This window comes from Schistocerca cancellata, chromosome 8 (genome assembly GCF_023864275.1).
Source record: "Schistocerca cancellata isolate TAMUIC-IGC-003103 chromosome 8, iqSchCanc2.1, whole genome shotgun sequence".
Lineage (NCBI taxonomy): Eukaryota > Metazoa > Arthropoda > Insecta > Orthoptera > Acrididae > Schistocerca > Schistocerca cancellata.
The window spans coordinates 574075825-574364182 of NC_064633.1; the positions used below are offsets into that span (position 1 = coordinate 574075825).

General features: G+C 41.5%; 1 protein-coding gene and 1 pseudogene across 1 annotated transcript; both read right to left on the minus strand.

Annotated features, from left to right (window-relative positions):
- Positions 1–240: 240 nt before the first annotated feature.
- LOC126094762 (coatomer subunit beta) lies at positions 241–116888 on the minus strand. Its single transcript, XM_049909313.1, has 19 exons — positions 116799–116888; positions 102239–102366; positions 82168–82397; positions 78490–78659; positions 78052–78259; positions 67720–67857; positions 61370–61562; positions 57076–57224; positions 55153–55293; positions 54937–55071; positions 49497–49636; positions 29967–30169; positions 22066–22235; positions 21120–21414; positions 20850–21011; positions 20552–20697; positions 19223–19312; positions 8155–8307; positions 241–492 (listed from the first exon to the last, which is right to left on the minus strand). The coding sequence occupies exons 2-19, from the start codon at positions 102327–102329 to the stop codon at positions 418–420; spliced, it is 2889 nt and encodes a 962-aa protein (XP_049765270.1). The 5' UTR covers positions 102330–102366; positions 116799–116888; the 3' UTR covers positions 241–417.
- Positions 116889–191758: 74870 nt separating this feature from the next.
- Positions 191759–191876, minus strand: LOC126096172 (5S ribosomal RNA; annotated as a pseudogene).
- Between the last annotated feature and the right edge of the window lie 96482 nt (positions 191877–288358).

Genomic DNA, 288358 nt, shown 5'->3' on the forward strand with positions numbered 1-288358 from the left:
AAACAACATGAATCATAGCAAGAACTTTGCATGTGTGAGCATTTGAACTTGCTATGACCATATTTACACTAGTTTACAGTGGGCAGTATGATAACTGAGGTCTGGTGAATAGATGGACTGTGACATATCCTGGATAGTTGAAATCTTGGTCTGTGAGATGTATGTGTTGTTAAGTTAATGAAACTGACAGCTACTTACCATTTGAAGCAGGGTGTGAGGCACATTTCAATTATTTCAACATTTAATTTACAACTTCGAGATTTAATCTTAAATAAAAACATGTACAGTATACAAGTTGTACTATTACAATTATGTAAAACAAGATATTGTATAATAATATGAATAAAAGACATCACTTAACTCCAGTATATTGTTCACATTTCATATCTCAGAAAATAAATTCATGGTAGTACATATTTATGCTCCACTACACGCTTTTTGTGGACCTTTTTGTGTCATGTTGATTTTATCTCCCAAGCTCAGAGCCATTCCCTGCAAAATATAAATGAATTTTAGTTTCATATTACAAAAAATTGATAACAACTGGTGTATGAAAATTTAGTTCATTTTTTGTGTACTTTTTTCTCAAAGGAATATTTAGCACTTACATTTAGGAGGTAAAATTCTAGCCCTGCAATAGAAATAGAAATGATCTTTTTCTTACTATTATTGGGTCAATTGGAAGTATGGGAATTTTACCTACTGAAGGTAAATAAAGGCCAGTCAGTCTCTCCTTGAAATTTTACATTTCTCTCAAGTGAAGTCTCCTTTTGTACATACAAAAAAATACTTAAACACCCTATGTGTTCTGCAAGACAGCAAATCCAACTACTGATACAGGGGGTCCTACGATTTCTGGTCACTACCTAAGAGGCTTCAGTGGCAAACTGCTCTTGAATTGTTTCACTTACATGTATATAATGTCAACTGAGGAGCTACTGTACTAAGCAGTTGATGACACTACCACACAAACCACCAAAGTCGCAGTAAGTCAGAAGACTCACATTCTACCAAAGTGGCCTGTAGCCACTATTACAAACAACAAAGGTGGTAAGACTTTTTTTGTCTGTCATTAACACAAAAAGACATAATTAAGAATAGGATCATACAGTGTCATCTGAACAATTCTGCTAAGAACAACTCGTATCCTAAAGAAGAACTTTCATTGGACGTGTACCAATACAGAATTTCCTCCAGATAGGATCTTGAACCCAGATATTCTGTCTGCCACAAGCACTTGTCTTAAGTCTCAGGCAATCTGAGCCTCCATGCCTGACTCAAAGTTGCATTATTACTGTTGTTGCCAACTGTAAGTTCCGAGCACTATCGCTAAAAGAGCCTCTCAACAGCACCACTGTGGAAGCGGAGTCTGTTAAGGACCATGCCTTCCTTACCCTGACACAAGGTATATGAACTACATGCACCGATATGAAATTAATGAATCCATATACAACCTGACGATAAAATTAGGGCAGAGTGCGGGCTGCTGGAAATGACCACTTGCACACTTCAACGAAGCAAAAACTTCAGTATTATCAGCAGATAAACATTTGCTGATTGGTCAGTACAGTCCACATACCAGAATAGTGACATGCTGAGATGTCTTTGTTGGTTACAGTTCCAATCTCTTAGTGCTACGGGTTTTAAATACACGAGCACATAGATAAAATGAAGTACCTACATCTGAGGCAACTAGGAACAACTGAAACCACCTTTCTACGGAGCACATTAACAGAAGATTTTGCCACAAATTAAAAACTATTTTATGAAATAAAGCACTTACGATCGGTGTACCACAAAAATGGATACTATTTCAGAGACATTTAGAAGGCACTTTGCTCTACCACTCCACCAGAGGTTCCAGAAGAAGAACAAGAAGAGACAAAGACAGTGGCATATCTGCTGTACTACAGACAAATTTCTGCCAAACCAGCAGAATTCTCTTGAAAAACAACATCAAAAGTATATTTTGCTCATCCATTACAACTGGGGCACTGTTGGGGAACGTAAACGATACTTGGAGCTACAGAAGCAAGTTTTTATAATATGCCGTGCCAGTGAAGAATGTCACACATTGGCCAGACCACTGGGATGGTGGGCATCAGGTATAAAGAACATCAGAGGCATACCAAAGGCAACCAAATCAGCAATAGCAGATCACTGTCTAGAACTTGGTCACTCATGAGCTACGGCAACACCAAGAGTGTGATAGAGACCCAGAGATACTGGGAAAGTGTCATGAAAGAATTCATCGAGATCAAGATCATGGAGAAGCTCCTCAACCACGGCACTGGGTACCTGTTCCACACCACCTGGAAACCAGCACTCGAGCTTCTGAAAACACAATGGAGGCAACATCAAGCTTCTGTGAGGAACAGAAATGGAAGTGGAAACTATGAAGACAGGCCTTGGAGCACCAGGCAGTATAGACCAGAGGTGACACATCAATAGACAGGCCCAACAGAAGCAGATGTAGGACCAAACAAGAGACCATTCCCATGGAGGAGATGGAACACCTGAAGCACCCAATGAGAAGTACAACACGGGAGGCCTGCTTCAACAGGCAAGGACTTGACACACAATGCCCAAGACAACTGGAGGACGGCCAAGGCAGCAGTCAGTGGATAGAACACATGGCACAGTGTGGATGCAAAACAGAGCATCAGAAAACGAACATGACACCAGAGGGTGGCTAAACCGGGTGCGGATAGTGGTCTGACCACTAGCAGCAAAAGAGGACAACTAGAGCTGCCCCTGGTGGACATGGACTGCGGATGGAGTGCCTGATGTAGCTGTGAATGAAAACAGAGCACCTAGCACCATCCAGGCATAATTACTCCAACCAATCCACCCATGGAAGAGCCTCAGGGAACATCTGAAGAAGACAGTGAGTCACGCCAATGAAATATCACATAATTGTCTGATGAAGAAATAGTAACGTTAAAACCTGTGGGAAGCTGCTTCCCACAGGTTTTAACATTATTATTTCTTCATCAGACAATTGTTAGCCTCATTTTCATAATCTGCCACGAAATATCATGTAAGATTGACACAAACAGCCAGCAGAAGATCTGATTATTCAACATGTCAACATTGTCCCTGGGAAAGCCTGAAGAATTACAAAATGATGGCTGTTCCTCATCCACGATATGCACCCAACATGGCACAGAGAGACTCTTTTTATTTCCCAGAATGAAACTCAAGTTAAAAAACTGAAGATTTCACACTTTCGAGGAGATTGAGTCAGAATCACTAGTGGCATTAAACAGGCTCATCAAAAATGCACTCCACAGAGCTTTCAGTTCATGGAAAAACTGCTAGGAGTGTGTATTCACCCCCCAAGGGAACTACTTTGAAAGTGACGGTGATAAGTTCCAGGTAATGTGTAATATTATTTATTGGTGTATTCTGGGAACTTTTGAGTAGTACCTCGTATATGTAGAAGGAAGCAATATAATGGTCGACTCATCTAGAAATGTACTCTCTTGTATCTTTAACAGTGAACCACACCTCTTTGGAGCATCTGTCACTGAAGTTGTCTGAACACCACCTATGAAGCTTTCACACTTACCAATTATCATCTAACAAAACATGCTGCTCTTCTTTGGATCTTCTCTATTTCCTATATCAATACTATCTGGTATAGATTCCAGACCAAACAATACTGAAGCACTGGTTGAACAAAGGTTTTGTAAGTTACCCCCTTTGCATATGGACTACATTTCCAGAGGTTTCTTCCAATAAATCTGTCTGGCCTTCCCCACAACTGATTTTATGTGGTGTAAATCCCTCTCTATGCATAATCTTAGATATTTTATGGAAAACTGCTTCCAGTTATTGTTCTGCTAATCATGTAATCATACAATAATGGGCTTTTCTGTCTACTTACACACAACACATTACATTTGTTTATGTTAAGGTTCAACTGCTACACACTGCACCAGCCCTCAATCCTCTGTAAGTCTTCCTGCATTTCACTACAGTTTTCTAGCATTGTGACCTCTGTATACAACAGCAACATCTGCCAAAAGCCTCATGGAACTTCCAGCATTATCTACCAGTCATTTACATATACTGTGAAAAGTCATGATCCTATAACACTCCCTTGGGGTGTGCCTGAAGCTACTTTTACATCGAACACTTCTCTCCACTGAGAATGACACATTTTGTTCAGTTTGCTAGTTACTCTTTAATACAGTCACACAGTTGATTTGGCATGCAGTACACTTATTTTGTTCACTAGGCAGCAGTGCGGAACTGTATCAACCACCTTCCATAAAGTCAAGGATTATGGCACCTACCTGGGCACCTGTATCTACTGCTGTCTGGGTTTTGTTGATGAACAGAGGTCAGCTAAGTTTCCCACCATTGTTGTTTTTAGAACACATTTTGATTCCTACAAAGGAGAGTTTCGGTCTCCAGAAGTTTCATAATGTGTGAGCTTAAAATGTTTTCAAAAATTCTACAACAGATCAATGTCAGAGATATAGTTTTGTGCATCTGTTCACCATTCATTCTTGAAACAGGAATAATCCATGCTTTTTCCCAATAATTAGGAAGGGCTTTAGTCCTCTTGAGATCTTTGGTACAATGCTGCTAGAAGAGGGAAAAGTTCTTTAACTTATTCCAAGTAGACTTATATTGGAAATCTGTCAGGTCCAGTGGCCTTTTCTCTACTGCGTGATTTCAGTTGCTTTTCTATTCCTTGATTATCAATTCTGATACCTAGCTTTTGTTGTATGTTTAATGATTTAGAGTAGGAACTACAGTGCAATCTTCCTCTGTGAAACTGTTTTTGAAACAAAGAGTTTAGTATTTTGGCCTTTTCTATGTCACCATCAGTTTCGATGCTACTATGGTCTCAGAGTGTGGACACAAGGCCTTGATCCATTTACTGATTTAACATAAGATCACAACTTTTTAGGATTTTCTGTCAAGTCAGTACATAGAGTTTTACTTTTGACTACACTGAACACTTCACACATGGTTCTCCTTCAACTAAATTTATTCCATTAACTTCATCAGAACAACTAGAAGCAAAAAGAAATCAACACTTCAGAACAGTAATCTGTGGAGTGGAATTTTATACTCTTAAAAAAAGACAACATAATAGGAAGAATTCTTAGTATATTTATTTTATTTACTGATTTATTTAACCAGGCAATATTAGGGCCATTAGGCTGTCTCTTGCACCTAAGCAAGTTTTCTATATACAGGGTTATTACAAATGATTGTAGCGATTTCACAGCTCTACAATAACTTTATTATTTGAGATATTTTCACAATGCTTTGCACACACATACAAAAACTCAAAAAGTTTTTTTAGGCATTCACAAATGTTCGATATGTGCCCCTTTAGTGATTCGGCAGACATCAAGCTGACAATCACATTCCTCCCACACTTGGCGCAGCATGTCCCCATCAATGAGTTTGAAAGCATCGTTGATGCGAGCTCGCAGTTCTGGCACGTTTCTTGGTAGAGGAGGTTTAAACACTGAATCTTTCACATAACCCCACAGAAAGAAATCGCATGGGGTTAAGTCGGGAGAGCGTGGAGGCCATGACATGAAATGCTGATCATGATCTCCACCACGACTGATCCATCGGTTTTCCAATCTCCTGTTTAAGAACTGCCGAACATCATGATGGAAGTGCGATGGAGCACCATCCCGCTGAAAGATGAAGTCGGCACTGTCAGTCTCCAGTTGTGGCATGAGCCAATTTATTCGTCGACTTCTGCGGGCTACGCGTGAAACTTGCCCGCACGCGTTCAACCGTTTCTTCGCTCACTGCAGGCCGACCCGTTGATTTCCCCTTACAGAGGCATCCAGAAGCTTTAAACTGTGCATACCATCGCCAAATGGAGTTAGCAGTTGGTGGATCTTTGTTTAACTTCGTCCTGAAGTGTCGTTGCACTGTTATGACTGACTGATGTGAGTGCATTTCAAGCACGACATACGCTTTCTCGGCTCCTGTCGCCATTTTGTCTCACTGCGCTCTCGAGCGCTCTGGCGGCAGAAACCTGAAGTGCGGCTTCAGCCGAACAAAACTTTATGAGTTTTTCTACGTATCTGTAGTGTGTCGTGACCAATGTCAATGAATGGAGCTACAGTGAATTTATGAAATCGCTTCAATCATTTGTAATAGCCCTGTATTTTACATTGTCATATACTGCAGTAAGCATGTTATACTAAATTTAGAAAAATGAAAATTACAAAAGTACAGATATTATAATGTTATTGGATAGAATCTACTCACCAAGCACTGCAAGGAGAATACATACATAAGAAAAGGTTTAACTTATGCAAGTTTTCAGAACCAGTGGCTCCTCCTCCTAGCAGAACGGTTGAAGGAGAAGAAAGAGGAATGAAGGGAAAGGAAATGGTGAGGTTTAGGAAAAGGAGTAGAGTTCAGGAAAGTCACCCAGAACGCCAGGTCGGGGGAGATTTACTGGATGAGAAGGAAAGACTGATTGTTGGGGACTGCACCAGACAAGCTCTCAAAATCTGATACCTCAAAGGTGGAAGAAAGGGTAATGTGTAAGACAGTGATTACTGCTACAATATCGTGCACTAGTTAATAAGAGTGAAAAGCTAAGTTCATTGTATGTAACAGAGGTTGGAGGGGGGACAGGGAAAAATAGATGGGTCGGAAAATGAAAAATGTAGAAAATTAAAATGGAGTGAAGAACGGAGTAGTTACATTGAAGAAACGCTGAGACAGAATAAATTAACCTAAATTAAGGCCAAGTGGGTGGCAATAACGAAGGACGTGGTGTAGTGCTAGTTCCTACCTGCAGAGTTCTGAGAAACAGTGGACCTAGGGATGTTTAGGAGTGTGGAAATCTCGCGTACAGTTGTATGACACATGTGACACCCAATCACCTGGCCACGTTCGAAATCTTTGAGTTCTGCGGAGCACCCCAGTCTGCTCTCTCACAATGTCTAATGACTACTGAGGTTGCTGATATGGAGTACCTGACAGTACGTGGCAGCACAATGCACTTAATATGAAAGCGTATGTTTTTGGGGGTGTCCGGATAAGTTTGATCACATAATGTAGGTGCTTGTTCCGCCACACACATCATCTGGAAACTTCCCCTGGACACCAGTTTCTCAGAACTCTGCAGGTGGGAACTAGCACTACACCACGTCCTTCGTTATTGCCACCCACTTGGCCTTAATTTAGGTTAATTTATTCTGTCTCAGCATTTCTTCAATGTATCTACTCCGTTCTTCACTCCATTTTAATTTTCTACATTTTTCATTTTCCGAGCCATCTATTTTTCCCTGTCCCCCTCCAACCTCTGTTACATACAATGAACTCAGCTTTTCACTCTTATTAACTAGTGCACGATGTTGTAGCAGTAATCACTGTCTTACACGTTACCCTTTCTTCCACCTTTGAGGTCTCAGATTTTGAGAGCTTGTCTGGTGCAGTCCCCAACAATCAGTCTTTCCTTCACATCCAGTAAATTTCCTCCGACCTGGGGCTCTGGATGACTTTTCCAAACTCTGCCCCTTTTCCTAAACCTCTCCAGTTCCTTTCTCTTCACCCCTCTTTCATTCCCTTCTGCTGGACAAATGAGGTCCGAAGCTTGCATAAGTTAAACCTCCTTTTATATGTGTATTCTCCTGGTTATTTTCGTTGTAATAATAGTACAGATAAGGAAAAAACATCCACATGATTTATATTTTTACACAGTAATACAACAATAATTAGAGGTTACAATAAGGTAGATTTTTAATTATGAGTGCTAGCGGCAATGGGCATGGAGAAAGGGATGGACGAGGAAAGGAAAGATGAATCTGATAATACACAATCAAAGAATATACGGGAGGAGAAGGTGGCATGATCCACAGAAAAAGGAAAAGGGATAGGAGCCTTAGCTTTGCTTTTTGACAGAGGGGAAGTTGGCCACATGTCAATTTTGGGGAAGCACTATGAGGATGACAGGAGGAATTTCTTCAACTATTCTTTGAAAGTAGCAGGACTTCGAATTGCACAAGGAGTGTAGGGCAGCTTGTTCCAGAGGTGAACAGCAGCAACAGCAAACGAATTGTATAATATTGTAACAAATTTTCCAGAGATATGAGAGAGAGAGAGAGAGAGAGAGAGAGAGAGAGAGAGAGAGAGAGAGAGAGAAATGCATACCTGGCTTTTAGCTCGTATTCGAATGTGCCCGGTAACTGGCGCATCTGGTTTGTTGAATGGCTTTTCAATACTCAGGTTAGCCAAAGCATCTTCTCCAAATATTGAGCGTGCATACATATTAGCTGCCATGAAGCCACACTGACCAGACAGAGCCTGAAAATATTAAACAAGAGAGGTTATTATGCAAAAATAAAGAAAACAGTAAAACTGTGAAACATGATATTGGCTCATTATAGATTATCTGTCCCTATCTCATGAAAAATGTTGTGACTTTTATAATTACATTCAGACTGCTAGTATTTGTTGTAACAACTGATAGTTTTTTTCAAATATAAACACGGCAAAATTGTGACCATAAGCATGAAAGTGCCAGTAATTTATTCTATACATCCCAAGTGAAAATCGGGAATCATCTTGTCTTAAACATAATGGAACATTGTATGACCATATCTTATCATCAGGAGGGCAGATGTCTGATAAAGATTCACTGGGCATTGCATCTTGCAAATGAAGTATCTAAGAAGACAATTGTGCTATCTTTTCTTAAGCAGCATTTTTCTGTTTAAGACTCTTACTGAATCTCAGTTATTGAAAAAATCTAAAGGTCTGGCATACTCTATAAGAATGCTTTAAATGCAGACTAATTCCATAATAATAAATTTAGGATGAAACACAAACAATAACATGCATAATGCTACAGACTCATTGAGTACTCAGTAAGTGTACAAACAAGAAATAGAATAACGAAGCTCAGCTTTCCAATATTCATTCTTCTTTAGATCAATTTATTGTTTTCAAGCCACTCTGGGTCCTCAACACAGTATCCTGTTCCCTGGGTGCTCAACAGCTTGCATAAGTCGTAGCAATCCAATGTCATACACAGCGTGCACTCTAGGATGGCTCAGTAGCACGTCCGCGATGAGCATTTCTGATCTGCGTAAAATTATCAGTCCAATCTAGTGTTGCTATATAAGTAACCACACTTTCTTTATTTCAGTCAAGTCAAATGTCACCGTGCTGCCATGCTGTTCTATTCATTGTGTTTACAGGTAGCATCCTACTACATATAAACAAGTACATGATTATGGTATTCGTTTTAAAACTGCTACCACCACCATCACATATCAGCAGTTATGTCAGGGAGGATAATGTTTATAGAATTACATCATTGGAAAACATTCCTCTTCAAAATATTGTCAGCGATAAGACATTAATGTTTGATACTATTTGGTCTTATTTTGCCTCTGCTACAGCATCTGTTTCTGCTGATAAACCCTTGTGTATTTGTTCTATGCATAGTTGCCTCTGCTACAGCTTCTGTTTCTGTTGATAAACCCTTGTGTATTTGTTCTACGCATAGTTGTAAATTAAGTCCTGATGTTATGCTGTTGTGATCTTCAGTTCGAAGACTGGTTAGTTGCAGCTCTCCATGCTAGTCTATCTCACTATGCCTTCCGCATCCTCAAAAACTTCCTTCACCCTCCATATAAACACTCCCGAATACCCATTTAACTTGACCCTTGCAGAAGTCTCAATACTTTCTAGAGGCCTCAACGTTAGACCCAAATGCAAGTTTAACCATGTTAGACTTGTAAAGGAACTTGTTTGCTTTACTCATTCTCGACAGTGGAAATATTTCTTTGCCATGCACCCCACTGACAACAGCCACCCAAAACCCCCATAGAACTTCGTTTAAAGCAGTTCCAACCTTCCTCCGACCATGATCCTCCACCTTTTCCACCCAGTCAGCCCCTGGTTATCTTACTTCTAACCTGATATCACCTCCCCAGTGAGTCCAACATATAATATTATGTCTCAAAAGAAGAAAATAATGTTTTTAAGCTGGTAATATTAAACTCGTTGTTAGTGAACTAGTGTATGTAGTGTCTCTGTTGTATGTCTGTGAAGGACAATATCAATTTCCAGAGCGGCATCAACTGCTCCCACAGCATACATAATTTCGTACATGTAGACAAGTTACTCTTGTGGTGTAGAAGCAGCTGCTAACTCTGATGGTCGCCTGTAAAATTCTTGAAATGTATGAGAAAGAAAACTTCTATAGGATCTTCACGAACTGGGATACTGCTATTCGTATTTGGTCATTTGACAATTGTTTGCGAGTGAAATGAGTTCGTTTTAGCAGAGAACACTTTCTCTATGCTGTTGACCATGTTATTGAAGCAGATTCTACAGCAAACATTGACCAATACAAGCTTGTCGTACATTACAGTTCATCACAGAATCCTTTGATCAAAAATAAATACGCCAAATTACCTTTGAAATACATCATATGTATTATGGCTGTTACTAAACTCCACATTAATGTTACATATAGCTTGTGAATCTCAAAAAACACAACAATAACTGTTTCATTGCAAACACTTCACACACATCCTCTCATCATCCTGTCTTGCAACGAAGTCCCATATTTTCTTACACTTCTTCACTCGCCATGGAGCAACGCTAAGTGAAGGAACAACTAGTTTGCTCGTGCAGGCGAAACGCCCGCCTTGTGATGTATATTAACTTTGAACCAATAACAATAGCAAGGTTGTTGAACCGATCAGCTGATCGAGTCACAACTCCTAACTGCTAGTACGCGGCAAGGGATATTATAATCATCATTTCTATGGAACAGACGGCTACATGTAACCTGAAAATCAATCCAGACTTGGTCATCCCAGACAAAGGATCCACCACAGAGGTCATGACTGACAATATGGCTGTAGGTCTTCTCTGCTTACAAACCTTATGACCATGATTTCATCCCAGGAGTCCAAGAAGACCTCCAGCAGCTCCTTAAGGTATTTGGCCCATCCAAACACCTACCTTACCATTCATGGCGGAGGACATCTTATACCATTACTAGTCATTTTCTCTCCTGTTCCACTCACTCACAAATACAACAAGGGATAAACGACTGTCTATATGCCTCTGTATGAGCCCTAACTTCTCATACCTTATCTTCATAGTCCTTACTTTAGTGTATGTTGGAGGCTACAGAATCGTTCTGCAGTCAGTTTCAGATGCCATTCTCTAAATTTTCCCAATAGTGTTCCTTGAAAAGGATGTCGCCTTCCCTTCAGGGATTTTGATTTGAGTTCCCGAAACATCTCCGTAACACTTGTGTGTTGTTCAAATGTATCAGTAACAAATCTAGCAGCAGCCTGCTTCTGAATTGCTTCAATGTCTTCCTTTAATCTGACCTGGCACAGATCCCAAACACTTGAGCAGTACTCAAAAATAGCCTCCTATATGCAGTCTCCTTTACACATGAACCATAGTTTCCTAAAATTCTCCCGATAAACCAAAGTTGACCATTTGCCTTTCCTACTACAATCCTCACATGTTCGTTCCATTTTATATCACTTCGAAATTTTACACCCAGATATTTAAACAATGTGACTGTCAAGCAGGACACTACTAATGCTGTATCCGAACATTACGGATTAGTTTTTCACTTTGTTCTACCTTTGGAGCTAGCTGCCATCCATCACAACTAGAAATTTTGTCTAATTCATCTTGTATCTTCCCTCAGTCACTTAACGATGACACCTTATCATACACCAAAGCATCATCACCAAACGACCACAGATTACTGCTCACCCTGTCCGCCAAATAATTTCTGTATACAGATAATAGCAGTGGTCCTATCACATTTTCTTGGGGCACTCCTGACAATACCCTTATGTCTGATGAACACTCGCTACTGAAGACAACATACTGGATTATATAACTTAAGTCTGAGTCACTCACATATGTGTGACTATTCCATTTGCTTGTACCGTCATCAATAATTTGCATTGGGGCACCGTGTCAAACGTTTTCTGGGAATCGAGAAATATGAAATCTGCCTACTGCTCTTCATCCATAGTTTGCAATACATGTGAGAAAAGAGCAAGTTGAGTTTCACACAAGCGATCATTTCTCAAACCATGTTGATTCATGGACATAAGCTTCTCGGACTCAAGAAAATTTATTACATTCGGACTCAGAATATGTTCAAGAATTCTGCAGCAAACCGATGTTAGGGATACGTAATTTTGCGGGTCTGTTCTTTTGGGTTTCTTATACCCAGTAGTAACCTGCCCTTTTTTGTGGTCACTATGGATTTCGCACTGGGCGAGAAATCCGTGATAAATATAAAATAAGTAAGAGGCCAATGGCGCAGAACGCTCTTTAAAAAATCGATTTGGGATTCCATTCTGATCTGGTGACTTATTTGTTTTCAACTCCTTCAGCTGTTTCTCTACATCAAGGATAATTAGTACTATGTCGTCCATATGGGAGTCTGTTGACAGTCATATGACAGTATGTTTGTATGATCCTCCTTCGTGAATGATTTCTTGAATGTGAAATTTAAAACTTCGGCTTTTGTTTTGCTATCTTTAAATGCCACACTGGACTGGTCAACAAGTGACTGGATGGAACCCTTAGATCTGCTTAGTAATTTTGCACAGGGCAAGAATTTTCTCAGCTTCTCTAGCAGATCTTTTGCTGTGGTATGACGGTGGTACTATGTGTATGCTTCGCGCATAGATCTTTCCACAGACTTTCTACTAACCTTTGTGTGTTGTCATTTGGCAATTCTCTTTTGAATGAAGAGTGCAATAGCCTCTGCTTCATCAGCAGTTTCCGACTCTCATTATTAAACCATGACGGGTCTTTTATGTCTTAATCACTTACTAGGCACATAATTCTCTAGACCAGGATTTACAATCTCTTTAACCTTTGCCTGTAATTCCTCTACATCCCTCTTGTTGGAACTAAGTGATGTCAGTCCTTTTCCTTCATCCCTCTTCCTTCCCCTTCAATCCTTCAGTCTGAAGAAGGAGCCACTGGCTCCAAAAGCTTGCCAATTACAACCATCCTTTATGTGTATGTTCTGCCGCCACTTGGTGAGTAGATTTTTTATCTATCCAATTAAATAATTTTGTCAACAATTAACTTGGTTTCACCAGTTATACATGACCAGGTAACTCACTGTCACACTCAACTTTGACTTCAATAGAGACAATATTTTTGTCAACTGAAATGAACACTCTTCCTCCTGTGCTCTCTATCCTGTCTTTCCAATATATGTTCCACAACTGGCATTTCTGGCCAAGAGAAGTATATTACAAGGGCCTTTTTTTCCCCCAACCTCCATTCGTTGAGTATAGAAGCTATGCAAGCAGCAGAAAGAGGACATGCACTGTGGGCTACTGCGCAACTCTCGCACTACACACTCCACGATTGCCGACCTCAGGGCATCAGTTTGCATTGCACTACAGCGGCCCTTGTGTTATCAAACATAGCCCTTAATTTGAGGAGGAAATTTCTGAGAATGTCGTTTGAAGCACAGAACTAAATTGTGGGAAAACCAGAAAACAAACAGAGATTGGAAGACATCCAGCAAATAACTGAGAATGTAGGTTGCAAGCGCTATTATAAGATGAAGAGGCTGGCACAGGAGAGAAATTCCTGATGCGCTGCATAAAACCAGTCAGAAGACTGGTGGCTCAAAACAGTTGCAATGCTCCTTAAACCTAGTCTGGAAACATCTGCCAGTTTGTCTAATGTACCGGGAATCACATTGTGGATACTTAATACAATAAATGCCTGTTCTATTACATGGTTTGGGTTCCCTGTATTTGTAGTGAATATGTTGCCCATTATTATGAGGAATAAAGAAAGTGGGAATAATGCTTAAGTCCCTCAACCACGTTCCCACTATCTCGGGAATAATACTACAGTTGTTGTTGTTGTGGTTTGATGCAGCTCTCCATGCTACTCTATCCTGTGCAAGCTTCTTCATCTCCCAGTACCTACTGCAGCCTACATCCTTCTGAATCTGCTTAGTGTATTCATCTCTTGGTCTCCCTCTACGATTTTTACCCTCCACGCTGCCCTCCAGTACTAAATTGGTGATCCCTTGATGCCTCAGAACATATCCTACCAAGCGATCCCTTATTCTAGTCAAATTGTGCCACAAACTCCTCTTCTCCCCAATTCTATTCAATACCTCCTCATTAGTTACGTGATCTACCCATCTAATCTTCAGCATTCTTCTGTAGCACCAAATTTCAAAAGCTTCTATCCTCTTCTTGTCTAAACTATTTATCGTCCATGTTTGACTTCCATACATGGCTACAATCCATACAAATACTTTCAGAAACGACTTCCGGACAAATCTATACTTGATGTTAACAAATTTCTCTTCTTCAGAAAAGCTTTCCTTGCCATTGCCAGTCTACATTTTATATCCTCTCTACTTCGACCATCATCAGTTATTTTGCTCCCCAAATAGCAAAACTCCTTTACTACTTTAAGTCTCATTTCCTACTCTAAATCCCTCAGCATCACCTGCTGTAATCGGACTACATTCCATTATCCTCGTTTTGCTTTTGTTGATGTTCATCTTATACCCTCCTTTTGAGACACTGTCCATTTCGTTCAACTTCTCTTCCAAGTCCTTGGCTGTCTCTGACAGAATTACAATATCATCGGCGAACCTCAAAGTTTTTATTTCTTCTCCATGGATTTTAATACCTACTCCGAACTTTTCTTTTGTTTCCTTTACTGCTTGCTCAATATACAGATTGAATAACATCAGGGAGAGGCTACAACCCTGTCTCACTCCCTTCCCAACCACTGCTTCCCTTTCATGCCCCTCGACTCTTATAACTGCCATCTGGTATCTGTACAAATTGTAAATAGCCTTTCGCTCCCTGTACTTTACCCCTACCACCTTCAGAATTTGAAAGAGAGTATTCCAGTCAACATTGTCAAAAGCTGTCACTAAATCTACAAATGCTAGAAACGTAGGTTTGCCTTTCCTTAATCTTAGGGTCAGTATTGCCTCACGTGTTCCAACATTTCTACGGAATCCAAACTGATCTTCCCTGAGGTCGGCTTCTACCAGTTTTTCCATTCGTCTGTAAAGAATTCGTGTTAGTATTTTGCAGCTGTGACTTATTAAACTGATAGTTCGGTAATTTTCACATCTGTCAACACCTGCTTTCTTTGGGATTGGAATTATTATATTCTTCTTGAAGTCTGAGGGAATTTCGCCTGTCTCATACATCTTGCTCACCAGATGGTAGAGTTTTGTCAGGACTGGCTCTCCCGAGGCTGTCAGTAGTTCTAAAGGAATGTTGTCCACTCCCGGGGCCTTGTTTCGACTTGGGTCTTTCAGAGCTCTGTCAAACTCTTCACACAGTATCATATCTCCCATTTCATCTTCATCTACATCCTCTTCCATTTCCATAATATTGTCCTCAAGAACATTGCCCCTGTATAGGCCCTCTATATACTCCTTCCACCTTTCTACTTTCCCTTCTTTGCTTAGAACTGGGTTTCCATCTGAGCTCTAGATATTCATACAAGTGGCTCTCATTCCTCCAAAGGTCTCTTTCATTTTCCTGTAGGCAGTATCTATCTTACCTCTAGCGAGAGAAACCTGTTTATCCTTACATTTGTCCTCTAGCCATCCCTACTTAGCCATTTTGCACTTCCTGTCAATCTCATTTTTGAGATGTTTGTACTCCTTTTTGCCTGCTTCACTTACTACATTTTTGTATTTTCTCCTTTCATCAATTAAATTCAGTATCTCTTCTGTTACCCAAGGATTTCTGCTAGCCCTCGTCTTTTTACCTACTTGATCCTCTGCTGCCTTCACTATTTCATTCCTCAAAGCTACCCATTCTTCTTCTACTGTATTTCTTTCCCCCATTCCTGTCAATTGTTCCCTTATGCTCTCCCTGAAACTCTGTACAACCTCTGGTTGTCAGTTTATTCAGGTTCCATCTCCTTAAATTCCCACCTTTTTGTTGTTTCTTCAATTTAATCTATAGTTCATAACCAATAGATTGTGGGCAGAGTCCACGCCTGCCCCTGGAAATGTCTTACAATTTAAAATCTGGTTCCTAAATCTCTGTCTTACCATTATATAATCTATCTGAAACCTTCTAGTATCTCCAGGGTTCTTCCATGTATACAACCTTCTTTCATGATTCTTGAACCAAGTGTTAGCTATGATTAAGTTATGGAGGAGGAGGAGATTAGTGTTTAACGTCCCATCGACAACGAGGTCATTAGAGACGGAGCACAAGCTCGGGTGAGGGAAGGATGGGGAAGGAAATCGGCCGTGCCCTTTCAAAGGAACCATCCCGGCATTTGCCTGAAGCGATTTAGGGAAATCACGGAAAACCTAAATCAGGATGGCCGGAGACGGGATTGAACCGTCGTCCTCCCGAATGCGAGTCCAGTGTGCTAACCACTGCGCCACCTCGCTCGGTATTAAGTTATGCTCTGTGCAAAATTCTACTAGGCGGCTTCCTCCTCTTTCATTTCTTAGCCCCATACTACAGTAGGGAGTCTTAAGATAATTCTCTCCCGTATCCTGTACAATGACTGTGCTGCCTAAAAACCCATTATTTCTACTCTTTTTTTGCAAATTGTTTATTTCTTCCAAAATCTTCGTAGGATACCTTTTAGCATAAGTTAAGCACTTTACTGGGACCCCATTGTTTATTAAAGTCATCCTATTGACATGGAACTTTGTGTAAAGGCTGTGCATTTATGGACTCTAGCATGCATACAAGAACTATGTATCAGTGTATCAATGGTGATTAGTTTTTGGTAAATACAAACCCAACCCCGTCACTATGCACAGTAACAAATTCAAATATGGTAAAGCAACATATTGTGGGAACTCTGCAGAAAATTTGATGATAGGTGCTTGGTTAATCAGGGTCTTACACAAATCTAAAAGCTGGTCCCTGTCCTCACCATAAATGACACTTATGTCACCGATATACATCCTATATAGCACCACTTTATCTTTGCACTGGGGCTGTTCATTAAAATATTTTCCCTCAAAGTGTGATGAAGTGGCTACTGGAGTGCCACTGCTGAACCTGCAGGTTTAAGGAGAATTTTAACATGTGGTTTTTTTTTGTCTCGTTAGTCTTCTGATGGGCGTGACACATCCTGCCACAAATTCCTCTCCTGTGCCAACCTCTATATCTCAGAGTAGAACTTGCAACCTATATTCTCAATTATTTGCTGGATGTCTTCCAGGATCTGTCTTCCTTTACAGTTTTTTACCTTCTACAACTCCTCTACTACCATGGACATTATACCGTGATGTCTTAACAGATGTCCCACCATCCTGTGCCTTCTTCTTGTCAGTGTTTTCCATATATCCCTTTCCTTGCCACATGTCGAATGTTTGTTTCTCTTCTTTTCCAGTTTTCCCAAAGTCCATGTTTCACTTCATACAACGCTGTGCTCCAAATGTACACTCTCAGAAATTTCTTCCTCAAATCATGGCCTATGTTTGATACTAGTAAACTTCACTTGACAGGGAATGCCCTTCCTGCAAGACACAGTTAAGGAGCACTGTAACGTTAATAAGCCAAAATCAATTATGTCTAAGCACTTACCATTAAATAATCACAAACCAGGGAATATTAATGAGGACATTTCTATACTTCACACCTATTGCAAGGGCTTGACTTTAAACATATTGGAATAGAGAGATATTTTCAAATGTAGACTGAACAATTCCGACACTGCTCTCAACAAAAAAGTCAGGTTCAAGCAGAAAAATCCCCTGAATAGCTTTGTACAATGCTTTCAATTGTCAGTTCTGGGTGTAGCTTATTGGTTTCTCTGCTGTTACTTCTTAACCCTGACATGACCCCTTAATCAGTGCCCTGTATCTTTTTTATTGCAATAACATCAGACGGTTAACTACTATAAAACATTTCAGTTTGCAACTGTTTTCAGTTTTTTCAACTGTTTATTTTTTTAAAATTTCTTATACATTTTACCTTTTAAATTCACAGGTTCACAACTTTATCATTTGTCACATTTGGCTTTTCTGCTATTGGATGCAGATTTTGGCATTTTTTACACATTTCGCGCTTCGAATTACACTATTATTTATGCATTCTGTGTCATGTATCTGTTGCTTGCTTGCACTACTTCTGTTATTAGTCTTGCTGCTTTTCTTATTTGCTTGTTAAGGCTAACATCTCTCACGGTGAACTGCCATTACTTTCAGTTATTACCTATATTTTTTCAGTATTCTTTATTCGGCATTCATACGTACTTGTACTCTAGTTTCTTTTTGCACCATGTTATGTGCCCCCTTCAAGGTGTTTACCATGAAAACAGCCTAAACAGCCTGCAGCATTACTGCTCAGTCCCCATGCTGCAGGCACATGGGTCACAAAGGCATTCGGTAAATGTTGACCATGAACGCTACCACTGTTTTCTCGTGGTTCACCGTATCATGTTTATAGGTGATTTACTGTTTGCAGCACAGGGTCATTATTTAACTTTGGTCAAGGCTATGACTTCCACCTAATGTCATAATGTCATATGGTGGCTTTCTTCTAGTAGACTGTATGCATTCCTGGTGGCAATTTTGAAACAAGAGACATTTTCCCATGCTGCACTTGCAAGTTGGGGTTCTTTGCAGCCATAATTTTGGATGCTATTATGGCAGTCCACCTGTGCTAGACGTTTGCCAACCAGTTGTTTGCACATGAATGACTTTCTACTATTGCTATATAGGCTACTTTTTTTAAAAAAATCATTTCATCCAACCTCCTGAATTTTAATTTTTAAAACTTTTCTAATTCTTTAAAGAAGTAGGTTACAATTATTGTTTTACTTTAGATATCAGATACACCAAATCACCCCAGAACTATGGTAGTGTATAGTGGCTTCTGTCATGTAAAACTTGAGTCAATAAAAGCATTTTACAACTGTGGCAGATTTGTTTACCATGAATATGTAGCGGAACAGTTATTGTTGTCCCACAAATAAAAATTTATGACATTTCATATTGGTGTGTATCATTAATGTGAAGTACTGTGCATAAAAAGTCGTAGTTTATGTGCAGACAATGGTGTGGTGCAATCAGTTTTCAAAACAAACCCAACATTGAAACATGTCATGTTCTTAAACAAACACACACACACACACACACACACACACACACACACACTTGGCAGATGCAGTTTATCTGTAAAATCTTATTAAAAATAAGAAAGGGAAACAGAACTGAACCCACCTTCTCTGGTGTCAAACACTTCATATTTGTGCTGCTTATCAAATGGTGCAGGTATTCATGAAGATCTGTTAAGTTTGTATTAACAGATACCTGATGAACAAAGAGGAAGAATTTTAAGTTGAAATGACTTAATTTTGCTGTGACATAGAAAGATATTTAATCACAAATCTAATGCAATATCTTTTTCTTTAAAAAAATATTACTAATTGCATCAATGCAATACTAAGTGCTAACATTTCTCAAAGAAGTCTCCTTACCATTAGAGGCATGCAAACTGCTCTATAAACAACCACGACACAACGTAGTACATGTCTTCACCAGAGTAAGTCCTATTTTTCTCAATATTTCTCTGAGTACTTGAACATTTGTATAACTAGATGTGAATGAGTAAGACATTCAAGGTAAAAGTCTTTAATGGCTTCAACTGATCCCTGGCAATTATGCAGTCATTAATTGTAAAATTCCACAATGATACAATCTACACTGCTCTGATGTTATAACAGGGAAAATATTTTTTAGAAAATCTGAACTTAAAATACGATGTAGTGACAGAGCTTCATGATAATGCCTTGATACCCCTCAAGAGAACCTGCATAGCATTTCTGAAAATGGTTGGTTTTGGTAAAATGACTTGCCACTGTCAGTTTAAGTGATCCCAAGTTTCATCACAAGTAGTACATCTTGCAAGGAAGCAATTAAGTCTGATGCAAAATGTCATAAAATTGCTTCCCAAGTTTATGCTTGCCACTCTTTCAACTTAAGAATCGGCAAATGTAGCACCCACTTGGCCTCACATTATTAAATTTCAATGCAGCGTGAATAATGTGGTATTTCAAGCTCACTTTAACTTAGTGTGCTTTCAGGTGCTGGAATGCTTTCTAGGAACTACTGTTTGGAGCATCAGGTGGTGAAGGCAGATCAATTGAAAATGCCCTACTACATCCCAGCAGTTTAGTTTTGAGAAACTGGCACCACCAAACAAAATCTCCATTCGTCTATGAAGTTTAATAAGTTCAAAACAGACTGCTTTCAGAAACTGGACGACATTATAAAGTTATTAGTAGACATAAATCTCAGAGTAACTGTCTGTACAGTAGTAGCGATAATGAGTGTGCTTGTGCATCTCCACCCTCCTATCACCTACATTTCTAATAATGCCACTACCTTTAAAATACTGGGTAATATTCTGAAATTTTATTAGAAATTTATTGTGTTAATTTTACTTCCTGCCATAACATAATACTTTGTATTGCATGTGAAAGGTGGCAGAGAAGGAAACATAATGCAATATCAACTTAAGTAATGCCATAACATCAATTTCACACGTACCTTATTTTCCCACTCAAATTCTGCCCACATCTGACGGAATTCAGTGTCATTGCAAGTGGCAGGAACTATGTAATCCATGATATCAATATGAATATCATTAAGTACAACAACATTGCGATCAGAAGCAGCTCCACTCACATCGTACACTGAAAATAACAATCACTAATAACATATCAGAAAAACTTTGGCTCCAGAGTGGAGTTATTTGGAATTTGCAAACTGGTTAAAAACTGGGCTCATATTCTATTTTGCAGAAACTCACACAAAACTACAGAACATTTGCAAAATGCATACATACCTATGTTACCAAAAATTATTCCATTTTCGGTTGAAGCAACCTTAACATTAGCTTTTATGTTGCAGAAGTCATGAGGTGCAAGAACCACAGGCTGTGGTTTCTCAACAAGCTTCAAATCACCCATTGTTGCAAGTTCAAGAGTACAGTTTTGTAAAGTATCATCTGTAATGTATATAAACATTTATTAGAAACTGGTGACCCCAATATTCAACTGACAAAAATTATTGTATGTATTTTTGCCTGGCATTAAGATATGACATGCAGACTAACCTGTCTGGTTTACAATAAGCACATCAAGCACAATGTCGTACTGGTTGACATGGACATATGCCTCCGCATAGACAGGGTCAGAAAACCCTGTGAGCTGAGTGACTTTACTGAGCCTGCTGCTGATGGCTAGGGTCTCTGGGCTGCTGCGAGAACCAGAGGGGCCACCTGCCACAGCCTGTGTCAGGCTCAACTCAAACACATTTTCTGCTCCTCCCAAATCTCCACGATGAGCTGACAATTGTACAAACGAGATTGGATCGTCTGCCTGCACTTTAGAGCCTGGCTTTTCCTTTGCCTGTATAAGAGTGAGATTAGGATTAATCTGAGAACAGAATGATTTGTATGACTTAATAATTACCAAATCATTATTTGTTGGGGTTGGGTTGTTTTGGGGAAAGAGACCAAACAGCAAGGTCATCGGTCTCATCGAATTAGGAAGGACAGGGAAGGAAGTTGGTCGTGCCCTTACAAAGGAACCGTCCCAGCATTTGCCTGGAGCGATTTTAGGGAAATCACAGAAAACCTAAATCAGGATGGCCGGACGCAGGATTGAACATTCATCCTCCCGAATGTGAGTCCAGTGTGCTAATGATTATTTGTGATGATTTTGTTACTCACTGAGAGTAAATATAAATAATCAGCAATATGACCAACTCACAGTATTGATTCATGGCATAGGGTGCATAAATGAGGTTCTTGTAATTATATATCTTAGTTTATTCACAGAGAACTCCCTTCATTCACAAAGAAAGCAGCTCATGTAAGACAGCATCAAAAATTAGAGCAAAAAATGATGCACATATGACAAATTAGACCACTTAGAGGAACTGAAGTATTTACTACCAGTGTCGTATTTACTTTGCAAGTAGGAAGCATTTTATTCTATGAACATAATCTGTTTCAGGTTTCATATTTTTCACTTTCCTGCTTCTGACATTACACATACCTTTTGTGTAGATGCTTCTTCTTCAGCTTTTGCAGCAAGCATGTTTGATAAAGCTTTGCGGCAGTGTTCATTAAATATGCCTACAATGACAGGAGATTTGTCAGACAGCACTTTCAGACACAAAAACAATCGATCCGCATCATCATTGGTCATGGCTTTAGAAGGAAGACCTGAAAGTACATTCAAAATGAATTTATTTATGTGCTTTGACAGGTTAGCAAAATCATCACAGAGTTAATTTGTTCATTATTATTCGTAATCAAACAATATGGAAATCCATGTTGTATTGGCTGTTTTTCAAACAAAATCTCTACAGACTGACAGTCTAAGATATGTGTCAGCTTTGTGTGATATTTAGAGATTACTGGAAAGATGATGAATAGGAAAATTATCAGAACACTGCAGTAGTACAAACTTTTAACTCTTCTGCTAACAAAAGATTCTTTATCACAATTGTGATTCTTTGTGAATCAACTTCAATTTTATTAGGCCAACACAAATTATTTATTAACTTGACTGTAGAATCCACACATGACCACACAGATGCAGACAATAAGCTATGACATTACATTAATCTTTGATTAATGGAACCTAGCAGACCTTTGAATAATCTGCCAGTTACTGATAGGGAAATGTGACAGTGACGTTGTAATAGACATTGGTGACAAAGCCTTAGACAAGACTTAGCATTTCAATCTTGTAATTTTCTTTGCCTGATACAAGGGTCATTTCAAAAGTGGTGTCGTTACGTAAATAATGTGATCATCTCAAACCACTATGACAGCAGCAAAATGTCGTAAAGCAGATAAAGGATGTAAAAATATTTTATTTCTTGTAACTAAAAAGTCAGTGTGTGTGTGTGTGTATATATATATATATATATATATATATATATATATATATATATATATATATATATATCCTACTCTAAATCCCATGCCACTTTCCTTGACGTTGACCTCCACCTGTCCAATGGCCAGCTTCACACGTCCGTCCACATCAAACCCACCAACAAGCAACAGTACCTCCATTATGACAGCTGCCACCCATTCCACATCAAACGGTCCCTTCCCACAGCCTAGGTCTTCGTGGCAAACGAATCTGCTCCAGTCCGGAATCCTTGAACCAATATACCAACAACCTGAAAACAGCTTTTGCATCCCGTAAATACCCTCCCGACCTGGTACAGAAACAAATAACCAGAGCCACTTCCTCATCTCCTCAAACCCGGAACCTTCCACAGAAGAACCCCAAAAGTGCCCCACTTGTGACAGGATACTTTCCGGGACTGGATCAGATTCTGAATGTGGCTCTCCAGCAGGGATACGACTTCCTCAAATCCTGCCCTGAAATGAGATCCATCCTTCATGAAATCCTCCCCACTCCACCAAGAGTGTCTTTTCGCCGTCCACCCAACCTTCGTAACCTCTTAGTTCATCCCTATGAAATCCCCAAACCACCTTCCCTACCCTCTGGCTCCTACCCCTGTAACCGCCCCCGGTATAAAACCTGTCCCATGCACCCTCCCACCACCACCTATTCCAGTCCTGTAACCCGGAAGGTGTACACGATCAAAGGCAGAGCCACGTGTGAAAGCACCCACGTGATTTACCAACTGACCTGCCTACACTGTGAAGCGTTCTATGTGGGAATGACCAGCAACAAACTGTCCATTCGCATGAATGGACACAGGCAGACAGTGTTTGTTGGTAATGAGGATCACCCTGTGGCTAAACATGCCTTGGTGCACGGCCAGCACATCTTGGCACAGTGTTACACCGTCCGGGTTATCTGGATACTTCCCACTAACACCAACCTGTCAGAACTCCGGAGATGGGAACTTGCCCTTCAGCATATCCTCTCTTCTCGCTATCCGCCAGGCCTCAATCTCCGCTAATTCCTAATTTCAATCTGCCGCCGCTCATACCTCACCTGTCTTTCAACATCATCTTTGCCTCTGTACTTCCGTCCCGACTGACATCTCTGTTCAAACTCTTTGCCTTTACAAATGTCTGCTTGTGTCTTGTATGTATGGATGGATATGTGTGTGTGTGCACGAGTGTATACCTGTCCTTTTTTCCCCCTAAGGTAAGTCTTTCCGCTCCCGGGATTGGAATGACTCCTTACCCTCTCCCTTAAAACCCATATCCTTTTGTCTTTCCTTCTCCTTCCCTCTTTCCTGACGAGGCAACCGTTGGTTGCGAAAGCTAGATTTTGTGTGTATGTTTGTGTTCGTTTGTGTGTCTATCGACCTGCCAGCGCTTTTGTTTGGTAAGTCTCATAATCTTTCTTTATATATACCTTCTTCCTAAAATTCACAAACCCAATCATCCCGGCCGCCCCATTGTAGCTGGTTACCAAGCCCCCACAGAACGTATCTCTGCCTACGTAGATCAACACCTTCAACCCATTACATGCAGTCTCCCATCCTTCATCAAAGACACCAACCACTTTCTCGAACGCCTGGAATCCTTACCCAATCCGTTACCCCCAGAAACCATCCTTGTAACCATTGATGCCACTTCCTTATACACAAATATCCCGCACGTCCAGGGCCTCGCTGCGATGGAGCACTTCCTTTCACGCCGATCACCTGCCACCCTACCTAAAACCTCTTTCCTCATTACCTTAGCCAGCTTCATCCTGACCCACAACTTCTTCACTTTTGAAAACCAGACATACCAACAATTAAAGGGAACAGCCATGGGTACCAGGATGGCCCCCTCGTATGCCAACCTATTCATGGGTCGCTTAGAGGAAGCCTTCTTGGTTACCCAGGCCTGCCAACCCAAAGTTTGGTACAGATTTATTGATGATATTTTCATGATCTGGACTCACAGTGAAGAAGAACTCCAGAATTTCCTCTCCAACCTCAACTCCTTTGGTTCCATCAGATTCACCTGGTCCTACTCCAAATCCCATGCCACTTTCCTTGATGTTGACCTTCACCTGTCCAATGGCCAGCTTCACACGTCTGTCCACATCAAACCCACCAACAAGCAACAGTACCTCCATTACGACAGCTGCCACCCATTCCACATCAAACGGTCCCTTCCCTACAGCCTAGGTCTTCGTGGCAAACGAATCTGCTCCAGTCCGGAATCCCTGAAGCATTACACCAACAACCTGACAACAGCTTTCGCATCCCGCAACTACCCTCCCGACCTGGTACAGAAGCAAATAAACAGAGCCACTTCCTCATCCTCTCAAACCCAGAACCTCCCACAGAAGAACCACAAAAGTGCCCCACTTGTGACAGGATACTTTCCGGGACTGGATCAGATTCTGAATGTGGCTCTCCAGCAGGGATACGACTTCCTCAAATCCTGCCCTGAAATGAGATCCATCCTTCATGAAATCCTCCCCACTCCACCAAGAGTGTCTTTCCGCCGTCCACCTAACCTTCGTAACCTCTTAGTACATCCCTATGAAATCCCCAAACCACCTTCCCTACCCTCTGGCTCCTACCCTTGTAACCGCCCTCGGTGTAAAACCTGTCCCATGCACCCTCCCACCACCACCTACTCCAGTCCTGTAACCCGGAAGGTGTACACAATCAAAGGCAGAGCCACGTGTGAAAGCACCCACGTGATCTACCAACTGACCTGCCTACACTGTGATGCATTCTATGTGGGAATGACCAGCAACAAACTGTCCATTCGCATGAATGGACACAGGCAGACAGTGTTTGTTGGTAATGAGGATCACCCTGTGGCTAAACATGCCTTGGTGCACAACCAGCACATCTTGGCGCAGTGTTACACCGTCCGGGTTATCTGGATACTTCCTACTAACACCAACCTATCCGAACTCCGGAGATGGGAACTTGCTCTTCAATATATCCTCTCTTCCCGTTATCCACCAGGCCTCAATCTCCGCTAATTTCAAATTTCCGCCACTCATACCTCACCTGTCATTCATCAACATCTTTGCCTCTGCACTTCTGCCTCGACTGACATCTCTGCCCAAACTCTTTGTCTTTAAATATGTCTGCTTGTGTCTGTATATGTGTGGATGGATATGTGTGTGTGTGTGTGCGAGTGTATACCCGTCCTTTTTTCCCCCTAAGGTAAGTCTTTCCGCTCCCGGGACTGGAATGACTCCTTACCCTCTCCCTTAAAACCCACATCCTTTCGTCTTTCCCTCTCCTTCCCTCTTTCCTGATGAGGCAACAATTTGTTGCGAAAGCTTGAATTTTGTGTGTATGTTTGTGTTCGTTTGTGTGTCTGTCGACCTGCCAGCACTTTCATTTGGTAAGTCACATCATCTTTGTTTTTAGGTATATATATATATATATATATATATATATATATATATATATATATATATATATATAGTATATATATATAGTATATATAGTACTCCAAGTATACCCGTCCTTTTTTCCCCCTAGGGTGAGTCTTTCCGCTCCCGGGACTGGAGTGACTCCTTGCCCTCTCCCTTAAGACCCACATCCTTTCGTCTTTCCCTCTCCTTCCCTCTTTCCTGATGAGGCAACAGTTTGTTGCGAAAGCTTGAATTTTGTGTGTATGTTTGTGTTCGTTTGTGTGTCTGTCGACCTGCCAGCACTTTCATTTGGTAAGTCACATCATCTTTGTTTTTAGGTATATTTTTCCTTCGTGGAATGTTTCCTTCTATTATAACCATATATATATATATATATATATATATATATATATATATATATATATATATATATATATATATTTTTTTTTCTAGAAAAAACAGTATTGTAACCAGCTGTACAAGTGTTCACCCAGAAGTGGCAAAGACCATCTTCGCGACGGTGGCAGACAGCAGCAACGTGTGCCAGAGATCATTCTGGGAGAGCTGGCTGCTATACAACAAAACGACAGCCACAAGAAATTATATATTGTTTTTTAAAGAATAACGGTAGTGCCCTATGTTTGTCTAGATTTAGGGTTCAGCTACAGTTTTGTTGAAAGACAATACTGTGAAAAGGAAAGTTGCTACTCACCATATAGCGGAGATGCTGAGTCGCAGATAGGCACAACAAAAAGACTGTCACAAACAATAGCTTTTGGCCGGTAAGGCCTTCGTCAGAATTAGGGGGCAAACACACACAGACACATTCATGCAAACCCAACTCACACACACATTACTGAAATCTCAGGCAATTGAGGTCACAGTGTGTGTATGTGTGTGCCGCCGTTGATACTTTGCTAGGAGAATTCGATATCCATTATCAAGACAATTAGAAATTTTCTATGAATTTTGTTAGAAAGGTTTCAGCAGCTTGTAATGAGTGCATTTATATTATTAAAGCAAGATTAGATAATACAGTAATGATACTAGGACACAATCAGTGGAACTGTTTGATGAATTTTATCTGAAAGTAGCTCCTTGTAATTTTGTTTTGTATTTGACCTGCGGTCAAGCAATCTTTGAATGATGGGCATAGTGTAGCATTTTTGGTACACTGTGTTAGTTTGAAGATTGGTATTTGTGTGTCATAGATACGACTGCAAATGAAAGTCTAACAAGGTCCAGTTTTATTGCCTGTGATAGTTTGTTGCACATGCCAAAGGATTTGGGTGTTGCTTATATTTTGGAGAATTTGGGATAAGCACACTCTCAGGTGGTTTAGTGTTAGCTATTTGTGTAGATTTGTGGAGGATAGTGTTACTAGGAGGCAGTAACTTCTTGTACAGTGTGGAGTATTTAATAATCGAGTGTTGTTCTCAAGTTTTTCTTGATCGTAGGATCAACTACAGGAACAAATAGACCAAAAGTGAATTGCAATTACCAGTATAATTAGTCCGTACTCTTCGTTAATGACACAGTTATAGATATTCCCTTGCCCTAGCTGCACCAATTGAAGACGGAAAATCCAACTGCTATCATTATTCTAGTAGTACGTGATGAGTTATCAAACAAGAACAGTTTCTGGAAAGGATTGTTGCACTTGAAACATGGATACCAGATTCCGAACCAGAACTGAAATCTCAGTTGTCACAATGGGAAAGTTCCAACCCTCCATACCTAACAAAATGCTGCCACCAACAATCAAAAATGATTTTTGCGTATGACATGAGTGGAGTCATCGCTACAAATGAAGTGTCCCAGGGGATGCCTGTAACAGATGCAGAATACAAGCTGTTTCTGCAAAATGTTATGCACCTGAAAATTTGTCAAAGGAAGCCTGACACACTTGCAGCTAGTGCCCTCATTCTGCATGATAATGCGAAACTGCGTATTGTCCTATTTGTGAGAACAATGCTTGACAAATATGGATGGGAAATACTTCACCAACCACCATGCAGTTCTGATATGAGCCCACCATACTTTGATGTGTTTCCCACACTGAAGAAACAACTAGATGGAACATGTTTTGATACAACTGATAAAGCTTCCAGTGAGGTGATCAAAAGTAATCAGACATCTCAACAACGAAGGTGCCCTAGCCAGAATATAGAAAGTTGCCAAAATATTGGGAAGTGGTTACAAGCAAGAATGGAGATTACAATGAAAGCCTGTTAAGGTATTTTGTAAAGTAAATTATTTTCTTCTGTTCTATCTCACAGCATGCAGAACTTTTGAAATGACCCTTGCATACTTGAAGTTAGTTGTCTTCGAACATATTATTTAAGGAATGACACTTGGTGAGTACTTCCCAATGGAGAAGTCAAATGGTCTGGCAAAACATTCATAACACACAGAAACTGCATTTGTCACTGGTTCCAATGTGAGGTTGACTGCCTCTGGAAATACATTTGCATTATGCCATTCAACAGAGAGAATCCAATAAACCCCTTCATTGGCACAAGCTGAGGATGCTACTCCACCACCAGATGATGAGCAACTGCCATCACTGCTCCAGCAAACTTCCCAGCCACATGACTTGGTCTTAATCTGCAGCAATAGCCACTGGCTCCTCTCAGTTCCCAGCTTTATCAATAGGTGGCAGTGTGTCACTACAGGTGTTATACAAACTCCAGTAGGGGATATTTACTGCCACCTCAGCCAACTGTACCCTTGTGAATTTGCTACCCACATTGTTCATAATTTCTTCCAGCATTGGGATTGGCATTGCCACCAACTTTACATCTCACATTAGCTGATGGCATGGCAGAACCCACTTCTACAACCCCTATAGCACAATACCACAAATCATATATTTCACCTACCCTGCAGGTGTCAGGCTAATACCAACCAAGAATTTGCTAGCATATTTGGGCAGATGGTCCCTGCATTTCTGTCTGCCATGGAAGTGAAGCCACCTACTGCAGAACAAATGAACTGCTTACACTGTCATCTTCTCAAGGGTCTGTGATGAGGCACTATCAGGTTGCACACACCACTGTTATCTGCTGAGCTTCTAGGTGCCTTACAACTGATGCCAATGAAGCTGTTCAGGCAGTTCTGATTGAACCATTCAAAAATGGCTCTGAGCACTATGGGACTTAACTTCTGAGGTCATCAGTCCCCTAGAACTTAGAAGTACTTAAACCTAACTAACCTAAGGACATCATACACACCCATGCCCGAGGGAGGATTCGAGCCTGCGACCATAGCGGCCGCGCAGTCCCAGACTGTAGCGCATAGAACCGCTCGGCCACTCTGGCTGGCTTGAACCATTCCATCAACTACTTGGGAGCCCAACGAAGGAAAAGAACAGCAACAAAATGTCACCATTTCTAGTCAAGTTCTCTGTTTTCTTTGCACTACCATGTGCTTGCTTGTGTGAACACTTGTACAAAATTAGTAGCACAAAAAGGTACCATATTTAGTTGAATCAAGAATGGTAAAAATGTATTATTTCCTACAGATCATTTTTATTTTTATAATAAAGTATTTGCTACAGTCAACTGGAGAAGAACACAGGTTCAGGAAAAGGAATGGGCCCATTTTAGTAGTGCTTATTGTCATAGTCTACTCACCAGATTTTCCAAGATGCAACACAGAAGCCATAATAAGCATAGCTTCTGCAGTAAACCTGTTTTGTCGACGGATATCTGGTACAGCTGTGCAATAACGCAGTGCTAGTTTCGCTAAGGTTGTTCCCAAAGCTGCTCCAATAAAGAAGTCACCTTCCATTAAATACTGACGAAGGGGAGGTCTTGCTTCACCTTTCTTTGCCACGCTAGTGAGAGAAATTGCTTTCTTTGTAATGAAGGCACATTTATTAAAGCATATAACTTTATGTGGATTATTATAGCCATTTTATGTTATTAAAGTATAAAAATAATAGTTACAAAAATGTCTCTTTGATAATTTCCAAGTGTACATAATGGAAAGAAAGGGAGATTACAATTTATCTCACTGACCCTGTATTCATTATAGATAAAGCAGCTGCTCATCTAGGTTACAAGGGGAAGCCAATGAAGTGAAAAATTGCTACGTTAACAATATAAAATGGTAGGCTGAGAGAACGATTGGAGGCTGGGGTAATGAGGATGGATGGGGGCAGTTAAGGGGGACGAGATGAGTTGGAGGGAAAGGGAGGGGCAGAGAAGAGGGGGGAGGGAGAGAGAGGGGGGAGGGGGAGAGAGGGAGGGGGGAGGGGGGAGGGGGAGAGAGAGAGAGAGAGAGAGAGAGAGAGAGAGAGAGAGAGAGAGAGGGAGGGAGGGAGGGGGAGGGGGAGAGAGAGAGAGATAGAGAGAGAGAGAGAGAGAGAGAGAGAGAGAGAGTTGATTTTGAAATGGTAAAGGGGAGGGAAGGGGAGGGGAGGTGGAGTTGATAAACTGATTCAGGGCGCCCAGTTTATTCTATTAAGAGAATTCCCTGAGGTTTCCAGGTTTAAATTTCTTATTTCTTTAAATACATTTTGTGCGTATTTACTCAACAACTTGTAAGTGATTATTATCAGTTCAACCATGATGGTAAAAATATATATATATTAAACTGAAGACTTTTTCTTTGTTTGATAAATAATGTTCAGTGATAAAATTTGTAGAAAAGTTAAACTATAAAACTGAATATGTTTTATTATAAATTTCGAAAAAAAAAAAAGAACCTCAAACTAGGTATAATGCCATCATGGACATGGTGACATTCAATGACTGATCATGCTTTCACAATGTACAAGATAACACAAACAGGTAAGTACAGCGCAACTTCAGTCTCAAAAAAAAAAAAAAAAAAAAAAAAAAAAAAAAAAAAAAAAAAAAAAAAAAAAAAAAAAAAAAAAAAAAAGCCTATTTTATTTCTGTGTGTAAGCAATGTATACAATGTATGTTAAAAGTTATACTGCGTATCAATTGCTAGTACAGAAGGGGAAAACGGGAGGGGGGGGGAGGGGGAGGGGAGGAGAGGTTATAACTCATACTACAAGGTAATTATTGTTTATGCTGGGACAAACCCATATCAATTGTTGCACAATGAGGAGGTGGTTGTCAGTAAAACTAGAAACATGATTTGATTGCCGAAGGTATTCATTGCACCAAGATTGGTATTAAATGACATATTTCACAGAAGACTGATAGGAAAAAATTATAAGTAATAAGGGAAACTAAGGGGGGGGGGGGGTAAATTTACTAAAGAAATTAAAAATAAAAACATCATAAAAAGATATATTTAGAATGATAGATAATAGCAAGTGCACATTTTTTATGCACATAAAAATTAACCTTCATTCTAAGAGACAAAATAAAATCATTGGTCAACATCAAAAATGATACAAAAACACTATGGAGTAGACAATACGTTCAGAATGTACTGTACACCTTACTGCAGAGTCTACAAAAATACAACAAGCAAAGATATTATACAATAATAAATTAGTAAAGGAATCTAACAACAAAATGAAAGGCATTTGAAGTGTTGTAAACATGAAACAAATAACAAGCCAAACAATAAAAAGAAAACTTTAAACTGGACCTAAATTATATTTTTAATGACCAACTTAGTAAAATAGTTGAGGGGAAAAAAAATACCACACACTTTCTTTACAAACATCTTCATGACAAACCAGGAAAGGCTTTTTGATGTCCTAGGTCACTACCAATCCATTGAGATTCATCACTTTCATCGTCATTGTCTGGACTCACTATGCACATAAAATATTTACTTTTCCAACAACTCTGTCAGGAAACTGCGTGGAGGTCATCGAGACCCCATATTCTTCCCCAAACTTTGATCCTCCCCATCTTTTCAAAATAAGTTGTACACAGTCTGTCAGCTAAATATACTACTAATCATTCAAATACTGACTTTATCCTGAAATCCTCCAGAAATCTCAGGCCACCATGGCTTAATCACACCTGAATACATGCTAGAGAAAGAAGAGAAAATCATTTTTCCCTAAAATCCACAGTACCAAGTTGGATTAGGATTTAGAACTCAACTGCTATACCAAGGGTAATTCTCCCTTAACCTATGATTTAAGTTCCAACAGGTTTTAGCATATGCTTCAGTAATGATTCGGCTATTTCAGTCTCATAATCAATGTAACTCTGAATTTTCATGTTATTTATTTTGTTGCGTAAAATGCATGAACTGAGTAGATCAATACTGAACAGAAAGATAATTTTTCGGTGTCCTTTAACATGTCTTCTCTTGATTGGGAAGCTTGTTAGTATTTGGTCTTGTTGGTCAGTTCCAATCATTCCCTTACTGTACTCAACAACACAACTCGATTTCGAAGTACAATTAGACCCTTGTGTAATGATCCCTACTGTTTCATCTTTTGTCATAATAATTTGAACATCTTGGTTATCTTTCCATTTTACAGGAATTATTCGATTACAGCTCCTCATTCTGTATCCCCCCTTTTAATTTTACTTTACAGAAATCTTTTGGCATATTCTTTCTATTCGCATTTACATTTCACACTTGTTTTATAACTGTACAATAGCGTCTTAAATAGTTTTGGCGAAGAGTACCAATTATCTAGGTACAAAGTGTGTCCTCTGTGTAACACCGACTGTGATGGCTCTTTGACAACACTTTCAGAGGCACTACCATCACAATTTATCTTTTTATGGCCTGTATATATTTTAAAGCCATAGCAATAAACTGAATCTGACTCACATAATTGTACAGTTATAAAACAAGTGTGAAATGTAAATGCGAATAGAAAGAATATGCCAAAAGATTTCTGTAAAGTAAAATTAAAAGGGGGGATACAGAATGAGGAGCTGTAATCGAATAATTCCTGTAAAACTTAATACCAAACTGTGTCCTTTTTGATGGATTGAATTGCCTGTAAGATATGCGTCCCTTATATTTCATGAGATATTCATCAATAGTAATATCCTGTTTTGCTGTAATATCCTGTTTCGCTGTATATGTTACTTTAAATTTTTGATTAAAATACTTGGTCACAGGTCCTATTTCGCTCAATTTGCCTGTATTAGCAACCAGATCATTATCTGTGAAGTGCAAACATCTTGTACTTTGCAAATATCTTTTTAACGGCTCTGTTTTTCTAAACATGGGCATTTCCGTAACAGCCCTCTATTATCAGTTCAGCTGAATTCTTGGTTTTATTCCTCTGCAACATTATTATGAACAATGAAAAATATCTTTCAATTTCATTTCACTCAACAGGAAACCAACTGTTATTGATTCTTTGTATTTTCTTTGGGTTGGTTCATATTTGTTCTGTGCACTGGTTAGTCTTGCTTATAATGTTCTCACAGAACATGTTATCAAATATTATATCAAATATATCTAGTTTTCTTTTATTTACTCCTACCAGATGTAAGGTTGCCTCTTTTATGCCAGGGGTCATTGTATAGTTCCAGATTTTTGGACTACATGTTTCTTTCCAAATCCAGGGCTCCAATAGTTGAGTCTTGAGAATCTTTGTCAGCAGTATCATCCTCAACAACTAAATGGTTGTATTTTTGTCATACAGGATGTGTGAAGTCACTACTGTCACTGTCAGTAGCAGAAGTATCAATGTAATGCTCATTTTATACTCACAACATTTAAGTTTTGAAAACATTTTCTGGAGATACATCTTAAATAATAAAGAACATGCAAATGTGACCAATAATAACATGTAATTAAATGTTATACAGTGAGATAATAAAATCCATCACAAGACTGGCTTGTGCTGTGTGTGGTGGGGCATATCTCAAGTCACTACTGTCGTACCACAGGTCAGGCTCATAATTATCACATTTGGCCCAAATAGCAGACCATGAATCTCACACATGGTTATAGGTTTTGGAGTTAATTTATGCCTTGTACTGAAATGGACACTACAAAAGAGTTGCAACCAGTTCGTGATATTTCCCATCACATGAGGCAGTTAGTTTGCACCTGAATACAGCAAAGAAATGCACAGCCAGAGCTCACGTGTCCAAATGAGCTGTCAGGGAAAATTACAATAGGGCATGGTGCTAACAATGTTCAGTACAGTTAATATCTTTTTTCAGCTGTATGGCAGTTACACAATTCAAAGTGCTGGCGGGCAGAAAGTGCTGGCGGGCAGAAAGTGCTGGCGGGCAGAAAGTGCTGGCGGGCAGAAAGGGCTGGCGGGCAGAAAGGGCTGGCGGGCAGAAAGGGCTGGCGGGCAGAAAGGGCTGGCGGGCAGAAAGGGCTGGCGGGCAGAAAGGGCTGGCGGGCAGAAAGGGCTGGCGGGCAGAAAGGGCTGGCGGGCAGAAAGGGCTGGCGGGCAGAAAGGGCTGGCGGGCAGAAAGGGCTGGCGGGCAGAAAGGGCTGGCGGGCAGAAAGGGCTGGCGGGCAGAAAGGGCTGGCGGGCAGAAAGGGCTGGCGGGCAGAAAGGGCTGGCGGGCAGAAAGGGCTGGCGGGCAGAAAGGGCTGGCGGGCAGAAAGGGCTGGCGGGCAGAAAGGGCTGGCGGGCAGAAAGGGCTGGTGGGCAGAAAGGGCTGGCGGGCAGAAAGGGCTGGCGGGCAGAAAGGGCTGGCGGGCAGAAAGGGCTGGCGGGCAGAAAGGGCTGGCGGCAGAAAGGGCTGGCGGCAGAAAGGGCTGGTAGAAGAAAGGGCTGGTAGAAGAAAGTGCTAAGCCGCAAGGTCACTCCATGAGTTAGCGTGAGTTACATGTTTGGTTAAATTAAAAAACAATAACATAAATACAATAAACCAAACAAATTATAAAGCTGGGGGGTGCAGCAACATGGGTATCATGTTTTTCACCTCTACATTAGAGGGTACTACATTTTTCTTTCAGTGCCTCTCTCAGCAATCTCAAGTTATGGAAGTAACTGAATATTTAATGACTATGAAAAATACTGAATTACTGAAGAATGGTGAGATGCGTTTGACATTTGCTAAATATGTGGACAGTGCGATTAGAATAGATTAATTATTCATTCCATAGATCCATAAAAGAGGGAATCCTCCTGGGTGTGGAACATGTCAGATAAACACATTACTAAAATGCAATTAGAAAAACTTAAGTTTCATTAATTTTAATTATCCTCAGTGAATAAACAGTAAAATTATGTGCATGAATTAAATTTAAACTTCTAATATTTACAAGTTTAATACTTATATCTGCTTTCATTAAATCCATCATTCAGACATTTGCTAGTTTCTTGGCTATTACAACCAAGTATTGTCAAAAATGAAAGTAAATTATTCATTTCGGTGATCCTCAGTTAAGAACAGTCAGATTATGTACAAGATTTAAAATTAAACTTCCACTATTTACAGACTTAAGACTTACATCTGCTTTCCCCACATCCATCATTCACACAGTAAGTTACTTGGCTGTTACAAACTAGTATTATCAAAAATTAAAGTATAATAAATTTTCATTAAAGTGGTCTACTGCACTTGTTGAGAAACTCATGGATGGAGTAGAAGGAGTTGGCTACCAAAAATTCTTTTAAATTATGTTTAAATTGTGCCTTGTCTGAAACTAAACTCTTAATGGTTTCTGGTAACTTATTAAAAATATGCTTTGCTGAACACTGGACTCCTTTCTGGGCAAGAGTAAGTGATTTTAAACCTCTATGTATACTGTTCTTATTCCTAGTATTGATACTGTGTACTAAGCAGTTAGTTGGAGAAAAGAGATGTATTATTTACAACAAACTTCATTAAGGAATAAATATACCGAGAAGCTGTGGTTAATATGCCCAATTCTTTGAATAGGTAAATATGATACCATATGACATAATGGAGTGAAAATAAGCAAAATATACCAGTTTTTTATATTTATATCTCCTATGTCTGACATCAGTCACATTGCAAACACAGACTTGTTTAGGCGCTTTATCAGTTCGTTAGTATGTTGCTCCCAACTGAATTTATTATCAAGTTGTAATCCCAAGAATTTTACACTCTCAACTTCTCCTATTTCCATGTCATCATATTTTATACACACACCAGAAGGAAATCTCTTGGAAGTTCTGAACTGCAATAGGGGCTCTTTTCAAAGTTTAATGACAGTGAATTGGCTATGAACCACTTATTAATGTCAGTAAAAATTTGATTAGTTGCCCTTTCTAAATTTATATTTGATTTACTATTTATTGCAATGTTTGTATCATCTGCAAATAATACAAACTTGGCATCTGGCAATATAAGACTACAGACAAATCAAGACACACTCATTGGATTTGTTGACTTAGAAAATGTGTTTAGTATAAAATGGTGCGAGATGTTCGAAACTCTGAACTAACAGGAGTAAGCTTTAAGGTAAGATGGGTAATATACAATATGTATAATAACTATGAGGGAACAATAAGACTGGAAGACCAAGAACAAGCTGCTGAGATTTAAAAAGGGTGTAATACAGGGATGCAGTTTTTCATCCCTACTATTCAGCCTCAACATCGAAGAAGCAACAACAGAAATAAAAGGTTCAAGAGTGGGATTAAAATTCAAGGTGAAAGAATGTCAATGATAATATTTGCTGATGCCATTGCCATTCTCAGTGAAAGTGAAGATGAATTACAGGATCTGTTGAATGTAATGTACAGTAAAATGAGTACAGAATATGCACTGACAGTAAACTAGAAAAACAACAAGAGCCACGAGAAACAGAAGAAATGTGAACGGCAAGTAACTTGTTGAAACTGATGATGACAAAGTAGATGAAATTAAGGAAGCCTGCTGCCTTGGGAAGGAAATAACCTAACACGGGTGAACCAAGACAGACAAAACAAGCAGGTCAGCAAAGGGAAAGATGACATTCCTGACCAAGAGAAGTCTGCCGGTATCAAACACAGGCCTTAATCTGAGGAAGAAATTTCTAAGAATGTACATTTGGGTCACAGCATTGTATGGTAGGGTATCATGGATTGTGGGAAAACCAGAACATGAGATAATTAAAGCATCTGAAATCTGATGCTACATAAGAATGGTGGATATTAGGTGGACTGAAAAGATAAGGAACGAGGAGGTCCTCCACAGAATTGACGGAGAAAGGAACATAAGATGAGAAAAGACAGGATGATAGGAGACGTGTTAATGACACCAGAAATAACCTCTGTGGTACTATAAGACACTGTAGAGAATGGAAACTGTAGGAGAAGATAGACAATGGAAAACATCCAACAAATAATTGAGGACATGGGGGTTAGCAAAGGAGAGGAATTTATTGTGGGCTGCCTGAAACCAGCCAGAAGATGACTTTTTTAAAAAAGAGGGAGGGAAGAAAAACATTCAAATACTGGTTGGTAGCTGAATGGGTATTACAGAGATTAAACCGTGTCATACAGCAGATAATCACATAAATTCTGTATCATTTACAAATGTGAGACACTTGTTCTTTGCTGGCTGAAGACTGCACAATAGCTGGGTTAATGAGTAGTTTCTACATTCATAATTAAAAACTGTTAGTTAACCCACATTTCCAAAATATAACAGACTACACAGCTCATTGACAGTAACTGCTCCCTGCAAGCAGTAACATATTACCTCAAAGTTAAATAACTATGATAGTCTCTGATGGTTTTCATTTTTAGACAGTGTTAACTGATTTGTACAGTAAATATGTACCCTAATATTTTGAAGCTTATATACTAGTTCATTTACAACAACATACAACATTCTTCCAGCAGACTTTCTGCTCACACTTATTAAAATGAATTGTCATTTGATATTTGTCATATGGTGCTACATTGTTGTCAGCTGCACCTCAGTTAATATACTGCTTGGGAATTGCTAAGCAACAACTGACACTTACTAAGACTATGGAACAACTGACATCTGATAGCAAAATGAAATGTAGAGAATGGGTCATGTTAACTGCCGCGAAGCCTGTGCATGAACACACTGTATGCATTCGACAGTTCATGATATTTGTGTGCTTACGATCATGGATGACCAGTTGGATGACTTGAAGCTGGGCAAAGAGTCACTACTGTGGCCAAAGTAACGGCTGTGTCCAAAAGTGTCATTTTGCGATTAAAAATGGGCCGCTGAAGGTGGAAATGCGACGTGAAAACATGTCAGTGGTCACAGATGTATCATGACATTTTAAGAGGATCAATACATAGCCATAGTGGTTAAAAGAGACAGACATCTCACTCCTAGGAAGACTGCTGCAGATCTTGCAACAGCTACCAGTTCACATGTCTCTCCTAGAACCATTTCACAGCAATTAAATCAGGTTACTTTGTATGCTCAAAAGCCTGTTAAATGCATCTCACTTCAACCATGCCATTGCTGGGAAGGAGTTCGTTTGTGTAGAGAACATGTTGATTGGGGTCAGCAACAGAGCAGCGGGTGGGGGAGGAGGACATTACACACCGCAGAATGTTCATGAATGTCATCAGCATGGCCTATGCATTACACGGTGTGGGCAGGCATTATGCACAATGGTCAAACACGGCTGCATATTTTTGTGTGAGGTACTGTTACAGCACAGTGCTATTGCAGGGAGATTATTCTGGATCATGTCCATTTGTTTAGGGGTGCAGTAGGTCCCGACTTTCTGTTTATGGATGACAATGACCGCCCACATAGTAACGCTGAGGTGTCGGACACACTAGAAAGTTAAGATACTGAACTTATGGAATGGCCTATTTACTCTCTGGACCTGAACCCTATAGAGCATGCCAAAGATGTTCTTGGCAGATGTCTTTCTCAATGAATCCTCCCATAGCCATGCAAGAAATGAACACCAGCTTGAAACAGCAGTGGGACAATATCCTGCAAAAACTCCTCAAAAATTTGGCAGCCAGTATGAACAACAGGTGCAAAATGTGGGGACTAATGACCTCCGAAGTTGAGTCCCACAGCGCTCAGAGCCATTTGAACCATTTTGCAAAATGTGCATTACGGCCAAAGAGTGGCATATTCCTTACTGAGGGTCAGATATCATCCTTTATGTTGGGAATCTGAACAGTGCAAACATGAAAGTTTTTTACGTCTGTTATCTTGCTTTTCCATGTGGTGAAATCTGTACCATTTTTCATTATAATTATACCACACCACCTCTATTATATATGTCATCCTACATTGCTTGTGATTATTCCTGTCAAATCATGTGTCTGTTCCTTAGCAACTGTCAGAGTATGCAGAGCACATTTTTTCCTCCATTGAGGTTGGTGACAAGTTGTCTGGAGTCCTGGCAAAGCTTGATAATGTGTTGTGTGTAAACAGCATATTAATTGCAAACTGTAAGCGAATTAAATTTTATAACAATAAGAATATAATAGAGGGGAAACATTCCATATGGGAAAAATATATCTAAAAATAAAGATGCTGTAACTTACCAAACGAAAGCGTTGGTATGTTGATAGGAGACAATAAAAAACACACAAACACACACACAAATTTCAAGCTTTCGCAACCCACGGTTGCTTTATCAGGAAAGAGGGAAGGAGAGGGAAAGACGAAAGGATGTGGGCTTTAAGGGAGAGGGTAAGGAGTCATTCCAATCCCGGGAGCGGAAAGACTTACCTTAGGGGGAAAAAGGGACAGGTATGCACTCACGCATGCGCGCGCACCCACCCACCCACACACACACACACACACACACACACACACGGTGTGTGTGTGTGTGTGTGTGTGTGTGTGTGTGTGTGCGCGCGCGCGCGATTGCATACCTGTCCCTTTTTCCCCCTGTTGTTGTTGTGGTCTTCAGTCCTGAGACTGGTTTGATGCAGCTCTCCATGCTACTCTATCCTGTGCAAGCTTCTTCATCTCCCAGTACCTACTACAACCTACATCCTTCTGAATCTGCTTAGTGTAATGATCTCTTGGTCCCCCTCTATGATTTTTACCCTCCACACAGCCCTCCAATGCTAAATTTGTGATCCCTCGATGCCTCAGAATATGTCCTACCAACCGGTCCCTTCTTCTTGTCAAGTTGTGCCACAAACTCCTCTTCTCCCCAATTCTATTCAATACCTCCTCATTAGTTATGTGATCTACCCATCTAATCTTCAGCATTCTTCTTTAGCACCACATTTCGAAATCTTCTATTTTCTTCTTGTCCAAACTATTTATCGTCCACGTTTCACTTCCATACATGGCTACACTCCATACAAATACTTTCAGAAATGATTTCCTGACACTCAAATCAATACTCGATGTTAACAAATTTCTCTTCTTCAGAAACACTTTCCTTGTCATTGCCAGTCTGTAAGACTGTTCCCCCTAAGGTAAGTCTTTCCGCTCCCAGGATTGGAATGACTCCTTACCCTCTCCCTTAAAGCCCACATCCTTTCGTCTTTCCCTCCCCTTCCCTCTTTCCTGATGAAGCAACCGTGGGTTGCGAAAGCTTAAAATTTGTGTGTGTGTTTTTTATTGTCTCCTATCAACATACCAATGCTTTCGTTTGGTAAGTTACAGCATCTTTATTTTTAGATATATTACATTTTATAACAGCGCACTGGCAACAGCGGACAGTTCATGTATAACAATGAGAGCATTGCAGGAACTAAGGTTCAGGGTATAAAGTATCAATCAGAAAGTAATTTCAATGAGACTACAGTATACAATTTTGTGCTCTGCAAATATCTTGAACTAAAAGTTTGGGTCAGTTCTAGTGTAAGATTCCACCCATCAGCTTTCAGCAACGACTTTATACGTAAGGCAAAAGACGCGACATAGAGGTGATGTTTGAAAGCAACTGATCATATTCTTAAACAAATGAATGTAACATACAATAAAACATAGACCATTGTTATATATGGTCTACGCAATAAAATTAAAATTACAGCTCATGTGATTAGTTACTTAGCCACAAATTATATCGAAAAAGATTTGGAGGTAATGAAAATAAATAAGAACAGAAAAAGAGAAATATACACATCTGAAGTAAGTATCATTGCAATTTATGTGAGTGAGAAAATTACAGAAAATCTTTAAATACATCAGAGTATAGCACATGGTGAAGATGTAATATTATGAAATAGCGTTTTAATGATGACTATTGAATCTAACGGGGCTATCGTGGTAAAGTGGTGGGTTTTGGCGAGCAGAAACTAAAATGGTAAAATGAAATAAATAGTTAGAAAAGCCTGTACACAAATATCGAAAATTCACAAAAAATAACAAAGACTGCAATCGGTAACTACAAGTAAGTTATATAGGTCAGTCCTATATACCAATTTCAACCATGGTTCATTATTTATATCATTTTTTCAGCAGGTGTTTGGACTAATAATAGGATTTCTGCATTTGTAATTGCTCTTTGAACTCTGTGACAAAGAAACAAATACTGGAATCGGTAACTAGAATCCAGCTATATCAGTTAGTTCTAGTTATCAATTCCAACCATTACACAGTTCATTACTTAGACCATTTTTGCGACAAGTGTGTGCACTACAGTGTTACAGGATTTCTACGTTTAGTATTATTCTCTTCACTACCAAGAAAAAGAAAAAAAATATCTTGGAGTCGGTTCCTACAATACTTGTTACTTTTTCGCAGGAGTTCACAGATCAATAAGAACTCTAGCAATCCTACACACGTACTGCAGACATGACCAAAATTATGAACCATTGAACGGCTGGAATTGGTAACTAGAATTGACAACATGTACAGGTCAATTCTAGTTACTGATTCTAACGATAGCATGGTTCATTATTTAGATCATTTTTGCAGTGTGTGCACTGAAATGTAATAGGATTCTGCATTTGCAGTTGCTTCCTGAATTGCTGTGAAAAAGTAATTAATATTGCAATTGGTAGATAGAATTAACGTATATGTAGGTCAAGTCTAGTTACCAACTCCAATATTAGTTACTTTCTAGTGAATTCTCGTTATTTGTGTACTGGCTTTTTTTAAGGATTTCTGTGTTGGTTTCTCCATGTTTCATTCTACTGTTTTATATAGGTTACAATTTGTTTCTTTTTCCCCACTGTTGTTTTAAATTTTAGTTTCTCCCTGCCCAAACCCCTCACTTTCCTGCGATAGCCTCCATAGATTCAATTATTATTATTTCTTTCCTTTCTCAGACATTATGTCTGGTTAAAAATGGAAAGTGACACGGACCTTGATCAAGCGTGACTTCCTTTTAACTGTACGGTATATGTTAAATTGCATTTAGGAACTTTCGGGTAATTGAACATGTATCAATAATTACAGATTTCTGTAGCTGTATATATACGTTTGGATTTAGCTGTATTGCGTTGATGTACTGGTGGGTATTGTGTGGTATGACTCCAATTATTATTATTATTATTATTATTAACCTTATTTTATAATATTACTACTTCACCATGCACTATATTGTTATGGAATGTAAAGGTTCTCCGAGGTTTCCTTACTCACATAAATTAAGACAGTAATTTATTTCACACATATATACTTCTATTTTGCTATGTTCTTATTTATTTCTGTTATCTCCAATTCATTTCGACATAATTTGTGGCTAAGTTAATAATCACATGAATTGTGATTGTTAATTTCATTGTTTACAAATATCATCTGCAGCATCCATGCCTCTAGTATGACGTCATTCCTCAAAGCTGATGAGTGGAATTGGGCACTAGAGTTTATCCCAAAGTTTTATGTGAGAATGGCCATTTTGTTTTTCTTGGAAAATGCAGTTTTTGCCTTTCAAATTGCATTTACATGGAAAGGTTTTCTTATGAAAAGTTAAGGATGATAATGAGTTAAGGATGATAATGATCACACCAAGGTTTTACAGCAACTAAGCACTCTAATTGCAAGAATATAAAAGTATATCTATTTTCCCAAATCATCATGAATAAATCAAGAAGAGATGCAGTAAGAAATGTCCTGGCAGAAGATAAAGATGTAAGAGTATAGGAGAGAACGCACTGGATAGTAGAAGTAATGAACTATTGATAAGTGCACAAAAAAGAATGTGCCTGTCAATGATTAACACTTCTACAATTCAACTCAGTGAGTTGTCTCCTTTAAAGTATTTAAATGCACACATATGTGTGCTCCAGTTCATTAAAGTATTCACCTGAAAGCTAGTGAACTTTTCATTCTTTTTTGTGTGCCTGTTGATGGCTCAATGCTTGGACTACTCAGTGAGTTATGTCCTTGAGTCATAAATTATTTACGCAGATGAAGAAGACATATATTTGTGGCCTCCATAGCAGCAGTGCTGCTAAACTCCAATAAAATCATCTTCCTATGGGAACTGATAGTAACACAGGTTGACAGATTATGTTACATACCAAAAACAAGGAATAATGTAGTTTCAAAACATATTTTCAGTGTATCTTTTATGCCAGAGATGTTAGTACAGCTGCATAAATTGACTTACCAAGATGCCACTGTAGAAAACCACTAATCGCAGTTTGTACCTTCTCTCTTGTCAATACTAGACTTATCTGTCACTTACCACTTCTTTCACCTATGGCAAGGTTTAGCAATGTGAGGAAAGCTGAGTTGCAGCATGGTCCATGATACGTGCTGAACTGTAGATCGTCTTATACCTGGCTGCATGAGACAGTGCATGTTGTGACTCGCTGATCATTCAAAGTGCCACTGCACAATTACGCGCGTCCTCTACGTGCGGCGCTGTCTGCCGGCCATGCAGCATCTGCGCCACCTAAGCGGCCAGCCGAGCAGCGGCCACTAGACTGGGACTCAGTGCTCATTCGAATGCTAACGTGTACACATGTCTTACTTGTCAACTTACTCTGTGACTTATATGTGTTGTTGTGTCGTTCTGAAATATATGTGTTAAACTTGAAGTTCTAACAATTGGCGACGAGGTAGTGAATTTTTCCTTTTCACCGTTGACTCACAGGGTTCCATGGCTACTGTCGAGCAACTATTGCAAAATCTCCTTGAACAGCAAAGGCTTCTAAATGCGGCAATTTGCGATTTCGGCGCGGCGTCAAATGCGGGGCATTTCTTGTCGTTGGCTGTAACTCCTTTTCCTCCTTACGGCGAGACGGCGGAAGACTGGTCTGATTAGGAAAAACGTCTTCGACAGCACTTCTTGGCATTTCATGACACGGACGAACAACCATGTAAGTCTCTGTTCCTTTCCTGGATTTCACCTCAAATGTATCAGTTGTTGTCGCAATTGGCTCCTTTGAAGGATCCTGTGTCTTTGTCCTTTGCTGAAATGTGCTCACTTCTGTCTGTCTATTTTCAAAAGCAAACGCATGTGGTAGCCTCTCGTGTTGCCTTTTATCGTTGTCAAAAACAACCAAATCAATCCTATCGTGCTTGGGCTGCCCTTCACGGCCTCAGTCGAAAGTGTCAATTTGTTACTGACGTTCACAAAGAATCCTATGCCGATTCCATGGTACGGGATGCTATTATCCGGTCGGCGCCCGACAAAGAAGTTCGGCAACGTGCCCTTCAGTTAGCGAATCCGACTCTAGATAAAGTTCTCTCCATTGCGCAGTCTTTTGAAATTTCTCGTGCCGCTGGAGCGCAAATAGAGGCGTGGGGTGATGTCGGGGAAATACAACCTCTGTGCGCTGTTGACGATGCGTGCGCCGTGTCCCCGCCGGCCGACGTGGCTGCAGTGCGCTCCCACGCGCAGCCTCGGCCCAGCCATAAACAACCCGCTAAGAAACTGCAGCAAAACCCCGGCAACTTCCTTCATGTCCGCGGTGTTTTACGAAACATTCACGCGAGGATTGTCCCCAACGTTGGGCTGTGTGTCACAATTGCAAACAGAAAGGTCATGTGTCTTCCGTTTGCAAATCCGACCGCATACATGATGTTCATGAACATGACGCTGATTCTGATTCTGTGTTGTCTGTCAATTGCACTTCTTCCCTTTCAGGGAAGTTATTCCTCACTGTCCAAATCCTTGGTCGAGATGTTCACATGCAAGTGGATACCGGTTCTGCTGCCACTATAATTAATTCTCAGACGTATCTTCAGTTGGGTTCTCCACTCCTGTCCTCTGTCACTCGGCAATTACGGACGTACAATAAACAGAAGATTTCTCTCTTGGGACAGTTTAATGCTGAGGTATCTTACAAATCCGTCGTTCGCACTGTTCCCATATTTGTGGTCGACCAGAGCAACGCAGAAAATCTTTTTGGTTTCGATGCCTTTCGCGTTTTTGGGTCCTCCATCGATGACTCTGTCAATATTGTCTCTGATGCTATTCCTTATGCTCAACTGGATTCCTTGTTGACGACATTTTCGTCCATTTTTTCTCCTGGGTTAGGTCGTGCAAATGACTTTGAAGCTCATATCATGCTCAAACCCACTGCTCGGCTTAAGTTTTTTCGGGCTCAGCCCATTCCTGTGGCCCTTCATGATCGGGTAAAACGGGAGTTGGATCATCTCACTACTTCAGGGGTCTTGCTTCCTGTCACTTCCAGTGAGTGGTCCTCTCCTATTGTTGTAGTTGCTAAGCCAAATGGTGATATTCGTCTCTGTGGCGATTTCAAAGCCACTGTGAATGCTCAATGCCTCATCGACACTTACCCTATGCTCCGTCCTGAAGAACTGTTCACTAAACTTGCTGGAGGCCAGTATTTTTCTAAAATTGACCTGTCAGAAGCTTATCATCAACTTCCTCTCGACGCTGCTTCCCGGCAGTTTCTGGTCCTTAACACGCCTTTCGGCCTCTATCAATACCAACGCTTGCCATTCGGTGTTGCTAGCGCCCCTGCTCTCTTTCAGCGATTCTTGGAACAATTATTGCTCCCTGTCCCTGGGTGTATCAATTACATGGACGACATTGTTGTCACTGGCTCCACCACTGAAGAACACCTTCAAAATCTCCGCACACTTTTTCATGTCTTACAGACTGCCGGTCTTAAGTGTAATCTTCAGAAATCACAATTTTTTCAGGCATCTATCACGTACTTGGGGTTTCAACTCTCTCGGGATGGTATTCATCCGCTTCAGCAAACTGTTGCTGCGATCGATGCCCTTCCTCACCCTACCTCTGTTAAGGAATTGCAGGCCTTCTTAGAGAAAATAGCATACTATCACAAGTTTTTACCGTCCGCGGCTTCGGTGGCTCAGCCTGTTGCATAAAAACGTGCCTTTTCACTGGTCCGCGTCATGCGAAGCGGCTTTCCAGAAATTGAAGACTACGCTGAAACAGGCCCCGTGCCTGGCTACTTATCGACCTGGCCAACATCTTGTTCTTGCCACAGACGCCTCTCAATACGGGGTTGGTGCAGTCCTTGTGCACCGTTTTTCTGACGGTTCGGAACAACCCATTGCTTATGCCTCCAAAACGCTCACGGATGCCCAACAAAACTATTCTCAAATTGAGAAAGAAGCTTTGGCCATCATTTATGCTCTTCATAAGTTTGGTGTTTTTCTCTATGGCTCAAAATTTCATCTTGTTACGGATCACAAACCACTTGTTTCCTTGTTTCATCCATCAACGTCACTTCCCGACAAGGCTGCACACCACCTCCAGCATTGGGCTCTTTACTTGTCCCGTTTCAATTATGAGATTCATTTCCGGCCAACGGCTCAACATGCGAATGCTGATGCTCTGTCTCGCCTTCCCATGGGTCCTGATCAGGCATTCGATAGGGACGAACTTTTGTGTTTCTACCTGGATGTTGCCGAGCAGCGGGTTGTGGACGGGTTCCCCATCACTGGGGACAGGCTGGTGGCTGCTACGGGTTCTGACCCTACCCTCTCCCGGGTTTTACGCTGTATTCAGAAAGCTTGGCCAGATCGCCCGTCCGCTAAGACTTCTGATCCGTTGCGGAACTACTACACTTTGCGCTACCGCCTCTCCACTGACAATGCTTCGCTGCGTGTTGTGGTACTGGTGTCTTTGCGTGCTTCGGTCTTGCGCCTCCTTCACCAAGGGCACTGGGGTGTGTCTCGCACAAAATCTCTGGCGCACCGTCATGTGTACTGGCCTGGCATCGACTCTGAAATAGCACACATGGTCGCTGCCTGCGGCCCTTGTGCGTCACAGGCCGCTGCCCCGAAGTCAGCTTTGTTACCGTGGCCTTCGCCTGAGAAGCCCTGGGAGCGCATTCATGCTGACTTTGTGGGACCCTTTTTAGGTACTTATTGGCTCCTCGTAATTGACGCCTACTCTAACTTCCCTTTCATTGTCCGTTGCACGTCACCTACCACCGCGGCAACCACCAGTGCTCTCACCCGCATTTTTCTTTGGAAGGCCTCCCCTCTATACTCTTGTTACTGATAATGGTCCGCAATTTGCCTCTTCAGAATTTGCGGATTTTTGTGCTCGTCACGGCGTTACGCATGTCACGGCCCCGCCGTTCCATCCACAATCCAACGGTGAGGCTGAATGACTGGTCCGCACATTTAAGGCTCAGATGCGGAAACTTCCAACTTCTTCTGCTGCTGATGATGCGCTTCTCCAGTTTCTGGCGTCTTACCGTTTCACCCCCATGGGCGACCACAGCCTGGCTGAGCTCTTACATGGCCGACAGCCCCGCACGCTACTTCATCTACTGCGGCCTGCCACCTCACGGTTGCGGGTGCCTTCACTTGGCCGGTACACCGCCGACGACCTCGTCTGGGTACGGGGAAATGGCAGGTGGCCAAAATGGAGCCTGGGCCGCATCTTAAGACACCGTGGCAGACACCTGTATGAAATCCAGATGGACACGGGTGTTGCAGTGCGTCATTCAGACCAGCTTCGGCCTCGGGTGCCAGCAACGCCTGTTCCGAATGCCGCCACACCACCTTTGGCTCTACCTGACGCTTGGGATCTTGGCATCTCTCAATACTCACAACGCAGCCCTCTCACCGTCATCGCGATGCCAGCACCAGAACGGATGCCACCAGGAGACGTGCCCATGCAGGAACCAGAGGACCATCCTCTGTCAGAGCAAATCTACTCACTTCCTCGTCCAATGGACGCCGACATATCGCACGTCTCCTGTCATATCAACTGGACTGGCCGCAACGGGCAGATTGGTGCATGGGGCCCCAGCAGATTCGACCCCTACGTCTCCTGTCATCTCGACCCGTTATCATTGGGGACACTTCCATCCGTACGGGAAGCCTCCTCCTCGAGACTTTACGGCGAGTCAAACAACGCCTATGGACGTTAGCCATCTCCAAGACACCTGCATCAAGTCCAGTGCAACAAATTCAAAGGGGGGAAAAGTGTTGTGACTTGCCGATCATTCAAAGTGCCGCCGCGCAATTACGCGCGTCCTCTACGTGCGGCACTGTCTGCCAGCCATGCAGCAGCTGCGCCACCTAAGCGGCCAGCCGAGCAGCGGCTGCTAGACTGGGACTCAGTGCTCATTCGAATGCTAACGTGTACACGTCTTACTTGTCAACTTACTCTGTGACTTATATGTGTTGTTGTGTCGTTCCGAAATATATGTGTTAAACTTGAAGTTCTAACAGTGCAAAAGTCAGAGGAGGGCAACAATGTACTACATCCAACAGGGCCATGACTAGTAAAGCACTGTGGTGTTCAAAACAATCTTCTGATTGATGACTGCTTTACTTTTTTACTTCTCTTCAAATTGCATCAGTGCACCTTGATGTCCCAAAAGATTAACACGACTCTCTCATAAATTGTCATTGCGTTGAATTTTTTCTTCAAATTTGGGTGCTTCCACTATTAACTGTCCCTACTTTCCAGTCCTTCATGACAGTGTCATCAACAATGATGTATGTTATGGCATGGAGTCACTAGCTGATCTGCTGTTTCACTGTCTCATTCACAGGCACACTTGTCTTCTACTCTGATTCCACCATTCAGTGCTAACAAAATCTCTAGCACAAAATCTCTAGTACTTCCTTAATTTTTCAAATTCTTCATACACGATCTGTTTACTTAAATAATTGTCTCCATGCTGCACTTTCATTCTGATGTAAATTTTGGATGATATATGTTCTGGCCCCCAAACACAAACAGCATTTTTATATGGTGCACATTATTTGATCATGAGATTTTTCTGGCAAACTGTTAATGGACTATTGTTTTTTATACACTATTTCATTTCTACAGAATATATAATAAAGTTTATGCTATTTAATGCCTTAAAAATTCATGTGTTGATCATGGACGCTTCTCTTATTTAGTATAATTCTCTCTTTCTCCTATGAGAGCTCGAGTCTAATTTATGTGGACAATATACATAAACTATCAAGAACAGTTCTCTGCAGCAGACATATATAATTTAACTGTTGGATCAGTATTATCAGTAAACAAAGGACATTTACCTTGCAGTGTTAAATGCTGATTGTGTAGCATATGTGCCATCGGGTGTCACAAGCTTTTGAACAGGCACTTGAGCCTGCATTGTTTCATCATCCACCTTCTCACCAGCTGCCCTGCGCAATTCATCCTCCACAATCGGGATCTAGGAGATGAATGAGGTAAATGATTAACTCTCAACAATCCACATACTAATTCTGCAGTAAAGAGTTCTTCACGTAATGGGGCAACTTGGATCTCTGGAGGAGAACAGTAATTTCAATACCTAAATAACCTAAAGAATTATTAGTCTTGGTCACATATTGATTTACCTGAAAAGATAACATAAGCCTGTCCTTATACGGTGAGACTTGTGCTGGCAACAACGACATCCTTGCAGTCTACCAACATCAACACTAGCTGGAGGTTCTCAGCATAGTGTAAACCAGTGGTGGTTGTAGCATACGAGTACAAGAGCACATGAACACACTAACTTTTCACACCTTGAGGATTTATTGGTTATTTTTCTTTGGATGCTGTTAAATGTAATGTAGATGCAGTATCTGAAATACACGGCACTAAATCTACTGCAATGTGCTACACTGCTCCTCTACACTCAGTGAAACTTGGCATCATGGTCACAAGCACACCTTCACTTGTGCACATTTTACACATGTTCTACACACACGCAACTGACGTGACGTAATTGCCTTACGGGTCAAAAACAAACACATTTGATAAACAATGTGCACGATTCACGGCGTGCACTGCTAGCCCTTACCACTCAACTATGAGGGGGGATCAAATACAAACGGGATTTTTGTTCCTGAACATCCCTGTGCTTCTGCTATGCTTCGCTCACAATGTATAAGTAAAACAAGTGCACCCCTCCATTGTGCAATGCATAATTATCAAATTTCTTGCTCGTGAAGGAGTTACTGCGGCAGAAATTTGCCCAAGATTGATTGAATAGTTTGGTGACAAAACATTATCAAGGATGTGTGTTTTTTCCCAGCATAAAAAGTTCAAGGATGGAAAAGAACATGTGTAAAATCAGCAACACGATCGCCATCCTTGTACCAGCATTACAGACAAAAACATTTGTGCAGTTAAAAACATTATTGATGACTATCGACGGGTGAGAGTATCAGAAATTGCACAAAAAGTCAGAGTCAGTTATGAGAGCTGTCAAGCAATCATCAAAAATGACCTACAGTTCCATAAAGTGTTTTCCAGATGGATCCCTAAACTTTTGACCGAAAATCTGAAATTGAGACATTTGGAGGTCTGTCAGAGGCTTACAGCAAGGTTTGCGGAAGAAGGTGATGCATTTTTTGAGTCAGATCGTCACCTGCAACGAAACATGGGTTCACCACTACCCTCCAGAATCCAAACAAGCCAGTAAGGAGTGGCAGAGGAGAAACAGGAGGCAGCACCAGTGAAAGCCAAGACTCGACTATCGGCTGGCAAGGTTCTTTCTAGCATTTTTTTCGATCAGCGAGGCATTTTGCTAATTGATTTTTTGCATGAGTGAAGCACAATCAAAGCTGCCTACTACTGCAAACTGTTGAACAAGGCGAGAGTTGTATATCGCTGCAAAAGACGAGACCGATCGATTCAACAGGTCAACCTCATCCATGGCAATGTGTGACCCCATACTGCAGCTCTGTCTGTCTTCAAGCTACAAGAAATGCACTGGAGTACACTCTCATTACAGCCCGGGCTTATTGCCCTGCGATTTCCATTTATTTGGACTGCTTACAGAAGCTCTAGGAGGGCGACGATTTGAAGATGACAAGAGTGTGGAAGACTGTGTGCAACTGGCTGGTGACACGGCCCAGTTCTTTTTATGATGAGGGTGTCAAAAAGCTGCCCACATGCTGGAACAAATGCATTTCCAAAGCAGAAGAATATGCGGAAAAATAAATAATAATTGCCTTGAGTTTTTCAATAAATGAATTTAAATGCAAAATAAAATCCCATTTATATTTGATCCGCCCTCGTACAAGTTTACGTCAATGCCATCAGGAGGTAGCACACTGCAGCAGACTTACCTACGTTCGCTTGGCATAAATCCTGCTAGACGGTGGCACAGTCCAAAGATATGCCAATTCACTCACTATATAGTACAATTACATTGGACATCAATATAAGTTATAGTTATACTGATAGAAAAATCTATTTTGTGGGATTTTGAATGAAATGTAGTATAATACTAAGTTTTGGATTTTCTCATACAGTAATACATTTGAGGCACCGAAAACCATAAAGAACATCATTGTCGAGTGGGAGACTGTAGCATTTATTCATGCTTCTGACGTCTGTTGATCTTATGGTGGGTCAGGCTTCTCTCTAATGTAGGCCCACATTGCACATATATACGAACATTCACAAAAAGCTTCTTAATGGTTTCTTTGCTGTTCATTTAAATATGGGGGCGAAGATGATTTGCTTTTCGCCCTTATGGCTCTCAGTGCCTAATTTGCGTTCAAGTAAGTGACCTTGTTGGTAGATAGTACGACTTGAATTTAATAATTTTGGCAAATGGCGGTATATTTGGAGTTTGTTGTCTACTGTGCAGGAATCAGCTTTCCTGTATAGTGTGAACATGAGGTCTGTTGAACCTGCATTAATTGCTAACAGAAAAGAAAAATAACCAGGAAAAGTTAGCCGCAAAGGAACTAGCGCCTCCCAGACCAGATCCGTTGCCTGAGAAAGTGATGAAATAAAATAAGCGAGACTACAAATGAAGATTTAACAATTAAGTGAATAATAATTTTAAGTAGTTGTGTGTGTGCAATGTACAAAATTGCCCGATTTTCAGCCCAGAAGTTAATCTGTTAACTAGTACATGAATCAGGAATCTTATACATTTGTCTGAAAAAATAAAAAAGCATGAAAACTCTCACTTACACAAAAATTCGAAATGGAGAGTTGCAAAAGCTTAAAACCGACAGACTGTTTGCGCAACTGCTTGTTCTATTTTTTTTGTGCTCACTGCATACTGATGGACTGCTCATCATGGACTGAGAAATACTGCTGATGTCATCTTGGTTAGACACCACCTCATTTTACCCAAGATTATACTTTCAGACACATTTTATATTTGTGCTACTGCTTTTGACATGTCAGTTTGGTTTTGTATGTATGAGAGATATCAGGAAAATAAGATTACAAGATTTTTTCCACAAACACAAATGCATTATTTCAATGAAACATACAGCAACAATTGCATAGGCATTACATCATTTTTCCACATAGCCCCCATTTACATCAACGCGTTCTGTCAACTGTGGGATGAGTTTTTTAATACCTGCACCTCAGGTGTCTCCTGCTAACTTATTAAACCACTTCTCCACTTCAATTTTCATCTCCTCATCATTGGAAAACTCTTTTTTGATCACACATTCCTTCAATTTAGGAAAACAAAATGATGCAAGACAGAGACTGTGAGAGGGGTGGTCCAAAAGATTGCAATGAAGTGTGGTCAACAACTTTTGCATTATGAGAGCGGAGTGCAGCCTGGGTTTTGTAACCAAGGAGGCACACTCCCTTCGTCAGCATTGCAGGGCATTCATTCTGGATTGCACTGGGGAGCTTCTTGAGGGCCTCTTAGTATTGCCCAGAATTGATTGTTTCACCTCTCGGCAAAAATTCAAGAAGCAGAATGTGTTTTCTGGTGCAGAAAGTGACTGCCATGACTCTTTAAGCTGTCTGCTGAGTTTTAACTTTTTTGTTGCAGGGGAATGGGCATGTCACCACTGCACTGACTTACTTGTTCTCTGGAGTATGGTGGTAAACCACAGTTTCATCCCATCACTATGGAGTACAGAAAAGTCTCTCTGTCACTCGCAAAATGATCATGAAACTCTAGCATGGTCTTGCCTATGCTGATTTTGCATTCTGCATCTCCAAAAACCAATCGTGCACACAACTTGCGATATCCTAATTGATCACTCAAGATTTCATTAACAATGGTCCACAGTTCATCCAGGTCATCAATGGTTACACAGCAATCAGAATGAATATGCTCTTAAAGTTTTTGCACCAGTTCATCGGTTGCAATGGACAGGCATCCAGGTCTCTCTTCATTGTGAATTTCCATTCCTCCGAAAGTGAAATTCTGTACCCATTTTGTAAGGTGTTGCAATGACATAACCTTCTCCCCATACACTAGCATGACTGTGATGAATTGTGGCAGCACTCATGCCCTTGGCATTTGGGGAGTGTATCACAGCATGTACTTCACACATGATGGGAGATGGAATGACAGCATTCATCTGTAACAGCCAGCTCAATGAGAGTTGGGATGCTACTGATGAATGTTACCACTCATTCATTTCAGTTCTTACTGCCATAAACAACAGTGGTACCAAGTGAAAAACTCAGTTTGTTGGTAGAGCCACAGGCCTCATAACCTTAGTCTCTGGGTATCACCACAAATTAAATCATACTCATCTAATATACTAAGAAATTTACCAATGCACGATAGTTTCTTATACTTAAACAATAGAAAGTCCAGGATGGAATAACAATATGAAAAGATAGATTGCTACTCATTACATTGATGATGCGTTCAGTCGCTGACAGGCATAATGAACCTATCTTTCCCATTTTTTTCTGATATTTAATCTAGTTTTAAAAATTGTTATATGTAACTGCCAAATGTATAACCCTTACATTTTGTTCCACTTTCTGAAATTTAGTTGTGTTTAATAAAATATTTGACTTAAAAAATCTGTTTGCCTTTCTTCCACTAATGACAACCATAATAATTTTTTTTTTCCTTAGTTGAGAATTACTCACCTTCTACACAACTACATGTTCAGTTTACGACTACATATCTGGTGCATCACTGCTCTTTTTAAGGTAGTTAACTTATTGATTTTCCTTATATGCTCTGTTGATGTTTCATAAGTTCTGAAATACCTAAGTTTATATTTTCCTCTTATAGATCTGACGATGGCTATGCAGCTGAGGCCAGTTATCAAATAAATAAAATGTAACCAACATAAAGAATCCTTCAGTTTTATAAGTAGGAGTTCCTGTGAAAGAGGTTGACTTTTCAGTTCAAAAGCCTCCACACCCCTTTTCACCATCTTACATAACCCAATGTTAACATAATCACAGTGGAAGGGAATATAGCATATTTCTGTTTTTCCGCATCTAGTGCTCATCATGGAAATACAATAGGATTCTGGTTTAGTGATACAGATTTTAATGGTAAAACACATTGAGAATCTAAGACATTACTTAAAAAGTTTGTGAAAAATTCTAGTTACGGAATCACATTAAAATTCAGACTGAACTGTAGTCACACATCACTTAGAAAAAAAGTATCATACTCTTCATGTCACACAGTCCGTTTTTAGTTTCCCATGTCACACAGTCCGTTTTTAGTTTCCCGTGATTAGGAAGGAGGAACTATTATAACTATAATTGCAAATACTTCAAACATTATCTTACCTCTCCGAGAGTTTGTCGCACTTGGTTCATAACAGACTGAATGTCATCTGGTGTAGTTGCATATTCGCCAAGAATCCACAGTGCTGAACGATGAACTTTCACTGACTTAATTGTTGGGAAAGCATCTAAAAGCCTCTGCAAAGCAAAGTAAATGTTACTACAATATATTACAGAAATGAGGAAATAGTACTGAAGGTAAATGATTTTTCATTTTACCTCAATGATCAATGGCCGAAGTCCTTCAAACTTCTGTATAGCTTCCCTCACAAACACGAGAACATCAGAGGCAGCAAGTTCATTAGTGTCTGACAAGAATTCAATCAAAACTGGGATGACAGTAGCTGCTACATCTGGAAACTAAATGAGAAATATTTAAATGCATATTTCTCATTCACACTGGAGACATCAATATACTGCACAGAGTTAAGTAGGTCACAAGCCTTTTGGTGTAACATTAGTCTACAAATATCTTGGATCTATAGTACCCAGGGACATGCATATATCAACAAACTTTCAATTTGAAGTGAGGGATATGAAGAAAGTGATCAAATACCCAGGTATATTGGTAAGACATGTTATTTTGACAGGAAAAATATGAGACTGAGTAAAGAGGTTACAAGGAATAGATGTTATCAAGAATAGAGGGGCAATTAAATAGAACAATAAAACCACAAGCCAATAATACTCAGAGAATTATGACGGTAATAATTTACTAATGCCACAGGAAATCAAGTTATCGTGAAGAAGCAAACAATAATACACTGACCTGGTAAGGTATCTGTACATTCCTGCAATTAAATTACACAAATGACATGAACTATTCATCCAAGATGGATTTTTCATCTAAAATTAGTAGTCATACTGAGCATTTAACATTTCCATCTGTGAAATGTATTATTTTGTAATAATTATAGTTTTTAAGTGGCTGGGCAAATGGAACAATATAATGTCCTTTCCAATTGAAGACACAGATTGCACGTAAGAGAATCCACAGACACCACGTTCTTCCATGGTACCAACACAGTCGCTACGACAGCCAATGGCGCACATAATATAAATAGGAAAAGCAAACTGCTCCTTGGTTTCTTGTATTGTCAGTACTAATTAGCACTGGTCAATTTGTATTGACATTGTCAAAACACCTACAACAGCTGAAGTGAGACTGACATTTCATGTATGAAAATAAAGTTGTGGACTCTGGCTTGAGGACAAAGGATGGCAAGTTCATCAGACATGCAGCACATGCTCTGACTGGGGATGAAAACTGGCTCTGTCCTTTTCAAAGGAACCACCCTCGAATTGAAGGAAATCATGGAAAATCTAAATCTGAATGCCACAGTAAAATTTGAAGTACCATCCTGCAGAATGGGATTTCAATGCCTCCAACATAGCTCTGACTGTTTCCCGCTGTACTACGAAATCATTAAATTTAAAGTCATGAATATTTTTGAAATCCTACACAGGGGAAAAAACAAAATGATAATGTTAGAGCAGCAGGGGATGGGGAATCAATCAAAACTTTCCAGATAATCATAAGTGTGAAATGCACCATACTACGGCTATGAACATAAAACGATAGCCAATGAGCGACGGGTGTACAGAAGGTTGGAGCATTTCTGGCAGCCCGGTTTCATCTGACTACGCTCCTGCTGTGTTACTGTGGCTGGCATTACCTGCTGCACTTACTGCTATGTGCTGTTGGAGGCAGGAACTTCAAGCATTTGCTGTAAATAATGTTAATCAAAACTGAGTGTTTAAAATTTTATTTGTTTGCTTTTTCAATAATCTCTTAGTTCAAACTTAATAATCTACTGTAATTTTTAGAAAAAAGGTTCATGCAAGCTCTTTATACATTAGCTAATAATGTTAATTTCAGTGCAAATCTTCAAAAGGAAACATGTTCTATTCTGCAGCAGTGGGGGAGCGGGGAGGGGGGATACCAAAAATATTTCTTTAGAATCACATAATATTAACCACTCTTCATATCAGTTCAGTTCACAAACTAATTAAACCTCCTTGTCTTCCTTTTCTCAGTTTGTTTCTGCTTTTGAAGAATTCCACTGAAATTAACATTTTAACATTTTCAGTTGTTTCCACTCATCAACCAATCTCTTATGAGTAGACACCTGTGTTGCATACCTTGATGCAGCAGGAATGAAGTGTGCGAACGAGAAGCTGTCTGTATTTTCCCGTGTCCTCATGCTCCACCACATTATGAGTTTTAGCTACTTCTTTTTTCAACACAAGCACCATTTCCTCAATGTTGCGAGACGAAACAAGGTCCATTGCTGCAAATTTGAAAATCAGTCAAGGACATACACATGCAATTAAATTAAATGCATAGTGACAACTTATAATGGTGAGTTGCTTGATAAACATATCTACATTCTGATAATTACGGTATTATCAGAATTCTCAAGAAGTTTTAGGAAAGCATGCATTTTCTCAACCTGTAACGTTTCCCCCTTTCTCTTAACTAAAAGTCTAGAGAAACTGCAATATAAGTCCCACATGCACACGAAATATATTCATTAACTATGCATTATCAATGATTATGAATATAAGAGTTTCACAGCATATAATTTGTCAACAATGAATGCGAAACGTCAATCTTCAAATTTAAAGTTTGCATTCTAAAACACAAAACAAATATCATATGTGGTGACTTTAACAGAAATAAGCAAACGAGAACCAACATATCGCAAAAGATATTTTTGAATCTGTAAGATCTTTAAAATTGTATTGAATGAACTACTGCCCAGCTCATAGTAACGCTTCTCTAGAAAACATTATTATTTTTAACTTTTCAAGAGATGTGTAAAAACTAAGTAATGTGGGAGGTGTATGTCTTGTTGACCATGATCTACTAGTTCTTTCAATCTGTTGTGAATGACATTCTCATTTAGAGATAGACATGCAGATTAGTACTGAGAAATGTACTGTATACGTTAAAGGTTAGACAAAGGACAATATTAACATGTGGTAGGTAAGGTGGCCCCTGGGTCATACTGAAGACATATTTATTGCACTAAACTCTAGCTAATCCATCAGTCCGTTGTCCAGACTCTCAGTAATCCCATCCACATCCAGCCTGAAGTTGCTCAAGCAGAAATGATGCATACAATAATGAATTATTGTGTGAAATTGTGGCCTGTACAGTTCAGTCTCACATCATCTAAAGGAATCTCATTATTTTAGACCTCAAGTGGAAACTCCAAGTTAGAGATAAGTTGAACTGAAGTTCGTTATAGAAAGCCGTTGCTGCTGAGTATAGTGCTGGGCAAGAAACTATTTATGACAAAACACTAACATAATGAAGAGATAATCAAAAGCATACAGGAAAGTTATGACGGAAAGTGATGAAGAAAAGGATGTAGGAGGAGAGACAATGACGATATCTCATGCAGATGGTGCTGAAACTGCAAATATCTTCTTGCAGTATATTATCCAACAACCAGTAACAGGCAGTACTGTTGTAATGCTTGTAAAGTAGTTGTGTGATACAGTATGCTGCTGCCACATATCATCTTTGAGTCAACTAAAAATTTGGGAGATTTCATAGTGAGTGATATTACTCTATAGAAACACACTCAAGGACTAAGTTTTCTACAAATGTGTCTTTGGATTTCATAAAGAATAATCCGTATGTGTTAACATTAAATTTTAGACACACTAAATAATCTGCCACGTCCGCTAATGCGACACCCATATGTGCTAGGAATGGCCAGATTAGTAAGAGTCTATTGTATTTAAATTTCACAAAAAGACAGTATTTTTCGTCTATAGTCTTTCCTCCTCTAAAGTGACAATTCTACTGTGATCTTCAGTCCGAAGACTGCTCTCTGAATAACGAATGCAACCTACATCCTTCTGAATCTGCTTAATGCATTCATCTCTTAATCTCCCTCTATGATTTTTACCTTCCTCCCCCCCTCCCTCAAAAATTCCCTCCAATACTAAATTGGTGATCTATTGATGTCCCAGAATGTGTCCTATCAACCAATCCCTTCCTTTAGCCAAGCTGTAACACAAAATTCTCGTCTCTCCATTTCAATTCAGTACCACCCAATCTTCAGTATTCTTCCGTAGCATCATCGCAAAAGCCTCTATTCTCTTCTTGACTAAATTGTTTACTGCCATGTCTCAGTTACACACATGGCTACACTCCAGGCAAATACCTTCAGGACAGACATCCTAACACTTAAAGCTATATTTGATGTTAACAAATTTCTCTTCTCCAAAAACACTTTTCATCCCATTGACAGTCTACATATGATATCCTCTCTACTTCAGCCACACGTATGAAATTCAAAATTACAAGAGTACTGCGTAAATTGTATTTTATTATTTATTGTAAACATTTATTAATTTATGTTCTTCTTTTTCAACACTTTAAAGAACACCTGCCCCAAATATCCAATTAAAAGAAGGAAGGAAGAAAGGAAAGTTAGTGTTTAAAATGCCGTCGACAATGAAGTCTTTAGAGATGGAGCGCAAGCTCTTATTAGGGAAGGATGGGCAAGAAAACTGGCAATGACCTTTCAAAGGAACCATTCTAGTATCTGTCTTTAGCAATTTTGGGAAATCGCAGAAAATTTAAATCTGGAAGGCTGGATGGAGATTTGACTTGTTGTCCTCCCAATATGAGCCCCGTGTGTTAACCACTACACCACCTTGTTTGGTCCAATTAAAAGAAGAAAGTGAAATGCCATTCTTATGGTATCCCTCACATTAGGGAGGAGAAGCTCACCATATTTAAAATTTGTAAAAGCTTTTCTGAGGGTGGGGGTCAAGTGGAATAACATCATGTAGAGGGCCTACCTGAAGTGTAACAAACACTACAAAGACGGACTTACTCTGTCTATAAGAGCAGCTTGTGAACAGTATACTGAAAGTGCTCCGAACAACTGCAGAGCAGCATCGGATTTCATTAAGCAAGTGCAGGCATGCATATGTGTGTGCCCCCCCCCCCCATCCACCCACCCCCACCACATACTGCATAAAGACACAACACTTAACCCATACGATTTCAGTGACTACTTTCTGAACTCAGTAACTGAACTGAGGTTCAAACTCAACACAACACACACACATGCAGCTGTCTTGCTTGGTGCAGAGTTGCCTGGGAAGTATGGTTTCTACTAGACCATTATCATACCCATAGATGCGATAAAAGTTGTTTCCATGTTCTTTACTCCAAAGTATGGAATGTCATATCTATAATCACAAAAAATACATCTGACTTTTATAACAAATACTGTCATTTAATAAGTGCTTAGAATTTTCCATAAGTCACTAAAAACTTCTGAGTTCAAACAAGTATATAAAACTGAGACAGCACCTCCCACAAAACTACTGACTTGATTCTATTATCTCACTATTCTCTAAAATTTTGACTCCCGTTTGCACCATCAACTGTACAACTACCCTGGAAAGCAAGCTCTTCTCTCCAGCAGTCAGTATGGTTTCCAATAGAGGAAGAATACTATCAGCACTATCCTTGAAACTGTTAATTAAACAGTGACTGCATTTGAAAACAAAAGCACGGTGTCTCAAGTATTGTGTGATTAATGTGGTCTGTGACAGCGTCGTTTTTGGTATAGCTTTACTACCATAGGCTAAGTAACTCCTCATTAACTGTAACTGATTCACATTCAAGTAACAGTGAACAATTTATATCAGTTAAAAATGAGGCACTCTGCTGTGAGGGCAGTACAGACAAGGGTACAGCAGGGCTCAGTCCTGGCATAATTTTTTTTTCATTTTTGCTGTCAATGATTTGCCCAGTTAGTTATATAAAAACAATAATTCTCAAGGAAACTATAACATTATGAGATGGAAGAGCTGGCAAATACCTTTAGGACAAATGTCCATACTGAATGACAGACACACACAAAAGCACACACACTATTGTAGCTTTCGGAACTAGTAGTTCTTCCCTCAGGGATGAGAGGAGGATGGATCAGGGAAGGTTAAAAACCAAGGGCAAGTCACTCAGACCTCAGAATGATGAATGGCTCATCATTTGGGAGGAAGAGAGGTGACAAAGATAAAAGGAGGGGCAGGGGGCTACTCTCTCTGATAGGCCCCACCACGCTTTCATCTTTGTCTACCCTTGTCCTCACAACAGGTGCATCCCTCTCTCCTATCCGAGAAAAGACCCAATAGTTACAAAGGGTAGAATAGTGTGTATACTTTTCTTTGTGTCTACTGGCAGCACTGACATTTCTCCTTAAGTACCGAGCTGCAACTATGTCGCAGAACTTTACTTTATGTAAGGCCTCAATCATTTATTTGCTATGCAGATGATACAACACTGGTTAATTCACAAATTATTCTACCCCACAGTATCATCTTCGAGCGTAAAAGGAGTGAATCTGGGACAGAAAAGAAAATTATTAAATCAGCATCAGATGCAGCTGTAAATACCAACCTAAGTTAAGTGTCTTCTTACGAACTTCAAGATCTGGACTTGAGAGAACACGTAGTATGTCCATCACAAGATCCTGAAGCACTCTTTCATGTGTTGGGTGCTCCTTCAGAGCTATGAGACGATCCAATACAATTAGCTTCACATTATTGTCACTTTCTTTCACTATCAATTCAATGTAGCAAGATGCAGCAGCCTGTAAACATCAAGTTTTAAGAAATCATTATTTTTAAATGCAGTATATAAATTCCGAGTATCATAATGTCCAATTTATTCCTTCCAGTATGCAAAGTAGCCATATGAAAAGTAGTCATAAACAAAATACCATGCAGTGTACTCTTGAAACAGGTGAATATATAACTCCTGATCAGTGTATTGCACTAGCAATTGTGCAGAAAGGACAAGTAGGTACTTGTTTTTGTTGTACTTTAAATGGGTATTGGATGATTCATTTATGACAACAATTGCTACCTGGTAGAGCTTACAGGCAGTGTGCCATCACAAACAGTTGGGAACAAAGTACTGGAGATCTCGAGCTGCCGTGTGTCATTTACTTCTGATACCATACAATTGCCAAGAGAGGCCTACACGGTATTGAGTGCAGTCAGAACAATGCCAGTGTGTCCATTGATGGTCAGGTGAATGACACAAAGCTGCAACTCTAGAGACCAGTACCTCTCCGACTACTGGAAGCATGGCATGGAAAACTATTGGCTATGACAATGTGACTGATTTGCTAATTACTGAAGGAAGGCTGAACTGACCTGTTGGATGAGACAATATGATTGATCTTGTAATTACTGAAGGAAGGCTGAGTGCTTGTCACTAAGTGCCAAGAATGTTTACCCATACTGTCATACTCTTCTTGACCAGAGTACGAAATGACATGTTTCAGAACGATGATGCCAAGAACCCACTGTGCAGTTCAGGCAACAAATATTTTGAGGTATGTACAGATCGTTAACTGGCCTGTCCAGTGCCCTGATTTGTCACCCAGAGAGCATGTCTGGGAAATGATGGGAAGATGTTTACTTACATACCAGCAATCTTAATAAACTGACACAGTATGTGTTCCAGAAAGAGCAATAAATACCTCAAAGTAACATTCAGAGGATGCTTGCTTCCATGTCACAATAAATGTAAGACAGTATGTGTGTCTGTGATGAGGACGAATCATACTGATGATGATGGACACTAGTTTCAATTGAAATGAAAGTTACGTAATTTAACACTCATAATGTGTTAACATCTCCACAAAGTTTGATGAAGCTCCGTGTTGTAATACATTCTAATTATGTCAGTGAGTAAAAAAAACTAAATACGTTCGAAAGGTGGTAAAAATTGCTCAGTTAATTGTATCAGTTACAGTTTGTGTGCAGTCTACTATTGTGTCTTGTCACTGCGATGTGCTGCAGGCTTAGATTGTCATTTCCGTGAACTAGAACTACAGAATAAAAATAAAAAAAAATGAGGACGACATGGACATCTACACACTGTTCCTTGTTACAGATGTTGCTCTTGACAGTCTAATATAGATAAAATTATGTCGCGTGTGTTCTTGCCAAACTTTATATATACAGAGCACACTTTCCTTGCTGTAGAGGTTATGACATTTATACACAAAATTTCACTGTGGCCAAACACATGCTACTTGAGTGCTATAGGGATAAGACTACAAATAGTCTTTGGAGTATGTGACTAAGGTATTGTACCCCAAATACAATACATTGAAATGATGGAATATATTCTCGCACAATGTTCAGTTCCATACTTCAGGAATAAAATGTTGGTGTTATACTGCCTAGTTTTCACACCTATGATGCATACGCTAACATGTAATTTTACAAGGCTGTGAAGTTCTCATTTACTTCACTGATTAAAACAGTTTACCAGACAGTGAAATAAATGCAGGACCTTTGCTTTTCTGCAGAAAATGCCCTACCTAAATACCTTGCTACGCTAACATTCCATGGAGAATGAATGGCTTAGCCACAGCCTTGAGATTATTTCCACTACGAACTTAACATTGTCTAGATGTGTGTACAATACAATGAACTATTTAGATCAAAAATAAAATGTATAGCCTGCTGCTAAAACAAGTATTATTTCAATCATTTTCTTGATGGGGGATACCACAGCTGTATATTTGTTAAAGAACACTTTGAATTTTTTTCCACTTCAGCTGTTTTTGACAAATATTCAATTTATTATATCTTGCAAGACTGGCCAATTTTGACCTTACAGATCAAAGATACAACAAGTATAAGTTTGGCTTACTTACATAAAAAACAGTATTTTACAACAGACAGCCTAAAATTGTACTTACAGGTGTCAATGTGTTGTACAATTATCCTGACATAACGTATTGTATGTTGTTATAAACATATTAAGATCAGAATTGTAAAATACTGAATCCAGAATGAGCAGTGTGCCAAGGCATCAAATGCGTCAGCAGAGTGTGGCGAAATCCAGAAAAGGGAGGGAATCTTTATTACATTTTGGATGTAAAATAATTACAAATACAGCTCCACCAGATCGTACATCATTATTTGATTCACATACATCTTATATTTGACATCTTTATAAATCTATGTTGGTCTTACTATCTCAACCTTCCCATTTTTTAAGGATGCTGACATTTAACATAGTTTTCAGATGTCCATTATGCTCTATGTGCTTTTTATGCTATAAACAGTCCTACGTTAATAAGTTAAATAGCATATCTTCTAATTTTTAATATTTAATATCATCACTTGTTTTTACCCTTGGTCTTGCCACTATAAGATGACCGAGTGCACCCCCCCCCCCCCTTTTTTTTGTTCGCCACTGGTAGTATATTTTATGTTACACTACCTCACATCATGATTCAATATTAATTTCGCATAGTTTTGTTGGGTATTATATCATTATGTGAGAGTTACACTTGGCCACTTTTGCTTGCTACAGCAAACATCTTTTGTTTATTTTTTTAAGATTTTACAATTTTTTAATTTATTGACAATCTTATGTTTTAGCTTGCTTTAGTTTTCAATCAACCTATCACTGCACCCATTTTAGCCACAAGCAGTAAGACTTTCTCAGACCATGACACGAGAATAAAACATTTTATTACATATAATAATTTTACCGCCATGTGAGTTTTACACCCTGTCGCCCATTTTTGTGTACCAAACTATCTCTGTTCACATTTTAAATATTGAGAATGTTATATTTTAGACTGTGTTTGGATATTTTAACTTAGGCCCATGATGCTAAATAATAAACTGATTATAAAAATAAACAAATAAAGTATGTCTGTGTTTCATTAGGCAAGCAAGCTATGTACCACAATAACTATTCAGACTGAGTGTAAGCTATCATCAGTCATAAATGTTGCTTTCTAGCTAAACATCACTTGTCACATATCAGTAGTTATGTAGTCAAAAGTTTATTTATAATGATGCACCATAATGCAGAGTTACATTTCAGGGTGTATACGCGGACAAAGAAAAAAAATTCCCAGATTTCTCCTGGATTTCCTGGTTAAAGATACATTTTCTCCTGGGTGAAAACATACTTTTTCCCTGTTAACTGACAGTACATTTTCTCTCGAAACTGTATAACTTATCCATCCTTAGAACGGTTATGGTTTTATACACGGGTGTAGAATTACCGGCGCTTTAGAAAACGAAACACAGGGGAAAAAAAAACGTTTTGGAAAGATCTTTGATGTGCAGTAACATGTAGGCTGCATATTTTCGTATCACGAAAGTATAAATTCGAATTCCACCAAACAGTGCATGTTACTTTCCGAAGCATTGAAATTGAGATTGCGATGTGCTTTTGTAAGCCAGTCATAGCTCATGTCACGCGATTTTCACCAGCCGATGATACCAGGTATTGAGAGCTTACGACACGTGATGAAGTCAGCCAATAGCAACATCACTGTTAAGTAGCGCGAACACGCATACAGAAGAAGTTAATGGTTTAAATAAATATACACAGTGTTGCTACAAGAAAAGTAAAGCTTTCACTTATAATATTGGTCTATAAGATTAATACGCTGGAAGAGAAGCTAAGCTTTCACATATAACGTTAGTCTTTTATGCAAGTATTACAATTTAAGATACATCACACAAATGTGTCATTAAAATTTTTAATAATGACATAAATGTCTGTTCTTCTGGGCTCGAAATTCATCTAAATGGCTCGCCATCAAAGAGTTTATTTTTAAATGAGAGTCAAACGCTCTTCGATTTAACAAATTCAACATACATTCTCATACGTAGTTCAACTTGCGTAAAAGGAAATTTTCTTTGATAGTAACACTTTTCAAACCACCTTTCGGAATATTTTCCCGCGATCTGTTAGAAATAGGTTCGTTTCTGCAGTTGCCAGAGAGCGCCAGATGACGGGCATCACCGTGCTTGCGCATCTACGACGTCGAAGGGCGCCGTATGTTCGTACATGTAAAACATTAAAAGATCTTACATTAGGTCATAAAAGAAACAAGACATTCGAACCTGCGGCTGCTTACACAGCCAACTGCCACATTTCTGTAGCCAGAAGCAGGAGACGGTACTACTCAACCGCGCATGCGCATGATTCTTCTTGTAACTGCTAAAACGAATCTAATGTAAAAAGTTGTGACGTCACGTTCATCGGAGGCAATTTGTTGTTACGATTCATTGCATATTCTTCCTAAAGCCTTTGACATGTTTTGTTGTTGGCAGACGCTTGTATGACCACTTTGTTTTGCTGTTGTACATGGCGCATATACTTTGCAGTTTAAGTTTTATTTTCGTTTTTTCATTCATTCATGTTTTATTGCCAAAGTATTATTCTGCAGTAGCGGGACACAGTAATATTCTTCGTTAGAGTATTGGTTCTTACCAGTCAAAATTACGAAAATTTAACCGAAAACAATAAAAATTCCCAGAATTCTAAAATATTCCCAGGTTTTTTACCGGATGAAAAAATTCCCAGGTTTTTCCCGGATTGTATACACCCTGCATTTCTAATTATTTTATGTTCAAAATGTGATACACACTTCCTTTCGCCCTTTTCCTGGGTTTCACTGCACTAAGCAAATGCTTTTGATGCCTCGGCACACTGTTCTGGATTTGGTTTCTTACAATTTCAATCTTTAAATACATGCTTATAATAGCATACAGTACATTATGTGTCTGTCACAGGTAACAATCTACGGACATATAGATTCAAATTGCTTTAACTTTGCTGTAACTGTTTCCTCTCCAGACTAAATCAGAACTCATCTGTGAGGAAAACATTGGCCTACTGTTCGACTGCCTGGATGGCATGCTGATGACTCCACTGTAGACATTCGCTCCTGTAACGAAGTATCAGCAGGTCTCAGACAACAAAGGCTACTCTGCTGAAGCCTTCTGTACATGGTTTCCCTCTATAGAACATGTTCAGTGTATGCTGTGAGGTCAGATCCCAGTTGGTGTGCAGTACTAAGCAGTACCGTTGTGCCCTTACAGGCAATAACGGTTCTCTTCTGAAGTCACATGTGGTTGGCCCTGTCCTGGTCTTCAAGATATATTTTCGGTCTCTATATACTGTTGCCACATCCGAAAAGCCACAGAATGATTCACACTCAGCCATAGGACCACATCAGTTTATGACTGTCCTGCTTCCTTTCTTTCTCTGGCCCTCTACCACAGAGTCTGGGAGGCATCTTCTATGTGTCATACTGCAGCATCTGTGATTGTGTACACAGTGATTGTGGATAAAGGGCTACCCGGCAAACACTACCTCGTTTCATAGGTGCCCTGACATAATTGTTGGCATGGTTGTCCATTGACTGGAATGTCATCATCTGTTCAGAACAAGATCGTATAGACATCTTGTTCACAGTTTGTATTATTATATCATGAACTGGAAATCAGCGTAAAATAAAATAAAATCACTAAGCATATGGGCCATTTGTTAACAAGAGAAATAAGTCACTGATGAAGCAGGTGCCAGAAAAGCATTTGGAAAAATATCTATTTGAGCTCACATGGCAGTGGAATGACTGTACTACTCTTGTTGGGATAGTTGTGAGGTGCTGAACAATAGATCATTTGATGAAAATAATACTGTACCTCAGAACTTAAGCACTCTGTCGCAAAATCATGTCTTCTGATGAGAGACAACATGACAAATACAGAGATTTTGATCACAGATGAAGGAGCAAGCAACAAAAAAAGTTTTGCAAATTTATATCCTTTATTTCTGGTAAGGAAGGTCACTAACATTGGCAGTGTCTGCACATAAATTAATAAAAGTGCTAATATATTAAGCTGTAGTGTAAAACACAGACAGAAACAAGTAAGTCACAAAGGCAATGTATTTATTCTTGCAGTTACCTTGATTGCAGTTGGGGCACTAGACAGTGTTACTAGTGTACCAGCTGCTTCATATCGAACAGCAGGGCTCGATGAATTCAGCAAGTTATATATGCACCGAATAAATCTGGAGCGCTCTGAGGGATTGGCGTGACAGACCTAAGGAACAGAGAACAGGAAAGTGAGCACTAAGTACGTACTGCATATTCAGTAAAAATATATTTCAAAACATAGCACATTTCTTGTGAAAACCAATCCAGTCATGTTGCCAAATGTTATGCAAAACAATGAAACCATTTTAGCTGCACTCTTGATACTGAATTCATGCATTTTAATTCATTCACAACTAAAGACAACTTAGTATATCTCTCTCGCTCTAGCTGCTTATCGATGACCTTTACTTTAACTAGGAAAATGTACATTACAGAAACTCCCAAGTGATTCAGAAAATTTTTAAATTGCCGTCACCTTGTATGAAATCCAACTTCTGACATGTGGAGTCCATTCAACTATATGCTCTTTTATTACTGAACTGGCCTTCTAGAAATCGTGAATTTTCTTTTCCGTTCTCTCAAACCAAATTAGTAAATGTATCTGCTTAAATGTGAAATTTCTGTCTCGTTCTAAATCCATATTACTTTTAATGGAATAGCTTCAAGCTCTTTTCTTTTTTTTTTTTTTTTTTAATTCACATTTAATCTACACATACACTCTCCACTAAAAACAAATATTGTTATGCGACAGCTGTTGTTCAGTTCTTGTGAGTGTCTTCTGATGTCAGTGTGCTCTGAGTTCACATACTTGTGACATACTGGCCCAAGCATCTCCTAAAGTAATGTAAACTTGAGGGTGCAAATATATCTACACCAGATTAAAACTGTGTGCCAGACCGGGACTCGATCTCGGGACCTCTGCCTTTCGCGGGCAAGTGCTCTACCATCTGAGCTACCCAAGCATGACTCATGCCCCGTCCTCACAGCTTCACTTCTGCCAGTACCTCGTCTCCTACCCTCTTTACAGAAGCTTTACTGTGAATCTTGCAGAACTAGCACTCCTGAAAGAAAGGATATTGCGGAGACATGGCTTAGCCACTGGGGGAAATTTCGAGAATGAGATTTTCACTCTGCAGCGGAGTGTGCGCTGATACAAAACTTCCTGGTCGATTAAAACTGTATGCCAGACTGGCCATGTCTCCGCAATATCCTTGCCAGATGGCTGTAGTGTTTTCACTGTAGAGTTGGTGGCCACCCTTCATCCTCTTGGGCATACTCGTTCCTGCACCGGTGGGTCCTTTCTCATCTGCAGCAACATCTTGAGCAATTTGAAAGCTCTCAACCAATATTACCCTTGCCATCCCTTGAGCATTGCTGTCCAGGATTCCCTGTATGCCCTTGAACAATGGGGATGCTCAGTGTTCCTTCATCTGGATCCCAGTCCACATTGGGATCCTGGGAAATGAACCTCCTGATAGGGTGACCAAACTGGTTACCAGTAAATCGCAGTTCAGTATGTACCATGTGAGTATAAGCAAAGCCCACCGAGCCATCAGTATAGACTACTTCCAAACTCCAGGATGCACCAAGGGTGGACAAGAACCAGTGATGGAGGGCCTAGGGAGAAATCGATTCTTTTGGACCTCTCGATAGGTCAAGCTGAAGCTGTGGCCGAAGGATACCATGGAGGTGTATGTGAGTGGGCAGGTGGAAGAGGAAACAGCTGGAGTTCAGAGGGGGAGTGGGGAGGGGGGGGGGGGACTGGATGTGGATTGCAATCTTAGTCCCCAATCTGGGCCGCCTTTATGGGATATGGATTTCCATGTTTGGAAAGAGGAGACACTAGCTCGGATGCCTGGGGGAGCTGCAAATGTGGGTGGCATAATTAAAAATTTGTTGTTGTCATCTGACCCAAAATGGAGGGACCCCAGCCTCCATTAGTAAGCTGTTCACAGTACTATCTAAAAGGCTCCTGTTGCATGCTGAGCCCCGTAGTGGTGTATCAGATCCAGTATCCACATTGCTGAGGGTGATGCTGAACCATATGCCAGACTCCAATAATCAAGACAGGATCGTATAAGGGCTCTGTAAAGCTGCAGAAGAGTAGTGCGATCTGTGCCCCAGCTAGTGTTCCTCAGGCACCGAAGTGTATTAAGGTGCAGCCAACCAAGAATTGAAGACCAGTCCTAAAAAGCAGTAAGTCTCCAGCACATTGAGTAGGTGGCCATCGAGGTCAAGTTCTGGTTGTGGGTGAACAGTACAGTGTCGACAGAAGTGCATGACGAGAATCTTGGCAGCTGAAAACTGAAAGCCACGGATGAGGGGCCACGACTGTGCCTCTTGTATGGTGCCTTACAATTGAAGTTCAGTGACACAGCAATAGTGGAGGCAAAAGCCGTCAGCACACAAGGAGGGTGATCCAGAGGACCCCACAGCTGCTGTTAGACCATTGATGGCTACTAGATAGAGAGGGACACTCAGTACAGAGCAATGCAGTGGATATTGGGGTACTTTGGGAAGTAACAACTTGAACATACAATGTGACAGTCAGTTCTGGATAAAAATCGGGAGCAGAACCCAGCCACCCCACTCATGTAAGGTAGCAGGGATGTGGTGTCATAAGCCTTTTGCAGGTCCAAGAAAATAACTATAAGGTGCTGACACTGGGCAGAAAGCTGTTCAGATGGCAGACTCCAGATAAACCAGATTATCAGTAGTGGAACAGCCTTGGTGAAAACCACCTGGGATGGAGCCAGAAGACCCCAAGACTCAAGAAGCCAACACATCCACCAGCTCACCATGCATTTGAGCAACTTACAGATAACATTGGTGAGACTTATTGGGCAATAACTGTCCATCTCTAGAGGGTGCTTACCCAGTTTCTGCACTGGGACAATGACACATTCTCACCACTGCGATGGGAACTTGAACTCCTCCAGATGTGGTTATAGATGGCAAGGATATGACGCTGACAATCGACCAGTAGTGGTTGATCATTTGGTTGTGGATGCGGTCTGGCCCTGGAGCTCTATTAGGACAATGGGCTAAGACACTGACCAATTTCCACTCACTGGATGGAGCATTACATGGCTCTAGGTGGCATGTAGCTTCCACTCCACCTGCTCTTTTAAAATGCGGAAGGCAGGTTGATAATTCTCAGACGCTGAGGCTTGAGCATAATGCGGAACAAAATGTTCAACAGTTGTGTCTCGGTCAGTGTAGACAGTGCCATTCAAGGATACACCTGATACACCTGCAGGTGCCTGGTATCCATAGAGATAAACTGCCTATTGGCTTCTGTCTCGGGTTCTTTGGCCGACGTTCATCTAATGATGAACGTCGGCCGAAGAACCCGAGACAGAAGCCAATAGGCAGTTTGTCAACAAGTGGCCACGAAAGCCTTAACAATTTTGTATCCATAGAGATGTCTGATCTTAGCTCAAACCTGCAAAGGAGAGGTACATGGTCTGACTGTTGAAAGATACTGTTCCCACCATTCTCACTTCCACTGTTTTATTGGGTGACAGACCTGGGCACAGAGATGCTTAAAGGCAATAAGGTGCCCTATCAATGGGTGCTGCTTATGGTGTTGAGGATCCCGCCGATGATCTCTAATGGCCTCTGCGATTTCTTATGACCATCAAGGTAATGTTTTCCGCCATGGCAGACCCGAGGAACAGGGAATCATTAGATCAGCTGCCGAATGAGTGGCTGTAGTTGTACTCTGGACTGCCTTACTGATATCTCCACCGGGCTGGGAGATAAGTGTGACAGCATAGCCAGAAGCACCCCATTCAGAACTGTCGAGAGCCCATCTGGGCAGACGTCCAAGTGGGTGACACTGAGAGAGGCATAGGAAGTGGTCACTAGCACACAGGTCATCATGGACTCTCCAGTAAATGATTAGAGAAGACAAGGGCTACAAATTGAAAGGTAAATGGCCAAGAAAGCTCCAAGTACCACACTGGATTGTGTGGGGGTAACAGGACTCAAGAGTCAAAGGGAAAGTTGCGCCAGTAAGTTTTCAAGGTCTTTCCTGCGGTCAGTGATCATGGTTCTACCCCACAAAGGGTTATGGGCATTGAAATCACCCAAGAGTAGGAAATGTGGTGAGAGCTGAGAAATCAATGCAAACAATATGTTCTGAACCACTTCACCATTGGGAGGGAGGAAAACATTGCAGATGGCCATATCCCAAAATGCCTTTACCCAAACAACCAGTCTCCAAAGCTGTATTAAATGACACAAGTTTGCTATATAGTGTGTCCAAAACGTATGTGAAAACTCTGCCTGACACCTTACCATAGGTAGAATGATTCTTATAATACCCCTGATATCCAGAGGGAACCAAGGTCCGAGCTGCTGGAAACCAAGTCTCCTGAAGCACAATGCAGAAGGCATTTTAAAAGATGTCATAGCTCAGCCAGGTGGTGGAAAAAACCGCTACAATTCCACTGAAGAATAATGTTGTCAATGTACTGCGATGCCATGAAGGGACCAAGGAGGCAGGTTATGCCCTAGGGTCACCTGCTGCCACTGGTTGAGAGGTTATGGTATCAATATACATAGGTTCTGGGTTCTGTTGTGCGGTTCGAACTGGGGCTCAGGAGCCGCTGGAATCTCCACCTCAGCCACAAGAGTGGAACAGGTGGGAACTGCTGGCGTGGGGCCACCGAAATCTCCTCCTCTTTCTTGGAGGACTTCTCCTTGTCTTAGCTCTCCTTAAGAGCATTTCAATGAAGGAAAGGACTTCTCCGAATAAGTTGCAGGTAAAAATTATGACTGCAAAGCCCTCTGAAAAGCAGCCTGTGGCTCCTTCAGCCACTGGCTGGTTTCTGGTTGTAGACTGGTGGAAACCTTGGAAGGAAGTGTCCGAGTGACTCCTTCCTGGCAAGAGAAGCCACAGGAAGGTATTTCTTCCACAGGTGGGAGGTGGGGAACAATGTCCCTGGTGGGTAGGAAGCCATTGATCACAAAGTAGGTGTGGGGGACGCAGCAAGAGGGGAGTTTCCAACTGCCAGGGGAAGGTAGGGGTGGGGGGCAGACATGGCTGAGTGGCCTTGAGCACCCTCTGTAGGAGGTGTAATGGGTGGGAGCAGCATCACCCAAGTGGGCAACGTCATCATAGCTGTACCATATGACACCGTTTTCCATGCTGGGTGCAACCACTCGTACTACTTCTTGGCTTCTTGGTAATGTAGTTTGTCCAGAGTCTTTTATTCTTGTATATTTTTCTCCTTCTGGAAAACAGTGCAATCTGGTGAGCAGGGAGAATGGTGCTTTCTGCAGTTGACGCAGATGGTGGGATTGGTACAAGGAGAGCTTGCATGCAGTGCTTTTCTACAGTCTCTAAAGAAGGTGCTAGTGCTGCAACCTGAAGACAGATGACCGAATTTCAAGCACTTGAAGCAAACATCGCATCAGTAAACCATCACCTTGACCTTTTCAGGGAATGAATCACCCTGAAAGGCCAAGATGAAAGCACTGGAAGTGATCCTAAAGCACTTTGGCCGTCTATGTACATGATGGACAAAATGTACACCCTATTGCTCCAAGTTGGCGCATAACTCATCATCAGATAGTAAGAGCAGATTTTGGTGGCACATGATGCCCTGAAGCCTATTTAGACTGTTATGAGAAGTGACTGCCACTGGTATGTCACCCACCTTGTTACAAGTGAGCAGACCTGTGACTGAGCAGGGGTTGCTGTTTTGATCAGAACTGACCCACTCTTCATTTTGGATTTGGCTGCAACTCCCCCAAACTTGTCCTCTATGGTTTCTACAAAGAATAAAGGCTTTGTGACCAAGAAGGAATTCCCATCAGCCCTTGAGCAAATTAAGTATTGGGGGGTGGGGGGGGGGGTGGTATTTCTCTGCTTGCTGCTTAGCCCATTCCTCCCAAGGTCCAGCCAGGGAGGGGAACATTTTAGGGTCATCCCTCTGCATTATGAGGCCCTGGAAAGTCTACATTAAAATAGCACTTATAAATTATATGTTTTCTCAAAGTATTCGAGCTAGGAAGTTGAAATTTTTACAGGTTATTTATTGAAGTATTGGTTACAACTTAATACAGGGACTTTTAAAAATTTGAATTCAATTGCTAGAGATTACTTTTTTCTATTGTAATGAAAATTCACTACTTTTTGTGCCTTTTTTTTTACAAATTCAACAATATAGAGGTTTTTGGAAAAAGACTTAAGTTAAGCAGATGGGACTGTGTATCATTTTCTGAAAATTTGAAGCAAATTGGTTTAGTAGATCCTGAGAAAACATGAATTTGTATGAAAAAATAAAACTTTTGGGAATTCCAGGTCCACAGGATGGGTTATTTAATCTTCTGCAAACTACCCCTCCTCCACCTTTCTCTTTGTCTTCCTCCTGTTTACTCCGGCTTGTATTTCCAGGCTATTTACAGCCCTGTCAGCAGCCCAAAGACATACCTTGTCTAGAACATCTTCATTCCCATATTTTGAAATACTTTGCATTTTACAACGTTGCCATTATTGAAAGTAGCAACCGAATCATACACACCAAAGTGAAGAGTTTCTATTCCAACAAACAGTCTTGGGGATTCTTGACCATGTAACACTATTTACACTTTCTTTGGTGTTTTAAGTTTTTCTATGAATACACTTTTTCAACTGTTCAGGTGCTGCTAAGTCTCTGCAAACAGGTTTCATCACCTCCATTACCACATCAGGCAGACTATGTTTATAAGTGTACATTTCAGCACCTAACAAACCCTTCTTGTACTTACACCAAGTGTTTTCTCCTTTGGATACAAGTAATGATGTGGTCTTTCATCAGTTGAAAAGTATATATATAAAAAAAGAGCCCAAACAGCATTCTCCATTTCATTGATACTGTGTGTGTTTTGCATAACAGCCAGTCCACAATAGTTCTGTAGTTTGTCAATTACACTGTCAGTTAGCCTTCCCTTCCCATCCAACCCTCTACCATCACTGAGTTTTCATTTTCTGTATGACGCTTTCCGTTGTCAAAGTCTTGATCCCATTCATTTTTTGCCCAGTACACTCAAATTTCTGCATTATATCATCATCACCATAGGGTTTCAGTTCTTGAATATGTTTGAAGCTTTTCGAATCACTGTCACCGAGGTAATTCACATATTGCACTTTATCACACGCAACAGAATGTTGAAATATATTAGCAACACCAGCCACTTCCATTCCTCCACTACTGCTATTATAGTTAGCTGTGCAATTATTTTCATATGTACCTTTATTTTTTGTGGACACCTACAATATTTAGATATTACTGTTACTTCTGAAACTTTCCCTGTATACATACTGATGGCAGATGATACACCGTGAAGAGGTGTATGTGCATGGCCCCGTCCATGCCAGGTACCATCGAATGCTGCAGTCGAGTCTCTGATGCAACTGTTTTCTATTACTGCCTCTTCTACAGCTTTCTTCATAGATTCTACACAGACATCAACTACTTTACACCTTATAGACCTATTATAGTTCGTAAATTTGGTTGGGGGATTTGGAAGATTCATAATATCAGAGAAAACTGCACTTGCAGTAGCGCCCTTACCAACTGCATGCAAGGCATAAACAAATCTAATGTGTTCATAGATTTTGCTGCCGTTTTCTTCATTTGGAGTTACGGCCACAATATTCCAAAAGGTGTCATGTACGAATGCTTACCACACTTCAGTTCCATTTCACTGGCAAGTCCTATGTGATTTTTTATAGTGTGTTCCAGACCAACATCACTACACTGCATACATCTTACAAAGTTTGCAAAAATTCCATTGAAAATGGACATATCAAATATTTCATTCACATCCAATTCGCCTATAAAACATGCATACTTTTCACTAACTGAACCAAGCTTCCTCTGCGAAGTACTTTCTTTCTGACTTTCACTGCAATGGACAAGTGTACCAGTGACATCGCCTTTATTGTTTATGGTAATAACGCCTACCTTTGGCAGTCCAACACTTCTCCTTTTCTTAAAAGCCTTCAGAGGATTTCTAGTCACTTTACATTTACCCTTGACTATCCTTCAATAAAACAAGAGACTTCGATGATTGGGAATGAACTTTGGAACAACATTTAGCTCTCAGGTGATGCATTTTTCAACTCACCTATACTTGTAAAATGATGGCCCTTTGAAGTTTCCTTTATTTTTTAGGAAGACAAAAATCACATGTTGCCATATCTGGCGAATATGGAGGATGGGGCATCATTACAGTGGCATTTTTCACCAAAAATTCAAGAACATGCAACAATGTGTGAGCAGGAACATCATCATGCGGGAAAAGTGATGAATTGTTTTTCTACTAATTCAAGCTTTTTTCCAGATTACTTCACACAAATCATCATTAGGTTTGAAAGTACTGCTCCTTATTGTGGCAAGAACTTGTGGCAAATTATGCAATTAAAATCGAAGAACAAAGTGAGTCTAACCTTTACATTTGATGGTATTTTACAGCTTTTCGATCTTAGCAATCCAGAATGCTTTCACGGGGACAATTGTACCTTAGTTTCGACGTTATATCTGTAAACTCAAGCTGCATCACCTGTTATGACATGTTTCAGTAGTTCTGCATTATTGCTGATTTTGTCTAGCATCCGCTCAACAACTTGCGTTTTCTGCTGTTTTCGTAAAAAGGTTTTGCTGTCTCATATTTCATAACCACAACATCAGAAGAAATGTCATGGCATGAGCCAAATTCTATGACTGAGATTTGATGGTTGTTCATGATCGTTTCTTTCACGTCTTACATGATTTAATTAGTCGATGACATGAAGTGGCATCCAGGGCGTTCATCAACATCAATGTCATCACAAAATCAAACAATGAAAAATCCAAGTGGAATAATGACAATATTATGAAAAGGAAAGATTGCTACTCGCCATACAGCAGAGGCATTGAATCGCAGACAGACCAATAAAAAAGACTGCTGAACACGTAAGCTTTTGGCCGGAAGGCCTTCTTCTGTAACAGACAGCATACACAGACACATTCATGCAAATGCAGCTCTCCCTCTATCTCCTCTCTCTCTCTCTCTCTCTCTCTCTCTCTCTCTCTCTCTCTCTCTCACACACACACACACACACACACACACACACACACACACACACACACACACACACACACACGACAACTGTCTTTGGCTGCCGAGACCAGACTACGAGCAACTGCAGCTGTGCGCAATGGCCTCGGCAGCCAAAGACAATTTGTGTGTGTGTGTGTGTGTGTGTGTGTGTGTGTGTATTGTCTATTTTCGAAGAAGGCCTTCTGGCTGAAAACTTGTGTGTTTAGTCTTTTTTTTTATTGTGCCTGTCTGCAAATCAATGTCATCACAGTCTTTTTCAAAATGCTCATATCTCTTGTAAAATCTTGTTGTGCTCAAAGCATATTCTCCATTCGATATTGCCAAAAAACACCCATAACCTTTTTCATAGCTGACAACAGACTAAACATCTGATGTATCCAATTCTGGTACAGAAGCCTTTCAGACAGGTTTACCAACACAACAACGAAAAAATTGAGGTAATTTGTCTACCACAACATACAAAATTATGAAATTCTTATTACTTTTTTGAACACGCTTTGTTTTCTTTATCTGTAACTTAAGTCTGAGAAAACATCTTTCAAGATTACTTTCCCTTTTCCCTACAATAAACCTTCAGTCATTAAAGCAATTGAAAAGAAGATTTCAACTTGACTGGTTGATTTCAACTGACCTTGATGCTCTTTGACGGGACTATGAGAAACTTCTGCTAACCAGTTTCTCCAACATTTTTCAGTTTTTGCTTTTGATCCTTTGTTTTAGCTGAACTGTCATTTCCTCAGAATTTTATGAGTGGTCTTCCAACGGGGGTACAAGTGTCCTGAATCTTTACCATTTCTTGATGTTCTTAAACCAACACAGCTCTTTACAGCGCACCCACTCTTTCTTCGTCAGTCGATATTTACTGTGATTGCTTACTAACGAACACTATATTTATAAGGCTCATGCTGAAGCAATCTATTACTTCAACAAATAGAATAAGCAGAACATAGAAATATTTGGCCACAGGTTTTATCTGCCAAGCAGTTGATAAGCCGCTTTTACACCCTCTTGAAAGTGAACAGAATCAGTACAAACATTACCTGAATGATGTTTTGTACCCTGCAGTATTTGGATGATCTTTGAACTTTATACTTCTGTTGGTCATATATTTTCTGTCCAACTCGGTACACAGTAACCACAAACACAGAATTCTAATACAACAAAGGCAGCAAGAAAAAAATGAAACAAACTATTTTAAAGCAGTATCAATAGAAAATTTAATATGTCATAAGGACTTAATTTTGCCAGTAGCCACAGTTCTTACCTTATAAATGAGCTCTACAATAACTAGCTGTAGAATGTCACCGAATGAAGTAACTTGATCAAGACACGATGCTAAGTATGCAAGGGCTCTCTCCTGATCAGCATGCAGTAACATAAGGAATGCATTACGTTTGCAGGACATGTCCTGCTCACCTTCTAGAAAGTTTGCTATCAGTTCAGGAGCATCAGGGATAAGGAATTCAAAGTTCCTGTAAAACAGTAGAACTAATGAAGCTCAAACATAACAAATTCAGAGAATTCAAGTCCAGCTATAACATTGATTTCTTTTAACATGCACTTTAACATAAAATGTTACCAAAATGCAATTCCACATTTTCCATGGAACTTGCACACAATACTAATTCCAGCACGAAATGCACTACAATATGAGTTATACAACATCAATATTTCATGAACCATTAGTATTCTTGGGATTCACCTATAAATGGTGAAAATTGCAAGGACAGCATTTCTCCGAACATACGAATGCCTGTGTTCTAAACAGGCTCGAATGGCCGGCATAAGTGGCTCCAGCAGCTCTGGTTCCTTCAGTTTGCACAGGAAGCGAAGCGTGGAACCTCGCAGGAACTCGTTCGGATGTTGCAAATCCTGAAACCAAATACACAACACAATACTGACTAAACTAATTAAAGAACAAACAAGCCACCTCTACCCAAATCACTTACAACACTTGATTAACATTAACTATTCACATACAGGAAATTTACCGAGCTCCTTAAAGCAACAGGTGAAATAATTGCTGATTTTTTATAATTTTAGACATAATGTCCAGTGTTGGCAAGAGATCACGTGCTAAAGTACACTGTAAATATTGCACTTACACATATATTGTAGTGCTCTCTCTGTGATAACTAAAAACCAGAGTCAAGTGATGAAATGATGGTCATCTGTGCTACGATCAACTCGGAGAAGGGACGCAGCTGTCTGCTTTTGATCACATGCTCTTATGTGACACCATCCCTTGTGGAACTATGGGTGGTATGTTGCTCACTGCACCAGGTCAGTATTTTTCTTAGAAAGTGCATTTAAATCTAACAAGGAGATGCAGAAGGAATGGGATTCCCAATTTGGCTCGAAGTGTATGAGTAGAAGCAGAGAGATACCCCATTCAAGTTCCTAGAATATTCCTCCCGAATTGGCCGTATGAAAGGATAAAAATCTCATGTATCGGTGCTGTAGCTCAATGGTCACTGACTGGCAATTAATTGGCTCGAGTTCGATTTCTGTTGCTATCATTATTTTTTTTTTTCATTTTATTTTATTCCCATTTTACTATTATCTAAATTTAAATGTGTTCAAGTAGTTTAATTTATATATGTAAAATTAATATATTCAGTTTAATTACGATTACAGCTCTGTAAATCAAAAGACTATATAAGGCGGTAAAAAAGTAGGTATGTGAGGAAATTTAGTATAAAGGTGTATGAAAAGAGATGGGTCTGCAGGAGCGATGTCTGATTAAAAAAAAGCCACACTCGATATTAGTATATTACACTAGGTAAAGCAAATATTGCAATACTGCAACAATAATGTCATGACTTCCCACCACCGATAGTGTCTGAAGCAAATTCAGCAACGCAAAGTCCACAAGCTATGCTGACTGAAAAGGAAATGCAACACTAAAAAATAATTACTGTAGAGTAATGAAATTTCGGGAAGACATTTGTCTAGGTAACATGTCGATAGTGAAAACCTTGTAACCCCATTTTGTTAAATTTTACAGGAGAGGCAAAAATGGTTGCTTAAAAAATATATAAAGTGACAGATACTATTGCTACATGTGTAACTATATAGTAGAAGCCTAGTTACTTACAGATTAGAGAAATCCATACACTTTCAAATCACTCTCTCTCATAATGGACTTACTGGTTACGCAAATTACAAGGTTTTCACAGAGCGATGGCGTTACAAGGTTTTCGTTGCCTCCATCAATATTTTGGTGATTAACATGGCAAGATAAAAGATTAATGTAAGCGCAAGATAAGCAAACGCAAATGTGAAATGCTGGTACATTAATTAACAGTGTAACAACCAGAATGTTGAATGCAAGCATGCAATGTGTTGTGAAGGCACTGGATGTCAGTTTGTGGTAAGGAGTTCCATGCCTGTTGCATTTAGTCGGTCAATACAAGGACGATTAATGCTGTTTGTGTATGGCGCTGGAGTTATCATTTGATGATATCACAACACATGCTCAATTAGAGATACATCTGGTGACCGAGCATGCCAATGCAACACGATCAACACTCTGTAAAGCATTTTGAGTTACAAGAGTGGTATGTGGGCAAGCATTATCGTGGTGAAAAACACCCCCTGGAATGCTGTTCACAAATGGCAGCACAACAGATTGAAACAACAGACTGCCGTACGAATTTGTAGTCAGGGTACATTGAATAACGATGACAGTGCTCCTGCTGTCATAAGAAATCACACTCCAGACTATAACTCCAGCTGTAAGTCCAGAGAGACTAGCACACAGACAGGTTGGTTCAAGCCCTCAACTGGCCTCCTCCTAATCAACACATGGCCATCAGTGGCACTGAAGCACAACCAGCTTTCATCACAAAACACAACAGACCTCCACCCTGCCCTCCAATGAGCTCTCGCCTGACACCACCGAAATCTCAAATAGCGGTGGTTTGGGTTGGTGGAACGCCCACTTCAAGGCATCTGACTATGGGCTGACTGCAACAGTGCGTTATGTCAATGTGGCACCAACTGCTGCTCACTTTGTTGCTGCAGACGCAGAACGATGCACCAGAGCCATACTCTGAACACAATGGTTCTCCCTGTTGATAGTGACAACTGGCCATTTAGAACCCGGTCTTCTCGCACCCGTACATTCTTGCGACTACTGCTGCTAGCAACTGTGTACAGTGGCTCCATTCCTGCCAAGTCTTTCTGCAATATTGCAGAAGGAACATCTGGCTTCTCGTAGTCCTATTACACAATCTTGTTCAAACTCAGTGAGGTATTGATAATTGTGTCCCTGTTGCCTTGAACGCATTCTTGACTAACGTCAACTCACCATCTCCAGTCTCAAAGGTGCCTAATGCTGATGACAGTTACAGTGTGTATTTAAAGCAAACCTGATTTGCAACCTCATAGTGGTGCTACAAGTGCCATCTTATGTGAATGGCGTGAAATCTGAATAGGCACGATCTTTCAGATGTAGAAACACACCAACCAACATTAGTTTCTGTTGCACAACTCCTCCTTGGCATTGCGATTTCTTTTCCATCAGTGTATTTCATTCAAAATACAACTCAAATCCAGAATATTTCCACCAGCACTAAAGCTTAAATAAAAGTATACCACTTGACAAACAACTGGATGATGTATGTATACATATGGATGGCACTGACAATTGAGAAAACATTCAAGGTTGTCTTAATTACACCAAAACTAACAATAATGAAGTAAAAATTTACAAATTTGGACTTAATTTCAAATAATTAAATATAAAATGGAACTCTGGTATGGTTGACTTATAGGAAAGGCTAGAACAGAAAGTAAACAGCTTGCTACAGTGAAGGTCCTCAAGAACAAGAACAACTTCAAAGGTAAGGTAAAAAAACTGGGTTGTGGCTGAAGTAGCAACATTTAGCAGAACAGCACATTCAACCAATCCGACATTTTCATTCTCTTTTCATTATTATTTACTCTACATTTTGAGCTATTGTTCACTTAATGCCTTGAACATGTCTGATAAATGAGTGGCAATGTTGAATTTACTTACAGAATAAAAAGTAAGAAATTTAAATTGAAGTATCGTTTTTGCACTTGTTTAATTTATTGGAAGTTTCTAATTTACAAGAAGAATAGTTTACCTCATAGTTCAGAAAACTTTAAAAACAACAACAAAGAAATTGGCTTCATGAATATGAAACCTAAAAAATAAGAACCTCTTTGTCCAAGACAGAAAGTAACTAGCCCACTTAGAGAGGAATTTATGTCAATAACTGACAAATCGTTGTACATACGACATTAAAATGCTATTGCTAGGGTAAGAAAAGGGGTAAAGAGTAGAAACTACCACAACTTTTCTTTGAAAATTGATTTTAATACATTTACTCAATAAATTATATTAGATTACCTTTCTGTAGGAGTCACAAACGAGTATCATTTCCTGCATAAGCTTTCCATCTGGTGTAGTTTTTGGTACTATTTCCCAGAATATCAACAAGAGTTTTTTGATCATGTGATCTTGCAGTGGAAGTACAAATCTGATTATAGTCATCAAAAGACCTGGGAGCCTTTCACCACTTGCTATCATCTGAATTACTTTCTTCAAAGCTTCTATTTTTACTTTTACATCTCCTTTTTCTGCAATGGCAAATTTTTCATAAAAGCAAATGTTTAAAAAGATATGGTACGGAAAAAACAGTCTTTAATCTTAGCTACTGAAAACAAAGGAAGTTTAAGTGCATGCATTCAACACAACAGGCAGTGCTTTACACAAAACAATGTCATCTCACAACCAGAATGGACGAGTAAGAATTATTTTCAAAACCGGCTCATTTCATTTCAAATCACCCAAAATAAAATCATGTTACACATGATGGCGAAAATTTGGTGTAAGGAAGTACATGTGACAGAGTGTTAAAATAGTCTTTCCCAAACTTTTTGAGCAAAAGTACAGTTCAGATGATATTTTGAAACATGGGTAATTTTTACAAACTGGTGTCAAGAGACTTGGTGGCATATAAGTTTGTAACAACTACAACTTTTTTTGAAACTTCCTGGCAGATTAAAACTCTGTGCCGGACCGAGACTCGAACTCGGGACCTTTGCCTTTCGCGGGCAAGTGCTCCACCAACTGAGCTACCAAAGCACGACTCACGCCCCATCCTCACAGCTTTATTTCTGCCAGTACCTCGTCTCCTGCAGGAGAGCTTCTGTAAAATTTGGAAGGTAGGAGATGGGGTACTGGCAGAAATAAAGCTGTGAGGACGGAGTGAGAGTCATGCTTGGGTAGCTCAGTAGGTAGAGCACTTGCCGGCGAAAGGCAAAGGTCCCGAGTTCGAGTCTCGGTCCGGCACACAGTTTTAATCTGCCAGGAAGTTTCATATCAGCGCACACTCCACTGCAGAGTGAAAATCTCATTCTGATAACTTTTTTTATTTATGAATCAAATTTATTCAATTTGGGGTCACTGGGGGGGGGGGGAAACAAAACGGATCAACTGTGACATAAAATTGTTAAAATGCTGCAAGTATGCATACAAATATTTACAAATCTGTAAAGAAAGTCTTTTGAAAAAGTTTTTTTTTCCAAATATCAAGAATTTTTTCATCAAAACCTCAAGTTTCATCATCATAATTTTTGTTTCACATAATGCTTATGATCATACTTTTTAACATAAAAAATAATCAGAGTGGTGTTTGTTTTGTTTAGACATTTAAAATTGAAATAAAACAAATAGAAATATATGCATTTTATTTTATGACTCCTAAATAATCTACCATAAATTTTCTTCTGTTCACATAAAATACATCTGTAACATTTTACAAAGTGTTTATTCTTTTTAAAAAAGTTGTCAATGGAGAATACTGAGACTGATGTGAAAGTATATAAGTGACTGGTGCTTGTGGTTGCACTAAGAGCGCCAAACTCATTAGAATGTTTTCATAAGGGATTTCAGTGAACATCACTATGAAATAGCCACAAATAAATTGAAAAAGTTAAGTTTATCAAGACAGTTGCTGTTTCCCCTCCAGGCAATGCCTGCTCTTGCTAAACTGATGGAGGTCCACTTAGTCTCATAAACTAGACCTTTGCATCTCTGTGTTCTTCACTGATCTCCAGAAATTCTCCACGCCACTGTTGGTTATTGTCAATAGCTGCGATTAATATTTCTTCTTTAATTACTGGAGGCTTTGTTCTGAAGTCCAAGATGGATTTGTGTGAATTTGGTAGATGATGAAACCTACTTCATCTGCAACCTTTCATTCAGCGGTCTGAAGAAATGATTAACTCTTGTCTCAGGTATGGTGGGACCAGTTTCATATCATTTTTGTACACATTTCTGAATTTTGTTATCTCATCTGTCAAAACAAAATTTTTGTATTCCTGGAACATGGGTTGTGGTAAAAGTAACAGATCTTTTGGACTTAAATCATGACTTTTATATGGGTGCTGTAACATTGGTCTTGTTGCTGGAAGTGTAATAGTACTACCAACTCCATCACATGAATCTTTGCGTGACTAGTGGCAAAAATTGCCATTATTCAGTTATCTTGCTTGTGACAGCACAAATTTGCTGAGTTCATGATGTTCTTATATTGTGCAGATCTGCTATCACTGAAGTGAATTACATGTTGGATGTGTGGTATTTGTTCCAGGATATAGGCTGTAAAGCCGGAAATGCATAGCCTCCTATTTCCATCTATTGTACTATTTTTTTTCCTTGCTTTGTTACCTCAAGATATGACATTTCTGTCTCTTTGTATATTGTAATTGTTTTACTGTTTGTATATATATATATTTATACATTTATGTCGATGTATAATTGGTTTCTTTCGTAAATATTATTTGTATTTTTACGCTGGGTCTTGCCTAGGGAAGACTGCTATCGAACGATTACGTCGATAGGTCGTGTGAAGAATCAAAGTGTGTAGGATCTTTGGTAGTGTTAACTCTGCCGCGTGGAGCGCGGGCTGAGCAGAGGGAGTGTGGCGGGAGTAGCGAGTGGAGCAGGTGTGTTGTGTGACGCTCCCGCGAGTTGCCGCGCTTTCGGGGTTTGACAGCATGTAATTGCGATCGACTTGCAATGATAGTTTCTGACATGGTGTCGCGGACGGGAAACATTAACTAGCGCACATCAAGAGCCCGTTTCGTCTGGTGACCGGGTCGAGAAGAAGGCGCGCCAACATCCAGCTTCTGCAACAGCGACGGCCGACAATGAGTGACTGTCGCCACCTCCTCGACCGACGGCTTCAAACCTTCAATCAACCGACGAGGAAGACTGGACGCACGTAAAGTTTTAGAACTGTATGGCAGACCTCAGCTTTTCAAACTGTTCCATTTTCGTCACTATAATTACAGCAACTTAGCATGAACTTTTGTTGCTCATTGTCCCAATTGAATTACCAAGCAGAGTCCCTTCCTTTTCCGAAATGAACCCGAGTGTCATTGAAATTCAAACGCCAGCATTAAAGTAATATAGCTAACTCGTTTTCACTGCTTTAATTTCAAAGTTCAATTATGGCATTAATAGCTGGCTACAATATTCAGATTACACAAGCACGAATTAAGAGTGCGAGCTTTGTTACCGTATTTTAGCTTACCTGTGACTGCAGCTCAGCTTGGTACGTACTAAATTTTACTATTGTTAATTGTTCAGAATCATTTAATTCAAGTTCAAAGTTAAATCTCTTCTTTCTGAATTGCGTAGATTCAAGTAGCTTTTGAAATGATTGTTGAGGTAGTCCAAGACTAACCGTATTTTACTGAATTTCGATGTGCTTCAGAAAGAAAGCTCACTATTAACTTCAGTCACTAAATTAACTTTCGATTTTCCGGTTTTATTAATTCTTTTGCTAAATTAAGTCAGGGTGTAGCGAAATTTATTACTTCTGACAAACTTTCATTTTTGACACTACACGTGTCAACCTTCAGTTGCCACGCTTCTAGTGCTAATTATATGTGTAATAACCTTTCTTTTTCAGTTACTATAGTAATTGTCCTTAGGACTGATGACCGTGATTTCCCCCAAATCTCAAATACCTAATTACCGCTAGTTAATTGTTAACGTAACGGCTGCACATTTACTTTCTTTATTAACTTTACCCCTTTTCAAAATTAATTTCCACCAGTTTCATTAGCACATTTCCTTTCATTTAGATGTAACCCTTTCCTCCCTCTTTACCGACAGGTTAACTTCGGTGACGATTGCTTTTCCAAAACTCCCATTAGGTACACGCAGTTTCATTTTTCACTGTCATTAAGGTCGATAAGTGAGGGGGAGGTTACACGTGGCGACTTGGTGACAGGACAATCTTCGGATTTGAGGTTGTTCTGGACACGAATTTTGCATTGTGCAAATCTCGTAACAAAGTACTGGTTACGAAATGGTCGATACGTCAGCGAGAATATTAGTGTGAGGAATCCTAATTATATTTGAGATTTGGCATTTATATTGAAAATTATTAAAATGATTGAAGGCAACAATTGCCAAAATTTGGTAGACTTGGATACGGAATAATCGGTCGAACAGTGGGAAACGCGCACCGCGGTACCCATTGTTCAGGGGCAGGCAGCTAGCACGAAAGACGCGACCGCCGAAACGCAACAAAGAGCAGAAATGGAATTCCAAACTTTAGAAAATGTTTCGGAATCGGAAGTGAAAATCAAATCTGAATCCCTTGATGACGAATACGGGGGGACAATTAAAGAGGAAGCCGCTACGGAAGTGAAACCGGTAGTTTCCGGGAATTTAACTGATTTATTGAATGTTTTGATTAACGAAATCAAGAGTCTATCGGCCAAGCTAGAAGATCAGGCTGCCAAGCAAGAAGCTCAGGCTGCCAAGCAAGAAGCTCAGTCTGAAAAAATTGAACGGATGCTAGACAATCAGAACAAAGCTATTAACGTTGTTAACAACAATGTTGGAGTTGTTAACACAAAAGTTGATAAAATCAAAGAAGATATTGTTGTAATTAATACCGAAATCGGTAATCTTAAACAGGAAATGATAGGCGTTCAGGCGGAAATTGCGAGCATAAATACTCGTTTTTATTCCGAAATTAGCAGAATCGAGAAAAGTGTAGGAGAGTCAGTTGCTCCGATCATCGAGAATAAGGTGGTGGAACAAATTCAATTAGTGAGAAAAGAGGATCAAAAGAAGGTGGAAACTTTAAAGGCGTTAGTATCCGAAGTAGATACCAAAGTGACGGAGCAGGCTAATACCTGCGAAGAGAAAAAGAGGGAAGTGGAAACGCTTGCGACAACCACTTGCCAAGTAATTACGAGAGTGTCGGAATTAGAAAAGAAACTTGACGAAAAACAGAGCTATGTGCCAATCTGTGCACATAGTTCGGAATTGTTGACGAAAGAGGAGCGGTTCGACCCCTTGAAAAAAGGCGGTATACACGCGACGGATTTCATTAAAAATTGTGAAAGAGTTTTACCCAGATCATGGACTAATGAGAGAAAAATTAATGCGGTTATTGATGTGTTGGCTGGTGATGCCAAGCGTTGAAGCTTAAACCTCAACATTACGAACCTGACTTTTGACGAGTTTAAAAATTTGTTTCTAGCTGAATACTGGTCAGAGCAAAAACAGCAAAGTGTCTGGCGCGAATTTGTCGTATCGAGGCCTTTCGATGTGAATTCGCGCGGTTCGATGAAGGAGTTTTGTGAGGGCTGGATCCGCAAGTTGGAATATTTGCGTGATCACCGCACGGAATCCGAAATAGTCTGGGAACTCTACAAGAAGCTTCCAGATGATACAAAATGCTACGTAGGAAGCAATTACAGGACAATCAATGATTTCCTGGAAAGAGTAGAGGACGAGGACAATTGGCGCAATAATCGCGACAGTGGTAGAGGCCGTGGTAACAACAACTGGAAACACAACAACGATAACCATGGGAATAATGCATACCGCAACCATGGCAGCAATAACAATAGTAGTTCGGGCCGTAATGACAATCGCTACAATGCAAATAATAACAGGAATGACGGAAACCAGTATCATACTAGCGTGATACGGGCTTCGCAGAATAGTAATAACGCCAGAGGGTGTGGTCAGCCGCCTCAGCAGCATCCGGGGAGCGTACCTGCTGGGACGAGACAGAGAAACCATTAGCCGCGCCGGTGAGGGGCTGACGGGGTGCGGAGAAATTTTGGAGGCCCAATAACAGGTGAAAACCCAGTTGCCGTCGTTATGAAAATTCCGTATGGAATAATCAACGGCGGGAGAGTGTGCCAGTGTTAGGAGAAAGGAGTGCGCCCACAAGTAGTAGATCAGCTGTATACACGGCAGTAGAAAATACATTCACTGTCAGTGAGAACAATTTAAGTAGTGTTCCGGAAATCGATTATAAAGTGGCAGCTGTAACACCCACAGCGGAACTGGAGATTGAGTTTAAGAATGATTCGCAATTGTTGAGAGAAGATCAGATGTCGGATAACACGTCCGTCATCGAGCGAGGGGATGCAGAGAGGGATGAGGTCTGGTTAAGGCAGTTCGGTCGCTTATACGACGAACTAAGAGATTATAGGGGTCTGTATCGGAGAGGTGTTTATGGGGAGTGCGTGCAGGATTTGCCGCGTCTCGGCCCGCAGGAAGATAGTGTTTGTGAAGTGATAGAAAGTTCTGGCCCTAACCGGCAGACTTTACCAGAAATAGTTGATGTTAATGGGGAGCACGAGCAAGATTCGTCGTGTTTCGTCCCGCAAGGGTTGGATGTTGAAGTAGTAACGGAAAGTTCTGGCCCTAACCGGCAGACCTTACCGAAAGTTGTAGTGGTAGAAGTAGCCGACCCATCCGACGCAAACCTCCAGTTTAAACATTGCGAGAGTATTAAGGAGAAAGATTACGAAAATTTTAGTGATAGCCGGACACGATTGGTAGAAAAGCACATAGATTACAGCGTGTATGAGGTTAGAGCTGACATTATACGGTCAGACGATAACAGTGTGGGTTGCGCAGATCTAGAGGAAGTAATTGCAGATACTACTGGGCACATTTCTCCAGGTAGAGTGGCAGATGAGATCAATCTGACTAAAGAGGAATCAACGAAGGTGACAATTAGTGAATTGATAGCAAAGCAACACTCACTAGTTGACGAGTTAGAGGAAAAGGTTTCGGTATTAGAGGCGAAGCTACAGACTAAGCCTCAGGACAAACTTGTTGAAATTAAAACTGTATGTGAACAGAGGCTGAAAAGGCCGCCAGATAAGCCGGATTTAGGATCAAAGCCGGATGGTTTTTTCTGGAATGACCTGGATATAGACGAGGATTTACTGTGGGAAAATAAAGAAACAGTCAAGGACAAGTGTAGACAGATAGTAGTGTCTGTTAATATGCACGACCTACAACTAAACGTGTTGATTGACACCGGTGCAGAATTGAGTGCTGTATCTGGGAAAATATTTGAGTTACTGAAAGACAGACCCGGCATCGTAGTTATGCCAGTAACAGGAGTGAAAATTATCGGTGCTACTGGGAAGGCCAGTAAATCGGTCACAAAACAGATTTTTCTCAACTTCGAGATATGTGGGGCACGATTTGAACAAGAGTTTGTCGTCGTGCCAGACTTGACTACGGAAGTAATTATCGGGTTAGATTGGCTGTTAAAGTACCGTGCAGTGATTAATTGCAAAAGCAAAACTTTGACATGTACGTCACAAGATAAAACAATAGTAGTTAGTTTTGACGAGGCAGGAGACGGTGTGCATAGGCAATATCAGCCTATATGCATTGTTAACTGGCCGGATGCTATTGACGTAGGTATGAATTTGAACTACTGTAATGTGAGGAATCTCGGCATTGACAATAGTGTAGAAAGTGAATTGGAAAGTATTGTAGACGGTGTGTCAAACGTAACACTCGAACAAAGACGAGGCCTGTATGAAGTAATAATGAGGAATAAGAGTGTGTTTTCAGACAAACCGGGACTTGTGGAAGGATATAAATGCAAGTTGCATGTAATTCCGCACGAACCATTCTTCGTGAGACCGTATGCTATACCGCTGTCCAAAAAGGAAGCAGTGCAACGGGAGATAGATAAGATGATCGAATGGGGAGTGATTGAAAGAAGTACGAGTCCATACAATAACGGTTTGGTCATTGTAGCAAAACGGGATGGTAATGTGCGTATTGTGATTGACGCACGCACGTTGAATAGGGTCGTTCAACGCGAAATAGACAGACCAGAGAGTATGGAGGAGATTTTGCAATGTTTTCATGACGTTAAGTTCATGACTAGCCTCGATCTGACGGCTAGTTACTGGCAAATAGAACTCGAAGAAGAATCTAGGCCATACACCGCCTTCTTGTTTGCGGGCAGGTGTTATCAGTATAGAGTACTGCCGTTTGGACTTAATATATCTGTGTCCGTGTTCATCAGGGCCCTAGATAAAGTGCTAGGACCGGCTTTGAGTTCAAGATTAACTGTATTGACGACCTATTGTTGGCCAATGCCACTTGGCATGACCATTGTGACCTGTTAGATGAAGTTCTTAGAGCATTGCGCCGTGGCAGAATGACTCTAAAGTTAAAGAAATGCGAATTTGTGAAGCAGGAACTGAAATTTTTAGGGCATGTAATTACCACTGCTGGTATTACGAAGGACCCAGAGAAACTAGAGGCAATAAGGAATTGTCCTCCACCCAAGTCTAGGAAACAGTTAAAAAGTTTTCTAGCGTTAACAGGATTTTATCGTAAATTTGTAAAAGGACAAGTGTTTAATGATGAAAATTTGAATAACCTCTTACGCAAAAACGTTCCGTTTGTGTGGACTGATGGGTGTCAGGCCGCTTTCGAGAGATTAAAAGACGAGTTGGTAAGATCTAACATACTATTTCATCCTGATTTATCGCTACCCTTCCATCTGGGAATGGATTCGTCGAATTACGGGGTGGGGGTAGAACTGTTCCAAGAAGTTGGTGAAGGAGAGGATAAGGAACACCGGACGATAGCGTTCGCGAGTCGAACTTTATCAAAAAGTGAGCGAAACTACACGATTTCTGAGAAAGAGTGTCTCGCTATCGTGTGGGGATTCAAGAAGTTCAAGGGTTACCTATGGGACCGTAAGGTGATTATTCATACGGACCATAAGGCGCTCACTTATCTGAAGGATTGTAAACTACTTCACGAAAGACTGACTAGGTGGTCGCTGTATTTACAGCAATTTAACTATGACATCTGTTACGTAAAAGGGACCGACAATTGCGTAGCGGATGCGCTGTCGCGGTTGCCCGAGTCTAATCAAGATGTATTGAAAGATGAGTCAGATGGAGTGGTCAAATTACACTATTTTAAAGAAGTTGAGGGGCGTAAATTAGTAGTGAACATCTGTAAGAATCTACGTTGTCATCAGAATGAGGACGGTTGTTTAAATATGGTGAAAACCCGATATGACGAAAGGAGTTCAGAAGGAGAGAAATTAAGAAAGTATTACAAGATATACGATCATATCTTGTACATACGTAAGGGTGAAGATAGTAATATTTGGCGGGTATGCTGGCCCACCAAATACGTCACGGAAATAATAGACTACTACCACTTGGCGTATGGTCACTGTGGACCTAAGAAATGTACGGAAAAGCTGAGTGAAGTAGTGCATTTTAACAACATGTTAAAACGTGTTACTGACAGAGTGAAAACTTGCGATTTATGTCAGAAGGTGAAGGTTACCAACTGTACGAGTCGTGGTCCTATGCAAAGTATAAGGCCTAACGACACCTTTGAATTACTGTGCGTGGACTTGTACGGACCTTTGCCCAAGTCATCAGGAAACTTTGCCTACATTTTAGTAGTGCTAGAAGCTTTTTCCAAGTTCATCAAACTATACCCGATTAGGAAAGCTACGGCCAAAGCGGTCTATAGCAAGCTTGTGAACGATTATTTTGTTCATATTGGTAAGCCCAAGGCGATTCTATCAGACAATGGGGCACAATTTACTTCTAAGTTGTGGAATGAAGGTATGGAAAGTAATGGGGTCAAAGTGATCCATATTTCAGCTTACTGTCCGGCTGGAAATCCCGCTGAGAGGTATATGCGCGAGCTAGGCCGACTTTGCCGTACCTATTGCCATCACAATCGTAGGGCATGGGGCAAATATGTAGCAGTATTTGAGAGAATTATGAACACCTTGAGACATGAATCGACGGGATTTTCTCCAGAGGAAATCCTGTTGGATGACAGAAGTAAAAGTTTAGTGGAAGAGATAATCAAATTCCCTCCACGGATTGACATTAGTATTGCTGTGAAAAAAGATCGTTTGCGAGAAGTAATGAAGCTAAAAGCCGATGCTCGCATACGTCGTCATGACGCTAAAACGCGTTTTGCTAAGTTTGCAATCGGAGACTTAGTACTTGTAAAAGCTCATGAGAAATCGAGCGAGATAGACAATGAAATCTCTAAATTTAAGTTTGTTTATAATGGACCATATAAAGTCATTCGTATACCTCACACAAATGCTTATTGCTTAGAGTATCCAAGCTCTGGAAAACGATTAGGTATACGGAATATTGTAGACTTGAAATTGTACCAACCTAGGATCGATTAATACCACACAATGGGTAACTTGTACAGTATGTAAATATAGAGTGTAAGATTTAAGGATGTGCCATGTTATGATGCTTTTGCCTGACCTAGAGGTCATTAAAGAAGTTGTAATTAATAAGTAATTAATTTTGACTAAATGATTTAAGAGTAACTGATTAGTAATCATCTGAAAAATCCAAGCTGCTAGTTTAAGTTTTCAGCTGAGTCACAGTAGATTAAGGAATGTAAATATGATATTGTAACTTGCTGTAATATTTCATGAATGTGTGTTTTTATTAGTCATTGCCGATGTACTTAGACGCTGTTTTAAGTTTCAGGCTAGTACATGCGTGTCATGATGGACAGTGTTGAGTTGTCCGCTGTGATAGTGTTTATGGACTCCTTGAGATTACTCGGGAGTGAGTTTTTCCGAAAGAATTCAGTGAAACGGACGTTCTGGAAACGCCGTTACAAGGGCGAGTGAGATCAAGCGTGCCGCACAGGCGGGTGCAACAATACTGGCAAGGCTGAGCCGCTGTCGGCTCTTGTGCCGCTGTCGGCATTCTTTGTACTCGCGAGTACGGAATGTGGAGTTGCTTTTCTTCCCGGACAGCTGATGTGAAAGAATTCTGCTGTCAATATTTATGTTTTTTTCGATCTGCTGTATATTATTTTCTTGTTTAGCGTTAATTGGACATGACGAGAAAATTAATTATGAAAAGGTTACATAAAAATGTGTATTCTATGTAATTAATCATTAGTTTGCGTATTTTGATATACCTGTTTTTTATGACCATGTACTCTGATTAATTTTGCAAATAGTATTCCATTTCTTATAGTATTACGAATTTTAATGATTTTGGAATAGCTAAACCATTTTCTATGTTTTTTATGAATTTTGATATGTTGTCAACCTGTTTTACTTTGTGCAAGATGACAGAGTGGAATAAGATTAGGAGTATCTCCACTCAATTATTATTGTATAAAAATTGGTTTATGATTAATTAGATGAATGCTAAATTTTTTTGATGTTTTGAGCGTATGCATTTCCGCTGTTTCTTTTTTGGGACATTTTCTGAGTCTGTTTACGTTACACGAACATCCTCAGACAATGTGGGGCACGTGTAACGCCGGAAATGCATAGCCTCCTATTTCCATCTATTGTACTATTTTTTTTCCTTGCTTTGTTACCTCAAGATATGACATTTCTGTCTCTTTGTATATTGTAATTGTTTTACTGTTTGTATATATATATATTTATACATTTATGTCGATGTATAATTGGTTTCTTTCGTAAATATTATTTGTATTTTTACGCTGGGTCTTGCCTAGGGAAGACTGCTATCGAACGATTACGTCGATAGGTCGTGTGAAGAATCAAAGTGTGTAGGATCTTTGGTAGTGTTAACTCTGCCGCGTGGAGCGCGGGCTGAGCAGAGGGAGTGTGGCGGGAGTAGCGAGTGGAGCAGGTGTGTTGTGTGACGCTCCCGCAAGTTGCCGCGCTTTCGGGGTTTGGCAGCATGTAATTGCGATCGACTTGCGATGATAGTTTCTGACATGGTGTCGCGGACGGGAAACATTAACTAGCGCACATCAAGAGCCCGTTTCGTCTGGTGACCGGGTCGAGAAGAAGGCGCGCCAACATCCAGCTTCTGCAACAGCGACGGCCGACAATGAGTGACTGTCGCCACCTCCTCGACCGACGGCTTCAAACCTTCAATCAACCGACGAGGAAGACTGGACGCACGTAAAGTTTTAGAACTGTATGGCAGACCTCAGCTTTTCAAACTGTTCCATTTTCGTCACTATAATTACAGCAACTTAGCATGAACTTTTGTTGCTCATTGTCCCAATTGAATTACCAAGCAGAGTCCCTTCCTTTTCCGAAATGAACCCGAGTGTCATTGAAATTCAAACGCCAGCATTAAAGTAATATAGCTAACTCGTTTTCACTGCTTTAATTTCAAAGTTCAATTATGGCATTAATAGCTGGCTACAATATTCAGATTACACAAGCACGAATTAAGAGTGCGAGCTTTGTTACCGTATTTTAGCTTACCTGTGACTGCAGCTCAGCTTGGTACGTACTAAATTTTACTATTGTTAATTGTTCAGAATCATTTAATTCAAGTTCAAAGTTAAATCTCTTCTTTCTGAATTGCGTAGATTCAAGTAGCTTTTGAAATGATTGTTGAGGTAGTCCAAGACTAACCGTATTTTACTGAATTTCGATGTGCTTCAGAAAGAAAGCTCACTATTAACTTCAGTCACTAAATTAACTTTCGATTTTCCGGTTTTATTAATTCTTTTGCTAAATTAAGTCAGGGTGTAGCGAAATTTATTACTTCTGACAAACTTTCAGTTTTCACACTACACATGTCAACCTTCAGTTGCCATGCTTCTAGTGCTAATTATATGTGTAATAACCTTTCTTTTTCAGTTACTATAGTAATTGTCCTTAGAACTGGCGACCGTGATTTCCCCCAAATCTCAAATTCCTAATTACCGCTAGTTAATTGTTAACGTAAAGGCTGCACATTTACTTTCTTTATTAACTTTACCCCTTTTCAAAATTAATTTCCACCAGTTTCATTAGCACATTTCCCTTCATTTAGATGTAACCCTTTCCTCCCTCTTTACAGACAGGTTAACTTCGGTGACGATTGCTTTTCCAAAACTCCCATTAGGTACACGCGGTTTCATTTTTCACTGTCATTAAGATCGATAAGTGAGGGGGAGGTTACAAGGTGACAGCACTTTTCTGGAAAACATAGAATGAGTTTTTTCATGCTGCAATCAGTCACCTATACACCATAACACTGACTTAATGCAATCCTTTGTTTTATAGTATGCACCGAAAGAATGAAGCATAATTTGACTGTTCTGCCAGTGAAATCCTTGTGCAGCATAAAATACGTATAGTTTAATGCAAAAACCAGCATCAAGATCCTTTCTTGTTTCCTTGTGTTTAAGTAGCAATCCTGACATTTTGACATGTAATGATGCTGTGTCAAGTTTTTTAGGTTTCTGGATGACATACTTAACAAATTCATGACTTTCTTCACTAATGTGAAGTAGGTTGATCAGTTTGGATCCACTGCTTGAAAGTAACATTTTCAGTTACTTGTTCGGAGAAAGAGAAGAATGCTGAAAGCAGAACTTATGGGGGATCCAAAATACAGCATACAGCAGGTACATGAAGAAAGTGTGAAAAGTCTGAATCAGCAATGATTAAATCTAGGACTGGAGGCACTGGAGGAGGACTGGAGTGCTAATGATTTATATGGTTTCCTGAAACATTCAATTATGAAGTGGTGGAGGTGGCTTTAATAAGGAAAGGGAAAAAACAGAAAGAACTGATTGGACGACCATGTAGTAGTTGGAGGTGGCTGAGGAAAAGAAGAAACTATGTCACATATGATTAAGCTCTGGGAATGAAGAGGATCGGAATAGGTACACGGTGGTACAACAACCGAGTTAGAAAACTGCTGCGGAAGCAAAGGGAACTTCACAGCAAACATAAACATAGCCAAAGCCTTGCAGACAAACAAAAATTACGCGAAGCGAAATGTAGTGTGAAGAGAGCTATGCGAGAGGCGTTCAATGAATTCGAAAGTAAAGTTCTATGTACTGACTTGGCAGAAAATCCTAAGAAATTTTGGTCTTATGTCAAAGCGGTAGGTGGATCAAAAGAAAATGTCCAGACACTCTGTGACCAAAATGGTACTGAAACAGAGGATGACAGACTAAAGGCCGAAATACCAAATGTCTTTTTCCAAAGTTGTTTCACAGAGGAAGATTGCACTGTAGTTCCTTCTCTAGATTGCCACACAGATGACAAAATGGTAGATATCGAAATAGACGACAGAGGGATAGAGAAACAATTAAAATCGCTCAAAAGAGGAAAGGCCTCTGGACCTGATGGGATACCAGTTCAATTTTACACAGAGTACGCGAAGGAACTTGCCCCCCTTCTTGCAGCGGTGTACCGTAGGTCTCTAGAAGAGCGTAGCGTTCCAAAGGATTGGAAAAGGGCACAGGTCATCCCCGTTTTCAAGAAGGGACGTCGAACAGATGTGCAGAACTATCGACCTATATCTCTAACGTTGATCAGTTGTAGAATTTTGGAACACGTATTGTGTTCGAGTATAATGACTTTTCTGGAGACTAGAAATCTACTCTGTAGGAATCAGCATGGGTTTCGAAAAAGACGGTCATGTGAAACCCAGCTCGCGCTATTCGTCCACGAGACTCAGAGGGCCATAGACACGGGTTCACAGGTAGATGCCGTGTTTCTTGACTTCCGCAAGGCGTTCGATACAGTTCCCCACAGTCGTTTAATGAACAAAGTAAGAGCATATGGACTATCAGACCAATTGTGTGATTGGATTGAGGAGTTCCTAGATAACAGGACGCAGCATGTTATTCTCAATGGAGAGAAGTCTTCCGAAGTAAGAGTAATTTCAGGTGTGCCGCAGGGGAGTGTCATAGGACCGTTGCTATTCACAATATACATAAATGACCTGGTGGATGACATCGGAAGTTCACTGAGGCTTTTTGCAGATGATGCTGTGGTGTATCGAGAGGTTGTAACAATGGAAAATTGTACTGAAATGCAGGAGGATCTGCAGCGAATTGACGCATGGTGCAGGGAATGGCAACTGAATCTCAATGTAGACAAGTGTAATGTGCTGCGAATACACAGAAAGATAGATCCTTTATCATTTAGCTACAAAATAGCAGGTCAGCAACTGGAAGCAGTTAATACCATAAATTATCTGGGAGTACGCATTAGGAGTGATTTAAAATGGAATGATCATATAATGTTGATCGTCGGTAAAGCAGATGCCAGACTGAGATTCATTGGAAGAATCCTAAGGAAATGCAACCCGAAAACAAAGGAAGTAGGTTACAGTACGCTTGTTCGCCCACTGCTTGAATACTGCTCAGCAGTGTGGGATCCGTACCAGATAGGGTTGACAGAAGACATAGAGAAGATCCAACGGAGAGCAGCGCGCTTCATTACAGGATCATTTAGTAATCGCGAAAGCGTTACGGAGATGATAGATAAACTCCAGTGGAAGACTCTGCAGGAGAGACGCTCAGTAGCTCGGTACGGGCTTTTGTCAAAGTTTCGAGAACATACCTTCACCGAAGAGTCAAGCAGTATATTGCTCCCTCCTACGTATATCTCGCGAAGAGACCATGAGGATAAAATCAGAGAGATTAGAGCCCACACAGAGACATACCGACAATCCTTCTTTCCACAAACAATACGAGACTGGAATAGAAGGGAGAACCGATAGAGGTACTGAAGGTACCCTCCGCCACACACCGTCGGGTGGCTTGCGGAGTATGGATGTAGATGTAGATATATAAAAGGAGAGCTAAGAAATTCCAGGGTGTATACGCGGACAAAGAAAAAAAAATTCCCGGATTTCTCAGTTAAATATACATTTTCTCTCGGGTGAAAACATACATTTTCCCTGTCAACTGACAGTACATTTTCTCTCGGAACTGTATAACTTATCCATCCTTCGAATGGTTATGGTTTTATACATGGGCGTAGATTTTCCGGCGCTTCAGAAAATGAAACACAGGGGAAAAAATAGCTTTGGAAAGATCTTTGATGTGCAGTAACATGTACGCTGCATATTTTCGTATTACAGAAGTATAAATTCGAATTCCACCAAACAGTGCATGTTACTTTCCGAAGCATTGAAATTGAGATTGCGATGCGCTTTCGTAAGCCAGTCATAGCTCATGTCACGTGGTTTTCACCAGCTGATGATACCAGGTATTGAGAGCTTACGACACGTGATGAAGTCAGCCAATAGCAACATCACTGTTAAGTAGCGCGAACACGCAAACAGAAGAAGTTAATGGTTTAAATAAATATACACAGTGTTGCTACAAAAAAAGTAAAGCTTTCACTTATAATATTGGTCTATAAGATTAATACACTGGAAGAGAAGCTAAGCTTTCACACATAATGTTAGTCTTTTATGCAAGTATCACAATTTAAGATATATCACACAAATATGGCATTAAAATTTTTAATAACGACATAAATGTCTGTTCTTCTGGGCTCGAAATTCATCTAAATGGCTCGCCATCAAAGAGTTTATCTTTAAATGAGAGTCAAACGCTCTTTGATTTAAGAAATTCATCGTATATTCTCGTACGTAGTTCAACTTGCATAAAAGGAAATTTTCTTTGATAGTAACACTTTTCAAATCACCATTCGGAATATTTTACTGCGACCTGTTACAAATAGGTTCGTTTCTGCAGTTTCCAGAGTGTGCCAGATGACAGGTGTCACCGCGCTTGCGCGGCTACAATGTCGTAGGGAGCCGTATGTTTGTACGTGTAAAACATTAAAAGATCTTACATTGGATCATAAAAGAAACAAGGCATTCGAACCTGCGGCTGCTTACACAGCCAACTGCCATATTTCTGTAGCCAGAAGCGGGAGAAGGTACTACTCAACTGTGCATGCGCACGATTCCGCTTGTAACTGCTAAAACGAATCTAATGTAAAAAGTTGTGATGTCACACTCATCGGAGGCAATTTGTTGTTACGAATCATTGCATATTCTTCCTAATGCCTTTGACAAATTTTCCTGTTGGCAGACGCTTGTATGACCACTTTGTTTTGTTGCAGTATATGGCGCATTTATTTTGCAGTTTTTTAAGTTTTATTTTCATTTTTTCACTCGTTCATGTTTTATTACTGAAGTATTATTCGGCAGTAGCGAGATACAGTAATATTCTTTGTTAGAGTGTCAGTTCTTACCAGTCAAAACAACAAAAATTTAACTGAAAACAATGAAAAATTCCCGGAATTCTAAAATATTCCCGGGTTTTTCCTGCTTTTCTCCCGGATGAAAAAATTCCCGGGTTTTTTCCAGATCTCCCGGGTCGTATACACCCTGAATTCAGAAGAAAGTGTAAGGAAGATGAATGGGCAAGAGCATGTGGGGAAATAGAGCATTTGCTTGGATGTAGGAGATCGGCAGAAGCACGGAGGATAATGAAGATGAAAATGGTTAGCAATCCTGCACCCACAATACAACTTATATCCACTGGTCAGTGGAAAAAGCAGTTTGAAGAACTTCTGGTAGAAAAAAGAAGAGACCACATGACAGAATTCTACAATAAAAGTAGTACATTAGGTAACACATAACCTATACTAGAGGAAGTAGTAAAAGAAGTGCTTAAGAAGGCAAGTGTACCAGGAGGAGCTGTACTGCAACTGTGGAAAAATGGACTCCCTCAAATTGTAAGACTTACACGTAAATTCTTCAATCAGATTGAATAGGGAGAGGAAATACCAAGGGACTGGTGTGTATCATACATACCTGTTACCTATGAAAAAATGAAACAAGCAGCATCCAAATAATTACAGGGGAATTAGTGTTATGGAATCTATCCGAGACTTTTTAGTGCTATACTGAAAAGCAGGTTGGAGAATGAGATTGGCAGAAAGATGCGAGGCGAACAGGCAGGTTTTACAGTGGAAAATCTTGCATGGACCATATTTTTAGCCTTTGACAGATAAGCGAGAAGGCATATTCTAAGGATCAGGAGGCACACCAAATATTTCTAGATTTAGAAAAAGCATATGACTCTGTGCTCATCAACACTCAGTGGGAAGAGATGGAGTATATAGAAGCACAACAAATACCCGTATTTCAAAGAATATACCACCAACTGTGGGCAATAGTTAAAGAAGGGAAAAAGTTGAGTGAGATATTTCAAACATCAAAAGGGCTTAGACAGGGCTGCAGTAGGTTGCTGACCCTGTTTAAAATATATATGCAGTATATATTTGAATGGTAGCATCAGTAATGCAGAGGTTTGGGAATTTCTTTCCAGCATGGTACTATCTACTCATTATTATTTGTGAATGATAAAATACTGACACCACGAAGCGGAGAGGATGTCAAATTTAAGATGATGAAGTTAATGGAAGCATCTGAACAAGGTGGGTTTAGAATAAATATGAGAAAAACAGAAAATCTGGTAGTGGGGGGAATAGAAGGGAATTATGAAAGCTATAAAGCAGTTTAAATACTTAGTATCTTAGGATCTACTAGGCATTCCTCAGAAAGCTGTGAAACAGATGTGGAATGCAGGATCTTGTGGGCAAGAGGAGCAATTAAAATGCTAAATGGAGCTCTGTGTAGCTGGAAAATATCAAAAGAAACAAAGAAAAGGATTCTGCAAACAGTAATGGGAAGTATACTAACATATGGTGCAGAAAGATGGACCGCAGCAGAGAAGCACAGTGCAGGCAGTAGAGATGGATGGAATAAGCAGGGCAGCCAGGATATCCGAAAGAGAATGGAGAAGAAATGAGGAAATTTGAGAGAGAATGGATAGGGAACTAACTGGTTGTGCAAAGAACCGAGAACAGAGCTCTTCAGTGAAATGGCCACGTACAGAGAATGGGCAAGGATGAAGACTGAAAGCAATCCTGGTACGGTTGCCGCCAGGAAAGAGGAAGCACGGATGGCTGCGATTAACATAGAGAGTGGGAGTAATTACGACAACAAAGAAGAGAGACCTGAAAGAGGGATACTACAATTATTGTGAAAGTTCTCAAACGGGAATACAGGACAATTGCTGAAGGGTGGAGAAAGTGAAAGTAAATTAAGTAAATAAAAATGTAATAAGAGTGGAAGCTAAGGTGAACAAGAGCGAACCTTGTATAGAAATTTTCAGAAAATATAAAATATTGCCTATCTGCTCTACATGCATATCTACTCTATGTACCTCCTGCAAGCGGTAATGTTCATAATTATAAAACACAAGGAAGGGAAAACTTTCACAGAATTACAAGTAATTAACAGGCTTCAGACTGCCGTCCACGTAAAACAAGGACAATTTTTTGCAACAGATGGCCACCTGATTTTAAGATAGCTAATTTAAATAGAAGTACTTCATAACAGAGAAATCCTGTTATTCAACAGAAGATTTTTAATTGTAAAGCCTTCTTGTAAAACTGTTAGTGTGTAAAATCATAAGCTTGTTTTTGTGACAGTAAACTCATAGTTTCTGATTATTTTTTATGAATGTATTTTATTGGTAAGAGAATTAAAATTAGTACAACCTTGTATCACAATACATATGTAAATTAAAAGCTATGCCAATGTCTGGAAACAATGCTGTATGGACAACAAATAAATAATAAATTCAAAACTATCCACTCTCTCTATTCACTAGCAACGCACTATTTTCACCCCAAATCTGTCACCTTAATCTTTCCTGGCATCACAACATTTTGGGCAAACAGGAGTGGTTTGAAGGCATACTGTTATTTAACTTCCTGCTCTGCAAAAAGTAATTGTGGACCAAATATGCACTGCAGCATAATTCCAACTGAGCAATGGTTTTCAGTATGTCATGTTCATTGGTCAGAAACTACTACAGAATGCTGCTTCCTTTTCTGCATGTTAGAAACAGTGTGTCTTTCTTTACATCAGTGTTGTGATTGTGGTGTACACACACACACACACACACACACACACACACACACACACACACACACACACACACACACAAAGAGAGGCTATAGTGATTCGCTGAACAATCATTGAAATAATGACTATTTCTGACAATAAAATTATCCACAAGTGCAAATAAATAATACAACAGGCAAAAAGTAAAATATAATGTCAAAGACTCAGCACTTAAGTGATATTTAGTGTTATCACTGTTCACTATAAATTATACTGTGGCAAACACTTCACAAAAGATTTTGAAAAACCTGAAACTGTAGTAAATGAGAAATTAAGGTGTCAATGTAACAGTTCTTGCAAATTATGAAACAGAAATTTAAACCGTATGAACTGCTTTACGAGTTAAAGTTTAGAAGTCAGTTATGTGGACTGTCACCCAAAAATTCTAAATATTAAAAGCAAATTAGTGTTTAAAGGCAACATACCAAGATCCGTTTTCAACTGCATTTCATTAGGAGGATCAGAGTCTGATGGAAGATTAATAATTGTATAACATGGTTGCTCAACTGTCACCATTTTTATAAACTGATTCGGTTTCTTCAGTTATATCAATCTGTAAAAGAAAATAATTATCAGACCATAAAATGCTGAACACATAACTAAACTACAGAGCAAAACAAATTCTGGCATACATAAACACTTTAAAAGGTAATATGGAGAATGTAGCTTACATTCTGTGGCTAGGTCAAATAATATTCTCTGTATGTTAATTGTATCGTAAGAATAATATGTCTTTTTTGATAACAATTATTTCCATTATGACTATAAACTGGAGAAATGAATGAAGTTGTTGACATGGCTAAAAAAATGCACATCCTTGGCTGCTGCTACATCGCTTAACATGGTATAGCAGTTATAGTTGCTTGGTGGCAACAAGAAATATTTGGTAGACATTGGAGTGAGGGACCTTTGCATGTGTGAACCAACAACCATAGTATTACTTATGTGTTTATTTTACATTTAATAATTGATCACACATGTTGTACAACCTTCAGTTTAGCACATGGTTACTTTAAATGTTCAAAATGTTCACATTTGGTGGTTATACACAAAACAGAATGACAAGCAGTCGCTGCAACTATGTCAGTCAATGTTACAGTGGAGATCACTGCACATGTTGCTGTAATCTCCTGGCAAAGTTCCTCCAGCATACGTGGCTTACGTTGATAGACATTATCTTTCACAGTTCCTCTACAAGTAAAAGTCCATAGGTGTTAAGACCTGGCGACCGTGGAGGGAACTCAATGGGCCCCCTTCGCCCAATCCAATGCCCTGGAAAATTGTCAACCAGAAAAGCTCGTACGGTTAGGTGGTAGTGTGGTGGCGCCCCGTCCTGTTGGCAGAAGATGTCTACATCAGCTCCATAAAGTGCACGTATAACTGGCAAAATTGATGTGCATAACATTCCCAGGTACACTGCTTCAGTGACAGTAGCATCAAAGAAAAACGGTCCTTAGATGATAGTCCACACCACACATGAATGCCTGGTAGATTGACCACTTTATCCACATAAACATGCGGATTTTCCTGTGCTCAGTACACAGTGTTATGCCGATACACAGTTCCATTAAGTTTAAATTGTGCTTCATCACTCCACACTACCTTTGTCACAAATTGTTCATCATCAGTTACCATTTGCTGATACCATTCACAAAATTTCATTCAGCTATCTGGATCATCAACATTAATTGCATGCAGTAATCGTGGAATGTAAACTTTCCACTTTGCAGCTTTCACAATTCTTCGTACACTTGTACTGCTAACCCCCACTTCAAGTCCATATCGTGTAGCAGACTTTTGTGGAGAATTAATAAACTTTTCCAACATAAGAGCTGATGAATCAGAACTTGTAGCTGTACACTGTCTTTTCCTGATCTTCTTTTGTGAATATCACAAATCGTTCCATGCAATTCAAAATTGTCAATGATGCATTTAATTGTTAGGCAGGTAGGCAGTTCTGTTTCAAACTCCCACCACCACTGATGTTGCACTTCAATGGGATTATCAAACTTGAAAAATCATATCACAATACATTTTCATTGCTCGAATGTCAAGCGTGGTCCAGCCACTTGTTTTCTCAATACTGAGATGAAAGTACTAATATCTGTTGAGCCAAAGACCATACTACAACATACTCTTAACTCAGATCAAACGACAATATCTATATCTCGACAGAGCCTGACAAAGAGTGTATACATGTTTCTGGCAGACTCTGTCTGTCTGTCCGTCCATCTCTCTCTCTCTCTCTCTCTCTCTCTCTCTCTCTCTCTCTCTCTCTGTCTCTCTCTCTCTGTGTGTGTGTGTGTGTAAATAGAGCATATCACGTCATTCCATAAATAGAAAGAACTCGGCAGCTCAATAACTGAGACAAATTTCTGGCATTTTGTAGTTCCATATAACTGAAGTCAGGTGGAGATGAAATAGTTGTATATACAATATTTTGGCACTGTTTCACGCAGCGAACCTAAATATGAAGAAGATGACAATTCCACATCTAATGACGGCACGGCAGAGAATGTCTACCAAACATTTCTTTTGTAGGTCATCATCACAACAGAGTATTTCACCAAGTGGTGCTCGCACACTGAGGCAATCCACTACAAAAAAACTCCAAAAGGAGGCCAACACACATCCAGATGTCATATTAATTGCAGTTATGGAAGAACAGTGGGATCTTGCATTTCTAATATGGCAAAGAAAAGATACACACTTAAGAGCCAAAGAAACTGGTACACCTGCCTAATATCGCGTAGGATCCCCACGATCATGCAGAAGTGCTGCAATACGACGTGGCATGGACTCGGCTAATGTCTGAAGTAGTGCTGGAGAGAACTGACACCGTGAATCCTGCAGGGCTGTCCATAAATCTGTTGGAGTATGAGGGGGTGGAGATCTCTTCTAAACAGCATGCTGCAAGGCATCCCTGATATGCTCAATAACGTTCATGTCTCAGGAGTTTGGTGGCTAGCAGAAGTGTTCAAACTCAGAAGTGTGTTCCTAGAGCCACAATGTAGCAATTCTGGACATGTGAGGTGTCACATTGTCCTGCTGTAATTGCCCAAGCTCCCTGGAATGCACAATGGACATGAATGGATGCAGGTGATCAGACAGGATGGTTACGAACGTGTCACCCGTTCGAGTTGTATCTAGACATATCATATGTCCCATTATCACTCCAGTTGCACATGCCCCACACCACTACAGAGCCTTCACCAGCTTGCACAGTCCCCTGCTGACATGCAGGACACATGGATTTATGAGATTGTCTTCATATCTGTACAAGTACATCCGCTTGGTACGATATGAAACTAGACTCGACAGATCAGGCAACACATTTCCAGTCATCAACAGTCCAATGTCGGCGTTGACGTGCCCAGGCTAGGCTAAAGTTTTGTGTCGTGAGACATCAAGGGTCCACAAGTGGACCTTCGGCTCCAAAAGCCCCTATTGATGATGTTTCGTTGAATGGTTTGCATGCTCAGACTTGTTGATGGCTCAGCATTGAAATCTGCAGCAATTAGCAGAAGGGTTGCACTTCTGTCACACTGAATGATCCTCTTCAGTTGTCGTTGGTCCCGTTCTTCGAGGATCTTTTTCGGCCACAGTAAGGTCGGAGATTTGATGTTTTATCGGATTCCTGATATTCACGGTACACTTGTGAAATGGTTGTACGGGACAATCCCCATTTTGTTACCTTGGAGATGCTGTGTCCCATCGCTTGTGCGCCGACTATAATACCATGTTCAAACTCACTTAAATCTTGATAACCTGCCATTGTAGCAGCAGCAATTGATCTAACAAATGTGCCAGACACTTGCTCTCTTATGCAGGTGTTGCCGACTGCAGCACCGTCTTCTGCCTCTTTACATATTTCTGTATTTGAATATGCATGCCTATATCAGTTTCTTTGGCGCTTCAGTGTATGATGGTTCATGATATCTATTAATATCTAACTTGACTCGCACTGGAACCATCAAACACCATTCAAGATTCTCGACGACACAGATTCAACAGGTTACCTCACCAATCCAATCATTGCACAGAAAGACGATCATTTGGAGAATGAAGGACAACACATCAGTAGATTTCCATTGCGGATTCCTAAGGCATGTAGTACGCAACTGTAAATTAAAGATGTGAGCAACTACTACACAGTAAGACATCTACAAACATAGTAGTTCTCTGATAGCCACACAGCTGCAGATGACTATTAGTCTGTTGGGTGAAACTCATCACTGTACAATGGTCAGGTCATTCACCGATGCACTGCAGTTATTCTCTTTCTCTGTCACCGTCCAGAGCTTTCAGCTACTTGTCCCACCTCAAAAATCAGGAAGATCAAACAAACGACTGTCTAAGGAGGGTGCCAGAAACGAAAATCCTCCATGTTTGACAGTGCCCATGGGAAATCACATAGGCATCAGTCAATGACCAACCAGAATACGCACTGTGTGTGTGTGTGTGTGTGTGTGTGTGTGTGCGCGCGAGTGTATACCTGTCCTTTTTTCCCCCTAAGGTAAGTCTTTCTGCTCCCGGGATTGGAATGACTCCTCACCCTCTCCCTTAAAACCCACATCCTTTCGTCTTTCCCTCTCCTTCCCTCTTTCCTGACGAAGCAACTGTTGATTGCGAAAGCTAGAATTTTGTGTGTATGTTTGTGTGTCTATCGACGTGGCAGCGCTTTTTGTTTGGTAAGTCACATCATCTTTGTTTTTAGATATATTTTTCCCACGTGGAACGTTTCCCTCTACACACACACACACACACACACACACACACACACACACACACACACGCCAGTGATGACCATAACGATCACAAATGGACTAGTTGAGCTCTGTGACACTGACTACCATGAACAACTACAACTCATCTCTAAGGATATGTGCATAGGGATAATGGAACCACTCCAGGAAGGCCAGCTCAGTGCTGCTGATGGAGAACCTTGCTGCAACTACCCACAAGAACCACCTACTATCTAACATAAATTGATCCTAGACTGACTGTGGTCCTAGACTGACTGCAGAAAAACTTTGGTGAATGACGGATATTTTGTGTTACTTTTCAGCTGCATTCAACTCTGGAGAGAAGACACAACAGACCAAATGATCCTCTGCAAATCACCATACTAACAGAGGTGCTCATCCCACCACCAATCAGTTCTCATGTAGCACTTTCCAGTTAACCTTCACATCTATATACATACTCCACAGTCACCATATGGCGTGAGGAAGAGAGTACCCCCTACCACTACCAGTCATTTCCTTTTCTGTTCCACTTGCAATTAGAGCAAAGGAAATATGACTATCTATATGCTTCAGTATAAGCCCTAATCTCTCAAATCTTATCTTTATGGTCCTTACATGAAAGGTATGTTGGTGGCAGTAGAATTGTACGGCAGTCAGCCTCAAATGCCAGTCAATAGCCATAACCTATGGATAATGGGACCTTCCACTGACATCCTCGCGAAATAGAGAATAGCCACATGGCATTTGTGTGTCAATTAACAGTGGCTAAATAAAGTTACCAAAAAGGATACAATGAGGCAACAAGTCATGGGATACATTTTAATATTGCGTCGGACCTCCTTTTGCTTGGCGTAATGCAACAAGAAGTCGATGGAAGTTCCCTGCAGAAATATTGAGTCATACTGCCTCTATAGCTGTCCATAATTGCAAAAGTGTTGCCTGTGCAGGATTTTGTGCACGAATTGCCTTCTCGATTGTGTCCCATAAATGTTCGAGGGCATTCATGTTGGATGATCTGGGTGGCCAAATCATTCACTCTAATTGTCCAGAATGTTCTTAAAACCAATTGTTAACAACTGTGGCCTGGTGACATGGTGCATTGTCATCCATAAAAATTCTATCTTTTGGGAACATGAAGTCCTTGAATGACTGCAAATGGTCTCCAAGTAGCCAAATATAATCATTTGCAGTCAATGGTCAGTTCAGTTGGACCAGAGGACCCAACCATTCCAAGTAAACACAGCCCACACCAATATAGAGTCACCACCAGCTTGCATAGTGCCTTCTGTCCATGACTTCATGTGTCTGCATCACACTTGAACCCCACGATCAGCCATTACCATCTTAACTTGGGACTCATCTGACCAAGACATGATTTTCCAGTCATCTAGGGTCCAACCGATACTGTCACGTGCCCATGAGAGGCACTTGCATTGGTCATCTGCTACTGTGGTCCATTAATGGGTATGTTTTTTGTATGTCTCACACTGATTTTTGTGCGGTTATTTTGCACAGTGTTGCTTAGGCCATTGGCCACTGTGCATCCATGGTGAAAGGTAATGCCTGAAATTTGATATTCTAAGCACAATCCTGACACGGAGGATCTTGGAATACAAAATTCCCTAACGATTTCCAAACAGAATACGTCACGCGTCAGACTCTTACTGCAATTCCGCATTCAAAATCTGTTATTTCCCACCATGTGGCCATAATCACTTTGGAAACCTTTTCGTATGGATCACCTGAGTTCAAATGACAGTTCCACCAATGCAATGCCCTTCTATATAACACTACCACCAGCTGCATAAGTGACTATTTCCATCCTCTGACTTTTGTCATTTCAGTGTACATACCCACTGCCACACATTGTCAATATTTTTGGCTTCTGAAGGAAACAAAATATTTCTCCACTATTGATATTCATGCTGGCTGGCTAGTGGTAGATTGAGGTTGACAAGACTGACTGAGAAAAGATAATTTCCTTTCGTAATACCTGGTTACATCTACGAGTTCAGAACTGTAATGCATGCTCTGTGCAACACTCAAGCCACCTGTGAATGTATGCGGGGCAACCTACTTTGACATCTTAAATGGACATTGTGTCTTTGCTACCTGGATTCCATTGTTTTCTCAAAGTCATCTGAAGAACATCCAATCCAGTTGACAACTGCACTGAGGTCTGTCGATGACATAGGTCTTCATCTGAATAAGTGCCTTTTCATCGTCTAAGAAATGCAAATCTTGGGGCTAACACAAACATTGTATTCTATGCTGAGCTATAAAAAATGAGATTAAAAATGGATTTTACAACTCCTCAGCACATCCGGGAAGTGAGAGACTTCTTTAAAATATGCTTGTACTACACACACTAAGGATTTCATTTGGATTGCATAGCCACTATATGAAGTCTTGCGCGAAGATGCAAATTTTCTTGGAGCGAAGAGCGAGAAAGATCTTTCTTTATCCTTCAGGAAATGATCACATATTGTCAAAAATTACCAGCTATGATGAATGTCAAGACAGAACTAAAGGGCAGTTGAAGCGCAAATCTAGAGTACTCTTCGACTGTGAAAAAGTGCCAAAAAGTTGTGTGGGCAAACAGGAAGTTATGGTACCATTTAAACGGCAAATCATTCATTATGATCTATCACCATTATTTATGCTGGCTAACAAGCCAAAAGGATCCATCAGAACAATTGGAAATATGGGCACTGAAGATTCCAGAATATGTAGTCACAGTAATATACAAAACTTGAATCAGACACATGGATACTGAAGTCATCAGATGAAGATTAGTGATCTCTCTGTCATCACTACACTAAAAACATCGCACCCTGATCAAACGGAAGGTTTGGCATTGTACAACAGGGATTAGGACCCACTAACACGGAAATGGTTGCTTATCAACCTGGCTCACTTATAGCCAGCCTTACTAAAGTATTTCCATATCATTTTGAAATCAGGTCACATAGGATTTTTGAATGCCCTTGAATGAATCAACCACAGATATCATTGACCATGTCACTACCGATCTGCCAGAAATTTTATAGCTGTTGTAGGCAAGTCAATGACAGAAGGCTATGCCTCAGTTAAGCACATGACATCTGGTACTAATTTATCCTGGAGTTCCTCCATTTCATCAGACTGTGGTTTCTCAGGTCACAAACAGGAATAAATGGACAGAAGTTTCATCAGGTGTCTCACTGTAAGATGATGTCAGGTAGAGGCTTAGATATTATACTGTCTGTCTTGATGTTCAGAGACACTAGATTTCACTCCATTTGTCCCGGTCTACAGGTGAGTGACTGTAACAGTGGTACAGCAATCAGTCATGTGGCATCCTGTTTCTAATTTTGGTAAGTGATTTAAGCTCTCACAGTCAGTTCTTGCAATCTGAAGATAAGAAATCTGTACTCTAAAGATATCAATGACAGTAAGGCTCAAGAAGCAGCCTTAAGATGGGATGATTGTTATAAATAAAATGAAAATTAAATTTAAAAAGAAAACACACAAAAATTGGTATGTAGCCTCAATGACAAAGATCAAGAGAGATGGGCAATAATTAGCACACTGGACTCGCTTTCGATGGTTCATATCTATCCAAATTTACATGATCTGTGATTTCCCTAAATCATTCCAGGCAAATGCAGGGATGGTTCCTTTGAAACGGTACAGCTAATTTCCTTTCCCCTCATTGAAACAATCAGAGCTTGTGGCCCATCTCTGACAGCCTTGATGTCAATGGGATGTTGAACTCCAATCTTCCTTCCTTGACGAAGGATACCTAAACTGTGTAGACGCTGTCATACTTCTGGGGTTCATGATGGACAGTAAACTTTCTTGGCAAGCGCACATTGCACATATGTGTGACAAACTGTCTCAATCATGTGATAATTGATCAGCCTGTGCTACTGGTAAAATCACTCTTTCATAGCAATATCACCTACGGCCTGTTACTATGGGATCACTCTACATGGTGTAAGGAAGCACTATCGCTAAAAAAGCAAGAAAAAAGCAATGGACCATAAAATCAAGCAGAAAACTGGACCCCTGCAAACAGATATTCACCAAGAGTGATGATAATTTTCATTCAATATGTTTTCACCTGTCTCATGCATGTGAAAGAAAATAAGAAGCATTCACCAACAGGAGTGAAATTCTCACCTCTAACACATGCAATAAGGAAAACACAGACATGCCGAACTGTTGAATCTCCATGACACAGGAGTCTTCGAGCGGTGCTACTGAAATATTTAACCATTGTTGTTGTTGCTGTCTTCAGTCCTGAGACTGGTTTGATGCAGCTCTCCACGCTACTCTATCCTGTGCAAGCTGCTTCATCTCCCAGTACCTATTGCAACCTACATCCTTCTGAATCTGCTTAGTGTATTCATCTCTTGGTCTCCCTCTACAATTTTTACCCTCCACATTGCCCTCCAATGCTAAATTTGTGATCCCTTGATGCCTCAGAACATGTCCTACCAACCGATCCCTTCTTCTAGTCAAATTGTGCCACAAACTCCTCTTCTCCCCAATCCTATTCAGTACCTCCTCATTAGTTATGTGATCTACCCATCTAATCTTCAGCATTCTTCTGTAGCACCACATTTCGAAAGCTTCTATTCTCTTCTTGTCCAAACTATTTATCATCCATGTTTCACTTCCATACATGGCTACACTCCATACATACGAGGTGCATTCAAGTTCTAAGGCCTCTGATTTTTTTTCTAATTAACTACTCACCCGAAATTGATGAAACTGGCGTTACTTCTCGACGTAATCGCCCTGCAGACGTACACATTTTTCACAACGCTGATGCCATGATTCCATGGCAGCGGCGAAGGCTTCTTTAGGAGTCTGTTTTGACCAATGGAAAATCGATGAGGCAATAGCAGCACGGCTGGTGAATGTGTGGACACGGTGAGTGTCTTTCATTGTTGGAAAAAGCCAAAAGTCACTAGGAGCCAGGTCAGGTGAGTAGGGAGCATGTGGAATCACTTCAAAGTTGTTATCACGAAGAAACTGTTGCGTAACATTAGCTCGATGTGCGGGTGCGTTGTTTTGGCGAAACAGCAAACACGCAGCCTTTCCCGGACGTTTTTGTTGCGGTACAGGAAGGAATTTGTTCTTCAAAACATTTTTGTAGGATGCACCTGTTACCGTAGTGCCCTTTGGAACGCAATGGGTAAGGATTACGCCCTCGGTGTCCCAGAACATGGACACCATCATTTTTTCAGCACTGGCGGTTACCCGAAATTTTTTTGGTGGCGGTGAATCTGTGTGCTTCCATTGAGCTGACTGGCACTTTGTTTCTGGATTGAAAAATGGCATCCACGTATCATCCATTGTCACAACCGACGAAAAGAAAGTCCCATTCGTGCTGTCATTGCGCGTCAACATTGCTTGGCAACATGCCACACGGGCAGCCATGTGGTCGTCCGTCAGCATTCGTGCCACCCACCTGGATGACACTTTTCGCGTTTTCAGGTCGTCATGCAGGATTGTGTGCACAGAACCCACAGAAATCCCAACTCTGGAGGCGATCTGTTCAACAGTCATTCGGCGATCCCCCAAAACAGTTCTCTCCACTTTCTCGATCATGTCGTCAGACCGGCTTGTGCAAGCCCGAGGTTGTTTGGGTTTGTTGTCACACGATGTTCTGCCTTCATTAAACTGTCGCACCCACGAACGCACTTTCGACACATCCATAACTCCATCACCACGTCTCCTTCAACTGTCGATGAATTTCAATTGGTTTCACACCACGCAAATTCAGGAAACAAATGATTGCACGCTGTTCAAGTAAGGAAAGCGTCGCCATTTTAAGTATTTAAAACAGTTATCATTCTCGCCGCTGGCGGTAAAATTCCATCTGCCGTACGGTGTTGTCATCTCTGGGATGTATTGACAATGAACACGGCCCCATTTTAAAACAATGCACATGTTTCTATCTGTTTCCAGTCCGGAGAAAAAAAATCGGAGGCCTTAGAACTTGAATACACCTTGTATACTTTCAGAAACAACTTCCTACACTTAAATCTATACCCGATGTTAACAAATTTCTCTTCTTCAGAAACGCTTTCCTTGCCATTGCCAGTCTACATTTTATATCCTCTCTACTTCGACCATCATCAGTTATTTTGCTCCCTAAATAGCAAAACTCCTTTACTACTTTAAGTGTCTCATTTCCTAATCTAATTCCCATAGCATCACCCGACTTAATTTGACTACATTCCATTACTCTCATTTTGCTTTTGTTGATGTTCATCTTATATCCTCCTTTCAAGACAATGTCCATTCCGTTCAACTGCTCTTCCAAGTCCTTTGCTGTCTCTGACAGAATTACAATGTCAACAGCGAATCTCAAAATTTTATTTCTTCTCCATGGATTTTAATACCTACTCCGAATTTTTCTTTTGTTTCCTTTACTGCTTGCTCAATATACAGATTGAATAACATCGGGAAGAGGCTACAACCCTGTCTCACTCCCTTCCCAACCACTGCTTCCCTTTCATGTCCCTCAACTCTTATAACTGCCATCTGGTTTCTGTACAAATTGTAAATAGCCTTTTGCTCCCTGTATTTTACTCCCGCCACCTTCAGAATTTGAAAGAGAGTATTCCAGTCAACATTGTCAAAAGCTTTCTCTAAGTCTACAAATGCTAGAAACGTAGGTTTGCCTTTTCTTAATCTAGCTTCTAAAATAAGTCGTAGGGTCAGTATTGCCTCATGTGTCCCCATATTTCTGCGGAATCCAAACTGATCTTCCCCAAGGTTGGCTTCTCCCAGTTTCTCCATTCGTCTGTAAAGAATTCGCGTTAGTATTTTGCAGCCGTGACTTATTAATCATACATCGCCCTTGTATAGACCCTCTATATACTCCTTCCATCTTTCTGCTTTCCCTTCTTTGCTTAGAACTGGGATTCCATCTGAGCTCTTGATATTCATACAAGTGGCTCTCTTTCTCCAAAGGTCTCTAATTTTCCTGTAGGCAGTATCTATCTTACCTCTACTGAGATAAGCCTCTATATCCTTACAAATGTCCTCTAGCCATGCCTGCTTAGCCATTGTGCACTTCCTGTTGATCTCATTTTTGAGACATTTGTATTCCTTTTTGCCGGCTTCATTTACTGCATTTTTTATTTTCTCCATTCGTCAATTAAATTCAATATTTCTTCTGTCACCCAAGCATTTCTAATAGTACTCATCTTTTTACCTACTTGATACTCTGCTGCCTTCACTACTTCATCCCTCAAAGCTACCCATTCTTCTTCTACTGTATTTCATTCCCCCATTCTTGTCAATTGTTCCCTTATGTTCTCCCTGAAACTCTGTACAACCTCTGGTTCTTTCAGTTTATCCAGGTCCCATCTCCTAAAATTCCCACCTTTTTGCAGTTTCTTCAGTTTTAATCTACAGTTCATAACCAATAGACTGTGGTCAGAGTCCACATCTGCCCCTGGAAATGTCTTACAATTTAAAACCTGGTTCCTAAATCTCTGTCTTACCATTAAATCTCTGTCTTACCACTGTATAATCTACCTGATACCTTTTAGTATCTCCAAGGTTCTTCCAAGTATACAACCTTCTTTGATGATTCTTGAACCAAGTGTTAGCTATGATTAAGTTATGCTCTGTGCAAAATTCAACCAGGCGCCTTCCTCTTTCATTTCTTACCCCCAATCCACATTCACCTACTACGTTTCCTTCTCTCCCTTTTCCTACACTCGAATTCCAGTCACCCATGACTATTAAATTTTCATCTCCCTTCACTATCTGAATAATTTCTTTTATTTCATCATACATTTCTTCAATTTCTTCGTCATCTGCAGAGCTAGTTGGCATATAGACTTGTACTACTGTCATAGGCGTGGGCTTCGTGTCTATCTTGGCCACAACAATGCGTTCGCTGTGCTGTTTGTAGTAGCTTACCTGCATTCCTATTGTTTTATTCATTATTAAACCTACTCCTGCATTACCCCTATTTGATTTTGTATTTATAACCCTGTATTCACCTGACCAAAAGTCTTGTTCCTCCTGCCACCGAACTTCACTAATTCCCACTATATCCGACTTTAACCTATCCATTTCCCTTTTGAAATTTTCTAACCTACCTGCCCGATTAAGAGATCTGACATTCCACGCTCCGATCCGTAGGACGCCAGTTTTCTTTCTCCTGATAACGACGTCCTCCTGAGTAGTTCCCGCCCGGAGATCCGAATAGGGGACTATTTTACCTCTGGAATATTTTACCCAAGAGTACGACATCATCATTTATTCATACAGTAAAGCTGCACGCCCTCGGGAAAAATTACGGTCGCAGTTTCCCCTTGCTTTCAGCCGTTCGCAGTACCAGCACAGCAAGGCCACTTTGGTTAGTGTTACAAGGCCAGATCAGTCAATCATCCAGACTGTTGCCCCTGCAACTACTGAAAAGGCTGCTGCCCCTCTTCAGGAACAACACGTTTGTCTGGCCTCTCAACAGATACCCCTCCGTTGTGTTGCACCTATGGTACAGCTACCCGTATCACTGAGGCACGCAAGCCTCCCCACCAACGGCAAGGTCCATTGTTCATATTCAACCATCTAAATACAGAAATGCAACCCTTGGAATTGCTGAAATTTTGAGGAAAGATATCGCACTGTCTAAGCCAAGAACTACTATACAATTTGAATGAGAGTGAAAAAGCAAATTGGACTGCCTAAATAGTGCACTGCTGCATGAAATGAATGCCACTAAGTGTTGCACTACGCTTATTTTAATATATTCTTAACCTTGTGACACTGACACAGTCTAACCAGTCATGACTGGTGAATGGCATAGCTATGGTGTTGATAAATGATAACAGCCACAGCTGTCATCTTACAAGCACACTTGAGTGATTTTATCTCTGATTTGACAGACGTTGTGGTGACACAATAAAAGCAAGATGGGTCATGCAGCCATTCATACTCTATTTAAATATCATAAAATGAAAGGAAGTAGTATTGTAAATGTCACTGTCAGTGGTGGAAATATCACAGTTTAGTGCTGCCAAGTACTTATTCACTGTCATTGATCTGATTTCCTGAGTTGACATTTTCCCAGTTATTTCGCTAATTTTCTAATGATGCAACTATGTAGAGTGTCAGCAGTTGCACTTTATGTATTCCATTCCGATAAATTTTGATATAAGATCTTTCTCAATGCATTATATACTACATAGGACACCATGATTTTTTTAAACTCTTCTTTGGCCACATTTTCACTGAAAATGATAATACTGTACCACTGGGTGGCGGAAGAAAGTTCATGTTTAAATGTATAATTCCATAGCTGGGGAAAGAAATTAACAGTGGGCCATGATTCAGAAAAATCGCAGAAAAATTTGCGCGGTTGGACACGGATTTGAACCTTACTTCTCAAAGTGAATCTGTTGTATTAGCATATATAATTTGCAGTAATCTCTCTACTCGTGGTATGTATGGTTGACAGTCAATTCATTTCCCATTAATCAGAACCACAATTCTGTTACGCACTTAGTAAATGCGATTGTCAACCTGCGTGGCGCTAGAATATTAAGAACATCTCTTTACAATAATCACAATGGCTCTGGGATGTGACAGTCTTGGCGACCCAACTTTCACTACTAATGAACTGTAGGCCTATGTGAAAGACAGCTTACCCTGTCAGTTTTTTTTAAAAAAAAGTATTTCAACTGGCTGTGAAAGTGAAGAGGCAACAACCGCGAAAATACTGGGCAAAATTAGAAAATTATTACTTTAGTACTGCTCATCAGCAATTATTAATGGACGCTGGTAATGTAATTTTAATTTTATAGAAAAGGAACATGAGAAAATTAAAATATATGTCAATGTTTGAACGCTGTGGAAAAATTTTCACGCCCTGTTGGTTACACAGCGATGCTTGTCAAAAATGTCGGATTCACGAAGAGTCTATGCCGGCAGAGTGGCAAATGAAATGTACAAATTAACCAGCAACAACAATAGCAGAAGCTTTGGGCCAGGGGAGGAACTGAGTGTTGAGTCACAGCATTTAATGGGTTCAAATATTTCAGTTTTGAGTTATAACACACGACAGATTTGTAACAAGAGACGCTGGAAAGTTGTAAACACAGCACATACGCATACATTACAATGTATGACGGCTACGAACGTCACTAACTTGTGACTTCAAAAAAATTACAATAAAATGTCGACACGAAAATTTTATTGCTTCAGAAACAGCCTTACTTACAACAGTTACACTCTTCTGTCACTTCAGAGGACCAGCACCACGTATTCCAACGCTTCACCAAAGATCTTCACACCTCGCAGTACGTAAACATTTCATGTATTTGATTCACTGCTTTGAGCACTCACTCTTTCCCGTTCATTCTTTCAACAGAGGAGAATGCTCTTTCGTCGTATTTGGTTCATGTACGGCAGGTATTTTCAAATTTCGTAAAATTCCGGCATTTTACTGTACATGAACTCGTTATTTACAATGTTTTGATTGACCATTTTCAGTTTTATTTAATTTTTCTGTGATTAGTTCGACAATGACAAATAATTTAAATTTAAAAGGTGTGTAGTATTATAGTCAGAACTCGGAACGTGAAAGAAACATTTTCAAGCGGTACATTATTAACATCAACGACTGGTTAGTCGGCGAACAATAGGCTAGGAGTCAGACTGTGGGGTGAGTTATTAGTTACACGGATCATTTTGCACGGTAAATCGTAATGATGTGGAACGAGTCAGTTTACATTAATATCGCAAATTAATTTTGTGCATATGGTAACAAACAAAGATTTCTGGGACAGTTCTGTAGTTAGCATTGGCCAACGAACTGTGTGCCTATTGCACTGGAATTTTTAAATGTCTATAATTACTAACTGTAGTGAATTAACACGGGAAGTCTTCAGCACCACTGGATAGTGGTTCTAATAATGGAAACGAGAGTAAGTGTAAATCTTCAGATGAACTAACGAAAAATATCCTTGTTTTAAGGAAGAGCGTTGCGAAAGTGAGGAATACTTGTGACAGTTATTGGAAACAAATGGACAGCGGATCTCGGAAGGCACACAGACAGTGAAATAACCACTGAAAATTTGGTGGAAGTAATAGTACTTCATTAGACATCGCGTCATTTTTAGAAGAAAAACGTCTATGAAACCAAACGAAAGTTCAAGCTGCAGAGGCGACTGTGGCGTTTAACACAGTGTACCACCATCAAACTTATAATCAGGAGATTGCCCTCAAAATTAAAAGAAAGTACTGTTTCGGGATTCTCGGGCTACTAAAAACAAACTGTGGACAAAACCAGGAGCAATAATAAACGACGTACTTGCTCCCTGTTCTATTACACTATTATTCAATGACGCGTGTAGATTATTTTCTATAATCAAAGAAAATATTTTTATTGGACTTCCGACGGAAGTCTTTGAGTTAGACACCTGAATACTGGAACAGAATTTTTGTCCCAACATTCAAGGGCGATGTGAATGTTTGAACTTCAGCGCTCTTATACATTCCCAGTGTGGCTACTCTGTTACAGAGCATTTTTTCAACATTTGCGATAAGCGATGTCTTTCTCACTCATATGCTGGTGTTCTAATCAGTCGCTCTCTTATTTCAGTATGGCGATGCAGACATTGGACCTATTGGTGCAATTACTGGTTTGCATAGAGCGCACAGAACGTGAACAAGAGCGTCTCTCGCAAACGTTAGTCCACATGGACATCGTCAACTGCAGTCTAGATTGATGCCGCCTACTCTGTTTCTCAGCTTCAGTGACAAATTGGAGCCATGGCTCGGTTTCGTGACACGGCTGGAAAAGAATTTTGTGGTCCATAACATCCAGTGTGAGATTCGATGCAAAGCTTTTCTACTCGCTTACTCTAGTACTAAAGTGTATCAACATCTTCAACCTTCTGAACCGGGTATAGAACCTAGATGAAAGCTCAACTAACAGCCTACTAAGCTTATCATTGCTAATACACGCAGTAAACATTGTACGACGTCATCCACGACGTTACAAGACTCCCTACCACTCCCTCAGACTTGTAAATAAACTTGAAGTTTGCAGCATATCTGTCACCGTAAGGGCAACATCCGCCTTCTACGTGCAGCCGATCTGCAAGTTCCTAATAACATAAGCTCATGCATTTACTGTTTAGAATACGATGCCCCCAATGAGGCAACAATTTGGTGCACCAATACATTATAGGAGAAAATTTCAGACAATTATCGGGGTTCATTTTTCATTCCAGTTACCTGCTTGCCTGCCATGTCAATGAAGGTAATGGGTACTTTCGTTCCAGTTCCGGCAGACGAAGTGGCTTCCACAGTTGCTGCACCCACAGGCTCTGCAGAGTCCTCCACTCTGTTAGTTTTCAGTATTTCTCCATTATCAGAAGGACCGTCTGACCATTTGCTGCAAGTCAGTGGGCTTGTGACTCAAGGATTTTAAACTGCAAAACTGACACTCTTAGTACAGTGATTGTTCCCATTCACAAGTAACGTTCCGACTACACATCCAGTTGAGGGAGCTCAGTCACCAGTCTTTCTGGACTCCACCATTCAGGATGTGCACCAGTTGATGTCCATGTGCTGCACATCCCAGACCTGTGTACCACTGAAGGACTGGCCATTTCTCAGGATTGTTATGTTTGGTTGTGCTGACGACAATATGTTCAAAGGAGAGTCTGATAGTACATTTCATGATCAAGTAGTGTGGTATGCCATTCAGGAACCAGAGCTGGTCCTTCACATGGCTGCAGAAATGGACGATACTTCTTCAGCAGTTCCCAGACCTAACGCCACACAATTGGAGCCATGCACACACCCACACTCACTACTGCAGTAAAGATCCACCCAATGGATTGACAGACTCAGGTTCCTAACAATGCAGTGCAAGCAATATGAGTTCAGAGCAATATTACTCAAACAGTCTTCTTCAAAGATCTGTCTTCCCATTTGGAAAATCATATCACAGGCATTTCAAAGCACAAATTAGTGGAACGCACTTTCGCAAATGTCCGTCCTCCAGCTTCAAAACCTGCTTCCAGAGGTTGCACAATATTGCACGAGCAAACATGCCTCTTGGACCTAGACTATTTTCAGGGTGAGTAATCTGTGAGATGCAGCACTCTAATCAGACGATCTACGCAATGATAAACGACTACATAGTCAACCTCGCTGGACTAGGTGGTTTCATATCAATAGGGTCGATCTTAGGAACCCATCGCTGCACACAGAGTTGCCATCCTTGCTTATCAGGACGACCTACAAGTGTCACAGGCAGGTCTTTATCCACTCGCGGTCGCTCCCTCACTTAAGTTCAAACACAAACGCTGGCCTCCACTGCAGATGTCTAGGATGAGGATTTTGCATATTTTCTGTCTACAGATTTGCTTCAGAAAGTTCCCATCTGGGCCAACCACAGTTACAGGAACAGGGGCACTGGCGATGAGGGCACTCACACTCATAGATGTGAATGACGATGACTGCAAGGTGCCTTATCTGTTTGGAGGCACCACTGACACAGATTTATTTCACATCGAGATGCCTCCACCATCTTTTCCCATGGGGTATCCCCATGCTGTATTCTGGGACTTTAACTTCTTGGCAATGCAGCCAAGATTGGCAGGTTGTCAGACACAGGTGTCCATTAATGACATAATAACACCAGCTGTCATACATTGCTTGTAAATAAATACATCAGCAAGCATACATATGCCAAAATGACAACATGTTTACAAACTAGTCTACAGCAATCTCCACAGAAACCTGTGGTGCCAGCATCACCACCTGCAGCAACCTGCAACACCACTGGTAGTGCTACAGTCATGGAAATATTTTGTTTATACGAGCCACGGGCCGGCCAGAGGACAGACAAGTAGCCTTACACTGGGTGTGTATTTATGATGTCAAGTAGTAGCTAGTGAACCACTTCCATTTGTGGAGCCACAGTTTGGGTTCCTTAAGGGTTCTGATATAGAGTATGTTATTTACACTTACAGTGAGAATGTACGTAATTCATTAGATAACAAATTAGAGGCTACTAGCATTTTCTGTGACCTGTCAGAAGCCTTTGACTGTGTGAATCACAGCATTCTCTTAAGTAAATTAGAGTATCATGTTGTCACTGGCAGTGCTGTGAAATGGTTTGAGTTTTATCTAAATAACAGGAAACGAAGGGTGTCATTGCTAAATACCTGCGGAGTAAGCAATCAATTTTCATCTGGCTACATGTGGTTTTCCTCAAGGTTCCATCTTGAGTCCTTTGCTTTTTCTTGTATACGTGAATGATCTCTCATATGTTACATTTTCAGATGCTAAATTTGTTTTGTTTGGAGATGATATTAATATTGCAACAAACAGTAAGTCAAGTACAGATTTAGAAATGGCTACTAATCAAATTTTCGCTGACATTAATAAATGGTTTAAAGCTAATTCACTGTCACTGAACATTGAAAAGCCCAGAAAAGACTTCAGAGCCTGTAAGAGATTTCCTTCCAGCATATGTATAACATATGAAGACATTCAGGTAGAAGAGGTTGACAGTATTAAATGTCTGGGATTTCAATTCGATAACAAATTCAGTTGGGAAGGGCATATGACAGAGTTGCTGGAGTACCTAAACAAGGCTGTATTTGTAATGCAAACGATGTCAGATGTAGGAGATATAAATCTAAAAAACTTACATATTTATCATACTTTCAGTCTGTTACTTCATACCCAAGTGTTCTGGAGTATGCTGCGCAGGATTAGCTGAGCAGTCTAAGGCGCTGCAGTCATGGACTGTGCGGCTGGTCCCGGGGCATGGGTGTGTGTGTTTGTCCTTAGGATAATTTAGGTTAAATAGTGTGTAAGCTTAACGACTGATGACCTTAGCACAGGGGTTTCCAACAAAATTTTCTCGAGGACCCCTCATCGAGCATGGTTGGTACCTTGTCATATCACAGTACCACGTACCTAAAAAAAGCCTAATTAAGAGTCATTTTATACGTTTTCTGTTTTTGGTACTTAGAAAAAAAATTGACATATTCATTATTGAAAAAATATTGATCTTAAAACTTTTTCAATTTAGCCACCATTGTTATTGTTAAATTTTTGATTTTTGCTCAAAATCTTTGTCTTCAAATGTGGGTGTTTAATATAACAGACTCCTTAAAAAAATAACAATTGAGTATCATAAGAAATATATTTAATATATTTTTTATTCTAATAGCATCTTGCAGACCCCTCTGGCATAGCTCGCGGACCCCTGTTGCGAACCACTGCCTTAGCAGTTAAGTCCCATAAGGTTTCACACACATTTGAACATTTTTTGTTCTGGAGTATCTCATAAAAGCGAGTAAAATTTTTTAGAGTGCAAATGCATGTAATAAAGAGTGATTTGCGGTGTAAATTCAAGAACATCTTGTAGAAACCTGTTCTAGGAACTGGGTATTCTAACATTTATTCATTAATATGTCTGTTCCCAACCAATGGCTCAAAACATAGTATCAATACTAGGAATAAGGACAATCTACATAAAGATCCAGGAACACACATTTTTAATAAATTGCCAGCAACCATAAAAAATGTGGTTTCAGATAAAGCACGGTTTGAACAGAGTTTGAAAGACTTTTTGTTAGGCAACTCCTTCTGATCTGTAGATGAATATCTTAATAGGGACTGTTAGACCAGCTTCAGTAAAAAGTCTGTTGGATTTCAGTTTTGACAGCACTTGGTCCTAACAGTCAAGATCAGGTATTTTAGTGTGATAAATTTATTGAAATTGCATAACTATGTTTCATTCTAACAATGTATTGATTCTGTAAATATTAGCAGTTCCAGTTTACTGTAATTGATTCACATATTTTGAGAATCTCCCGACAAATGATCCAGAATGTGAGTATTATATTAAAAAGTTCTATTTTCTTAATGTTATACTTTCTGACACAATCAATACCCATGAGAATCATCTCATTTTTGGGTCTATGGAACGAAAACTGAATCCAATCTAATGTTGTCTGATCTCTCTTTGCCTACCACTGCCACAATGGATTTCATTCTAACTCCACTCAGCCAGCAACCTGTCTGTCTCTGTGTGCAGCCACTGCTTGCCCCTGACATTTGCCCATTGGACTCTGCATTCAGAAACAGTTGGACTCAGTAAGAAAATTTCATTTAGTTAGATTCAGTGATTAACATCCTGATGGACTTCGTCAGTCAGTGATAATTAATTATTCTGTTGGACACGACCAAACAAGTGAACAGCATTATCCCACTGAGAAACAAAAAGACTTCATCTGCACCATCGTCATAGTATGTGTAAAACTGCGTGCTCTGACGGACTTTAATGAAAGTGGTGTTATTTGGCTACCTGGAAATGTCAGTTGTGAATGTAGTTCTCCTACGATCACAAGTGTATAACAATTTTTCGAGTCGCTTAGGTTCTCTCTGTGACAAACAGATGCTTGATAGTGGTATATTTCTCAATTTCCGGCCGTGAAACGAGGGTGGCTTGTACCTCCATTGTAATTTGTTTGTTAATTGCAGGTATTTTATAACCATGATTAATCTAGTCTGATGTGATTTAGGCCAAGAGAAATTGGCTCTCATGTTAGGTAAACCACAGTACTGGAGTTTCCTATCAAAAGGACAGAGGTTTCACAGCAGTTGGACTGAGGATCATGTTTGCCATTGTTAAATTAGTGCTTGCAGAATTATTTATGTATGTCTAGGTTGGCATCGTTTATGGGGCATTATACTTCCATAAAAAGTGTCTAGCTCAAGGACTTCAGTCTGAACACCATTATGCTTCCAATCAAAATATTACTTGATTACATTGAATAATAGTGTAAAAGAAATGGAGCAAGTATGCCATTTATTATTATTTCCGTTTTTGATCTACCACAGTAATGTTTTCATGTATTGTCGCTGATTTCACGTTGAATGTTATGGACCACAAAACGATTTTCCATTCGTGTCACGAAACTGAGCCATGGGTCCAATTTGTAACTGAAGCTGAGAAACAGAGTAGGCAGCATCAATCTAGACTGTGGTTGGCGGTGTCTAGGTGGACTAACGTTTGCAAGAGACACTTTTGTTCACGCTCTATGCGCTCTAAGCAAACCAGTAATTGCACCAGTAGGTCCAGTGTCTGCATCGCCATACTGAAATAAGAGAGCGACTGATTAGAACATCAGCATATAAGTGAGAAAGACATTGCTTATCACAAATATTGAAAAAATGCACTGTAACAGAGTAGCCACACTGGGAATGTATAAGAGCACTGAAGTTCAAACATTCACATCACTGAGTGAGGTGGCGCAATGGCTAGCACACTGGACTCGCATTCGGGAGGACGACGGTTCAATCCCGTGTCCGGCCATCCTGATTTAGGTTTTCTGTGATTTCTCTAAATCGCTCCAGGCAAATGCCGGGATGGTTCCTTTGAAAGGGCATGGCCAACTTCCTTCCTCTTCCTTCCCTAATCCGATGAGACTGATGACCTCACTGTCTGGTCTCCTCCCCCCAAAACAACCCAACCAGCATTCACATCACCCTTGAATGTTGGGACAAAAATTCTATTCCAATATTCCTCATCACAATTGTATGGTGTGACTATAGCGGAACTGCATGCATAACTTCTATCAAAGTCAATCAGTACAAGGAGTTTTAAACATAATACAACAGCAGTGCAGCGCAAATCTTTTAATTGGTGAGTGGTCTCATACAGTTCAATAGTTTGGGCAAGTCCAGTAGAATAGTTAATCAGTACTAAATGACGATGTCCAGCAGCATGTTAATCACTGAATATAACCAAATACAAATTTCTTACGGAGTCCAAACCCAAATTGGAAGTTCCTGAATGCAGAATCCTACAAGGCAGGAGTCTGCAGTGAGTGGTGGCTGCACACAGTGATAGGTTAGGTCCTCATTGGCTGGAGTTGGGACCAAGTCCTACAAGACAGTGGTTGGTGAGGGAGAGATGACTTGCTACAGGTGATGTTTCAACTGGTCGTTGATGGGAATACAGACAAAGTCCCAAAAGGCAGTGTTTGGTGAGGAGATCAATGGCTTCCTGCTGGCGATGGCTTAGTTGCTCATGGATGTCCTGGAGTTGTGATGATCCATACTTGGCTGTGTGAAAGTAACTGGTTCACTAGCTGCTGGGTGGTGCCTTATATACATACCTAGTGGAAACTCACACATGCACCTTCTGGCAGGCACATTACTGAAGTAGACAAAATAGTCAAATAACTGTGATGTATCCAATGGTGATGCAGGTGCAACTGGTTGGCAGTGCTGGTGTCCCAGGTTCCTGAGGAGATATACAACGATCTTCCCTCTTGGATAAATCATTAAATTTTATTTGTTCCATACGATTAACAAAAAGAAAGAAGAAGGAATTATCTTAATGATGGGAGCAAATTCCTCAATCAGCAAAATCTACAATTGTTGGTCCGCTAATAATAGAGTGGTGCAGGACCATGGAAGAAACGTAAGTATTTTAATGCTAGTATCAGTGTACAAGAGCAATCTTTCTTTAAACAGATTGGATTTCGAAAACCATATTCTGGAGAAAAACGCAGGTCCTTTTATTGACCACACAGTATGCATTTGAGGCTGTGCCAGTGGCTGCCGATGAATAGCATCACCTTACTAATAACACCAACGTCACTTTCATCCCCAATCACACTTCTGTAAAATACATTCAAAAACAATATTAGGACAAGAAATATTAATAACATTACATGACGTTAATTCATGTTTAAATCGAATGTAAGTAGCCAAAATTGTACAATAGCATCACCTTCTGCACCAGTGGAGACAGATAAGGTGCCAAGAGACAAGAGATACAAGAAGAAGTAAGATGGGAGCACCCACCACAATTTGAGAAGAGAAGTGATGTACATATCTGCAACACTAGAGGGAAAATTGACCATTATTACCCATTGTTAAGGGTGTCATTGGTTCAGAGAGGAGCTCAATATGCAGCTCGTTCTATTCCACTGACGAATTTCTACCTAAAAGCTGGTAGCCAGTAAAAAAACGAAAAAACGTTTTTAAAGGTGTAGTTGCATGAGTTGAAATAAAATGATACTGTGTTCCTTGATGTTAACACCAAACATGTATGTGTATTCTGTAAACTGACTCATTCCACATCATTTCGATAACAGGATTGTTCAAGTGGTCTATGAAACATGTAACTAATTAACTAGCTAAATGTTTTTAGACAAAACATAACGAAAACATCACAGAGAATATAATCTCTATGGTACCTCAGGTTTTTGGAGGCTCTAGATTCATTTTTATTGATTTTTAATATTTTATTACATAGTCCTCTTGAAAGGCATCATCACAGTTTATTGTATTTGGCTCGACCATGATTTCCAACTAATGACCACTCAGCACATGTGCTTATGCACAGGAATTCATTAATTTTTATGGTCTTTTACAACCATAGTTCATTTGTAGTCATAAGCAGTTTTGTTCAACGTACATTACATTTTATACACACATACATCTAAGTGACACAGTTAAAAAATATTTTTCTCATCGCTCATAACTTTCATGGTTTCCTTTTACTTCGAATGTTGAGTTTTTGTAGCAGATACATCTAAGCAACTGTCTGAGTGTCATTTGAAGAAGGCTGAGAATTTTCATGGGAGGCTACAAAGAATCTAAAATAGTTTATTTAACACATTTTCAACACTCGTAATGAATATAGGGACAGGTGACAGGCGACGTCAGTGGTCGTCAGATGTTGTCAGTCAGAAGCAGTGGACTCATGCAGCGAAATACAAGGTTGGATAAGACCTCCTTCTTCTGTACACTGAACAACCAGCACTAAGCAATTCACAGGTATCAACCCAGGTAAGTGAAGTTTTCACTTTACAACATCAGCTTCAGCGAAACTGCCTGGTTGCATTAAGAAACACACGCTGGACACTAGATTTCATTCACAGATTACCCAGTATCTTTATATCCTTATGTCAGCCACAAGCGTTTAATTGATTTTTAGATTTATGAACAAATTTCACAACAGTTACGACACTGGTCTTCACCTTAGTGCCTTATCATTTATGTTACACTAATATACTTAAAATTAGTCTCCATTGATACTTGTTAGTCTTATTGTAACTAAAAATCTTGACATTACATTTACATGAATGATATCAGTCTCACATCTATCACTGCATTCTCTTGTCGTTATTTTAAAAAGTATTTGCACTGTATAAAACACCCTTATTTTTTGCTGAGCTTCTGATTTGTTTGAGGTGATTGTGTTTTGAATATTTGGCACTAGACGGACTCATCACAACTTAAAGTTTGGATAACAGATCAATATTTATTTTGAAAACATGGCTCGTATGCTCAAAGCAGAATAATTAGCATGTGCATATGCAAAAATATGCTCAAATCCAATTAAAATTCTAAAGGTGTACTCAAAAAGAGGAGCATAATATCTTATTGTATATACAATTTCCACGCTAAAATATTCGTCCATCACTCAGCTATATCTACTTGTTTATTTACACTTAATGAACCAGCCGGCCACTGTGGCCGAGCGCTTCTAGGCGCTTCAGACCAAAACTGCGCTGCTGCTGTTGTTGCAGGTTCGAATCCTGCATTGGGCATGGATGTGAGTGATGTCCTTAGGTTAGTTAGGTTTAAATAGTTCTAAGTCTAGGGGACTGATGACCTCAGGTGTTTAGTACTCAGAGCAATTTTTTTTGAGTTAATGAACTAAAAATGTGCATCATTTGGGCTCATGAGTTTTCATTTTACAAATATGAATTATAAGGAAACAGTAATGCTATACCTCTAAGCTAATTATATCATATATATTTTCATTTTTTGTTCCACTTGAAGCCTCATATTATCTTTAACCATTTTACTATCCTGGTTAAATAACCACTGATTACTCATGAAACATCTTAACGACTAATATACATACACAGAAGTTCTAACTATTGCCATGAGACAAGTAGTGTTAACTTTAAAAAAATCTACTCCTTTAGTTTACAGCAACAACAATATGAGTCTCTTTTCAGGGTTATTCTAGTTTTGCATACCGTACACGAAATACAGCCTGTCAAATTCTACATGGATAGTTTTATTCTTTCTTGTTTATCTAGTTACATAGACACATATTTGTCTGCAAATTTCAAGCAAAATAGTTCAGAATTTTATGTAGCATTCGCTGTACATAAATTGGTACACCATAGTAAAACTATTCAGATACGAAATTGCTCAGAGCATACTTTTTACGTGAGGTAGTCATTAAAGATGTATACTTTTTACCTTTTTTCAACTCAAAGGAATGCAGTCATTACTACTACTTGTGCAGATACCTTGCCAAATCTTGGTGACTGTAAAGTTCTTTAATTTAGCTGGCTTTCGGAAAAGCCAAAAGATAGCTTCATGGATGCAGGATCCAAACAGTCTTATATGGTTCTGTGTACAGTAGTTGCCATTTACTATTTCTTTTCTGTAGGGTTGAAGATTTTGGATGTCATTTTAACAACACAATTTCTCTGATTGAATATTCCTGTAAACCACTTAACTTTTTGTCATAGGTATTCTTTTGAATTCTAGCCTGTTCAGTGACTGCAATCATTGTGTTCCTAACCTTTTCTTCCAAAGTAAATTTTTCTTTGAGCAGGCATGTCAATGGATTTATCCAACAGTTAACTTCTTTGCTGTTCATTAAGAGATCTGAGGGCATGTATGGGGTCATGTAAATTAGTAAGTTGTTGACTATGTGCTCTATTGGTTCAATGAACTCCACCCAATGTGTATGTTGTATATGTTTGTGCAAAACAGTTAAATTCTCTGAAAATACGTTAAATCAGATTACTTTGGGGATGAAATTTCGACATCAAAATTTGGTTGATGTTAGAGTCCTGTAGAAAATCTTTCTCTGTTTTGCATGTAAAGTTTGAAGCATTATTTGTTAGGAATGCGACAGGCTTACCAACTGTCACTATGCAGTCCCTAAGAATTCTTCTAATGATGGAAGACATGTTGTCGTCTTTTTTGCATAAAGTCTGGCATATTTTGAGAAATGATCACAAAGACCTACTAAGTGTTTTATTCCACTTCATGTAGGGCTTACTGGCCCAGCATCATCGACAGATAGTATTTGCAAAGGTTGATTGGTAGTGTAGCATGTACTTCTGTGTAGCCATACTTGTTTGTAGGTTTTGTTCTCTCATAGATAAGACAAGTTTTCAACAACTGTTCTACATATCTCCTCATATTAGGAAAATAACAATAAAGGTTTTGTTTTCTGAGACATTTTAATGTCTTGTCATTCCTCCAAACATAATCTGTAAGTGAAACACAGGCTTCCAGTATACACACATCAATTATTACGAGTTTTTTTGGTTATTATATCTGTAGAACAATACATCATTCTGTATTTTCTAGTAGTGTATGAGTTCTTCAGATGGGTTTTGTAGGAGCAGTGTCTTGACTTGTGCATCTATGATCTGAGGTGTGGTTACATTAGTACACACACCTAAATTTTTTATTTAATAAAATTGCAGCCAAATAGCCATATACAGTTAGTTACATTGCTTAACATTTTAAATTTACATTTTACATTTTTGCATATTCATTCATAGATTTCACTCTTTTACTTCACAGTTCTATGTGATATCGTTTACAGGCTTCGTTACACATTTCAGACACACATGTTGTGGTTGGGTCATGATAATTTTTGTTTTTGCAAATTAGTTGATGAGAGTAGTGAATAGATAATCTATTTATGGCATATGGAAGTTCGAAGTTTGTTATTGTCCATGAGCTGTTCATCATTGCTTTGGTGCCCTAGAACTCCAGCCATAGTTTTTCTCGTTTATCCTCCATGACCTTCGTTCAGTTGATTTCTGAAAGCCTTGGTGTGTGGCATCATATATCGAAGTTTGATGTCTTCAATTAGGAATGTCTTTCTCGCTACCGGGTACACTAGTCTAGATCTTGTTATCTTTGAGTGACCTAGCGCTCTTTTTAGATGAGTCGATTTATCTTTTCTAGTGTTTCTAGATTTTTTTCTGTCAGGTGTCCATATAACCTCCATCCTGTAGGCCAGGATTGGCAAGATTTTTGTGTTGAATAATTTCATGGCCGTTTGTAGGCTGAGTAGGAGGACGTTTTTGATGTCTGTATTGCTATTATTGATTGGGCTGCACATTCTGTTGTATGTTTTGTGAAGCATTTGGCTGTTGGTTGCGATGTCACCCCTCGGTACTTAAAGCCTGATGAGATTTTTATTTTTTTTTGTCCTCTGATGTTGATTTCCGCATGCTCGAGTGTTTTGTCTCCTTTTCTGAAAATCATCATTTCATCCTTTGTTACGTTTATGTGTAGTTTGTGTTCACTGCACCATTTATCTACTTTCTCAATTATTTTTTGTAGCTTCTGTATATCTGTTGATCCTACAGCTATGTCGTCAGCGTATGCGGATATGTATATATATTCTTCATTTTCTCAATTGGCAGTACTTCTTCAGTGGCAAGAATGTACAGCAAAGGGCTCATTGGGTCACCTTGTAAGACTCTGTTCGATTGTAAAATGAGGTTCGAAAAAGAGAGGTTGTCTGATATTGTGATTAAGTTGTATTCGAGGATTGACTTGATTATTCTTGACCATATGCTATCTTCTCCCATTGTGTTTTTCCAGTTTTCGGACTATGAGATCTCTTTCCAGTGGGTCAAAGGCTTTGTTGAAGTTTATGAACACTCTGTAGAAAATTTGTTTCTTTTGTAGCGCTTCGTTGATGTCGTTTAGAAGAAGCCTGATTACCGTAAGCGTTGATCTTCCAGATCTGAAGCCTGTTTGTGGTTTCTGAGCTGAGTGTCCACACAGGCTTGTTTTTTTGTGTAATTATCTTTTGAAACCTCTTGAAGTGAGTATTTTCTAGGGCTATGCTTCTGTACTTGTTTGTGTCCATTGGGTGTCCTGTACCTTTGTAGAGAACTTTTATTATCGAGTGTCTCCATTGGGTCAGAATTCTTCCAAGTTCCAGGCATTTGTTGAATAGTTTGATCAATATGTGTTGGAGCGCCCCTTTCGCATCTTGTATATGTTCATTATATATATATTATTGGGTCCAGCTGCTTTCTTGCTTTACAGTGTTTTTATTACTTCTTTTACATCTTCTTCATTTAGAGGTTCCCATACTTGGTCTTTTTTCTTTGTTTGATATTATTTCTCTTTCTTTGAGGTCGTTTGGATTCCTCGTTTGTTCAGTATCTTACTGAAGTGGTCTTCCCATTCCTTCATGTCTATATTTGGTGTATGAGTGTCTTCATGGTCTTACTGCTATGTATAGGTCTTTTGCTGCTTCATCCACTTCTCTTTTTGCCTCTCTTTCTATGTATTCTTTTTTCTTCTCTTCTATTAGTATTATTGTTGATTTTCCTCTTTTCTGCATATGGTTTGCACACACACCTCAATAGTATTATCTATAATGTGTCTTTCTTTGAGAGAATATGGTAATCAGTAATTTGTTCTGGTAAATCGACAGGATAAGTCAGCTCTTGGGGTGTCCACTACTACACCATCTTTATCTCTTATGTGTTTTATCTCAAAACTGTATTTTTTAAGAAAGGCAGTCCATCTTGCAATTCAAGCATGAAGTAATTTGCAGGTTAATAAAAGGCACAGTGTCTGTCAATCCCAAACTACCTTCAAATTCTTGCTATAAATGTAATAGATAAACTACCTGAATGTTCATATTGCAGCTAATGTTTCCTATTCAGTTGCCAAATATGTACACACGCATTCTGTAAGTGTTTTACTTGCAAAACTAATAATGTTTACTTCAGCCTTATTGTCCTTTAGAAGCATTTGAAGTAGATAGGCTCCAAGTCCAGACAAATCTGCACTCATTGCATTATAGAAGTGCAAATTCTTGTTGGGATGACACAAGATTTCAGAATTTACCAAAGCATTCTTTATATTATCAAAGTCTGACTGACATTTGTATGTCCAACGGCACACTGCATGTTTATTTAGAAAATTTAGGTGTGTGGAGTTACTGAACAATTGATCTGGTACAAATCGACGAAAAAATGAACACAGAGAATTAAAAGCTTTTAGCAGTCACTTTGTCTTAGAAGCTGGGAAATACCTTATTGTACTTTTCTCTTTTTTGCTGTGATCAGACGCTATCCCTGAGGGAGAGATAATATGTCCTAAAAATTCAATTTCTCCTCTACCAAACTTTGACTCTGGAGGTTGGTTGTCACTGCAGCCATTGAAAATTTACATAATGTATGATCCAGTAGATCAAAATGTTCCTCCCACGTGGCAGTAGCAGTTAAGATGTCATCCACATACAGTGTCGCCTTATCTAGCAGGTTGAGCCCTAGAACTGTATCTAGAGCAGCAAGGAACACTCAGGAACTTACGTTGAGTCCTAAGGATAGTACATGAAAATGGTAACTTCTACCAGCGTGAACGAAAGCTGTATTTTCTAGATTATTTGGAAAAAGAGACCTGCCAGTATGAATATCTGATATTAGTGCTAGTTAAAAACTGCACAGCATGGAATTTTTGCAACAATTCGTTTAAACTTTCAGGTTGTGTACAAACTGGCACAATTATTTTGTTAATGGAATGTGCATCGAGGACTAAACGAATTTGCCAAAGAATTCCAGCCTAAAAAGTCGCCCTCATTCTGCCAATAGCCTTGTCAAAGAGGGCAGAAGAGTGGACAGAGGTTCAGGGTGCTCTCTTGCCTTTGGCGTGCGAAACTGCCCCTAAAGGCGGAAGAATCACCAACCATGAATGGTGTGAGGATGCAGAAGGCAATGGAAACCACTACATTAAAGACACATTCTGTGTATCGACAGGACATGTCGTTTGTAATGAAAAGGGGTCATGATGACCTTTCCATTGGCAAGAGGATCTCGAGGAGGGCACTGCGAAAGGGGAGGTGAAATTCCACTGTTTAATGCAGAGGAGAGGGCAGATAGGCGGAAGAAGTACATTGAAGGCCTCTTTAGGGGGTAAGACTTGTCTTATGACGTGATAGGAGAAGAAATATGAGTCGGTATAGGAGAGATAGGGGATCTGGTATTAGAATCAGCACTTAAAAGAACTCTGTATGGCTTACGATTGAATAAAGCAGAAGGGATAGACGACATTCAATCAGAATTTCTAAAGTCATAAGGGATACGGCGACCAAACGAGCATTCACATTGATGTGAAGAACATATGAATCTGGCGATATACCATCTGACTTTCGGAAAACATCATCCACATAATCCCGAAAACTGAAAGAGCTGATGAGTGTGAGAATTATCACATGATCAGCTTAACAGCTCATGCATCAAAGCTGCTGACCAGGAAAATATACAGAGGAATAGAAAAGAAAATTGTGGATGTGTTAGATGACAATCAGTTTGGCTTTAGGAAAAGTAAAGGCACCCGAGAGCCAGTTTTGATGTTGTGTTTGATAATGGAAGCAAGACTGAAGATAAATCAAGACACATGTATAGGATCTGTCGACCTGGAAAAACGTTTGACAATGTAAAATGGTGTGATGTACGAAATTCTCAGAAAAATAGGGGTAAGCTATAAGGAAAGATGGGTAATATACAATATGTACGAGAACCAAGATGGAATAATTAGAGTGGGAGATGAAGAATAAAGTCCTCAGATTAAAAAGGGTGTAAGACAGGGATGTAGTCTTTCTCTCCTATTGTTCAATCTATAAATCGAAGAAGCAATGATGGGAGTGGGACTGAAATTCAAGGTGAAAGAATATCAATGATAAGATTCACTGGTGAAATTGCTATCCTTACTGGAAGTGAAGAATAATTACAGGATCTGCTGAATGGAATGAACAGTCTAATGACTACAGAATATAGATTGAGAGTAAATCGAAGAAAGATGAAAGTAATGAGAAGTAGCAGAAATAAGAACGATGAGAAACATCAGGATTGGCACAAAATAAATGGAGACAAGGGAATGTGTTACCTAGGAAGCAAATTAATTCATGACAGTCAGAGCAAGGATGACATCAAAAGCAGACTAGCACAGGTAGAAAGTGCATTCCTGGCTAAGAGAATTCTACGAGTATCAGGTCTTAATTTGAGGAAGAAATTTCTGAGAATGTATGTCTAAATCACAGTATTGTGTGCTAGTGAAATGTGGACTGTGGGAAAACCAGAAAACAAGAGAATAGATGCATTTCAGACGAGGTGTTATAGAAGAATGTTGAAAATAAGGTCCAGTCATAAGACGGGAATGAGGAGGTTGTCTGGAGAAACGGCAAGGAAAGGAATATATGGAAAATCCCAACAATAAGAAGTGACAGGATGGTAGGACATCTGTTAAGACATCAGGAAGTAACTTCCATGGTACTGGAGGGAGTTGAGGAAGTAAAAATTGTAGAAGAAAGAAGAGATTGGAACACACTCAATAAATAATAGAGCACAAACATTGCAATTGCTACACTGAGATGAAGAGGTTGTCACAGGAGAGTAATTTGTGGTGGTAGTATGAAATCACTCAGAAGACAGTTAATAATCCCGCCCCCCCCCAAAAGGAAATGAACTAAAGTAGTTTGAGTTACATGGTTCGATGACATTCCAACAAAGCATTCATTTTGTTTCTCTGACGACAGTCTCTCATTTTGCCTATGGGATGGAACAGGACTTTTGGCATAATATGTTGTGTGGCATCGTATCCATATAGTACACAAACATATTTATGGCAGCTGGTTTCTCATCAAAAACATATAAACGCTTCATAAATTCATTTCTTGACTTTTGTTGTTGTTCTGAATGGAGACAGTTGGATTCTTACTACAGAGAGTTATTCTTACTATAGAGAGTTGAAAACTCATTTACAGGTGCATTCTTTGTTTCCTTAATACCATGGCAATATTTGCCATGTGCTGCTGGGGTTTCCATTAAGTCAACTACAATATCCTTACCTTTTGTCTTTGGTTCACAGATAACACTTCCCAATGGAAAATCTAATTTTATGTCAATTTCCTGGGAAAACTCCAAGCCAAGTAAACATTGAATTACGAGATTCTTCAAAATTAGGAAAAGGCATCACATAACTCCATTTCCTATTGCAACACCTACTTGTGCCTGGCTGTTGTCAAGTTGCAGCTTTGGACCTAAGACTCCAGTTATATGGCACTTTTGTACCAAGTGGTTTGGCACTTTGCATGTTTCTTTAGTCTTTTTAAATAAATTTTGCGACATAACATTAACAGAGGTACTTGTTTCTAGAAAAATTGAAGTAGGAATTTTCCCATCTATGGCATTAATTGAAGATTGGACTGATACCTGTGAGTTAATAGAATGTGTGTCTTGTTCCACAGTCAACTCATCTCTTATATCAGTTCCTTCAAAATATCTTAACAGATTGCTGTCAAACGACCATCTTCAGAGGACTTAATGAGGCTGTAATTAGTTTAATGAAGTTTCATTATTGCTGTGACTTATTGGCCACTTCAATTATATTTTCCATTGGGACTTGATTCTAGCAATTAAAGTTAGCTGGACCATTGTACATCAGATTGTTTTGTGAGCGAGTATATTTCCATGGTTCTGATTCATTATACACGTATTTCAGTAACTGTTGCTGTTATTCCCCTTTTACTTCGGTAACCTGGATGACACCAATTATTGTATTTCCTCCTGCTGTTATGATACTGATTTGGCAGATACGGTCGTTGTGCTGCCTAGCAGACTCGAGTGATATTGGAGGCGACATCATGTGGGCAGCGTGATAGTCATTCGGCTGAGCTGAGCTGAGCTGTAGCTCTGCGTGTGCAGCTGATTCAGTGCCAGTGTATTGTTGTGGATATTGCCTATATCATTATTGACATTTACGCCCTCTTGTATCATGTCTATTGAATCTAGTATTGACATACAATCTTCTATGCACTCATCTGGAACATGTACTAATTTCTCAAGAATATCTAAAGGCAGTTTCACCTTCAAAATCCTTCACACATCTTTATGACAAATAGGTTGTCCCAACACCAAGTTTTATTTAAATATTTCTCAAAATATCTATGGAAATTACCATGTTTAGTATGGAAGGGCTCCAGACCGAATACCTGTTTTCTAAGTCTTTTACGAAGGCATCTTGAGCAGTACTTAAACTGAAACGCTCTTTCAAACTATTTGTAAGTTTGACAAAGTTCTGCCATGTCCGTGGCCCTAAGGGCTCCACCAGCTAGTATGTATTCTGTGGTCAAACGGATCTGTTTTTGTTCATTTCAGGAGTGGGGTAGCACACCCTTGAAAGCCTTTATGATCACAACATGATGTGATGTAAGTTTATATCTTTGCTCCATTAAACTTGCTTCTAGCAGTACTGGAGATAGTGTAGGCGGTACTCCAACTTTGTACCGTATATGGCCTGGCAGCAAATCATCAGAATTAATTCTGTTACTGTGCGTCAAGTGATATGCAGCAGGACTGCTGCGACTATGATGTACTTTAACACTAGATGATCAGGACCCCTAACTATGCCCCTAACCGCAGACAATTCCTGTTGCACTTTCATAATTTGTGCAGCAAATCTTTTCTTAAAGTCACTTTTGTCTTCACCAATTCCGACATTACCAATTGTCTCGCTCAAACACACTAGATGTGACCTTTTTACTTATAATTCCTAACTCTGAATTTAATGGATCACTAATTTTACATCTTGGTGTGAAAGCCATTCTGACATTCTGAAAAGTCATCATCAATGTGCTTGTATTGATCATTAAATTGCTTTTGTACTTTAACACCCCGTTCTTTCGCGAAAGTATCGATTTTATATTCTGACTTTACTATAATTGCTCTCAGTTGTTTTTGTTCTTTAGAGAAAGTCTGTACAGCTTCTGGGAGACCATGAAAGCATTCTTTAACAGTGAAACATCATCTACTAAAGTACTGTACTGCACAGACAAATGGTTGAAATTAGTATTTCATTTTTCTAAAAGACTGAATTGCTTTTTAAATTCTTCTGTCATTCTTGGTGTTTTGTTGATTCAGTTCTAATACCTTTTTTTTTTTTTTTACAATTGCTTGAAGATTTCGTAATAACAGTGAAGTCATATCAGTTGGTTGATAAGTTATTTGCACATTCATTTCACATGAAGAATCGTCCATTGGAAAATTTACTTCACACAAAGAGTCATCATGCTGAACAGTTAAATTACGTATGGGATCACCTAGGTCAGTACAAACTTCAAGAAAAAGATTATCAGGTAAAACATTGGTATCACTTGCAGAGTCGATCCTAGATCATAATCTGAACTGCGTAAATTTTCAGCTACTGCGTCAGCAAATGCACTTTGTTCAGTGTTAAGATCCATGCTACCTTTAGTTATAACAATAATTATAATAAACCATTCCTAGAACGACATGTTTTTTTTTTTTTTTTTAATCTGATATGCTTGCATGAAGTCTTCTGAGAGACTCGTATCGAACGCTAACGATAGTCGATAGCAGTTCCTGCTCTCGTCGATATTGCGCGTCACAGCGACACGACGTCACGTATGCGGGAAGTGTTGTGAAATGAGTGTTAGCCAGTCAAAACAATAGCGCCTTGACGTACATGTTTGTCGGCCGGAGTGGCCGTGCGGTTCTAGGCGCTACAGTCTGGAGCCGAGCGGCCACTACGATTGCAGATTCGAATCCTGCCTCGGGCATGGATGTGTGTGATGTCCTTAGGTTAGTTAGGTTTAATTAGTTCTAAGTTCTAGGCGACTCATGACCTCAGAAGTTAAGTCGCATAGTGCTCAGAGCCATTTGACGTACATGTTAACGCGCCGTTATGAGCGGCTCACCTTTTTCGACTCGCCACACCGTCAAATTACGTCTCAAAGCAAGTATTTTGAGAGTACAAGTACATTCATTTCCTGTTTACTCAGAATTTATTCCATGCGTCGAAATGAAACTATTTGCCGGTCAGATGCGGTCCGTGGGCTGCCAGTTGCCCACCCATACCTGAAGTGGTGGCGTGCAGTATTTCTTAGCCACGGTTTCTGTATTTTTCCTTTTTTTTGCAGAAGTCCTCTTATTTTCTCTTCGCGGAGTGGTTCCTGTCATTTCCATCATAATGAATTTCACTGCTCCATTTGCGTACTGAACATGGAACACTAAGAATCAGTATAAGAAACTTACTGGGCATTTCACGGGCTCGCCATTATAATTCTCCTTTCATAGTGGGCAAATAATTAAATGTTATTTGTTTCATATGATTAGCAAACAGAGAGAAGACTGAGTTGTGTTAATGACAGGAACGATTTGATCAAAGAGCGCAATCTGTAATTGCTGGTCCGTTTCTAATAGAGTAATGCATGACCATGGAAAGAAATATAAGTATTTCAATGCTAGTATTAGTGTAGAATAGCAATGTTTCTTTAAATGGATCGGGCTTTGAAAGCAAAGTTGTGGAAAAAACGCAGGTTCTTTTATTGATCATGCAGTATGTATTTAAGACTGCAGGAATGGCTGCCAATCAATAGCACCAATGCATCAGTAAGACCAACATTGTTATTGGCTCTGATCACAGTAGTGCAAAATACATTGGACAGGAGACATTAATAACGTTACATGACGTTAATTCATGTTTAAATCAAATGTGATCAGTCTAAAATGCGCAACAGCATTAACTTCTGATATCCATGCAGACAGATAATGCGCCAAGAGACAAGTGATACTACGAGAAGAACTCAGTCAGGAGCACAAAATGCTTTCAGACAAAAACGTAACTAAAAATGGCACGGAATATGAATGTCTATGGTATCTGAGATTTTGGGAGGCTGTAAATTCAGTTTTCTTAATTTTTCATGTCCTATTATAGAGCTTGCTACAGGCTAGCCTGTTGACGTGATTTCATTTCGGAGTGTGTATGCCAGAAGATGCATTTACTTACAGGTGACACATGCCGGCAGAAGTTATGATGCCTTCAGTGGACGCCTAGAGTCCGGCAACCTGCCAGACGTGGGTGCTTTGCGAGTAGCTGCAGTTCCAGGGTACTACACGGAGATACACCATCTTTCGTATCCCTCTAGAGCGGAGATGCCGGAACCACTTCGGTGTGGTGCGGAGATAAAGCAGCACCAAAGAACTTGGCGACCAGACACAATCCCAGTTACTTCTTCGTATTCGTGTGCTGGCAGGTTATGAAGTGAATGACAATATATGTGGTATACATGGGCATCGGTCTTGTCTGCCGATGCAAAGGAAACACTAACAGTTTTCTGTGGAGATCTCAATGCTCTTGCTCAAACTACCGATTGAATAGTCCAGATGTATCCATTTATGGGCATAGCAACTGTTTCCGTCAGGTTAGAGAGCCCTCTAGAAGAACTGCAAACGCAAATATGTGAAATGTTTAAGAATGTCTTCCAACAGGAGCAAGCATTCACTCACCAATGAGAATATCTGCTGGCATCATAGAAAGTTTGGAGCAGAGCCTGCCGGTTTGGTCACTCTCTGTGACATGGAAAACGACATATAAATGAGTAGTGACAATTTCTGACTTCAAACTAGGCTGGCGTCGACTTTTTATAACATAGCCCTCTATTAAACTACAATTTCCCTTTGAAATAGGTGCTCAGTCTACTATTCTTCTCGTTTCTCATTGTGTAAGACCTATGATAGTCAGCTGTATGCTGGGAATAAATTTTACGTCAAGACCTACGATCATATCAGATTGAATTTTCGTCGTGAATTCGTATGAAGATCCACTGTCACCGACATGTTGTTTCGTTTCTTCGATAAATTTACTACTTCCTTGCATATCTTCTCCATCGACACCTGTTTCACTCCACAACACAGTTATGTTGTCATGGACATGTATGCCATGTCAACAATGCTGGCATCAAAGTGACTGCCAGCGCTTCACCGTATAATGACCTGCTTCGCGATTTGCCTGAAGCAACCCTTTCTTCACCTATTCCAGCACAGGAAAGACACTCAATTGTATATTGCATGGTGAGCACGCTGGGGTCAGAATTTTATGCAAGGCCTCGCCTACTGTGTCCATACAAACTCAAGACTGCAAAGCAAGAGTTCGCTTTCATGTGTGAGCACAGAGATCTTCCGCTCTTCAGACAGTAACTGGGCCTCGCCACTCCATATTGTCTGTAAGAAGAGCAACTGGTGGCGCCATTGTGGTTCTGTCATCAGCTTAACGCCGGAAGTACACCTGGTTCTGTGCCACGTATCAAAGATTTTGCTACACACATTCTCTCCACAATTGACCTCATCAGTGCTTTTTATCATATACTCATAGCACAAGAAGATGTACTCAAAACTGCTGTTTATACTCCACTATTTTCTTTAAATGTCATTCTTACTCTGCATAATCGCCCACACTTTCCAGAACTTCATGGATGAGATAACCCGAGACTTAGAGTTGTGTTATATCTGTATTGAAACTTACAGGCAGATTAAAACTGTATGCCGGACCTAGACTCGAACTAGGGACCTTTGCCTTTCTAGGGCAAGTACTCTGTCAACTGAGCTACTCAAGCACGACTCACGGCCCCTCCTCGCAGATTTACTTCCGCCAGTACCTCGTCTCCTAGCCGCCAAACTTCACAGAAGCTCTCCTGCGAAGCTGCAAGGCTAGCACATCTGGAAGAAGTATTGATCACCTGCTCGTAATATCGTTCACTGAGACACAGCACCGGCCGTAGTGGCCGAACGGTTCTAGGCGCTACAGTCTGGAACCGCGCGACCTCTACGGTCGCAGGTTCGAATCCTGCCTCGGGCATGGATGTGTGTGATGACCTTAGGTTAGTTAGGTTTAAGTAGTTCTAAGTTCTGGGGGACTGATGACCTGAGCAGTTAAGTCCCATAGTGCTCAGAGCCATTTGGGACACAGCATCTCGACCGTCTATAATAGCTCTTCAGTAGATTGCAAGAATACAGCTTAGTGATTAACCTGTCAAAATGTGTCTTTGGGGCGATGAAAATAAGAGTCTCGGCGCATCTTATCAACGGACAAGGAATCCTACCACCTCAAGCCAGAGTGGAAGCTAAACTATTTTGTTGTATTTCCCAGCTTCAGATCATATTAGTTGTGTAGTCTGAGTCTGACAAATTGAATAAAATAATTTAGTTTTTCGACAATTGTTGTATTCTCCGTTGGTGGTTCGCTTAGTCTGTGTAAGTGTGGAAGTCTGTCAAACTTTTGTCGACGACATGTACCGAGTGAGATGGCGCACTGTTTAGCATGCTGGACTGTCATTCGGGAGTACGACAGTCCAAATCCATATCCGACCATCCTGATTTAGATTTTCCGTGGTTTCTCTATATGGCTCCAGGCAAATATCAGAATGGTTCTTTGGAAGGGCATGACCGATTTCCTTCCCCATCCTTATAACTTCCCGAGCTTGTGTTCTGTCTCTAATGATCTCATTATCGACTGGATGTTAAACCGTAATCTTCCTTCCTTTGTCGACTTGCATGCAGTCTCAACGAACTTTTAAAAGTTACACCCAGACAAGGAGCCACACTGCAATGGACTGATGAAGAGACACATACTTCGCCAGAGCAGAAACTGTGATTGAAGAGGCTACTTTATTAGTTGATACTCTTCCTTTCGCAGCTCTCTCAAGTGCCACTGGAGCTGTGTTAGTACGTGTATCACATGACTGGAAGCCTGTAGCTTTCTTCACTGTACATCTCAAGTACATTCGTCGATGTGTGACCATGAGTTCTATGCGGCCTACGGCCCACGCTTCATTGACACAGGTTAGGCGTACACACGGAGGCAGACATTTCACCCTTATCACACGTCATAAGCTAGTAGTGTTTAATTTTCATCAGCAGCCAGACAAGACATCACACGTCACTTGCAGCATTTGGACTTCATTATTCAATTGACTAATGGTGTTAATGTTGGGGTGTACAGAATGGAACGGTAGACATACCTGAAAATATTTCTTAACGTAATGACGTCACTGTAAAGGAATTTAACCTTATATTATTTGTTGAAGCTCTGTAAGGAGACAACTGAGAGCATCGTCAGGTTTACAGCTGCTTCCAATAATGCATTCGAATGTATCAACGTCACAAGCAGGACCGTTCGTGACAGCAGATTTACGTCGGCAAGCAATTGTTTCCCTCGGCAGCCTCTCTCATCCCAGAGCAGTGGTTGCCAGCCCTTCTGAACGCTTAGTGTAATCAGATATTGGGTGTACCCCCACCCCCTACCATCATGAACATCAGAATGAAAAAAAAGTTCATTGAATTTTTTAATTTTAAAATGATGAAAGATACTTGACATTTAGATTTGTAGGCTGTTTATTTTATTTTAATTATTTTTTTACTGAATGATGCAGTCGTCTGTGTATCGCGAGTGCTACCTACAACTTGTTCTGAGAAAGCTATCTAAACGCGTTTAGGGAAGACACCTGTTACAAAACATGCTTTCTCTGCAGCACTCGTCTTCCTAATGCTGCACTTATTTTTTCTAAACCACTTGGAGGCTGGACTCCTTTGTTTCTAAAGTGGCAGACATTGGAAGACATCAGGATGGCAATTTTGTGTCTTTACGCAGAGCCACCAGTAATAATAATAATAATAATAATAATAATAATGTGTAGTCCTCACAGCAATTAACAGCCGACATATAGTTACCGTTAAGTTGTGCTGTCATTTACTTCGTTTATCTGTTGCGAAGTTAGTGATGAAGCAACTCCTGATCCGCTGCGGGAACTATCTACACCTCAGAGAAGGCATTTTCGTGGGCTATTTAAGCATATATGCTGTGTATGTCATCGATTGATGATGCGAAATACATAGTGTGAATATAGTGGGTGGACTATGTGAATATACACTACTGGCCATTAAAATTGCTGCACCAAGAAGAAATGCAGATGATAAACGGATATTCATTGGACAAATATATTATACTAGAACTGACATGTCACTACGTTTTCACGCAATTTGGGTGCATAGATCCTGAGAAATCAGTACCCAGAACAACCACCTCTGGCCGTAATAACGGCCTTGATACGCCTGGGCATTGAGTCAAACAGAGCTTGGACGGCGTGTACAGATACAGCTGCCCATGCAGCTTCAATACGATACCACAGTTCTTCAACGGTAGTGACTGGCGTATTGGGACGAGCCAGTTGCTCGGCCACTATTGACCAGACGTTTTCAATTGATGAGAGATCTGGAGAATGTGCTGGTCAGGGCAGCTGTCGAACATTTTCTGTATCCAGAAAGGCCCGTACAGGACCTCCAACATGCGGTCGTGCATTATCCTGCGGAAATTCAGGCTTTCGCAGGGATCGAATGAGGGGTAGAGCCACGGGTCGCAACAGATCTGAAATGTAACGTCCACTGTTCAAAGTGCCGTCAGTGCGAACAAGAGGTGACCGAGAGGTGTAACCAATGGCACCCCATACCATCACGCCGGGTGATACGCCAGTGTGGCGATTACGAATACACGCTTCCAATGTGCGTTCACCGCGATGTCGCCAAACACGGGTGCGACCATCATGATGCTGTAAACAGAACCTGGATTCATCCGAAAAAAATGACGTTTTGCCATTCGTGCACCCAGGTTCGTCGTTGAGTACACCATCGCAGGCGCTCCTGTCTGTGATGCAGCGTCAAGGGTAACCGCAGCCACGGTCTCCCAGCTGATAGTCCCTGCTGCTGCAAATGTCGTCGAACTGTTCGTGCAGATGGTTGTTGTCTTGGAAACGTCCCCATCTGTTGACTCAGGGATCGAGACGCGGCTGCACGCTCCGTTACAGCCATGTGTATAAGATGCCTGTCATCTCGAGTGCTAGTGATACGACGCCGTTGGGATCCAACACGGCGTTCAGTATTACCCTCCTGAACCCACCGATTCCATATCCTGCTAACAGTCATTGGATCTCGACGAACGCGAGCAGCAATGTCGCGATACGTAAACCACAATCGCGATAGGCTACAACTCGACCTATAGCAAAGTCGGAAACGTGATGGTACGCATTTCTCCTCCTTACACGAGGCATTACAACAACGTTTCACCAGGCAACGCCGGTTAACTGCTGTTTGTGTATGAGAAATCGTTTGGAAACATTCCTCGTGTCAGCACGTTGTAGGTGTCGCCACCGGCGCCAGCCTTGTGTGAATGCTCTCAAAAGCTAATCATTTGCATATCACAGCATCTTCTTCCTGTCGGTTAAATTTCGCGTCTCTAGCACGTCCTCTTCGTGGTGTAGCAATTTTAATGGCCAGTAGTGTATATTATTGGTAACTTGTGTGATCATATTACAACCTTATGAAAAGTGATAATGGTTATGATCATTTAAAAATAACTTAGTTTCATGACTGGAACACAATCGAAAACTTTCGTTTCTACCCCTCTGAAAATTTCGTTTCACTCCTCAGTTGGTAATTATCCCCAGGTCGGGAATCACTGTCCTAGAACAAGGGCTGCTATACATCTAGTGAAAACACATTTGTTTTCACAAATATTGAGTAGGGCTGCAAAGCAACTGTACGTCAATGCAGTGCTTGTCAGCACAACAAAACTACTTCGCAAGTTACAGCTTCACTCGGTACCTTCAGCTCACCGAGCCCACGATATGAACTTACCCACATCGACACCAATGGGCCTTTACTACCATCAGAAGGATATAATTAATGCCAGACAGCGATTGAGTGTTCCTGTCGTTGGCCTGCAGTTTATCCACAGAAAGATGCAATAGCCGCAACTGTTCTCACAACTATCTTGTGTGTGTGGATTACCAGCTTCGTCATACCTTTCCGTATCGCCACTAACCGGGGTAAACAGTACGAGAGTCAGCTTTTGCTTGGTGTGAACTGAAATCGAGCCTGCGCCTCCCACCCCTTTTCTAACGGTCTGCTGGAAGAGGATGTAGATGAAGATGAAATGGGAGATACGATACTGCGTGAAGAGTTTGACAGAGCACTGAAAGCCCTGAGTCGAAACAAGGTCCCCGGAGTAGACAACATTCCATTGGAACTACTGACGGCCTTGGGAGAGCCAGTCCTGACAAAACTCTACCATCTGGTGAGCAAGATGTATGAAACAGGCGAAATACCCTCAGACTTCCAGAAGAATATAATAATTCCAATCCCAAAGAAAGCAGGTGTTGACAGATGTGAAAATTACCGAACAATCAGTTTAATAAGCCACAGCTGCAAAGTACTAACACGAATTCTTTACAGACGAATGGAAAAACTAGTAGAAGCCGACCTCGGGGAACATCAGTATGGATTCCGTAGAAATACTGGAACACGTGAGGCAATACTGACCCTACGACTTATCTTAGAAGAAAGATTAAGGAAAGGCAAACCTACGTTTCTAGCATTTGTAGACGTAGAGAAAGCTTTTGACAATGTTGACTAGAATACTCTCTTTCAAATTCTAAAGGTGGCAGGGGTAAAATACAGGGAGCGAAAGGCTATTTACAATTTGTACAGAAACCAGATGGCAGTTATAAGAGTCGAGGGACATGAATGGGAAGCAGTGGTTGGGAAGGGAGTAAGACAGGGTTGTAGCCTCTCCCCGATGTTATTCAATCTGTATATTGAGCAAGCAGTAAAGGAAACAAAAGAAAAATTCGGGGTAGGTATTAAAATCCATGGAGAAGAAATAAAAACTTTGAGGTTCGCCGATGACACTGTAATTCTCTCAGAGACAGCAAAGGACTTGGAAGAGCAGTTGAACGGAATGGATGGTGTCTTGAAGGGAGGATATAAGATGAACATCAACAAAAACAAAACGAGAATAATGGAATGTAGTCGAATTAAGTCGGGTGATGTTGAGAGTATTAGATTAGGAAATGAGACACTTAAAGCAGTAAAGGAGTTTTGCTATTTGGGGAGCAAAATAACTGATGATGGTCGAAGTAGAGCGGATATAAAATGTAGACTGGCAATGGCAAGGAAAGCGTTTCTGAAGAAGAGAAATTTGTTAACATCGAGTATAGATTTAAGTGTCAGGAAGTCATTTCTGAAAGTATTTGTATGGAGTGTAGCCATGTATGGGAGTGAAACATGGACGGTAAATAGTTTGGACAAGAAGAGAATAGAAGCTTTCGAAATGTGGTGCTACAGAAGAATGCTGAAGATTAGATGGGTAGATCACATAACTAATGAGGAAGTATTGAATAGGATTGGGGAGAAGAGAAGTTTGTGGCACAACTTGACCAGAAGAAGGGCTCGGTTGGTAGGACATGTTCTGAGGCATCAAGGGATCACCAATTTAGTATTGGAGGGCAGCGTGGAGGGTAAAAATCGTAGGGGGAGTCCCAGAGATGAATACACTAAGCAGATTCAGAAGGATGTATGTTGCAGTAGGTACTGGGAGATGAAGAAGCTTGCACAGGATAGAGTAGCATGGAGAGCTGCATCAAACCAGTCTCAGGACTGAAGACCACAACAACAACAACAACATGTTGGAACGGATCCGCCGCAGGTAAAGGCCTCACTCAGGTGCCATGCCACACAGAACTGGACTGGTAGCCTCCCTGCTATCCTAATAGGTCTCCGAACGATTTCAAAGGAGGCCTGGATGCGACAACGGCTGCATAAACACTGCGACTTCCTGAAGAATTTTTCACCGAAATGCAAATAATATCATTGAAGCATCAGACTTTGCACAACGACTACTTTCGCAAATCCGTCTTGGCTGCTTTAAAACAATATTCTATCCAGCAAAAGATCATTTCCTGCTTGTATTCCTGCAAACAGATTTTCATTCGACAGGGCGCCATTGAAAAAATCTCTCCAATCACTGTACGATAGACCATACAGAATATTGGCACACCATGACAAGCACTAGATACTGACATTAACAGTTCTTGCCTCGCGATGTCCATCAACAGCAAACGTTTTTTTTCCGACTGTGACTCGCACCGAAATACTATCGATATGTGATTCAACGATAACATCGGGTGTTCCCAGTCCACTGCCGCCATAACCTGTACCAGCGCGTAAACCTCCAGTCACCACTCGTTCTGGGAGTTGCGTATGCTTTGAGTATCTTTGCAACTTAGAGTGAAGGTTGGTTGATCTGCGCAATGAATCGTCAACTATGGGAGTGTTACATGTGCTGTGTAAATCGTCTGAGTAATCAAGTTTTCTTTGGACTTCTAACAAATGAAAGAAATATAGACGTTCTTTGTGGTCTACAGTTATATGCTGTAATTAACTGTTGTATTTTGAGCTGAACTTATATTTGCATATTACAGCTTCATTGTAACAGGCAAGGTCGTGGCATTGCAAAAATGTTATTGTACGATCACAGAGTGATGGCAAATAATATTTTTAAAGTGGGAGGTCACATTCACAAACTAATGAAAAATATTAAAAGCAACAGGAATTCGTAAAACAGTCATTGTCTTGTATAGTTGCGCAGAGGAAAATACGTGTGTAGAAGCGAATTAGTAACTGTAACTCTCAATTTGAAAACTGTTTTGAACGATGCTGTGAATCAGCCTATGCTTGTCGTAGGAATTCCACAAAGGAAAAATCTCATTTCAGCTTCCAGAGTAAATGTTTAATTCTTTAAAGTCAACGGAAATACGAATAAACATGCAGAACACATTGGGATGTCCGTTTTTCCTACATAATAAGGGTCTAAATTAATTTAATCAAAAGCATTGAACCTAACAGAAATCCCATGGACTCCAATTATAGAGTGATAAAAAATATCTTCTTCTTTTTGTGTACAGAACTACTAAATAATAAAGGCACGAAATATATATCTTGGTTGCCATTATTGTGAACTGACAGCTTAAATGATGTGTCCTAAACATATGTTTATAAAATACTTGTACCTTTAACTGTAGAGCGATACACCTAACTTTCTTGGATGTTATTCTTGTTGTTATAGTAGCTTTCCCCCAACTCTGTACACGTGTTACCTTCATACACCACGTTTGTGATGGTAAGATCTTAATTCGGATTCAAGAAAGAGAAAAAACCTCGCTCCTTAACCACAGCACCAAACATTCACGGGACGACAACTAAGACTACATGCTCGACACATACAAAATAGACCACATGCACTACAAGGCTTCAGATATAAAGTCACTGAACAACGGGTGTTATTCATCTGATCTACTATGTCGCAGAGCTTCCGCTCTTGCCGTGAGACATCGGGTTCTTGGAGCCGTAGATGACCTTCAGAGGCTAGACACAAGTTAATTTCCACAGAATAGAAATATCTATGAAGTGAGCATAACTTAGTGTACATGTCGTCACCATAAAACTGAAATATCATGTAGCAGTGGCACGATGCTGTTGTTCACAAAAATGGTTCAAATGGCTCTGAGCACTATTGGACTTAACTTCTGAGGTCATCAGTCCCCTAGAACTTAGAACTACTTAAACCTAACTAACCTAAGGACATCAAAAACATCCATGCCCGAGGCAGGATCGAACCTGCGATCGTAGCGGTCGCGCGGCTCCAGACTGTAGCGCCTAGAACCGCTCGGTCACTACAGGCCGGCTATTGTTTACATTTTGTGATAAATCCAAAAGATAAAAATTGCAGATATTTGCCCTGATTTCACAATTATTTGTTAGAAACAGCAGTGGTGCTGATCTATTGCTGCTACGGATGCAAATCGAAATTCGTCCAAGGAGGAAAAGTTACTTTTTATAGGTTAGTGTCAAAAAGGTCTGATCATTGTTATCAGATTAATAAGAGGGTCTTTATGTGATGAAAAATGTCGATGCACTGTGTAAAACAGAGTTATAAAGTAGGTGCTGGATAAATCTGGTAGTGCAGGATTGTACCACATGCCAATCTGTAGAGTGTATACATTATTTTTGAAAATATAGATTCCAAAACTAGTACTCTATAGTTTCCTACTTCATATACAGTGCCATCTTTATATAATGATTTTACTTTTGGATTTTTCAATCTTTGTTGAAACATTACTTCTCAAATCGACATAATTATGGTAATTACAGCTGAACCGTGTACCACGTCGAACTCTAAAAACATTTTATTTTTCATTGTTTTCATTATTTTAAGAACTTGTAAATTTTTTGTGGTACTTAGCAACACTGAATCAATAGTTGGTTCCCTTGGAACGGAGATTTTATTATCCCTAAAGTAATTATCACTCATATTGACTGGAGTATTTGTGAAGTAGTCATTTACGTTATATAGTAGAGTTAGATTTCTGAGTAACATTCCATGATGATCTTTTAAAACAATGCCCTTCTCATTTTCATCATTTTTGTTTATTTCTTTTGTACTACATTCCATATTGCATTTGATTTGTTTGTTTTTCTATAATTGCTTTGTCATTGTGCATTATCTTACCTCATTTAATCACTTTCCTACAAATTTTCTCTACATGAACTTACTCTTTGAAGTGTTGACTTTTATCGTCTTTTTTGAGTTGATTGATGTGTTTAGAGTTTCACTAGATACTCTGATAGCAGGTGGCATCCCCTGGCTGTTTTTACTTGGCACAACATTGCTTTTTGCGAATTGTTTTGGAAAATAACTCAAATATAGACATGAAAGAGACGTTAGAAAATGCACTGAATGAGTTGTCACTTGCCCGTTTTCAAAATACATTTTTCCAGATCTCTTTTACTAACATTTGTTTACAAAAATTTCATATTTTATGTGTAGAAGTACCTTTTATATCCCCACTTACTCAAGAAGCATTCCCGAAATACACGCTGGAAAGATATACACAGCACATTTGATGTTAATGTAGAGCGCGAGGTTACTTTAGTAAGTAAGAGAACAACGATCTCGTATGTGCATAAATACTTCGAGCATATTAAATACCATCTCTAGATAGTAGAGATGTTGCGCTTCAAATGCAGTGCTAAGACGGAAACGTGCCCGTGTTGAAGATTGAAGTTCGAAGTGTAATAAGGTCTTTGCGATTAAAGAAAAGATCCCAGCTGCAATTCAGTATCAAACAGGGGAAGTTTATGGAGAAAATATACTATCTCGAAAACAGGTGTGGTTTTGGTACCCGGTGTTAAAGGCGAGCAGATGTGAGAGACTAGCAAATGTCATGACGGCCAAATATGTTCAGCTCAGGTAGTTTATGAAGTGGCTTGAAGAGTAGATTCATGCCAGTCGTAGTATGAGGCAGTTTGTACACAAACTCAACATCTCCATTGGGACTGTAGTGATTATTGGGCACGATATATTGGACAATAGGAAGTCATGGTCTAACTGAGTAATGTGGCAACTTTCATTCGAGAAGAAAGGCAAGCGAATGGGGTTGTTTCTCCACCACTTACTGTGGTATCAGGCAGAGGATGTTACAGTATTGCGACATATTGTTACAGGAGACGAAACATGGGTGCAGCATGTGACATCTGAGACGAAAAAAGTATCAGTGACATGTGGACACTACCCTTGAGGCGTAGCGCCTTATACCGATCCTGCCTTGGAGGCGGTTAAGTGGGAGATGTGTCTCAGAGCTGGATAGTGACAGATGGTGATGCGAGACTGGACGCGCACGTAGTTTATGTATCAGCCGATAGAGGACAGCATTGGATAGGGGACTGTGATTTAGTTTCGATTGTGCCCACTAGAGTGCACTTAACTAATAGAATGTTTTTCATAAACTGTTCTAGTATTTTCATAAAGTGTTATTATGTCTTTTTGTGCATGTAAAATGTTATAAATGTGTTTTAGCAGAATAAATGATGCTTGAGTGTGGTTTAAGGTTAATTCGAAGATAATTGTTTAACGAGTTATGTAGTGGGATTTAGTGTGGGAACACTTCGAAGAAGTATGGATGTGGACAAAGGAGATTTTTGTAGAATAGATTTGTAAAGTAAGTTTATGGTAAAGGGAAAATTAATTCAGGTATAAATAACAATAGTAAATAACTTTATGCATAAACAAAATTTCAGCATATTAGATAATTACGTCGGTAAAAAGTGCAGTCGTTAGGTTTACTATTTTTCAATTGGTTATTGATGAAAAGCGCGTACTGACGCGGGAGAGTGTTGTTTTGCTATTGGCTGTTGAGTAAACTGACCAATGGTAAAACAATATTCTTTGCGCGCCTTTCTCTGCTGGTAGAAAAGACTTAGAGTATTCTAGAGTGGTGTCGGAGCCTAGCCATGAAACAGTTCGGACGTGTGTAGTAGTAGTTCCGATGGAAACGATAATTTACCGGATCTAGCAGTGTTTCATACAGCAAAAGTATTGTGAAGTGACGGCATAATTATTCCGGTGGGTGTGTAGAAATTTCGGAATTTTTAAGTGAATTTTGTGACGAGAAAAGACATAAATTCCGCGTGGTGTATTGAGCAGGTCGGTGGCTAAAAACTGTGACTGCATTAGGTACCGACAGACTTAATATTTGACGAGCATTCTCAATAAAAAACAATCCGTATTTTTGTAGCTATTACATTTTCGCGAAATGCAACATCATAAACTTGCTAACGTGAGTTAAGACTAGCACGGGCTTGGCAGTGATACTTGTTCACCTAAGTTTCAGAATATATTAATTGAGGACAAAATTTCCAACCTTTCATTTCGTGTGAAAACTTTCTCCTGAAACGTAGATTAGTGACTTTAATTGCAGCCTGGTTCACGTCGAAGCACAGTAGGTTTCGCTCGGCTTCCCTACTGATGATATGCTGAGACAATGTTCAAAGATAGGTGCAGGTTCGTCGTAAAGGGGCGGAAGGAACCGCGCCGCCGCACCCTCTCCTCATAATAAGTTGTAAACAATGGTATCCATGAAGAAAGCCAGAGCCACTGACTTTTGGGATGTCCTGGATGTGATGCAGTTATGGTAAAGCCCTGGTACGGTTGCAAAAGGCAGTTGAAAGAAAATGACTGGGACTGATTTCGAAAGGTGGCCTGTTGTTGCACGACAATGCCCAGATGCACACGGCTTTGGTTATACGTGATTTCGCCCAACATTCCCAATGGGAAATACTGTAACACCCTGTAATCTGGACCTCACACCATACAGTTTTGATCTCTTCGGATCATTAAAGAGGTACCTGACCAACCGCCACTCCAGAATCAATGCCAGCGTTCAGATGGCTTTCATTAAATGTCTCCCAGACATGGTTGGTTTCGACAGATTAGTTTACTGGTAGAACTACATAAACGGCAATGGTGACTATGCGGAAAAGTAAAATGTACCAGTCCATTAATAACTTTGTATATATCAGTGATTTCCTGACTAAAACGTTTTCTCATAGAGGAGCCACTCCCATGCAATACATTTTACAACATAGTCACAGGGCAGCTTAAATTTATTATTCTACTAAATTAACGTGTGGGAGTAGATTATATGACTCCAAAATCTTGATTATAAATGCAGTCACAATCTCAACAAAAACTAAAAGAGCGTTCTATGTATCATGAAGGGACACAGATAATGACAATGGTAAATGGCCTTAGGAACTTCACTGCAAAATTCTATGCAAAGTCTTCTGAGTATCAAAATATATGTATTTATCAGAAGAATAAGGTCCTGCAGCACCTATATAAGAACTATCTGGAACTTGATAAAAATTATACAGGTAAATGAATCAAAAAAATAAAGAACTTTCTTTAATAGTAGATAAATATCTGGTGAAACATAGCCCAAAAATTGAGTACATCTCAGCAGCAGATAGTTTAGATAGCCTACAACACAGTCAGTAGCAAAAAATATGAATTTAAAAAAATCCAGCCAAATGAAAAGGATACACTTACATTCTCTTCTTCTTTTCTTTCAGCGCTTGTCCCGTGTGCCTGCGGGGTCCGCTACATGGGTCCGTTGTCTCCATTTCGCTCTATCGCGGGCTGCATCTGTGTGGATGTTCACGCATTTAGTCTGCCCTTGGTAGCTGAGTGGTCAGCGCGACGGTGTCATGCCTAACGGCCCAGGTTCGATTTCCGGTTGGGTCGTAGATTTCCTCCATTCAGGGACTGGGTGTTGTGTTGTCCTTGTCATCATCATTTCATCCCCACCGACACGCAAGTCGCCGAAGAGGCGTCAACTCGGAAGACTTGCACCAGGCGAGCGGTCTACCCGGTGGGAGGCCCTAGCCACAAGGCATTTCGATTTCACGCATTTAAGGTCTTTATGAATCGTTTCAGCCCAACGTTGCTGAGATCGTCGTTTGTGTCTTCTGCCGACGACTTCAAGTGTGTAACCCGCCTTGGCAAGAGAGTCATCACCTGCCCGTAAAACATGCCCAAACCATCGAAGACGACTCTCACGCATCTTGTATTGGATCGGCACAACGAAAAACTGTTTCCTAATGCTGTCATTGGAAACGTGATCTGACTTAGTGAGGCCCGCTGTCCACCTTATCATCTTCGTTTCCATTACACTTACGCGGCGTTCTGTCTCAACTGTAGTCCGCCAGCACTCACAACCACACAAGGCGACTGGTCGGATGACAGCGCGATAGATTTTTGATTTTAAATTATCTTTCATCCTGCAGTCGCAAGTGATTCCGGTTATTGTTCGCCACTTCATCCAGGTTGCCTGAGTTTTGGTGAGTCGGCCGTTAATAGAGCACCCCCTCCCTCTCCGAATCAACGTCGGAGAACTACACTCCTGGAAATGGAAAAAAGAACACATTGACACCGGTGTGTCAGACCCACCATACTTGCTCCGGACACTGCGAGAGGGCTGTACAAGCAATGATCACACGCACGGCACAGCGCACACACCAGGAACCGCGGTGTTGGCCGTCGAATGGCGCTAGCTGCGCAGCATTTGTGCACCGCCGCCGTCAGTGTCAGCCAGTTTGCCGTGGCATACGGAGCTCCATCGCAGTCTTTAACACTGGTAGCATGCCGCGACAGCGTGGACGTGAACCGTATGTGCAGTTGACGGACTTTGAGCGGGGGCGTATAGTGGGCATGCGGGAGGCCGGGTGGACGTACCGCCGAATTGCTCAACACGTGGGGCGTGAGGTCTCCACAGTACATCGACGTTGTCGCCAGTGGTCGGCGGAAGGTGCACGTGCCCGTCGACCTGGGACCGGACCGCAGCGACGCACGGATGCACGCCAAGACCGTAGGATCCTACGCAGTGCCGTAGGGGACCGCACCGCCACTTCCCAGCAAATTAGGGACACTGTTGCTCCTGGGGTATCGGCGAGGACCATTCGCAACCGTCTCCATGAAGCTGGGCTACGGTCCCGCACACCGTTAGGCCGTCTTCCGCTCACGCCCCAACATCGTGCAGCCCGCCTCCAGTGGTGTCGCGACAGGCGTGAATGGAGGGACGAATGGAGACGTGTCGTCTTCAGCGATGAGAGTCGCTTCTGCCTTGGTGCCAATGATGGTCGTATGCGTGTTTGGCGCCGTGCAGGTGAGCGCCACAATCAGGACTTCATACGACCGAGGCACACAGGGCCAACACCCGGCATCATGGTGTGGGGAGCGATCTCCTACACTGGCCGTACACCACTGGTGATCGTCGAGGGGACACTGAATAGTGCACGGTACATCCAAACCGTCATCGAACCCATCGTTCTACCATTCCTAGACCGGCGAGGGAACTTGCTGTTCCAACAGGACAATGCACGTCCGCATGTATCCCGTGCCACCCAACGTGCTCTAGAAGGTGTAAGTCAACTACCCTGGCCAGCAAGATCTCCGGATCTGTCCCCCATTGAGCATGTTTGGGACTGGATGAAGCGTCGTCTCACGCGGTCTGCACGTCCAGCACGAACGCTGGTCCAACTGAGGCGCCAGGTGGAAATGGCATGGCAAGCCGTTCCACAGGACTACATCCAGCATCTCTACGATCGTCTCCTTGGGAGAATAGCAGCCTGCATTGCTGCGAAAGGTGGATATACACTGTACTAGTGCTGACATTGTGCATGCTCTGTTGCCTGTGTCTATGTGCCTGTGGTTCTGCCAGTGTGATCATGTGATGTATCTGACGCCAGGAATGTGTCAATAAAGTTTCCCCTTCCTGGGACAATGAATTCACGGTGTTCTTATTTCAATTTCCAGGAGTGTATATGGGCAACGTTGGTGGGGGTGGGGGTGGGGGGAAGGAGCACTGTCGCCAGGCGTAGATGAGGAGACTGGCGGCGGGTGTGTGGCGGACGGCTCCCGCCAGCGCGCATCCCGACCTCTGCCGGGAAACCGTCGGCAGGGTGCGCGTCCAGGGCAGGTCTTCCGGGACGCCAGGGGGGCGAGGCGTCCCTGGTGGCTCTTGACGGCAGACGGGGACGGAGGCGACGACAGAGCCTGGGAGGATGCTAAGTTCACCGGACTTGGATACGATGTGACGTCATTATGACGTATACACGCTACATCGAAAACGATAGAAACCGTATATCGACTATTCGACTTTTGTGAACTTTCGAGAGGTTGTGACAGGGTAGCGCTGTGCCCTGCGCCATTCGTTTGTGAACAGTAGACTCCAAAGCTGAACTGAGTATACGATGACCAAACACATTGGTTCTCCGAGTAAGAGACCTTTACTGGTGCCATCTTCTGCAAGCTGCATCCAGCAAAAGTAACGAGACTTCTTCATAGTTTAAGGTATCCGCTCATGTTGTGATGCAATTCGTATTTTGCATAATCTTGTCTTAGCAAATTATACTGCTGACATAAACCACATTGACATGGCCAGGTACATGCTTAAACTATTGTGGTTGTATAGATGACATAATATACAGTACGTCTGGTTTATCATACCACCATGGAATGCTTTGACACTGCATTCAATCATTTCATACGTCAATCAGTACTAGACACTAACCTTTGGTTAAGATTAAATTGAGAAATCCACTTCCCCTCGTATTTCATCTCCGGTCGACGATTTTTCTTCAACAATGCCTCATATTTTTCTTTTTAAGTTCGAAATTCAATCATTCTACACACCAGTCATTACTGGCCACTAAGGTACCTTTCTCTGCGGTCCGAGTGTAAAATTACTTGGAATTATGGTTAATAAAAGACTATCTTGGGATGGACATATAAATTACTTAGCTAACGAACTTGCACGAGTTCTCTTTCAGCAATATAAATTAAGAAAAAAAAGTCAGCAAGAGTATGCTGCTACAATCTAATATGTACTGACAAGACCAATTGTATGAAACCATACTAAAATGTTGATAATAAATAAATATTATTATCGGCGTAAGCATTCAATACAACAATCACACAATCTAATCTGGTCGGGACATAAGAAGACTTCACTTTTTTACCACGAAACGTGTTGTCCGTGGTGTTTTCAAGGCCACGGTCAGGAATATTTCTATTAATATCCAGCTCTTTTACTTTTATTTTGGAGAAATACATATACGCTGCCACACTGAGCTGTTTTCAGAATCGCACGTGTCAAAACAAACCACTAGCTGACGACTGTTTAGAATCTCGAACGTTCGTAAAAGTCGATAGGTGTGTTAATCGACTAAAGCGTATATACGTCATAATGACGTCACATCATATCCAGGTTGGGTGAACTTAGCATCCTCCCAGAGCCTGCAGGTCCATGGCAGCCGGGTCGTTCGACGATTGTGGGTCTACGTCTATATGGCCGCCAGCGGGGAAGATGGTGTCGCTGGTGAAGGCTGCTCGAAGGCGTGTGAACGCGCGTGCACCCTTGAAGTGGGGCAGGCCAGAGGAGAAAGTGGGGCAGCCCGGAAGCCTGAAGGCCGACTGAGCGGGCTGCTGAAGCCCGGGGTGGCGATCGGTCGGAGTCTGTGGACGGAACTCTCGTGGCAGAATCACCATAGTCGTCATAAGAGCGGGACCTCAACTGGTTTTCGTACCGACGGCAGATGTGACCAGAAGCCGGCGTGACGTCGTAATGTGCCCCACCATGAAAGGTAACCACAGTGCCAGGACCCAAGCATGACGTTGATTGTACACTGAAGAGCCAGAGAAACTGGTACACTTGCCTAACATCGTGTATGGCCCCAGCGAGCACGCAGAAGTGCCGCAGCGTTTGTCTGAAGTAGTTCTGGAGAGAATTGACACCATGAATCCTGCAGGGCTGTCCATGAATCCCTAAGAGTGCGACAAGGTGGAGATCTTTTTTGAATAGCACATTGCAAGGCATTCTAGATATGCTCAATAATGTTCATGTCTGGGGAGTTTGGTGGCCAGCGGAAGTGTTTAAATTCAGAAGAGTGTTCCTGGAGCCACTCTGTAGCAATTCTGGCCGTGTGGGGTGTCCCATTGTCCTGCTGGAATTGCCCAAGTCCGTCGGAACGCACAGTGGACGTGAATGGATGCAGGAGTTCAGACAGGATGCTTACTCAGGTGTCACCTGTCAGAGTCGTATCTAGATGTATCAGGGGTTCCATGTCATTCCAAGCGCACACGCCCCACACCATTACAGAGCCTCCACCAGCTTGAACAGTCCCCTGCTGACATGCAGGATCCACGGATTTATCAGGTTGTCTCCATACCCTTACACGTACATCCACTCGATACAGTCTGAAACGAGACTCGTCCGACTGCGCAACATGTTTCCAGTCATCAACAGTCCAAGATCGGTGTTCACGGGCCTAGGCGAGGCGTAAAGCTTTGTGTCGTAGAGTCATCAGGGGATCGAGTGGGCCTTCGGCTCCGAAAGCCCGTATCGATGATGCTTCGTTGAATGGTTCCCACGCTGACACTTGTTGATGGCGCAACATTGAAATCTGTAGCAATTTGCGAAAGGGTTGCTCTTCTGTTACGTTTAACGATTCTTTTCAGTTGTCGTTGGTTCCGTTCTTGCAGGATCGTTTCCCGCCCGCAGCGATGTCGGAGATTCGATGTTTTACCAGATTCCTGATATTGACGGTACATTCGCTACATCGCTACCTCGGAGATGCTGTGTCCATCGCTCGTGCGCCGACCATAACACTACGTTCAAACTGACTTAAATCTCGATAACCTGCTATTGTAGCAGTAGTAACTGATATAACAACTGCGCAATACACTTATTGTCTTATATAGACGTTTCCAACCGCAGTGCAGTATTCTGCCTGTTTACATTTCTCTGTATTTGAATACGTATGCCTACACCAATTTCTCTGTCGCTTCAGTGTACAGGGTGGTCCATTGATAGTGACCGGGCCAAATATCTCACGAAATAAGCATCAAACGAAAAAACTACAATGAACGAAATTCGTCTAGCTTGAGGGGGGAAACCAGATGGCGCTATGGTTGGCCCTCCAGATGGCGCTGCCATAGGTCAAACGGATATCAACTGCGTATTTTTTTTAAATAGGAACCCCCATTTTTATTACATCTTCGTGTAGTACGTAAAGACGCTTATTTCGTGAGATATTTGGCCCGGTAACGATCAATGGACCACCCTGTATATGTGGAAGCATACTTTGTCAGATAGTATAAACTTTGTGCGAAGCCACTGAGGAGGTGGCACAGTTCTGGACGCAATAAACTCAAAATAGTACGGAGGATGAAAATGTAGAAGCTCTGCTGGAGGCTTACCCTTAGAAGGCAGAGAGCGATAAGAAATGAGGAACAAGAGAAGAGCGTTCTTTCTGGAGTGTTCTCAGTGGAGCTTCATCATCTGCGTCTCTGCTTTGTGGTGAAAAAGGCGCCGTAGACAAAACTTTGAACGTGCGTCTGGAAGAACAGTAATATGTGCAGTATAATCTTCTGCGCACCTCAGAGATCCATCAAATAAAATTTGAAATTCATCACATAAGGCCTTAACATCAATAGAAGGTGTTTGAGACGCCAGGTGTAGCACATTGTTCTGTATTTTCAGTCCAAAAAGATCAAACGCATCCAAAGCAAAAATGTTCTGATTCGAAGCTGAACGAAGGACAGTAAATGACACTGTTTTTGAGGTGTTCTTATAAGTGGCATGTAAGACACATGTTCCTAAAATGTCATGTTTAGCACATCGTAAGTCGCCACACATGAATTTGAAGAGTGTAATAGCGGACTGCCAAGCAATTTGTAAGTATTTTGATTCAGTAATGTAAGAGACGCACCTGTGTCCAGTTGAAATTTTACTTCCTGCTGACCAATCTGCAGAGAAATGAACAACTTATTTGAGCTTCTAGTAACTTCTGTTCGGCTCTGGACAGGTTTTACTTTATTAGAAATAGCGGATTCGGGTGCAGATTTAGATGTCTCGTCTACTTGACATTCTGGTGGCATAAATGACATTTATAGCCATGCGATCTTCTGTCTACATACTGAGTACTTTTGCGAATGTGACTGTTGTGAGCAGACTTGCTGTAAATGAACAGGTTTTTACGAAAAAAAAACACACTGCGACAATTTGAGGACAAGGTTTACATTCGTGGCGGACAAAGCATTGTGGGCACGATTTTAATTTATTTCCGCCAGATGCACTTAGTGACTGTGAGTGCTTGTGTGAGCGCGTTTCTTGTTTACGAGAACGCTGTACCTTTGCTGGGAGTCGTTTGCCGCGGCACGTTGTCAGTAGCAACGATTACGGGAAATGGCCTGACGGTGTTCGCTGAATCATAAGTTTCCCACGAAACGAGAAGCTGCGTAACATCGGACGGGATTGGATTCCAGGGTTGCAATATCTTAGAAAGGATTCTTTCATCAGGAACGTTCTGAGTACTTACGTCACGGCGCATTTTCTCAGCAAATTATCGTGAACAGTCACGTTTGCAATTTCTAGTAAGACTACGTAGCTAAGTAAGCCATTCCTTGTAGGTTTGCTGTGGTCGTTTGGTACATCGAAAGAATTTGAATCGACCGACAGTAACTGAATTTTGCTGTCATAGTAATCCGTCAGAGACGTAATATTCTCTTCACAAGTGTACTTGTCCGGGTCATAATCGGGAAAAGAGACTTAAGGCCTCCTTGCCAACCCAGCTCAGAAAAAAAAAATGACCGACGATCCTCAACTTCGACACTGTAGGTCGCAAAGTGCTGCTGTATTTGCTGCGTAACTACGAAAACGTGGCACAGCGATTTTATTGCTTTGTCCCTCTTGTCTAAGCTGCGATGCTTGAAGAACAGCCATGAGCTGCATCATCTGTTGTGACTGAGAAAAATAATTCATGGAAGTTCACGTTAACAATTTGTCCATTTTATTTGGACTGTTGAGCTCCGTGGCCGTGGATAATGATATTTTACTATAAAACACAGCGACCAGCCACTTTTCTTTTTAATGCGTTTTATTTATGCCAATATGCATTTCGGGTTTGCACCCATCTTCAGCTGGCAAATTACATGTATCTTCAGTTTCTATACAGTGGTAAAATATCGACAGCAGTTTGGATGCTGCAGCTGGCCTGTGCAAAAGCAACGATTCCAATCATCATCATCATCTTGGACAGTTTCCAGCCACTGGCTGGGTCTGTCGGGAACACAAGCCTCTCCATCGTGTTCTGTCTTTCCACCATTCCCCCTCTTCCACCTTCGTCCAGTTCTCTCCTCTTCTCATCACACATTCCTTCACTCCCTTCACCCATCTATCCCTTGGTCTTCCTCTGGGCCTCTTCCCCTCCAGTTGCAGATCAAACATCCTCTTTGGAATTCTTCCCTCATCCATTCTCTTCATGTGTCCATACCACTGCAGTCTTGATTTTTCTATCCTGTCCTTTACTGGTTCTTCCTTTAGTCTTTCCCTCACATACACATTTCGCAATCTGTCTCGTCTTGGGTTCCGTAGGCATCGTAGCCCAGTTCTCTACTCTACGTAGGCATCACTCAGAGACACACTGAAAGGGTTTTAATATTTTAGAGTCCTTGTAATAATTTCAAGCGTCTGCTGGACATTTCACAAGAAGAAGCAATCATTTACTTCAATTTCGTGAGTTTAAAGTTACGCACTATCAGTTGTTAATTTTACTTACATTCTCCTCTCCTTGTTTTTTCTTGGCCTTTCTTTTTTTTGTAACAGCACAAACACTTTTTGTCACTTATTTTTATGTTAAAAATCTTAATTCTTTCTTTGTTATTTGTTAATGTATGAATTACTGCTTTGTATAAATGTGTTATGTTAGTTTGTTATCTTCAATACTGCCTAAGTAACCAAAAAAACTTAGTATACATCGTACTCAGAATACTTCTATCACCCAAGTCAATGTTTAGTAAACAGTAGCTTAGCTAGAACCTCAAAACTTTCGTAAAATATAACTCTGTCCATAGATAAACTACTTGTCTATAAACAAAACTGTCAGTCGACAACATCGCGGATAACGCAGTGCGCCTGTGTAAAATACGTGACAAAAAGTGTTTGCGCTGCTACAAAAAAGAAGAAAAACCAAGGAGAGGAGAATGTAAGTAAAATGAACAACTGATAGTGCGTAACTTTAAACTCGCGAAATTGAAGTAAATGATTGGAATCGTTGCTTTTGCACAGGCCAGCTGCAGCATCCAAACCTCTGTCGATATTGTACAACTGTAGAAACTGAAGATACATATAATTTGCCGGGTGTAAACCCGAAATGCATATTGGCATAAATAAAACGCATTAAAAAAAGTAGCTGGTCGCTGTATTTTATAGTAAAATAAGTTCACGTTCTCGTTAGGTATCACGGTAAAAAACGAATCACACAAATATATATCATCAATAAGAAATACCGTTAAAAATAAGTTCTGGTGTCCGCCTTTCTGAAACAGAAAACTGCCCACATACGCAGTATTTCTACGCACAAGCACTATACTTTTTGTCGCCTCTTATGGTCGGTGTAGAGAAGACGGTGTGTCAAAGAGAAATTGCCGATTGCGCCATTTTGCTGGGACTGCAAGAGGACAGCGTGGGTTATCTTCAATCAGAAAGATTGCCAACAATTAGTAATCAAGTTACATTTATTAAATATGAAGAAATACTCAACTTAAACGATGCTTCTTCTTGTGAACGTCCAGCAGACGCTTGAAATTATTACAAGGACTCTAAAATATTAAAACCCTTTCAGTGTGTCTCTGAGTGATGCCTACGTAGAGTAGAGAACTGGGCTACGATGCCTACGGTACCCAAGTATCGGAGACGACGGACGAACACTGCCGCTCGTAGACTCTGTGGTAACTGGGGACTGTACACGACTCGGCGCGCTGGAGAGACCTGTCCGCCGTAGTTTTTTTTTCCTTTATTGTAATTTTCATCACCTGATACAGGTGGGCTGTCAGCAGCATAGTACGCTGCTCTTCAGCCTTAAGTGGAACAATAATAAGACATATAGGTGATACAGACACTACAGTAAAAACGGCGGTCAAAAAAGGAGATTTAAAAAACAATAAACATGAAGCCGTTCACGCTGGACTCGAAAAAACAGGAAACACTTGGTGACACGGCGCACAGAACACGGATGACGGCGACGGCACACATGAACAGTTGATGCGTGACGGTGACAGAACACTAAACACAAATCGAGGCACACACACGACACACAGATGGCGATGATCTCCGGCGTGCGAAAGTCCACTGAGCGTGTACGAGTCCGGGGACCTGCCAAGAGAGGAGGAGGAGGAAAGGGAGTGGGAGAGCGAGAGGGGAGAGCAGAGATGCCACAGGCAGGGGAGATAGGAGGGAGGGAGGAAGGGGAGGGGAAGCCCGGGGGTAGAGGGGTGGAGGGAGGGGACGGGGGAAAAGGAAAAGGAAGGGAAGAGAAGAGAAGGGAGGGAGGGTGCCGAAAGGAAAGGACACCGGAAGTGGGGGGTGGGGCAGGGTCAAAGTTGATAGGAGGGGTAGATGGAGGGGACGAGGACATCATCAGGGAGGGGGAGCTGGCGGAAGCCACCTTGGGAGAGGGTAAGGAGGGTGGAGAGATGGAGACCGGGTGGGACGTGGGAATACAGGCGCGGCAGAGGTCGGGGGTGGGAGAGGATCGGGGACACGAGCGGGTGAGGAGGATCAAGTTTACGGGAGGTGTACAGGATCCGTATCCTTTCAAGGAAAAGGAGGAGGTGGGGAGGTGGGGGAAGGGGATGAGATCATACAGGATCCGCGTGGGGGAGGGGAGACGGATGCAATAGGCAAGGCGGAGAGCATGGCATTCAAGGATTTGGAGGGATTTATAAAAGGTAGGGGGGGCGGAGATCCAGGCTGGATGGGTGTAACAAAGGATAGGGCGGATGAGGGATTTATAGGTGTGGAGGATGGTGGAGGGGTCCAGACCCCATGTACGGCCGGAAAGGAGCTTGAGGAGACGGAGGCGGGAACGTGCCTTGGCTTGGATTGTCCGGAGATGGGGAGTCCAGGAGAGGCGACGGTCGAGGGTGACGCCAAGGTACTTAAGGGTGGGAGTGAGGGCGATAGGACGGCCATAGACGGTGAGATATAAATCAAGGAGGCGGAAGGAAGGGGTGGTTTTGCCTACAATGATCGCCTGGGTTTTGGCGCCGTAGTTTAAGTGCTCTGGTATTTAACGAGACATCGACTAGTCGCTATCTACACATGTGATGCCCATGGGTTGGCAACTGCGGCCCCGGACGGACCTCGCTACAGTTTGTACCGCCAAACCATACAGCTGCTGCGTTGCCAGTGTTTCGAACGCAGCTTGTCGATTGTGGTTGCGTACTCTCTGGAGTCATGAATATCATCACCACAATATTCTCCTTGACATGCTTTCCAAGCCGACGGCCTTGCCACAGTGGTAACGCCCGTTCCCGCCAGCTCACAGAAGTTAAGCCTGTCGGGCTGGGCCAGCAGTTCAGTGGGTGATTATCCGGTGTGCCACGCGCTGTTGACAAGCGGGGTGCACTCGGCCCTTGTGAGGCGAGCTGGGGAACTACTTGATTGAGAAGTGGCGGCTCTGGACTCGTAAACAGACGAGACGGCCGGGAGAGTGGTGCGCTGGCCACATGCCCCTCCATATCCGCATCTGGTGACGCCTGTGGGCTGAGGAGGACAAGGCGGCCGGTCGGCACCATTGGGCCTTCGTGGCCTGTTTGGGCAGGATGTAGTTTAGGTGTGATTTCTGAAAAAAGTCTGTCTTCAACCCCAACACATTAGAAAAAGGAGATACCCACTCTGAGATTAAACATCTGAGTACAGTGCAGAGGTGGAGTCAGTTCAGTGAGTGCACGGTCCACAAATTGTAATGTAAAAACTCTTTTTGTATTACTGCTCCTCTAGTTTCTCCAAACAACAGTTCCATACTCTATGTATAGTTCAAAAAGATGATACATTTTACACAGCAGTTGTTTGCTGGTATAATGTGAAAGCTGTTTCATAATACATTAATACATATTACAGAGCTTAGCTTGTGGCAGACACTGACAATATGTGTCCTCCAGTATAGCTTACAGACAAATCTAGTTCTCAAAAGATTGTAGAGATAACTTCGTCCAGTCGGGTTTCATCTATGAAAATATCTATGTGATCTTCCTTTTCTCTATTTGTTATTTCCATGATCATTAGCCATTTAGATTTGTAAACGCTTCTTTCCAGTGTTTCCACATTTTTTCTACATTTACTCATGTCATGTCATCAGCATAGAGTATATTTTTTTACCTCTCACTTATTTCTATGTAGTTTATGAAGAGGTTGAAAGAAAGAGGACCAAGAACACATCCTTGAGATATGCTATAGTTAATGGCCCCGATTTCAGATCTGCATCCAGACTTTGTAGTCACATACTACTTTCATTTGCCAACTTATGATTTCATTCATTGTGCTTTGTATCCACATATGCCATAGCTTTCAAGTTTTTCAATTAGTGCTGTATGAAAGATAGTTTCGAAAGTTTTAGACGAATCCAGGGCCTTAATATATTCTGTTAGGCTTAGGATAGCTGTTCCTGCATATTGTGCTGAAATCAGAATTCTATGTTTCTCTAGGAATATAGTCAAGATACTACGCATATTTTTGAGGAACCAGACATTGAAGATGCTAGTCTTTAGGTACTTGGGTCATATTCGTCAGCTTTCTTATGTATTAAGACTACTTTTCTTATTTTTAATTTTTCTGGGAATACTCCTTCTCTGAATAAGAAATTTAGTATATGTTCACTCATATGCTTTGTTGGATAATTTGATGTATAGAAGATAAGCTATTATAGGAAAGGGACAGGGTACGAAATGAGCTGTATTATTTTCAGAGCTATCATCTTGGCATCTGGTTATTTGAATATGTCAACCTGGAAGGCTACGGTAAATAATGAAAGTGGCCAATTAGTTTTTGCTGTGTGGTAATGTATAGTTATATTTACTGGTACTTTGTCTGTGTGGTATCTCGTAATTATTGAAAAGTGATTAGCAATCCAAAAGTTAGTCAGAAATGCAATATTAAACGGAGTATCGCAGTGCTCCTGGCGAGAGTACAGTCTGTTCTATTAAATTTATCAAAACTGTAGTCTTAGAAATAATACACGCAATCTGACTGAGAGAAAAATATGAAATATATTTAAGTACCAAACATGCCCTGTCTGAAAACTGTGTCGTTGTTGAAATGTTAATTGCACCACATGTAAATTGTAAATTGCCTACCTGTTTGTGCAATGAATAAATGCTGTGCTGCTGCTATCTCCGAACAATTGTGGCTCCTTGTGCCTTGCTAGTTAAATAATAGAACTTCAAACTACTAGCAATGCAATGTGTGATACGTGCTTTAAACGGCAGAGACATCCACGAAACTTCTGTGCTAACAAATCTCATCAGTGCAATGATCATCGTCAATTAAAGTTCTCTTACTGAGAAATTTGGGAAAGCAAAATTATATATGTCAAACTTGAAATAAAGAGACCAATACTAATTGATGGAAAAACAATGAAGTAATTGTATTAACAAAACTTTATGAAAGGTCTCTGTTGGATTCCTTTCATGTTAATTTCTTAAATCTGTTGTCATTTACGGCATAAATTCCTCTTCTAAAATTTACTGTGGCGTTTCTGACTAACTGGGAGGAGACTGAGATGTGGAACGTGTTACTTTTACACATAAACAAGAACGATCTGTCACACTACTATACTTTAAAACACAGTTTATATGTAATTCATGTCACACAGTCTCATACGGAACCTACATCCGCTTTCTTATTTTCCGGTAGTTGCTTTGTCATTACTTTGTGAGTAAAGTGGAACCACGTGTTGATCAGTAACTCTAACTAAGTTCATCAATCTTAAATGCGAATGTGCGTGAGATTATAACGTCTCGTCTTGACAATAATTTTCAATATAGCAACTTTTCTTTATGTTCAACCCACGTGGGGTGTACTTTGTGAAACCAGTACCACGTGCTTATACAATTGTTTGACCCATCAGGTTAATAGTAAGACGATAGTAACCAGTTCGAGGTTTTTCTTTTGTAAATTGCTTTTCGATCTAATTTATTTTAATTATCAAAATTATTGTGGAGTTACACTCTTTGTGTAAACCAAGTTGCCACGTGAAGCATGTGGTGTAATCATCAAAGTAGCCCTCAGCTATTCTTTTCGGGAAGATTTCACAAAGAGTTAATATGAATTTAGTATACCAGTGTGTGTTAATTACATGACGGACAGGATTATGCTACGAACGGAACTTCTTTGGGTGCAAATTGAATCGGTTGGTAGTGGTTAATTTTCTCTTGCATATGTTTCAACGTTCTTTGTGTGTTGTTTTATGAATGCAGCGTTGTATGCAGTCTCCCAATCTTGGCTCCATATTTGATGTGTTCCGTAAGATTACAAACTCACATTTTCACAGTCCTAAATAAGGCACCAGCTTAGTTATGGCTCACGTTTAATATGCTGAAATTTCAATGATCAATGTTAAAATAAATTTCCAAATATAAACTGATTTATTTCTTTTTATTTAAATTCTCTTATATATATATATATATATATATATATATATATATATATATATATATATATATATATATATCACCGGTTGTCGTATGAATATTAAAAGATTATAATTAATGTTCATCTGGTTGGGAATTTGGTAAGCTAGACAGGGTACCTGGTGAAACAGTTGCTCAGTAATGCAAGATTAACTTCCCCAGACAGCTCACAGCTTTTAAACCGCTTTTATTGCCTAGCAGCACCGCTTTCAAAGAAAATTAAAGCAACAACGTTATATTTATATCACTAAGACAAAACAATTTAACACTTCAAATATTAAAAATTCACTTTACATTAACAGTGGAAAAACCTGAAAAAATTCTCTTTACTTTCTTTAAGATACGTATGCTATCTATCTTCGAAGGAAGATCAGTAAACCACAGTTTATTACGTTACCATAAAAATCTCCAGTTGTAAATCCCTCATCAAATTAATTACTACGCTTGGACGTTTTGCAAAAGCGCTGTTACAGTGCCTTTTGAGCTCTTCTGAATGAATTTACAAAACATCTCTCCATATATGAAAAATAATATAAGAAAATTATTGCCGGCACACAGCATGGCATAAACACAACCAAGTCCATACAACTCGACTCCTCTCTCTCTCTCTCTCTCTCCAAAACTGCACTCCACTCACAAACAAAGGTTCTACCAACAGTCTCTCGCAGCGCAACCCTTCTGGCACAGATGTTGCTCGCTGTCACTGAGATGCTCTAATGCTCTAATTTTCTGCGTGACATCCAAAATATCACAAAATTACAATTTTCTGTTTGAAACAAAACCCTTACAATAAGGAAACAGATTTCTTCCAACTAAATATTGCTATAATCTCTACGTGAAACTGTCTTATTCTCATAATCTGCAGTAAGTTTAAATTTAATTATTTTTAACGTAATTACTTCATTTTTTTGACTTCACATAGATCAACTGGACTACAGTGGCGCCTTACGATTCTTTGTTTTGGACGGTTTACCGTCAACAGAAATTCATCTAAGGTTTATCGAATTTTATGAAAGTCTGCCCACTCATTTTGAAAATTTAAGCAATTATTGGGAGTGGAAAATAAAGGAAGGCCGAGTTTTAATGTGCCTTAGATCTGTTAAAAATGTCTCAGGTCAAAGAAGTCTCGAGAAGGTGTGCATTATGGTACTGGACGACAGCTAGATGAAGATGGCTGAAATAGCTGACTGCATAGGCATATCAAAAAAGTTTAGCTACGTTTAAAATAAGTATGATTAGGAAATGACACAAGTTTATAGAACTTTTCTTAAGGGTCTCCGGAACGCCCTATACTTGCAATGTTAAAATAACGCTTATAAATTACATCTTTCCTCACAAAGTATTTGAGGTAGGAAGTTGAACTTTTTACAGATTATTTATTGGAATATGGGCTACAACTTAACACAAGGATTTTACAAAATTTTAGTTCAGTTATTAAAGATGATTTTTTTTCAATTGTAATGAAAATTCACAACATTTTTTTGCAATTTTTTATTTATATATTGAAAAATATACAGTTTTTTGGAAAAAGGCTGTGTTAAATTATGCAGAAGGTACTGTGTAACATTTACTGAAAGTTTGAAACAAATATGTTTGGAAGATCCTTAGAAAACATGTAATTAGTATGAGAAAATAAAAGTTTTGGGAATCGAGCGACAAAGATTGGATTAACTTTTTAGTGCATTCCAGGTCCATAGGATGGATTATCTTCATCCTCTGCAAACTCCTTCTCCAGCTTCCTCTTGTTCCTCTTCCTGTTTACTCTTGCTTGTATTTCTAGACTCTTTACAGCCCTGTCTGCAGCCCGAAGGCGTTCCTTGTCTAAAGCAAGCATCGCTCGTACCATGTTAGAACCTATCTTCATTCCCATATTTCTAAATACCTTGCACCTTACAATGTTGCCATCATTGAAAGTCGCAACAGCATCATACACACCAAAGTGAAGTGTTTCTATTCCAAAAAATACAGTCTTGGGGATTCTCGACCATATAACACTATTTACACTTTCATTGGGGTTTTGAGTTTTTCTGTGAATACACTTTTTCAACAGTTCAGTTATTATTGTTATTATTATTATTATTAATAATTATTAATAATTATTAATAATTGGTTAATAATAACACCATTTGACAGCAGTTTAACAGCGCCACAGTGGGTCAAGCCCATGTAGAACACATTTCAAAAAAAATTTAAAAATAGTTGTAGTCTTCGGAATTGAATAAATTATATATCTATTAAAAGGTAATAGTCTGCAGATTCAGAAAACGCAAAAAAGTAAAAATTGAACTTTTCATGATTTTGAGCCTTTCCGGAGCCCCTTAAATATTATCCATCTAATGGACCAGTCGTGGTGATTGTGAGTCAATTATTATATTTCTTCAGCACAGAATGCAGAATAGAGCACTATTAAAACACAGCTACACGTTCCGAGAGTCATAATCTCACCATCTGGCTGTCCATATATTACGTCTGAATGATGATTTAAACACTCATAGCCAGATAATGATAGCGTGGATCTTGAAATGCGTAGCTACGTGTTAATATTGCTTTATAGCCTGTTGTACGCAGGATAAATAAACGGCCAAAAAAAACTGTGCCACCTTTGCGACTTGCGTAGTTGGACTTCTGGGTCAGAAACATCCTTCTCAATAGTCTTTGTACCACAGCAAGCTGCTATTTACAGCGACATGTGAAATGGAGGCGCAAGTGAACTGGCATTGTCAGGGTAGTTCAATAGAGAGCGATATATCCCCAATCGTCTGTCAATCTATAAGGCCATTTCAAGCCTAGGCTGTGTGACATTGTCACTTTACGTTAAAGTGGGTTGTCAGCACAGGAACGTACAGCATAGTGACGTCATTTAAGCAGTACGCAACCATCTTCATACGATCAATTTATCCTCTAGTAGTCTATTCAAAATAACAGTACAGGGTTATTACAAATGATTGAAGCGATTTCACAGCTCTACAATAACTTTATTATTTGAGATATTTTCACAATGCTTTGCACACACATACAAAAACTCAAAAAGTTTTTTTAGGCATTCACAAATGTTCGATATGTGCCCCTTTAGTGATTCGGCAGACATCAAGCCGATAATCAAGTTCCTCCCACACTCGGCCCAGCATGTCCCCATCAATGAGTTCGAAAGCATCGTTGATGCGAGCTCGCAGTTCTGGCACGTTTCTTGGTAGAGGAGGTTTAAACACTGAATCTTTCACATAACCCCACAGAAAGAAATCGCATGGGGTTAAGTCGGGAGAGCGTGGAGGCCATGACATGAATTGCTGATCATGATCTCCACCACGACCGATCCATCGGTTCTCCAATTTCCTGTTTAAGAAATGCGGAACATCATGATGGAAGTGCGGTGGAGCACCATCCTGTTGAAAGATGAAGTCGGCGCTGTCGGTCTCCAGTATGGCATGACCCAATTTTCCAGCATGTCCAGATACACGTGTTCAACCGTTCGCTCACTGCAGGCCGACCCGTTGATTTCCCCTTACAGAGGCATCCAGAAGCTTTAAACTGCGCATACAATCGCCGAATGGAGTTAGCAGTTGGTGGATCTTTGTTGAACTTCGTCCTGAAGTGTCGTTGCACTGTTGTGACTGACTGATGTGAGTGCATTTCAAGCACGACGTACGCTTTCTCGGCTCCTGTCGCCATTTTGTCTCACTGCGCTCTCGAGCGCTCTGGTGGCAGAAATCTGAAGTGCGGCTTCAGCCGAACAAAACTTTATGAGTTTTTCTACGTATCTGTAGTGTGTCGTGACCATATATCAATGAATGGAGCAACAGTGAATTTATGAAATCGCTTCAATCATTTGTAATAGCTCTGTACAAGCCCTATAGTACTACGATGCACAAGGAAACATCTGGAATGGAAGCTGGGTCAGTGGCGTCTGACACACGCTCTTCACTTAACTATGCAGGCTTCGTTAGTCGCCTGATGATTGCTGAATAGGCTGTCAGATGCCAACGTACGTCTCAGGCAGCCAGCCCATTGGGTTCACCAGGGCGATGGGTCACGACATAATTATTTTGGAAGCTCACTCTCAGATCAGAGGTGACACGAAATCGCGAGGTCGTCAGTTTCTTCAGGTCTCTGTGGTTGGAGACAATACATAATGACTCAATGTTAGGCTAAGAGGGTAGATGTGATGATAGTAAAATGAGAGTCTGGGTTGGCTTACTAGTCTGCTTTTTACTGAGTCTTCATGCATTAGCAGGGGACATGCAGAAGAGGACAGACACTGGTTTATAAAAGCATTGATGAGGCTTACTAGATTCCCCAGTTAATTACCAGAACAAGTGGCCACCCCGGCCTGTAACTTTTCTAAGACTGGGGTGTACACAGTATTGTGTGTGAGAATGCAGGCTTTCTCGGCGAATCTCGATGATAAAATCTTCTCGGGTTGACAGTCGAGTCAGTGCGTTGTTCTCCACCAACGTTTCAGCAAGTTTCTTACTTGTCATCTTCAGGCGAAGTTCAGGCACTGACTCGGCTGTCAACCTGCGAACAGTACTGTGTGGTACTACAGAATTCGAATCATTGAGGCGCCAGATTCTGTAGCTCTAAACGAACCATTACGTTCAAGTACTCTTCAGAATGCAAGTGACTTACAGACATATAGACAAATGTAAGATGGAAACTAATAACCCTAGCCCAGAAGTACGTACAGACAAGCTTCTGAAAGTCATTTTTAGTGCACAAAGTTAACTGAGTCTGACTGCTCACTCACATAGCATCTGCTGTAGGTTCGTCCATGCAAGATGGCTGTCACTGGATGTCGTCTGTTCGCTGGAACTCTCAAACTCCGGCGAATTCTTGAACCCTTCCATGCTTGACGTTTGAAGGCCTCTATATACGGCGTTGAGGCTGTTTGGTTATAGATGATACGTGACTGCGTAGCTTTTTACCTCCAGTTCACTGTGAGTGAGCGTGGAATCAGCGGTCTCTCAGTGCTTATGACTTCGCAATGGACTGACGAAAATGGCTTGCACTGTGCACCTCTACCCAAGTTACAAAGCTTACAGCTAATTCCATATCTGGATGATTTTACTTTTCTTCTGGCAACCCTTCATGATTTGGCCATTACATTATCATCTATGGATGTTAGGCAACTCTTATCACTATCGACGGTAGAGTGGTGGGGCTGCGCAGTTTCGGGACAATCTTCAATCGTATTGTCCAGCCCTGCAGTCAACATTTCGGTGATGGGTTTGTCTTTCAAGGCAATAATGCCCAAGCACATTGTACTCACTGGGTGAACATATTCCTCCAAGAGGCAGGAATCATTTGACTGGAAACGCCTGTATCTGTTGAGATGAATCTTACTCGTTATGCAAGGACCCTCCTCACACACTGGATAGCCACAGAGGGTCTACGGTTGGAGAGCCGTACAGACTTGAAGCACAATGTCTTTCCCAAAGAGTATCCAAGCGTTGTGGAATACATTAGAGTGCTACAACTCGGTATTTAATTTTACCCAGCACCAGTTTTTGACGTGAAGACGTGTACCCACTCGTTTGTAGAACTTTGTTGTTGTTGCAAAATACCGTCAGATTTGAATCGCTGATACCTACAGGACTAATAATGCGTAAACAGTGGTTGAGCCCACGAAAGACAGATCACGTCTGTACGTGTTTGCAACGCAGTATTTGTCTCGCCTATGCCGTCATCATACCAGTGTAGGTGCATGCGTTTGATTTTTATGAATTAGATTTTAAGCAAAGTTATATATGGCTGTACCGTGGGAATGCGTTTAACTAGGACATTGATTCGGGTGTCAGTGTGATGAACATGTGGAATGCTACTAGAACTCAGTGTGAGATAATATTATAGCGGCCATCACGAATACACGCACATCTAGGTCATCCCATCGTATTACAGCATTGCCAGTCAGTACTAGTTTCAAATGTTAGTAAAAATTCCGAAAAAAGTATTAGACATCTCTATTGTAGTCTAGAATACGATGGAGTACTTCTAAAAAGAAAATTCTCGTCAGCTGCTATGAAAAAATAAAAACTAATGTCACGATAAATTTGGAAGAAAAGTAGTTTTTTTTACTTCAACCTGTGCAAAAAACAGTACCACTGATGTATTTGCACTGAAAATAATATATGAACGCTCTCAAAGTTTATAGGTCCATGTTATATACAAGGGTTGCCCAGAAAGTAGTGCACCGCATTTTTTTCCCAGCCGAAAACATTGCTACAAATGGGAAACGTTACGTACGTATTGTTTGAAACCTCCTGAGTGAGGGCGCCAAGTTTCCATCACTTCCGACAGATAGCGTAGCTGCAGGACAGTTTAAAAATGGCGTCTGTAGGTGATGTACGTTACAAGCAACGTGCCGTCATTGAATTGCTCACTGCAGAGAAAGAAAGTGTGTGGAATTTTCACAAACGCTTGAGCAATGTATATGGAGCATCTGCTGTCCACGGAAGTACTGTTAGTCGTTGGGCATGCATGCTGAGGTCATCAGAAGGCAGTTCGGCGGGGCTCCACGATTTGCAGCGATCGGGGAGACCATCCATGGTTGTCACACCTGACTTGTTGCACCGAGATGATATCATTCGCGAGGACAGGCGCATTACGACTCGGGCAGTTGGCGCTGCATCTGTCAATCTGCAAAGGAAGTATGGGGGCATTTATCGGCACTCTTGGATATTCAAGAGTGTGTACAAGATGGGTCCCGCGGTATCTAACGGTGGATCACAAATTGCAGATTTGTTGTAACGTTTTGAAGCTGATTGGGAGGCCTTGTTGTCCCGGAATGTGACAGGTGATGAAAGCTGGGTTCACCGTTTTGAGCCTGAAACAAAATGACAGTCGATGGAATGGTGCCATTCCCATGCCCCACAGAAGAAAAAAAATTCAGGCAACTGCTTCCGCCTGTAAGGTCATGATCACCGTGTTATGGGACTGTGAAGGTGTGATTATCATTGGTGTGATGCCAAGAGGCGCTACCATTCTTTCAGAAACATATGTCAACACATAACAAAAAGCAAGACGCGCTTCTGGCGACTTCGGCGCCACAGCAACCCAGGAGGTGTTTTACTGCAACACGGTAACTCTCGGCACCGCACAAGTCTGGGGACTGTTGAATACATCGCAAAACATAGTTGGATAGTGTTACCCCATCCATCCTACAACCCTGACTTAGACCCCTTGGACTTCCACTTGTTTGGGACACTGAAGGATGCAAGGCGATTGAGGATTGAGGGCGATGAGAAGGTAATTCACACAGTGAAGCATTGGCTCCGCCACCAGGACAAGCATTGGTACCGACAGGGCAAACACACCCTTGTTGGTAGTGCCAGTACTGCCAGTGTCGTCGTAACTGCCGTCTGCTTCACATCTCCTGTGCAGCAAGCTACGTAAATTTAAGTATTAACTGTGTTTTTATTACTTGTCACTTCTTTTTCCGTGTGTTTTTGCTTTTAGGAAGCTTTAATTTTCGAGTACTAGTAATGGTGTTCCATAGATTTCTTGTTTCTTTTGAATACAGTCCAGACACAGTTAGTGCTTATTTTCATTGTTTCCAACAAGGTCTAGTACTCACAGTTTAGTCAGCTATCAGCCACCTTTAGTGAATTAGCAGTCTAGTTAAAAGTTGATTACTCTCTACAGTAAATTGTTGATTTCTTAGGATGGATAGGATGTGTGACTGCTGTGTACGGACGCAGGAGGAGCTGGCCACTGTTCGCGAACAGCTGAACGTGCTGATGGCCGCGGTCAGCCGTCTTCAGGCTGCTGCCTCGGAGTGTAGCGGCAATGGGGAGTATGGTTCCTCGCATGGTACACCCCAGGTGTTACATGCTTCACCCACGGTCCCTGCTGTCGAGACATCTTCACGGGTACCGGGCGCGGTTGAGCCACCCTCTCCCCAAGGGGAGTGGCGGGTTCAACGGCGTTCGCGTCGCACGAGGCGGAGGGTCAATGTGGAGGCTGGCCGTGTGGCATCGCCCGCTCTGCCTGTGAGTGGACATGTGGCCGCTCCTTCAGCAAGGTTCGAGCAGGCACATGGGGGGAGGGGTTTATTAGTGATTGGGAGCTCCAACGTTAGGTGAGTGATGGAGCCCCTTAGGGAAATAGCGGAAAGGTCGGGGAAGAAGGCCAGTGTCCACTCTGTCTGCTTGCCAGGGGGTCTCATCCGAGATTTGGAGGAGGCCCTGCCGGCGGCGAGAGAGAGCACTGGGTGCACCCGACTGCCGTCTGGGTTCAGAGGTCATGCTCAGTTCATACAGGCGGTTGTCGGAGTTGGTGAAGGCGGAGCTAACTATTTGTAGTGTCGTTCCCAGAACCGATCTCCGTCCTCTGGTTTGGAGCCGAGTGGAAGGCTTAAACCAGAGGCTCAGACGATTCTGCGGAGATCTGGGGTGAAAATTTCTCGACCTCCGCTATCGGGTGGAGATATGTAGGGTCCCCCTGAATAGGTCAGGCGTACACGAAGGAAGCGGCTACAAGGGTAGCGGAGTACGTGTGGAGTGCACCAGTGGGTTTTTAACGGGTGATAGGGACAAATAATCCAGTCAAATTTTTTTAAGTGCATAATCTATTGAGGGTACTGGTGTGTAGTATCTGTAAGTGGTTGTTCTTTGGAGGGCGACAATGCCCAGTGGCGCAGAGAGTCGCTAGCAGAGGCAGTTGTTGAGAGGCTGTGGAAGGTGTAGGCTGCGTGAGCCAAAGGCGGTTGCGTAGCGAAAGATTTATCTCTATGTTTAATAGTAGTGGCACACAGTTTGAATAATAGTGTGTTTATGTTTGCAGCTCCCAAGACGAAGGGAGCTTATATTGGTTAATTAATGATTATTATGTTACATTCCTCTTGTTTTAGTTGACGGTGTATATCGAGACTTCGTTCATTGTTAAATGCAATGGTGTGGTACTAACTGACGAACACATTAAGAACTGGTAAAATTTAATTTGTTTCCTTTATCACATTGCACAAACATAAACACACTATTATTCAAACTGTGTGCCACTACTATTAAACATAAAGATAAGTCCTTCGCTACGCAACCGCCTTTGGCTGACGCAGCCTACACCTTCCACAGCCTCTCAACAACTACCTCTACTTGCAACTCCTGCACCACTGGGCATTGTCGCCCTCCAAAGAACAACCACTTACAGATACTACACACCAGTACCCTCACAATCTGAAAACTACCTTGAGCGGTTAAACAGAGAACCGATTCGTGGCGATAAGATATTAGACCTTCTGGCGACAAACAGGGAATCAGAGATCATAAAGCGGTTACAGAATAGGTGATTTCAGCCGTAAATATAAATATTAAAAAAGGTAGGAAGATTTTTCCGTTTAGCAAAATTCACAAAAATCAGATTTCAGAGTACTTGACAGCTCAACACAAAAGCTTTATCTCAAGAACAGATAGTGTTGAGGATCAGTGGACAAAGCTCATAACCAACGTACAGTTTACATTAGATGAGTATGTGCCAAGCAAGATCGTAAGAGATGGAAAAGATCCACCGTGGTACAACAACCGAGTTAGAAAACTGATGCGGAAGCAAAGGCAACTTCACAGCAAACATAAACATAGCCAAAGCCTTGCAGACGAACAAGAATTACACGAAGCGAAATGTAGTGTGAGGAGGGCTATGCGAGAGGTGTTCAACGAATTCGAAAGTAAAGTTCTATGTACTGACTTGGCAGAAAATCCTAAGAAATTTTGGTCTTATGTCAAAGCGGTAGGTGGATCAAAACAAAATGTCCAGACACTCTGTGACCAAAAAGGTACTGAAACAGAGGATGACAGTCGAAAGGCCGAAATACTAAATGTCTTTTTCCAAAGGTGTTTCACAGAGGAAGACTGCACTGTAGTTCCTTCTCTAAATCGTCGCACAGATGACAAAATGGCAGATATCGAAAAAAATGACAGAGGGACAGAAAAACAATTAAAATCGCTCAAAACAGGAAAGGCCGCTGGACCTGATGGGATACCAGTTCGATTTTACACAGAGTACGCGAAGGAACTTGCCCCCTTCTTGCAGCAGTGTACTGTAGGTCTCTAGAAGAGCGTAGCGTTCCAAATGATTGGAAAAGGGCACAGGTCATCCCCGTTTTCAAGAAGGGACGTCGAACAGATGTGCAGAACTATAGACCTATATCTCTAACGTCTATCAGTTGTAGAATTTTGGAACACGTATTATGTTCGAGTATAATGACTTTTCTGGAGACTAGATTCAAATGCTTCAAATGGCTCTGAGGACTATGGGACTAAACATCTGAGGTCATCAGTCCCCTAGAACATAGAACTACTTAAACCTAAGTAAACTAAGGACATCACACACATCCGTGCCCGAGGCAGAAATCGAATCCACGACCGTAACATTCGCGCGGTTCCGGACTGAAGCGCCTAGAAACGCTCGGCCACTGCGGCCGACTGGAGACTAGAAATCTATCCTGTAGGAATCAGTATGGGTTTCGAAAAAGACGATCGTGTGAAACCCAGCTCGCGCTATTCACGAGACTCAGAGGGCCGTAGACACGGCTTCCCAGGTAGATGCCGTGTTTCTTGACTTCCGAAGAGCGTTTGATACAGTTCCCCACAGTCGTTTAATGAACAAAGTAAGAGCATATGGACTATCAGACGAATTGTGTGATTGGATTGAAGAGTTCCTACATAACAGAACGCAGCATGTCATTCTCAGTGGAAAGAAGTCTTCCAAAGTAAGAGTGATTTCAGGTGTGCCGCAGGGGAGTGTGGTAGGACGGTTGCTATTCACAATATATATAAATGGCCTTGTGGATAACAATGGAAGTTCACTGAGGCTTTTTGCGGATGATGCTGTAGTATATCGAGAGTTTGTAACAATGGAAAATTGTACTGAAATGCAGGAGAATCTGCAACGAATTGACGCATGGTGAAGGGAATGGCAATTGAATCTCAATGTAGACAACTGTAATTTGCTGCGAGTACACAGAAAGAAAGATCCTTTATCATTTAGCTACAATATAGCAAGTCAGCAACTGGAAGCAGTTAATTCCATAAATTATCTGGGAGTAGGCATTAGGAGTGATTTAAAATGGAATGACCATATAAAATTAATCGTCGGTAAAGAGATGCCGGACCGAGATTCATTGGAAGAATCCTATGGAAATGCTGTCCGAAAACAAAGGAAGTAGGTTACAGTACACTTGTCCGCCCACTGCTTGAACACTGCTCACCGGTGTGGGATCCGTACCAAATAGGGTTGATAGAAGAGATAGAGAAGATCCAACGGAGAGCAGCGCGCTTCGTTACAGGATCATTTAGTAATCGCGAAAGCGTTACGGAGATGGTAATAAATTCCAGTGGAAGACTCTGCAAGAGAGACGCTCAGTAGCTCGATACCGGCTTTTGTTGAAGTTTCGAGAACATACCTTCACCGAGGAGTCAAGCATTATATTGCTTCCTCCTACGTCTCGCGATGAGACCATAGGATAAAATCAGAGAGATTAGTGCCCACACAGAGGTGAGCCGTGGCGGGACTGCTGCCAGGGCTATCTTTGGTTAGGCACTATCGATTCCCTCTGGCAGAAGTCAGAAGTTTGTCTTTGGAGCATGGGCCGTCTCAGGATGTAGCGGGCAGTACGTGGTGGAAAGGGACAACAACTTTCGGCACGGCACGCGGAAGTGCGCGTATTAGCGAGACGTTGGAGAGACGGCAGCGAGTACAGTGTGCCTGAGTACGGGCGGCAGTTGGCGCTTGATCGTACTGGGGTCAGTAACAGCGGGCCGGCGCTGTGGCTTCTTGGCAACCTCGTGAAGCTATGCATGTGCTCGCTTCCGTGAAGGAACACGCTGTTACTATCGGACTACGGAGCGTCTGGTGTCTTCCCCACATCGATCCAGCAGCTGGAATCAAGTTAAGTAATTCAAGTCCTACCAAAGATTAGTGAAATATAATGATGATTGCTCTTGAGGCAGCAAAGCGTTCCAAGGGCTGTGATGTGATATTTCATGCCTCTTATTAAGTGTGTGCTTCGCTCCTTAATAGTATTGTTCTTACTTCAGCTGGCAAGTGTCTAAAACATTGATACGTGTGCGCAGCCTTACCGAACGATCTATATTCCGTGTCTAAAGATTGCCGTGTGGTACCTTACAGGCCCACATAAGGTGCTCTATGTGATGCTTGGGTTTTAATGAGCCAGTTCCGTTTACATCATTCGTGTACGTGGTTCTCCTTAAAGGAATGGAATCAGTTTTATTATTGTCAATTTTATCGAAGTAGTTTTCTGTATAAGTTTGAGTATTAAGGTGAAGGAACGGTTGTTTGGTTCCCTGTTGTCGCTTCTGGTTTATGTTTCAGAGATCGGAAGCAGTGGGCCACCGAAGTGCAGAGCCTCCCCTTTTAAATTACTAGCGGGCGTACAGGCGGTGGACTTCGCCTGAGCTCGCGTGTGCTGTTTGGTTCCGATTTAGGCGTTCTGAACGGGGTGGAAGTACAAACCGAGTCCATATCTTCTTTCGAGGATAAGTACTCAGTCGCCTCCACCGTTCGTGGCCAAGTCGCGGCCTCACGATCTCGAGCCTCAGTTATTGTACAAGCTGCAGTTTTCTAAAACTTGTAGTGGCTCTGCAAGGTAGCCCGGGTTAAGTGTTTTAAATATTTGTCTTAAGAATTTTGAGGGATTTCTAGAAGAATGTGTCTTAATTGAAACTGTTTTCTAAAATTGCGGTGCAATTCAGCCTTAGTGCTGTATGTCAATTTTGATGGAGAAATAACTGGGTTATTATTGATCAAACTGTCTACAACTTTGTAAAGTTGTTTGATAATATCTCACACTGGAGGGGCGGTTTTTAATCTATGTGGAAATAATAAACGATTTCCTGGTTATTTGATGTAAAGTTTATTTTAAATGATTTACTTGGCCCGAGTGGCGGTTTTTTAAATGTCTGCAAAGCGATTAATTCGCTTGTGGTTTCATGTAACAAGCAGTTTGTAAAATTGGCCTGAGTGCCGGGTTTTTAAATGTTTTTAAAGAGATTAATTCATTTGTGGTTTTATAACAAGCAGTTTGTAAAATTTTCATGAATGGTGATTCTTAAAGAAATTATTATGTGATTTATGAATGTAATTCTCTTACTCATTTATCTATGATGCAAATAAATATGTTGAAATGAAATGGTCACTGTATGGGTCAAGTCCTTCCACTCCCTTTATATTAAAGGTAAAGGAAATTGCAGTTCGAAATAGAAATAACGTTCCAAGAGGCATACCGACAATCTTTCTTTCCACGAACAAACGAGACTGGAATAGAAGGGAAAACCGATAGAGGTATTCAAGGTACCCTCCACACACACCGTCAGGTGGCTTGCGGAGTATGGATGTAGATGTTGATGTTTCGCGCTGGAGGAGGGTCATAGAACGAGATGAAGTTCACGAGGAAAAATAGGATGTATAGATAAAACACCATTCTTTCGTGTGTGTAATTCTCATTATGTTCAATAAAGAATTGTTGAAGAAAACCAATGCGGTGCATTGTAGAAACTTCCAGCGAGAAAGTTGTTAAGAAAACTATGAAATATAGTTTGATAATGTCTGAGACATCATTACTGTATCGAGTCACGTGTGCAACAGCGCGCGTGTACTTGTATGCCCCCGCCAGGATTATAGTTCCAGTGGCTCCCCTAATACGACCGAGAAATGTTTTCCCTGCCTCTAAAATTTTTTTATTTGCTGCTTTTATTGACGCTTCTTCACTGCACCGGTCAGCCAAATCGCCGATATACGCCGTACAAAAGTAACTGTAGGTACTTTCAGGCCAATATTTTCGTTAAGTCGAGCAAAATACATTTTTGCGTGTGGTTTTGTGAACCCATAAGTTTTATCGAAGTGTGCGACTCGGCTATTGTTCTCAGCATGCAGTAAGTGCGTTTCACAGTAAACTTCGTTCTTGCTGCTGCAGTGTCTCTGCATTCTATTAAAAATTTCTGAATCAAAAACCAAGTGAGCAGAGAAAACAAAGAACGGAAGTCTTTGAGTCAGAGTAATTAATTTTTTAACATAGTTCACTCTGTATTTTTCTAGCTGTCGGATATTCTTCTCTGCTGTAGTTTCGGAGTACAGTTCTACGCACTAATATTTTGTCAAAAGTGTCACTTTCCGTTGATATGCGTATATTACTTTGTTCAGAAATCGAAATACGTGCTTGCATCTAAGGATTCTGCCTATGTTACTGCACTGATAATACGGAATAAAATCGATTTAGAAATAAAACAAGATTTTTTATTTTATGAACATGGGAGAAATCTATGCCACTCCTGGCTTCTTTAGTGGGTTCGAAACGACAAAGAAGCGTTTTAATGTCTTTTTGGCCTTTATGCGCACTGGCCGTAATGCCACTACCCCTTGCTCCTGCATTTTATTCACAGCCAAACACACGTCAATGCATCGTTCCACGGCAAACTGAAACCACACCTGAACACACGATAAAGTATGGAAACAACACAACATTCAGCTGTCGCCGACCTACTGCACTGTTAAGTGTACATCCGGCGACAAAGCTGTAAGGCGAGCGAATCTCACCGCTTACAGAGTGAACACAGTTCAACCATGAAAAGAGGAACAAGGTGTACTGAACCGTGGAAAAGGAAGCAAAATAGAAACAATGAACCGTCCAAGCTCAATATGTGCAACATAGGATAAATTTGGTTATCCACGGAGTCATGGTTATGTTGTCATGGTGATGAACTGCGCAGGAGGAGATCCGTGTTCAACTCTCCCTCGTGCCCCAAAATTATGACGTGTCTGTGACGTGGTGTGATCTCCGTTTGCAAGAACAAGGTGTAGGGAAGGGACCTCCAGATGTACGTACTTCCTATTTATTTACCACGTGCTATGACTGTTACATTCAGTTTTGCAAGTTTTGACTGTCGAATTCCTTTGCTGTAACATAGTTCACACCCTTTTATTCGTTGTTTTCACTTCTGTGAGAGGTCTATGAGGCATCTAGCCTGCTCTCACAATTCATCACCTTTACTTGCGACGATAATGTATTCGTACCGTATGACTCATTTTCTATAACCAATGTACAGTATGACAATTGCCGAGACTACAGAAGGATAATTATGATCTTTCCGTACGGTCATTGAAGTGTCTGTTCTCCTTCTGTAGTCTTGTAGTCTTGGCAATCGCCATACTGTACGTTGATTACAGAAAATGAGATCCGCGTCCAGATCTCCCTCATGGGGGATCTGAACCCGGGTCTGCCGCGTTGCAGTCCAACATCTGGCTACACAACCACGCCGCTATGATTGTTGTAATTCTCTCAATATTGCTTGGATCGTTCAGTGTTTCCATTTTGCTTCTCTTTTCACAAGAAGGTGTACTTCTTCCTGTTTTCTCGCATGATCTGTGTTCAGTTTCTGGCGGGCTATCCACTGGACCATTTACCACTAACTCTGAGAGAGCGTGCGACGGGGAGTTTCCCTGGCGGACTACAGGGAGCGGCTGCGACCTTGATATAATTTTATGATGGCCAACCTAATCGAAATATTCGCCAGTATATAAGTGAAAAGCGGTATAATGAAAGATGTCGTCTAATATGACTCATAAATGTGTTCGGAATCACAGAAAACGCAAGTCGGAGGAAAGCTGCCATCGAAAGAAAGCCATAAAACCTAAAAAGTCCGGTGTCGAGCGTCGAAAAGAAAATGAGGAAGAGTGCAAAGCGATTACATAGTTCGCCCATTGGGTGCACAGTGGCCAGCGACAGTCCAAACGTGAGATTTATCCATTCTGTAACTATTATATTGCTTTGGTAATCAGTATATTCAAGAGACTGATAATTAAATTACGTATTAATACTGAGAGGTGGCTTGCCTTTACGATCCACACAGTGACTTGCCCCCTCTCATATTTATATCTTACTCTGAGTAATTCGTTTTGGGAAAGTATAGCGTAGTATTGTCATTACAAGGCTAGTATTTAGAACTCAGAAGATATGAATATTCTCCTCTCTAATTGCATGAAGTGAAAAGTTGCTATTCCTTCACATGCGGTCTTCCCACACAGCGTTTCTCGTCACCTGGGAGGTCCGGTGACAGGCAGGTTCTGCTGATCTTGAAAGGGTTATGCCGACGGGTGTGAGGGAGTCTAGTGGAGGCTGTCAAGACGCCAACATTGTCATAAAGCGGGGACGACACGCCCACAAGGGCCTGAAGCAGCGGCTGGAGTTAGAGATTCCGTTACTTCGCAGAAACATTGTGAAACGCTTTCTGGCGGGCTACCAGCGAGGCGTGGGAATGACTTGCGGTCCCAGGCAGTCTTGGAGGGCAAATTCCCGCGTTTTCTGCAAAATCATAACGGTGATTGACTTGCCCAGGGGATAGCTCCGTGATGTAGCAAAATAGGCACAGAAATTGGCGCCAAGTATCTCCATTGGTGGAATAGTAGTGCTTCGGCAATAGAGTGAAATTTTCCACCGGTTTTCGAGTTGCTCATTGGAACGTTTAACCATGGCCACTGTGGTGGGGGCGGTAAGGTTCTGTGTTCGGCTTGTACGGGTGCTCTTGGTAGAGTCGGCTCTCGCCTTTCGGTCGGAGTAGGTTACAAGACAGAGCTCTCATTGCTCTGGACAGCCTGCCTTCCGTTGGCTGTCTAATATACTTTTATTTAATTGTAACTGTTTGACGAAGTTGCTGAAGTTTCGACTTCAACGTAACTTTCCGAGTACAGTCGGCAGTTGAGCGTTCTGCGTACAAGCGGCCCATGTTGTCCGTCTTGAGCAGTTTTGGCTAAAGCTCACTGTATCGGAGTTACTGTGAGACTTCGCTTGTTAAAATCAATCACTGTACCGTCAGTGATTGTGTGGCGAGCCTTCTTCGTCTCCCTTAGAGGCGCATTTGTATTGCTAGGAACAACCAGACCAGGATAATTTGTTTAGGGCTATATTCGCGACATTATCATCACCACGATGGGACGTCGAAGCAACCAGCCATCGCCTCTGGTACGCCAGATCATGTTCTTGCAGTTAAGAAGATAGTTTGGTAATGTATGTCCACAGCACCGGCAGATTAGGGAATTTTGCTATGTGATAATCACAGCTCAGCAGAGCGCGCCTGTTCCCATCTTTTCTAACGTGGATCTGTCTTGTGTGTTCATTGTCTGAGTTCTCACTACAGTAGCAGCAATTAATGTTGGGTTGGCTGGGTGTTTCTCTTAAGATTTGACTTGCAAGAAATTGGCTCCACATACCACTCGGTCATAAATGTCATAAACTAGTTTATGGACAACTTCACCCTCACAGCATTTATTTGAGTATCTAATTTGACGTATTGTAAATGTTTCATGTGTTTTTTTATTATTTTGAGTTTAGCCATAATAAATCAAATTGTTATTTTGGACAGAACTTTCATTCTGTAGATCGGTAGAGCAACCCTTTCATTTTTCACAACATTAATGAAACTTTCCTTTATCAAATTAATTTCTATCAAATTAAATTATTGCAGGTGTCAAACTCTTTTCTACTCCAGGGTCGAGTACAGTCAGTTCGCGTTTCTTCTTAATCCATGTGCAACAGCAAAAGTCGGAGTTAGAGAAGGGGGGCTTAGAGCATCATTTCCATGTGAAGATTCTAGAAGAATTTAGTGTTAAGTACACTGCTAGCCCCGGCACCTCGCAATACGAAACACGTGTTACGATTTTATCCTAACGTTTTCACGAAAAATCTAAGTGGGTCCGAAGTGAACACAAAGAATTTTTTTATTTCACTGATGTGACCTTTCGAACAGTCTGCATTTATTTTTTGTCATCGCTTTGTTTTTATTTCACAGTGAGCCTTCTAGAAGTATCAGCCTTGCTAGATCGTGGTCGAGCCATAGTTTTTCGACTGTTTTTCAGAGACACAAGCTAAGTAGCTGGACTATTATCAATTTGTGAGTGTTGTAGAGAAGGAGCAGAGGGGGCTTATAACACTATCGTCCGCTACTGTTATACTATAACCTTAAAGCTGGCGGCAGTTCGTATAATGAAATTATTTTTATTCAAGCAATTATAGTATAAAGAAGCAGAGCAGTGTTACCCTCTGAGAGGAATTTTGTTATGTTGACCCTGTTGTACCTAACGGAGGTGGCTTATCGGAAGTGAAAGTCAAAATTACGTAAATATTTTAACAGTAACAAACAATATTTTACCTATCTACACTGTTCAAAGAATAAAGAAAACGGTCGCCAGCCTAATTAGGCAAGAGAATGATTAACATTGCTGTTCAAGAAACAGATATGCTTTAACCTATAGTTTGCCACACAAGAGTGCAATGAACTCTGGCACCTGCATATGTTCACGTTAAAGAAAGTGATAACAGTTATAAGAGAACATGGCTATTTGCATAATGGTAACAGAAAATGACATATACTTTTGCCTTCAAGGCTTGGTCAAACTGAATGGTCTCAATAATATTACTATCAATATTCACTGTAGAATCATAAAATAGGCATAGGTTCAACATTACTTTTCAAACATTTTCCTATCTGACAAAAAATTGTAAATGTAGCTCACTGCAAAATTATGAACTGGTCATAGGTTCAGTCTCTCTCAGCTAAATACTTTTCTATTTAGAATGAAAGTTAAATCTATTTCGCTAACAAACAATTTCTCACTGAATTTTAAATAAAAGAAGTTAGCGTTTTCATAGATAGTGGTCTTTCTATTAATTGTTATTTATCATGAGCATAAAGGATAAACCGTCGATCCTATTACATTATTAATATGCACTTCTAATACACAAGAGGAAACCAATATTGCACAGAATTTTACTTGAATAGCAAGAGTAATTGAAACTTTCTATAATTAACTTTTTGACTTTGAACTACTTTCAATGGAGGGGGGGGGTCCTTAATCTTGACCACTGTAGCAGATCAAACTAAACACACTTACATTACATCAGTAAAACACTTAGCAAGCATGAACATATAACTCTCAATAGTTGCAGTTCTGAACTTTTACTGCAGTGAAATATAAAATTGAGATTTGTTAGATCCTTTCAACAAACATTATTAATCTTAGCAAACTCTATTGCCATATTAATTTTAATATGCTTTCAATAAAGGACACTCGGCAATCACTTTAGTTCAAATGGAGAGGAACCTGAGAGGTGTTATGATAAGGAAAAAATCAAGGTAGGTACATAAATTCAGTTATAAATTACCTTATATTTGAGCACACTAACACATCCAATGAGCTGATCCTTCACTGTACATTACAATAGTTGTTCTGTACTATTACAGTGATTGCGCAATTTGATGGCGCGTGCATGTTGGTAGGTGGATTTGCAGGTAGAATTGCTGGACTCTGTCATTTCTTGGTGGCAATGATAGATATCATTTTATTCAGTTGCTGTCAGACGGTCCATAAGTAAAAATTATCAGTATACCGTAATATTACACGCAACTGAGGAAGACAGGACTACAAAAGTTGAAGATGTCAATTCCAGAATAGCTCCAGCTCTTTATCCATCCATCCGAGGCATTGGAAAGCGGCACGGAAAGCCTCTCTCGGCACCAACACAATATAAAATTTTTACATGAGCGGTTGACAGTTTCGTAGTTCGTCCCCGACTGAATACTGGTTCCACCTTTTCTTCCTAGGCCAACCACAACTTGCGCGCGCTACACAGTTCCGTTCCCAAGGGGAACCACCAGGGCCGGCCTTAGCCATCCAGGTGCCCCGGGCGAGTCGTCCAGTTGGCGCCCTTTATTGTATAAATAGCGAACCTGGCAGTGCTTTGCAACACGGTATTTGACTATTTTCTAGAAATCGTCTTAAGTGGTTAATGGCGTCATCTTATGATCATAGCATGGTTTTTTCCATCGTAAATTTGAGTATTTTATTTTTTTAAATGGAAATGAAATCCAAATAATCTGAAAGCCCGCTAAGACGCTCCATGTGAGTCTTGTGTAGCCTGTGACGTCAGTCCAGCATGCTGCTGTCGCTGCCGTAACAGTCAGTATAGCAGTGATATATTGTTTGGGCATTCACGTTTTGGGAAATTGTCTAAAAATATTGCATAGTACTGCACTGTACATCTACAAAAACTCCAGAAAATTGTTTTTGCGTGTTCCAAACAAAGAAAAGATGCGTAAAATGTGGTTGAAACAGGCTCGTATATCCCAAATATTTCTTTTCTTTTCTGAAGCACCCCTGTACTAAAGCGAACAAAACAAAACAAAAATTATTCAAATTGGTCAAGCCATTTCTTTGTTTTGGTGAGACTAACACACAACAATTGATTTTTATATATAGGAGGTAATATGTATAACGAAAAAACACTAATTTTGAATTGGGTACCATATTTTTATTGAATTTAATATAACTGTAAGCCATAAACCTATATTTTCTGTCAGTCATCTGAACACAAAACATATTACGCCTAATGAAAAACAATTATAAACAACTACAATTTTACTTTTCTCGCTTTTCTGTCGGCAAAGTCTCTGATCAGATTAGCAAAGTCCAGGTTTTTTGCAACTTCATTTTCAATGGACAGTGAGGCCAAACTGGTTAGTCTTGTTTGAGACATTGTAGACCGCAAGTACGTTTTTATCAACTTCAGTTTGGAAAAACTGCGTTCGCGCTTGCGACAGTCACTGGTATTGTTAGCAAAATACGTAACGTTATCCAGATGTTGGGATATAACTCTTGAAGATTATGCTTTTTTATGAAGTTTAAGGCTTCAATAGGCGTTGCCTGGCTGTCTTCGAGATAGTGTTGCAGGCCTAAAATTTCGTCGCACAGCAAATTTCCATCAATATCTGACTTCATGTTGACAGTTAACTTTTCTTGTAATTTAGAACAGCATTGTATTAGTTCTTCTTTATTTTGATTTTTTTTAATGTCAAACAAGAAACTCCACGTCGCAGAAAATTCTTGCATCTGTTCAAATCTTTCTTTCATGGATATGTGTACGGTGTCCAACAGTGCATTGAAAAACTCTACTTTAAACTTCTTTTTTGGGTCAGTTATTTGATCAACAACAGCCTCTTCACCCGGCCAGTGTTTAATACGTCTTAATCGCATTTGTGGTTTAAATGATGGCTGCGTATCAAGATCCGAAGCCAGTTCAGTTGCTGTTACAATAGCTTGTTCGAAACCTGTTTGTCTATATGTTTCCAAATAAGAGCAACATTTGTCAAGGATTCCCATAAACTCGACAAAGTTGATTGTGGGTGACTGACTTGCTTTACTCACAACGTTAATTTGAAACAGAACATCATACCATGTCACGAGAGAAACAATGAAGCTGAAGTTTTTTAATTGTCCTCCTAGTGTTGTCGCTTCGTGTGACACCGCAGCATCGCTTTGTTCAGTAGCATCGGCCAAGGAAACCAAAGCGTCATGCATTTCGCATAATTGATAACGGACCGCTTTGACGCTATCAATTCGAGCTTCCCAGTGTGTGTCACTTACATTTTTCAGGGTGTATATCTTCAAATGGTTGGTCAAAATTTTCCATCTATTTACCGATCCAGCAAATAGATTAAACATTTTTTGTAACATTCCGAACAGTGTCACGGATTTTACTGATGATTTTGCCGCATCACACAATACCAAATTACAACTATGGCATCCACATGGCACAAAAAAAGCTAGTGGATTTAACTTCTTAATTCTGTTCTGGACGCCTTTATTTTTCCCCTTCATGTTCGCGCCGTTATCATAGCCCTGTCCTCTGCAGTCATTACTGTTAAGGTCAAGATCACTCAATGTTTTTAAAATGCTTTCTGTGAGACCTTCACCGGTTGTATCATCTATTTGCAGAAATGAGATGAAATGTTCTTTTACACTTGCGCCATCCTCTGTTATGTCGGCGCATCTTAAAGTTATCGAAAGTTGTTCTTTGTGGCTTATATCTGGAGTACAGTCAGCTATGATTGCATAATACTTTGAACCCTTTATGCGGGATACGATTGTAGACATAACGTGTGATGCCATGAGTTCTATTAATTCATTTTGTATATTTTTGCCGCAATAATGGTCAGCCAAATCACCACTCAATGCCAGTCTGACGTGCTATTCCATGATTGGATCAAACTTTGCTAATAACTGTACAAGACCTAAGAATTTTCCATTATTTGGGGTAAATAATTTATCTGATAACCCTCTGAATGCCGTATTATTTTCAGCCAAATACAAAGTAATGTGCATCAATCTTTGAAGCACATTGCTCCATCGTAAACTTTCTCTAGAAATTAGCTTTTGTTCTTCCTTGTCAATAGTTAATCCAGCTTTAAACCTGATTTCAGCTTCAGTCCATTGAGTAAATGCTTTTTTGTGGTTAGGACTATTTTCATGCAGTTTCAGAATTTCACTTAAATGTTTCCAATTTCTGAAACCCACAGTGGTAGTCAAATTAGTAGTTGATTTTAAATCAAACAGTCGACAACAAAAGCAAAAGACACTGTCGTTTGATACAGAATAAACTAGCCACCGTCGTCTGATAGTTTCTTCGTTTGATAGTTTTCTTGTGTAATGAGTTGAAGAGAAATGACGCCCATTTTCATCTTTTGGAAAGTTATTTAGACATACTTGTGAGGGTCCACATATTATACTGCGATCTATATCTCTAGCATTAAGTACTTTTGGCCACGTACCTACATCAGAAACATTGTATTCTTTTATTGCAAGAACGTTGATACTTTCATCGACCACAGATGTCATGTGTTGATTTTGACTTGGAGAAATATCAGAGGATTCATGCAAAGATGTACTGCGCTGGTCAATTTGATCACCTTCAATAGGTGATTGTATATTTTTTGTGTATAATTGTTCACAGTCTGAAGAAATATTTGCTGATACATGGACTTTTGATTCAATATCTGAAGTGTTTGCCTTAGAATTTCCTTTAAGGTACTTATAAATATTCATGTGCTTTTTAGTTTCTTCAAGAACTTTTTCTTTTTCAGCTTTTCTTTTCCGATTTTCTGAACCAGAAAGCTTTTTTTAATCATTTCCTTCTCTTCTGGCATGATTTAATAATTTGACAAATTATTGCCTGGACACTGCTCTATTTCGCGACCACAATATTCGATCTATAGCAAATAAAGAAATTCACCTATCAGTAGACGTAACTAGAAAAAAACCTGAACTGAAAGATAAAAATGTTTTTCGCACTTACCAGAAAATTAAAATGTTGACACAGTCACGACACTCGTTTCACTCACAATTATTCAGCCACGAAAACATGACCGCTGCCTCCGACTCTTACTGACAATTACTGACATGCGGGTGCAAATCGTAGCGCTGCCAATATATGCAGTCTAACAAACATTGTGTGGGGCTGCATTATTTCAGTACGTTAGGGGAGAATTCTCTATGAATGAAGTGCACGCATTGCATGATCTATTAATTAATGTACATGAGTCATTAAGTCACAAATATTCGATATAAATACATTCGTATTAATCAAATCATAATGTAATGTATATTTCACAGTCTGTATTTTCTTTTATTTGGAGCGATCGGTAGTTTCTGTTGTGAACGAGAGATGGTGCGGCTGCATGGGCTCTTCCTTGTTGCAGTTCTTGAAACAAATAAGAGAGGCGCTTTGGTAGAGCCCGTGCTAGCCCGCGTCAAACATGGATGGTTGCAGACAATACGAAGATTGCATTCAGCATGATTTCTCTTCTGCTACCCCGAATTCATCGCGCATTCGTGAGATTAGTGACGTATGTTGAATGAGACTGAATAATATTTTAGTTTCGCGAAATGGGTGATTGTAAATTGTAATTTTTTTTTTTTACATGCGTTTAGTACGTGGCGCCCCTTGGGCCCCGGCGCCCTGGGCGACCGCCCGGGTCGCCCCACCCTAAAGCCGGCGCTGGGAACCACAACACCTTTTGCATACAAAATAACTAAGAACCCTAAGTGAAAGTCGGCAGTTTACATAACACCTTTTACATATAAAATAACTAAGAACCCTAAGTGAAGATCAGCAATTTACATAACAACAAACAAACATTATAATAAAACAGAACATTTGCATGTATTGGTAGTTCTACACAAAATTATTTAAATATTATTATTTTATTTTAAAGATAACAAAAGAGTTTATATGAGGAAGACAAAAGATCATTTGCTCATATTGTGCATATTACAGAGATTACACTTAATTACAGTATCGAATTAATCGTACACTAATTACCGAATTTCAACGATGGGATGTTGAACAAAATAGAAAGCTAAATGAATCAACAAAAGGTATGTAGTGTGTAAGCTATGGTGTTACAAGCTAAGTTAAAAAGTGCAGTTGCAGACAGAGCGGCGAGCACGAGCGAAAGTGGGGATGTGTGCAGTGAAGTAACTGCAGTCGCCATGGGAGGCCGCAGCCAGCAGAGAAGTGCAGTACGGCTGGGCGAGGAGGGAGGTCGATTTGGCAGCCGGTGGCGAGGCGGGCAGCGCGGGCACGGAAGGTGTGTCAGTCAGCTGCTGGGCGTCTGTCCTACAGCATCGTGCGTGCACTGGCAGGGCACCAGCGAGGACAGAGGGACTCGCAGCTGATCTTCGACTACGTGCTAAGACAGACCGTTCGTGAATCTGAGCAATCGAAAGATTTAATAACCAGTGAAGCGACGTTTTTGGCATGTCACTGCGCCCACGAACATAGAGTGTACTAGAGCTCTGTTCTCTAAGGCGCTGCAGTCATGGACTGTGCGGCTCGTCCCGGCAGAGGTTCGAGTCCTCCCTCGGGCATGGGTGTGTGTGTGTGTGTGTGTGTGTGTGTGTGTGTGTGTGTGTGTGTGTTTGTCCTTAGGATAATTTAGGTTACGTAGTATGTAAGCTTAGGGACTGATGACCTTAGCAGTTAAGTCCCATAAGATTTCACACACACACACACACACACACACACACAAAAGAGCTCTGTTCAAATCACGAAGAATCTGACTCTTGCCCTACTGCAGTTGGCGAATGGTAATTTGATAAACTATGCTCAGTTTTGTTGTCTTGCTCATGTAAAGTCAGAAAGAAAGAGTAAATTTTGGAGCATTGAATAACAGACAGGTGAGGTCCGCAGCTCGTGGTCGTGCGGTAGCGTTCTCGCTACCCGCGCCCGGGTTCCCGGGTTCGATTCCCGGCGGGTTCAAGGATTTTCTCTGCCTCGTGATGACTGGGTGTTGTGTGATGTCCTTAGGTTAGTTAGGTTTAAATAGTTCTAAGTTCTAGGGGACTGATGACCATAGATGTTAAGTCCCATAGTGCTCAGAGCCATTTGAACCAGACAGGTGAAAGCGGTGGGTAGTGGTAAACGAGTAAATTGTTTTCAATTATCAGGTTCCAGATAAATGCTGACTGTATATTTCACACGGTTTTTAAGTGAGTATATGCAATTGCTAATGACAAAAGCACTCCGTCTTCAAGCCACAACTGGCCCATCGGGACCATCCGACCGCCGTGTCATCCTCAGCTAAGGATGCGGATAGAAGGGGCGTGTGGTCAGCACACCACTCTCCCGGTCGTTATGATGCTTTTCTTTGACCGGAGCCGCTACTATTCGGTCGAGTAGCTCCTCAATTGGCTTCACGAGGCTGAGTGCACCCCGAAAAATGGCAACAGCACATGGCGGCCCGGATGGTCACCCATCCAAGTGCCAACCACGCCCGACAGCGCTTAACTTCGGTGAGCTGACGGGAATCGGCGTATCCACTGCGGTAAGGCCGTTGCCTGCTAATGACAAGAAAAGCTTTATACATTTTCTGCCTTATTGAAAAGCTAGTGTGTTTAGAGCGTATTACTCAAAGCCCAGAGTGATTTGTAAAAGCCTAGTAAGACAGTTAATAGCGTATGAAGTTTTTATTTTTTGATGTTGTAATTTTTATTAACTGGTGTTCTACACAAATTTTAAAAGAATTTATTTGTGTAGACTTTTTCAAGAATTGATCTTTTTGCTAAGAATGAAGTAATATGACAGAACACAGCACAATTGTGCAGCAATGTTTGATTCTTATTTCGGCCACTGATGTCAATAAATGTTTTTAAAAATTGCTCTTGACATTCAGAAAACATCTTGTATGTTCCACTTCCCCAAATCCGGGTCCTGACATTGTTCACACCGAAAGGTTATTTTTTAATTTAATAAGGCTTATCCATAGCTAACACTTGGTTCAAGAATTATAAAAGAAGGTTGAATACATGGAAGAAGCCTGGAGATACTGGAAGGTATTAGATAGATTATATAATGGTAAGACAGAGATTTAGGACCAGGTTTTAAATTGTAAGACATTTCCAGGGGCAGATGTAGACACTGACCACAATCTATTGGTTATGAACTGTAGATGAAAACTGAAGAAACTGCAAAAAGGTAGCAATTTAAGAGGATGTGATTTGGATAGACTGACTAAACCAGAGGTTGAACAGAGTTTCAGGGAGAGCATAAGGGAACTTTGACAACAGTGGGGGAAAGAAATACAGTAGAAGAAGAATGGGTAGCTTTGAGAGATAAAACAGTGAAGGTAGCAGAGGATCAAGTAGGTAAAAAGTCGAGGGCTAATAGAAATCCTTGGGTAACAGAAGAGATATTGAATTTAACTGATGGAAGGAGAAAATATAAACGTCAATAAATGAAGCAGGCAAAAATGAGATCGACAGGAAGTGCAAAATGGATAAGCAGGGATGGCTAGAGGACAAATGTAAGGATGTAGAGGCTTATCTCGCTAGGGGTAAGATAGATACTGCCTACAGGAAAATTAAAGAGACCTTTGGAGAAAAGAGAACCACTTCTATGAATATCAAGAGCTCAGATGGAACCCAGTTCTAAGCAAAAAAGGGAAAGCAGAAAGGTGGAAGGAGTATATAGAGGGTCTATACAAGGGCGATGTTCTTGTGGACAATATTATGGAAATGGAAGAGGATGTAGATGAAGATGAAATGGGAGATATGATACTGCGTGAAGAGGTTGACAGAGCACTGAATGACCTAAGACGAAACAAAGCCCCGGGAGTAGACAACATTCCATTAGAACCACTGACAGCCTTGGGAGAGCCAGCCCTGACGAAACTCTACCATCTGGTGAGCAAGAAGAATATAATAATTCCAATCCCAAGGAAAGCAGGTGTTGACAGATGTGACCGAACTATCAGTTTAATAAGCCACGGCGGCAAAATACTAACACGAGTTATTTAGAGACGAATAGAAAAACTGGTAGAAGCCGACCTCGGGGAAGATCAGTTTGGATTCCGTAGAAATGTTGGAACACGTGAGGCAATACTGGCCCTACGACTTACCTTAGGAGAAAGATTAAGGAAAGGCAAACCTACGTTTCTAGCATTTGTAGACTTAGAGAAAGCTTTTGACAATGTTGACTGGAATACTCTCTTTCAAATTCTGAAGGTGGCAGGGGAAAAATACAGGGAGCGAAAGGCTATTTACAATTCGTACAGAAACCAGATGGCAGTTATAAGAGTCGAGGGGCACGAAAGTATAGCAGTGGTTGGAGAGGGAGTGAGACAGGGTTTTAGGCTATCCCTAATGTTATTCAATCTGTATATTGAGCAAGTAGTATAGAGAAACATGAGAAAGTATCGGAGTAAGAATTAAAATCCAGGGAGAAGAAATATAAACTTTGAGGTTCGCCGATGACATTGTAATTCTATCAGAGACAGCAAAGGACTTGGAAGAGCAGTTGAACGGAATGGACAGTGTCTTGAAAGGAGGGTATAAGATGAACATCAACAAAAGCAATACGAGGATAATGGAATGTAGTCGAATTAAGTCGGGTGATGCTGAGGGAATTAGTTTAGGAAATGAGACACTTAAAGTAGTAAAGGAATTTTGCTATTTGGGGAGCAAAATAACTGATGATGGTCAAGTAGAGAGGATATAAAATGTAGACTGGCAATGGCAAGGAAAGCGTTTCTGAAGAAGAGAAATTTGTTAACATCGAGTATAGATTTAAGTGTCAGGAAGTCATTTCTGAAAGTATTTGTATGGAGTGTAGCCATGTATGGAAGTGAAACATGGACGGTAAATAGTTTGGACAAGAAGAGAATAGAAGCTTTCGAAATGTGGTGCTACAGAAGAATGCTGAAGATTAGATGGGTAGATCACATAACTTATGGGGAGGTATTGAATAGAATTGGGGAGAAGAGGAGTTTGTGGCACAATTTGGCTAGAAGAATGGATCGGTTGGTAGGACATGAGGCATCAAGGGATCACCAATTTAGTATTGGAGGGCAGCGTGGAGGGTAAGAATCGTAGATGGAGACCAAGAGATAAATACACTAAGCAGATTCAGAAGGATGTAGGTTGTAGTAGGCACTGGGAGATGAAGAAGCTTGCACAGGATGGAGTAGCATGGAGAACTGCATCAAACCAGTCTCTGGAAAAAGACCACAACAACAACAAGGCTTGTCCTATTTTAATATGATACTTCAGTGTAAGCGGATTAGCAGTTTGTGCAAAAAACTTTTTAATTGTTTATAACGATACATAGCTTATGCCAGCTGTGGATGTGTATTTTGCTGACCTTACACATTAGCACATCGGGCATAGTATAGCCTCCCTGGAAGTCGTTCTTCGACCTAAAGGGGAACTGCGCCCTAAAATGAGCCCGTTTTTGAATTGAAGGGTACAGTCTCTCAGATTTATACTTTGGGCTAGCACACATTCAGTGTCAACGTCCTCGTGTTCGTGTGCTGTTCCCAGCCTAGTGTCACGTCTTGGGTTGGTCGGGATCGCTTCGTTTGCCGGAGGCAGTGTGTAAAAATGTGGGGGCGTCGGCTACGCTTGCAGCGACACAAAGGCCACGACGGGGAGGTCGTGGTGGGAGATGCGGGTAATTTATGAGTACGCGGCGCTCTCGCGTGGCACTTAGCGACCGGTGCCTCATTACGCGCGCTGTAGACGGCACCGGCACACGCCGCGGAAGCGGCTGCCGAACGCGGCTGCGGCCGGAACAGCGGCTCACCAGTCCCGACTGCAGAAGGCTCGGCGGCCGAGGCCGTCCGGTCCCGAACCAGGTGCCCACTCGGCACCCTGACGGCTTCCGGCCACTGGTAGTCAAACTGCGGCCCGCGGTCCGCGTGCAGCCCGGATCAAGTGTTCGCGCGGCCCGCGCGTCTTACCCGCATTTTATAATACACTGCTGGCCATTAAAATTGCTACACCACGAAGATGACGTGCTAGAGACGCGAAATTTAACCGACAGGAAGAACATGCTGTGATATGCAAATGATTAGCTTTTACGAGCATTCACACAAGGTTGGCGCCGATGGCGACACCTACAACGTGCTGACGTGAGGAAAGTTTCCAACCGATTTCTCATACACAAACAGGAGTTAACCGGCGTTGCCTGGTGAAACCTTGTTGTGATGCCTCGTGTAAGGAGGAGAAATGCGTACCATCACGTTTCCGACTTTGATAAATGTCGGATTGTAGCCTGTCGCGATTGCGGTTTATCGTATCGCGACATTGCTGCTCGCGTTGGTCGAGATCCAATGACTATTAACTAAATATGGAATCGGTGGGTTCAGGAGGGTAATACGGAACGCAGTTCTCGATGGCAACGGCCTCGTATCACTAGCAGTCGAGATGACAGGCATCTGCATGGCTGTAACGGATCGTGCAGTCACGTCTCGATCCGTGAGTCAACGGCTGGCGACGTTTGCAAGACAACAACCATCTGCACGAACAGTTCGACGACGTTTGCAGCAGCGTGGACTATCAGCTCGGAGACCTTGGCTGCGGTTACCCTTGACGCTGCATCACCTACAGGAGCGCCTGCGATGCTGTACTCAACGACGAACTCTGGTGCACAAATGGCAAAACGTCATTTTTTCGGAGGAATCCAGGTTCTGTTTACAGCATCATGATGGTCGAATCCGTGTTTGGCGACATCGCGGTGAACGCACATTGGAAGCGTGTATTCGTCATCGCCATACTGGCGTATCAGCCGCGTGATGGTATGGGCTGCCATTGTATACACGTCACGGTCACCTGTTGTTCGCATTGACGGCTCTTTGAACAGTAGACGTTACATTTCAGATGTGTTACGACCCATGGCTCTACCCTTTATTAGATCCTTGCGAAAACACACATTTCAGCAGGATAATGCACGACTGCATGTTGCACGTCCTGTACGGGCCTTTCTGGATACAGAAAATGTTGGACTGCTGCCCTGACCAGCACTTTATCCTGATATCTCATCAACTGAAAACGTCTGTTCAATGGTGGCCGAGCAACTGGCTTGTCACAATATGCCAATCACTACCCTTGATGAACTGTGGTATCGTGCTGAAGCTGCATGGGCAGCTGTACCTGTACACGCCATCCAAGCTGTGTTTGACTCGATGCCCAGGCGTATCAAGGTCGTTATTACAGCCAGAGGTGGTTGTTCTGGGTGCTGATTTCTCAGTATCTATGCACCCAAATTGCGTGAAAATGTAATTACATGTCAGTTCTAGTATATTTGACCAATGAATACCCGTTTATCATCTCCATTTCTTCTTCGTGTAGCAATTTTAATGCCCAGTAGTGTAGAATGCATCTAGCAACTAACAGCCGAATGCAAAAATGTTAGCTAACGTCAAGAACTTCGGAAGACAGTAATCTTCTTGCTCAGAAACGAACAAAAATATTAAAAGGGACAGTAATATTTTTGGAAGTGCATAATTTTAAGTGACGTTGGTGAATTCGGCCGCGAATTAAGTAAAGTTGGCTGATCACTTCGGGAGCAGAGGGCTAAGTAGTGTGGCCAGCATCAGAGGCTGTTAGAGATGGAATGTTTTACTGTTTGTCTTCCAATACTGACGACTCAGAGGCATGCGCCAGTCTTACCAATCAGCTGCTATGGTAGAAATTTCAAACTAAATTAACATGCATTCGTGCATGCGCATTACAGAGACGGTCATCTTCAAAATTGGTTCAAATGGCTCTGAGCACTATGCAACTTAACTTCTGTGGTCATCAGTCGCCTAGTAAAAATGGTTCAAATGGCTCTGAGCACTATGGGACTCAACTGCTGTGGTCATAGGTCCCCTAGAACTTAGAACTACTTAAACCTAACTAACCTAAGGACATCACACACATCCATGCTCGAGGCAGGATTCGAACCTGCGACCGTAGCGGTCGTGCGGTTCCAGACTGTAGCGCCTTTAACCGCTCGGCCACTCCGGCCGGCGGTCATCTTCAAATGTGATATTATTGGTACCAAGGAATATGAAATTAAATTAAGGTTGTAGTAATACAACGTGTAATGTCACGTGAAAAAAGAGGGGAACTAATAATTCTGGATATTCCATATTACGACTCGACAGCAAGAGTAAAAGTTGTATTCAAGGAAGAAACAAACGAGTGCTCGTCTCTGATAAAGTATTAAATGAAACTCGAACGTAAAAATCACTCTGTTTAGTCATTCTAATGGCTGTAGAAGTTTCAGCTACACTACGTCGACGAGGGCTTTGAGCCGTGCGTGGCTGGTGTTCGTACCATCTCTCTCTCTTTTTACATTCTGTTTTTACTGTACTGCCACCTCGCGTTGTTAATTCAATTACTGGTGTTACTGAGTTGCTGCCTTGCCTGCCCGTTAGGGGGCAGCAGCAGTGCTTATCGATATATTACCTCTGCTGGACTGCTACTACAGGGTGTTTCAAAAATGACCGGTATATTTGAAACGGCAATAAAAACTAAACGAGCAGCGATAGAAATACACCGTTTGTTGCAATATGCTTGGGACAACAGTACATTTTCAGGCAGACAAACTTTCGAAATTCCAGTAGTTACAATTTTCAACAACAGATGGCGCTGCGGTCTGGGAAACTCTATAGTACGATATTTTCCACATATCCACCATGCGTAGCAGTAATATGGCGTAGTCTCTGAATGAAATTACCCGAAACCTTTGACAACGTGTCTGGCGGAATGGCTTCAAATGCAGATGAGATGTACTGCTTCAGCTGTTCAATTGTTTCTGGATTCTGGCGGTACACCTGGTCTTTCAAGTGTCCCCACAGAAAGAAGTCACAGGGGTTCATGTCTGGCGAATAGGGAGGCCAATCCACGCCGCCTCCTGTATGTTTCGGATAGCCCAAAGCAATCACACGATCATCGAAATATTCATTCAGGAAATTAAAGACGTCGGCCGTGCGATGTGGCCGGGCACCATCTTGCATAAACCACGAGGTGTTCGCAGTGTCGTCTAAGGCAGTTTGTACCGCCACAAATTCACGAAGAATGTCCAGATAGCGTGATGCAGTAATCGTTTCGGATCTGAAAAATGGGCCAATGATTCCTTTGGAAGAAATGGCGGCCCAGACCAGTACTTTTTGAGGATGCAGGGACGATGGGACTGCAACATGGGGCTTTTCGGTTCCCCATATGCGCCAGTTCTGTTTATTGACGAAGCCGTCCAGGTAAAAATAAGCTTCGTCAGTAAACCAAATGCTGCCCACATGCATATCGCCGTCATCAATCCTGTGCACTATATCGTTAGCGAATGTCTCTCGTGCAGCAATGGTAGTGGCGTTGAGGGGTTGCCGCATTTGAATTTTGTATGGATAGAGGTGTAAACTCTGGCGCATGAGACGATACGTGGACGTTGGCGTCATTTGGACCGCAGCTGCAACACGGCGAACGGAAACCCGAGGCTGCTGTCGGATCACCTGCTGCACTAGCTGTGCGTTGCCCTCTGTGGTTGCCGTACGCGGTCGCCCTACCTTTCCAGCACGTTCATCCGCCACGTTCCCAGTCCGTTGAAATTTTTCAAACAGATCCTTTATTGTATCGCTTTTCGGTCCTTTGGTTACATTAAACCTCCGTTGAAAACTTCGTCTTGTTGCAACAACACTGTGTTCTAGGCGGTGGAATTCCAACACCAGAAAAATCCTCTGTTCTAAGGAATAAACCATGTTGTCTACAGCACACTTGCACGTTGTGAACAGCACACGCTTACAGCAGAAAGACGACGTACAGAATGGCGCATCCACAGACTGCGTTGTCTTCTATATCTTTCACATCACTTGCAGCGCCATCTGTTATTGAAAATTGTAACTACTGTAATTTCGAAAGTTTGTCCGCCTGAAAATGTACTGTTGTCCCAAGCATATTGCAACAAACGGTGTATTTCTATCGCTGCTCGTTTAGTTTTTATTGCCGTTTCAAATATACCGGTCATTTTTGAAACACCCTGTACTTCCCTGTTGTCGTGTGTTGAGAAGTGAGTTCGTATCTGACAGTGAGTTGGAGCGTGCCAGCAGTGCAGTTCGGACCTGGCAGTGTTCGAGTTGGCGCGCGGCACAAGTTCAGTCGGGGCGCGGCAGCAGTGTGGTCCGGACCGCCACGACTCGCCCGACGGTTACCGACATGCATGAGTGGGTTGGGGACGACTTTGGTTGGTCGTCGGTCGGTCTTCTTGCCGGACGACGTGTATTTGGCCGGCGATTGCTTATGGGTTGGCTGTGTGTGCCGACTCGTGATTCGTCCCTGTTATTGTACAGTCACTGCCCTTAGCATTGTTTAGTTCTTCGTGCAAGTGTTCGTGAAACTGTGCGTAGCTTGTCTGATTTTGATTGACAAGTTATTTTAAATGTAGTCGGCGTACTGGCTCTGAGAGGTCGGCCGTCTCGTCGGGCGACGTGTAATTGGTTCTCTGAGCGCTTCTGGGCCCCTTCAATTACCATCTTGTGGAATGTGGTTCGGTCCTTTCCTGGTTCAGGGATGTCGCTTAGCCAGTGGGCGTGTTTCCTCTGCATGGTTGGGCCCAAGCCAGTATTTCCTCCGTCGCATGTCTGGAAGTGAGGGGGAGACGCACCAGCAGTCGCGGACGGACCAACAGGCAGTCGGCGCGGCGCAGTGGGCCGGGCCCGCTGGCGGTCTCTACGCAGTGTCGGAGTGTGTGGAAGCTGGTCCGATTGCAGCGGGGTTTGTGGCTCACCGACCCAGGACATCAAAGTTGAGTGGCGATTTAATTACCGAAGCCAGACTGTTCACATTGTGCCGTTGGTTTTCATGGTTGGCTGTTGGGGGTATTCCCGTGAGCAACAGCGAGTGTTCGAGTTGGCGAAAGTTTGGCCACCATCCGGTGGAGTTTAACTATATTTTGGTTACTTGAAGTCCAAGTGCACCAGCGGAATTTTTTGCCTTGTGGCCGTTAGCGTTCCGGTTACCTGCCCTGGCCTCTGACATAAAATTCAGGCAGTGTCTTTTCCTCACCGTGTTGTAGCTGTCCAACACGTGTGTGTAGAGCAGATACTGGCAGAAGTAAAGCTGCGAGGACCGAGCGTGAGTCGTGCTTCGGTAGCTCAGATGGTAGAGCACTTGCCCGCGAAAGGCAAAGGTCCCGAGTTCGAGTCTCGGTCGGGCACACAGTTTTAATCTGCCAGGAAGTTTCATATCAGCGCACACTCCGCTGCAGAGTGAAAATCTCATTCTGGAAACATCCCCCAGGCTGTGGCTAAGCCATGTCTCCGCAATATCCTTTCTTTCAGGAGTGCTAGTTCTGCAAGGTTCGCAGGAGAGCTTCTGTAAAGTTTGGAATGTAGGAGACGAGATACTGGCAGAAGTAAAGCTGTGAGGACCGGGCGTGAGTCGTGCTTCGGTAGCTCAGATGGTAGAGCACTTGCCCGCGAAAGGCAAAGGTCCCGAGTTCGAGTCTCGGTCGGGCACACAGTTTTAATCTGCCAGGAAGTTTCACGTGTGTGTAGCTTTGACAGCTTATGCATACTTGGTTGTGGGCTGCTACGCCTTTTACGTTAAGGCTTTGGAGTTCCTTCTGCACTGCTCGGGTGGAAGGCAAGTCGTCTTGTCGGTGGGTTCGTTGACTGTTTCTTGGTTGGGTTGCTGACGGATCAGATATAGTTGGGCTGACTACCTGTCTCCTAAGCGAACGTTAGTATTTCAAGTGCACACCGACCCCCGGAAATTTCTGAGCGCCGCTGGCTGTACTGCCTTTTGTTATTGGTGTTTGATTGTGTATTTTAATGGCTTACAGCTGATGGTTTGAATTTGTATGCTTTTAGTTGGATTTCAAATAATGGGCCTTCAGCCGCTTTAAAATTGAAAGTTCCTTACTTGTCAATCTTGCATTGTTTGGCCTTTCAGCCTCATTTAAAATATTTTTTTTGATAAAGTTTTGGGCCTTCTGTCTTTTGAAAATTTATTGTATTTGTGTTTTTCGATAATTGGCCTTCAGCCGCTTTAAAATTTAAATTCCTTACTTGTTAAATCTTAGATTGATTGGGCCTTCAGCCTATGTAAAATATTGTTTAAAAATAGAGCTTTGGGCCTTCTGCTTACTACAAATTATTTTAGTTGTTTTAAGTTCAAATGGGTTCAAATGGCTCTGAGCACTATGCGACTTAACTTCTAAGGTCATCAGTCGCCTAGAACTTAGAACTAATTAAACCTAACTAACCTAAGGACATCACACACATCCATGCCCGAGGCAGGATTCGAACCTGCGACCGTAGCGGTCGCGCGGTTCCAGACTGTAGCGCCTTTAACCGCTTGGCCACCACGGCCGGCAGTTGTTCTAAGTAATCGGCCTTCAGCCGCTTTTAAATTACAGTTCTTGTCTTTCAAGTATTAGACTCTGTGGGGCCTTCAGCCTAATTGAAGATAAGGCCTTATGCCTTGTGTTTTTTTTTTAAATAATTTTACCTGCAGTCTTAAATCATGGGCCTTCAGCCGTCTTTAAGTTAAACTTGTTTGGTTTTCAAGTGTTAGATCTGTTGGGCCCTCGGCCGAGCTATAGAACTTACTTACGTGAGGCCTTTTGCCTTCTAAATATTCTGTTTTGAATCTGAATTTTAAGTTAATGGCTTTCAGCCGTTTTTAAAAAAAAAATGGTTCAAATGGCTCTGAGCACTATGGGACTTAACTACTGTGGTCATCAGTCCCCTAGAACTTAGAACTACTTAAACCTAACTAACCTAAGGACATCACACACATCCATGCCCGAGGCAGGATTCGAACCTGCGACCGTAGCAGTCGCGCGGTTTCGGACTGCGCGCCTAGAACCGCTAGACCACCGCGGCCGGCCCGTTTTTAAATTTAAGTGGTTGTTCACTTAAGGCATAAGATAGTGTGGCCTATTCGGCCGATAACTAAGTTCAAAACTTTTTGCTGTATTGTTTGGACAACTAAATAACGTTGTATGTGTTTGAGTGTATCTGACAGCCCCCTTTTAGCCCCTTTCCACAATTCCAACTACCTGTTCTGTCCTGCGAAATTAAGCAGGGCGTTTCAGGCTTCGAGAGACGCTGCGGAGACGAACGAAACTGCAAATACACACGGCTACGGTCTCGAGAGCACGCAACAAGAAATTTGCCACAGCTCTTTACCAACACGTTACCGCAAGGCCAACCACAGACAAGAGGAGTTTACGTTTGATGGATATTTCAATACACTATTTGAAAACCAAGAATAAATATTAATCTTGTCTATAAAACATAAAATGGAATAAGAAATAGTAATATAAACGCAATGAGTGAAAGTAAAAGACATTCAAAACATCTATTAAACACTTCCGATCGTGTCTCACATTGTAAAACGCATTTAGAGATAAGTGAAATCACTGTTATCAATCGATGAATCATTCCCTCACACAGACAACATAATAATACTTAGCCAGACAATTACGATGTCAGATGTATGTGGTCGCTGAGGTTGGCAGCAATGTGAAACCGAGACAGTCTTCTGAATGGCGGCGGCTTTTAACGATAGGTACTTGGGGCTAACGGTCAACTTACGGCGTCTTTACTATGGCTTGGGCGCTCGTAACTTACTAATTTATGTAGGTTACTAATTACTAGCAAGATCACACCAATTTATGTTGGTTACCAATTAATAATCAGATTGTACATGTGTGGGCAAAGGTGCGGTCCCACAATGTCTGTATCGGCTCTGGAGCCGATACAGCCACCAGAATGCGCCCACTAAGCCACTATAGCCACGGCTATACTGTTCAGGCGCTACATGGGGAGGAAGGGCGGGGTATCACCCACCTTTCCGTGTGAGGTCGCTGAACAGAGAGAAGTAGGAATGTGACGTAATCTGCTGTCGAAGTAATTAATATGTAAGATTCAGAAAAATCACGGAGACGACCAGGAGAAGGAGAAAAGCGACGCTCTCAGGAGACTGTACACAGAGTGGCCAATAAGCTTAAATTCCACAGCATTCCTTTGACTGTCATCTCCCGTAATCTGTATTTGTCACCTTTCTCGTTTCGGTGTCTGATGCTTGCTTCGTACAAGGCCAGTGATGTAGTCCGTTGGCGAGTGTCCTCATAACTAAACGAAAGTGGAAAACATTGTTCAGTCAGGTACAGGAGTAGTCTTAAAGTTTTAATTAATTCATCGAAAACATCAAGCAGCGACAATGAACCCTATTGCTGGTGTTAGTTCTTGTCTATATCTTCACCCTACGATAGTCGTGTATGACACGGCGGAAACCTTTGTAGCAGAAGTCTGCATTTTGGCTGTTCAGGAAATGTTCCTGCTGGAAAATCACCTCGTCATCAATCAGGAAATGCCTGTCACGGGATGTTTTCTTCATACAAGGAAAGAAGAGTCACTGGATAATTACAGGGGGAGGATTGGGGGGGGGGAATTTGATAGACCATTTGTGACTGTGTCTTGTGTAAGATTAGCTGGCGGGATGTGCTGATCCTCGAGGACCAAATGCAGCCCCTTGTACAGCTATTCGCGACACTTCATCTTGACAGCCTTCCGTAACGTCACCGGAAGACTTTGAAAATATGGTCCTTTGACGCTTTGCCCTTTACGAGCACTCTTCACCTTGCCCGATAATGATTGCGACTTTGCCTTTTCGGCGGTGGTGAAACCATACGGTTCCGCTGCTTGCTTTGCCCATTTGTCGCAGGGTCACAGTGGTACACCCACCACAAGTCCATGGTGATTAGGCTGCCAAAGAAGTTCAAATTTTCAAATGTGTGTGAGTTTCTAAGGGACCAAACTGCTTAGGTCATCGGTCCGTAGACTTACACACTACTTAAACTAACTTATGCTAAGAACAACACAGACACACCCATGCCCGAGGGAGGGCTCGAACCTCCGGCGGGAGGGCCAAAGAAATAATGGGGGCTGGTCTGAGACGAACATGACATCTACAGACAAACTCCACAAGCTACTGTACGGCTCATGGCGGAGAGTACGCTGTACCACTACGACTCCTTTCCTGTCCACGCGCAAATAGACGAGAGAAAAATGACTGAATGTGCTTCCGTTCGGGCCCTAGTCTCTTTAATATTATCTTTGTGGTACATACGCGAAATGCTCGTTGGCGTCAGTAGAAACGTTCAATTGCTGGTTCTCTGAACTTTCTCGATAATGTTCCGCGAAAAGAACGTTGTCTTCACTCCAGAGATTCCCGTTTTTGTTCACGAAACATCTCCGTAACACTGACGTATTGATTGAACCTCCTGGTAACAAATCCGGCAGCCCACCTCTCTCAATTGCTTCGACGTCTCCCTTTAATCCGACTTTAAGGGGGGGGGGGTCCCAAACACTAGAGCAGTACTCAGGAACGTGTTGCACTAGTGTTCTATACGCGGTCTCTACCATGTACACGATATTCCCTAACGGGATCGGCAACCCCTCAGACATTGAACATCACAGGGTTGCATATGCACAAGGCGTTGGTTTTCCGGACAGCGTCGATCACAGCATGGACGACAGACAGCAGGACAAATGTCACCAGAGGTGAGTAGAATCTGCCTTTGTTATTACACTGAAGCGCCAAAGAAACAAGTATAGCCATGCGTGTTCAAATACAGACATATGTAAACAAGCACAATACGGCGCTGCGGCCGGCAACGCCTATCTAAGACAAGTTCAAATGTGTGTGAAATCTTACGGGACTTAACTGCTAAGGTCATCAGTCCCTAAGCTTACACACTACTTAACCTAAGTTATGCTAAGGACAAACACATGCACCCATGCCCGAGGGAGGACTCGAACCTCCGCCAGGACCAGCAGCACAGTCCATGACTGCAGCGCCTAAGACCGCTCGGCTAATCCCGCGCGGCTCTAAGACAAGTGTCTGGCGCAGTTGTTAGATCGGTTACTGCTGCCAAAATTGCAGGTTATCAAGGTTTAAGTGAGTTTGAACGTGGGGATATAGTCGGCGCACGAGTGATGGGATACAGCATCTCCGAGGTAGCGGTGAAGCGGGGATTTTCCCGTACGACCATTTCACGAGTGTACCGTGAATATAAGAAATCCGGTAAAACAACAAATCTCCACATGGCTGCGGCCGGAAGAAGATCCTGCAAGAACGGGACCAACGACGACTGTAGAGAATCGTTCAGCGGGACAGAAGTGCAACACTTCCGCAAATTGCTGCAGATTTCAATGCTGGGCCATCAGCAAGTGTCAGCGTGCGAACCATTCAAAGAAACATATGGGCTTTCGGAGTTGAAGGCCCACTCGTGTACCCTAGATGACTACGCGACACAAAGCTTTACGCCTCGCCTGGATCCGTCAACATCGACAATGGGCTGTTGATGGCAGGAAACATGTTGCCTGGTCGGAAGAGTCTCATCTCAATTTATATCGAGCGGATGGACGTGTACGGGTGTGGAGACAATCTCATAAATCCATGGACCCTGCCCGTGCGGGCTGGTCGCGCGGTTAGAGGCGATATTTCACGGATTGCGCGGCCACTCCTGCCGAAGGTTCGAGTCCTCCATTGGGGATGGGTGTTGTAAGACGTATGCGTTGCCGGCGATGGGCGAGGCATGGCAGAGTCTCTGACCAGAGAGTAGTATGTAGTTAGTTGTTGCTTGTCGCGAGTCGGCGTCTGTCGGCATTAGTCTTCAGTCCGTGCTAGTAAGCAGTAGTCTTCTTTAGTCGGCATTAGTCTTCAGTTGTCTGCAGTAGTCTTCAGTTGTCTGCAGTAGTCTTCAGTTGTCTGCAGTAGTCTTCAGTTGTCTGCAGTAGTCTTCAGTTGTCTGCAGTAGTCTTCAGTTGTCTGCAGTAGTCTTCAGTTGTCTGCAGTAGTCTTCAGTTGTCTGCAGTAGTCTTCAGTTGTCTGCAGTAGTCTTCAGTTGTCTGCAGTAGTCTTCAGTTGTCTGCAGTAGTCTTCAGTTGTCTGCAGTAGTCTTCAGTTGTCTGCAGTAGTCTTCAGTTGTCTGCAGTAGTCTTCAGTTGTCTGCAGTAGTCTTCAGTTGTCTGCAGTAGTCTTCAGTTGTCTGCAGTAGTCTTCAGTTGTCTGCAGTAGTCTTCAGTTGTCTGCAGTAGTCTTCAGTTGTCTGCAGTAGTCTTCAGTTGTCTGCAGTAGTCTTCAGTTGTCTGCAGTAGTCTTCAGTTGTCTGCAGTAGTCTTCAGTAGTCTGCAGCAGTCGACAGTAGTCGGCGCGTGCCTGCGCGTGTCGGCAGTCTGCTCTGGTCGGGACTCTGGAGGATGAGTATTATTGTAGAAGGTAAAGAATCAGCCTTGCGCATATCTAGTAGTGTATATTAACTGTCATTAATTTCCTTTAAAAAATGCCCCCAATAATAATTTTTATAATATAAAGTAATTTTTTTTAAGAGAAGCATTCATTTCAATTTAAAGAATGTTTCCAATGCATGATCATTCCTTCCAAGAATAAAAAAAAAAAAAATATAGGCCAGCATTGCACGAAGCTGTGCCGGAAAATTTTTACGTAAGAGCAGATATATTCGCAGTTTTTATTGAGGTAAGAATTTTTCCTTTTTATTCAGAACATAGGGCCGAGGCGCAGCGCTGCTGTCGTCATAAAATTTACCAGGTTACTGAATTTTTTAAAATTATTTTTGGTGTTTAGGAATTTTTCATTTCGAACTTAACATTAAATGAGAAAAGAATTTTGTGGGTACATTAAATGTGAATGGATTTCTGCAGCCAATTTCGTTCAGAGGTTACAATATTAAAAAAAATTCATTTTTATTATTATTTTTGTGCGGAGGTTACACTTGGTTCATGGTTACTTATAAAAAATATTTCCGTGGGAGGTTACACTAGGTTCTTGGCTTCTCATTTAAATATATTTGTGGGTTGTCCTTAGCATAAGTTAGTTTAAGTAGTGTGTAAGTTAAGGGACTGATGACCTCAGCAGTTTGGTCCCTTAGGAATTCACACACATTTGAAAATATTGAACATGTACCCTGCATGTCAGCAGGGGACTGTTCAAGCTGGTAGAGGCTTTTAAATGGTGTGTGTGTGGGGGGGGGGGGTGTAGTTGGAGTGATATGGAATCCCTGATACGTCTAGATACGACTGTGACAGGTGACACGTACTTAAGCATCCTGTCTGATCACCTGCATCCATTCACGTCCATTGTGCATTCCGACGGACTAGGGTGATTCTAACAGGCAATACGACACCCCACACGTCCAGAAATGCTACAGAGTGGCTCCAGGAACACTCTTCTGAGTTTAAACACTTCCGCTGGGCACCAAACTCATCAGACATGAACGTGATTGAGCATATCTGGGATGCTTTGCAACCTGCTATTCAGAAGAGATCTCCACCCTGTCTTGCTCTTACGGATTTACGGACAGCCCTGCAGGATTCGTGGTGTCAGTTCCTTCCAGCACTACTTCAGACATTAGTCGAGTCCACGCCAGGTCGTATTGCGGCACTTCTGCGTGCTTACGGGGGCCCTACACAATACTAGACAGGTGTTCCAGTTTTTTGGCTCTTCAGTGGTCGTAATAAATCCTTGTTTTTGTTTACCTGTGTCTTACTATGGCTTATCAAGCGTCTCCTCGTGGGAGATATAGCAGTCTCCTTTACAGATGTCTCCACACCCTGTATATATATATATATATATATATATATATATATATATATATATATATATATACAGAATGAGAGCAGTCCTATTACACTTCCCTGGGGCACTCCTGATGATACCCTTGTCTCTGATGAACACTTGACATCTAGGACAACGTACTGGATTCAATTACTTAAGAAGTTTTAGAGTTATGTACATATCCGGGTATCTGTTCTATACGATCGTACCTTCGTAAATAGTCTTCAACGGGGCGCCGTGTTAAAAGCTCCGTGGAAGTCTAGAAATACGAAATCTGCCTTTTCCCTCCTTCCATGGTAAGCAGGATATCGTACGGGAAAAGGTTAAGCTGAGTTTCGCATGCGCAATGTTTTCTAAATCCTTTCTGATTTTTGGTCAGAAGTGTTTCCGCTCCTGCTACGATTCGGCTGTCTTTTTCAGTGGGTGTGAGTGTGAGCAGTCGCGGATCCTAGCAGGTGGCGACCTTCGACATGTTCAAAACGTCGCGCAAGGTGTTGGATTGTGATTCCCCATTTCAAGCTCCGGGGCTTCTGTTGCAATCCCCGGGTTCTTCAGAGAGTGATGGTCTCCCGCATTGTTCTTTGTCATTCAGATTCATCTGGTTACTGGTAAGGCGTCTGCGCCCCCTAACTAGTGCGTGATATAAGGATGCATTGTTGCTGGACACTCACACGGACTCACCAGTGACTGCTGCAACGCTCTTCCCTTTCAAATGCGAAACAGTAAATACCGCACGCTGCTCCACTTCATAAATCGGCTGCGCCAAATTTTTGGCTCCTTTAGCACCGTGTTACGAGATTTGAATGTGTATCAGAACTACAGCCATCATCATCATCATCATTTAAGACTGATTATGCCTTTCAGCGATCAGTCTGGAGCATAGTCCCCCTTATAAAATTCCTCCATGATCCCCTATTCAGTGCTAACATTGGTGCCTCTCCTGAAGTTAAGCCTATTACTTCAAAATCATTCTTAACCGAATCCAGGTACCTTCTCCTTGGTCTGCCCCGACTCCTCCTACCCTCTACTGCTGAACCCATGAGTCTCTTGGGTAACCTTGCTTCTCCCCATCTAAGCCTGTGCGCTCTGACTGCTACATCTATAGAGTTCATTCCCAGTTTTTCTTTGATTTCCTCATTGTGGACACCCTCCTGCCATTGTTCCCATCTACTAGTACCTGCAATCATCCTAGCTACTTTCATATCCGTAACCTCAACTTTATTGATAAGGTAACCTGAATCCACCCAGCTTTCGCTCCCATACAACAAAGTTGGTCGAAAGACTGAACGGTGCACAGATAACTTAGTCTTGGTACTGACTTCCTTCTTACAGAAGAGAGTAGATCGTAGCTGAGCACTCACTGCATTAGCTTTGCTAAACCTCGCTTCCAGTTCGTTCACTATGTTGCCATCCTGTGCGAATATGCATCCTAAGTACTTGAAACTGTCCGCCTGCTCTAACTTTGTTCCTCCTATTTGGCACTCAATCCGTTTATATCTCTTTCCCACTGACATTACTTTCGTTTTGGAGATGCTAATCTTCATGCCATAGTCCTTACATTTCTGATCTAGCTCTGAAATATTACTTTGCAAACTTTAAACCGAATCTGCCATCACAACTAAGTCATCCGCATATGCAAGACTGTTTATTTTGTGTTCACATATCTTAATCTCACCCAGCCAGTCTATTGTTTTCAACATATGATCCATAAATAATATGAACAACAGTGGAGACAGGTTGGAGCCTTGTCTCACCCCTGAAAATACTCTAAACCATGAACTCAATTCACCGTCCACTCTAACTGCTGCCTGACTGTCTATGTAAAGACCTTTAATTGCTTGCAAAAGTTTGCCTCCTATTCCATAATCTCGTAGAACAGACAATAACTTCCTCCTAGGAACCCGGTCATATGCCTTTTCTAGACCTATAAAGCAAATATACAATTCCCTGTTCCACTCATAACCTCCATTATTTGCCGTAAGCTAAAGATCTGGTCCTGAGAACCTCTAAGAGGCCTAAACCCACACTGATTTTCATCCAATTAGTCCTCAATTAATACTCGCACTTTCCTTTCAACAATACCTGAGGAGATTTTACCCACAACGCTGATTAAAGAGATACCTCTGTAGTTGTTACAATCTTTTCTGTTTCCATGTTTAAAGATTGGTGTGATTACTGCTTTTGTCCAGTCTGATGGAACCTGTCCCGACTCCCACGCCATTTCAATTATCCTGTGTAGCCATTTAAGACCTGACACTCCACTGTATTTGATGAGTTCCAACTTAATTTCATCCACCCCAGCTGCTTTATTGCACTGCAGTCTATTGACCATTTTCTCCACTTCCTCAAATGTGATCCTATTTCCATCATCATTCCTATCCCATTATACATCGAAATCTGAAATATTACTGATCGTATTTTCACCTACATTGAGCAACTCTTCAAAATATTCCCTCCATCTGCCCAAGGAATCCACAGGATTCACATGCAGTTTTCCTGACCTGTCCAAAATACTTGTCATTTCCTTCTTACCTCCCTTTCGAAGACTGCTAATTACACTCCAGAATGGTTTTCCAGCAGCTTGACCCAAAGTATCCAACCTGTTTCCAAAGTCTTCCCAAGATTTCTTCTTGGATGCTGCAATTAACTGTTTGGCTTTGTTTATTTCTTCAACATAACTTTCTCTGTCTACCTGATTTCTAGTATGTAGCCATTTTTGATACGCCTTCTTTTTCCTTTTACAGGCTGCCTTGACTGTGTCATTCCACCAAGCTGTTTGGTTCATCCTACCTTTGCACACTACTGTTGCAAGACATTCTTTAGCCACTTCTAGTACTGTGTCCCTGTACCTTGTCCATTCCTTTTCCACTTACTGTAATTGACTACATTCAACTAACTGATACCTTTCTGAGATCACTGTTATGTTCTTGTGCCTGATTTCCTTATCCTGAAGTTTCTCCACTGTTATCCTCCTACATATGGACCTGACCTCCTGCACTTTCGGCCTTACAATACCAATTTCACTGCAGATTAAATAGTGATCAGTGTCATCAAAGAATCCCCTGAATACACGTGTGTCCCTCACAGCCTTCCTGAATTCCTGATCTGTTATTATATAGTCAATGACAGATCTGGTTCCCCTGCCTTCCCAAGTATACCAGTGAATGTTCTTATGTTTAAAAAAGGAGTTTGTAATTACTAAGCCCACACTGGCACAGAAATCCAAGAGTTGTTTCCCGTTCCTGTTGGCCTCCATATCCTCTCCAAATTTACCCATAAGCTTTTCATACCCTTCTGTTCGATTTCCAATCCTGGCATTAAAATCACCCATGAGCAGAACACTGTCCTTGTCCTTTACTCTAACAACTACATCACTGAGTGCATCATAAAAACTATCCATCTAATCTTGATCTGTCATGGTGTGGGTTCCTGTAGTCATGTCCTAGTTCATGAACCACGGGCAACGTATGAGTGGCCAAGTAAGTGGTCCCGACAGTCTGGATACCAGTTACTTTGGAATAAGGCTGGGCATCTCGGACATATTCTGATTCGTGGTCACCTTTGTGCTCATACGGCAAAGACTACCAAATCCACCGGTTAGTCCCTCAACCGTTAGGGGTAAAACTCAATGGGAGTCGGGGCAAGTAAGGCTAGCAACCTGCTTTCCTGGTACTTTAAATATGATGCTGGCAACAATCAGAGCAAAATGCCTCGGACCTTTGGAGGTGACGGAGTCCCACCTCTAACTGACAAACCAGGGACTCCTAAGATACGACTCGGCAACTACAGCCATGAGGCAGAAAAAAAAGAAACAGTTTTACTTTTGCGAGCTGATAGTTAAAGCTTGAAGCACAGCCCTCGTACTTTAGTAAATAACAAGACAAGTGGCTTCCGTCGTCCCATGGTCCGCTGAGCGGTCAAGTTAGTTACTGCTGTAGAGCTGTAGTGATTGTGCGATATGAAATGACTACTCTGCTAAAATAAAGCGGTCAAGGCTGCCACAATCGAAGATTTTGAAAATGCGAAGGGAATACCGGGTTTTCGGAGAAAGAAGATTAAACTGAAAATTAAAACAACAAATTGGGAATAAAGGAATAGCTTACTTCCTTCGTCGAAAGTGCTGATTCAGGGTACTATGGCAGCACCCAGTAGCCGGAAGGTACACCATTCCTGCAACTTTGTTTCACAGTACATCAGATTACGGACAAGAGGTGTCAAGATACAATGAAAATTAATGATCCACATATATATGTTTCATCATATTCGTGACAGTCAGTAACATATGTCGTCACATGAGCTACGAGTGCCACTCCTCTCGATTTCTTTTTCGACTAATGTCATCTAATAGTGTCTTGTCTCAAATTAAGTTTTGTCTTATTTTACAGTACTTAATATTTATTGAACATGCTCCATTACATTGCACCATTATATGTTTGTATGTTAATTTGCGGCGTTATTCGTACATTGTTAGAGTAACTATATTAAACAACTCGTGCTATTACTTTCAGTACCATATTTTCTTAATAAAACATTAGAATGATCCAAGTCTTAACAATTTACTTAAACATCGCATATCATATGAACCCAACATTGACTGTATGAGCTATGGTTTGGAAGGTGTTTGCTTTACTGTATACACCAAATTTTTTCATCTTATGTACTTTGCTATGAGATTGGCGGGTCGTAATATATACGAGAACTTTATTGAATTATGGAAGTTGTTGTGAGTTACCGAACTAAGCTTCTTTACTGATGGGCCATCTTCATCCATTACCATTTATTTCTTTTCTAAAAATGTCTCTCTGTTTCATTAAATTACTGCAGACTACCGAAATTATATTCATTCAATATTTGGGACTGAGAACACTTAGTGACTTGCAACAAACTTTACACATAAGATTAATTGCTTGCTACAATTTAGTTTTTCATGCAGTAAAACTTCAGTATCAGGCATAGTGATTTAATTTATTGCTTCTTTACTACTAACTCTATTCGCAACACACTTTGCTGACGATATCCACATATGTCACTGAATGCATCTGCTACGTTACAACATTGTACAACATGTAGTACAAGAAATATGACGTCATAAACATTGGCACGCGTGAAAACCTAAATTTGTTATAACGGAGTTGTAATTAACCAGACTAACTCCTCTACGGTTTTTATAACGAGAGCACTTAGTATTTTTAAGAAAACTTTAAACACTCCTGCTCCTCGTCTACATGCTTGACTTCAGATATTTAACGCGTTAACTCGTTTGTGAAAAAAAAAGTTGTTTTAAACATATGAGTTTTACAGAATCGAAGGTGGGGAGTTTACTTGTAAGTATATAAGCCATATCGCGCGCGCTGGTGTGTATGTGTGCTTGTGTGTGTGTGTGTGTGTGTGTGTGTGTGTGTGTGTGTGTGTGTGTGTGTTTGTGTGTGTGTGGGTGGAGTATCCAGCTGTAAAGAAATTCTCCTAAGCTATTCATTAGGTTGGTTTTAAATCTTCGAAGACTGTTTCCCATTTCATTTACATATAGTCGATCTTGCAGGTGTGATACGACACGAATGGAAGTAAGAGAACATGCTCCTCGCGTAACACAACGAAGGCTTTCACGACCGGTATTTACTTCAGTTAAAGCTTCCGGGATGAAAGTTCGCGGTAGATGCATAAAACTGTTTACTAACGTTTTATCTCCGTCGGCAGGAATCATAGTTTTTATCTACGAGACGTCTCGCGCAGATGGGAACGACACGTCAACAAATAGCTTTATGCACCGGCTACGGCCTCTCAGCCTGGAAGTTTAAACTGAAGATTCAACCAGTGTGCCAATGGCTCTCGGAGTCATTGTTCGAGGTGTTCTTGTAAAGCAGCTTCCGCATTTCTGTTTCAGCGGCTGTAGACATTCGACAGACGACACGTGGCATCGCAGCACAGATTACGGATTCTACTTATAAACAAAGATGGACAAGTCAGAAAGTTAAATATAGCACTGAGTAACCGGCCGTCTCATTTCTGCATTAGTGACGTGTTCGTTGTAATAACTAACCAGTAATGTAGACGATTTTTGAAAAGTGACGAGAATAGAGCATACGACAGTGTGTCTTGCATCTGTAGAAAGGTCTGCGTTATCGCCTCTTAACCTGAGTCCCTTTTCTCCTGAAAATATGTGTTGCGAGTTGGCAAGGTGCTTGTATGCACTGTATAAAGTGGGAGACATTGGCCACCGTGAAGTTGGCCGCGTGGGATTAGCCGAGCGGTCTTGGGCGCTGCAGTCATGGACTGGTCCCGGCGGAGGTTCGAGTCCTCCCTCGGGCGTGGGTGTGTGTGTTTGTCCTTAGGATAATTTAGGATAAGTAGTGTGTAAGTTTAAGGACTGATGACCTTAGCAGTTAAGTCCCATAAGATTTCACACACAGTTGACAGAAGTTGACTTCGTACACAGTGTGCTGCGCTGAAATGTGTACAACAGGACTTACTGCATACACTGCTCTGCAGACCTTAAGCGCGAGATAGATAAAGTAATGTAAGATATTGACAACTCAGTGGAAAGGAATGAAAGTGCGGGAGCATGCTGTCAGAGGCCTTCCAGTTGGACCAGTGTCATCAACTCTCCAAAACCAAATAAGCTAAATATGTCTACAAAAACAAAGAAGCTGAAAAATACATGGTTTATTATTGCGCAGTTTTATTTCAGCAACAGTTATACCGTGTGACAATTTCGCATGGATTTGTATTTATTTTCTTAATTTGGGACCTGTTGGACATTACAACGGATTCCAAATTAAGAAAATAAATACAATCTCATGCGAATCTGTATCAGTAAAACAAACGGTTAACTGTGAATGTAGGACATTATTTGAATTCCATACGCTTGATAGTATAGAAGGAGTAAATTTGCATTTTGAAAAATTCAAAACGGATGTTACACACCTCTATACATGCAAATTTAAACATTAATTTATATCCATGAAACCTACTTTTAGTATTGCTTCATTCAAATCATATGTGTATCGTAGAGAGACTGACGCACTTACATAATACTACATTGTGTCAGTTTTGTTTACAATGCAAGGTGGAGGAATGAAATCCTTGCAACATTTAGTGTGGCGTCGAAGAACTGCTCGTACCTTACTAACAGTATTCAGCAGTTCAGAACTCGGTTTATTACGAAGTTCCGTTTCAGCTACATTTATGTAACCAAACACTCTTTCAACTTCCCCGTTAGTTCATGCAAGAACGTGCATAGAATATGCGAAAGTAGCCGACGCGTCAAACAGGTTTTCTGCAGTCACATCTCTGTACTTACGTACCTCATCCTAGAATGCTGCTGTTGAGCTCATTGTTCCATTTAATTAGTGACAACTTATCTCATGGGAATCGAATGGGTTTTATGTTGGTTGACGAAACACCCCTATACTCAACAACGGCATCAAAGGTTCTCCACTCTGCTCAAGCAGTGTGTTACAGACAACAGTATTACATTATTTCTTACACTTAGCAAACTACTGCACTGAATAGAAGTTCGCTGATCCTCTCCTCAGTTCGGTCGCTAGAACATCGTTTATTGTAACAGTGAAGTATATGACGTTTCATCCTAGGTAAAACAAAGTCTGCTTTGCTTAGAACAGCTTCCGTCATTATTGTGGAGCCGGCATCTCGTGGTCTTGCGGTAGCGTTCTCGCTTCCCACGCCTGGGTTCCCGGGTTCGATTCCCGGCGGGGTCAGGGATTTTTCTCTGCCTCGTGATGGCTGGGTGTTGTGTGCTGTCCTTAGGTTAGTTAGGTTTAAGTAGTTCTAAGTTCTAGGGGACTTATGACCACAGCAGTTGAGTCCCATAGTGCTCAGAGCCATTTGAACCATTTGAACCATTATTGTGGAGTTACGCTGCTGTGCTATCGTCAGCTATGCTGCGGCAGCATAGCTCTCAAGTCTCAACTGTTTATATTTCTTAGTAATGTTTTTCGTCTTGTGTATGTGTATGCTGGCGTACCCGGAACACACACCAACACAGCATTAGCTTGCTTTGTTGTGCTTTTTAATTCAATCTAATAATACATTTCCGTGGGATGTTAAGGCGTGTTTTGAGAGCTTAGTTCACTGCAAATGATTTTCCTTTATCCGACATGCGTTTTATTGCTTTCCTACATCACGAAAAAAAAGACCAGAAAAATAGCCAAATGACTGTGAAAAAAGCAATACTTAGGCACCTAAGCTAAATAATTAATTTGCCTGCTAAATGAAAGTAAAAAGAAACGAGAGTTAACTCTAAAAAAGCTGTTTTGGCAACACCTGTCATCACACATGAGGCATTTGAAGGATAGAAGAACATTGTGCGTGCGTGCGTGCATATGTGTGTGTGTGTGTGTGTGTGTGTGTGTGTGTGTGTGTGTGTGTGTAGTTGGGTGTGGGTGTGTGAATAAGCGAGCAGTTGCAGTGCACTGGGCTGGTGTCCTTCATTGCAACGTCGCCTGGAGACGACGTATGGATGACTTCAAAAGGGAGAGGAATCATGAGGGAACTGGGAGAAGGGCGAAGTATGAGGTGTATAGCCGAGGAGTTTGGCGTTGCTCATAGTATTGTCTCACGTGCATGGGGATCATTCCCAACCAGAGGCACTGCTGCTCGGAGAAGAAGAAGTCGCACGCTCAACTGCAGCAGCGGATGACCGCTAAACTGAGCTGTGCTTTGAAGTGTAGGCTGTCAGAAGTGTGTGAGGCAGGGTAAGTGCGCCACGTGCACATATGTGACACGAGTAATTTGGTCCTAGTGGCAAACAGCAACCGACTCGTTATTTGCGTGATAATGGTACAACGTTGGAAGTTCACGCTGTATCATCAGCGCCAAATGACATGTCTATAATCCGTCGAGACTTCTTCAGGCGGATGTATAGTATATGCGCCCTCTAGGAAGATGAGAAGTTGGCTGCAATGAGTGGCCGAGTCGATAAATCGAAGTATGCCGAACGTTTTTGAATGACTTCCAGTTGCTACCAATTAAGTTAGCGAACAACTCAGTGTTCAAGATGACTATAGAACGTAGAAAGGTGGCTCTTCCCAGACCAAGACGGTTACAAGGTAGCTTGGGGGCATGGTGTTTGCTTACTAGAGTATTTCTCTAGTGTTTGTAATGCATTCTGTCTTGATGCCATGTCAGAGGTTCTGCAATATATCCACTGGGTTATAGGTGAAGGTTGATTGAGAAGGATCACAGACAGTAGATGGTGTGCTGATTTAGGTCGTAAGAAATCTACACAGGCTTTTCAGATCTCTAGTGTTACGCTATCTATTAGAAATGCTACCTGGGATTTGGAATCAACCACATACCTGTGGAGAAGTCCTTTAATGATTACAGCCACTAGTGAATTATATTTCTGGCACTATCATATCTCGAAACGAGTCACCTTTCTCGAACTTATCTTCTAAAGTAAAATACCAAAGTGGTTTTAGGCAGTCCCTATGCATCTTGCAACTGCGCCTCAGACTCTGCACTACCATCCCTGCAGCTTTGAGCATGTGATCATTCCAATTTAAGTCGGAACTCAGTAGAAGTGGGAGAAAGCTATATCTGCAACCTTCTGCAACCAATGTTGAAACAGGTTAAGCTGAATCAGTGCGACAGGACAGTGTTCTGAACATTCGATGGAAACGGAAAGATGTTGGTGTAGCTCCACCAACTGAGCAAGATGAGTAAGGCTAGCGCCAAACAAAGTCCGCTCCTGCAACACGAGGTACTATAAAAGACAGTATGGGAACTGGGAGGACGAGGATTTTGCTACTGCATTGCGGTACTTCCTCAAACTACGTACAGGTACTGCAGTTTCAAGCAGATTCGCGTCCCTCAGGGCCATTCACGTCTATCACCCCAACAATATGCCATCATTATTCTGTACCATCCAAAAGAGAAAAATTACAAACTATGAAAGCTCCATTAACTTCATCCGATAGAGAACTCGTTAAGATTTTTACCGCATCTCTCTCCTCCCATATATCGAAAACAAATAGCGTATGCATGCCAGCACTGTGCACATTGGGCGATCCTATTAAAAATACGGGTATTGATCCACTGCACAGACCAATAAAAAAGTTCCACCACCTGTACTGTAGGAGGATGACTGTATCCCACAGACTATACTGTAAGTCGCAAGAGACGCTCCCTGTGACCCTGTGTCGTTGTTTGAAACATTGCCTTTTTTCTACTGTAACACGCTTTGTACACTGCCATACATTTTGTTTTCCGCCATGACTTCGAAGTCTGTGTCAGGTTATAAACTGAAATTACCGCACTCTGACCCATTGCCTCTCACGGAAAACTAGACGTTGCATGGTGTAAATCATGTTGTTGCTGCTCCTACCCTAACACACACACACACACACACACACTGGATGATTTTAAATAGAAGACAGTCGCAACATAAGAAAACTGGAAGAGTTTTGCGGTGTTATGGAGCGTTTCCAAACTGCTGTCCGAAGGTGACTGACAACCTCTACATTTAAACTCATCTGTCACAGTGACAGGAGAGCTGCTGACTCTGTGTTCCATTTCGATTGCTTCCTCATACTGCAGCCATGTACATGATCACTGTTTCGGTGCTGGCTACCCCTCCAGAAGGTGTTGCCTCTCCACCAAGGCTCTTTCTCCATCTCAAACAAGCGATGTCAGTCAATCATTATGTGGGAACCAACAGTGTACCAGTGGACGGATGGGATGGAAAAGATACCATCAATGTACTCCAATAATAAGCATCACAGTTGATAGTGTGAACAATATTAGCAATTTTACAGTATCCGGAATGAGATTTTCACTCTGCAGCGGAGTGTGCGCTGATATGAAACTTCCTTGTAGATTAAAACCGTGTGCCAGACCGAGACTCGAACTCGGGACCTTTGCCTTTCGCGGGCAAGTGCTCTACCATCTGAGCTATCGAAGCACGACTCACGCCCGGTACTCACAGCTTTACTTCTGCCAATATCTCGTCTCCTACCTTCCAAACTTTACAGAAGCTCTCCTGCGAACCTTGAAGAACTAGCACTCCTGAAAGAAAGGATATAGTGGAGACATGGCTTAGCCACAGCCTGGGGGATGTTTCATATCAGCGCACACTCCGCTGCAGAGTGAAAATCTCATTCTGGAAACATCCCCCAGGCTGTGGCTAAGCCATGTCTCCGCTATATCCTTTCTTTCAGGAGTGCTAGTTCTGCAAGGTTCGCAGGAGAGCTTCTGTAAAGTTTGGAAGGTAGGAGACGAGATACTGGCAGAAGTAAAGCTGTGAGTACCGGCCGTGACTCGTGCTTCGGTAGCACAGATGGTAGAGCACTTGCCCGCGAAAGGCAAAGGTCCCGAGTTCGAGTCTCGGTCGGGCACACGGTTTTAATCTGCCAGGAAGTTTCAATTTTACAGTAATTTGAACACTGACCAATGATGTGACAGCATGCTTCCCAATGTCAGTATCATCGCCAAACCGCCCCTCCTCTACTTTGCTCTTATTTGCGAGTACCATTGTGAATGTAGATAGATAACTGTGCAGTACATCCATTCATGGTTAATTCTCGAAAATATACATCATCAAAGTATACCAAACAGTGATGTACATATTTCTAGCACCTCGAGCATACTGCGTAATTTTCGATCTGTCTCTATGCAGATGAGAGTCACAGGGCATTCTTGCAGTCTTAGGATAAGGTAAGAGACTGATAGATTCCCCCGCACTGTCTTTGAACCACCTGCCCTGCAGCACAGTTACCGATTTAATCAGCAGCTGAGTAGACTGCTACATTCCACGTCTTGTGGATGAATGGAGCTTGCCGAGTCCTCACCCATCCAAGTGAACAAGATTTCTCCAGATGCGCCCATGTCGAGGAGGTTAGCACCCCTTGTCGGCGTGTAGTAGGACACTTGAAAGTGTTGTGATGTAATAGCAGATGATTAAGAAGAACAAGGTACGGGTGGTTTTTATGCATGATGGAGCTCCAGAGGGATGGAGTTCGAAGCATTTTCATGAATCAACTACGCTATCTATTCTAAAGTATTGTTCTAGTGTCTAGGATCAGTACCAGGAGGGTGTTGGTAAGAGAGAACATAAACACTTGCACTCATAAGGCTACACAGTTCTGCACTTAAAACAGGCTATAATGTTAGATCACTTCAGTTTCCGACCTATTAGATGTGTGGAATGCAGCGTAAGAAATATATTACTAGCACATGACATACATCCTTCTTGCAGGTTTCTCTACGATAAACTATGGTAACAAACAATAAAATGAAAAAACTACTTCCTTAAAATATCGATTCTGTGTCATACATGCACAATATTGCTTTCCAGAGATGTATAGCGTCCACTGTCACATCCGATCATTGTCCAGAAATTATAATATGCTGACATCAGTCCTATATTGTAAAATGATCTTTAGGAACGAGGATTACCTCTTACAAGGAAACAGACAAATGCATAGCAGTGGCGTCCGAATCTGAAATTACACGTCATGCCGCCACTAACTCTGTAAACACAGCATGTAGATGTCTAGAGAAATAATTTCCAATCTATATTTTTGGAATTATACTGTACGAGCGATACTGCTATACAAGCAATAATACTATGTACTTGATATCGAGAAGTATCGAGTAAATGGTATGATATTCTGGCAAACCATGTGAAATTACATATGTTCTTGTAATCCCAGTCTGGAGATGGGTGTAGAAAGCAAGCATGTCGGGGCCAGAAACAGTAACACCTCTGTGCTGAGCGGAACTGACCCCGACTTTGTACAACAGTTTGGAGAGTGACTTCAGTTTGCTGATGGCGCTCAAGTCATGCATTGGGAGTGGATGACTTGTGACCATCGACTCCTGTGGATGACTGCCCAACCTTGTAGAAAATATCTAGTGCTGCGAGGATTATATGCAGTGCATAAGCTTCTGCTGTCTGTCTTCATAGTATATGTATGAGTGTCTGGCGCTCGATAGCTATATGTATGATGCAAAAGGGGCGATTTTGTATAGCGCAGGATACGAATTGTATGTTTATTACATCGATAAGGTACGTGGAGATCAGTTTCACGCTAAAATATCCAAGCTTCCGTCCTCAGTGACAGAGCAGTGTAATTGAGCAAGAGTCTTTCCATATTTGACGATCTGTAGGTCACTTTTGTAGTGTTTAACTGTCAGTGCAACATGGCGATCTGTACAAAATACACTCCTGGAAATGGAAAAAAGAACACATTGACACCGGTGTGTCAGACCCACCATACTTGCTCCGGACACTGCGAGAGGGCTGTACAAGCAATGATCACACGCACGGCACAGCGGACACACCAGGAACCGCGGTGTTGGCCGTCGAATGGCGCTAGCTGCGCAGCATTTGTGCACCGCCGCCGTCAGTGTCAGCCAGTTTGCCGTGGCATACGGAGCTCCATCGCAGTCTTTAACACTGGTAGCATGCCGCGACAGCGTGGACGTGAACCGTACGTGCAGTTGACGGACTTTGAGCGAGGGCGTATAGTGGACATGCGGGAGGCCGGGTGGACGTACCGCCGAATTGCTCAACACGTGGGGCGTGAGGTCTCCACAGTACATCGATGTTGTCGCCAGTGGTCGGCGGAAGGTGCACGTGCCCGTCGACCTAGGACTGGACCGCAGCGACGCACGGATGCACGCCAAGACCGTAGGATCCTACGCAGTGCCGTAGGGGACCGCACCGCCACTTCCCAGCAAATTAGGGACACGTTGCTCCTGGGGTATCGGCGAGGACCATTCGCAACCGTCTCCATGAAGCTGGGCTACGGTCCCGCACACCGTTAGGCCGTCTTCCGCTCACGCCCCAACATCGTGCAGCCCGCCTCCAGTGGTGTCGCGACAGGCGTGAATGGAGGGACGAATGGAGACGTGTCGTCTTCAGCGATGAGAGTCGCTTCTGCCTTGGTGCCAATGATGGTCGTATGCGTGTTTGGCGCCGTGCAGGTGAGCGCCACAATCAGGACTGCATACGACCGAGGCACACAGGGCCAACACCCGGCATCATGGTGTGGGGAGCGATCTTCCTACACTGGCCGTATACCACTGGTGATCGTCGAGGGGACACTGAATAGTGCACGGTACATCCAAACCGTCATCGAACCCATCGTTCTACCATTCCTAGACCGGCAAGGGAACTTGCTGTTCCAACAGGACAATGCACGTCCGCATGTATCCGGTGCCACCCAACGTGCTCTAGAAGGTGTAAGTCAACTACCCTGGCCAGCAAGATCTCCGGATCTGTCCCCCATTGAGCATGTTTGGGACTGGATGAAGCCTGCATTGCTGCGAAAGGTGGATATACACTGTACTAGTGCCGACATTGTGCATGCTCTGTTGCCTGTGTCTATGTGCCTGTGGTTCTGTCAGTGTGATCATGTGATGTATCTGACCCCAGGAATGTGTCAATAAAGTTTCCCCTTCCTGGGACAATGAATTCACGGTGTTCTTATTTCAATTTCCAGGAGTGTAGTTTTGGAGCAGAATGTCTCATCTGCAGAAAGAAAAAGGCAGACAGTACTTCCACACCAGCAGGGTCAGTGATTTGGCGGGTAAATGCAGTAAGATCCGATCAGACTGCTCCATTCATTCACAAGACATCCTTTGTGCTGGAACATAAAAGCCTCTAAATAGCTGTGAGAACATTTGCGTTTTGAAGATATTTTTGAAAGCAGGACGATGGACGGGGTATCACATTAGGACCATAAGGAGGAATGCATTCGGCGTTATTGTGGACTATTTTCGTTAACAATTTCTGAATGCGTTGCAACAGATTTCTATACCACATTCAGAGGGGAGACTTGGCTCTTATATACTGTGTATTGTGACCCCAAGCATGTTAGTGCGAGTATCGGTGTGATAAATGAACTATGTTAAATCCGTCCCTGAATAAATTGTTCGAAAATGAATAAAGTACACCCCATCCTCTCTCCAGCAGCCCAGAACAAGCTAAGTCCTCTTTCCCGCCATTTTCCCCCAGACCGCCATCCTGGATTATGTCACAAAAGGGACGACAGTTGCCTCTGGTGGCAGTACAATGTACTAGGCCAGTAGGACTCTGGACCTCATGGTGAACACACTGGATGGAGCTACTGCTTAAGACAACTCAAATTGTTTAAATGAACACTGCATGCAAAATAAAGACTTACATCCACAGTATCCAGCAGCTCAGCACAGGTTGAGTCCTTTTCCCAACAATTCCAAGGAAGAGGTGGCGGTTGGATGACTTAGGATAGTAGAGGTAGCCCAAGTGACCTTTTTTCCCGCCATTTTCTTAGGTTACTGGAGGTAGACCTAGTGCCCTTTTACCCCCACAAAAATTTCAACTTCCCACCATGACATCATTGCGATGTTGCCATATCTATTTTAATTATTTATTTACACCTTTAGTTCCGTAGGACCAAATTGAGGAGTAAATCTCCAAGGTCTTGGAACTGTAAGTAGGCTGTTTAGGTTCTTGTATTGGTAACGCCACGTAGCGCACTGTATGAAAATCACTGGCTGTGCTGTGTGCAGTCTGTGGCTGGTTGGCATTGTTGTTGGAATATTCACCATTGTAGTGTTGGGCGGTTGGCTGTTAACAGCGCGTAACGTGCGTATTAATTTGATTCTGATTTTGTTTGAATTTCTTAATTTGTTCATACTCTTCTGTGTCAGCGATGGCTACAGGTCTTGTGTCATTCAGATCATCATCTACCTTTGTAGATAAGTTAGTGAACTGATCCGAAAGTTCGGCTACTTTCTCCGATAGTGTACTGATTTCCTCAGTGTGTTTTTCTGAACCAAATTTCAGAGTGTCCATTTGTGTTGAAATCGTATCTACTGTGTCCTTTACGTTTTCCTCAGTTTTTGCAAGTTGCGTAACCGAATCGGTAGATGCAACTGAGTCAATTTTAGCTTGCAAGGTCTCATGATTTTCATGAACAATAGTTTGCAGTTCTTTTATGGCTGCTTCGTGATACTGTAATGTATTTTCATGCCGCGAAAAAATATGTTGGAAATGCTCGCAAATTTGTGTTTTTACGTCATTACAGACTTTTTGACATTTCGATTCGATTTTATGTAACTCAGTTGTTAAATCTTCACATGTTTGTTCAAGCGTGGTGTGAAGATTTTTTTCCATTGCGTCTAACTGTTGCTGTGTTTGTCTCTGGTGTTGTTCCATTGTGTCTAACTTTTGAAGATTTTGTTCCATATTGTCTAACTTTTGTAGCCTTTGTCCCATTTGTTGCATTAACTGTAATAACAATGCACTGGTGTCTGAAACATGTTCCTCAGTGCTATTCGGCAGTGCATTTGAACCGGCAATATTCGCATTTTGAAAAGCAGAAAATGTGTCTTGACTTATTTGAGAAAACGGCGAGGACGCAAAACCTGAATCTACAGTATTTGCAAGATTGCGTCCTGTCATTTCGGAATCTTGAGGCGAGCTGTTGCCGACCGATCGATCGATAATGCTTCCCTGTTCACTAATTGTTTCACTGCCTACACCATTATTTGCAGCCCGCTCCATTTCCCTATGCACAATTACCAAATTACTACTTTGAATGTCTGTTAATTCACTACACAGTGGTGCTGATAAACTACGCCAGTCGTCACTATTATTTCTCATTTTACTTTGGAGCCTAGTGTTACGTTTTTCACACGCTATTATTGTCACAATATTTCACACGATAACACAGAAAAGCACAATTTGAAGAGCAAAATAAGAAAAAACATTAGCATAGCCCTGAAAATAATATCTAGTTAATTGCAAGCGCAGCTGCGAAATACTTGGTTCAATCTACATGCATGCCACAACTGTTTTACTGTACCACAATGAAAAACTACAACTACAAAGGAAATTCTCTCTATAATTACGCGCTAGCAATAAACAATAGCTACACTAATTACACAAACTACAAGAAAAAATCAGAAGATTCCAGTGAGGTATCCGCGGCAAAGGGTCGACATATGTAACGTCCCCTTAGAAAAATTATTGAATTATGTGCTGATAAACCTTTTACATTATTTGATTTTCAAACAGCTAAGCAAAACTGAACGTACTCAGACATTCACTAAAGTGACACACAATATTTTTAGCGCAACGCAATCTGACTTTTAATAATCCCTACAAAAGAATGGCCTTGACTAACATTAAACTATACCTTTCACAAATCACTTACCTCACAAAAATCTTCGATACTCGAACTACTGCAATACAGCGAGCGCCACTACTGCCAGCTAAATAAAAGATTCAGACTACTGAAGGCACCAACTACTGATAGGCATAGTTAGCAAATGAAAGCTTTTGATAGAGAACAAACAATGTATTTACCTTAATAGTGTTCAAAAGTCATAATATATATAGCAGTTCATGACATCCATTCTTACAAATGTACCGTTTCTGATGGACACACGTCCAGATCATCCGCTCTCAATAACCCGCCATCTCACTTCCCCACATCCACCACTGCTGGCGGCTCACCTCCAACTGTGCAACGCTACGCGCTGTTAACAGCTAACTGCCCAACACTACAATGGCGAATATTCCAACAAGATTGCCAGGCACAGACTGCACACAGCACGACCAGTGATTTTCATACAAAGCGCTACGTGGCGTTACCAATATAAGAACCTAAACAGCCTACTTACAGAACATGTCAGTATATGAAATTGCAACAAAAAAGGAATAACAAATAAAAATAAAATGTTTATTAACCCAAAAAAGTCATTCCATAAGTTTAAGTAAACGAAATCAACAATACAACAAGAATCAGTTTAGTTTTTCAAGGATTGCCTCAAGAGAATAGAAGGAGTGACCCATGAGGAAACTCTTCAGTTTCAATTTCAAAGCGTGTGGATTAATTCTAAGATTTTTGAATTCTAGCGGTAGCTTATTGAATATAGATGCAGCAGTATACTGCACACCTTTCTGCACGAGGGTTAAGGAAGTCCGATCCAAATGCAGTTTTGATTTCTGCACAGTATTAACTAAGTGAAAGCTGCTTATTCTTGCGAATAAGTTAATATTGTTAACAAGAAATGACAGTAAGGAATATATAGGATTATATATACATATATATATATATATATATATATATATATATATATATATATATATATATATATATATATATTGATAGGCCGATGTCAAAAAACCCAGACTCTGAACAGGGGTCGACAAGAGGTTCGTGAACTTACACCACTTAGTGCTCAAACTACCCGTTTCTGAGCCAAAAATATGCTTCTAGAATGGGAAAAGTTACCCCAAACCATAATACCATACGACATAAGCGAATTAAGATAAGCAAAGTATACTAATTTTCGTGTCGAGCAATCACTCACTTCAGATACCGTTCGAATAGTCCGCCCCCGGTAGCTGAGTGGTCAGCGCGACGGACTGTCAATCCTAAGAGCCCGGGTTCGATACCCGACTGTGTCGGAGATTTTCTCCTCTCAGGGACTGGGTGTTGTGTTGTCCTAATCATCATCATTTCATCCCCATCGACGCGCAAGTCGCCGAAGTGGCGTCAAATCGAAAGACTTGCACCAGGCGGGCGGTGTATCCGATGCGAGGCCCTCGTCACACGCCATTCCATTCCATTACCGTTCGAACAGTAAAAATGGCAGCATTAAGTCTTTGAACAAGATCCTGAACGTGGTATTTCCGCGAAAGTTTACTATCTATCTGAACGCCTAGAAATTTGAAATGTTCAGTTTCACTAATAATATACACATTCTGTGAAATTAAAACGTCAGGTTTTGTTGAATTATGTCTCAGAAACTGTAAAAACCGAGTCTTATTGTGATTCAGCGTTAGTTTAATTTATAAAAGCCATGAACTTGGGTCATGAACTGCACTGTTTGAAAGCGAGCCAATATTGCACACAGCATCCTTTACTATCAAGCTAGTGTCATCAGCAAACATAAATATTTTAGTCACCTGTAATACTAGAGGGCATGTCATTTATATAAATAAGGAACAAGAGTGGCCCCTACACTTATTCCTGGGGCACCCCCCCCCCACTTGATCATACCACACTCAGACCCCACATCACAGCCATTCTCAACACTGAGAATAATGACCTTTTTCTGTCTGTTGCCAAAGTAAGAGGTGAACCAGTTGTGAGCTACTCCCCATATTCCGCAATGGTCCAACTTCTGGAGCAATATTTTGTGATCAACACAATCAAACGCCTTAGTTAAATAAAAAAATATGCCTCGAAACCTCTTGTTTAACCTATCCAGTACCTCACAGAGAAAAGAGAATATAGTATTTTTCAATTGTTAAACGACTTCTAAGGCCGAACTGTACATTTGATAGCAAATCGTGTGATATCAAATGATCAATTATCCTTACATACACAGCCTTTTCAGTAACTTTAGCAAACACTGATGTCATAGAAATACGTCTAAAATTGTCTACATTATCCATTTCTCCCTTTTTATAAAGTGGCTTTACTACTGAGTACTTTAATCGTCCAGGAAATTGACCATTCCTAAAAGAAAAATTACAGATGTGTCTAAATACAGGGCTGACATGTGCAGCAAAGTACTTTAATATTCTGCTAGGCACTCCATCATAACCATGAGAGTCCTTAGTCTTCAGTGATTTAATTATTGACTGAATCTCTCTCTTGTCTGTGTCACAGAGGAGTATTTCAGACATCAACCTCGGAAAGGCATTTCCCAAGAGAGTAATGTGATTCCCTGTAGAAATTGTTATTTAATTCACCAGCAATGCTCAGAAAATGATTGTTTAATACTGTACATACATCTGATTCATCAGTAACAGAAATATTTTTACTACGAACTGACTTTCTATCGTCGACCTTGTGTTGCTGACCAGACACTTCCTTCACAACTGACGGTATGGTTTTAATTTTATCCTGTGAATTAGCTATTCTATTTGCATACCACATACTCTTTGCCTTCCTAATAACATTTTTAAGCACCTTGCAGTACTGTTTGTAATGGGCTACTGTAGTTTGATTGTGCCTACTTCTAACATTTTGATATAATTCCTACTTTGTTCTACATGATATCCTTATCCCACTAGTCAGCCATCTGGCTGCGTATTACTGCTAGTACCCCGTTTAGAATGTTCTAATGGAAAGCAACACTTAAAGAGCATAAGAAATAAGAAATGTGTTAAGGAAAGCACTATATTTATCATGTATGTTATTGGCATTATAAACATCCTGCACTCTCGTTCCTTGATAAGGTTTAAAAAACTCTCTATTGCTCCTTTATTAACTTTCCCACATAGTTTGTAGTTTTATGTGATATTTGTTTGAGTACAAAAGCCTTTTAATGTTAAAATTTGTGCATCATGGTCTGAAAGATCATTCAACGTTTTAATAACAGAATACCCATCTAGTAATGAAGAACATATAAAAATATTGCCTATGGCTGTGCTGCTATTCCCCTGCACCCTAGTTGGAAAAAACACAGTCTGCATCAGATCATATGAATTTGGGAGATCTACCAACATTCTTTTCCTTGCACCATCATACACAAAATTTATATTGAAGTCACCACATGTAACTAATTTCTGGTACTTCCTACAAAGTGAATCAAGAACCCTCTCTTACTTGAGCAGAAATGCTGTGAAGTCAGAGTTAGGGGACCTATAAACAACGACAATTAGAAGTTTAGCTTTACTAAATTCAGCTGCCGCTGCACAGCATTTAAATATCTGTTCAGTGCAGTGGAATACTGTTGTTTACGTACATAGCCACTCCCCCACCGAACAAGAAACTCCTTGAAAAACAGCCAGCTAATCTGTATCCTGGTAAAGGAAGCCTCTGAATTGTCAAATTATTTAAGCAGTGTTCCGATACACCAATAATTTCGGACTCAAGATCTAGAGGCAGTTCACAAACTTTATCTTGAATATCTCTTATATTTTGATGAAATATGCTAATTCCTTCTCTATTGGAAGCATGATGTCCCCTGAAGGTGAGCCCTTAGTTAGAGGAACTTCCTTTAAGTAGGTATACCCATCAGTTGACTTCAATCTAAAACTTGGAGAACAAGTGATGACCGTACTGCTTGAAATAAAGTCTTCAGTCCCTTCCCACCCTGCAAAACGCTGCGGCCCCTTGTCCGCTCACAACGTGTATTCGTCGCCTCCACACGTTTCCCGCCAAAATTGTCTCCCTCCGAGCTGAATCACACAACGGTCGGCCGTTTCCCTGCAACACGTTCAAACTTGTCGATGCGGACCTCACACAGCTGTTCGCGACGTGTCCCTGTGTGAGCGAGAACGCAGTGCTACAGTTTTGGCGGCAAAGTTTGCTCGACAGTGAATCCGCCATGACTATATAACAGCACCTTTGGACCGCACTAGAAAGTCCGCTAATTGACTCGCTCTCGCGCGCGCGTAATAACTGTACAATCGCTGCGCCGCCGCCCCGCTCACGTCACACACCCTCCATTCACGCGACGGACATAGCCTTCTGTAAATACCTGGAAAATGACACTTTATTTCAGACATTACGGTGATACAGGTGTGTCCCAACTGACTTCTCCATGCTCACACAGCGAAACTCCAGAGCACAGCTGATGTACGTGCAGCCGGCTGAGCCCGCTCCGTGGCCCGCTGACGTCAAGCACACCCCTACGGCCAGTGCGACAGGTAGGCGGCGGCGAGCGGCGCCTGAAGGGCCCGCCACAAACGGTCGGCTGCGCCCGTGAGCACTTAACACCGGACCCGATGTGTCCTGTCGACCACGTGCCGTACAAAGGATACGTTTGGCGCCAGAGTTTGACCAACAGTGGAATCCACCATGACCGTATAACAGCGCGTTTGCTCTTCACGAGAACGCTCGCTAATTCACTCTCACCACCCCGCTATATTAAATAATTCCATTTACTGATTCAAACGTGTTCAACTCCCTAATATCAACAACTTTTCGAGGACCAGAACGCCACCTCCTCCTCCTAGGAACCAGCGCCAAGTTTGAAATCTGCCAGTAAACAAAGCTCACTTGCACTTCCGCCACCAACCTAAGAAAATTGTTTCAAACTAAGCCACCAGCACTCAACCTCTTCCTACCCGTTTCTGGTAAACGGACTCACCCTGCACTAGGTCCACGGACCGAGGAACGAATTTGCTTTATTTAGGAATGGAATATATATATCACACCGCCATGTCCCACATCATACAGACCTGCAAAACACTCCTACATAACACATTTATAATGTTCTAGACACACGCTTGCTAATTGTAAACAGTTAAAAGTAACTCATAGCACAGCCTACAGACATCCGAACTGCTCGTAAATAATAGGCATGGTTTGTGGGGTGATATATGAGTGTCAAGATAGGGTTGAGGACGTTTGCGTATGTTGATGGTGGGACGGGTGTGAGGTTAGGTGCGGTGGGAGGTGTAAATTAGATCTTATTTAAAAAAAAAGTTGTAAAGTAGGAATAATATTGAGAAGGTTTAAAAAAAAATGGTTCAAATTGCTCTGAGTACTATGGGACTCAACTTCTCAGGTCATTAGTCCCCTAGAACTTAGAACTAGTTAAACCTAACTAACCTAAGGACATCACACACATCCATGCCTGAGGCAGGATTCGAACCTGCGACCGTAGCGGTCTCGCGGTTCCAGACTGCAGCGCCTAGAACCGCACGACCACTTCGGCCGGCGAAGGTTTTTAGATGGCTGGTCACGTGACTAGGCGAGAGCAGGGATGTGTAGTTATGTTTAGTTAAAGGACTGTGTAATGTCTTGTAAGGATCAATGTGCAGTGTGCTATAGTGTCATAGGAGGTAAAGACGTACTGATATGATGTGTCTAGTGTATGGAGGCTGCACTTTGGAATTATGCTACGTTGATATAAAGTTGACTTTCACCTGCGTTCGGTGGTCGCGGCTCGGGATTGCGGTCCTGGACGGACGTATGTGTGTGCTTTGACCGCTGACGACCGCGTTGACCGCGCCAACTCTTGCTTGCGGAAGCCGAGCAGGGGCTGTGCGAGGTCTGAAATCAGACGGATGGGTGACTTCAAGATCCAGTGGGCAGGGAGCACAGTGGGGGTACCTGCGCACGTCTGCTGAGTTATTTTGCGAGTGGATCTGCAGGCTCTGCTATGCGTTATTAGGATAGTTTACAAGTACTGAGCGTATCTACACTACTGTGCGATGTATTACTTAGTAGCAGTTTGTTATAGTATGTACTGAAGTTATGATTGGGTGCATGACTGTGGGCTGTGCAACATGGTCCAGGGCACATCTGGAATTGGTGTTTTGTGATAGCATGATAGATACACTGTATGGTTAAATAAGTTGTTTGACAAAAATAAATAGTGTTCTCAATCATTATACGCGCCTGCAGCGCAGATCAGAGTGATTTGGTTTTTCCGTCACCATCTCGGTTGCATGCGAGTAGTAAATGTTTTCCCGGCCGCGTTACTCGAGTGTGTCAAAGAGCTATGAGCTATTCTGAGAATAGACGTGAAGGCAGGTCCAGACCTGAGACGCTGGCGGTATACATGAGAAGAACAATGCAGCTTTCACATGTGTCGGCTGTGTCTAGCGCTCGGAAGATGAACTTCGCTGGAGACTCTTGAATCCCCTTCCCCGCCGACCACACGCGCGCGCGGCTTGCTTTGGAGCGTAATCTAAGGCGCATAGGCGATATCAATTTCTCCGGTGATAGGTGCGAGTGCGACTGTGTTGAGGTCATGTTTGGGGGAGGCCGAGCAGAGACTTTTGGTCGGTTTGGCAGCTGGTGGTGTTTGGGCGCGTGTGTTGCACTATTTTGCGAGTATGTTGTGCACTGTGCGGTGCTTTATTTGGAGAGCTTAAGAGTACAGAGCTCGTCTGCTGATATTGTGTACTGCATTATTTAAGAGCTGTTTGCTATTGTGTGTTGAAATTAGGAGTTGTTTACGTGTTGTGGCCTGTGTCAGATGACCACAGCCGGATCAGTGCGGGTGTTTTGTGACAAATATACTCCACGACTAAATAAAAGGGCTCCAAATAAATAGAGTGCAGCCCTTCCTTACTTCCCCGAGCAGCACAGCGCAGTCTGAGCTGTTTTTGCGTAATAACGGCAATCTGGTCAGAATGTGTGTGAATAGACAAATAAATGGACAAATTTGTCTGTAGAGGAGTTACAGGTCTGGAATGGAATGAATATCTTGATGGGTGTGGTTGTGTTGGCAAGTATAGTGCACTACTGGAGTTCAGATACTGCCTTATGTCAGCCTTACACATCGAAACCTATGAGAAGTAAAAGCTTGAAAAAGATATGTAGCAAATAAATAAAGTACACTCGTTCTTCCTTCCATCAGCCTATGCACTGAAATTATTTGCAAAAATTAGCAGTTGTTTGGCTATTTGGAGGTAAATGTTTTGCATTATTTATGAGTGGTTTGCATGTCTGTAGGCTGTGCTATGAGTTATTTTTAACTGTTTACAATTAGCAAGCGTGTGTCTAGAACATTATAAACGAGTTATGTAGGAGTGTTTTGCAGATCTGTATGATGTGGGACATGTCGGTGTGATATATATACTCCATTCCTAAATAAAGTAAATTCGTTCCTCGGTCCATGGACCTAGTGCAGGGTGGGTCTGTTTACCAGAAACGTGTAGGAAGAGGTTGAGTGCTGGTGGCTTAGTTTGAAACAAATTTCTTAGGTTGGTGGCGGAAGTGCAAATGAGCTTTGTTTACTGGCAGATTTCAGACTTGGCACTGGTTCTTAGGAGGAGGAGGTGGCATTCTGGTCCTCGAAAAGGAAGTGCAGGGAAAGTGTTGCAGGGAAACGGCCGACCGTTGTGTGATTCAGCTCGGAGGGAGCCAATTTTGGCGGGAAACGTGTGGAGGCGACGAATACACGTGGTGAGCGGACAAGGGACCGCTGTGACGTCAAACTCGGCAAGTTCCAGCGTGTCCAGCGGAAACATGTTTACGACGTGGGAGCAATCGCTGGGCTCGCCCCCGCCTCACGTGACAGGCGTAGGCAGTGTGTCCGCGCGCTGGCCAGGGGGTGGCGAAGATTTGAACTAATTCAGTTGGAGCGCGGACGTCGTGGTGACTGCACTGCGATATCAAAGATGTGTGTGCTGACTGTGTTGGAGAACAAGTGATCACCATACTGCTTGAATTAAAGTCTTCAGTCCCATCCCTCCTGCTAAATCAAAGGACGTGCATTACGTTACTATAAGTGCAGTTTATTATTTGACGTGATTATGATAGGCTACCAGCGAAAAAAAAAAGATAAGTGACGGAGAAAGCTCGTGCATGTGATCAATTATGGTGTTGGGGATTTGAACTTGTGATAGATTTTTGATATGGATGTAAGGAGAATGGCTTTCTCACCGAGAAATTCGGACATCTTGAATAAATAATAAATGATAATAATACATAGAAGTACAGTTTTCGAGTGAATATCGTGTTGAAATTTGAATTTGGCACTATTTTCTAGTGGAGGTAGGCCTATATTAATAAATGATAATGAATGTTAATAAATGATAATGAATGATAATGAATGTTAATGAATGACAATGAATGATAATGAATGTTAATAAATGATAATGAATGTTAATGAATGAAAATCAATAATAATAATAAAGACAAGTACGGTCTTTGCATGCATTATCCTGTTGGAATTCAAACTTCCCGCCATTTTTTTCTTCTGGAGGCTTAGGTTAGTTTACATAGCACAATTAGACTATTTTCCCGCCAAAATTCAAACTTACCGCCGTTTATTCTGAAGGTTAGGTTAGTGGACGTAGCACAATTGGACTATTCTCCCGCCAAAATCCGCCATCTTGGATGACGTCACTCGATGTTGCCAAGTGTACATGCCGCCATCTTGGATGACGTCGTCGCCGCCATCTTGAATAAATTTGGCAACAATGCAACGTGCGCTGACACATAGGTTGTCCTCTTGCTCACGGCTCGTGTTGTCTGAACTTCAACCATGCCTAGACGGTCAATACCGCGGTTCGATCGCGTCCACATTGTTACTTTGTGTCAGGAAGGGCTCTCAACAAGGGAAGTGTCCAGGAGTATCGAAGTGAACCAAAGCGATGTTGTTCGGAAATGGAGGAGGTACAGAGAGACAGGAACTGTCGATGACATGCCTCGCTCAGGCCGCCCAAGGGTTACTACTGCAATGGATGACCGAAACCTACAGATTATGACTCGGAGGAACTCTGATAGCAACGCCACCATGTTGAATAATGTTTTTTGTGCAGCCGCAGGACATCGTGTTACGACTTAAACTGTGCGCAATAGGCTGCATGATGCGCAACTTCACTCCCGACGTCCATGGCGAGGTCCATCTTTGCAACCACGACGACATGCAGCGCGGTACAGATGGGCCCAACAACGTGCCGAACGGACTGCTCAGTATATGCGTCACGTTCTCTTCACCGATGAGTGTCGGATATGCCTTCAACCAGACAATCGTCGGAGACGTGTTTGGAGGCAACCTTGTCTGGCTGAACGCCTTAGACGCACTGTCCAGCGAGTGCAGGAAGGTGGAGGTTCCCAGCTGTTTTCGGGTGGCATTCTGTGGGGCTCATGCACGCCGCTGGTAGCCACGGAATGTGCCGTAACGGCTGTACGATACGTGAATGCCATCCTGCGACAGATAGTGCAACCATATCGGCAGCACATTGGAGAGGCATTCGTCTTCATGGACGGCAATTCGCGCCCCTATCATGCTCGTTTGTGAATGACTCCCTCACGATAACGACATCGCTTGATTAGAGCGGCCAGCATGTTCTCCAGACGTGAACCCTATGGAACAGGCCTGGGATATATTGAAAAGGGCTGTTTATGGACGACGTGACCCACCAACCACTCTTTGGGATCTATGCCGAATCGCCATTGTCGAGTAGGACAACGTGGACCAACAGTGCCTTGATGAAATTGTGGATAGTATGCCACGACGAACACAGGCATGTATCAATGCAGAAGGATGTGCTACTAGGTATTAGAGGTACCGGTGTGTACAACAATGTGGACTTCCACCTCTGAAGGTCTCACTGTATGGTGGTACAACATGCAATGTGTGGGTTTCAGGAGCAATAACAAGGGCGGAAAAAATGTTTATGTTGATCTCTATTCCAATTTTCTGTACAGGTTCCGAAACTCTTGGAACCAAAGTCGTTTTTTGGTGTGTGTATTTCCATCATTGTTGCTACATCTGAGCCACAAAAGGCAAGAATCTTCAACACAGTCGTCTTTTGTTGGAAATGCGATTACGTTTAGAAAAATATTCGTACGTTGTCGAGGGGCATGAAAGGGAAGCAGTGGTTAGGAAGGGAGTGAGACAGGGTTGTAGCCTATCACCGATGTTATTCAATCTGTATATTGAGCAAACAGTAAAGGAAATAAAAGAAAAATTCGGAGTAGGAATTAAAATCTATGGAGAAGAAATAAAAACTTTGAGGTTCGCCGATGACATTGTAATTGTATCAGAGACAGCGAAGGACCTGGAAGAGCAGTTGAACGAAATGGACAGTGTCTTGAAAGAAGGATACAAGATGAACAACAACAAAAGCAAACCGAGGATAATGGAATGTAGTCGAATTAAATCGGGTGATGCTGAGGGAATTATATTAGGAAATGAGACACTTAAAGTAGTAAAGGAGTTTTGCTATTTGGGGAGCAAAATAACTGATGATGGTTGAAGTAGAGAGGATATAAAATGTAGACTGGCAATGGCAAGGAAAGCGTTTCTGAAGAAGAGAAGTTTGTCAACTTCGAGTATAGATTTAAGTGTCAGGAAGTCATTTCTGAAAGTATTTGTGTGGAGTGTAGCCATGTATGGAAGTGAAACATGGACGATAACTAGTTTAGACAAGACGAGAATAGAAGCTTTAGAAATGTGGTCCTACAGAAGAATGCTGAAGATTAGATGGGTAGATCACATAACTAACGAGGAGGTATTGAATAGAATTGGAGAGAAGAGAAATTTGTGGCACAACTTGACTAGAAGAAGGGATCCGTTGGTAGAGCATATTCTGAGACATCAAGGGATCACCAATTTAGTGTTGGAGGACAGCGTGGAGGATAAAAATCGTAGAGGGAGAATAAGAGATGAATACATTAAGCAGATTGAGAAGGATGTAGGTTGCAGTAGGTACTGGGATATGAAGAAGCTTGCACAGGATAAAGTAGCATGGAGAGCTGCATCAAACCAGAACTGAAGACTACAACAACAACAACAAGAACAATATATTCTTGCCTTCAAGCGGAGTAAACTGCTATTATGCGCAATATTTGAAGGTATTTCTTCGTGACTGCGTTGTGGATTATGTCACTGAGTGAATGAGATTTTTCTCTCTTTACATGTATTTCATAATCATTCATGGTATTGATAATTTAGTAATACATGGGACTTAAAAATGCAATAACTATTTCGTAAATTAAGCAGAAAAATAACCAGAAACAAATATTACTTTTACGGCTGGCTACCTACCCGGTAGGTAGGTCGCTCCATTTGTCAGATAGTAACAGCCTTCGTAGCAGTGAATGTCGCGACTGTGCATGTTGGACTGTGACCGTGCTACGAGGGAATGCCCAGGGGGAGTGCCTACTTTTTGCTTTGTAGGCTGATTGGGTCGAACGTCTGCATTTTAAAATAAATTATTGGCGCTGTTGACAGCTCGCAAAATCGACGGTCGGTCGGCAACCGCCGTGGGTTGAAACTAAGCTGGTTCTCTGCCTCCGGTGGTGTTGGTGCAGCGGTGTCAGTCGGCACTCAGTGACCACTAATGTTGTCCTCGCTGCGCGAGAAGTTTAGAAAGCGTTCGGGAGTGTGTTCCCTGCTTAGTCACTTGCCTGTTTTCTAGACGGCTGTTGCTGTGTAATCAGCGCTCTGCAGCTAGCAGAGCGAGGAACAATTCAATTGTGACGCGAAACTTAGGGACGAAAGTAACGTTTGCATGATCTGTCACTGCTAAGTATCATAGCTCGATAAACTTGGGATATATGTAGAAAGGACTGCTACAGTATAGTACGGAAGGTAAGTGATATAAAAATGGAATGAGGTGAACTGAAATGAGACTTTTCTTCACAGACAACAATTACAGAGAAGTCACCGCAGATCATGAAATCCCCTGGACATTACAAACCGCGGGACATGACTCTTAATATGGCGTGTGAGCACCAAGGATGGCACTGCGTGTTCCGCAACGTGTTTCCATGCTGGCCACAAGGTTGTGGTAGGGCGTACCGCTCCTCCAATAGCGCACTGGCCAATTGCTGGATGTGGACGTGGTATAATACGTCTCCGAACGCATCCCATGCGTGCTCGATGGGATTTAAGTCGAAGGAATGGGCAGGCTGGTTTATTCGCCGAATAGCCTCTCGTTCCAAGAGCTCGTCCATCTACGCCATTGGATGCGGTATCGCGTTGTCACCCGTAAAAAAGGGCCGAATACACTCCTGAAAAGTCGCACATCAAGAAAGAATACACTGTCGCAATAACGCTGATCCGTGAGTGTGCCGCGTTCAAAGATCTGGTGGTCACTATGCTCATGAAACATTTCCCCGTTCAAACCATAACACGTGGACCACTATAACTATCAGGTTTGGACTTACTCTCATTTGACAAAAGGTGGGATGACGTAATACGTCTTGGAACGCTATATTGTCTTTTAATAAAAGTGTCATTTCTAATCGTATCATCCCGCGTTTTTTTCAGTTTCCTTCTGTACTATACCGCAGCAGTACTTTCAATGTATGGTTCAAGTTTTATCCAGATATGCTACTTGGCGGTCGCACAGAATGCGAAAGCTGCTACCGTCCTTAAGTTTTGCACGGCAGTGTATAAAAACCTTTCGTAGTAACAAGAGTGAAAATGAAATACTCTAGTTACCTTTTTATTGGGTTGATGCAGAAGTTCGTAGCGTTTATCCATAAGTTTAGTAAACACAGATACACATAACAGAGACTTTAGTCATCAGTAAAATATTCTCCGTTACTATTTATAACAGTCTGCCAACGCTGGAGTACCTTTTCGAATCCGTGTCTGGAGAAATCGCATGGATTTGAGGCGAAGAACTCATCGAACCATGATCGGAGCGCATTTTTATTCGAAAAGTAGCTTCCTTGAAAGTTGTTCGCTGGATGACAGGAAACTTGAAAATCTGAGGAGGCAAGATAAGGTGAATGAGGTGGATGTAGAATGACTTCCAATCCAAGTCCAGTATGGTGCGTTCTTTGCCAAATGTAGCAAAATGCAGACGAGTGTTATGGTGGAGTAGCGTCACTTGACACAGTCTTCCTGGTCCGTTGTTCTTGGATTCCGTCTGCAAGACGTCTCAGTTGTTGACAATAAATGGCAGCAGCGATGGTGCCACCGCAGGGAAGCAATTCGTCACTGTTCCACCAGTTGCATAACATAATCTTTTGTGCACGCACGCAGGTTAGAGGGACCCCCCCCCTTGGGCGAAACGATAAAATACCTGACGGCTTACCAGAGAGGACATTATCATCGTTGATAAAGAACGTCCGTCCTCAGAGACCAAAAACAGGAAAAGTTAACGTAATATTGGTAAACTGCAGGAGTATCCAGGGCAAGGTTCCTGAATTAGTATCTCTTATTGAAGGAAATAGTGCGCATATAGTATTAGGAACGGAAAGTTGGTTAAAACCGGAAGTGAACAGTAACGAAATCCTAGACACAGAATGGAATATATACCGCAAGGATAGGATAAACGCCAATGGTGGAGGAGTATTTATAGCAGTAAAGAATTCAATAATATCCAGTGAAGTTATTAGCGAATGCGAATGTGAAATAATCTGGGTTAAGTTAAGTATCAAAGGTGGGTCAGATATGATAGTCGGATGCTTCTATAGACCACCTGCATCAGCAACCGTAGTAGTTGAGCGCCTCAGAGAGAACCTGCAGAACGTCGTGAAGAAGTTTCGTGATCATACTATTGTAATAGGGGGAGACTTCAATCTACCAGGTATAGAATGGGATAGTCACACAATCAGAACTGGAGCCAGGGACAGAGACTCTTGTGACATTATCCTGACTGCCTTGTCCGAGAATTACTTCGAGCAGATAGTTAGAGAACCAACTCGTGAAGCTAACGTTTTAGACCTCATAGCAACAAATAGACCGGAACTTTTCGACTCCGTGAACGTAGAAGAGGGTATCAGTGATCATAAGTCAGTGGTTGCATCAATGACTACAAGTGTAATAAGAAATGCCAAGAAAGGAAGGAAAATATATTTGCTTAACAAGAGTGATAGGGCACAAATCGCAGAATATCTGAGTGACCACCATCAAACGTTCATTTCTGAGGAAGAGGATGTGGAACAAAAATGGAAAAAATTCAGAAACATCGTCCAGTACGCCTTAGATAAGTTCGTACCGACTAAGGTCCAAAGCGAGGGGAAAGATCCACCGTGGTATAACAATCATGTACGAAAGGTACTACGGAAACAAAGCAAGCTTCATCATAGGTTTAAGAGTAGTCGAATCATAGCTGATAAGGAAAAGCTGAACGAAGCGAAAAAGAGCGTAAAGAGAGCAATGAGAGAAGCATTCAACGAATTCGAACATAAAACATTGGCAAACAATCTAAACAAGAACCCTAAAAAGTTTTGGTCATATGTAAAATCGGTAAGCGGATCTAAATCCCCTATTCAGTCACTCGTTGACCACGATGGCACCGAAACAGAGGACGACCGAAGAAAGGCAGAAATACTGAATTCAGTGTTCCGAAACTGTTTCACTGCGGAAAATCGTAACACGGTCCCTGACTTCAGCCGTCGCACGGACGCCAAAATGGAAAATATTGAAATAAGCGATATCGGAATTGAAAAACAACTGCTATCACTTAGTAGCGGAAAAGCATCCGGACCAGACGAGATACCCTTAAGATTCTACAGTGATTATGCTAAAGAACTTGCCCCCTTTCTATCAGCAATTTATCGTAGATCGCTCGATGAACGTAAAGTACCTAGCGACTGGAAGAAAGCGCAGGTCGTTCCCATTTTCAAGAAGGGTCATAAATCAGATGCGAATAATTATAGGCCTATTTCGCTTACGTCAATCTGTTGTAGAATAATGGAACATGTTTTGTGTTCTCGTATTATGACGTTCTTAGATAATACAAATCTCCTTCATCATAACCAACATGGATTCCGCAAACAGAGATCATGTGAAACTCAGCTCGCCCTATTTGCCCAAGAAATTCACAGTGCCGTAGACACTGGCGAGCAGATTGATGCCGTATTCCTGGACTTCAGGAAGGCATTTGATACGGTTCCGCACTTACGTTTAGTGAAAAAAATACGAGCTTACGGAATATCGGACCAGGTTTGTGATTGGATTCAGGATTTCCTAGAAGAAAGAACACAACATGTCATTCTTAACGGTTCAAAATCTGCAGATGTAGAGGTAATTTCGGGAGTACCGCAAGGAAGCGTGATAGGACCTTTATTGTTTACAATATACATAAATGACTTAGTTGACAACATCGGTAGCTCCGTGAGGCTATTTGCAGATGACACGGTTGTCTACAAGAAAGTAGCAACATCAGAAGACTCGTACGTACTCCAGGAAGACCTGCAGAGGATTAATGCATGGTGCGACAGCTGGCAGCTTTCCCTAAACGTAGATAAATGTAATATAATGCGCATACATAGGGGCAGAAATCCATTCCAGTACGATTATGCCATAGGTGGTAAATCATTGGAAGCCGTAACGACCGTAAAATACTTAGGAGTTACTATCCGGAGCGATCTGAAGTGGAATGATCACATAAAACAAATAGTGGGAAAAGCAGGCGCCAGGTTGAGATTCATAGGAAGAATTCTAAGAAAATGTGACTCATCGACGAAAGAAGTAGCTTACAAAACGCTTGTTCGTCCGATTCTTGAGTATTGCTCATCAGTATGGGACCCTTACCAGGTTGGATTAATAGAAGAGATAGACATGATCCAGCGAAAAGCAGCGCGATTCGTCATGGGGACATTTAGTCAGCGCGAGAGCGTTACGGAGATGCTGAACAAGCTCCAGTGGCGGACACTTCAAGAAAGGCGTTACGCAATACGGAGAGGTTTATTATCGAAATTACGAGAGAGCACATTCCGGGAAGAGATGGGCAACATATTACTACCGCCCACATATATCTCGCGTAATGATCACAACGAAAAGATCCGAGAAATTAGAGCAAATACGGAGACTTACAAGCAGTCGTTCTTCCCACGCACAATTCGTGAATGGAACAGGGAAGGGGGGATCAGATAGTGGTACAATAAGTACCCTCCGCCACACACCGTAAGGTGGCTCGCGGAGTATAGATGTAGATGTAGATGTAGATGTCTTTGTACGGGAAATTGCTGCTTTGCTTGGGCGCAACCATTCCTTTATTTTTCCTTATGCTAGTATAAAGACACCATTTCTCATCACCAGTAACGATACAGGGTAGGAATCTCTGGTGTTGCTCACGAGCCAATTGACGAGGAGCCAGCAGAAATGCACAAATGACCACCCGCTGATTTTTGTAATTTTTACCGATGTCCGAACTTTCCTCATTGCATGCAAATGTCACGCGATGGTGGAAGTACACCACATTTTCCAGTTCCCGGGTGCATGACGCCGATCTTTATGGATTAATGCATTTAAAAGATCTTCATTAAACCCTGAAGTCTTCCTGAACGTGGTGGGTCACTAAGGTTAAAAGGATACTCTTTAAAACGAGAAATAATTTTGTCGTCATTTTGTGTCCAACAGTATTATCCCCACAGACGAGGCAATTATTTCTGGCTGTCTCCCTTGCTGTCACCTCTTTATTGAACTGAAACAGAAGAATGTCTCGGAAATGTCCCGATTTCTCTCGACTTGGCACTCCATTTTCTAGCGTCCACAGCTGCACTCAGTATCTCCAAATGACAAAATGAGAGCATGTAAACTCAAATGGCAAATAAAAAATGACAATCGATAAATAAACCCATTACCACCGGTTTACCAACATGTAAAACGAAAGCGCTATGAACTTGAGCACCAACCTAGTAATTAAAGATTTTGCTGATAGACAATGGCGCGGTTGTACGTCTTGCAGGATTCAACTTGACGCTAGTACGTGTCAGAATGAGGCAACTACTAATACTACAATACTAATATCTAAACTAAGTACACTACTGGTCATTGAAATTGCTACACCACGAGGATCACGTGCTACAGACGCGAATTTAACCGACAGGAAGAAGATGCTGTGATATGCAAATGATTAACTTTTCAGAGCATTCACACAAGGTTGGCGCCGGTGGCGTCACCTACAACATGTTGGCATGAGGAAAGTTTCCAACCGATTTCTCATACACAAACAGCAGTTGACCGACGTTGCCTGGTGAAAAGTTGTTGTGATGCCTCGTGTAAGGAGGAGAAATGCGTAGCATCACGTCTCCAACTTTGATAAAGGTCGGATTGTAGCCTATCGCGATTGCGATTTATCGTATCGCGACATTGCTGCTAGCGTTGGTCGAGATCCAACGACTGTTATCAGAATATGAAATCGGTGGGTTCAGGAGGGTAATACGGAACGCCGTGGTGGATCCTAACGGCCTCGTATCACTAACAGTAGAAATGACAGCCATCTTATCCGCATGGCTGTAACGGATCGTGCAGCCACGTCTCGATCACTGAGCCAACAGATGGGACGTTTGCAAGACAACAACCATCGGCACAAACAGTTCGACGACGTTTGCAGCAGCATGGGCTATCAGCTCGGAGACCGTGGCTGCGGTTACTCTTGACGCTGCGTCACAGACAGGAGCGCCTGCGATGGTGTACTCAACGACGAACCTGGGTGCACGAATGCCAAAACGTCATTTTTTCGGATGAATCCAGGTTCTGTTTACAGCATCATGATGGTCGCATCCGTGTTTGGCGAAATCGCGGTGAACGCACATTGGAAGCGTGTATTCGTCATCGCCATAGTGGTGTATCACCTGGCGTGATGGTAAGGGGGTATCATTGCTTACACGTCTCGGTCACCTCTTGTTCGCATTGGCGGCATTTTGAACAGTGGACGCTACATTTCAGATGTGTTGCGACCCGTGGCTCTACCGTTCATTCGATCCCTGCGAAACCCTACATCTCAGCAGGATAATACACGGCCGCATGTTGCAGGTCCTGTACGGGTCTTTCTGGATACAGAAAAAGTTTGACTGCTGCCTTGACCAACACATTCTCCAGATCTCTCGCCAATTGAAAACGTCTGGTCAATGGTGGCCGAGCAACTGGCTCGTCACAATACGCCAGTCACTACTCTTGATGAACTGTCGAAACGTGCTGAAGCTGCATGGGCAGTTGTACTCGTACACGCCATCCAAGCTCTGTTTGACTCAATGGCCAGGGGTATCAAGGCCGTTATTACGGCCAGAGGTGGTTATTCTGGGTACTGATCTATGCACCCAAATTGCGCGAAATGTAATCACAAGTGAGTTCTAGTATAATATATTTCTCCACTGAATACCCGTTTATCATCTGCATTTCTTCTTGGTGTAGCACTTTTAATGGCCAGTAGTGTAATTGCTTCAGGTAGTGAAGCGGCCGGACGCACGTCGCGCTCGGGGCAGTGGCTGGCGATTGGCTGCTGTAGGCTGGGGATTTCCGGCTGTGCCTGTGTGGGTGTATCGGCCTTCGGCAGGTGGGCGGGCGGCATGGCGCGGCTTAGCCCCAGATTGCTTGAGTTTGGGATAGCGCGCCCGGCCGCCCACGTCATTATGCAGACCGGAGCTGACCATCACCACACCACACCAGAGCGCACCACCACTCCAGCCGCTGTCTGCTCCAGGAAGCCGCTCGCTTACGTCCCACGTATCGCCAAACTTTTCTTAAACGTCCTTCACGGGGCCACTGCATTAGGGCAAGTGGGCTCTAGCAGAAGACTCTGCCGCCTCACGGTTTAAGGGGCTCCGGAAAGGCTCAAAATCATGAAAAGTTCAATTTTTACTTTTTTGCGTTTTCTGAATCTGCAGTCTATTACCTTTTAATAGATATATAATTTATTCAATTCCAAAGACTACAACTATTTTTAATTTTTTTTTTGAAATGTGTTCTACATGGGCGTGACCCACTGTGGCGCTGTTAAACTGCTGTCAAATGGTGTTATTATTAACGTCCGTGTTCATCAGGTACATTTTAGTGATGTGAGATAAAGTATGTGTTGTGGCTAACCTGTCATGTTTCAATATATATTGCTGGTGTGATTGTCGATTGTTTCATGTTTATTTACTCTGTCGTTATCTCGGAAATATTCGTAATTAATTCTGTTTCTTGAGTCTCTGTTTTGTTGAAGTATAATAATGAGTAAAAGTAAAGTTATTAGAAATCCTCTGAAGGCTTTTAAGAAAAGGAGAAATGTTGGATAGCCAAAGGTATGTGTTATTACTGTAAATAATAACATTCTAACATGGTACGAGCGATGCTTGCTTTAGACAAGGAACGCCTTCGGGCTTCAGACAGGGCTGTAAAGAGTCTAGAAATACAAGCAAGAGTAAACAGGAGGAGGAACAAGAGGAAGCTGGAGGAGGAGTTTGCAGAGGATGGAGATAATCCATCCTATGAACCTGGAATGCACTAAAAAGTTAATCCAATCTTTGTCGCTCGATTCCCAAAACTTTTATTTTCTCATACTAAATACATGTTTTCTAAGGATCTTCCAAACATATTTGTTTCAAACTTTCAGTAAATGTTACACAGTACCTTCTGCATAATTTAACACAGCCTTTTTCCAAAAAACTGTATATTTTTGCATATATAAATAAAAAATTGCAAAAAATGTTGTGAATTTTCATTACAATTGAAAAAAAATCATCTTTAATAACTGAATTAAAATTTTGTAAAATCCCTGTGTTAAGTTGTAGCCCATATTCCAATAAATAATCTGTAAAAAGTTCAACTTCGTACCTCAAATACTTTGTGAGGAAAGATGTAATTTATAAGCGTTATTTTAACATTGCAAGTATAGGGCGTTCCGGAGCCCCTTAAGTGATAATAATGACGCTGTTTTGTCAAATAATGGCATTCTTCCAGAATCGTGATAATTAGGTGCAGAACAGTAACGAGTACACCCTGCGCCCCTGGCAGAACCGCCGCAACTGCATCCCCACCCAAAGAGACATTATCCTTTCTAAATAGCATTGCGCTCTAACAAAACCACGGTTCGGTAGCTTTGGTACAGTGCGTAAATGACGTAGTGAACTGTAGCATTACCGGTAGTATTGGTTTCTTTGGTAGGGAGAGAAACAAAAATCAGTCTTTGAGACAGCAAGTGGGAGACGACGAATTCTGTTTCTTTTGCACATGCTTAGAACCGGACATCGTTCACTGTTTTGCCCACTGTGTATTTTATATCTGTACAAAATATAAATTGCATTTTATAAGTAATAAAAATTAGTTGATCGCGTAACTTCTACACATTTATGTAATCAAAGCAAATATTTTTGATGCAGGTACAGTTTACAAACACAAGCATAAAAAGGTCCATATAACTATGGTTATTTTGTACTCAATAGAACGTTCTCCAGCATGAAGAAGGGGGAGAGTTTTCTGTTATTATCGATAAGTGTGAAAGTTGTTTATGAATAACAGAAACATGTTTTATGTAAGCTCGACGAAATGCTGACGTAATGTTTGATGTCCTTTTGTTTTGCATTTTTTTAACTTTACCTTGTTTCGAGAGAATTTCGTTTTCCAGCGCTATATGATAAATCCGTATTGTTTCTTATTTCTACTACAACATCCCTCTCGTTCACGTTATAAACCAGTAATTTGCGAATAGAATCTGAGTAAGACATTGACGATTTCAATTTTACTATAAATACCGCTTATTTTTAACTAACAGACGTGAGATAACTACGTAGAATAAAAAAGTTCCGTTGATTACGCAGCCCTGGACATAATCTCACCCAGGTTGAAGACGGTTCATCGCTTTCAGTTTCTAGGGGAATCTAGTAAACATAATTTTAAAAATTGCTCTAAGCACTATGGGACTTGACATATGAGGTCATCTGTCCCCTTGACTTAGAACTACTTACCCCTAACGAACCGAAGGCCATCACTCACATCCATGCCCGAGGCAGGATTCGAACCGGCGACCGTTGTAGTCGCGCGGTTCCGACCTGAAGCGCCTAGAACCGCTCGGCCACAGCGGCCGGCAAACATAATTAATTGACCAATTCATATAGTATGTCAGGTGTATATATTCAGGTGTTAAAACTAGTAAAATGCTGAGCCGTAGTAAAGTTAGCTTTGAAAAGGGCGCCGCAGCGCGTGGCGTGAAGCAGTCGCCCTCCGTTTCTGGCGGTGGCGCCGTTGTCGCAATTGAAGGCTTCGGTGTCTCCCTCTAGCGGAAAAGGGGAAAAGTGGGCTGTTCGCGTGTGTTTAAGAGGTGGCTGTATGGGATCTCGTGGAGAGTGGGCAGTCGGGGCATCAAGAAGCGACTTCTCTGCCGGAGCTAGAACAGGGACAGCACGCAGACCGCGGCATCAGCGTAAGCGACGCGAGCAGCGGCTCCGTGGTATGGGGCGTTAACTGCTCGTCGCGAAAGGAATCTTCCTGCGTGTGGGTCCTCGAGGGGCCTAATCTGCAGTTCGACTGTATGCTGTCGACCTGCGAGGAGGTTCTGAAAACCGGCGCGCCTTCCTGCGTCCGTTGAAACGGCTGGCAGCGGGCGGCTCGGCAGAGCATTTGGAGGTGCTGCGTTGGTCCAGTCCTGGGAGTCGTAACGCACCAGAAGTTTGAGTATTGATTATTAACAGATTTCATGAAGTTTAATTGAATTCAATTTACTTATTCTTGTTAATTATACCAGCCGTATATTTCGGGGGTTTCCCGCCAGTCATTCTCGTCTGCCCACCCGCGGGAAGGTGGTAATATTAGAAAAGGTGGTCCGTATGTCCCCTTTTGAGGATGAAAGGGGGGTAGTCAGAGTAAATCTGTGGTTCGGATTGCTTCTTTCCTCTCCCAGCTTACCTACGAGTTTATTCGACTGTTAGCCTCTGCCATGTCTGTGAAAGTGTAAGGCACCAATGATTGTACTGTTTAAAATGAAAGGCACTAAGACCTGATTCATTCTCTCGCCTGCCATAAGTAGTATTACTAGACTCACGCGTAAAAGGTACTCTAAGAAAGAAGAAAAAATCCTTTTGCCTCGTGGTAAGAACTAGTCAATTTCATAACGAATTCCTGCTCATCTGGAAACTGTAACTTACGTAAATTTGTGTTTATGTATATTTGGCTATAATCAAGCAAGGTTATTAATGTACGTCGTAGTGCATTTTTTATATTGTTTGTAGTCAGCAACATCTGTTGTGTGTTTTTCCAACTCAATACCTTTTAAGACTTTTACTCAACTCGCTTATGTGTTTTATACAGGTAGTTGGTATTAGTGTGTTTTCTTGCCATGCAAAGGTAAGGCATTTAATTATGGGTAGAAATTGTTGCCTTGAAAGGAGAATGCTGTAAAAGTTCGCAAGTCCTATCTGGCGACCGTGTGTGTTTGCCGTAAGTTAACTGGCAGAAATTTGTAAAATTTGTTTTTTTTATATATTTTGGAAATGTTATTGTTATTAACTGTGAGTGTCACCCCCTCACCCCCACCCCCCCGTGTGCATGACTCATGCGTTTTGGTTTTCTATTTTGGGAACTTTTGTAAACAGGATTGTCTTGATATGTTGCAGAGAAGTTAGATTCTGCGTCATTTAATGAATGGAGTGAAACTCACCTGTAATTTAGCTGTGTTTGAAATATTATACAATGTCGCGTTGTATACGTTAAATTGCTTGCCTGTACTTGCCTTTTACTGGCGTGAAAATTTTACAATAATTTAATAATTTAAAAGTCCTTTCCTATCGTAAATTGTGACTTATATGTTAAATGATTGTTAGTCTTTTTTTTAAAAATATAGTAAAGTCTTGCACCAAATTTGAATAAAGAGTGTTATTGAAAATTGTGTGTAATTTCACCAGTTATTCCTTGGTGCCTACTTCCACTTTACATTTTGAGTATTGATTGAGATTAATAACCTTTGGTGAACCAGTAGTAATTTTAGGTTCAAATACGAATAACTGAATGAACAGTCCAATAGTGCGCTGTAGCTCTTTTTGTTGAACTCTGTTAGAGACTCACACAATCAGTTTCGCAACTTTTAAGTTGCATCTTCTGGTGTACATAATGCTGTTTCAAATGGTATCGGAAGCTATTACAGAATGCCACAAAGTAGCAGTTGGCCTGGCTAGGAGAAGTTCTCAGCAAACAGTTGGTAAAGCAGTCCATTAATTATGAATGTTCAGTCAGTGTTAAAATCACGAACTGTCATGACTTTACCTACTGAAATATGTTCCTGCAGGATTTATGTCAAGCAACGGACGATGCCCTTCTTAAACGTTATTCGGGAAAATATTGGGTCCGGAAGCTGACACGCTTACGTGTGTCACAAACATTACTGTAGTCGTAGCGTCTGACAGCACAAGCTACGGGGCGTCCACAGCGTGTTGCCTGAGCGTGTGCAGTGGCTGCCGTCCGCGTGAGGTACTGACGGCGTATCCAGACAAAGCGATGGAAATGCTGTGGTGCCCAAAAGATATGCAACAAACCTAAGGTACAAGTAATGCATTTACGGGCTTAACTGACAAAGGCTACTAGAAAAAGTGCCATACTCCACACTCACTTATGTTAGTCTACTGCTGCTTATGGTAGTTCTAAGCTCATTTAACAAAATTCAATTTTCTAAGTGGGATTAGTAGTAAAGCAGAGCGAGGAAACCGACTGTCTAGTGAGACTTGATACAATAATTACATAGGCTAAACATTGCATGGGGGCTTAATTAAAATTAAATACGAATGCAAATATTTTTAGTAGCTGTATGTCCGATTACGCAAGTCTCGTAAACGGCTGGCCCTGACTAGTTTTAGTACGCAATCTGACTGCTTAGAATGACAACAAGAATGTAAGAAAATTTCTGTTGGCACAATTAATTAATTAAGTCCCCAGCAACTATAAAATCTACGAAGTCAACATAGCACAAGTGTAGCTGTTCTGTGTGTGGAAGTATGACTCAACGTACACATCTGGCACGGTTCTTCTTCAACAAGACAAGAAATTTTAAATACCATTTATACTGACGTGATAAAAGAAAATTAGAAATACTATAATTGTGCAAGCAAACCAAAATTACACTCTAATACAAGAACACACGCCAGATGCTTTGTTGACTGAACCTGTAATGACACACTTTTCAGGACACTCAAATAATAAAACAACATAATACTTATTACCTTCATATATATTGACGAAAAGCACTCTGACCATTACAGTATCTCCATTGGAATAACATCTGCTATCTCTCCCATCAAACCACTGCATAAAACATGGAACAACACTCTCCACTACCACATCTCACTCTGACTCCACGACAAGCAGTGTCCACCACAACTTCTCGTCAAGCACTGCCTGTCGCTGCGTCTCAATAATCACTGCCAGTGGAGGCGGCGGAACAATACTCTCTGGCGCGATTTCTGGCGCTGTGGCTCAGTGTACCCACCTTTCATATGCCCTTCCTCCACGGGCTAGAATTTGATGGTATTTTTGCCAGCATTGGTGGTGAAAATACCACCAAATTCGTCAAAAAAAAATACAGACAAAAATAAAAGATAATATTAATACGTAAATATCATATAACTAGATAAAATTTTGGCTTTGCACTGACCTTTCAATAGCCTAATATACAAAATACACTAAGCAATACAAATTCTTTCATACATGTGACTTTACATAATAGTTTACACAAGTATTATGTGGTTAAACAGTTCAATCAATAGCGTCAGCAATGACGAATATGTACAGGTAAGAGTCTCATAACTTTTCACAAACAGTAATACACAAAAAATCAGTTTATACAAATATTCACATAAAATGTTTACACAACAAGTGGTTGACAGTTCCAGCAGTAGCACCCAGCAATGTTGAGTAGGTGCAGACTCCAACAGGTGACATCATTTCAGTAGGAGCAGTCCATCAGTGGCACCCAGCAATGTTGAAGAGGTACAGACAGCAAGAAGTAACATCATTTCAGTAGAAGCAGTTCCATTTGTGGTACCCAGCAATGTTGAAGAGGTACACACAGCAACAAGTCACATTTCTCAGTAGAAGCAGTTCATCAATGGCACCCAGCATTGTTGAGTAGGTGCAGACAGCAAGAAGTAACATCATTTCAGTAGAAGCAGTTCCATTTGTGGTACCCAGCAATGTTGAAGAGGTACACACAGCAACAAGTCACATTTCTCAGTAGAAGCAGTTCATTAATGGCACCCAGCAATGTTGAGTAGGTGCAAACAGCAACAGGTGACATCATCTCAGTAGAATCAGTCCATCAGTGGCACCCAGCAATGTTGAGTAGGTGCAGACAGCAAGAAGTAACATCATTTCAGTAGAAGCAGTTCCATCTGTGGTACCCAGCAATGTTGAAGAGGTACAGACAGCAAGAAGTAACATCATTTCAGTAGAAGCAGTCCATCAGTGGCACCCAGCAATGTTGAACAGGTGCTACAGCAACAAGTGACACCATTTCAGTAGAAGCAGTTCCATCAGTGGCACCCAGCAATGTTGAACAGGTGCAGACACCAACAAGTGACATTATTTCAATAGATGCAGTCCATCAGTGGCACCCAGTAATGTTGAACAGGTGCAGACACCAACAAGTGACATCATCTCAGTAGAAACAGTCCATCAGTGGCACCCAACAATGTTGAACAGGTGCTACAGCAACAAGTGATATTATTTCAATAGATGCAGTCATCAGTGGCACCCAGCAATGTTGAGCAGGTGCAGACATCAGTCCATAATATTCACTATCACTGATCACACAGTTCATTAGCAGAAATTAAACATGTCCTAGTGGCACCAATCATGTACAAAAAGTACAAGTAACAGTCCATAATATCACCATCACTAATCAGACAGTTCAAGCATCAACAATAGTTTGAATGCACATACAAATGCTTTTACAATGCTCTTACACTAAACATACAAATCATAACAAACACACAAATGATGTCAGATAATTGTCATATTAACTATTACAAGTACACAAACACCAGTAAACCTATAATATTTATGGGTGTCAGTGCAAGCCACTACAAACAAATAAAATAATATTTAGTAGATAGGTGGGTAGGATTAGGAAAGGAAAACACACAAAACACACTCACTCATCTTTCATCCACATTAAGTACTACTGTGTAATTGTATAGTGTTACTGTGTACATGCACTTCTGTCAAAATTTCATGTTCATCATGTGTATCAAGTAGTAGTGACAGCAATGTATAACAGTCAATAATAGTTAAGTCAACGTCATAGTCATCATGTCAAGACCAATGTTTGCCAAGCCAGATCAAAATGTACAGTTGCTGAACAACTGTCAGTGTGCCAAGATATGCAACTTCCTCTCTCCAAAAAAAAAAAAGTACATACTGCTTAGTGATTTAACAAAGTGTGTGTAGACAATCTTCCTTCCATTTTAGTGTTCTAGTCTGCTATCTTTATCCTCCTTGTTCCATATAGATCAACAACAACAAAAAAAAAAAAATATGCACCTCATTTATTTTACCTCTTATACACCATAACTCCAATCAACTTCATATAATCTCAATACCTCCATAATACCTCTTCAATACGTCGATACATATAAACCTTATTGCCAGTATCATTTCACTTCCATAACAACTCTTTCCTCTAGTCAGTCTCCTCGAACAAGTACAGATAAAATCCTAATGCAAACCTCATCATCCCATACAATCCGAAGACACACTGTCAACACACAACCTCTGTGTAATCCATCTGACCAAAATCTTCTACTCATTATGAATTATAAACAAAGAATGCATACATGACCTCTAACAGACTTAGTTCGAATAACTCTCAGTAATTAAGTACGATTACGGAGTGTGAATGATCCTAATATTTCACAGTGTGTACACCACTTCAAGAATTTTGGCAAACAGAAGCAAACATGTGGAGTATTTCTTGTGTCAAGTGTCACTTCCTATTTCAATTGCTCATGAAAAATGCAGTGTAATAACTGTGTTGGTATGTCATGCCGTTAGCTTCCTTCCTATTGGCATACATTTATACAGCTTTCATAAAACCTCCAGCTCATGTGACTTCTATGAAGTTTCTTGTACTAAAGTTGCTCGTCGAATTACAGCAGTTCATTTTCTTATCTTAAAATATAAGGCACTGAGCGTAAGCAAGGCAAGCAACAGCTAGTAAATATACCAGTAGTGAACAGAATGTCAACAAGTGGATGCAGCACAATTCTTACAACGAGGCCCTGCCAAGCGAAAAATCTGTAACTAGTACCATAGTGTAACCTAAACTCTATGTTTGTACACTGTACATCAGCATTGCTATATACCAAATTAAAGTATAGTTATGACAACAAGCAGAAATGTGTAAATGTCCAATCCATACACATAGCAGTAAATATATATCTTACGTACTAAACAGGTCATTAGCATCGTATCTTAATAAGTAAACATGAAGGCGCAAGCAGATAAATCACAAAGTATAACTTACATACCTAACCACATCAGCACAATTAATCAGGTGACAATTATAATTTAAATAAATAGGCACTGCAGGCACATAATTAAAAAATATGACATCAGTGAAAAAGCAGTGCAGCCAAGCGATGCATAATATACACAAGTAACAATCCAGTTAATTAATAATCATTGTCTAAATCAGTTAACGTACGCAAGCACGTCGCTTCACAAGTAATTTCATTGAACATGTAATTAGCACAAAGTATGAATCACGTAATCGCGAGCAGCAAATTACGTCTAAAGTACGTACCTAAGTGGAAATATGTTACCTGAAAAATAAACTCAATTAATAATTACCTTTTTAGTTTATTACTTTCTTCTTCGAAATGACATTTTTCCTGAAATTTTCTCGATAGCAAGTCGTCATAACGTCGGACACACACAGAATTTACCTGAAGTTCTTAAATATTTTAGAGAACCGTATCCTGAAAAATACTGAATGTTAATAACAGAATTCATCAAGTCACTATAGCTTTATACTGATTTTATTCGGAGAAAGACTGTGTATTTGTTTACGGCTGTCAGTGCATTCGCACCGAGCGCTCGACCAGCTGTAGGCGCGTGACGTAGGAAGTGATTGTTTGCGGTCAACGACTGCCCTGTGCGGCGCGCAGACTTGACTGTTGCTTTGAGTATATGCCGCCGCCAAAACACAGCGCAGTAGCCTTGTACTCTCCGCATGTTTACATGTAGCTGTTAGTTTCTCACAAGTATGTCATTCTACAAAAATTTTGACGTTTGATATATGATGTATTCCCTTAGAGCGTCGAGATTTAAGAGTTTCTACTTCAACAGTGTTATCATGAATAATTTTGCGAATTCTATATGGGCCGTTATAAAGCAGAAAAAATTTGCGACACAAGCCTTTTCCTTTGTGAGACAATCGATGAGCCTTAATTAACACTTTCTGACCAACTGACAAGATTTTTAAACGACCAGGACGCTTCGCTGATTTCTCTCTTCTAGCAGCCGCAGATGCAATATTTTGCAGAGCCAGGTTGACAACTTCAGAATGCCGCAGTTTCCGTGTAGGCGGAAAAGGAACGATTTCAGAAATGCGATTTGTCGGTGCTTTGTTTTTTAATATCAGTATAGGTGGTAAAGAAGTTGAGTCGTTAGGAAGTTCATTCAGAATGTTTTGAAAAATATGAAGATACTGATCCCAAGTTCTGTGATTCTGATGACAATAAAGACGACACAATTTATTGATTTCCTTCATCCATCTCTCTGAAGCGTTAGATTGAGGGTGAAAAAGTGAAATGAAAATTGGTTTAATTTTACGACGCTGTAGAGTACGAAGCCAAATTTTAGAACGAAACTGTGATCCATTATCTGATATAACCTTATCAACATGACCCACTTCTTTAAGAAAATGTTTGATGAAAGCATTAGATACTGAACGAGCTGTTGCTTTGCGTAACGGTGTAAAACACACATATTTTGATGTCAACTCCACTGCTACGAAAATGTACGCAAAATCATTAGTAGATCGAACCACTGGACCGAACAAATCAACTGCAGCCACGTCCTTTAATTTCGCTGGAATGATAGGAAACAACGGTGCTCTGTGAGAAATTATTGGCGGCTTAGCCTTTTGACATAATTTGCATTTGGCCAGAACATATCGAATACGTTTTTCCGTATTACTGAAGTAGCAATTTTCTCGTAATTTATGAAAGCATTTTCTGGGACCAAAGTGTGCATAACTGAAATGCGTATACCAAATCAGCTTATTAACCCACTCATCAGGAATACAAACTAACCAAACAGAGTTGTCGATCGATTTTCGTTTAAAAAGAACTTTCCAGATAGATCGCAAAAACGAGGTGTGACCAAAGCGTCCAATTTTACAAAGCGTCTAAGAAAATTACAGACACCAAGGAAACTACGAACATCACGTTTTGTGGTAGGAACAGCATAATTACGAATAGCGTCTAATTTTTCTGGATCAGGAAGAATACCTTCTGTAGAAATAATGTGACCGAGAAATTTCACCTGAGAACGACCAAATTCAGATTTTTCCAAGTTCACTGTAATGCCAACTCTTGCAAAAATACGTAATAATGAATCCAAAATTTTGTTGTGCTCACTCCAAGAATGTTTAGCAATAAGAATGTCGTCGACATAAGAAGTAATATTGTCACGAAGATAAACAGGTAAAATTTCATTTAAACTACGAATGAATGCTGCTGAAGGTAAAGTAAGTCCAAACGGTAATTTCCGAAGTCACTTTTGGGTAAAATAGTCATATCCGGTTATTTTTTACACGCTCTCTAGATAGATTGATAGTTGAAGAGTTGTTTCGATAGATGCAAAGAATAGTAAAAGAGTAGGCAGCGGTACAGAAAACTAAAAGAGAAATAGCACCACTACAGCTCGGGGCCCTATGCTCGCTACGGCACATATTCACTTAGAGTAGTGAATCCCCTGAGGACTTTAATAGCTGCACATAATTTCTAGTTTGTGACTTAGTGGCAAATTTGGCGGAAGTGCGTACGTAAATTGACCTAACCATGCACATGGATGTATGTCATTCTTAGAATTGCGGAAGATCTTAAATTTCCAAACAGTCAAAAAGTGTTTATAGTCAAAGTTTTCGCCTCGTGGCGACAAAGACCTACCGCGTCTGTCCCAGTACGAATGTCGATTATTGTCAAGTTCGCGCGCCTGTCGCTCTCTTGTTGCATCTCGTAAATAAAATAAATTACTTTCTTCAAAACCCGCTGCTATCGGTGATTCCAAATTTCTTCTACCGTCCTTTCCTACGATTTTGCTTTCAATTTGTTTGACTTGCTTTTCTAATGCCTCAGATTCCTTTTTAACGCGTTCATTAAATTTTCCGTAATTTTCAACACGCTTATTTATGTTCTGGTACTCTTCGGTTTCTGAAAATGGCAATGGAGCTGTGTCATCTGAATCTCTGTCCCCATTTAAGCTAAGATTTGTCAATTTATCTGAAATCTCCTCCACTCTTTCCGATAAGTCACCAATTTGTTCTTTCTGTTTATTTACGTCTTCCGTAAGTGTCGCGACTCGGGTTTCAGTATTAACACATTTAGTAGTTAACTGTTCATACTGTTGTGTTAGGTTATTTAATCTGTCATTCGGTACGGATTCCTCGATTCTCTCAAATATTTCTTCCTTATCGTGTGCACATTGTAAATTTAACTCTGAAAATTTCTGTACTATCACGCGATCTTTTTCTTCCTGTTCTCGATCCTCTTCCTCTTGTCTAATCTCTACTGCAAATAATCTATTATTGTGAGAATTCAAAATCGGTTGTACTTCTTCTCTAATTTCTTTCTTTGATTCATCATTCTTGTTTTCGAAACATGTCCCTATTCGTGAGCCTAACTGTGTTTCCATTGTTTCCATCTCGGTTTTAATTGTTCCTATTTGTGAGCCTAACCGTATTGTCATTGCTTTCATCTTGGTTTTAATTGTTCCTATCTCAGTTTTAATTGTTCCTATCTCTGTTTTAAATTCAGACCGAAAATTTAATATTACACTCATCAACTGCTCCATATTAACTTGTTCGAAATTCCTTTCGCCCCTAACATTTCCCAGAAAACCAGCTTCCTTCGTCATAGCTGTAAAGCTATCTGTGTTCGATACTATTTTAGAATCTTCTATCGTTAATCTCGTATTCTGTGAATTTTCTGATTGAGAAAAATTTTGAAATGGTTCCGGACTATTTTCCCGACTTATTACATTGTTTTCCACTTCATTATTTATCACACTGTTTTCCTCTGTTGGCGAGTTCGCCATGTTAACAATTTCGTCATTCTCACTATTCATCATTTTGCCTTTTTCATCGATCGCGTAATCATTTACAAAACATAAAAAATTCGTCACTGTACGAAAATTACACACAATGACTCTTTATCTCCAACAATACCATTTACATGAAATGTTTCCCTCAAACACGATTAACCGAACAATTGAAATAATTGCACTAAATTGTCAAACGCGTATACAAGACAACAAATCAAATTCTGAGAAAAAAACACCATTAGAAGAATGACAATTACCAAATCTACACATGCAACATAGACTACAATTACTAAACTACAGATTACTACAACAATACTACTGTCTACTATTTTTACAATCAGAAGAATTCCAAGGGACGATCCTGGCAGGGTCGCCACGTGCATGCCACAAAGTAGCAGTTGGCCTGGCTAGGAGAAGTTCTCAGCAAACAGTTGGTAAAGCAGTCCATTAATTATGAATGTTCAGTCAGTGTTAAAATCACGAACTGTCATGACTTTACCTACTGAAATATGTTCCTGCAGGATTTATGTCAAGCAACGGACGATGCCCTTCTTAAACGTTATTCGGGAAAATATTGGGTCCGGAAGCTGACACGCTTACGTGTGTCACAAACATTACTGTAGTCGTAGCGTCTGACAGCACAAGCTACGGGGCGTCCACAGCGTGTTGCCTGAGCGTGTGCAGTGGCTGCCGTCCGCGTGAGGTACTGACGGCGTATCCAGACAAAGCGATGGAAATGCTGTGGTGCCCAAAAGATATGCAACAAACCTAAGGTACAAGTAATGCATTTACGGGCTTAACTGACAAAGGCTACTAGAAAAAGTGCCATACTCCACACTCACTTATGTTAGTCTACTGCTGCTTATGGTAGTTCTAAGCTCATTTAACAAAATTCAATTTTCTAAGTGGGATTAGTAGTAAAGCAGAGCGAGGAAACCGACTGTCTAGTGAGACTTGATACAATAATTACATAGGCTAAACATTGCATGGGGGCTTAATTAAAATTAAATATGAATGCAAATATTTTTAGTAGCTGTATGTCCGATTACGCAAGTCTCGTAAACGGCTGGCCCTGACTAGTTTTAGTACGCAATCTGACTGCTTAGAATGACAACAAGAATGTAAGAAAATTTCTGTTGGCACAATTAATTAATTAAGTCCCCAGCAACTATAAAATCTACGAAGTCAACATAGCACAAGTGTAGCTGTTCTGTGTGTGGAAGTATGACTCAGCGTACACATCTGGCACGGTTCTTCTTCAACAAGACAAGAAATTTTAAATACCATTTATACTGACGTGATAAAAGAAAATTAGAAATACTATAATTGTGCAAGCAAACCAAAATTACACTCTAATACAAGAACACACGCCAGATGCTTTGTTGACTGAACCTGTAATGACACACTTTTCAGGACACTCAAATAATAAAACAACATAATACTTATTACCTTCATATATATTGACGAAAAGCACTCTGACCATTACAATATCTCCATTGGAATAACATCTGCTATCTCTCCCATCAAACCACTGCATAAAACATGGAACAACACTCTCCACTACCACATCTCACTCTGACTCCACGACAAGCAGTGTCCACCACAACTTCTCGTCAAGCACTGCCTGTCGCTGCGTCTCAATAATCACTGCCAGTGGAGGCGGCGGAACAATACTCTCTGGCGCGATTTCTGGCGCTTTGGCTCAGTGTAGCCACCTTTCAACATTTAGCAAAGAACATTAGGTTTTTTGAAGCTTTATCGTATGTCAGAGTTACATTCAGACTAGAGCAGGGGTTCACAACAAAATTTTCTCGAGGACCCTCTCATCGAGCACGATTGGTACCGTGTCATATCACAGCATCAAGTACCTAAAAGAGTCAAATTAAGAGTCTTTTTATACGTTTTCTATTTTTGGTACTTAGAAAAAACATTGACATATTCATTATTGAAAAAATATTCAGCTTTTCAGTTTAACCATCATTGTTATTGTTAAGTTTTTGATTATTCCTCAAAATCTTTGTCTTCAAATCTTGGTGTTTAGTATAACAAACACCTTAAAAAATTGAGTATGAACTGAAAATGACAGGAAAAAATTAAAACTGAGTGTATTGGTCTTTCAAGTGTACTGCGCTTGAGATTGCATTGAGTAGATATGTGTGAAAAATAAGAAAACACCAACTTCACACAAGGTATTATTTATTTGAAAAAGTACAGTTACAACAGAGTACTCCATCAGTATACAGTTAGTTTTAATTTTCAGTTTCTAATGAGATGAGTTCAATCTGACCTTTGAGTCCATTATTTCTGAAATATTAGGTTCCAAACTTGAAACTTTCACTCTGAAATCCGACTGCATGTCGAGCCGATTCCTATATTTGTTTTTCATGAAACACATGGGAGAAAATGCTTGCTCACACCGATATGTGGTTGCAAATGGAAGGATCTTTTTCATTGCCGTATCTCCAAGTTTCTTGTAGTCCTTGAGTACTGATGCCCAGAAGTCTGTAATTTTTGCCTCTATCTAATTCTAGTTTTTGGGCTAGAGTGTGCTAGTGTCAGTTGGCTCTAGGAAGACGCAGAAGTTAGCGTTCACTAAAGCTCTGCTCATACAGGAAGCGGCCAAAACAAAAAATCTGTTATCATACGAAATATATTTAATATATTTTTTATTCTTAGCATCCTACGGACCCCTCTGGCATAGCTCGCGGACGCCTGGGGTACCGCGGGCCACCTGTTGGGAACCACTGGACTAGAGTAACAAGAAAAAAAAAACACGTAAGTAAGACTTACTTTCAGAATTCTTACTAGACTAGGTGCTCGAGAAATGCAGCCTATGAAGAATGCTAGCGCGTACGTTTGTTTACACGAGGGTTGAACGTGGATGAACAGAGTACACCTCTCTATAGAAGGAGCGACTAACAACTCCCTTAGTATTATTATTCAGCCACAAAGGCTTATCCGTGAATTCTCTTTTATTTACACAGTAGAGCGTATCGACAGGAACTTGGGAGCAGAAATAGTACTGGCTGGAGGGACGAGTGAATTCCGTATACCACCTTTTTTGCCTGCTTCCTAGACCGTGGTTTCTCACTCCAGTCCAGTCAGCAGAATCGGCAACATTTGTAAGCCTTCGATAAAACAGCATATTTTCTTTAGCATCCGCCCCCGTGGCGAAAGAGGAAGAGCTGTGCAGGCGGTTGTTGTGTGAACCATAAACCATGCTAACGACAGCCGTGTGTTCAGTAGGAGCCGCTTCCTTCATTGAGCTTGTTGGACGAAATGACGCTGTGACGACAGCGTGTGGCCACAGTCGGGTCGAAGAAAAGGCTTCTTATCATAGAGAGCAGATAGAAATAGGACAACTCACTACCTTACTCCTTAAGCTGCGTTCCTTTTTTCCCCTTATTTCTGCTTGAGCCCCCTCTGTGCCCGCATCCTTCGCCGGGGCCCTGTCTCGAGCCCGACTTTTTTTTTTGTAACCAAAATATTTATTTGAGAAATAACAAGGAGTAAAAACATCTCTATGGTTGTGAATTACTAGATTTCATATTACGTTTTGTTGTTCTGATTGTGGTATTTGTTTTCTTTTCTTTATTTTTTTAAAAATTAGGTCCATTTGCTAAGTTTCCGTTCAGTCTTTTCGTTTTTAAGCATATCGATGTTTTTCCTATATTCGCTACTGAGCGTAATCCTTGTGTTCCGTTTTCATTGCTATTTAGTTTTGTCCAAGTTTATTGTGGCAATAATGACACGACTCTGATGTCATAGTTTTAGTTCACTTCCAATGTTACATACTAAAATGAGCCTAGGTTATTTATATGCTGATCACATTACATTATATCTGTTTGATTTACATATTTGCATTTGCATTTAAGGTATGAAAACATGGTAGAAACAAAAGGAGGTAAAGCTTAAGTTCGGCCTTTAAGCATAAATCACATATTATTTACATGGAAGAAGATCTGACAGTTGAAGGACGAAAGATGAAAGTAGAGATGAGTGAAAGCGTTTATTACAACATATTATAACTTTGTGGCACTTGGGAGGGAAAAATTAAAAAAAAAACGAGAAAGAAGAAGAACGCTTTAATCTGTACCTGTTTCTAGGGTGTTCAAATGGTTCAAATGGCTCTGAGCACGATGGGACTTCAGCTATGGTCATCAGTCCCCTAGAACTTAGAACTACTTAAACCTAACTAACCTAAGGACATCACACAACACCCAGTCATCACGAGGCAGAGAAAATCCCTGACCCCTCCGGGAATCGAACCTGGGAACCCGGGCGCGGGAAGTGAGAACACTACCGCACGACCACGAGCTGCGGACTTCTAGGGTGTATACACAGACAAAACACTTTCCTTTTCTTCTTGCTACATCGCTTGAATCACTTTTGGAGCACTTTAACCTTATTTTTTGGCTTTATACTATTATCACTTTGATCACTGCACTGCACTTTGGAGGTTTCTGTGATGCTGTGGGAAGGCTCGCTGATTGTCACGTGCCGGCGGGGAAACGTCGTCGATGGCTGCCTGCTGGGGTATCCGGAGGAAGTTCTGGAAGTCCTCGTCGTACCGCCTGTGCTGCTGGGCTTCCTTATGTTCCTCCCAGGGGTCCATCAGGAAGTCGACGTAGTCTGTCTGCCGCTTCGTCACGATGGCGTGGCCTGTCATGCCGAGGATTCACATGGTTGCTAGTCTTTTCGGCCTGGGAAATGGTTTGATGTGGGGCGCAGTGATGGCTGTGGTTGTTATAGCCCGCTGGTCCGTTCTATTTATTTTTGCCACCATTTTCTGGCACATTTCCCATATGTTGACGTTTTTAGATGTGAAGCGGTGATCTACTGTGTCGACACAGCTGCGTGCTTCACATTTGTCTGATTCTCTCAGCTTTATCTGGACTAATTTTTGGTTTGTTGGTATCGTCCTGTTTACTACTCGGTACCAGCTCGCTTTCACATGCTTGGTAGCGTGCTTTCCGTGATGTTCTTCCATATTTGTGGCCAGTTGAGATTTGGAAACTTGTTTTCGATTTTCTTTCTGGCAGGCCTTCCCCTCATCGCCCTGTACATTTTCTTCGCTGTCCTGTAACTGGGATTTGCCACGGTTGTCATTGCATAGCTCTTGTCTATGTAGTATTGCTTTACGTGGCAAATCTTATACGGGATGTGGCTCGTGTCTATTGGCGGTTTTTCCGATGCAGGTTGCATTCTTCTTAGCAGTGCTGCTGTGATGCTGTCTGGGTTCTTCTCCTTGATTTCTAGCGTCCTTTTTAGCAGAAGTGCCGCACATTTAGTTTTTACTTCCATAAGACCGAGTCCTCTTTCTTCCACCGGAAGCGAGCATGTTTCCTGCGCCACTTTGAAGATTTCTCTGCGCCACAGGAGGTAGTATGCGGCTCCCGTTATTGCCCTAGCTATTTCAAAAGATGGTTCAAATGGCTCTAAGCACTATGGGACTTAACTTCTGAGGTCATCAGCCCCGAGAACTTAGAACTACTTAAACCTAACTAACCTAAGGACATCACACACATCCATGCCCGAGGCAGGATTTGAACCTGCGACCGTAGCGGTCACGCGGTTCCACACTGTAGCGCCTAGAACCGCACGGCCACCCCGGCCGGCCCTAGCTATTTGCTTGGGTATGGTCAGGATCTGTGCCAGGTAATAGGCTTTCTATAGGATCGTTGTATTTGTCGGTGCGCCTCTGGCCATGTGATGTACAGGGCGCTCGGAAAATTGCGTTACACACTTATAAGACTAGCAGAGAGGAGTGAGTACATAATATTTTGAATAGGAAACCGTGTCCGGCAACGTACCGTTTCCGTTCTACGACGGTTCCAATTCAAATGTTTAACTCATCCACTTCTACTTGAGGAACTAAATTAGACGTGACGCAGTACTGTTACTAAATAACAATTCGAAAGAAAACACAACGAAACATCCATTTATCCGTTAAGCACATACCTTTGTATTAACACTGCAACATTACGTGTTTATTACTCCAAAACAGAAAGAGGTCAGCCTACTGTACGTACAGAAGAGTACTGACGCATTGCCGCAGCCTCAAGTGACATCAGGCGACCGTCCGACGTAGTAACGTCATTCCGTCTACGCTGTGGCGTACCGGGACAAGCAGCTCTGTGAGACTTCCCTCTTTCCCTCAGCAGCAGTTGACGTATTCCACGTCTGAATTGAAACCGTCGTATAACGGAAACGGTACGTTGACGGATATGGCCTCCTATTCAAAATATTATGCACTTACTCCCCTCTACAAGCCCTAGAAGTTTGTAACTAGAATTTCGAAACATCATATACAAAGTTTATAAGGAACCGCAGCAACCAGCCACCAATTTGCGTTTGTCACATTTTACATAAAAAGCTTCATTATCGGAATTTACTCCAATAACCACAAGAACTGCAGTACCAAGAAGGCGGCATGGAACAAATGACAAACTGGCACCAAGTTTACTAAATGTTTAAATATGCAAATGATTAGCATTTCAGCAAAAACCCCACAACACAGATAGGAACAACGCCATATATCGGGTGAACATTAGTAAAAGCGACAAACTGCACGGAAGCATTCCTGACAGAAAATGGAGAAAAAAAGATCGCACGAGGGTCACTTCAAAAGAAATGCACACTATTTTTTTTTAAAAAAACCATCTTATATTCTACATGTTTGAAAGTTTTACAGTAAGTAGATACATCCTTTAGGAACGATATTTTCATTTCTCCACATAGTTTCCATCCCTCTCAACTGCCTTACGCCATCTTGGAACCAGCGCCTATATAACAGCACGGTAAAATTCTGTACCAACCTCTTGGAGCCATAGTTTGGCAGCGTGCACAACGGAGCCATCATCTTCAAACCTTGTTCCACGAAGAGAGTCTTTCAGTTTCCCAAAGAGATGATAGTCACATGTGGCCAGGTCAGAATTGTAAGGCGGGTGCTTCGGTGTTGTCCATCCGAGTTTTGTGATCGCTTCCATGGTTTTTTGACTGACATGTGGCCGTGCATTGTCGTGCAACAGCAAAACATCCTGCTTTTGCCGATGTGGTCGAACACGACTCAGTCGAGCTTGAAGTTTCTTCAGTGTTATAACATATGCGTCAGAATTTATGGTGGTTCCACTTGGCATGATGTCCACAAGCAAGAGTCCTTCGGAATCGAAAAACACTGTAGCCATAACTTTTGCAGCAGAAGGTGTGGTTTTGAATTTTTTTTCTTGAGTGAATTTGCATGATGCCACTCCATTGATTGCCTCTTCGTCTCTGGTGAAAAATGTTGGAGCCGTGTTTCATCACCTACCAAGAAATTCATCTCCACCATTCTCGTACTGTTCCAAAAGATCGCTGCATACCGTTTTTCTTGTTTCTTTGTGAGCCACTGTCAACAGCCTGGGAACCCACCTGGCACAAACCTTTTTTAACGCCAACACTTTCAGTATTCTGCAAACACTTCCTTCCCCTATCCCAACGTAGCGTGACAATTCGTTCACTGTGATGCGTCTGTCAGCAGTCACCAATTCTTTAACTCTCTGCACATTGTCTGGAGTGTGTGCAGTACGAGGCCTGTCGCTGCGAGGACAATCCTAAATATTGCCCTGCCCGCTTTCATCACGTAATCTGCTTGCCCACCGACTAACTGTACTGCGATCGACAGCAGCATCTCCATACACCTTTTTCAACCTCTTGTCGATGTTTCCCACTGTCTCGTTTTCACAGCACAGGAATTCTATGACAGCACGTTGCTTCTGACGAACGTCAAGTGTAGCAGTCATCTTGAACATATGCTGTGCCGGCGCCACTCACGGAAACAGGTTGAACTAAGTACGAAAAAAGGCGGGAAGGATGTATCTACACACTGTAAAACTTTCACATATGCAGAATGAAAACTGTATTTTTACAAAAATAGTGTGCATTTATTTTGGAGTGACCCTCGTAAAAGCACGTGTCGGAAAATGGACGGTGTGCCTGCAACGACAACAAATCGTCCCGCAACACAGTGCACGGCATGCTCGTCACAACTGATGTTCAAAGCGGCCTCCAAGGGATTGCAGGTGATAGGGACAACAGCGGTTGTCGTGTAGGGTGCACATAATCGTACTTCGGCTTACACCACGTTGGCCGACCTCTTGCCTCGGAGATTGTACTGGGGTTCGTCTCAATATCGTGTGGAACCGGATCCTTTAGATCTGGAGAACGCACAGTGTGCCGCCTGTCTGAAAGGGCCCATGATCACACAAACGTCCAAAAAGGGTACTTGTTCTGGTATAGCCATGCTGCCTCTCGACCGTTTGGTCGTGCACAAATATAATCTGTCCTGTTCCCTCATGAAGACCCGACCAGTCTGCTGCTTACATACGAGGCGCATTAAAGTTCTAAGGCCTCCGATTTTTTTTCTCCGGACTGGAAAGAGATAGAAACATGCGCATTGTTTTAAAATGAGGCCGCATTCATTGCCAATACGTCCCAGAGGTGGCAGCACCGTACGGCAGATGGAATTTTACCACCAGCGGCGAGAATGAGAACTGTTTTAAATACTTAAAATGGCGACGTTTTCCTTACTTGCGACGTTTTCCTTACTTGAACAGCGTGCAATCATTCTTTTCTGAATTTGCGTGGTGTGAAACCAATTGAAATTCATCGACAGTTGAAGGAGACATGTGGTGATGGAGATATGGATGTGTCGAAAGTGCGTTCGTGGGTGCGACAGTTTAATGAAGGCAGAACAACGTGTGACAACGAACCGAAACAAGCTCTGGCTCGCACAAGCCGGTCTGACGACATGATCGAGAAAGTGGAGAGAATTGTTTTGGGGGATCGCCGAATGACTGTTGAACAGATCACCTGCAGAGTTGGCATTTCTGTGGGTTCTGTGCACACAATCCTGCATGATGACCTGAAAATGCGAAAAGTGTCATCCAGGTGGGTGCCACGAATGCTGACGGATCACCACATGGCTGCCCGTGTGGCACGTTGCCAAGCAATGTTGACGCGCAACGACAGCATGAATGGGACTTTCTTTTCGTCGGTTGTGACAATGGATGAGACGTGGATGCCATTTTTCACTCCAGAAACAAAGCGCCAGTCAGCTCAATGGAAGCACACAGATTCACCGCCACCAAAAAAGTTTCGGGTAACCGCCAGTGCTGAAAAAATGATGGTGTCCATCTTCTGGGACAGTGAGGGCGTAATCCTTACCCATTGCGTTCCAAAGGGCACTACGGTAACAGGTGCATCCTACGAAAATGTTTTGAAGAACAAATTCCTTCCTGCACTGCAACAAAAACGTCCGGGAAGGGCTGCGCGTGTGCTGTTTCACCAAGACAACGCACCCGCACATCGAGCTAACGTTACGCAACAGTTTCTTCGTGATAACAACTTTGAAGTGATTCCTCATGCTCCCTACTCACCTGACCTGGCTCCTAGTAACTTTTGGCTTTTTCCAACAATGAAAGACACTCTCCGTGGCCGCACATTCACCAGCCGTGCTGCTATTGCCTCAGCGATTTTCCAGTGGTCAAAACAGACTCCTAAAGGAGCCTTCGCCGCTGCCATGGAATCATGGCATCAGCGTTGTGAAAAATGTGTACGTCTGCAGGGCGATTACGTCGAGAAGTAACGCCAGTTTCATCGATTTCGGGTGAGTAGTTAATTAGAAAAGAAATCGGAGGCCTTAGAACTTGAATGCACCTCGTATGCTGCATTAGCCACAACAGCCTGAGACACACAAGGAACACACGGCACGTGCTCAGAGGAACTTTAATTCGTCAGCGCCATCTACCGTGGGAACGATGCATTTCCGGACAAAGGTTCATAGGAACTTTTTTCCTTCATTTACAGTCAGGAATCCGTCCCTGCGCATTTAGTCGGTTTCATTAATGACCACCCTGAACATAATTAAAGATCAAAAGCGGGTTTTTTAGAAATCACATGTTATGTCGATTTTTTCTGTGGTATTTGTGTTACGCTTCTAGTAAGAAGGAGAAACTTCAACAAGCACGTGCCGAAATTCGGCAGCGGCTTATCGGGTCTGCGTCTTATTGTTCCGCGACACTGCTGCTCCCATTGGCCCAGATCTCTCGACTCTAAAGCGAGTGTTGAATCGACAAGTTCAGAGGGATCATAATGTAGTGCAGCCACACGCGACTAGCGCCAGAGAACACAGGCATATCGTTCGTTCAGCCATGCAGCGTTGTACTATAACACTGCAACTGGATTTACGTAGCTTGTGCAATCAAATACCAAATTTGGTTTATTACGTACTATGCCGCAACAGAACAAATACTCCTGTCACAAAAAAGCCACGTATAACACTACCGTCTCCTCCTGCTATACTATAACCTCAAAGCTGGAGGCAGTTCGAATATTGAAATTATTTTTATTAAAGCAATTACAGTATGAAAAAGCAGAGCAGTGTTACCCTCTGAAGGGAACATTGTCGTGTTGACCGTGTTGTACCTGACGAAGGTGGCTTATCGGAAGTGAAAGTCACAATTACGTAAAAAATTAAACAGTAATAAACAATATTTAACCTATCCACACTGTTCAAAGGATAAAGAAAACGGTCGCCAGCCTAATTAGGCAAGAGAATGATTGACATTCTTGTTCAAGAAACTAGGTATGAGTAACTTTAACGGACAAACACACGAGAGTGCAATGAATCGGTCACTAGAAGATGTTGACGTTGAAGAAAGTGCTAACAGTTATAGAATAAGACTATATGCATAAGTACAACAGATAATGATATACACTTTTGCTTTCAAGGCCTGGTCAAATTGAATGGTTTCAATAATATTACTATTAATATTCACTGTAGAAGCGTAAATAGGACATAGGTTTAATATTACTTTTCAAACAAATTCCTGTCTGACATGAAAATGAAATATGGATACGGTTCATAGCAAAATTAGTTATGGTGCATAGATTAATTCTCTCACTACCAAACACCTTGTAACCTCCCCCTCCTTATCGACCTTAATGACCGTAAAAAATGAAACCGCGTGTACCTAATGGGAATTTTGGAAAAGCTATTGTCACCGAAGTTAATCTGTCGGTAAAGAGGGAGGAAAGAGTTACATCTAAATGAAAGGAAAAATGCTAATGAAACTGGTGGAAATTAAGTTTGAAATGGGGTAAAGTTAATAAAGAAAGTAAATGTGCAGCCGTTACGTTAACAATTAACTAGCGGTAATTAGGTATTTGAGATTTGGGGGAAATTACGGTCGCCAGTCCTAAGGACAATTACTATAGTAACTGAAAAAGAAAGGTTATTACACATATAACTAGCACTAGAAGTGTGGCAACTGAAGGTTGACACGTGTAGTGTGAAAACTGAAAGTTTGTCAGAAGTAATAAATTTCGCTACACTCTGACTTAATTTAGCAAAAGAATTAATAAAACAGGAAAATCGAAAGTTAATTTAGTGACTGAAGTTAATAGTGAGCTTTCTTTCTGAAGCACATCGAAATTCAGTAAAACACGGTCAGTCTTGGACTACCTCAACAATCATTTCAAAAGCTACTTGAATCTACGCAATTTAGAAATAAGAGATTTAACTTTAAATGATTCTGAACAATTAACAATAGTAAAATTTAGTTCATACCAAGCTGAGCTGCAGTCACAGGTAAGCTAAAATACGGTAACAAAACTCGCACTCTTAATTTGTGCTAGTGTAATCTAAATATTGTAGCCAGCTATGAATACCTTAATTGAAATTTGAAATTAAATCAGTTAAACAGAATATTACTTTAATGCTGGCGTTTGAATTTCAACGACACTCGGGTTCATTTCGGAAAAGGAAGGGACTCTGCTTGGTAATGCAATTGGGACAACGAGCAACAAACGTTCATGCTAAGTCGCTGTAATTATAGTGACGAAAATGGAACAGTTTGAAAAGCTGAGGTCTGCCATACAGTTCTAAAACTTTACGTGCGTCCAGTCTTCCTCGTCGGTTGATTGCAGGTTTGAAGCCGTCGGTCGAGGAGGTGGCGACAGTCACTCATTGTCGGCCGTCGCTGTTGCAGAAGCTGGATGTTGGCGCGCCTTTTTCTAGACACGGTCACCAGACGAAACGGGCTCTTGATGTGCGCTAGTTAATGTTTCCCGTCCGCGACACCATGTCAGAAACTATCATCGCAAGTCGATCGCAATTTCATGCTGCCAAACCCCGAAAGCGCAGCAACTCGCGGGAGCGTCACACAACACACCTGCTCCACTCGCTACTCCAGCCAGACTCCCTCTGCTCAGCCCGCGCTCCACGCGGCAGAGTGAACACTACCAAAGATCCTACACACTTTGATTCTTCACACGACCTCTCGATGTAATCGTTCGATAGCAGTTTTCCCTAGGCAAGACCCAGCGTAAAAATACAAATAATATTCACGAAACAAACCAATTATACATCGACATAAATGTATAAATATATATATATATATACCAACAGTAAAACAATTACAATATACAAAGAGACAAAAATGTCATATCTTGAGGTAACAAAGCAAGGAAAAAAAATAATAGTACAATAGATGGAAATAGGAGGATATGCATTTCCGGCGTTACACGTGCCCCACATTGTCTGAGGATGTTCGTGTAATGTAAACAGACTCAGAAAATGTCCCAAAAAAGAAACAGCGGAAATGCATATGCTCAAAACATCAACAAAATTTAGCATTCGTCTAATTAACCATAAATCAATTTTTAGACCTTAATAATTGAGTGGAGACACTCCTAATCTTATACCACTCTGTCATCTTGCACAAAATAAAACAGGTTGACAAGATATTAAAATTCATAGAAAACATAAAAAATGGTTTGGCTATTCCAAAATCATTAAAATTCGTAACACTATAAGAAATGGAATACTATTTGCAAAATTAATCAGAGTACATGGTCATAAAAAACAGGTATATCAAAATACGCAAACTAATGATTAATTACATAGAATACACATTTTTATGCAACCTTTTCATAATTAATTTTCTCGTTATGTCCAATTAACGCTAAACAAGAAAATAGTATACAGCAGATCGACAAAAACATAAATATTGACAACAGAATTCTTTCACATCAGCTGTCCAGGAAGAAAAACAATTCCGCCTTCCGTACTCGCAAGTACAAAGAATGCCGACAGCGGCACAAGAGCCGACAGCGGCACAAGAGCCGACAGCGGCTCCGCCTCGCCACTATTGTTGCGCCCACCTGTGCGGCACGCTTGATCTCACTCGCCTGTGTAACGGCATTTCCAGAACGTCCGTTTCACTGACTTCTTTAGGAAAAACTCACTCCCGAGTAATCTCAAAGAGTCCCTTAATACTATCACAGTGGATAACTCAACACTGTCCATCATCACACGCATGTACTAGCCTGAAACTTAAAACAGCGTCTAAGTACATCGGCAATGACTAATAAAAACACACATTCATGAAATATTACAGCAAGTTACAAAATCATATTTACATTCCTTAATCTACTGTGACTCAGCTGAAAACTGAAACTAGCAGCTTGGATTTTTCAGATGATTACTAATCAGTTACTCTTAAATCATTTAGTCAAAATTAATTACTTATTAATTACAACTTCTTTAATGACCTCTAGGTCAGGCAAAAGCATCGTAATATGGCACATCCTTAAATCTTACACTCTATATTACATACTGTACAAATTACCCATTGTGTGGTATTAATCGATCCTAGGTTGGTACAATTTCAAGTCTACAATGTTCCGTATACCTAATCGTTTTCCAGAGCTTGGATACTCTAAGCAATAAGCATTTGTGTGAGGTATACCAATGACTTTATATGGTCCATTATAAAAAAACTTAAATTTAGAGATTTCATTGTCTATCTCGCTCGATTTCTCATGAGCTTTTACAAGTACTAAGTCTCCGATTGCAAACTTAGCAAAACGCGCTTTAGCGTCATGACGACGTATGCGAGCATCGGCTTTTAGCTTCATTACTTCTCGCAAACGATCTTTTTTCACACCAATACTAATGTCAATCCGTGGAGAGAATTTGATTATCTCTTCCACTAAACTTTTACTTCTGTCATCCAACAGGATTTCCTCTGGAGAAAATCCCGTCGATTCATGTCTCAAGGTGTTCATAATTCTCTCAAATACTGCTACATATTTGCCCCATGCCCTATGATTGTGATGGCAATAGGTACGGCAAAGTCGGCCCAGCTCGCGCATATACCTCTCAGCGGGATTCCCTGCCGGACAGTAACCTGAAATATGGATCACCTCGACCCCATTACTTTCCATGCCTTCATTCCACAACTTAGAAGTAAATTGTGCCCCATTGTCTGATAGAATCGCCTTGGGCTTGCCAATATGAACAAAATAATCGTTCACAAGCTTGCTATAGACCGCTTTGGCTGTAGCTTTCCTAATCGGGTATAGTTTGATGAACTTGGAAAAAGCTTCTAGCACTACTAAAATGTAGGCAAAGTTTCCTGATGACTTGGGCAAAGGTCCATACAAGTCCACGCACAGTAATTCAAAGGTGTCGTTAGGCCTTATACTTTGCATAGGACCACGACTCGTACAGTTGGTAACCTTCACCTTCTGACATAAATCGCAAGTTTTCACTCTGTCAGTAACGCATTTTAACATGTTGTTAAAAGCACTACTCCACTCAGCTTTTCCGTACATTTCTTAGGTCCACAGTGACCATATGCCAAATGGTAGTAGTCTATTATTTCCGTGACGTATTTGGTGGGCCAGCATACCCGCCAAATATTACTATCTTCACCCTTACATATGTACAAGATATGATCGTATATCTTGTAATACTTCCTTAATTTCTCTCCTTCTGGACTCCTTTCGTCATATCGGGTTTTCACCATATTTAAACAACCGTCCTCGTTCTGATGACGACGTAGATTCTTACAGATGTCCACTACTAATTTACATCCCTCAACTTCTTTAAAATAGTATAATTTGACCACTCCATCTGACTCATCTTTCAATACATCTTGATTAGACTCGGGCAACCGCGACAGCGCATTCGCTACGCAATTGTCGGTCCCTTTTACGTAACAGATGTCATAGTTAAATTGCTGTAAATACAGCGACCACCTAGTCAGTCTTTCGTGAAGTAGTTTACAATCCTTCAGATAAGTGAGTGCCTTATGGTCCGTATGAATAATCACCTTACGGTCCCATAGGTAACCCTTGAACTTCTTGAATCCCCACACGATAGCGAGACACTCTTTCTCAGAAATCGTGTAGTTTCGCTCACTTTTTGATAAAGTTCGACTCGCGAACGCTATCGTCCGGTGTTCCTTATCCTCTCCACCAACTTCTTGGAACATTTCTACCCCCACCCCGTAATTCGACGAATCCGTTCCCAGATGGAAGGGTAGCGATAAATCAGGATGAAATAGTATGTTAGATCTTAACAACTCGTCTTTTAATCTCTCGAAAGCGGCCTGACACCCGTCAGTCCACACAAACGGAACGTTTTTGCGTAAGAGGTTATTCAAATTTTCATCATTAAACACTTGTCCTTTTACAAATTTACGGTAAAATCCTGTTAACCCTAGATAACTTTTTAACTGTTTCCTAGACTTGGGTGGAGGACAATTCCTTATTGCCTCTAGTTTCTCTGGGTCCTTCGTAATACCAGCAGTGGTAATTACATGCCCTAAAAATTTCAGTTCCTGCTTCACAAATTCGCATTTCTTTAGCTTTAGAGTCATTCCGCCACGGCGCAATGCTCTAAAAACTTCATCTAACAGGTCACAATGGTCATGCCAAGTGGCATTGGCCAACAATAGGTCGGCAACATATACAGTTAATCTTGAACTCAAAGCCGGTCCTAGCACTTTATCTAGGGCCCTGATGAATACGGACACAGATATATTAAGTCCAAACGGCAGTACTCTATACTGATAACACCTGCCCGCAAACAAGAAGGCGGTGTATGGCCTAGATTCTTCTTCGAGTTCTATTTGCCAGTAACTAGCCGTCAGATCGAGGCTAGTCATGAACTTAACGTCATGAAAACGTTGCAAAATCTCCTCCATACTCTCTGGTCTGTCTGTTTCGCGTTGAACGACCCTATTCAACGTGCGTGCGTCAATCACAATACGCACACTCCCATCCCGTTTTGCTACAATGACCAAACCGTTATTGTATGGACTCGTACTTCTTTCAATCACTCCCCATTTGATCATCTTATCTATCTCTCGTTGCACTGCTTCCTTTTTGGACAATTGTATAGCATACGGTCTCACGAAGAATGGTTCGTGCGGAATTACATGCAACTTGCATTTATATCCTTCCACAAGTCCCGGTTTGTCTGAAAACACACTCTTATTCCTCATTATTACTTCATACAGACCTCGTCTTTGTTCGTGTGTTACGTTTGACACACCGTCTACAATACTTTCCAATTCACTTTCTACACTATTGTCAATTCCGAGATTCCTCACATTACAGTAGTTCAAATTCATACCTACGTCAATAGCATCCGGCCAGTTAACAATGTGTATAGACTGGTATTGCCTATGCACACCGTCTCCTGCCTCGTCAAAACTAACTACTATTGCTTTATCTTGTGAGAGTACATGTCAAAGTTTTGCTTTCGCAGTTAATCACTGCACGGTACTTTAATAGCCAATCTAACCCAATAATTACTTCCGTAGTTAAGTCTGGGACGACGACAAACTCTTGTTCAAATCGTGCCCCACATATCTCGAAGTTGACAAAAATCTGTTTTGTGACCGGTTTACTGGCCTTCCCAGTAGCACCGATAATTTTCACTCCTGTTACTGGCATAACTACGATGCCAGGTCTGTCTTTCAGTAACTCAAATATTTTCCCAGATACAGCACTCAATTCTGCACCGGTGTCAATCAACACGTTTAGTTGTAGGTCGTGCATATTAACAGACACTACTATCTGTCTACACTTGTCCTCGACTGTTTCTTTATTTTCCCACAGTAAATCCTCGTCTATATCCAGGTCATTCCAGAAAAAACCATCCGGCTTTGATCCTAAATCCGGCTTATCTGGCGGCCTTCCCAGCCTCTGTTCACATACAGTTTTAATTTCAACACGTTTGTCCTGAGGCTTAGTCTGTAGCTTCGCCTCCAATACCGAAACCTTTTCCTGTAACTCGTCAACTAGTGAGTGTTGCTTTGCTATCAATTCATTAATCGTCACCTTCGTTGATTCCACTTTGGTCAGATTAATCTCATCTGCCAATCTACCTGGAGAAATGTGCCCAGTAGTATCTGCAATTACTTCCTCTAGATCTGCGCAACCCACACTGTTATCGTCTGACCGTATAATGTCAGCTCTAACCTCGTACACGCTGTAATCTATGTGCTTTTCTACCAATTGCGTCCGGCTATCACTAAAATTTTCGTAATCTTTCTCCTTAATACTCTCGCAATGTTTAAACTGGAGGTTTGCGTCGGATGGGTCGGTTACTTCTACCACTGAAACTTTCGGTAAAGTCTGCCGGTTAGGGCCAGAACTTTCCGTTACTACTTCAACATCTAACTCCTGCGGGACGAAACACGACGAATATTGCTCGTGCTCCCCCCTTAACATCAACTATTTCTAGTAAAGTCTGCCGGTTAGGGCCAGAACTTTCTATCATTTCACAAACACTATCTTCCTGCGGGACGAGACGCGGAAAATCCTGCACGCGCTCCCGATAAACACTTCTCCCATACAGACCCCTATAATCTCTTAGTTCGTCGTATAAGCGACCGAACTGCCTTAACCAGACCTCATCCCTCTCTGCATCCCCTCGCTCGATGACGGACGTTTTATCCGACATCTGATCTTCTCTCAACACTTGTGAATCATTATTAAACTCAATCTCCAGTTCCGCTGTGGGTATTACAGCTGCCACTTTATGATCGATTTCCGGAACACTACTTAAATTGTTCTCACTGACAGTGAATGTATTTTCTACTGCCGTGTATACAACTGATCTACTACTTGTGGGCGCACTCTTTTCTCTTAACACTGGCACACTCTCCCGCCGTTGATTATTCCATACGGAATTTTCATAACGGCGACACCTGGGTTTTCTCTTGTTATTGGGCCTGCAAAATTTCTCCACGCCCGGTCGGCCCCTCACCGGCGCGGCTAATGGTTTCCCTGTCTCGTCCCAGCAGATACGCTCCCCGGATGCTGCTGAGGCGGCTGATCACACCCTCTGGCGTTATTACTATTCTGCGAAGCCCGTATCACGTTAGTATGATACTGGTTTCCGTCATTCCTGTTATTATTTGCATTGTACCGATTGTTATTACGGTCCGAACCATTATTGTTATTGCTGCCATGGTTGCGGTATGCATTATTCCCATGGTTATCGTTGTTGTGGTTCCTGTCGTGATTATTGCGCCAATTGTCCTCGTCCTCCACTCTTTCCAGGAAATCATTTATTGTCCTGTAATTGCTTCCTACGTAGCGTTTTGTATCATCTGGAAGCTTTTTGTAGAGTTCCCAGACTATTTCGGATTCCGTGCGGCGATCACGCAAATATTCCAACTTGCGGATCCAGCCCTCACAAAACTCCTTCATCGAACCGCGCGAATTCGCATCGAAAGGCCTCGATACGACAAATTCGCGCCAGACACTTTGCTGTTTTTGCTCTGACCAGTATTAAGCGAGAAACAAATTTTTAAACTCGTCAAAAGTTAGGTTCGTAATGTTGAGGTTTAAGCCCCAACGCTTGGCATCACCAGCCAGCACATCAATAACCGCATTAATTTTTCTCTCATTAGTCCATGATCTGGGTAAAACTCTTTCACAATTCTTAATGAAATCCGTCGCGTGTATACCGCCTTTTTTCAAGGGGTCGAACCGCTCCTCTTTCGTCAACAATTCCGAACTATGTGCACAGATTGACACATAGCTCTGTTTTTCGTCAAGTTTCTTTTCTAATTCCGACACTCTCGTAATTACTTGGAAAGTGGTTGTCGCAAGCGTTTCTACTTCCCTTTTTTTCTCTTCGCAGGTATTAGCCTGCTTCGTCACTTTGGTATCTACTTCGGATACTAAAGTCTTTAAAGTTTCCACCTTCTTTTGATCCTCTTTTTTCACTAATTGAATTTGTTCCGTCACCTTATTCTCGATGATCGGAGCAACTGATTCTCCTACACTTTTCTCGATTCTGCTAATTTCGGAATAAAAACGAGTATTTATGCTCGCAATTTCCCCCTGAACGCCCATCATTTCCTGTTTAAGATTACCGATTTCGGCATTAATTTCAACAATATCTTCTTTGATTTTATCAACTTTTGTGTTAACAACTCCAACATTGTTGTTAACAACGTTAATAGCTTTGTTCTGATTGTCTAGCATCCGTTCAATTTTTTCAGACTGAGCTTCTTGCTTGGCAGCCTGAGCTTCTTGCTTGGCAGCCTGAGCTTCTTGCTTGGCAGCCTGAGCTTCTTGCTTGGCAGCCTGATCTTCTAGCTTGGCCGATTGACTCTTGATTTCGTTAATCAAAACATTCAATAAACTACCGGTTTCACTTCCGTAGCGGCCTCCTCTTTAATTGTCCCCCCGTATTCGTCATCAAGGGATTCAGATTTGATTTTCACTTCCGATTCCGAAACATTTTCTAAAGTTTGAAATTCCATGTCTGCTCTTTGTTGCGTTTCGGCGGTCGCGTCTTTCATGCTAGCCGCCTGCCCCTGAACAATGGGTACCGCGGTGCGCGTTTCCCACTGTTCGACCGATTGTTCCGTATCCAAGTCTACCAAATTTTGGCACTTGTTGCCTTCACTCATTTTAATAATTTTCAATATAAATGCCAAATCTCAAATATAATTAGGATTACTCCCACTACTTATTCTCGCTGACGTAACGACCATTTCGTAACCAGTACTTTGTTACGAGATTTGCACAATGCAAAATTCGTGTCCAGAACAACCTCAAAACTGAACAACGTCCTGTCACGAGGTCGCCACGTGTAACCTCCCCCTCCTTATCGACCTTAATGACCGTAAAAAATGAAACCGCGTGTACCTAATGGGAATTTTGGAAAAGCTATTGTCACCGAAGTTAATCTGTCGGTAAAGAGGGAGGAAAGAGTTACATCTAAATGAAAGGAAAACTGCTAATGAAACTGGTGGAAATTAATTTTGAAATGGGGTAAAGTTAATAAAGAAAGTAAATGTGCGGCCGTTACGTTAACAATTAACTAGCGGTAATTAGGTATTTGAGATTTGGGGGAAATTACGGTCGCCAGTCCTAAGGACAATTACTATAGTAACTGAAAAAGAAAGGTTATTACACATATAACTAGCACTAGAAGTGTGGCAACTGAAGGTTGACACAAGTAGTGTGAAAACTGAAAGTTCGTCAGAAGTAATAAATTTCGCTACACTCTGACTTAATTTAGCAAAAGAATTAATAAAACAGGAAAATCGAAAGTTAATTTAGTGACTGAAGTTAATAGTGAGCTTTCTTTCTGAAGCACATCGAAATTCAGTAAAACACGGTTAGTCTTGGACTACCTCAACAATCATTTCAAAAGCTATTTGAATCTACGCAATTTAGAAATAAGAGATTTAACTTTGAACTGGAATTAAATGATTCTGAACAATTAACAATAGTAAAATTTAGTATGTACCAAGCTGAGCTGCAGTCACAGGTAAGCTAAAATACGGTAACAAAACTCGCACTCTTAATTTGTGCTAGTGTAATCTAAATATTGTAGCCAGCTATGAATACCTTAATTGAAATTTGAAATTAAATCAGTTAAACAGGATATTACTTTAATGCTGGCGTTTGAATTTCAACGACACTCGGGTTCATTTTGGAAAAGGAAGGGACTCTGCTTGGTAATGCAATTGGGACAACGAGCAACAAACGTTCATGCTAAGTTGCTGTAATTATAGTGACGAAAATGGAACAGTTTGAAAAGCTGAGGTCTGCCATACAGTTCTAAAACTTTACGTGCGTCCAGTCTTCCTCGTCGGTTGATTGCAGGTTTGAAGCCGTCGGTCGAGGAGGTGGCGACAGTCACTCATTGTCGGCCGTCGCTGTTGCAGAAGCTGGATGTTGGCGCGCCTTTTTCTAGACACGGTCACCAGACGAAACGGGCTCTTGATGTGCGCTAGTTAATGTTTCCCGTCCGCGACACCATGTCAGAAACTATCATCGCAAGTCGATCGCAATTTCATGCTGCCAAACCCCGAAAGCGCGGCAACTCGCGGGAGCGTCACACCACACCTGCTCCACTCGCTACTCCAGCCAGACTCCCTCTGCTCAGCCCGCGCTCCACGCGGCAGAGTGAACACTACCAAAGATCCTACACACTTTGATTCTTCACACGACCTCTCGATGTAATCGTTCGATAGCAGTTTTCCCTAGGCAAGACCCAGCGTAAAAATACAAATAATATTCACGAAACAAACCAATTATACATCGACATAAATGTATAAATATATATATACCAACAGTAAAACAATTACAATATACAAAGAGACAGAAATGTCATATCTTGAGGTAACAAAGCAAGGAAAAAAAATAATAGTACAATAGATGGAAATAGGAGGATATGCATTTCCGGCGTTACAACCTTTCTACTTAGAATGAAAATTAAATGGAGTTCACTAACAAATTACTTCTCACTGTCTTTTGAATAAAGAAGTTACTGTTTTCATAGATAGTGGTCTTTCTATTAATCTTTATCTAGCATGAGTACAATAGACAAACTGTGGATCCTGTTACACCATTAATATACGCTTCTAGTACACAAGGGGAACCCAATATTGTACAGAACTTTACAGAAATAGCAAGAGTAATTGAAACTTTCTATAATTAAGTAACTTTGTGCATTTTAACTACTTTCAATGGAGGGGGGGCTTAATCTTGATCACTGTAGCAGAGCAAGCTAAACACACTTTCAATACACTACAGAAACTAGCCCTAAACAAGAATGAACATATAATTTTCAACAGTAATAGTTATCAACTTTTACTGCAGTAGAACACAACTTGATGTGGTTATAAGACAATAGTTCACCTCTCGGTGATTTTCAACAGACTGCACTGTGATCATTTAATTTGCAAAAGTCTATAAGCCACAGTTTTGAGAACATTCACTTTAGAAGTTGGCAACAAAATATTAATCGGCAGTTTTAATAGGAAAAATTATTTTCAGCAAGCATCATTTACTATATTACTCAGTTTTGCTAGATTAACTAACTTAGTTTCTTCATACTATCTTCAAGTGGCATTAATTAGTAAAACACTGAGCTTTAGTGTTCTTTCAATAAGGACACTCGGTAGTCGCTTTAGTATGGGAAGGATCCTAAGAGGAAATGTGACAGAGGATAAATGAAGGTAAGTTTTCATAAATTGTCTTTTGGTCACCTTATTATAGAAAACAAATAAATCACCCACATGAGCTGATCCTTCACTGTACATTTCTACTAATTCTTTGGTTCCTTTTCAGTGATTGCGCAATGTGGTGGCGATTGCATGTTGGTAGGTGGATTTGCGGGTAGAATTGCTGGACTCCGTCATTTCTTGGTGGCGATGATAGGTACCAATTGCAGAATAGTTCCAGCTCTTTATCCATCCATCCGAGGCATTGGAAAGCGTCAGGAAAAGCCTCTCTCGGAACCAGCACAATACACAACTTTTACATAATGTAACCTCCCCGTAAAATATTAAAGTAAAAAGGATTGAATAGAATTGAAAATAGTGCCAAATGTTAGCTTCCCACAGTAATAAAACTCCATGATAATAAAAATGTGCAAAAATGTTAAGTCCCCACAAAATTAACGCTAAGGTGAACCTGATAAATTTTATAAGGCCAGCTGCGCTGACCTTAAGCCCTGTGCAATTATTAAATCTGAACAAAAAACCAAAATTCTTACACCAGTAAACTCCATCAATATCTGCTCTTGTTTTTCGGCACAGCTCCGTGCAATGCTGGCCCATGTTTAATTTTGATTCTTGGAGGAAAAGCATAGGAAATATTGTTTCAATTGTAATGATTCTTTTCTTAAAAACGATTGCTTTGAAAACGAAATTATTATTGGGGCATTTCTTGAACAAATTAATTACAATTACCATACATTAGCTGAGCGCAACGCTGCTTCATTACCTTATTTAACAATATACCTCGTCCTGAATCGTGACCAGAGACCCATGTCGACGCCCGCCGACTCCTCACACACAACTCCGTCTCCCGCGCGCTACTACTGTACTGACTACTGTCGTCTCGCGCGGTCAAGCGCAGACTAGCCACGATAAATAACTCTCTAGTCAGAGATTCTGTCATGCCTCGCCATCGCTGTCAATGAATACACTGAACACATACGTGTTTCAATAAGCAATTGATAGTTTGGTAGCTCGTCCCCGACTGACTGGTCCACCTTTCTATCCATGCCAACCACATTTTGGGAGCGCTTCACAGTTCCGAAATAAAAAAAGTGTGTGAAATCCTATGGGGCTTAACTGCTAAGGTCATCAGTCCGTAAGCTTGCACACTACTTAACCCAAATTAACCTAAGGAGAAACACACACACCCATGCCCGAGGGAGGACTCGAACCTCGCCCGAGACCAGCCGCAGAATCCATGACTGCAGCGCCTGAGACCGCTCGGCTAATCCCGCGCGGCCATACGAAATAACTAAGAACCTAAAGTGAAAGTCAGCATTTTACATAATAGCAACCAAACATATTAAACAAAACAGAACATTTGCACATTTTGACACATCTACAAAACATTATTTACCCAAATTCCAAGTATATGAAGTAAGTAAATGAGACAAAGAATTTAAATGATAGATACACTACGAGGTGCATTCAAGTTCTAAGGCATCCGATTTTTTTTTCTAATTAACTACTCACCCGAAATCGATGAAACTGGCGTTACTTCTCGACGTAATCGCCCTGCAGACGTACACATTTTTCACAACGCTGACGCCATGATTCCATGGCAGCGGCGAAGGCTTCTGTAGGAGTCTGTTTTGACCAATGGAAAATCGCTGAGGCAATAGCAGCACGGCTGGTGAATGTGCGGCCACGGAGAGTGTCTTTCATTGTTGGAAAAAGCCAAAAGTCACTAGGAGCCAGGTCAGGTGAGTAGGGAGCATGAGGAATCACTTCAAAGTTGCTATCACGAAGAAACTGTTGCGTAACGTTAGCTCGATGTGCGGGTGCGTTGTCTTGGTGAAACAGCACACGCGCAGCCCTTCCCGGACGTTTTTGTTGCAGTGCAGGAAGGAATTTGTTCTTCAAAACATTTTCGTAGGATTCACCTATTACCGTAGTGCCCTTTGGAACGCAATGGGTAAGGATTACGCCCTCACTGTCCCAGAACATGGATACCATCATTTTTCCAGCACTGGCGTTTACCCGAATTTCTTTTTGTGGCGGTGAATCTGTGTGCTTCCATTGAGCTGACTGGCGCTTTGTTTCTGGAGTGAAAAATGGCATCCACGTCTCATCCATTGTCACAACCGACGAAAAGAAAGTCCCATTCGTGCTGTCGTTGCGCGTCAACATTGCTTGGCAACATGCGACACGGGCAGCCGTGTGATCGTCCGTCAGCATTCGTGGCACCCACCTGGATGACACTTTTCGCATTTTCAGGTCGTCATGCAGGATTGTGTGCACAGAACCCACAGAAATGCCAACTCTGGAGGCGATCTGTTCAACAGTCATTCGGCGATCCCCCAAAACAATTCTCTCCACTTTCTCGATCATGTCGTCAGACCAGCTTGTGCGAGCCCGAGGTTGTTTCGGTTCGTTGTCACACGTTGTTCTGCCTTCATTAAACTGTCGCACCCACGAACGCACTTTCGACACATCCATAACTCCATCACCACATGTCTCCTTCAACTGTCGATGAATTTCAATTGGTTTCACACCACGCAAATTCAGAAAACGAATGACTGCACGCTGTTCAAGTAAGGAAAACGTCGCCATTTTAAGTATTTAAAACAGTTCTCATTCTCGCCGCTGGCGGTAAAATTCCATCTGCCGTATGGTGCTGCCATCTCTGGGACGTATTGACAATGAACACGGCCTCATTTTAAAACAATGTGCATGTTTCTATCTCTTTCCAGTCCGGAGAAAAAAAATCGAAGGCCTTAGAACTTGAATGCACCTCGTACGTTGCATAGAATGAAACCATGACATCAAAGTTTTTACAAAGGAAAGAGCGAACACTTTTGTGCCATTAATGCAATCAAACAATATTTACAATATCTTAATGATAGAAGGTAGAACAGACAAAACAGAAAAATTTATGTCAGTAGAGCTATGGAGCTCTGGCGTTACAGTACTACCAACTCAGATACGTTGAGTCAGAAAACGGACGTGTGTGCCGCAAGTGTACTGTCCACGCGGACAGGGAGATGATGTGTGCCATCACATCGTCTTTTTACGAGTTCCGCTTCTGCATACAGCATCAAAACTTCCGCCACGTGTCCCTGTTTGTAGCTCTGCACACAGCGCTCTTGCAAGGCCGCAGAGTGCTTGTATGTTTAGAAAAAACAACCTGGGCACCGTGGATACTGCCGCTACAGCGGGTTTGGGCGGTAGAGGAACTTCGCGAATAGAATAAGTTAAACACGTGCCTTAGCGCATTTGTTGTGTGGAATTTGTCCCTAAATGGCTGTCGGGCTTTGAATCCCGACTCAGATGACGAAGGTGAACTTGATGAGATCCGATCATGCTTACTATGGTGTGTATTGGAACGTCGCTTTAAGGAATCTGCCTCATTTTAATCAAAATTTTGCTTTGCTGCTGTCGATATTCTAAGCGGTTTTACCGAAGATACGCTGCTTTCCTCAAAATACACTCCTGGAAATTGAAATAAGAACACCGTGAATTCATTGTCCCAGGAAGGGGAAACTTTATTGACACATTCCTGGGGTCAGATACATCACATGATCACACTGACAGAACCACAGGCACATAGACACAGGCAACAGAGCATGCACAATGTCGGCACTAGTACAGTGTATATCCACCTTTCGCAGCAATGCAGGCTGCTATTCTCCCATGGAGACGATCGTAGAGATGCTGGATGTAGTCCTGTGGAACGGCTTGCCATGCCATTTCCACCTGGCGCCTCAGTTGGACCAGCGTTCGTGCTGGACGTGCAGACCGCGTGAGACGACGCTTCATCCAGTCCCAAACATGCTCAATGGGGGACAGATCCGGAGATCTTGCTGGCCAGGATAGTTGACTTACACCTTCTAGAGCACGTTGGGTGGCACGGGATACATGCGGACGTGCATTGTCCTGTTGGAACAGCAAGTTCCCTTGCCGGTCTAGGAATGGTAAAATGGGTTCGATGACGGTTTGGATGTACCGTCCACTATTCAGTGTCCCCTCGACGATCACCAGTGGTGTACGGCCAGTGTAGGAGATCGCTCCCCACACCATGATGCTGAGTGTTGGCCCTGTGTGCCTCGGTCGTATGCAGTCCTGATTGTGGCGCTCACCTGCACGGCGCCAAACACGCATACGACCATCATTGGCACCAAGGCAGAAGCGACTCTCATCGCTGAAGACGACACGTCTCCATTCGTCCCTCCATTCACGCCTGTCGCGACACCACTGGAGGCGGGCTGCACGATGTTGGGGCGTGAGTGGAAGACGGCCTAACGGTGTGCGGGACCGTAGCCCAGCTTCATGGAGACGGTTGCGAATGGTCCTCGCCGATACCCCAGGAGCAACAGTGTCCCTAATTTGCTGGGAAGTGGCGGTGCGGTCCCCTACGGCACTGCGTAGGATCCTACGGTCTTGGCGTGCATCCGTGCGTCGCTGCGGTCCGGTCCCAGGTCGACGGGCACGTGCACCTTCCGCCGACCACTGGCGACAACATCGATGTACTGTGGAGACCTCGCGCCCCACGTGTTGAGCAATTCGGCGGTACGTCCACCCGGCCTCCCGCATGCCCACTATACGCCCTCGCTCAAAGTCCGTCAACTGCACATACGGTTCACGTCCACGCTGTCGCGGCATGCTACCAGTGTTAAAGACTGCGATGGAGCTCCGTATGCCACGGCAAACTGGCTGACACTGACGGCGGCGGTGCACAAATGCTGCGCAGCTAGCGCCATTCGACGGCCAACACCGCGGTTCCTGGTGTGTCCGCTGTGCCGTGCGTGTGATCATTGCTTGTACAGCCCTCTCGCAGTGTCCGGAGCAAGTATGGTGGGTCTGACACACCGGTGTCAATGTGTTCTTTTTCCCATTTCCAGGAGTGTAGTTTTATGATACATTTGACATTTCAAAATGTTTCCTGTTGATAACTCTTCACCGACAATATACAGGGTTATTACAAATGATTGAAGCGATTTCACAGCTCTACCATAACTTTATTATTTGAGATATTTTCACAATGCTTTGCACACACATACAAAACTCAAAAAGTTTTTTTAGGCATTCACAAATGTTCGATATGTGCCCCTTTAGTGATTCGGCAGACATCAAGCCCATAATCAAGTTCCTCCCACACTCGGCGCAGCATGTCCCCATCAATGAGTTCGAAAGCATCGTTGATGCGAGCTCGCAGTTCTGGCACGTTTCTTGGTAGAGGAGGTTTAAACACTGAATCTTTCACATAACACCACAGAAAGAAATCGCATGGGGTTAAGTCGGGAGAGCGTGGAGGCCATGACACGTATTGCTGATCATGATCTCCACCACGACCGATCCATCGGTTTTCCAATCTCCTGTTTAAGAAATGCGGAACATCATGATGGAAGTGCGGTGGAGCACCATCCTGTTGAAAGATGAAGTCGGCGCCGTCGGTCTCCAGTTGTGACAATTTTCCAGCATGTCCAGATACACGTGTCCTGTAACGTTGTTTTCGCAGAAGAAAAAGGGGCCGTAAACTTTAAACCGTGAGATTGCACAAAACACGATAACTTTTGGTGAATTGTGAATTTGCTGCGCGAATGCGTGAGGATTCTCTACCGCCCAGATTCGCACATTGTGTCTGTTCACTTCACCATTAAGAAAAAATGTTGCTTCATCACTGAAAACAAGTCTCGCACTGAACGCATCCTCTTCCATGAGCTGTTGCAACCGCGCCGAAAATTCAAAGCGTTTGACTTTGTCATCGGGTGTCAGCGCTTGTAGCAATTGTAAACGGTAAGGCTTCTGCTTTAGCCTTTTCCGTAAGATTTTCCAAACCGTCGGCTGTGGTACGTTTTGCTCCCTGCTTGCTTTATTCGTCGACTTCCGTGGGCTACGCGTGAACTTGCCCGCACGCGTTCAACCGTTTCTTCGCTCATTGCAGGCCGACCCGTTGATTTCCCCTTACAGAGGCATCCAGAAGCTTTAAACTGCGTAAACCATCGCCGAATGGAGTTAGCAGTTGGTGAATTTTTGTTGAACTTCGTCCTGAAGTGTCGTTGCACTGTTATGACTGACTGATGTGAGTGCATTTCAAGGACGACATACGCTTTCTCGGCTCCTGTCGCCATTTTGTCTCACTGCGCTCTCGAGCGCTCTGGCGGCAGAAGCCTGAAGTGCGGCTTCAGCCGAACAAAACTTTATGAGTTTTTCTACGTATCTGTAGTGTGTCGTGACCATATGTCAATGAATGGAGCTACAGTGAATTTATGAAATCGCTTCAATCATTTGTAATAGCCCTGTAATTTGTTACTTTCAGTGCTTGTGCACAAACTTCTTTATCGGTTGCATACACAACTAGTGATTACCCCAATGCCTCGCAGTTGTTAGGTATATATGGGAACTGGATATATGATCTCCTTTTCCCCTCTTCTCTCCGTCCATCACCTTCTCCCTCCTCTTGCCCCTAACTCTTTCCGCCTCCTCCTTCCTCACCCCATCTCCTCTTTCACTCTCTCTGTCCATTTGTTCCCTGACTCCTTCCCCCTCTGTCAATCTCCTTTCCCCCGCCCCCTTCCTGATCTTAAGCCTTCCTGATCTTATACCCAACGAAAACTTGTTTGGTAACTGACTTCTCTTAAACGTAATGGGTAAATCGGTGGTGATCATTGGTTTACGGGTGATAATGAGAGGGGGGGAGAGAGAGAGAGAGAGAGAGAGAGAGAGAGAGAGAGAGAGAGAGACACCTCTCCTGCTGCTGGATGTATGAGGACAGCACCTTCAGCGACAGCATTTCGCACAGTTAAGTCTGCAAAAGAGTAGGATTACCAAGTTTCGAACGATAGAGATTCCGTAGTAGTATTCTAATCATAAGGCGATGAGCCATACATACAACTATTGTGTCGTAACTGACTGTGATGAGTAAAACAAAACAACACACAGTTGTATACACAATTTTTGTTTCAAATTATATACGAGGAAGAATATATACGGGAAAAACATTTTGTCTATGAGTTTAAATGACCTTTGATCGTAGTTAAAACAGATTGCGAAAGAGGAAAAAGAAAAGAATATTATCACAGCATAGCATAGCACAATACTTTTTTTCTCGCAGTCAGTTTTTACAAAAAAACCTATAAATTATTGTTTGCACCTTCACCTGCACATGTTAGGCAATAAATTCTGCCTGACTCATGTAGTACTATCACCGTCAGAGGGTGGTACGGGACCACGAGTCCCACCGCCACACCTCCAAAGTGAATTGCAGTGACGCAGTCACTGCACAGTGGAAATTTACTTGCTCACCAACACAGTTAGACCGCAATAGACCGGTGATGCTGTATTGTAACCTATCACCCCGGACTACAAGTCCATTAAAAAAAAAAAAAAAAAAAAAAAAAAAAAAAAAAAAAAAAATATATATATATATATATTGTTTGCTAACTACTTTTAAAAGTAATCTCTTCTCACGTAGTGGTATTGATTGAGCAAACACGTGAAGTAAGTTGGTCAAAGACCGTCTGTATCACAATATTGTGTAAACACGTGAAGTTAGTCGGTCAAGGACTGTATGAGATATTTGCCAACAACAAAAAACAATAAGTTCTCTTTACATAGAAGTATAGATTACCGCGTAATGGACTAACGATACAGCACACGATAGTCTAAAATTTAGAATTTCACACAAAAATCGGCACTTATGGGTCAGTTCTTTGAGATTAACTGTCCACGTAGCATACGACTGATTCAACTTCTTATGACAACGAAAACATGCAAGACTAGCTCCTACATTATGTATTTGATGGTCGTAAACAATGAGTTTCAGAGAAATCTAGTCAACCTGGTTTGTCTAGCGGACGCAATTTTTGTAGAAGACTCAGTATTTGGGAGTTATTAGATGTTGTTGTTGTTGTGGTCTTCAGTCCTGAGACTGGTTTGATGCAGCTCTCCATGCTACTCTATCCTGCGCAAGCTTCTTCATCTCCCAGTATCTACTGCAACCTACATCCTTCTGAATCTGCTTAGTGTATTCATCTCTTGGTCTCCCTCTACGATTTTTACCCTCCACACTGCCCTCCAATGCTAAATTTGTGATCCCTTGATGCCTCCAAACATGTCCTACCAACCGATCCCTTCTTCTAGTCAAGTTGTGCCACAAACTTCTCTTCTCCCCAATCCTATTCAATACCTCCTCATTAGTTACGTGATCTACCCACCTTATCTTCAGCATTCTTCTGTAGCACCACATTTCGAAAGCTTCTATTCTCTTCTTGTCCAAACTAGTTATCGTCCATGTTTCACTTCCATACATGGCTACACTCCATACAAATACTTTCAGAAAGGACTTCCTGACACTTAAATCTATACTCGATGTTAACAAATTCCTCTTCTTGAGAAACGCTTTCCTTGCCATTGCCAGTCTACATTTTATATCCTCTCTATTTCGACCATCATCAGTTATTTTACTCCCTAAATAGCAAAACTCCTTTACTACTTTAAGTGTCTCATTTCCTAATCTAATTCCCTCAGCAGCACCCGACTTAATTTGACTACATTCCATTATCCTCGTTTTGCTTTTGTTGATGTTCATCTTATATCTTCCTTTCAAGACACTGTCCATTCCATTCAACTGCTCTTCCAAGTCCTTTGCTGTCTCTGACAGAATTACAATGTCATCGGCGAACCTCAAAGTTTTTACTTCTTCTCCATGAATTTTAATACCTACTGCGAATTTTTCTTTTTTTTTCCTTTACTGCTTGCTCAATATACAGATTGAATAACATCGGGGAGAGGCTACAACCCTGTCTTACTCCTTTCCCAACCACTGCTTCCCTTTCATGCCCCTCGACTCTTATAACTGCCATCTGGTTTCTGTACAAACTGTAAATAGCCTTTCGCTCCCTGTATTTTACCCCTGCCACCTTCAGAATTTGAAAGAGAGTATTCCAGTTAACATTGTCAAAAGCTTTCTCTAAGTCTACAAATGCTAGAAACGTAGGTTTGCCTTTTCTTAATCTTTCTTCTAAGATAAGTCGTAAGGTCAGTATTGCCTCACGTGTTCCAACATTTCTACGGAATCCAAACTGATCTTCCCCGAGGTCGGCTTCTACCAGTTTTTCCATTCGTCTGTAAAGAATTCGCGTTAGTATTTTGCAGCTGTGACTTATTAAACTGATAGTTCGGTAATTTTCACATCTGTCAACACCTGCTTTGAGTTATTAGATAGCAGAAATTAACTCTTTTTAGTCAGTTATCCTGCTCGCCTTGAAATGGAGCCCCAGGCTTTGCCTTCTGGATGAAATGGTGCGAGTGGTAGTGGTGAATGCTGTTCTCGATTGATGAGTTGCTTCAGTGTATGCTGTTGTTACGAGTTACTGGTGGATTTACTTGCCGTTGGGCTATCGGGATTATGGTCTTGCAGATTTCTACAATTTTCTAAGACCCAGCGCGGACTAGAACGGAGAATTATCAAATGGTTCAAATGGCGCTGAGCACTATGGGACTTAACATCTGAGGTGGTGCGAGTGGTAGTGGTGAATGCTGCTCTCGATTGATGAGTTGCTTCAGTGTATGCTGTTGTTACTCCAAACTTCGCCTTTGTAGCTTTTCTTGTCGTGCTGGTACCGCATTTGAAGCTGCATCTGATTCTTTCATAGCTCTCATTGTTACGTCTGCTGTTGCATTTGAAGTTGGAGCTATTGCTACCACAGTTTCATGAATTATGATCACTGTAGTTGGTCTGTTGTCC

Excerpts from the sequence above, each read along its gene's own strand:
- LOC126094762 (XM_049909313.1), bottom strand. The coding sequence starts at position 102,329 with ATGGTGACAGTTGAGCAACCATGTTATACAATTATTAATCTTCCATCA. Across the intron at positions 20,698-20,849 it reads AATAATTTTTGGTAACATAG|TGTACGATGTGAGTGGAGCT; the intron begins GTATGTATGCAT and ends TGTTATTTTCAG. Across the intron at positions 8,308-19,222 it reads AGTGTTTGACACCAGAGAAG|GCTCTGTCTGGTCAGTGTGG; the intron begins GTGGGTTCAGTT and ends TAATATTTTCAG.